General features: G+C 38.5%; 2 pseudogenes; one reads left to right on the top strand and one right to left on the bottom strand.

The window, feature by feature from the left end:
- The first annotated feature begins 93,484 nt into the window (after nucleotides 1–93,484).
- LOC149244500 (putative TPR repeat-containing protein At2g32450) lies at nucleotides 93,485–188,566 on the top strand (annotated as a pseudogene).
- Nucleotides 188,567–190,888: 2,322 nt separating this feature from the next.
- On the bottom strand, nucleotides 190,889–252,396 carry LOC149244499 (protein NODULATION SIGNALING PATHWAY 1-like; annotated as a pseudogene).
- Nucleotides 252,397–288,358: the final 35,962 nt, after the last annotated feature.

Below are 288,358 nucleotides of genomic sequence, written 5' to 3'. Positions count from 1 at the left end.
CGATTCCATCATATCCTGGGTACGCCTCGCCAAACCTGAATCAGCAGTTGCCATTCGTGGCGACCTTAGAATTACCAGATTTACATCGATTGACGAACGATCCAATCGCCTATGCCCATTGGTGGCCAGCGATTCCTCACAAACTTCCTTCGGACATTCCTAAATTCAATGGAAATCCGGGCGAAGACCCGTCGAATCATGTGATGACATTCCATCTGTGGTGTTCGTCGAATACCTTGAATGATGATTCGATAAGGCTTCGTCTTTTCCAGAGGACATTGACTGGTCCGGCGGCCAAATGGTATATTGAATTACCTAGAGCCTCTTTCGACAATTTTAGTTCCCTAGCCACGACTTTCTTAACACACTTTCAGTTACCTATAAGGTACGAAACTGGGACAGAGATCTTGACCAATTTCAAGCAGACAACAGCCACACATATATCTGATCATATACATGAGTGGCGTCGTCGTCGCAGAATGGTAAAAACCTATGTTCCAGATCAGCTATTAGCTGAGTGGTTTATAAAGTCGCTTCTGCCGGCAATAACAGAAGATGTGGCCAAGGGAGGTGTCGTAACAGAAGAGCAAGTGATTGCTCGTGCTCAATATTTGGACTTAGTGTATACTCAGTCGGGCACGCTCTATGATAAGATACCTGATGCCCCCAGACCGGAATTTTCAATCCCTCCTCCTCCCAGATCGAATAGTGACTCTCATGCCGGTGATGGCGTGATTGGAACTGCAAACGCTAAGTCGACAAGGGATTCAAATAAGAAAGCCCGTAAGACTTCAAATCAAAAAGCAAATCAAGAGATTCTTGCTTCGGAGGTAAATGCTGTATCTACGGATAAAGACAAAAACTCCAATCAACCAGGAAGCAAGAAGAAACAAAACAAAGGGAAGAAGAAGAAACAAGGTGGGTCATCCCCTCAAAAAACTTCTTCAAACCCTCCTGGGCAAGGGAAACAATTTCCTCCATGTCAAATATGCGATGAAAATCATTCAACAAAGAACTGTCCGTTCAAAGCTGAGTTAAAGAGGTTCTTTAAAAGTTCCCAAACTTCAGCTGTGTTGACTGATCCATTTCCCACCCCAGGTCAAAATATGGTTGATAGTGGAAATGCTTCTCCGTCTCAAGTGCTTATGTTGTCGGTTTCTAAGCAAAATGATGCTTTGATCTCGACTAGGAATAAAGATTATGGGAATCCGCCGGTGTCGAACGACAAAGGGAAAGATCAACCCAGTAGTTCGACAACAACTTCGGCAGAAGTTGTACCCCCCCTCACGCATGAATTAACAATAAAGCCGCCTAAGGGAGTAGTCCACAAGTCGACATTCAACCCTTGCGCCAGAGCGGCGCAACACTATAATATAGTGGAGGATTTGGCCCAATCGCCATCTGCTATGTCGACTCTTGAGGTACTACAAAATTGCCCATCCCAAAGACAGGCATTGTTATCAGCAATTGGTGGAGTGGATCCTAAAGATTCCAATCTTGTATCCTTTGATCACAAAGGATATGATCCTCAGTTGCCAGCGCAATTAGCTTTCCTTATTCAAGTGAAAGCACTCAACAAAACTGTTCATAGAACGATTATTGATGAGGGCGCATCGACATGTATCATGTCGATGAGTTGCTGGAAAACTCTTGGATCTCCAACCTTGTCACGATCTTCGACGACATTGAAAGCATTTGACGGTAGGTCGTACACTCCGTACGGTATCCTAAATAACTTTAAGGTTGAACTAGGAGGAAAAACAGTAGAGATTGATGTTGAAGTCATTGATGGCAATCTTGACTATAACATCCTACTAGGAAGACCATGGATATATGCCATGGCAGCTGTAGTGTCGACATATTTTAGGAAGATCGCATTCCCGTTTGAAGGAGGGATTACGATCGTCGACCAACAGAATTTCCTCCCTATTGGTTCACAAGTTACTGGAAGCATTCCCCTGATCCATGGGAGCGACCATTCAATAAAAGATATAGGAGTAGGCTTGCTAAAAGATCCCACAATGATGGGAACTTTCGCGTTGCCACCTCCTTTCCATGAAGGGAATATCCCGTTTGTAGCAACATGCAACATGGTATCTTCGTCAAAGGTCGCAGAAGACAAAGTCGTCATGGATCATCAAATGGTATTGCCACCTAACCCTATTGAAATATTGTAGCAATCAATGTTTCAGGCATGGGAGGCGAGCCCAAATGAACGCTCGTCAAGCGTTTGGGTAGATAGGTCCGAAGAATATGGCACCCCATTAGATCCATGGTCAAAAGTTCATGGGACTGACGAAGGAATATTACAATCAATGATGATTGAGGGGGCACCATGGAATGATCACCACCATCGTTCCCTTCTTCCAGAGTGTGAAGAAGAAACTCATCACGACCTATATCACCCTTTAGTGTTTGAGTTCCTAACAAATACTGTAAACACGATGGATTCAGAGAGAAACCTATCCAATATTGAAGAAACCATAGCCATAAACATCTCGACAAAATATGATGTTGTTGAGAATATTCATGTCGGCAAAAGTTGTTCCCCTTCAGAACTGGAAATATATAGTGCTCTCTTTCGCGAATTTAGAGATGTCTTTGCATGGTCATATGATGAAATGCCAGGCATTGACTCGAGCATAGTTGAACATGAGATTAAAATGTATCCTGATGTCAAACCAGTAAGACAACGGCTTCGACAGGTACATCCGAAGAAAGCCGCTGCCATTAAGGCAGAAGTTGAAAAACTTCTCCATGCTGGATTCATCTACCCGGTTCCTCTAACCGATTGGGTATCGAATATTGTCCCTGTTATGAAAAAACAAGGGACGATAAGAGTGTGCGTCGACTATAGGGATGTAAACCAAGCTTGTCCAAAGGACAACTACCCTACACCCTTCATCGACCAGATAATTGATGAATGCGTCGGATGTGAAATCTTTTCCTTTATGGATGGATTTTCCGGGTATAATCAAATAAATATCCGCCCACAGGACCAGTCTAAGACTGCATTTATTTGTCCGTGGGGCACGTTCGCTTATCGAAAATTACCCTTTGGTTTAAAGAACGCAGGGGCGACGTTTCAGAGGGCAATGAATTATGCCTTCCATGACATCAAGAACATTGTTCAACCTTACCTCGACGATCTTCCGACTCATTCGCGGAAGCGGACTGATCATCCGCGGCATTTGAGAGCGATATTTCTACGTTGCCGACATTACAAGATAAGACTCAATCCACACAAGTGTGTGTTTTGCGTCGGTTCTGGTCGTTTACTAGGCTTTGTTGTCTCTAAGGATGGGATTCGTCTCGATCCCTGTAAGGTTCAGGCAATCATTAATTTGCCTCCACCTTCAAATTTGCTTCAGATTTAGAAACTCCAAGGGAAAGCAAACTTTCTGAGGAGGTTCATTCCAAATTATACTCGTCAAAGGTTATACTCGTCTTTTGAAAAAGGATGTACCTTTTGTCTGGGACCAGGTTGCGCAAGCTTCCTTTAACGCTCTGAAAGATTGTCTAGTAAGAGCGTCATTAATGTACGCCCCGGACTATCAAAGAGATTTTAACCTGTATCTAGCTGCAGCAGATACGACCATTGCGATGGTCTTAGTGCAAGAAGTCGATGGAATTGAACATCCTATTTATTATTTAAGTAAAAACTTAAATGACACAGAAAGTAAATATTCCTATGTTGAAAAACTAGCGCTTGCTGCTGTTCAAGCGATTCAAAGGTTTCGACATTATGTCCTCTTTAGGAAAACTACCGTTCTGTCAGATTGCAATCCCATGACGTATATACTGTCGCGACAGTTGCTTGGGGGCAAATATTCAAAATGGATAGCAATCCTTCAAGAGTTTGATTTAGATTTTGTAAAATCCAAATCGAAGAAAGCTCTAGTTTTTGCGGAATTATTATGCGATCTCCCATCGTCATCCAACGATGAAACATCAGAAGAGTCAATCGTGGATGAAAATTTGTTTCTGATATCGGTAAGCGATGAGTGGTATGGAGACATCATTTTTTATCTCCAAACCCAAAAATTTAGGCCTAATACCTCACACTCGGAACGGAAACGTATACGATACCAATCTAAAGACTACATGATCGTCGGTAATACACTTTACCGTCGTGGCGTCGATACGGTTCTGAGGAGGTGCCTTACCCATGAGGAGGCCGAAAAAGCCCTAAATGATTGTCATTCAGGCGCGTGCGGGGGGCATCAATCTGGATATGCAACAGCACAAAGAATCTTACGAGCAGGATACTTCTGGCCAACTATGTTTAAAGATTGCATAATAGCTGTCAGAAGTTGCCATGCATGTCAGATCTTTGATAGCAAAACCAGAAAACCACCCGCACCCTTACAGCCGATAATCGCTGTTGGGCCCTTCGCCAAGTGGGGCATCGATTTCATGCAATGTAACCCCACCTCGACCGGGGGGCATGGGTATATTATAGTCGCTGTTGACTATTTTACCAAATGGGCCGAGGCGATGCCTACATTGGATAACACTGGTGAAACAGCTGCCCTTTTCTTTTTCAATCATGTAGTCGCCAGGTTCGGCGTTCCGCAAGCTATAGTGACAGATCATGGATCGCATTTTCGCAATCACATGATGGTTGAGTTAGCTGCCAAACTAGGGCTATCACACGACAGCTCTACCCCGTATTATCCACAAGCCAACGGACAAGTTGAGGCAATCAACAAGGTCCTGAAGCGTATGTTGCAAAGGATGATCGGGGTTCACAAGAGAAGATGGCATCTAATCATGTACTCAGCATTATGGGCTTACCGAACCTCGGTAAAGAACGCCACTGGGTTCACACCATTCCAATTGGTGTATGGCCTGGAGGCAGTCTTACCGATCCAGTGCGAAATTTCGTCTCTTAAACTCGCAATTGACCTCCTCCCCGGAACCTCAGAAGAAGAGGCTCGTTTCTTGGAATTAATCCAATTGGATGAAAACCGTCGTGACGCCGCTTTGGCGAACGAGTCCCATAAGAAACGAGTCAAAGCACAGTTCGACAAAAATGTCAAACCTCGCAACTTCTCTGAGGGTGACTTGGTTTTGCTTTACGACCAAGAATCCGACAAATTAGGAGCAGGAAAATTTCAGTCCTTATGGATGGGTCCCTATATTGTTAAAAGGGTGTTAGCAAAAGGAGCCTACGAGTTAATGGATTATGACGGAATACCACTGGCGCAACCCCGTAACGGGTTGTACCTCAAGCGTTACTATGCCTAAATAGTAACCTGAGTGCTTTTGTTGTATTTTGTTTTCGCTAAAATGTTTGTTTCGGTTAAGTAATCCACCTTTCTCGTTTGTTGCAGATGTCGAATTATTCTGATACATATGTGGGATATGCCGACGGAGCGAGTCGTAGTACGCGGAATTTGTCCTCCGTAGCCTGGGCCATTTTTGATCCAAGCGGCGAGTTAGTGAGTTTCAAAGGTGTGTGTATTGGACGATCAACGAACAATATCGCTGAGTATAGTGCGTTGATTGAACTCCTCTCTGATACCATCGCTCATGGTATACGCCGACTAATTGTCAGGCTAGACTCACAACTTGTGATACTACAACTCACTGGTATATATTCAGTCCGCAATCCAGCTATTTATCGTATGTTTCTAAGAGTTAAGATTTTGGAAAGAGAGTTTGATTCAATTCAATACCAACATATTTCCAGAAACTTAAACACATTAACAGATTCATTAGCAAACTATGTATTAGATAGACATTTACAACATATATAAAAAGAGATGCATCGGTGCTATGTAAGTGGATCACAAATAAACTGAAATAAACTCCGAAAATCAAAATATATAAAGCTGTTTATAGTTTGTACATAATGTGCTGTAATCAAAACAAAATTGGTCATATGACCTAGAACTCAAAAAGATGCTAGGGGGCACCCTAGCCTAGTGGTGCTCATGAAAGTACGTCACGGTCTGTGCGATCATGCGCAAGAGACGAGTCCATCGTCTAGGCACGCCAATAGTGTGCCGCTGCAACTGTAAAGGTAACTCGTCAATCTGTACATCCGGAAGACCACGAGTAAGGCTCTCAACCTGCTCCTGCACAGCTGCAAGTATCTCAGTATCACCAAGGTCGCAAATAACAACTCTCCTAGCAGGCTCTGCTGCTGGGGCAGCAACTGGCGATCGTGGACGAGCTACTGGACGAACAGGACCAACATCTGCATGCACCCAAGAGTTTGATCAGTTTGAACAGTAACATCATGAATAAAAACAATGAACAGTGATATGGTCAGAGATTTTACCAATAGCACCCCATTGCTCGCCATCCAGAAGCACCAAGTTCGGATCACCTCGGTAGTCCATACCCACGTATGGATACTCGGAAAATGCCATCTCCTGACGCTCGAACCACCTAAAGAAGGACTCAGTGAAAGTAATATGAGGTTGACCAGCATGCCGGGACATATGGTCAACCCACCTCTGCATGCGTGGCTCGGTCGGAGAAGGTAAATCGAGCAAAATGTACTGAGGTTGCATCAATGGGATTTTCTCCAAGACAAAGGCAGTCAGAATAGAACCAAAACCAAAGTTCTTCAGCCCCCCGTCCTTTACCTTGGTCAATTGACTTTTCATCTGAACAAGTACTACATCACACCAGTTAAACACTTTCGGTTGGAGACACTCCAAGGCGTGCTGCATGTAAGATCTGTTGGCAACATGTAAAGATGCGCTACCGGCCATCCTACCAATAGTAAACAGAATGGACCTGAGAGACCTGTCAGTGATGTCACGGATGTTGATCTTGCCGTCTTTTCTCGGCTGTGAGCCTTCCCGGCAATATTGACGGATATAGTCTCTGGTGGAAGTAGTCCCTCGAGCCGTACCTGACAAAGAAATGGGGGCACCCCGCCTTGACAACCCAGTCAAGAAGTACATGTCCTCTATGGTCAAGGGGAAAGACTTCCCCCTAATCTGGAATACTTGGTTAACAGGATCCCAAGCATCAAGCATATACTGCAGTAAAGAAATCTGTGCTCTCATGCTAGAGATACGGAAGAACTTCAGCAGGCCACAGTTCCGAAGCGCGTTCACCGTGACTGGGTCATGGAGTGCAACCATGTCCTCTGCTTCATGTTCTCGTTCTCGCCATGTAAGGGACATTTTGTTCAAAGTTCCCTACAAGCAAACAAGAGAAGGAGTAAGTTCTTGATTTTGATGAAAATCTGGCGAAAAAAATCATCAAAAAACACATGCAAGGTCAGCTTTTCTAGGCCCAGCGCAGGCAGAGAGGCTTCCCCTTGCGCTGTAAGGCAGTCTGCCTTAAGGCTGCCTGGAATACAACGCAATTTTCGAAAGGGGAACCTGCGCTGATGTCAGGGCGCCCTGATGAAACCCCTGGGGCTCAGAAACCCTAAAAAACATGCATAAAGGAAACCATGAAAGTGAAGGGCTAAGGTTTAGCTCCTACCTGGTCCAAACGGTGCCGAAAATCGTCCACAGAATCTCCCGAAATCAGCTGGTGAAAATCAAGGAAGAAGAGGCACCTCCAGAGCTCCAACAAGCAAAATGCAAATGAAATGGTAAATGAGAGGTAAAAACCCCTTTTTTATGAATTTTACACAGTTTAAAGTTAAATATTAGGGTTATAATCTCGTTTTCATGCAAATATTGTCCATTTCTAACAAAATTTGTTGCAGCAATTGAAGATGAAGTACTACATTTGAAAAGAGAAAAGCTAGTAAAAGTAAAAAATTAAATTTGACCATGAATCGAGCAGTTTTACCACAGAATTTATGCTCGTTAAAAAATAGAAAAGTGTGAGCAAAGTTTTTCCGCCAAAGTTCAAGCTCATTAAAAAATGAACCTATCTCAGTAAATAACCATTGCGATCGTAAATTTATAAGCCTTAAAAGCCTTGGTCGTGTTTTCATCCATCACCTCCATTTCATTTGGCCGGTCGTTCACCCCCATATGTGTGTTTACCCCTTTTGAGGAACAGCTGCGAAGAGTGATTTCACCTAGCCATCCTTGTGACACTACCGTGATTGGAAAATTCCAATTTGTACCTGGAATCAATTGCTATCCCTGTTTATCACTCGTTCCTCAAAAGACGAGTCTTCTTTGAGCTCTTTTCACTGACTCGTAAAATATGAAAAGTTTGCCGAGTTTTTGGCCTTCTAGCTTGTTAAAACGACCGAAAGCTATCCCTCCTCTAGATTTTAATCTTTTTGGACCTGAGGGATTATTACACAAAAAGATCGAGCGCTTGTCTTATTCAGCTCGTAAAAGTACCGAATAGCCATCCCTTCTGTATTGTTTTATACTTTTTCGGACTTAAGGGATTAGATGACGAAAAAGGAATCATGGAGTTGACTTTCTGTACCTTTTCAGACTCTCTAAAAATGAAAAGGACCGAGTTTTCTTTGTCGTTAGACTCGTTAAAATGATTAAATAGCGACAAACTTGTCTTTAGACGAGAACGAGTTTCCCTATCGCTAGGCTCGTTAAATCTTAGCGATGGGCTTTCCCGAAGGGCAGGTTATAGAACAAGCATATGTTATCCTCCTCAAGCTTGACAAAAATAAAGAGGTACTGGTCAGAAATGACTGGGGAAAAATTGGGAGAACATCAAAGTTTAATGGTAGCAAGTCACTCTTGAACATGACACTTTTCCTCCGTACCACATTGGGTTGGGTTGTTTCATTCACCGGTCTCATCACCATGGTCCTCGCCAAACCATCCACATTTGGGGTAATGCTACCGATCCATCGCATCAGTGTCGTTATATGTTCAAGAGGGGTCATTCTGAAAGTGTCAACCATGTCCCATCCACTACCATACATTATCCTTCATCCATTCATGATCGCCACCCTGAATCATATGTCTCAGTTTGTTTTCACCTCCACTAAAATCATTAGCTCCGTTCCGTGTCATTGATGTGGGATTCATTAAGGCCCTCCTTTGACGGATCACTTCTTGTCGACTTCAGCTCATTATCCAAGAAGTTGATCTAGGAACAACCCCATCAGTACTTTGAAGCTTGCATGCCTCAATGGCAAGTTTCTCACTTCCGGCGACAGGTATACATCAATGACCTTCGACCAGAAGATTTTGCGTGGCGTTCGACGCCAAGTCCTTTATTCACGCCACGTGAATTGTACTGCAGTACCTTGAGGGTCATCGTCATTATTGGTGATTCCTCTCGCGCTTGTTAACGGTTTTCATTATTGACCGGTAATCAAGCGATGTCTTTCCATGTTCGACTTCAGCGAAATTCTCACATGGATCGACTTGTACTTAGAGTGAAGATCGAACGAGTTTGAAGACCCCGGATCTAGTTTCATCCATCCGGGCTGCGATACATATTCAGGAAATATAAAAGCATTTGTCATGTACATCATTGCAGCAGATGATCATCCTACTCAAAGGATGATAATTTCAGCAGAAAATTATCAGTCTACCATCAGACGATCGTCTGTCCTATGTACCAAAATGTATTTATAAAGCTGAGCATGGGAATGCCCGCCTCAGCTAGATCATGAAAGTAGAATGAAAAATAATGTATTGTATTGTATTGTATTACAGGGCGCCTCCTCAGCACTGGAATGAACTTCGGACCCTCTAGATAAAGCATTTCACCCGATAAACGGCCTCATACTTTAGGGGGCAACTGTTATAGACTTTTTTGTGCCTCGCGACATGGAGCATGAAATGTCAATAATTACAGGGATCCTCAGTCCCTAAACATGTTGTTCTTACCCCTAAAAGAACAAGGTCATCAAACAACAGCACTTCCAATCAGTTCTCCACCTGAAAACACTTCAAAACAGGCTTATTTTGGATCATGTCAGCAGCTCCACTGAGCTTCTGCGCTGGAATGCAACTGTCCCTCCTTGTACCTGCGCTGGAAGTCAAAATTAATGAAGGCTACCTGCGCTGGGCGAGATTGGCCAAGTGGCACAGTCATTCTGCAAGGTGTCAACTGCCCAGGAAGCTTCCAAACTGACACTTGGTTCATGAGATTCGCCCTGTGATGAGTAAGAGGTACTTGATCACCATGTGTAAGCAAGGATCTCCAAGTGGACTCAAGAACTGAAGATTAACTGAAGAGGGAGAGGACACAAGGCAGCTTCATGTCAGTCTCAAGCTGACTCATCCTCTCTTCTTCTATCCTATATATAGAGCTCTTCTATGAGGTCTAAGGAGGCTGGAATTTTGTGTAAAGCAAAGAGGTGCTGTTGGTTTACAGTTAGAGCTATTGGGTGATTGTTTTACTAGAGGTGAAGAGGAGAGTTCTTGCTGCTGGGGAGGTGCTGCTGGATTGGAGCCATCATTGGTTGTAACCTTCTCAGAACCCTGATACTTCTATCAATAAAGTTTTGCATGTTCTCCTATATACTTGTATTGCATTGATGTATTGTATTTACATGTATATTTGATTCATCCTAATCCATGCTTCAGTTATGAGTACATGTATCTTGTAGTTTGCTCTCTTGTTTTGTGCAGGATCTGTGTGTAGCTGGACCGGCAAAGAGAGCAAAGAGCTGGGAACAAGAGACAAAGAGAGAGGACAAGGATCGACTAAGCGAAAGACACCAGGTTGGTTAATCTTTCTTCATTCTCTCTGTACTTTCATAAAGGAAATCATCAAAACTTTACTTTCAGTTGTTGCTAAAGACTGTCACCTTTAGAGTAGGGATAGGGTCATCCGCATTGGATACTTTTCCCCACAACAAGGAGCGCTGGAGGGAACCTCCGGCTCTTTCCTGGCTGAAGATGGATAATCTTTCGCTCGAGTCGTGACATGGATGGGGATGGTTCCAGCCATGAACACTTGAGAACCGAACGAGGAAGAGGATTGAGAAGGATTTGCCACCTGATGCGTCTGCTGGGACGGGAAAGGCTCTTTAAGCACGGCAGGGGACCCTGGAGCACCTTTCAAAAGCTGACTAACCTCGGACCACCTGGGGCAATCCTTGGTGTAGTGATCCTCTTCGCAAATGAGACAAGGATACTTAGGCTTCCGTTTGGCTCCTTCCTCGGAGGGAGGTTTAGGAGGGTTCTGCTTCGGCTGTCCAGATTTATCTTTGGCCTTCCCTTTCTTTTTGCCTTTCGAGGATTTGTCTGCCGCGGTGGACTGGACGGCATTTACCTCGGAGGTATTCCCAGGAATAGATTGGCTCTGAGAAGCATTTTCGTTAGAGGCATTTTGTTTCTGCTTCCCAGGGTTCGCGGCCGATTTCTTAGATGATGAGTTTACGGAACCGATAACTCCATCAACAGAAGGCTTTGGTGGAGCTTTGGGTTGTCCGTGCCTCGGGGCATCTGGCAAATACTCATACAAGGTACCTGACTGAGAATACACTAAGTCCAGGTATTGAGCTCGCGCGATTGCTTGCTCCTCAGTTACACACGCCCCCATTGCGTTATCTTTGGCAATTTTAGGGACAAAGGATGTGGTAAACCAGTCGGTCAGGAGTTGATCAGGGATCCAAAATTTAATCAAGCGACGGCGCCTTCTCCATTCATGTATATGATCGGAGATGTGCATTGCCGTATCTTGTTTTAGAGACGTGAGAAGATGGGTCCCAGTCTCGTACCGAATGGGTAACTGAAAATGAGTTAAAAAGGCCATAGCCAACGAGTTAAAATCAGAAAACATGCCGCGATTGAGTTCGATGTACCATTTAGCAGCTGAACCAGTGAGGGTCCTCTGGAAGAGGCGAAGTCGGATAGAATCATCAAGCCATGAGTTAGATGAGAACCAAAGTTGATAAGTCATTACATGGGCCTGAGGATCCTCTCCGGCTTTGCCGTTGAACTTTGGACAGTCACCTGGTATTTTGGTTGGAACCGGTGGCCAATATGGATTATGCAAAATAGGGTCATTTGTTAACTTGGACACATCAGGTAGTTCCAATGTTGCCAAAAATGGTAGCTGCGGGTTGAAGGACATCTGTGGCTGCGGATTCGAGGCGACATTAGGGTTCCACCCAGATTGGGGTTGCCCCCACGAACTTTGTCCGGACGGGCCCGGCCCAAAAGGACCCGACGCGTAGGAATTTTGTCCCGATGGACCTGGTCCAAAAGGACCTGGCGCATAGGGAGTTTGTCCGTAGGAGTTTTGTCCGTATGGATTTTGGCCATATGCGGACGGCTGTCCCTGTGTCTGCCCCCCAGCTCCCCAAGTATTAGCAGCTTGTCCGACAGGTTGACCATATTGATAATTTTGATAAGGAGTGACCTGTGGTTGCTGATAATTTTGATAAGGAGCATACTGATTTTGCCCCTAGGGTGGCTGGTAGCCAGATGACTGCTGGGTCCCATACGGAGCCTGGTAGGCAGGCTGCGTTTGGTATGCGGGTTGATAACTTGTTTGAGTTTGAGGCCCAGAGTAATGTCCTTGAACCGGCTGGGGTTGAACCATATGTCCCGAAGGTTGACTTGGTCGGATTCGAGATGGACCTGGTTGGCCAGCAGGATAGCCTTGCTGGGCACCAGGTTGTCCATGTGCCACCAAGGGTTGTCTTTGTGGAACGGATGGTTGAATTGGCTGGATAGCTGGTTGACGCCGAGGTTGGCCAGCTTGTCCAGTTTGACGATGAGGGTGGACACCGGGTTGATTTGGTTGTATAGACGGTTGGCCCGTTTGTCCCCCAGCGTAAGCAGATTGAGAAGAGGGCTGGGCTTGCTGTATGGCAGGCTGCCCTCCTTGGTGTATGGGCTGAGCAGAGGGTTGGCCTTGCTGTAGAGCAGGTTGTCCCCCTTGCCAAGAAGGATTCGTGATTTGAGGGGTGGGTTGGCCCTGTTGAACATAGGGTTGTCCACCCTGCCCAAGGAATTGACCAGACTGGGCGGTAGGTTGGCCCTGTTGTACATAGGGTTGTCCACCCTGCCTAAGAGGATACCCTTGCTGGACTACTGGTTGATTTGGAGGGTTGTAAATTGAGCCAGTTTGTCCAGGAGGGTACCCTTGCTGGAAACCGAGTTGGCCTTGTTGAAAAGAAGGTTGCTCTAGTTGTCCAGTGGGTTGATTTTGATATGGATATGGCGGACCTCCAATGCCCATGGGTTGTTCCTGGTAAGGTTGACCTTGTGGGCCCCCAGATTGTCCTGGGTCAGGCGGGCCATAAAGTGGTTGCCCCTGGGGGGTTTGCACGTAGAATGGCTGACCTTGATTGGGAGGTCCTATGGGCTGCCTGGGAGGATCCCGGTTCCCTTTGAACATATGAGTAGCGTAATCGTACGTGATATTCAAGGGTTCCTCGTTTTCTTCGAAAGGGCGATGAGGGAGGCCTGAGACGCTCTCAAGGAACTCACCGTTTTCATCATAGAAAAAGAAGGGACCTTCGTAATCCGGGTCCGTTATGGGTTCCCCATAAGCATCATACGGCCCTGATCCTGGAATTCCACCAACAAAGGAACCAGCTTGAGGGATTTCAAACGAGGAAACCGGTATAGCACTGACGACCGGAGTCGAACGTGCTACACAGACAGTAGGTTGAGTGGGAACTGAGGTGACGGGCGTGTTAAGCCCTGTCGTAAGGGGTGTACTAAGAGGCTGCGAAACAAAAGGCCCGGTGGAGGCAGCAAGACTAGGATCCCATATAGTTGTAGAAGTCGTTCTAGCGGCATACCTATCCCTCAGTGATTGATATCGTGGAGGGAGGGGAGAGGAAGCCGGGATCGGGGTCTCGATGTCTGTGACCACGGGTGTCTCACCGGTGCTGGAAGCTGTCTCATCCATGTGGGAAGAAGACATTGGAGATGACATACCGAGAGGGGTACGAGGGGTACGGGGGGTATAATCGGGCTCCCAGATGGGATTCCAATCCTCTATGTAATCTTCGTCGCCTGGGGCACGTACGTTGATAGGCCGGATACTCGGAACAATGGGAAGAGTACCACTTACAACTGGTACCTCTGGAGCAACAGAGGATGGAGAACCTTGATCACTTAGACCGGGAGTTGATGGATCAGCCAGGATGATCAGACCCCTTAGAAAACCTAAAGGAAACTAACGATAAAACCCTACTCAAAACTATCGCACACAAGATCTAAAATAGGTGATGTTATCGTGGCCAAATTAATTTTAAGACACAAGAACCAAATTTGACCTTTTCATGTTTCAGGAGTCGAGAAAAGGACGAAAAGATGACTCCAGTCTCCTTCGAATGTTTAATGAGCACGAAGTGACAAGACGCTCACAGGCACCTTTTCGTTTAGGGAGTCCGAAAAGGATCAAAAGTGACTGCTCTGGAATTCTAGGTAGAGGGTGTGCCAAACTTTTCGCAAAACCATAGAATACTTTTTAGGGTACGGGTGGTCAATCTTCGTGAATGCTGTGTTCACTGCATTGCGAATCGTAGGGCGGCCGACTCGGCTTCCTATGGATAAAGGATAAAAGCCTAGTGGGGTCTCCCTATATACGCGACGGTACGTGGGAGCGCAGTCCGTGTTAGACCACTATCGAGTCACAGAAGGAGGAATCACCCAACCTAATGTGAAACAACAATGACTATGTTTAAAGACGCCGGAACACGTCTCTAACCTAGACCTCTAGATATTTGCGTTTAGTTCCAATGCGTTTTTAGATTCATTTGGTTCATTTTATAGTTGATCTTGAGATTAAGTTTCGGTTTCAAGCTCTATCGTATGTTCGCTCACAATTACCTAGATGCAATCTATATGCCAAAGGATTTCGTTTTGTTCGATGAATTCTAGCTACGAGAGGGCAAGGAATTTTTAACCAAACAAAACAAGTACAAGCAAACAAGCCACTTAATGCAACTAAAGCGAGGAAAGGAAACTTTTCTTTGAAGATGCAAATCAACGAAATGTTCTTTTCCTTTTCAATTTTCAAAAGCGAAGCCACTAGTTTGATTTTCTTTCAGTGACACAAAGCATCTAAAATAATTTGGAGGAACCGGAACACCAAGTAAACTACTTAATGAAAGCACGCAAAGTTCCCGAAACACTCAACCAAAGCTTCCAAATCAAAGGAAAACAAAGGTCTGCACGAGCTATGTGATCTAAGCTCTGCAAGACAAGCAAGGATCGCAAGCGAGGAGGAAGCGAAAAGAAACCACTTGGAAACACAACCCAAAACACTCCAACAATCACTGAACAAGTGCATGAACAGATCTGAACTCGGCTGGTCGAACAAGCAAACAAGCTCCCTACGGCAGGCTTGACACACACACGGCCTCTAGATGTCCTAGAGCTAGAGTGCGAAATCAATAGAAAAAAGCAAACACCCGAAGGACGAGAGTCACAACCAGTCAACTAGAGACACAACACAATCCAGCAATTGCAAAAGCGATAATGGGAACACGAACCAAGTAGCGAAAGCAAAAAGGGAAGGTATTTGCAAACTTAAAACTGAGCAAAAACGAAACCTTATGGAAACAAGCTCCGCAATCAAGCAGTTCAGAGTTCAAACAATGAAAAACAAGTCATCAGACAGGTGGAGAGAAGAAGGGAAAGTCACAGCAAGAGGTTCAGGAGGCCAATTTGGTCAAAAATGAGTTTTACAAGATCAGCGCGGGTAGCCTTCAGCAACTCGGCGCTGACAGGGGGAGGCCTGTAGCAACTTTGCGACGTCAGCGCGGAAAGACAGGAATAAAGCGCGCTGTCTCAGAAAAACGAGGTCAGCGCGGAAAGAAAACACACAGACGCGATGACAAGAAACACAAAGAAGCGGCGGCGCGATGCCAGCGCGGAAGGACACGAATAAAGCGCGCTGTCTCTGAAAACGAGGTCAGCGCGACTGTTAGACGTACAGGCGCGATGGAAAGAAAACCCAAAAACAGGGTCGCGATGTCAGCGCGACTGTTTGGAATTAAAACGCGCTGAGCGCAAAAACAAGCAAGGCCAAACTAAAAACTTCCCAAACCAAAGGCAAGAGCCTTTTAACAATAAAGATGCTTCCCAAAAACGCCCAGAAAGTTCATAAGCAAAAGAGACAATCCCAAAAACTCGGAAAGAGATCAATCACAGCCAAACACAAAAGTGGACTCAAGAGACAAAAAGGCTGATCCCCAGCGGAGTCGCCAAATTGTTGGAGAGGTAAATCCCCTCTACGGATAGAGGCGATCCCTACTAGCCCAGCAGGGGTCTAGCAACAATCACACAATGCTGCTACGCATGTTCCTAATTACAATTAAACAAGAGGTAAAAAGCACCTACTTGGATTCCTGCGCCGTCGTTTGACGAAGAGATGTTGCCTTCGCTCCTCCGCTTCGGCTGGTCACAATCCTCCGCGATCTCCGCGAATAGATACCTGCACACACGAAGAGGAAACAAACACAAGCATGAAATCTAGTAAAAGTAACCATACATCAGTCAGAAAAGATGTAATTCACATTTAACCATTGCATAGACAAATGAGAATGGAACAATAATAGCAGTCATCTATTATTAATCAGAATAGAGAAGAGTACAACCAAATGTTCTGACGTCGGTAACCTTCTCAGGAGGGGCCAGTCAGCATGTATCTCAAGCATTCACCTTTGAGGATGATTCTCCCAAGACAAACAACTCTCTCTCTCACACAAATAGCACAAAACAACCTTCCCTAAGCAATCAATCACTTCCACACCTAGCACACCAAACCTATAGCAGCAATCTGAGCACTACAAGCTCTGTACAATCCAAGCTATTCCAAGCTAAGTCTAACTAGCTGCTCATGGTAATGGTGGAAGTTTATATAGGAGAAGGAGTCTCCTAAAAGGGTGGAAGGATGAGCTTATCCTTGAGGGAAACGGTTACAAAGGGTTGAACAGTCATGCCATAGAAGGGAGTCGACATTCACAAAGCTAACAACCAAGCCTGGATCAGCGCGGATAATGAGGAAACTGACGCGATGTCGCCGCGTCTACATAACTGGGACAGTCATGTCAGTGCGGAAGCACATGGGAAAGGCGCGCTGGCGACCAGCGCGGAAAAGTGATGTCCTTCCGAGCTGTCAGCGCATTGAAAACACTATGGAGCGCCAGTAATCGCGGATATTTTTCAAACAGACGCGCTGATGCATAAAACTTTAGAAAAATGGGTTTCTGGGCTAGTTCAGAAGGCATGAAGCTTAGTGATTGACACAGCAGGGTGACTGACATGAAGGCAGTGACAAATTACTGTGTAACAATGCTGTCAGTCAAGCATCTTTTTGGCATATTGTTGTCCTTTTCTCTTTTTCATAACTTATCATCAATCCAAAGCGTCCTATCTCTTATTCATAACTATCTTTACACACTCTACTCTCATTATTACCATAACTCTCACTGTCCTATCATTGATATGTGTACTCTGCTTCATTTACTGTTGTATTGTTCATTCCCTTGCCTTGTCATTAACACAACACCTTTCATATGCTTTATGGTCATGGGATCCCTTTTTCAATTGGAGGGGGGAATGTATGCATTATGGGATTGCATGCGATATGATTACTGCACTCTGCAATAACTTGTTGATTTGACAAAAGTTTTTTTGACTGAAAGTTTTGCATGCATCTTATCTATTTCTATTCAAAACTAACACTATGGATTCAAGAACATTGTATGCAAAATAGAACTTTGTTTACAGGAGAACAACAAGTATGAGAAGAACTCTATTCATAGCATGATCACACTATTGCAACTAACAGAAGAGGCTCGAGCAACTCGCAAACGTGAACAATTCTTCTGACATGATGTGCTTGCCTGGATTCTACCTTTTGCATCACTTTCAGCACCAACTCTGTCTACATCAGCTTCAACAAATGCCAATACATATATGTCATGCTGGAGGTAAAAATTGACGTAAAATAGCATAATTTTCTGATTTATTACGAATTTAAGAGAATTTCATGAAAATCCATTTTGAACATCATTTATCATTCTTCATTTCACATTTTTACCACTTCACATTTTTCAGCGGCATATCCTCTTTCAGTTTGGGGGGTGTCACTTTCATTCATTTCTTTCTTATAACCATGTCATTCATATTCTTTATCATCCGTTGCTATTCTTATTCCTTCTCAACACCTCTCTTATTCCATGTTGTTTTACACCAAGCATAGAATTCAACTGCTGGTAGCAACCACCTCTATTTGTCTTCTAGCATTGCATGAGGACATGCTAATTCTTCAGAGAGGGGGAGGAATTGCTACGCATGATGGATGTTTTCTACTTTCTTCCTCATTTACGGCATACAATTTCATTTTTACACAGTGCAAAAATTGATTTCCATAATATGAACTCAATTCTTGTGATTTTTGGAAAACACAGACGTATCATTAATACAAATCCAGACAATTTCAAGATAAATTAGTTCATAAAATTTCGGAAATCATGCACTCTCACCTACAACCATTTTGTTTATATCTCATGATTCGTGCATCAAAATGATATGATTTTTGGATCATAGAGACATTCATATATTATAAATTTACTTGCAACATTTCAACAAAAACTAGTTTGTAGTTTTTGGGAAAATGGTTAATGAAGGTTGCTGTCACTTATATCATATTTTGCTGCAACTTCATTGTTATGCCTTCATCAAGATTGCTCAAATTGAATATTCATTAATTAAGGAAGAATTCATTTGTTCTATCCATTTCATGCGCTAGGATGAATAAACTTTTATTGCTTGGTTAACACATGGGTTTTGTCTTTGGGTTGCATGAGGACATGCAACATATTGAGTGTGTGGGTATGTTGGGTTGTTAATATACCAATATTATTGTCACTTTTGAATGCTTATTCCACCAATTTCTACCATTCTTCATCACGTCATTTATCATAATTTATCATATAATTCTATTTTACAATGATTTATGCTCTTATGTAAAAATATTATTTATTCTCATTTATTTCTAATAAATTGATGATTATGCATAATTTTATCAATGATAGGTTAATAAAGTGGTTGTAACATTATTCACCATTTTTAGCCTCCAAGATAATTTCCAGATTGAAGATTTGATCATTAAAAGTGCCAACTCAGAAATACGCTGGAATAAGAAGTGACAAATTTTGCGGTTGAGATTCTGAGCAAGTGAAGACGAATTTGGAAAATCTAGAACATGGGTTTTGTCCAGAACGAACCAAATTAACTTTTTCAAAGAACGGTTTACCCAAATTCAGCTTGTATTGAGAGAAACATAGGGTTCTTTGAGCACAATTTTCTGAGATTCGCTGTGTGGCCGTTTTCCAAATCTCAGCTGCAAAGCCAAATTCGCCTTGCTCTTGTTGAAAGATGGAAATGTATCTTCTTGTTGATCAATTGGTTGGAAACAATCTAATTTTGTAATAGAAATCATGTTTTAATTATCTCTGTTGTAACTTCTATCTGATCTCTCTCTATTTAAATGAAAACAGAGATCAGAGAGGGGGATGATTTGGGAATGGAAAAATGATGGATTCGAATGATGGAATTTGGAATGAATTAGAGATTCAGAATTGAGGATGGCCGAGAGAATGGATAATGGCTGAGAGATGGAGAGATTTCTTGTTGTAATCCACTGTAACTCTACTTTGATATTTTAATATAAATCTGGTTGCCATTCCATATTTGATCCTGAAGTAACCCAGTAGCATCCGTTGGCGGCTAAGGGCGCAACCTCTGGTGGATTGTGCTGCTGCTGTATATTATCTCTTTGGTTTATGCATGGTTTTCATTATCAACTTTATTTGGTAATCTTATATGCTCTATTATTTTACATCACGGTTCTGTTATATCTGATTTATGTTCAATTGAGTAATATCGTTCTCTATGACAGGAATGTCGTATTGATTCATCTTGACTTGGTAACGCATTGCTGTTCTTTTAATCATTGATATAACGTTGCTGGTCCTTACAGAATGTATTGTTGTTCAATTACAGCGTATCCGTGTTGTAACACTCTTTAATTGGTATTACTGAATTCATCTTAGAGACTATATTTCCTTGCGATTGCTAAATCTATGAACGTTGCTGTTCCATTCCAAAATACAGTCATATTCTTTATAAATAAGACTAATAATCGGATTACCAAGATCAGATTACTATTAAGGTGTGCCGTGTGTTAAGTTACTGTGTATTTATATTTGATTTTCCAGCGTTGTTTCATATTCCATCATTAATAAATGCTGTTCTATTTCCGTGTGCTGTCCAATTTATTCTTAAAGTAAAGATTGCTATTAATTTGGCTTTGCTGTTGTTCATTTCCATTAATTAGAGTTTGTTGTTCAGATTCCTTTAATTACAATTTGCTGCCCATTTACTTTGTTGTTCATTTTTGTTGATTAATTGCAATAGTTTGCTTTTAAAGAGTTTTCCTAGTTTACTTTCAATGGCAGCTTTAGTTCAATTTCTATTTCCTTTTAATTTCTTTAAAGCAGGACTGTCAACTGTAGAGAACATTGGTTATTTCTTCCTCGTTCCTAGATTGATTGTCTTGTTCTAGTTTGATTTCAATTGCATCAATCTCTAGAGGAATGAGTTATTGCTACTGTATCCTCAATTGGTGTTTGCTGAGTGAATAGTTGGATTTCAGAGCATTTGAGTTTATGTTATTGTTAGATTTCTTTTTCAAGCATTCATTTACTTTTGGGTTTTAAGCACTATACTGCAAAACATTACTCTTGAGTAAATAGCCACCTCAGACTGAGTACAGTCTTGAAATAAAAAGTCGCCCCTGGGTTGACAATTAATGTGAAGGTAATTAGGAGTTAAAATGACACCTTTTTATTGCTCGACAAATGGGTTTGGAAACAGATCAGTCAATACTACTGAGGTTTTTTAATTCTTAAAGAATTTCTTAACTTCAGCTTTATATGGACAATCTCTTGTCCAATCATCATCATCACATATGAGGCATGGCTGAGTAGGTTTCTTTTGCCCAGAAGGGTTTGCAAAAGATTTTTCAGGAGACGAATCATCCTGTTTCTTCTTTTTGCTCTTCCATTTCTTCTTGCCTCTAAGTTTCTTTGATTGTTTGCCTTTGTTAGTTGACACATCATTAACCTCCGAGGCTAGAATTTCTTCATTTGCATTTTGATCAGAAATCTTACAGGCTTTCTTAGATGTAGCCTTTGTCGATTTCGTGCTCGTCGTACCTATCATGCCATTGCCAGCATGAGAGTCTTTGTTTGATTTAGGAGGAGGAGGAATAGAAAATTCTGGTCTCGGAGCATCAGGGATTTTGTCATAGAGCATGCCAGACTGAGTGTAGATCAAGTCTAGATATTGCGCACGAGCAATGACCTGCTCTTCAGTGACGACCCCTCCCTTCGCCACATCTTCTGTTATAGAAGGTAACAAAGACTTAATAAACCATTCAGCTAGTAGCTGATTAGGGACATATGTTTTTACCATTCTACGACGACATCGCCATTCATGAATATGATCGGATATGTGAGTGGCCGTCATTTGCTTGAAATTGGTAAGAAGCTCTGTTCCTATTTCATACCTTATTGGTAATTGAAAATGGGTTAAAAAGGTTGTGGCAAGGGCGCTGAAGTTATCAAATGAAGCTCTAGGAAATTTGATGTACCATTTTGCTGTTGGACCAATTAACGTTCGCTAAAAAAGGCGAAGCCAAATCGAATCATCATTGAGAGTGTTGGACGAACACCACAGATGAAAGGTCATCACATGATTCGATGGGTCTTCACTTGGATTTCCATTGAATTTAGGAATATTTGACGGAAGTTTATGAGGAATCGCCGACCACCAAGGGGCATAAGCGATTGGATCGTTCGTTAGCCGATTTAGATCTGGTAACTCTAGAGTCACCACGAAGGGCAACTGTTGATTCAGGTTCGGCGAAGCGTACCCAGGATAAGATGGGATCGCCTGAGAAGTGGGTCTTTGCATACTAGCATAATGTATTTGATGTTGATAACTTTGATAAGGTGGTTGGGCATAACCAATTTGAGATGATTGGTGATAACCGTTTTGAATATACGGCTGCCCATTACCTGCAAAGTTTTGTTGCTCAGGTCCTTGGTAAGCTTGTTGGAATTGTGGTTGTTGATGTTGCACCAGCCATGGTTGTGAAACCATTTTCTGTTGCCCAATACTGGACATTTGACCAAGATGAGGGGTATGGTACCTGTTCGATCCTGAGTTGCTCCAGTTAAGGGGCCACTAATTGGTGATTGCGGTTTTTCCACGGAGACAAGAGGCTATTTTACAACGACCTGAGAAACTTGAGGTTGGCATACAACAGGAAATGCTTGTACTTGCGACACTGTCACAATAGCTGGTGTAGTGGGGATATTCAACACAGGTAGACTCGGTTGCATTGAGTATACAACTCTTGGTTGTTGAGGCAGTATTGGCACCCAACCACTGGATGTGATTCCAATTTGACCTGAATTTAGTTGTGAACTCTCATATGGTTGTTCTCCTAGAGGGAACAATGAAAGGGTGTAGTGTCCCCCATATGGCGGCAATCTAGTGCTCAAAGGAATGATTGGCCTTTGGAGACCAGACTGCCCAAATTGATATTGTTGTGAAGGATCAATTTGTTGAGATTCAACATAAGAGATTCCAGATACTATTCTGGATGAACAAATGGGAATAGACCATACTGTCGAAACAGTCCCTGGGTGGACTCCTTCTAGCGGTTGAGAGCTAGTTGGGATATATGGTATACCAGCAAACATCGTCGGAGTGGTGGTAGGAGGTTCTGCTACCACTGTATCGGATGACACAGTCCTAGATGTCGATGGTTGTCCAGACATATCGAGTCTATCCAAAAGACTTCCTAGTGATTCTATAGGAACTTGCGATGAAGGGGTATTAACTTCTGAAGTAGAAGGATATAGGTGGATCCCAGTCCCAAAATGCGATGGAATACTGGATGGGATATCCTTCGTAATCTCTTCTATAGCAATCAATCTGGGTGGAAGAGGCAGACCGTCAGGTCCGTAAAATATTTTTGGTGCCAAAGAGGGTATAGATTCTGCAGCGATAGATGCTGGAGGGGTAACACCTTCTGAATCAATTCTAGATGGAGCTGGTTTAGGAATCGAAGTGTTTACTGTTACACTAGGATCAGTCCCAATGTCCTCTTGTAACTGCGGAACTTCTTCTGTAGAGGCAGGGATACCAGAAATGGTTGGAGTAACCGGAGTCTCAAAGGATGTTGAAACACAAGTTTCAAACAAACCAGGAGACTTTGACCTAGTTAAATGAGTTCGCTTGGCCTGGAATGGTTTCGTTTCCGGAGTCAAAGATAGTTGACTCATTAGTCTCCATGAACGATGGAGTTTTGATTGAATTTCTTCCATGATTGCAGATTATTCGATCAACTCAAAATAATAGGGAAAAATGTTATTCCAAATTAAATTAATTTTAGACGCTTTGACACAACTTGCTTTTTCAATTTCTAAGAGTCAAGAAAAAGCTAAAGATGACTCTAGTCACCTTCGATTTTTAATGAGCCTGAAGTGACAAGTGCTCAGATGGACCTTTTCCTTTAAGGAGTCCGAAAAGGAATGAAAGAGACTGCTCTAGAAATCTAGACAGAGGGATTACCAAACCAATCGAAAAACTACAAAATAATTTTTACGGTATGACAGTCAATCTTCCCGAATGCTATGTTTAGTGCATTGCAATCGATAGGGCGGCAGACATAGCTTCCTAAGGATAAAGGATATAGCCTATTGTGGTCTCCCAATATATACTCGATGGTACGTGGGAGCACAAGTCTGTCCTGGCACTTGTCATCTCAAAGAGGAGGAATCACCCAACCTACGATGAAAGCGACAGTTACCAGGCTTTATGACGCCGGAATACGTCTCTAGCCTAGACTTTTAGATGTTGTGCGTTAGGTTCCAAAGCGTTTTTATGTTCATTGAATTTATTTTACAGTTGGTATTTTTTAAGAAGTTTGCCTTTAAGGTTCACCGCATGAGGTAGATATACAATTCCTAAAATGCAATCTAAGATGATAAACAATCATTTAATCTTCTTTCTGCAATGAAAATCCTAGCTAGTAAGGAAAGAGAAATGAAATCCTTTCAACATAGAGCAGAGAGCACACACTAGATGCATTGTCCTAAATCAAAATCAACAAGCAGTCTAAATGCAAATGCACATGCATGTATATGTTTTCTGCTTTCTTAATGTGTGAATGACAAAAAGAATGCTAAGCACAAATCTGAACTATATCTTCTTTCAAAGCGACAATACTAACGATTTTCTTTTCAAGAAAAACAAAAAGGGAGAAAAGACGACTCTTTGCGATTTTGAATTGAAAACTGCTTTCGACACTTGAAGTACTATTAATTCAGATCAAATACAAGAGTAACAGTGTAATCGACTATCCAAAAGAGAAGGATTCTTTTCCTTGGCTGAAAATGACACTTGCAACACTTTCAAATCCAAAGACGACAGTTCGATTAAGATACCATTTTGTAAATGAGAACTGTGAATGGCGAAAAATACATAAAAACATTCACAAATATTTGCACAATGGAGGTTGGATGATGCAAAGGAAGGGGCTTTCAATAGTGGTCTACTAATCACAGACAGCAAAACTCCTGAATAAAGCTGAAGAGACTGAAGAAAAAACCAAAATCTGGAGGCAGAACTAGCCTTGTCTAATCATCGCACCTGTAACACAGGGAAACAGGGATGCATCCCGCCTACTACACACGGGAGGTGCGATGCATCTATATTGCCAAGAAGAGAAGGTGCAATGGTCCAAGGATGAGACTTTAACTTGGTTTTTGGTCACAGTTTGCAGCTTAGTTCAGGGATTTAGGCCGAGAAAATGATAGTTAGTAACTACAAAGTATAGGGGCTGATCTAATGAGGTTACTCAAGCTACCTCTAAGGCATTTAGGATGTTTGCAAGTCAATTGTTCAGTTCATAAACAAACCCGAAGATTGACTGAAGCAACATTGATCTACTTTGCACTTGCTTAACAAATGCAGTTCGAAGGCTAGCTGGCTTCACTTCAGGCTCCGTCTATGGTTTATGAATAAAAAAAATAGAGACAAGCAATCAAACTAATCACTTCCCAGTGGAGTCGCCATTTTGTTATTGGGAAATCTAGTGTCTATTCAGAGCTGCTACTAAGATGGGTATATATCTTAGAAACAAACAGATTAAAGTCACTTGTTTTTCCTTTACAAGAGAGAGATGGGAAAGAAGCAGAGAGGACCAACCTCAATCTTCCGCTTGGCTCCTTACTTGTTTCCTTTCCCCTTTGACAGAATCTCGCCACTACTTCCTTACTTGTCCCACTTCAAAGAGCATCTGTAGATTCACAGCAGCATAATACCATCAAAGCATAGATATCTTTCACTGTAAACAATATAGGATCAGATATATATTGACCATACAAATGCATATATCAACATAATATTCAGAGATACACAAGAATATGGAGGAAAACTCAAATAGCTTTGTTAGTAAAAGTAGTAGAAGAGAGGATTACAACCACTTGGTCTGACCCAGCACCATCCTGCCAGCTTGAAAGCCCTCTTCACCTCACACAAAGCAAGATCACCCAACAATGTCTTCAAAGAGAAACCAGCAGCACCTCTTTGCAAATTACCAAATTCCAACCTTTTGGATCTCTGGGATGAGGGATCCATTTATAGATATTTGCAGGGGGGTGAGTTAGCTTCTGGGATTTTGATTAGTGTCATCTCTCTGATAGTTCTTGGTTCCATTTGGAGATTTCATGATCTCCTACTCATCCTTGGGCGAATTTAGGGAGGCAAGTGCCAAATGAGCAGTTTCTAGAAGATTCTCAGGGTCTCCACATAGCAAACTGCTTGTGCCATTTGCCTGATCTCTATCATCACACCCTACAGAAGGGATTTCCATTATGCATCGCACTTTTTTCATGTGGCAGGTGAGATGCATCGCACCCTTTGCACTGGGCAGTTTGTATGGCCCTGCTTTGACTAGTTCTGAGTGGTTTTTCATGGAAAACTTCTGGGAGATGATGTAATCAACTGACCTTGCTCCTTTAGGGTATGAAACAACACTTTTAGGGACTTAGAAGCCCTTGGTTTATGGACATATGTGATTGGGGTTGCAGTGCCCAAATATGTCTATAACACCTGTGAGGTGCCAAGAACATTTGATTAGTAGCCTTGAGTGTTCTATTTCAGCAATATCCACCTCTGATTTCTTTGGTGCAATACTTATGGTAACATATCAATAGAAGCTCAGGGCCTTCTCTATGGGCTTCAAATTTTGTTAATAGGTGACCCAATCCAAATAATAAAGACAATGATATTTACAATGATAAATGCTAGAAAAATCTATATTTCTCAGAGAAATAGTGTTTGAGCATCCTGTTATTGATAGGCCCACTAGGAAATTCTATCCCATCTAAATTTTTGAGAAAGAATGCATTATGCCCTATGAAAGCATAAATGACATAAGGTCCCATCCATAAATTGTCAAGTTTTCCATGCTTCCCTTTGTCTTCTCTTCTGGAATCCCACTTTAAAACTTTATCACCCAAGGTGAAATCATCTGCTATTTTTCTTGTGTCAAAAACTTTCTTAATATTCTCATGGATGACCTAAGCCTTATTGTAAACTTATTCCCTAGATTGTTGGAACTGGATTGTCTGATCAATTCTCCTTTGGATCAACCTACAATTCATGAATAAACTTCATGACTAGAACTCCCAAAGAGGATGGAAAGAAAAAACCCATTCCATAAACCAATTGGTATGGTAACAAGCCAATTGATGTCTTTGTTGTGAGCCTATCAGCCCAAAGTGCATTTATCAGCTTGTTGTGCCATGAATTTTTATTGTATGCTAACAACTTCTTAATAATATTTACCATAATTTTATTTGAAGATTCAACCAACCCATTACCCTATGGGTAATAAGTAGTTGAATGTCCCAAAGTGATATGGTATTTGTTACAAAAATCTATCATTTTCTTGTATATAAAAGCTGCAACATTGTCTATAATAAGCTTATCTAGATAGCTAGATCTAGACAGGATATTGGTTTCTAAGAATTTGGTGATAACAACATCCATGGCTAGTCTAGAAGGAGTGGCCTCAATCCATTTTGTGAAGTAGTCAGTAGCGTTAAGGGTCCATTTATGTTGAGCAAAGGATGGTGGATGTATTTCTCCAATGAAATCCAATCCCCATTGTTGGAAAGGGATTTCAATAGATATGGGCTTTGCTATAGGATTAAATGGATGGTGTATGGAGAATGAAGCAACCCTCAAGGGTCTTCCCAGGACCCTTGGCAGACTGTAAGATTATCTGTAGTTGTCACAAAGCTACATGCATCTCCATATTTAATAACTAACTATCAAAACAAAACAGATTCATTACCTCGAGTCTCCATGTAGATTTGCTGGAGAGCGCAATGCAGCTAGGCAGAAGTCCCCTAAGCCAGCTCCAGATCAAGTCCTACACATAGAAGGAACAAGCGTAATCACAACATAAAACCTTGACAATTAATGTATGAATATACAAAGGACATCTAGTTGCACATAACTAAGCTACTCATGCTAAAAGACATTGAATAAACATATAAATGAATTATAGTACCAACACCACAAAGTAGACAGCAAAACTATAGTTCTATATTAATGTCGAAAGAGTGATTACAACCATCTGTTGCATCAGCCTTCTCTTACCCCTCCAGTTCCTCTCTCTCTCTCTCCCTTCTTACCAACTTCTTATTCTTAGGTCTGAGACTCTGTTTGAAAATCAAGTAGGCTATCCTTTTAAATGATCTGACCCCTTTCGTAATAGCTCTAGCTCTGCTTATGTAGCATTCGAGGTTAGGGTTGCCAAGTTTCTCCATGAGTTTCCTTAGGTAAAAGCAATGATGTTTCCATTATTTTGAGCTCTTTCCCATTTTCCTTCTTCATTAGGATTAGAAATCCCCCAAATAGGTTGAACTTGGATGTTTCCTTGCTTTTCTAAGTTGATTTAGGAGAGAATATAGGGATATTTCTTATTCAATTCACTCCTTTGACCCTTATATCCTCATTAGGGTTCACTAACGCTTTCCCTGAGGTAACAAGTAGAGTTACTTGGGTCACTAATTCTCCCTTAGGCTTGCAGAGAAGCTTTATGAAGCAACTTGTCAGTGTATAGGTAGCATTAGCTTGGAAAAAAGGCTTGTGAACTTGGTCATTGCTTCAGTCATCATGTCTTTCCCCTCTGCGCTGATGAGGAGGTCATTTTACTGTATAATAGATGCCCCTTAAAGTGAGATCAGAGGCTGTGATGATGGATGAAATACTTAACTGTTTTGTTCCTACTTTAACAAAAAAAGAGAGAGGATCAGAGCTTCGGGCAGTACAGGAAACCTGATACAGCCAATATATAAAACTACTAAAATCATTTCCTGAGTTGGGCATTCCTATGCTCAGTAGCTATGTCAGACTGATTTTCTCATAAAATGGATATGACGATGCTAGCCTCCGATAAGCACAATGCAGAACCAGTGTCGTAATAGGATCATTCTGAAGAGCTATCTCCAAAAAAAAATATACGCAACTTGGGAGAGGAAACAAGGCTGAGTGATGCAAGCCTCTACCCAAGGTCTTGATTTCTGCTTCACCGAACAACATAGATAGATGCATGTGAATATATGTGTTGATGTCGAACATGCACGAAATAGTCTGATTACTAGTCAATAATGGAGACCATTAACAGATGTGAGGAAGGCCACCAATAATGGTGATGGTCTCCAAGGTGCACATTATAATCTAATGAGTGTGAAAAATGTTTTTTTCGTCGAACAATCATAGAATCACTTAACCAAGAGCCAATAATGAGAAACCATGATCAAACACAAGGTGACCTGTCACCAATGTCTACAAGTACCAAGGCATTAAATGTGTTTCTGGGTTGTCTTCCTAAATAGAGTGTTGAAATGGATAGGAAGAGATCTTTCAAAAGGTAGGCAATAATGTTTTGTACATCAATCGACACGAAATAGGACAAGAATGATTTGTTTTTTGAGGAATCTTTGAGCATTGGGTCAAAACGACAAAGGGCATGATGAAAGAATATGCTTGAGTTCTGTTATGAGTATGAGGAGATGGACTAAACTTGATATTCGTCGTGAATTTTTAATGTGTCACGCGATGACAAACTCAATACCTTCATCAAATTTTAACGAGTCAAATGAAGAAAACTCAGAGTGTCTTTTTCAGTTTAGTGAGCAAGGAAAAAGAGGTAAAATAACTACTCATTCCCTCTTCGTATATTTAATGAGCTCGAAGAAGGGAAAAACATGGGGATTTTTCGATTTAAGAGCGAGAAATGGTCCCAAAAAATCAAGTGCACATATTGTTGCCATAGATTTTTAACGAGCTCGGTGATGAAAACTCGGGATTTTTTAGTTTAACGAGCGAGAAAAGTACCTAAAAGAATGCTTGGATCTTCTTCATAAGTGTTTAACGAGTTTGAAGAAGGAACTCGGGGTTTTTTCAGTTTTATGAGCAAGAAAAAGGTCCCAAAAAAGAATGCTCAAGTGATCTTTTTCAGTTTAATGAGATAGAAAAAGAGTGAAAAAGAGTTGCTCAGACCGTCGTTGTAGGTGTTTAACGAGCCCAATGATGAAAAACTCAGGGATTTTTCAGTTCAAGAGTGAGAAAAGATCCCATAAAAGAACATGCTCATATATTCTTTATAGTATTTTAACGAGCCCAAAGAAGGAGACTCGAGGTTTTTCGGATTAACGAGCAAGAAAAATACCATATAAAGAATGCTTTATCTTCTTCGTGGTAATTTAACAATCCTGAAGAAGGATACTTGAGGATTTTTCAGATTAACGAGCAAGAAAAATACCATAAAAAGAATGCTCGATCTTCTTCATGGTAGTTTAATGAGCTCGAAGTGTTATCAGGAAAACTAGTGTCTATTTAGAGTTGCTAGTCCCACTGAGATGGGTAGCTATCTTAGAAGCAAACAGATTAAAGTTACTTTTGTTTTCCTTTATGAGAGATAGATGAGAGAGAAGCAGAGAGCACCAACCTCGGTCTTTTGCTAGTCTCCTTGCTTGTTTCCTCTCTCCTTTGATAGAGCTTTCACCACTTCTTCCTCACTTGTCCCACTTCAAAGAACATCTGTAGAGCCAAGGCAGCAAAATAACATCAAAGCATAGAGATCTATAACCATAAATAATGTAGGATCAGATGTAAATTAACCATATAAATGCATACACAAACAAGATTAAGAGATATACAAGCATATGGAGGAAAACTCAAATAGCTTTATTGATAGAAGTAGTAGAAGAGAGGATTACAACTAGGCTATCTGATCCAGCATCATCCACCCAGCATGAAAGCCCTCTTCACCTCATACAAATCAAGATCACCCAACAATGTCTTCAAAGAGAAACCAACAACACTTCCTTGCAAATTACAAAATTCCAACCTTTGGATCTCTTGGATGAGGGATCCATATATAGATGTTTATAGGAGAGTGAGTCAGCTTCTGGGATTTTGATTAGTGTCATTTCACTGATAGTTCTAGGTTCCACTTGGAGATTTCAGATTTCTTACTCATCCCTGGGCAAATTTAGAGAGGCAAGTGTCATATGAGCAGTTTCTAGAAGATTCTCTGGGTTTCCACCTAGCAAACTGCTTCTGCCATTTGTCTGCTCTCACTCATCGCACCCTACAGAAGGGCTTTCCAATATGCATCGCACCCCCCATGTGTAATAGGTGAGATGCATCACACCCTATGCATGGAGAAGTCTGTATGGTCCTGTTTTGACCAGTTCTGAGTAGTTTTTCATGGAGAACTTCTGGGAGATGATGTAATCAGTTGACCTTGTTCCTTTAGGGTATGAAACAACACTTTTAGGGGTTTAGAAGCCCTTGGTTTATGGAAATATGTGATTGGGGTTGCAGTGCCCAAATATGTCTATAACAGTTGCCCCCTAAAGCATGAGGTCATAAATCATTTTTGTTGGCATTATGATTCAAGTGTTGTCCTTGATGGCAACTCACTCAGAGGTTGGTACAGGTGCTCAGAGGTTGGTACAGGTGATGGCAACTTAATCAGAGGACAGATCTTAGTACAGCATGCCAAGAAAGTTCATACACGCAGGTTCGTTAAGCCCAAGTCGCGTATACAAGCAGGTTCACTATATACCAAGTCGCGTATACGCAGGTTCTCTATATATCAAGTCGCGTGTACACGCTGGTTGGCTTCAGTAAAAGCGCGTGTATGTGGAAAACTTATCTTTGGTCCATGGCGATTATTCCTTGGAAGTTGTGCCTATGGTTTTGGACCTTGATGTCTCGACGAACGTGTTGATCCCTAGTTTTGAAGCTGATGGTATTGGGTTACTATGGTTTTGGACTGTGGTATTGTAAAGGGCCTAAGGCTATATCAGGAGAAGATCATTAGGCAAGTGGGTGCAAGCATTGTGTGTCTGACGAAGTGATAAGATCTGGTATCACTGTTTATCTGTTCGGGACGCTTGGCAAGGGTCGGATCTGACAGCGAAGGCATAAGTAATTATTTCTAGATCTGCACGCGGGTTGCCTTTGGAGAAAGCGCGTATACACGCGGTTTTGGTACAGTGAAGTAGCGTATGCATAATTAGATTTGATATTTCAGGTTGCTGTTGATTCTGGTGGTTGTTGCAGAGTTCTGGGCTCTGGTTTGGGTTCTGTGTTCTTGATGACAGGGTTTCAGTGATTCAGTATTGGGTTGTTTAATGAATTATGATGCAAGTATAAGTCGATGATTGTATTGCAGTAATGTTTGTTTTGTACTCTTGGATCCAGTCTGAAAATTGATGAAACGTGGTCCCTGAAGGAAAGAAGGTTGTAGGGTCAGCACCTACGTACTGGTAAATGGATCGGCTAGTACAAGAGCTGAGGGGTTGTAGCTCCCTTCCAAAAGTAGTTGGAAAACGAGAGAGGGTTGTAGCCCTCTGCAGGTTGTAGCCTGCGTACTGGTAAAGGAGTGCACCAGTACATTGTAAAAGAAGTTTCTTATTAAATAAGAAAGAGACAAATTGCAGCAGGTGGTTTTCACCCACATTGGGTTTCCACCTTATATCATGGTGTTCATGTGTGTGGCTCTTGTGTGATGTTCTGTTCTGTTATACTGCACCTGTTTACTGTTAATATGCTTAATAATGTTCTGATGCATTTACTGAAGATTAAGCTAACTGAATTATAAGATCTCTGGATATACGCTGGTTGCATTAGACACAGTAGCGTGTACACGCGGGTTCACTTAATTGAAGTAGCGTATATGTTTCTGAGCATCAAATGAAAAAGTTTTTCTGATAATACTGATTCACCCCCCCTCTCAGTATTATTTCCAACAATTGGTATCAGAGCAGGTCCTTCAGAGGAAGCTTGATCGCTTGAAGGAAAAGATCCATCAGAATGGCTAATCCAGAAAGAGAGGCACACATCAGGCCACCAGTCTTTGACGGGAACAATTTTACTCACTGGAAGATAAGAACCACTGCATATCTACAATCACTTGGAGCAGAAATTTGGGGAATCGTAGAAGGAGGATACAAATTCCCATCAGCAACTCCTACAGATCCAGCAGAGAAAAAGTAATATGAGCTCAATGCCAAAGCTGTTACTGTCCTATTGAGTAGTTTGACACAATCAGAATTTATGAAAATCATGCATTTCAAATCAGCTAAGGAAATATGGGACAAAATCGTCACAAGCTACGAAGGAGATGATCAGGTAAAAAGAGCAAAGCTTCAAACTCTCAGAATCCGGTATGAAACTCTTAAGATGCATAGTAATGAAAGCATAGCTAATTATTTCCTGCGTATGGATGAGATTGTGAATTGTATGAGGGATCTGGGTGAAGAATTTGAGGAAGTTGTCTTAGTTGAAAAGGTTTTGAGATCTCTGTCTGCTAAATTTGATTCTAAAGTATCTGCCATAGAAGAAAAGGAGAATGTGCAGAAAATCACCATGTCACAGCTTCACGGGATCTTAACTGCTTTTGAAATGCGACAAGAGGTACCACCAGAAGCCGCATTCGAAGTGTCAGAGGAAGAATATGAGGTAAATTTTGTCAAGAATCTTGAACGGGGAACTGGACGGTTCAAAGGTAAGCTACCTTTCAAATGTTTTCTATGTGGTAGAGTTGGTCACTATGCTGCTAGATTCCCTCATAACAAAGGAAAGATATCTGAAGAAGATGGTAGAAGCTATTATACCCATATTACAAGTCCATTCAATGATAGTGAAGATATTAGAAGTCTCATGGCACATGAAAAGAATAATGCTTCATTCAATAATAGCAAAGATATTAAAAGTCTCATGGCACATGAAAAGAAGAATGCAGAAACTGAAGAAGTTACCAAATTAAATGAACAATTGGAGACAGTAACCAGGGTAAGGGAGAAATTGCAGGATGTAGTAAAGGATCAGAGCATAACTATTCAAAGGCTTGAATCAAAGATCCTCTCTCTAAAAGAAGATCTTAAAAAATCAAGAGAACAGAACAAAGAAGCTCTTGAAGATCAAGAACATGAAGTGATCAAACTAAAGCGACAAGTGGAAGAAGGAAGAAAATCTGAAGAAGACCTAAGGAATCAGTATTTGATAAAGGAAGAACAACATCAAGTTGAGGTAAATATCTTGAAAGGTAAACTAGAAGAAAAGGATAAGCTTTTATGATTTCAAGATAGTACTAAAGTCTTGGATGATATTCTTAATAGCCAAAGGTCTCCTGCTATCAAAACTGGTCTTGGTTTTCATGAATATGTTGAAGGTGAATCTAGTTCACAAGGTGAGGCAAGAAACTCTAATGAGAAATCTGAAATGCTCAACAAGGAACAAACAAGGAAAGAAATTCCTCAAGGAAGATCCTTTACTCCTAACTATGGATGTGATAGACGATTATTTCCTCCACTGAATAATGTTGAATGTTATGTAGGTCATAATCTTGGACATGTTGCATCTAGATGTAGAAGTAGAATGGTTCAAGAAAGATCATCGCATCCCAGGTATTTCAGAGGATATTGCTTTGCTTGCAATGCATATGGACACAAAGCAATTGATTGTGATAGAAGGAACATGAAAAATGTAAGGTGTTATACATGCAACAACTATGGGCATAAAGCAAGGGAATGCAGGAGTAGATTTCAAAATTCAAAACAAGAGGACCATACATCATCACAGTTCCATGAACTGAAGAAGATAGAGACAGAAAGGTGTGGCATAATTCAGACAGCTGACATAACAGACACAGGGGAATCTGAAAGTGATGAAATTCAGTATTCCATCCTGCATACGCTGATATAATGAAGACAAGTCGCGTATATACGCGAGTTATAGGCTGCAAAATCGTGTATATGAAGAAAGGGCAGCAGAACAGACCCAGGTTCAGTCATGGTTGGCTCAGGCTCAGTGGGAGCAGAACAGACTCAGGAAATGGTTCAGTCATGGTTGGCTTAGGCTCAAGGGGAGCAGAACAGACTCAGGAAATGGTTCAGTCATGGTTGGCTCACACTCAGGGGGAGCATATACTTCAAATCATTCATTGTTGGCATTATGGTTAGAAGTTGCTGATGAAACTAAATGATACATCTTGTTGGTTGATCAAAGGAATAGTATTGCAGGCTGATGCTTATGGTATAGATCTGAATGGCTGGTCTTAGAACCTGCATCTGCTCAGGGGGAGCATGGATGGATTGATACAACTTGGCATATACAAAGGGGGAGCCAAATCAGAAACTTTAGCATGTACTCAGCGGGAGTATGGACAGCAGTATGGATAGTAAAAGGTATACCAAAGAAGAGAATATCTTGGTCCGCCCTTTGCCCTTGATGTCAAAGGGGGAGAGTGACTTGGTGTGGTGGTTGCCATCAAGTCCAAAGGGGGAGATTGTTGGCATTATGATTCAAGTGTTGTCCTTGATGGCAACTCACTCAGAGGTTGGTACAGGTGCTCAGAGGTTGGTACAGGTGATGGCAACTTAATCAGAGGACAGATCTTAGTACAGCATGCCAAGAAAGTTCATACACGCAGGTTCGTTAAGCCCAAGTCGCGTATACAAGCAGGTTCACTATATACCAAGTCGTGTATACGCAGGTTCTCTATATATCAAGTCGCGTGTACACGCTGGTTGGCTTCAGTAAAAGCGCGTGTATGTGGAAAACTTATCTTTGGTCCACGGCGGTTATTCCTTGGAAGTTGTGCCTATGGTTTTGGACCTTGATGTCTCGACGAACGTGTTGATCCCTAGTTTTGAAGCTGATGGTATTGGGTTACTATGGTTTTGGACCGTGGTATTGTAAAGGGCCTAAGGCTATATAAGGAGAAGATCATTAGGCAAGTGGGTGCAAGCATTGTGTGTCTGACGAAGTGAGAAGATCTGGTATCACTGTTTATCTGTTCGGGACACTTGGCAAGGGTCGGATCTGACAGCGAAGGCATAAGTAATTATTTCTAGATCTGCACGCGGGTTGCCTTTGGAGAAAGCGCGTATACACGCGGTTTTGGTACAGTGAAGTAGCGTATGCATAATTAGATTTGATATTTCAGGTTGCTGTTGATTCTGGTGGTTGTTGCAGAGTTCTGGGCTCTAGTTTGGGTTCTGTGTTCTTGATGACAGGGTTTCAGTGATTCAGTATTGGGTTGTTTAATGAATTATGATGCAAGTATAAGTTGATGATTGTATTGCAGTAATGTTTGTTTTGTACTCTTGGATCCAGTCTGAAAATTGATGAAATGTGGTCCTTGAAGGAAAGAAGGTTGTAGGGTCAGCACCTACGTACTGGTAAATGGATCGGCTAGTACAAGAGCTGAGGGGGTTGTAGCTCCCTTCCAAAAGTAGTTGGAAAACGAGAGAGGGTTGTAGCCCTCTGCAGGTTGTAGCCTGCGTACTGGTAAAGGACTGCACCAGTACATTGTAAAAGAAGTTTCTTATTAAAGAAGAAAGAGACAAATTGCAGCAGGTGGTTTTCACCCACATTGGGTTTCCACCTTATATCATGGTGTTCATGTGTGTGGCTCTTGTGTGATGTTTTGTTCTGTTATACTGCACCTGTTTACTGTTAATATGCTTAATAATGTTCTGATGCATTTACTGAAGATTAAGCTAACTGAATTATAAGATCTCTGGATATACGCTGGTTGCATTAGACACAGTAGCGTGTACACGCGGGTTCACTTAATTGAAGTAGCGTATATGTTTCTGAGCATCAAATGAAAAAGTTTTTCTGATAATACTGATTCACCCCCCCTCTCAGTATTATTTCCAACACTTTTGATGTCGGGTGAAATGCTTTATAATGAGGATTCGAGGTTTTTCGAATTGGATGGTGACCTGTAATAAGATACAATACAATACATTATCTTCACAATATTTTCATGATCTAGCTGAGGCGGGCATTCCCATGCTTAGCTTTATAAATTCATATTCATGTACATAAGACAAACAATCGTCTGTGTGATAGACTGATGATTCTGGTAGAGTCATCATCCTTTAGTTTGGATGATTATCTATGTAGCTGTGATGTACATTTGATGTCTTTATTTTCCTGAATATATCGCAGCTTAGATGGATGAAACTAGATCCGGGGTCTTCAAAATCGTTCAATCTTCGCCCAAAGTACAAGTCAATCCATGTGAAAAGATGTTTTGATGTCGAACACGGAAAGACATCGCCTGATTTACCAGCCAATGATGTAAGCTGTTAACATGTGTGAGAGGAATCACCGATAATGATGATGACCCTCAAGGTACTATAGTACAATTCACGTGGTGTGAATACATGATCTGATGTCGAACACCATGTAAAATCTTTCGGTCAAAGGCCATTGATGTAAACCTGTCACCGAAAGTGAGAAACTTGCCATTGAGGCATGCAAGCTTGAAAGTACTGAAAGGGTTGTCCCTAAGTCAACTTCTTGGATAATGAGCTAATGTCGACAAGAAGTGACCGATCGTAGGAGGGCCTTAATGAATCCCACATCTATGACATGGAACAAAGAAAATGATTTTGTGGAGGTGAAAACGATCTAATGATACAAGGTTCAGGGTGGCGGTCATGAAAAATGGAGAGTGAAGGTATTGTAGCGGATGAGACGTTGGCTAGGTTGGTGAATTCTCTGAAAGACTTCTCTTGAACATACCGGTGACACTGAAATGGATTGGTTGTGTTAACCCCAAGGTGGATGGTATAGTGGACCAATGATGATATGACCAGTGAACGGAATAACCCAACCCGACTCAATCATGGTGATGGAGTGAAAGTGTCATGTTCAAGAGCGACCTGCTACCAATGAAGCTATTCAAGTTTTCTTCCCTTTTTCCCCAGTCATTGCTGACCAGTACCTCTTTATTTTTGTCAAGCTTGAGGAGGATAACATATGCTTGTTCTATAATTTTCCCTTCGGGCAAACTCGTCGCTATGTTTTAACGAGCCTAGCGACAGTGAAACTCGATCTTGTCTGCATGGACAAGTTTGTCGCTATTATTTTAACAAGTTTAATGACAAAGATAACTCGGTCCTTTTCAATTTTAGAGAGTCTAAAAGGGGACATAAAGGCAACTCCAGTGGTCCTTTTTCGTAATGTAATCCCTTAAGTCTAAAAAAGTGTAAAATAATATGAAAGGGAGGACTTTTCAATGGTTTCAACGAGCCGAACAAGACAAGCGCTCGATCTTTTTGCGTAATAATCCCTCAAGGCCAAAAAGATTAAAATCTAGAGGAGGGATAGCACTCCCGGTCGCTTTAACGAGCTGGAGAGGCCAATTGCTCGACAATATTTTCATATTTTACGAGTCAGATGAAAAGAGCTTAAAGGAGACTCATTTTTTGAGGAACAAGTGACGCTTTTGGATAGAAACTGGTTCCCGGAAAGGCTTGGAACTTTTCAATCATGGCAGTGGAAAGAGGGTGGCTAATAAAATCACTCGTCATAGCTATTCCTAAAAATGGTAAACAATCAAATAGAGGCATATGATCAGCTAAAAAAGAGTGGAGGTGATGGTAAGAACACGACCAAGGTTCAAAATCTGATAGTCATGCGAATTGTTATTTACCGAAGACGGGGTTCATTTTTTAATGAGCTTGAACTCTATGGAAACATTTGCTCATTGCTAGGTTTATTTTTTGATGAGCTTTAACTTCACATAAAACTACTCATGGTGAGGTTTATTTTTTAACGAGCTTGAAATTTGAGTAAAACTGCTCGTGTTCCTTTTCATGTAAGCTAGGAATGACCAAACTATAAAGCTAAAAGGAAAAAAAAATGCTAAAAAGCTAAACAATGAAATTGGTCATTTTTTCTTGTATAAAAAGGTTTGCATGCCCCGAGCATAAAAAAAAAAAAAAAAAAGTCTTCAGTAACCATATGGAAACTTACTGTGGTTAAGCAGGATGAATTTCTATCAATTCTTAGACAAAATACTTCCTGCACTTTGTCTGCGAAATAGACAAAGGTGAAAGGTCACCCGGACCAATCACATAACTTACAGGAAAACTTATCTCTACAGTTGGGTTTGTTTGCAAAATAGACAAGGGTGCATGCCCCCTAAGCTTCGTTACATTCACCAAACTACTCGCAGTAATTAGGTGGATGGAATGAAGGTTCCTTTATGAGATCAAGTGAAAGACTCGACTTGGAATTTTGATCAGCCTTGTTTCATTTTTAACGAGGTTGACACCAGTCAACGAACTATCCTCTGGTGACCTTTGATCACAACTCATAAGGGGTCATGAAGGAAAGATCTAGTTCCAATGCCCCCAGTACATAATGTACAACATCACTGAATTAATTGTCAGATGATGTAGGTATGGTAGGGCTTGGGGGTAATACCTCGTAATGATCCACACTATCAAAATGGTTAGAGTTCTTAATATTTTATGATGTAGAAGATATCATATGATAGGTTTCCACTGTGGGCACTTTCACCAGATTACTCAGAGGTGGAAGGGCAAAAGTACCCATTAAGGAAGGGTCTTTTAGGAGACCTACTCCGATATTTGGAAGTGATATAGAGCTTCCATGGATCAATGGAATGCTTCTGATAACTTGCAAACTGTTGGGGAGGAAGGCTAGTTGGTCAATGATTGTAATTCTGCCTTGGAAGGGCAATGAAATCTTTCTAAAATATGTTGACACAACAACAGCCATAGTATAAATCCAGGACCTTCCTAGCAAGATATTGTAGTCAAGGTTTCCATCAATGACCTCAACTTCAATTTCTACTATCTTGCCACCCAGTTCGACTTGCAAGTCACTTAATATCCCATACGGTGTGTATGTTCTTCCATCAAACGTTTTTAATGCCGTTGATGATCGTGACAAGGGTGGAGAGCATAAATTTTTCTAGCAACTCATTGACATAATACAGGTAGATGCCCCCTCATCAATGATTGTTCAATGAACAGTTTTGTTGAGGGTTTTTACCTGTATGAGGAAAGGGAGCTGGGCTGGTAACTGAGGTTCGTATCCTTTATGATTAAAGGCCACTAGATTGGAATCCGCTGGATCAATCCCACCTATCACTGATAACAAAGCCTGCTTTTGGGAGGGGCAATTCTGCAGTACTTCAAGTGTCAACATAGCGGATGGTGATTAGGCCAGATCCTCCACTATATTATAATTCTGTGCTACTCGAGCATGAGGATTAAATGTCAATTTATGTACTACTCCCTTAGGCGGTTTTATTGTTAATTCGGGAATGATTGGTGGAACAACTTCTGATGAAGTTGTTGTTGAATTGCTTGGTTGATCTGTAGCCTTGTTGTTCGACGATTGTGGATTTCCATAATATTTATTCCTTGTTGATATCAAAGCATCATTTTTCTATTTTGAGATGGATAGCATAAGCACTTGGGATGGGGAAGCACGATCACTAGCAACCAGGTTTGTTTCTGGGCTCGGAAATGGATTAGTCAACACTGCTGGGGTATTTGAATGTTTTAAAAATTTCATAACCTTAGCTTTATGTGGACAATCTTTCATGAAATGCTCATCATCGCATATGTAACATGGATAACGAGGTTTGTTTTGCCCAGTGGGGTTTTAAGAAGATTTTTCAGGAGGTGAATTTTCATGTTTCTTATTATTATTTTTCCCTTTTTTCTTGCCCCCTGGTTGCTTTGGATTTTTTCCCTTGTCAGATGACATGACATTAACCTCTGAGGCAAGAGGTTCTTCATTTTCTTTTTGACTAGAAACTGCAAGGGCTTTTTTAGATGTAGCCTTTGCAGTTTTCATGCTTGTTGTACCAACCATGCCATCGCCAGCATGATAGTCCTGGTTTGATTTAGGAGGGGGGGAACGAAAAATTCTGGTCTAGGAGCGTCAGGAATTTTGTCGTAGAGCATGCCAGACTGAGTATAGATCAAGTCTAAATATTGTGCACGGGAAATGACCTGCTCTTCAGTGACAACTCCTCCCTTAGCCACATCCTCTGTAATAGAGGGTAATAATGACTTTATAAACCGTTCAGCGAAAACATGATCAGGAACATACGTCTTCACCATTCTTCGATGACACCACCACTCATGAATATGATCAAATATGTAAGTGGATGTCATCTGTTTAAAGTTGGTAAGGAGTTATATCCCTATTTCGTACCTTATGGGTAACTGAAAATGGGTTAAAAAGGTAGTGGAAAGGGTGCTGAAGTTATCAAACGAAGCTCTAGGCAATTCTATATACCATTTAGCTGTCGGACCAGTTAACGTTCATTGAAAAAGGTGAAGCCTAATCGAATCATCATTCAGGGTGTTGGATGAACACCACAAATGGAATGTCATTACATGATTCCATGGATCTTCACCTAGATTTCCATTGAATTTAGGAATATCTGACGGAAGTTTATGAGGAATTGTTGGCCACCAAGGGGCGTAAGCAATTGGATCATTTGTTATCCGATTTAGATCTAGTAATTCTAAAGTTGCTACGAAGGGCAACTGTTGATTTAGGTTTGGCGAAGCATAACCAGGATAAGATGGGATCGCCTGAGCAGTGGGTCTTTGCATACCACCATAATGCATTTGATGCTTATAATTTTGATAAGGTTGATGGGCATAACCATCATAATATGGTTGTTGATAACCGCTTGGGAAATGTGGTTTCCCATTACTTACAAAGTCTTGTTGCTCAGGTCCTTGGTATGATTGTTGGAATTGCAGTTGTTGATATTGAACCAACCATGGTTGTTGGACCATTTGCTGTTGTCCAATACTAGATGATTGACCAAGATGTGGATTCATAGTACCTGTTTGAGCCTGAGTCACTCCAGATGAGGAGGCACTAACCTAAGGTTGTGATTGAATCACTGAGATGAGAGGCTGTTGTATTGCAACTTGAGAAACTTGAGGTTGACATACAATAGGTAGTGCTTGTACTTGCGATACAGTCATAATAGCAGGTGTAGTGGGAATATTCGACACAGGATGGACTGGTTGCATTGAATATACAACCCTTGGTTGTTGAGGCAGTATTGGTACCCAACCGCTTGATGTAATTCCAGCTTGACCTGAACTTTGTTGTAAACTCCCATATGGTTGTTCTCCAGGAGGGAGCAATGAAAAGGCATATTGCCCCCCATATGGTGGTAATCCAGTACTTAAAGGGTAGATTGGCCTTTGAAGACACATTGGATTAACTTGTTGAGTTTCAACATAAGAAATACCATATGAGAGTTCGGATGAAGAAATGGGAACTAACCATGTCGTTGAAACAGTCCCTGATTGGACTCTAGCTTGTTGTTGATAACTTGTCGGGACAAATGGTATACCAGCAATCATTGTAGGAACGGCAGCAGGAAGCTCTGCTATAGTTATTTCAGTTGGCACAATCCTAGATGTTAATGGTTGTTTAGACATGTTTAGTCTATCCAAAAGATTTCCTAAGGATTCGACATGAACTTGCAATGAAAAAGAACTAACTTCTATAGTAGAAGGATGTCAGTGGATATCAGTTCCAAATTGCATTGGAGTACTGGGTGGAAGATCCTCCACTATCTCTTCTATAGCAATCAATCCAGGTGGAAGAGGTAGATTATCAGGTCCATAAAACATTTCTGGTGCCAAAGAAGGTATAGACTCTGCAGCAATAGATGTTGGAGGGGTGACACCTTCCGAATCAGCCCTAGGTGGAGTTGTTTCAAGAATAGAGGTGTTTACCGTTACACTAGGATCAGTTCTAATGTCCTCTTGTAACTCAGGAACTTCTTCTGTAAAAGCAGATGTACCAGAAATAATTGGAGTAACTGTAGTCTCTGACGATGTTGAAACACAAGTTGCAAATAAATCAGGTGAATTCGACTTAGTTAAACGAGAATGCCTTAACCGGGATGGTTTTGTTTCCAGGGTCAAAGACGGTTGACTCGCTAGTATCTGTGAACAATGGGGTTTTGATTGACTTTCTTCCACGATTTCGGATTACTTGATCAACTCAAAATAAAAAGCGGAAAATGTTATTCTGAATTAAATGAATTTTATGACGCTTTGACACAACTTGCTTTTTCAATTTTTAAGAGTCGAGAAAAAGCTAAAGATGATTCTAGTCGCCTTCGACTTTTAATGAGCCTAAAGTGACAAGTGCTCAGATGGACATTTTCTTTTAAGGAGTCTGAAAAGGAACGAAAGTGACTTCTCTGGAAATCTAGATAGAGGGAATACCAAACCAACACAAAACTACAGAATACTTTTTATAGTACGGTAGTCAATCTTCCCAAATGCTGTGTTCAGTGCATTGCGATTGATATGGCGGTAGACACAGTTTCCTAAGGATAAAGGATGTAGCCTACTGTGGTCTCCCAATATATACTCGACGGTACGTGGGAGCACAAGTCCATACTGGCACTTGTCATCTCAAAGAGGAGGAATCACCCAACCTACAATGAAAGCGATAGTTACTAGGCTTTACGACGCCGGAATACATCTCTAGCCTAGACTTCTAAATGTTGTGCGTTAGGTTCCAAAGTGTTTTTATGTTCATTGAGGTTTATTTTACAATTGATCTTTCTTAAGAAGTTTGCCTTTAAGGTTCACCACGTGATGTAGATATACAATTCCTAAATATGCAATCTAAGATGATAAACAATTGTTTATTTTCTTTTTGCAATGAAAATCCAAGCTACTAAGGAAAGAAAAATGAAATTATTTCAACATAGAGCAGAGAGAACACACTAGATGCACTTTTCCTAAATCAAGTTCAACATGCAGTCTTAATGCAAATGCACATGCATGTATTGTTTTTCAGTTTCCTTAATGTGAAAATGACAAAAATAAAACAAAGTATAGATCTGAACTATCTTCTTTCAAAGTGACAGTACTAGCAATTTTATTTTCAAAAAACAAAAGTAAAGCCAAGACGACACTTTGCGATTTCAAATTCAAAATTGCTTTCGACACTTGAAATACTAATGATTCAAATCAAATACAATGGCAAAAGTGTAATCGGCTGTCTGAAAGAGGAATGTTTTGCAATAATCTTTTTCTTGACTAAAAACGACACTTGCGACACTTTCAATTAAAAAGACGACAGTTCGATTAAGCTACTATTTGCACAAGAGAACTGTAAATGATGAAAAATACATAAAAAACATTCACAATTCTTTATCGATGGAGGCTAAATAATGCAAAGGAAGATGATTTCAACATAGATATACTAATCACAGATAGCAAAACTAATGAATAAAGCTGAAGACAATGAAGAAAAAACCAAAATATGGAGGCAGAAACAGTCTCATCTGATCATCGCACCTGTAACACAGGGAAACATGGATGCATCTCACCTACAGCACATGGGAGGTGCAATGCACCCAGACTGCCAAGAAGAGATAGTGTGATCATCCAGGGATGAGACTGAGCTTGGTTTTTGCTCACAGTTTGCAGCTAAGTTCAGGGATTTAGGCTGAGCTAATGATTTTTTGTAAACAAAAAGTATAGGGGTTGATCTAATGAGGTTATTTGAGCTACCACCAGGGCACTTAGGATGTTTGCAAGCTAGATGTTCAGTCCATAAACCAACCCAGAGATTGACTGAAGCAATTTTGATCTATTTTGTAGTTGCATAGCAAAAGCAGTTCAAAGGCTAGCTGGCTTAACTTTAGGTTCCGTTTGTGGTTTATAAAGCAAACAACAGTAACTAAAAAAACAAACTATTCGCTCCCCAATGGAGTCGCCATTTTGTTATTGGGAAAACTAGCGTCTATTCAGAGCTGCTAGTCCCACTAAGACAGGTAGCTATCTTAGAAACAAACAGATTAAAGTTACTTGTGTTTTCCTTTATGAGAGATAGATGAGAGAGAAGCAGAGAGCACCAACCTTGGTCTTTCGCTAGTCTCATGTTAGAAAATTATATATTACGGAGCAATGGAACACATAAAATATTGCAGAAATATAAACACAGAAAACACACAAAACAAGAGAGACACAGATATACGTGGTTCAACCAGTTTGGGCTACGTCCACCCCGAACAGCCAGTCCTTCCTTTCTATTATCCAGCAAAATGAAGAGACACAACCTACAACAAATCCGTTGTAATATCCTCTGTTTTCTCTCACAGTCTCACCTCTCTATTTTCTTGCTCACAGAATACACATCTATTCCATAGCCTCAAATAAAATACGCTCATACAAATAGAGGGGTTGCCTTCTAGGGCAAAAACCCTAAACTAAACATAAGTTCTACCGTCAGATCATCCGCCTAATGAACGGCCTAGATTGACTAGAAATTACTATACTTTTACAAGGCAATTTTACATTTGTTTTTAGCTTCGGGGGCGCTGCCCCCGAGCCCCCGCCGGGGGACCGCTGGCCCCCTGATCCCCCCCGGACCCCCGCGGGGGGGACAAGTCCCCCCCCGCACCCCCCCGCGTGGAGGGGTGTACAAACTTCCTGGGGTATACATCCGGCTGAAACAAAGACCTCTAAACAATCATGCTCCACACACAACATCTCCTTCCTCACTTGTCCCACTACAAAGAACATATGTAGAGCTAAGGCAACAAAATACCATCAAAGCATAGAGATCTATAACCATAAATAATGTAGGATCAGATGTACATTAACCATATAAATGCCTACACAAACAAGATTCAGAGATATACAAACATATGGAGGAAAACTCAAATAGATTTATTGATAGAAGTAGTAGAAGAGAGTATTACAACCACGTTGTCTGATCCAACATCATCCTCCTAGCATGAAAGCCCTCTTCACCTCATACAAAGCAAGATCACCCAACAATGTCTTCAAAGAGAAACCAACAACACTTCCTTGCAAATTACAAAATTCCAGCCTTTGGATCTCTTGGATGAGGATCCATATATAGATGTTTACAGGAGAGTGAGTCAGCTTCTAGGATTTTGATTAGTGTCATTTTACTGATATTTCTTGGTTCCACATGGATATTTCAGATCTCTTACTCATCCCTGGGCAAATTTAGAGAGGCAAGTGTCATATGAGCAGTTTCTAGAAGATTCTCTGGGTTTCCACCTAGCAAACTTCTTCTACCATTTGTCTGCTCTCGCCCATCGCACCCTATAGAAGGGCTTTCCAGTATGCATCACACCCCCTGTGTGTAATAGGTGAGATGCATCGCACCCTATGCATGGCGCAGTCTGTATGGTCCTATTTTGACCAGTTCTGATTAGTTTTTCATGGAGAACTTCTGGGAGATGATGTAATCAGCTGACCTTGTTCCTTTAGGGTATTGTTACAGGGAAAAGTGTCTATGCAGAACTGCTAATCCCACTAAGGTGTGGTAGCTACCCTAGAAACAAACAAAGTAAAACTACTTTCGTTTTCCTTTATGAAAGATAGATGAGAGAAGAATAAAAGAGACCAACCTCTGTCTTGCGCTTGGTTCCTAGTTCGATTCCTCTCTCTTCTGATAGTCCTTTGCTACTTGCTTCCTTGTACACCCAGCTTCACAGAGTACAGTTGTTCTGACCCAGCATCATCCTCTCAGCAAGTAAGCCCTTCTTCACCTCATGCAAAGCTTAGATCACCCAACGCTATGATGTCGCCTCAAGAAACCAACAACAATTCCTTACAAGATGCAAAATTCCAGCCCCTGGATCTCTGGGATGAGGGATCCATACATAGATATCTGTAAGGGAGATGAGTCAGCTTGTGATTTGATTAGTGTCTTCCCTCTAATAGTTCTTTCTTCCACTTGGAGATTGATGATCTCTTACTCATCCTTGGTCGAATTTAGAATGGCAAGTGTCACAGGAGAAGTTTCTGGAAGATTCCATGCTTCTCCACCTCGCGGATTGACACTGCCATTTGTCACTTCTTGCCCATCGCACCCCATAGAAGGGATTTTTGAAATGAAACACACCCACAAAGTGTACTTAGGTGAGATGCAATGCACTTTGCCTATGGAGCAGGTGAAATGATCCTGTTTTGACCAGTTCTGAGCAGTTTTTCATGGAGAACTTCTGGGAGAAGCTGTAATCAGTTGACCTTGTTCCTTTAGGGGTTAGAACAACACTTTTAGAGACTTAGGAGCCCTTGGTTTATGGACATTTTATGCTTGGGGTTGCAGTGCCCAAAAATGTCTATAACAGTTTCCCCCTAAAGCATGAGGTCGTTAATCTTTTTTTTTTATGTCGGGTGAAATGCTTTATCATGAGGATCCGAAGTTCTTTAAAGCTGGGAGGAGACCTGTAATAAGATACAATACAATACATTATCTTCATAATATTTTCATGATCTAGCTGAGGCGGGCATTCCCATGCTCATCTTTGTAAATTCATTTTCATGTACATAGGACAGACAATCGTCTGAGTGTAGACTGATGATTCTGGTAGAGCCATCATCCCTTTGATTGGATGATTATCTGTGCAGCAATGATGTACATTTGATGTCTTTATTTCCCTGAATATATATCTCAGCCCGGATGGATGAAACTAGAGCCGGGGTCTTCAATCTCGTTCGATCTTCACTCAAAGTACAAGTCGATCCATGTGAGAGATGTTCTGGAGTCGAACATGGAAAGACATCGCCTGATTACCAGCCAATGATGTAAGCTGTTAACAGGCGTGAGAGGAATCACTGATAATGATAATGACCCTCAAGGTACTGTAGTACAATTCACGTGGTGTGAATAAAGGACTTGGCATCGAACACCATGCAAAATCTTTCAGTCGAAGGCCATTGATGTAAACCTGTTGCTAGAAGTGATAAACTTGCCATTGAGCCATGTAAGCTTCAAAGTACTGAAAGGGGTGTTCCTAGATCGATTTCTTGGATAATGAGCTGATGTTGACAAGAAGCAATCCGTCATAGGAGGGCCTTAATGAGTCCCACATCAATGACACGGAACGGAGCAAATGATTTTAATGGAGGTGAAAACGATCTGGTGATATAAGGTTCAGGGTAGCGGTCATGAAAGAATGGAGCGTAAATGTATTGCAGCGGTTGAGACACAGGTGAATTTTCTTGAACATATCGGCGACACTGACGTGATGGATTGGTAGCATTAACCCCACATATGGATGGTGTGATGGGACCATGGTGATGTGACCGATGAATGAAACAACCCAACCCGACTTGGATGCGGAGTGAAAGTGTCATGTTCAAGAGCGACTTGCTACCAACAAAGTTTCTTCAAGTTTTCTTCCCAATTTTTCCCCAGTCATTGCTGACTAGTACCTCTTTATTTTTGTCAAGCTTGTGGAGGATAACATATGCTTGTTCTATAATTTTTCCTTCGGGCAAACCCATCGCTATGTTTTAACGAGCCTAGCGATAGTGAAACTCGTTCTTGTCTGCTATGGACAAGTTTGTCGCTATTAGGTTTTAACGAGTATAACGACAAAGATAACTCGGTCCTTTTAAATTTTAGAGAGTCTGAAAAGAGACATAAAGGAAACTCCAAAAATCCTTTTTCGTCATCTAATCCCTTAAGTCTGAAAAAGTATAAAACAATACAGAAGGGATGGATTTTCGATACTTTTAACGAGCCGAACAAAACAAGCGCTCGATCTTTTTGTGTAATAATCCCTCAGGTCCAAAAAGATTAAAATATAAAGGAGGGATAGCACTTCCGGTCCCTTTAACGAGCTGGAGAGGCGAATGGCTCGGCAATATTTTCATATTTTACGAGTCAATTGAAAAGAGCTTAAAGGAGACTCGTCTTTGAGGAACGAGTGATAAAATTGGGTAGCAGCTGATTCCAGGTAAGGTTTGGAATTTTCCAATCACGGCAGTGTTACAAGGATGGCTAGCGGGATCACTCTTCGCAGCTGTTCCTCAAAAGGGGTAAACAATCAAATGGAGGTGAATGATCGGCCGATACATAGTGGAGGTGATGATGGGAACACGACCAAGGCTTTAAAGGCTGAAGTACTACATTCACGATGGTTATTTACCGGGAATTGGTTCATTTTTTATTGAGCTTAAACGTTGGGGAAACATTTGCTCATTGCTTATGTTTATTTTTTAACGAGCATGAAGTCCGCGTTAAAAATGCTCGATTAATCCAGTCGTATAATAAGAATGTCTCATATATGAAAACGACAATTTTTCAAATCTTTTCCCCACATCCTTTCTTTATGCAAATTAGGAAATGACCAATCCTACGAGTTTAAAGGGTTATAGGACCTACAAATTTTAAAAAATAAATGGTCGCTCTTCGCTTGCACGCCAAAGGTTTGCATGCCTTCAGGTATAAAACAAAGCTTCAAGGTCACCTTTTATTCTACCGACAAAACATTTTTTTTATCAGGAAAGGTCTACCTCTTTTAGGTTACCAAAGATTGTTCTATTCACACCGCAAACAAAACACTTCTTCGGCGATGTCTACCGAAATAGACAAAGGCGAGCGGTGCAGACGCCTCCACTCACATAACTTTGATGAGGGAATCTTATTCTAGTCTAACCCCCTTTTCCAATCACGGACGGGAGTACAGACTAGTCATATATCTCTCGCAGAAACCTACCCTATACCCGAAGTTTTCCTGCCAAAGCAAACCAGGGTGCATGCCCCCTGGGTTTCAGTCATGTCCCCTGAATCACTTGCGCTCATCAGGTGGACGGACTGGGGATTGATGAGACATTCCTTGTGTGAAAAGGCCATTCAGGGATGGTATATGACTATTTTCTATGTGTGATCTGGGAAATGAAAGCTGGTCTACGAGCTTGACCACTCTTCCTTCGTGCGGAAAACACATTACTCTAAAGAGTGATGAGACAATGGCTCCCATGCAATAAATATAGTCTCGTCCAAGGAGTAGATTATAATCCAGGGGTCCTTGGACTACCATTACATTCATATGAACGGTTTTCCCTCTCAATGTTATGGGCACATTGGGAAGGATCCCTAACAGTCGACTGGTTCCTTTGTCAAAGCCTGTTAGATTTCTCATCTCAGGCAAAAGCGATGGCGAACCAAGCGCTTTCCAAGCAGTCGAGGAAAGGATACTCACAGAAGCCCCTTCATCTATGATGGTACCGGCCATAACCATTCTATATATTTGAGCAATGATTCGGAATGGTACACTAGCCGGTAAACGGGGTCTGCCTAGTTGATTCCAGTCAAAGGAAACAACTAGGTTGCTTGGAGGTGGGACCGAATAGACGGCCGGGTACGACTCTGACAAACTTCCTTCTTGCGGTAAAGGAATGGGTAAATTTCCCCCATGTTCATTGGAGTCTGTGCTTACGAAAAGAATTTGGACGGTGTCATCCTTGTTCTCTTTGGTGACTGTATCATCTGAAGATGAAACTTCTGAAGGCAAGACCGGGTCAACTTCCATCTCGACCTTTTGACTTTCGTATGGTATGGGTTCAGATGGTTCGTCTTCAATGATAGATGCTTCGGCCGACCACCTGGGTGGGTCAGCCGGATTTTCAACTAGTGACGGACTCGGTAAGAGCTTTTTATATCCAGGAGGAAGTCGTAACGGTGAAACCAGACGATCGTCCAAAACTCTTTTAGCCTCGTCTAAGAAGGGACAATGGTGGACAGCATGATCGCCTTCACACAATTTACAAGGAAATCTATATTTTCCTTTTTGTCCTAGGGCTTCACTTTCACTAGTCGACGGTGTGTTTTCAACATGATCATCAGAGGTTGACGACACCAGATTGTGCAAACGAGGAGACCAGTCCCTTAAAATCCGAGGGATGCAAGGACAATCTCTATGATAGTGGTCTCCTTTGCAAATGACACATGGCGATTTAGGCCTGGTCGGTGCAGTGTGTGGATTTTCGCTAGACGACGCTTGGTTGCCCCTTTTCGCCTTTCGCTTCTTCTTCTTCTTCTCTTTCTTTTTCTTTTCCTTCTTCTTTTCTAGTACTTGATTTTTGGCTTTACCAGCCTCATCAAGCAAAGAGGAAGGAGGAGAGGAAGAATTGGAGGAAGTAGAGGGTTGGGGGGTAACTCTGGAATCGTCTAGTTGCTGACTCGATTGTTCAGGAATTGCGGTGTTCTGAACGACAGAGGTTGAGAAGAGCCATACGGGCAAGCCGATTGTCAATCCTGGAAGCGACAATGTGGCCATATGGGGTGCACCAACATCTCCCCAAGAGGAGAAGGGACTAGGATTTCCTCCAAGGGGAATTCCTTGGTTGGTGGACTCCATTCTCTCAACCTAAGACCAACGTAGGAAAGGTGATGATTATTCCATTTAAAATAAATTTTAGACGCTTTGACACAACTTGTTTTTTCAATTTTAAAGAGTCGAGAAAAAACAAAAGATGACTCTAGTCGCCTTCGATTTTTAATGAGCCTGAAGTGACAAGTGCTCAGATGGACCTTTTCCGTTAAGGAGTCTGAAAAGGAACGAAAGGGACCGCTATGGAAATCTAGGCAGAGGGATTACTAAACCAATCACAAAACTGCAGAATACTTTTTACGGTACGACAGTCAATCTTCCCGAATGCTGTGTTCAGTGCATTGCGATCGATAGGGCGGCAGACACGGCTTCCTATGGATAAAGGATTAAGCCTATTGTGGTATCCCAAAATATACTCGACGGTACGTGGGAGCACAAGTCCGTACTAGCACTTATCATCTCAAAGTGGAGGAATCACCCAACCAACAGTGAGAACAACAGTTACCAGGCTTTACGACGCTAGAATACGTCTCTAGCCTAGACTTCTAGATGTTGTGCGTTAGGTTCCAAAGCATTGTTAGATTCATTAAATTTATTTTATAGTTGATCTTGCTTAAGAAATTTGCCTTTCAGGTTCACCGCGTGATGTAGATGTACAATTCCTAAAATGCAATCTAAGATGATAAACAATATTTTATCTTCTTTGTGCAATGAAAATCCTAGCTACTAAGGAAAGAAAGACATAATTCTTTCAACAAAGAGCAAAGAGCACACACTATATGCACTGTCCTAAATCAAACCAATCAAACAGTCTAAATGCAAATGCACATGCATGTATTTGTTTTCAGCCTTCTTAATATGTGAATGATAAAAAGAAAGCTAATGTGCAAATCTGAATTATTTTTCAAGCGACAATTACCAACAAGTTTCTTTTCAAAATAAAAAATGAAGACAATGACAACACTTTGCGATTTGGAAATGAAGACTTGCTTTCGACACTAGAAAAACTACTGATTTAGATCAAATACAACAGTAACAGGGTAATCGACTATCAAGAGCAATCAAACTCTCTTCTATGACTGAAAATGACACTTGCGACACTTTCAAATTAAGAAACGACAGTACAATTACGTTACTTTTTTGCAAAGGAGAACTGAAAATGACTCAACAAATACACAAAAACATTTACAGTTCTTTACACAATGGAGGTGGAATATCAGCAAGGAAAGGGGTTTCAAACAGAGGTATACTGACTATAGGCAGCAAAATTCTTGAATAGATCTGAAAAGAGTGAACACAGAAACCAACATTCAGGAACAATGCCTAGTCTGATCAGCGCACCTGTAACACAGTGAATTTGAAATGCAGCGCACCTACTACACTCGGGAAGTGCGCTGAATTTCAGATTCACAGAACAGAGACTGCGCTGGGCCAGAGATGAGACTTTGCTTGGGTTCTGGGTCACATTTTTCAGTTCAGTTCAGGGATTTTGGCCGAGCAAGTGGTAATCAGTAAATCAACAACAGGGGTAGATCTAAGGAGGTTACTAGAGCCACCACAAGGGCAATTAGAGAGTTTGTAAATCAATTGTTTAATTCATAAACAAAACCCGGAGATTGACTGAAGCGGCATTTATCTACTTTGCATTTGCATAGAAAATGCAGTTCGAAAGCTACCTGGTTCAACTTCAGGCTCCGTCTATAAGTTTATAAAGTAAACAAATGTAGATAAACAAACAACCTAGTCGCTCCCCAGTGGAGTCGCCATTTTGTTATAGGGAAAAGTGTCTATGCAGAACTGCTAATCCCACTAAGGTGTGGTAGCTACCTTAGAAACAAACAAAGTAAAACTACTTTCATTTTCCTTTATGAAAGATAGATGAGAGAAGAATAAAAGAGACCAACCTCTGTCTTGCGCTTGGTTCCTAGTTCGATTCCTCTCTCTTCTGATAGTCCTTTGCTACTTGCTTCCTTGTACACCCAGCTTCACAGAGTACAGTTGTTCTGACCCAGCATCATCCTCTTAGCAAGTAAGCCATTATTCACCTCATGCAAGCTTAGATCACACAACACTATGATGTTGCCTCAAGAAACCAACAACAATTCCTTACAAGATGCAAAATTCTAGCCCCTGGATCTTTGGATGAGGGATCCATATATAGATATCTGTAAGGGAGATGAGTCAGCTTGTGATTTGATTAGTGTCTTCCCTCTGATAGTTCTTGCTTCCACTTGGAGATTGATGATCTCTTACTCATCCTTTGTCGAATTCAGAATGGCAAGTGTCACAGGAGAAGTTTCTGGAAGATTCCATGCTTCTCCACCTCGCGGATTGACACTGCCATTTGTCACTTCTCGCCCATCGCACCCCATAGAAGGGATTTTTGAAATGCAACGCACCCACAGAGTGTACTTAGGTGAGATGCAACGCATTTTGCCTATGGAGCAGGTGAAATGATCCTGTTTTGACCAGTTCTGAGCAGTTTTTCATGGAGAACTTCTGGGAGAAGTTGTAATCAGTTGACCTTGTTCCTTTAGGGGTTAGAACAACACTTTTAGGGACTTAGGAGCCCTTGGTTTATGGACATTTTATGCTTGGGGTTGCAGTGCCCAAAAATGTCTATAACAGGTATGAAACAACACTTTTAGGGGTTTAGAAGCCCTTGGTTTATGGACATATGTGATTGGGGTTGCGTGCCCAAATATGTCTGTAACAGTTGCCCCCTAAAGCATGAGGTCGTAAATCCTTTTGATGTCGGGTGAAATGCTTTATAATGAGGATCCAAGGTTTTTTGAACTGGAAGGTGACCTGTAATAAGATACAATACAATACGTTATCTTCACAATATTTTCATGATCCAGCTGAGGCGGGAATTCCCATGCTTAGCTTTATAAATTCATATTCATGTACATAAGACAGACAATCGTCTGTGTGGCAGACTGATGATTCTGGTAGAGTCATCATCCTTTATCTTGGATGATTATCTGTGCAGCTGTGATGTACATTTGATGTCTTTATTTTCCTAAATATATTGCAGCTCAGATGGATGAAACTAGATCCGGGGTCTTCAAACTCATTCAATCTTCACCCGAAGTACAAGTCGATCGATGTGAAAATATGTTCTGATGTCGAACACGGAAAGACATTGCCTGATTACCAGCCAATGATGTAAGCTATTAACAAGTGAGAGGAATCACCGATAATGATGATGACCCTCAAGGTACTGTAATACAATTCACGTGGTGTGAATACATGAGCTAATGTCGAACACCGTGTAAAATATTTCGGTTGAAGGCCATTGATGTAAACCTGTCGCCAGAAGTGAGAAACTTGCCATTGAGGCATGCAAGCTTGAAAGTACTGAAAGGGTTGTCCCTAAGTCAACTTCTTGGATAAGGAGCTGATGTCGACAAGAAGTGGCCTATTGTAGAAGGGCCTTAATGAATCCCACATCTACGACACAGAATGGAGCAAATGATTTGCAGAGGTGAAAATGATCTGATGATACAAGGTTCAGTGTCGTGGTCATGAAAAATGGAGAGTGAAGGTATTGCAGCGGATGAGACGTTGGCTAGGTTGGTGAATTCTCTGAGCGACTTCTCTTGAACATACCGGTGACACTGAAATGGATTGGTTGCATTAACCCCAAGGTGGATGGTACGGTGGACCAATGGTGATATGACTGGTGAATGGAATAACCCAACCCGACTCAATCATGGTGACAGAGTGAAAGTGTCATGTTTAAGAGCGACCTACTACTAATGAAGCTATTCAAGTTTTCTTCCCTTTTTCCCCAGTCATTGCTGACCAATACCTCTTTATTTTTATTAAGCTTGAGGAGGATAACATATGCTTGTTCTATAATTTTCCCTTCGGGCAAACCCGTCACTATGTTTTAACAAGCCTAGCGACAATGAAACTCGATCTTGTCTGCATGGACAAGTTTGTCGCTATTGTTTTAATGAGTTTAATGACAAAGATAATTCGGTCCTTTTCAATTTTAGAGAGTCTAAAAAGGGACGTAAAGGCAAATCCAGTGGTCCTTTTTCATAACGTAATCCCTTAAGTCCGAAAAAGTGTAAAATAATATGAAAGGGATGACTTTTCGATAGTTTTAACAAGCCGAACAAGAAAAGCGCTTGATATTTTTGTGTAATAATCCCTCGGGTCCAAAAAGATTAAAATCTAGAGGAGGGATAGCGCTTCCGGTCGCTTTAACAAGCTGGAGAGGCCAATTTCTCGGCAATTTTTTCATATTTTACGAGTCAGATGAAACAAGCTTAAAGGAGACTCGTTTTTTGAGGAACGAGTGACGCTTTTGGATAGCAACTGGTTCCGAGAAAGGCTTGGAACTTTTCAATCATAGCAGTGGAAAGAGGGTGGCTAATAAAATCACTCATCGCATCTGTCCCTCAAAAGGGTAAACAATCAATTAGAGGCATATGATCGGTTAAAAAAGAGTGGAGGTGATGGTAAGAACACGACCAAGGTTCAAAAGCTGATAGTCATGTGAATGGTTATTTACCGAAGGTGTGGTTCATTTTTTAATGAGCTTGAACTCTATGGAAACATTTGCTAATTGTTAGGTTTATTTTTTGACGAGCTTTACCTTCGCGTAAAACTGCTCATGGCGAGGTTTATTTTTTTACGAGCTTGAACTTTGTGTAAAACTGCTCGTGTTCCTTTTTATGTAAGCTAGGAACGACCAAACTATAAAGCTAAAAAGCAAAAAATGCTAAAAATCTAAACAATGAAATTGGTCATTTTTTCTTGTATAAAAAGGTTTGCATGCCCCCAGCATGAAAAAAAAGTCTTCAGTAACCATATGGAAACTTACTATGGTTAAGTAGGATGAATTTCTGTCAATACTTAGACAAAATACTTCCTGCACTTTGTCTGCCAAATAGACAAAGGTGAAAGGTCACCCAGACCGATCACATAACTTACAAGGAAACTATCTCTACAACTGGGTTTGTCTGCAAAATAGACAAGGGTGAATGCCCCCTAAGCTTCGTTACATTCACCAGACTACTCACAGTAATTGGGTCGATGGAATAAAGTTCCTTTACAAGATCAAGTGAAAGACTCGACTTGGAATTTTGCTCAGCCTTGTTTCATTTTTTAACGAGGTTGACACCAGTCAACGAACTGTCCTCTGGCGAACTTTGATCACAAGTCATAAGGGGTCATGAAGGAAAGATCTGGTTCCAATGCCCCCATTACATAATGTACAACACCACCAAATTGATCATCAGATGATGTAGGTATGGTAGGGCTTGGGGGTAATACCTCGCAATGATCCACACTATCAAAATGGTCAGAGTTCTTCTTAATCTTTGATGATGTATAAGATATCATATGATAGGTTTCCACTATGGCCACTTCTGCCAGATTACTTGGAGGTGGAAGGGTAAAAGTACCCATTAAGGAAGGGTCTTTTAGGAGACCTACTCCGATATTTTGAAGTGATATAAAGCTTCCATGGATCAATGGAATGCTTCCGGTAACTTGTGAACTATTGGGGAGGCAGGTTAGTTGGTCAATGATTGTAATTCCACCTTGGAAGGGGAATGCAATCTTTGTAAAATATGTTGACACAACAACAACCATAGCATAAATCTAGGGCCTTCCTAGCAAGATATTGTAGTCAAGGTTTCCATCAATGACCTCAACTTCAATTTCCACTATCTTGCCCCCTAGTTCGACTTGCAAGTTACTTAATATCCCATACGGCGTGTATGTTCTTCCATCGAATATTTTTAATACCATTGATGATTGTGACAAGTGTGGAGAGCCTAAAGTTTTCCAACAACTCATTGACATAATACATGTAGATGGCCCCTCATCAATGATTGTTCGATGAACAGTTTTGTTGAAGGTTTTTACCTGTATGAGGAAAGGGAGCTGGGCTAGTAACTGAGGTTCATATCCTTTATGATTAAAGGCCACTAGATTGGAATCCGCTGGATCAATCCCACCTATCGTTGATAACAAATCCTGCTTTTGGGAGGGGCAATTCTGCAGTACTTCAAGTGTCGACATAGTCGATGGTGATTGGGCCAGATCCTCCACTATATTATAATTTTGTGCTGCTCGAGCATGAGGATTAAACATTGATTTATGTACTACTCCCTTAGGCAGTTTTATTGTTAAGGTTTGCATACCAAGATGAGGTCATGAAAGCCTCATCTAGTTGTGGAGTTGTCTGTTCCTCTTGATCATCCAATTCAGCTACAAAGTTGATATCTAAAGCATTAAAATTAGATTCAGCCATCAATTTGGCTAATCCTTGTCCATTGATAAGATTGGTTGGCTTTATTTCCATATCGTATTCAAGAATTATGGCAATCCATTTGCCTCTTTTGCCATCTTGTCCATTATGTGTCAAAATATCTTTAACAACAGCATTTGGTACATAAGGAATTATGTGAGAATGAAGGATATATACTCTGAAATCTTTAATTGATTTTAGCAATGTGAAGGCCTGTTTTTCCATTATATTATATTTGAATGCAGCATCCCTTAAAGTCTTGCTAAAGAAAGAAATGGGTTGTTCAAATCCTTCATATTTTTTCTATAAAAGGACAGTTCCAACAGTATGTTTAGAAGCGAATGAAAAAATTATAAAATCCTTAGTAAAATCTAGACTGATAAGGAATGGTGCTTTTGTCAATGCTTTTTTAACTTTATTAAACAATTCCCTAGCTTCAATGTTCCATTTGATTTCTGAATCTATTTTTATCATGTTTTTTATGTTTCTGAGAAATTCTGCAAGGTTAGGGATAAATCTTCCCAGGAAGTTTATTCTACCAATAAATGATTGAAGTTCCTTAATGTTTCTTGGATGATTGATTTTTAGAATAGCTTCAATCATTTTAGGATCAATTTTAATACCTTCCTTAGGTATGATATGACCAAGAATTTTTCCCTCTTCGAGGTCAAACACCGTTTCCTTAGGATTTAGTGAAATCCCAAACCTTGTACATTTCTCAAATTCTCTTCTCAGATGTAAAAAATGTTCTTCATCAGTTTTAGAATATACATTGATGTCATTATATAGATCACAATAAATCTTCCAATTTCATCAGCAAAAGCAATATCCATTTCTCTTTGAAATGTGGCTCTAGCAGTCATTAATCCCAAAGGTATCTTCACATACATGAAGGTACCCCATGGAGTAGTAAAGGCTATTTTATCTTGATCCTTTAGATAAAATAATACCTAATTATAACCTGAGAAACCATCTAATAAAGAGATCCTAGAAAATCCAACTACCTTTTGCAAAATATGATCCATTTTAGGTAAAGGATAACTTTCCTTTAGGGAGACTTTGTTAAGGTTTCTAAAATCTATGCACAATTTGATTTCACATTTTTTCTTCCTAGTTGGCACAATATTGGAAACCCATTTAGAGTACCTAAGAGGAACTATGGTTTTGGAGTCATACATTCTTTTGATTTCCTTCTCAATTAAAGGCATCAGAACCAGACTTATTCTTCGAAGTTTTTGTTTAAATGGTTTCTAATCTTCCTTAATTGGAATTTTGTGTTGTATAATTTTTGTATCATATGTTTTAAGATATTCATAGCTTTGGACAAAAACATCACTAAATTCCTTGAATAAAGCAATGTATTTTTGTTTTTCAGCAGCTCGGATTGATTTAGATAGTTTTATGATTTTTGGGTCTTTTTCAGTACCTAAATTACATTCTTCAACTGTTGTTCCTGTGGGCTCAATCTTAGGATTTTTAGACACATCATTGAAATCAAATAATTCTTCTAATGGAACTATACCTCCAGGAAAAACATTATCTTTGAGCTGGAGTGTTTAGAATTCTTCTTTTTCTGGGTCTATTTCGAGCAACTCTAATTTATTTACAACTTTATCTATGGGTATATTTACATCTGAGTTTCGTGACTGCCTTTCTAAACTAGAATGTACAACTTCCTGATTTTCTAATTTAAATTCCAAAGATATAATATCATCTTGAAATTCATCTTTAGATTGTAGAAAAATTTCAATCTATTTATCATTTCCAAACACCTTCCAATACCTCATGTTATCTAGTACAGTTGGTCAATGTTTCATGTCCAGTACATATTCGTGATTAGGATAAGGCATTTTACAGGAGCTGGGTGAAAAGGCTAGATTGCTTGGAATGATATTTTGTCTTCTAGGAATTGCAAAAAGGTCATATTTAATAAAACTAGAAAGTCAAGCACAACATTTCTGTATGCTCTCATCCTAGGGTGTTTAGCTGAATACTCTCCTTTAATTTGTTTGATAATTAATTCTTCATCCCCTTGAATGGAGATTCTTTTGGCACCTAATTTTTTCAACAACTGCAATCCTAATATAAGGGCTTCATACTCGACTATGTTATTAGTACATTGAAAATTAAGCCTGCATTAATGACCATTAGCATGATTGTTTCCTCTGTTAACCACCCAAATTCCTACTCCAAAACCATATTTGCTACAATAGCCATCAAAACTCATGTTCCAAAGAGGTTCAAGAGGAGAATTTAGTTCCATTATTTGCGTTTGGGTTGGGTCTCATTTAGAAATTTCAGTTTCAACATTGATCACCTGAGTTTTGATATCTCCATCATTTTAAAGAATGAAAAAATCCACATCTGAGTGAACTGAATAAAGAGGATAGTTGTGAGGCTTCTCTTGACTACTCACCATGAATTTGATCAAGGTTTCCCTATATAATCTTCCTTGTTTGCCAAAAACTGGTATGATGGCAAAGGTCATATCCATCTGTAGGGTTCCTTGTAATTTTTCTCCCGTGAGCATGACAATAGCATGCCATACTTAGGGGGAATATCTGCAACCACTATATCCATTACAAGACTTTTAGCTAGGATTTGTCCTAAAGTAACACATTTTTCTTTGATAAGACCTAAACATATTACTTTACTGGAATCAAAGGAGTATAAGTATTTATAAGGCCTGGTAATATCAAGTCCTAATTTCTCCATAACAGTTTTAGGCATTAAGTTGTGGGAAGCTCCTGAATCTAACATAGAACTATGGAGGATTTTATCAAGAATATTTAGGCTAACATGGAATGGAGGAACACCCATTTCCTATGGTTTTCCCTCAACTTCTGGCCCAAATAAGAGTTCAGGCTGGTCATCATTCAGATTTACAAAATCAATGTTTTCCCCTATGTTTAAAGCTTTCATTTGATTTTTTCTAATTCATTCTCAATGTTGAACGATGTTTGAATATTAATCAAGTTGGGAAGTTCAAATTGATCTTTGATTTGTTTTGTTATAGGCTCTTTTTGTTGACTGATGGTTGGGATATCTGTTTGAGTAGTTTTAGAAACATTATCAACTATCTTCTTGATAGGGATTTCTACTTTTTTCTTACCAGAATTATGCACATTTTTCTTAGGAAGATTGTCTATGGTTTTCCTAGGATCGATTTCAGAAGATTTTTTACCAGGATTATCAGAGTTTTTGGTGTTGAGAGTGTCTGAATTATTTTTGCTCCTAAGGTTATACTGACTATGTACCTCCATGATGGAATTTTCAATACCATGTTTATATTCATCTGATTCTTCAGAATCTAGTTCGGTTTGAGCTAGGAGAAAAAGTTCTTGCTCCTCTTGAGTGAGGAAAACCGTTTCATCATCATTTATTCCCATAAGATTTATTTGATTTTCCTCCAAATCTTCAATAATATTTCCCTCGTCATCAGTGTAATTTTCCTGAAAAGGAGTCCAAAACTACTGGTCTGAACACTTCTATTCTCTTTGTTTGATTTGGGGAACATTCCTTTAGAAGTTTTGGTTTCTATTTTGAGGAGCATTTTGGTTTTCTCTCCCTTGAATTTGGTCATTTATGTTTACTCTTTTCATCATCTGATTTTCTACCCTGACTAGGTTATCAATTTTATGATCAACAACAGAAGTAGAAGGCTCTTCTTTTATGGTAACCCTGCGTTTAGATTTTAATTTGGCCTTCTTGGCTAAGACGTTATTTTAAACTTTAATAGAATTAGCTTGCATTTCTTCCAAAGTTGCAGGGTCTCTCTCTCTCTAAGTTGATATTCCATATCTACATCAAAACCATCAGGAAAATCAATTAAAGCTAGGCCAAGAGAGGGCTTGATGTCTTATGGAATGGCATTGTAAATAGTATTAAACCATTCATAGTATTCTTCCACGGTTTCATTTGGTTTTCTTTTTATCCTTTTATATTCACTTAAGAGTTGAAGTGGATTTTCCTTGATCTCCCATGTAGCTAAGAAAGTTTGATGGAATGCATCAAGTTTGGCTATACTTCATGTAGGTAAACTCCTAAACCATTTTTTGACATCACCTTCTAAACTTTGAGCAAACAATCTCATTTTAACATTGGCTTCATCTACTTCTTGAAGGTCTAACACATCATTCATTCTATCCACATGGTGCTGAGAAGTATGAGAACCAGTGTTATCAAAGGTCACAATTTTATATTGGTAATATCTATTCATAGCATTTAGTTGGCCTGGTAACACCAAAGGTGTATACCTACTTGCCATAACTGGTCTGGAAGATTGATTGGAAGATGGACCTCATGTAGGTGTAGTTGTGATAACGATAAGGATAGTAGGAATAACAGTTTGAGATATCATAGGTGAGGAAGTTGAGACTATGGAATGAGTAGGATTGGGAGGTTGTAGATGAATAGACTGGGAAGATTGGGTAGACAAAGAGGCTATTGCAACTGTTAAAGCAAAAAATTCAACAAATTGTTGAATATAAGCTTCTTCACTAGCTTGGTCCAAAATTGAAACTAGACCTTGTAATTTGTTAATTATTGTAGGGATTCTAGATCAGGATCTGTTTCAAGAAGCTGGGTTTGGGTTATGTATGGTTGCACTAGGGCTTTATCGATGACTGTCTGATCTACAAAAGTCTCTGATTTTGTTCTTAACAAACTATGTTGGAAAGGCAAATCAAACTCTATATCTTGAATAGTCTCAAATTTCTCTAGAAGAGAGTTAGAACTTGACAAAGGAATATTCTCAGGAAGAGAATTGAATCTAGACAAAGGACTATTACTACCTTGACTCTCTATAAGAGTTCTCCCTCTCACCAATCATTCTAGATTATCTACAAACTCAACAGGGTTGGGATCAGGGTGAGATCTAGTGAAAATTCTTTTGGGAGCCAGGTCTATTAAAAATCATCACACAAATAAAAATCAAAATCAATAACACACTAAAATATTTACAAAATAACAACCTCAGATCATGTATTTCATAATGATAAATAAGCTTCAATTTATAGAAATATTGATTAACTACCAAGGAATAATGGTTTTTCAATCTAAAGAGTTTTCTTCCCCAGTATGGTCGCAACTATGTTGTCATTTTGTATTTTTTGAGGTTGAGGGATTAAACACATAGGATAGCATCAAAACCACTTTCGAAGCTAGGATCTATCCCTTCCAGATTCAGAGAGGGATCTCTCTGTAAAATTTAGCTTTGTTTTTATGTAAATTTTAGGCTAGTTATTACTGTACTGATTGTTTTCATTTGATTGGTTTGGTTGATTTGAGTGTTATAATTCCATTTGGCTATGGAGTCTGTAAATTAAACTAGATTTTGCATCAATTTTTAGAGAATTTCTCACAGGGAAAGCTAGGCTGCACTGTTTGGATCTTTTCAGAAATTAAATGGATGGTGAAATAGCAGAAGTGTAAGGTTTAGTAGAAATCTAGGAGAAATTAAGAATTCCTTGATCTGAATTCAGTGGAAAACATTAAAATTACCAACAACGAAAATAGGGTGGTCTAAATAAAAAATCCTATTCATCAAAGTTTCTGTTAAGTAATTCAAATTTTCAGAACAACAGAGAAAGAAAAACAATGCTTAAATACATAAACAAAAGAGGCACATCACCATTTTGTACACCACATGAATCCTGTGAAAGGTACTTGTATTATTGATGCCATAGTACATTGAAAATACAATATGCAGAAGAAATTACATTCGGAAATCAACCCTTGATACTTCAAACAACAAAGTATTTATATTGAAAATTACAAAAATCCTTTACAAAATCGTTGTCAAACTCATAGTGTATTATTATCCTAATTACAAAAAATATATGATATAATATTGGTAGACAAATAGGTCATGTAGACAACTGAAAGAAAGGTGGCCCTATTTTGATGGTTTTGGTTGCTGAGTATACCTGAAACTACGTTGTGTTGCTGAACTGATTGTCATGTTGGCTGATGTGTTGGTCGATGTCTTAATGCTCCCAAGTTACCGTTTTAATCTAGTAAATAGACAAGTTCTTCCCATCTCTTTTCATCTGATATTGAGAATTTTGTTATCCTATGGTAAATTTCATCTACCTCTGTGTATTTGGCAAAAGTCAACTTCAGAGTAAAAATGTGTTTTACGTCATTTTGTATGTAGAAATCATTTGACATGGTTTCTAAAAATGTCATTGATGTCATACTTCCCTTTATCCCACTGACTTTGATGCTGCTTCTAGCCATTTCTTTCATATTCAGGACATAGTCTTCCTGATTGATTAATTTGTCATTTATTACATACTAGGTAGTCCTTTTTGGACCAATGCTTCAATTCTGCTAGTGAACCTATTTACTTGTAGCTCCAAGGTCTCACATCTTTCTTCCAACTGATCAATAAGATTCCTCTTTGTCAAGAATTTCTTGACTTCCAAAATAGTAGTAGTCTTGTCACTGATCCCTACTTCTTCAACCTCATACTTGGAATTAGAGTTGAAGAACTTGATAATGTTGGAGGCTTCTATGGGCATCTCTCCAAGCTTCTCTCTTCCCTAGACAATAGTTTATGTAGCCTTTTTTATCAGCTCTTTCTGCTCAAATATGATTTGGATAGAAGGTCAAATCTCATTTATAGAGTCTAGTATATTCATCCAAATGGTTTCCTTGGCTTGGGCTAAGGTCTAGCCAATTCAAGTGTCTCTCTCTACCTTTTGCCACTTCTCCAACAGTATCTGGGATTTCTACATTTCAATAACCCGACCAGCTTTAGCATTGGCCTTTTTCACTTCTAAAGATTTGAGTTTGCCCTGCAAAGTCTCAATCTCCTTTAACTAGAGTGACATGTTCTCTAGTGCCTTTGTTACTTGTTCAACACTCACAATCTGAGTGGAAGAAGTGGTTGTAGTGGTTGTTCCTGTTACTTGAAGCTGAGAAATGGGTATGGAATCTAGGGGGACAATGGTCATCTTCTGACTCTCTTCTTTCTCCTTTATCATTTTCTCCATCTCTGCCTCCATTTATCTAATCTGTACATTCTATTTTATGATCAGTTTCATCATGTCTACCTTCATTGCTTTAGTTTCTTCAATGTCCTCGATCAATGGATCCTTTGTGGCTGGTAGCTTGAGCTTCTTTCTCAAGGCTGTAATGTCCAGATTCTTCTTTTTAATAATCTCCTTAGCAACATTGACATATCTAGGGTCATACCCTATCTTTAGTACCAAGTCTTCCAAGGAATTGATCCTGTTATCCTTAGCTAAGGAGGATACCTTCTCCATCTTCAACTGTGACTGAACATTGGCAAATGAAACCTGGAATTTAGATAGTGACATAGCAATTTTAGTCAATGTGGAAGATATCATTTCACGAGTTTTATTTTACATATCCATTTGATCAATGGGAGGTATGTCTTTAGTTCTGAATTCAAAAGTTGTGCTCTTGTAGTCTGCTGATGATTCTGCATTTTTCCATGCTATGTGTCAAAGATTGACAACAACCTACTCTGTGAGCTGGAGGTCTGCTTCCAGAATTGATTATAGGTACTATTTTTTAGAATCTCATTTCTAAGCTTAATCTCCCTATACCTATCAAAAACTGTCTTCTCCTTTTCTGTTTGGACATTCTGTGATTCTAGCTCAGTTTCCTTGTGACCCTGTGAAGATGAAGGTCCAGTAGGAGATGTTGTGAATTTTTTGGTTGTAGGTGGTGTTGAGGCAAATTAATTACCTATCATTTAATTTTCAACCAAGGGGTTTCGTAAAACTTGTGAAGTCTGCGTGCACTATATATGCTAGAAATTAAATTCTAATTTAGATCAACCTAACTATGAAACCAAATAACGACAAACCAAATTCACCTATTCTAATTCAACAATCAACTCAAAATAATTTATAGTACAATTATAGTATAATGCGCGGAATTGAAATCTTAATCTTTAAATCTTGCAGGAATTGAAAGCACACCACTCTTTCAGAAATGAAATAAGAAACAATAATTCTTAACCTCTCACACATGAAAATATATGAAAGCAAATAAAAACAAATTCTCTTAACTTCTAGGTAGAAAGAAATTAAAAACAATACTCTTAACCTCTCACACAGGAAAAGATATGAAAGAAAATAAAAACAATCACTCTTAACCTCTCACACAGGAAAAGATATGAAAGAAATAAATCTTAATCTATGAAAGTAATAAATATTAATCTATGAAAAACAATAAATCTCACACATTGTAGGTGGCCAATCCAAAAGCATGAGAGATGGCAAGTTGAGAGGCTCCAAATGCAAGCATAACCAAATCAAGGTGAACATCACTCATGAGCATGGTGCCAAATCCAAATTCTATATTCAAAACATGGGCATTTCACCAACTTTGCACATGCCTTTCAAAGGAGAAGGCTCTCCTATTTATACAAAAACATAAGAAGCTACCTCATTAATGGAGGTCCATTATTCTCTCCCTAGATCCCTAGAAAATCTCATAGAGTTACAACTCAAATAGGTAATGATGAGACACATATCCTCTTTGACCTTTATCCAAATCTTCTTCCATATCTTGAAGATAATTCGAATTTGAGCATTGGAGGCCACATAAGGGTGCCTTGGAAGCTTCCAAATGACCTACACATGTCATGAAACTCAAGCCACTTTTAAGTATTAGCAAGTATATGTCATTTTGCTATTTTTTAACCATTTAATTCACATATAATACTAGAAATCATTAACTTTTGGAAAACACAAAGGTAGCCCATATAATTATGAAAATGGAGGCTAATGAAAGATTATATGGTCATGGTGTTGTGACATGTGAGTGAAATGGTGGTGATAAAGGTGAAAGTGGATGATATTTTGAATACATTTTGGAGACTCTACAGGTGGTGAATCTATGATTATGATGGCAACCTGCTCTTCAGTTTCTTTGTCCATTTCTACTCAAGGAGTCAACTTTGTCCTCTTCCTATAGCTAATCCTGAACTCTTTGGCTTCACTTCCTATGGTTGATGATGATCCTTCCTCCCTCTGTCTTTTGCATGATTCTTTCTAAAGAGTGGGAGTCTGCAAATTGGAAGTGGAAAAGAGTTGTTCTTCAGCTTCCTGCAAAGTGTTTTATGTCCATTCCAGCTGATTGGCATACTGGTCTATTTCATGCCTTGAAGTATGAATGTAAGGAGTGCTTTTATTCTCCACTCTGAGATTTGAAATAATGCCACAAGGGTCATAAGACCAGGTAAAGCTCAGATTGAACTTCATTTATTTAAGCATTCTATCTTCTTCTTCACCTGCTGTCCTTGTGTGACACACAAATGGGCCCACCTATGTCTTTTTTCTCAACTGTGATTTCTTCTTGGCCACTACAGAATGGATGTCATACAAATTCATCATTTGTCTAATATACTCCTGGGAAAAATCCCCATTGGGCGATATTTGGGGAGTTTGTATGGTGCCAATTCATAACCATACACCATGATTTATGTGTAATTTTGGTATAAATACCAATCCCCAGTCTTGGCTTGATTTGTGCATAATTTCTTGACTTCTTCGCTAATCCTAGGCTGTACTGCACTGTTCATAATGTTCATGGCTGGATGAACAAAATATTCAATAAACTACTTATAAGAAAACTCTTGCTATTCTTTCATGACCAATGAGGTCAAAAATATCACTGGCTACTGATTTCCTGCATCATCAAGCTTCTACATTGCAAAACTGAATTTCTCTGACTGATAGTAAAGGAACATATAAATCAAAATGGAGGTGTAATTAAACACCTGTTCTATGGGAAACTTTATAAATTGTTCGTGAATACTGTCAGTCAATAATTGACTGAAATTGAACACAATGGAAGGCTTGTTGTTTGTGGAAAATATGGAGAGGAATCCTAAAATGGGCTCATCTACCCATTGATAAGAAAAATAACCTAAAATGTAGGAAATCATGGATATAACTTGTTTTTCCTAATCAAGGAAGATGGAGGAAGGATATGGAGGATTTTTTTTACATAATTGGGCATTCTTAGGCAAGAAGATTTTGAATATTTTAGCTCTGGTGGCGAAATCCAGCTTTTGATAAAGCTGGGTGAGGACTTATAGGGAGAAAGAGGTAGTATTTTCCATAGTGGGAGCCAACATCATTTGGTCAGTGGATTGGGCAGTAATTGTGAAGAGAATGTCACCTGTAGGGGCAATGATAGCTCTTTGAGTAGGGACATAACATGCTTGACACCTTCTAGTAAACTATGGGGCTTGGAATGCCAGGCAGAAAATGTAATGGGGAAGATTGGACTCCTAGAGCCCAATTTCATCAGTTTTATTTGCATGTTTGTCTTCTAACCAGCAATATAATTCAAGAAAATCATAGTCACATTGGGCTTCATTAATCTTGTAATCCATGTCAACCAAAGGGGTATGATCTAAGTCTACAGAAGGGGGAATCAAAGGATTAACATGTTTGTCTTGGGTTTTGGTCTTCAGAGGCATGACTATAGCAATCTGAAAAATAAGAGGAATTAATGAAATACAAGAAGAAATTAGCTAGAGGAGGTTAGCGAGAAATATTTTAGATAATGAAGTGTCAGGTGAAAGAAATAAGGAACTGTCAAGTTTTTGTAGTAGTCTCGTATTGGAAATGTTCTGAGAATGGTCACTGGACAGAAGGTGTCAATAATAATTAAAAAAAAAGAACCAGTGAAAAGAAGGAGAGCGATAGGATGAGTAGTAAAGAAAGGAGAGTGATGGGTTCAGAAGTTTTTAAACATTGGGAAGGTTCCATTGAAAATGGCGCGGGACCGTTAGTTTTCAAACGGTTACCTGGGAAAATGAAATTAATGTCGAACGATTATTCGTCAGGAGAGCATTCAATTGGCTAATGGCTATGCAACGTGGCGGGAGGAGAGTGGCCGAGGAGTCGTGGTGGGACATGGTAAAGTGGGCGAGGGGACGATAGTTTTAAAGGGGGTAGGAAGCGATAAGCGGGAATGGCCCATGGGGGGTGCGAAATCATGAGAGGGTGACACTTAGGGGATGGGGCCTGGGGGGGAGAAATAGCTTTTTGGATCCCCCCGGTGGTAAAGGAAGGATGGAGAGGGGGGACGAAGGTGGATGACGGTCATTGATTGTGAGCAGGAATAGATCCCAGTGTCGCCAACTGAGATGTACTTTAACCATATATGAAAAGCCAAATTTGTCTACATGCACTTTAATATTTTCCTTTCTGACTTAGGATAAAAGGAAGTATAAAACATATGTGGAAATACTTTATCCTATGGCACATATATTGGCCTTTTTTCCATATGATTAAACTTAGGATAAAAATCACATATGCATATATTTGCAAAATCATCTAATCTACCTACCCTTAGCTAAACTAACATTTTTTGTTCTTCAAAGGGTGCACTTAGACTAGAAAACCCACTTTTTTTTTTTATACAAAATGAAAAACTATCTAACCTATCTCTTATTTCTTCTATTGATCCAGATTAAATAGTTGAATCAATGTCATTTTCTAGCTAACTACTGATTTACCAGATTAAACTGTTGGGCAAATCTTTATTCGCTAACCTAATCTATAGATATTGAAAGAAGTTTAATCATGATTACACTATATGATTAAACCAAAATCTAGTGATTGTGGAATTTTGAACAAGCTGCACACAACTTTTTATTTTAACAATAATGAAGAAAACTAATTATCAGTAGTGGCACTTAAACTTGCAACACTTTCAGTATTATTCGCTTTTTTTCTTTCTTTTGGTGGGGTTCAATCTTTTAATATTTTTCAATATTTTATTTTTCTTTTTCTTTTTCTTATTTATACCCTCTTTTCATTTTTTATTCCATTTTTTCTTTTATTTGGAATCATTGGTAGATTGACAAGTATTTACAAAATTAGATTCCTAAGATACACTACTCAGTTGCCTTGAGATTCTATAAATTATAGGACCCTAACACCATGGAGAATCCAAGGCTCTTCATAATACTCCCAAGCTCCTTCTAAGCCTAATCCTAGCCAAAATCTTAGCTCCCAGAATCCCCATACCTGAGTTATGAGGTTCTATTTATAACAAGAGGGGGTGATTCTTCAACTTCCCTTTGTGACCTTTGGACTACCCTCATGACTCTTTAACTTCTTTATAAAATGAATCATTACATTACATCATGACTCCTCATATTCCAATATTGACACTTGGAATTTCACTTATAACATAATTACAAATAATATTACAATTTACACTTGTACCCATATAAGACAAAATAGGGTAGAGACAACTCTATAGCCTAACAAGACAAAACACTATGATGCTTGAGTTTGGGATAACTCTAGCTCAACAACTTCTACTTGATGCTTCATGGTAATATATTGGTGCCAAGCTTGGTATTGTGCAATGAAATCCCTAAACTGGGTGATGGTGTCTGGCTAGAAGCTGACTCTAGCCTCAATGGCATCTAGGTATAATGACTTGGAACCAGTTTCAACTTCCCTCTGAAGCATGAGAAACATTGTTCTTATTTGGATATGACCACTAATGTAGTTTTGCATGTTTTGTTTATTTAGCTCCAAATATTCCTTGGTGGTTATTATTGTTAGCCTTTGAATCCTTCCATCAGTGATCAAATATGCTCTTACAAAGTGGTCTCAGGGTGTCAAAGTCAAATTTTGTCATTTCAGTGAGTCTTCAATTAAAATTTGGTTACTAGGTATTAGGTCTAGGGTTGTTTTCACTCCTTCCAAATTCTTCCAAGTATTGGTTCATGTCACCATTCAGCTTAGTGTACCATCATTCAAAGAGTTTTCATCATCATTTTAGGTTCCAATGGGTCATTTTACACCTTTTTTGTGCTTCAGCTGTACTTGGGTAAGCCTCATTTCCCTCTCCTAGGGTTTTGAAGGTAAATTTTCTTGGATGGCCAAATGATGAACAAAACTTGTGTCTCGATGTTCATATACCTTCCCTTATCGCTAATATACCTTCTTAAACAATTCCCATCACTGATATCCCTCAAATTCGTCATTTTCCCACAAACCCTAGTTTATTACTACAATTTGACAATTTTCTAGGCTAAGCCTGTGTTTTGACCTTTTGGACCCCTTCCACTCACTCAATCTTTGAAATTATACTTTCCCCTACTTCCTAACATCCCTCGCTACTTCCCAAAATTTTCTCAATAATTTATAAGCCCCTCATCCCCTTCATTTCCCTTCATTTCTACAAATCCCCTATTCCACATATTGGGATAGGTTTTCTTAAAACTATGTTTCTAAGAAATAAAATATGAATTTGACAAAAGTGAGAGAGGTTTTTTTCCACCATTTACTCAAGAAGAAAAACCTCTTTCAGTTTTTTCACAGGTTTCGTGGTTTGGGGGAAATGCAGAAAACATCATTAGCCTCATGAGGATTGATGCACTTCTGGAGTGAACTTGGAAAAATAAAGATTTCACCTAGTTTGGATTTCAAAAGACTTGCTTCATGATTTAAATGATATTTAGATAGAGAGATATTTCCAATGAGCTATCATGAGCTCAATTTGGAGTTGAGGAAGACCTTCAAAAGTTGACTGCAACAGCACTCTGCATTTAGGCAGCCTCATTTTGCACATTTTGACCAGTCTTGGGAGATTTGACCTTTGATAGTACAAATGAACTCCAAATTGTGAAATTCAATATGTTTTGGAAAGTATACTCAATAAGCTTTCCAAAGAGCTATCCTGCACCCAAATTTGACACTGGGAAGGCCTTCAAAAGTCGTCTGTAAAAAGGCATTGCGCATCAGGTCAACGCTGTGCATCAGAGGGTCGGCGCTACGCATCAGAGAGGCGCTGCGCATTAGGCAATTTTCTCCAGCGTAAATTTACACTGGCACTTCACATCAAAGACGCGCTACGCATTAGGTTTAGGGTGCTGTGCATTGGCCAGTAACGCCTCAAAACCCTCAAATTTAACCTCCAATCACTTTCATTGATACATTTCTCCTCCAAGCAAGTAAACTCTCTTTTGATCTCACATAGGGTTTTTTATGCTTTGATGGTGGTTTTAGCATCCTAAAATTCAAAACCATAATTTGTCTCTAAAACTACCTCATACACTACAAATTACAGTTTTTTATTCCCTATTCCCTAATTTCATTTGCCCAAAACCTATCTCCTAAACCCCATCCTCCCTAACTCCTTTTCCTTTCTCCTATCTCCTAAACCCTACATCATTCATTAACCTTACTTATTCCCCACATATCCTTCCAATTCTTGTTCACCCTCACCTGCTTTCCTTTTTAAATCCCTTCATACTCCTCTCAGTCATCACAAGGGAAGCAGCTATAAAGTATGGAGAAGGATAGTGAGTATGACTATGAGAGAGAAACCCTTAGTGATAGTTCCATGGAAAGACTTAATGAACAAAAAGGAGCATGATAAGCTAAAGATATTGGCTGAGGCTTCACTAGCCCAAAAATGTAATCAATGAGGGATCCATGTGCCAAATTTGGAGAAATTTTGGAAAATTTTTGTCATTTTACAATTTTGTAATAAAAACATAGGGATTTTTAGCTGATGTGCAGTGCCACCGGAACTGCACATTGAGTTGGCTCAATATTTTGCCAAATGGCTTGTAATTTTGGATTCCTCATGAAAAGACAATGAAACCCAAAAAGTTTCATAAAATTTGGAGGAGATCTGGGTCACCTAAAGGGCAAAAACACCTAAAAAATGCCCTCTCTGCCACTTTTTGGACACACAGGAACTAGTCTTGGGAGAATCCACTTTTGAGGGGGCAAATGACCTCCAAATCAGAAAATTCAAAGTGTTCCAGAACCTAGACAGGCAGGGCTTTCCAATGAGCTATCTCGGGCTTGATTTGGATGCAAGTAAGGCCTCCAAAATCAGCCTTGAAGTGGCGCTATGCATCAGGATCAAGGCGCTGCGCATCAGGCAAATTTTTGCCAATTTTGCCTAAAAACTCATAATTTCGCCTAGTTTACTGTTAGTTGACTTTTTCTTCTCTCTTTGGTAAGTTAATGATGTAATATGATATAATATGATGTAAACATGATGAAAAATGACTTGAGGGGGTAGATACATCAGTTAGAGGTGGTTTGAGGTTGAATGAATCAGTTTCCATAGTGTTAGAGGCAAGTTGTTCCACTCCTTATTTTCTAGTTCCTAGTTTAGATGTTGTTGAAACAGCTCCTTGACTCATGGATTCGACCCGTGATGGCTAGCATAGGTGGTTTGATGCCTATATCATATACTTTCTTAGTCATTTGAAAAGGTTGGACTCTTGTGGATGCATTGAGCATTATTGTAAATCACTAATGCAGTTTGGCAAGGAAATGAACCGGGGTTTTGCAACATTTTGTGGGATTCTTGTGGTAAGTTGTCTTGGCAATGTTTTTTCCTCTGTGATTTAGTTTCTCTTATGTGTATATGTTCTAGCATCTACTTATTTCTTCATAACTAAATGAATAAAGAGAATTAGGTAGAATCCATTAATATTCAGTGCTCTGCCTAGAGGATACATTTAGTTTTTAATGTTTTCTGCTGTTTGAAGAGGACTCATGAACCCTGCATGCCCTCTCTGACTCCTCACTAGTACTTAGACTCACCATCACATTCATTTCAAAGTGCTAAAACACTTGCCTACCTTGCCCCACAGAAACCTCTACAAATCTGAGTTGATTTCCCGGACCCAAAGTTGCCTTCCTCATCTGATCTAGCAACCAACAATTAAAATCAATCAAAATCCTTTGAGCAAATACACCTAGCCTAAAATCAGCACTAACTTTCAGTCATCTCAAACCTTAGTTTCCATATTCTCTTTGATATTGATAATGAGAGAGACCTCTCCTGACCTGGTAGGGCTAGCTGCCAGGTTAAGTGTGGTTTGATGTTACCCTAGACCTACCTTCCTTCAGCCTAAGGTAGGTTTAGGCACTAACAATGGCAATATGTCTCAGTTGGTCCAAGTACTCTTCGATATCTTGTCAAACCTGGTTCCTGGATTTGGCTTTGGTGAGAGAACCAACTGATGGGATCTTGTGTGTTTTCACCAATACATGCAAACTACTGAACAACAGTGCATATGAGGCCTGAATGCTACCAATAAATGAGGCAAGTTGCTTGTTCTTCTGAATCAGCATCCAAAGGCTCACTCTCTCCAACTCTGCCTGTGGCTTCATTTTCTTCACTAAGTCAAGCGATGCCCCTTTGTACCACATTGTACATTCTTGCAAATAGGTAATGGCAGCTTATATGTTCTTAAGAGTTTTAACAAAATATTTGCTCTACTACTATAAGCCACGAAAACGGATAACTGCTTTATTTGCGATAACAAACTCCTCATAGAGGTTCTGCATGGTTTCTCCAAGTGTTGATACTTCAAAAAGTATCGTTTCTCTCATCTCCTCCAAGTAGACCTATGCAGAAACTGCATTATGTCCTACTATGCAGAGTTGTTCTGCCTCTTGCCTAGCAACCTTTAAGTTCTATGCCAACTTCTCATTGTCGGCCATAAGATACTGAATGTTTGATTTTGTTGCACCTGCAAAAGCAAAGTTGGCTTCGAAAATGGAATTTGGATTCTTCTTGGTGTCTTCCACTATCACCCTTTCTCTAATGAATGCAGGTGATTCGTGATCATCCAGAAAATTATTTCTCTGTACTTGTACAATCTTCTTTTGGAACTCATCAAATAACAGATTGTACACATCCATTACCAGATCAACATCAAGAGGAACAACATCCCCTTCCTCGCTCAGGGTTGGATCTGCTACTGGACGTGGTGGAGACTGAATGGTGACATGTGGTGCACTCTACATCAAAGCAACATCTTCATTCTATAGCTCCTGATCCATCTCCATGTCTGTAAATTCAATCAATTGCTCAATTTGTTGAGAAAGCTCTCGATCTTGCATTTGTTCACCTTCCACCTTCACTGCTGGTTGGTTCTATTCCTTCTCTTGAACTCATATCAGCATCATTTGTTCTTCTATTACGCTTTTCATTTCTTCTTCTTCCTACTTCTGCTTCTCTTCTTGTTCTCTCCTCCTCAACTCCCTTTCTTCCTTAGTTTATGCTCTACTCCTGAAACCTTAGTTCTACTTCCTGCAACCTCTATTTTTCGTACTTCCTCCACTCTGCTCTCTATATCCTATACTTCCTCTTCACTTCTGTTGCTAAATCTATTTTCATGATAATAGGATATGATTTCATTTTTCATCTTTGTTCTCCCTCTTGAATATCAACAATCTTTCTCTTTCCCTTGTGCTGAATGGGATTGTTTCCTTCTGTTGTTGTTTCTTCTAGAGTCGTTTCCATATGCAGATTAAGTTGTGAAGTCTCTACTAGCGGATTGGCTCATGAATTTTGGAAGCATTGTAGCAATTCCTCCATGGGTCCTCCTCTGGCCAATGAAAAGCCCCGTTGATCCACTAAAAGTGAATTCTCGCACAATGGTCTTTGCAAATACTATGAGGATCATATGGATTAAAGCCTTGAGTACTGAATGAAAACTTCACAATTTCCTTTCCCTCATTATCCACAACTTTCAGTTTATTTATCTTGTATAATCCAATTTGAAAAAGAAGAGCGGGCCATGGTTCTTTCTTATTCCTATGCAAATCTGTTGAAAACATTGTTGAGAGATGATATGAAACTTCTTGCATGAAAAGCTTGTTGGTGGCATACCTTGGTAAAACATGCAAAATCTTTTCTCCGTTGAACACTTTAAGCATCTTGCAATAGATATGCACGATAGTTTATCATGGTGTCCATGTCTAGTTCATTCTAGGAACTGGATGTTGTGCACATATTGCATCTAGTAAATATGAAAACATATAAAACCTTTCTTTCTCACCATTGGGAGGACTTTGAGACTCTGCTACATGGGCTTTCAAATGTCGAGCCAACAAATATGACCCGTTGAATGACTTCCCCTTGTTCACAACCTAGTTCAGTAAGACTTCCCACCCTTCAGAAAAGGTCTCCTTGCTTTGCTGACAATGGATCTTGCAAGCTAAGATAACCAAGAGATGGTAGGCCTTCCTAAGAGACTTTGTCTTGTATGAATGGGTGGGTGTCTATCAAAATTTTTATGGCTCTTTCACCGAGCCTTTGAAAATATCTCTTGTATTCACATAGATATTGGTGGCATAGAAAAATGAGTCCATGAGATTCATTGGCTCAGGCAAGTGATACATGCACCGATAATATTCTTCCTGAAAGGTAGCAAGTTTTTGTCCACTGTCACTGCTCAATGTCATGATCTTCTCATTAATGTGTGAGACAATCCAGTTGATGACATCTACACATGGGAAGGTTGTATATTTGCATGAAACCTTGTGTAGTCCTGACTATCGGATAATGAGATAAACCTGTCAGTCCTCTAAATCTGCCTCAAGGCTCTCTGCTGAAAGAGCTCCATTATATTTCTACCATGTTAGTGTTGACCCATTTTCTATAAATAGTTGAGTATTTGCATACACTGGAACATCTACTGGTGTTTGCATAACTACATCCCCAGAACTTATTTGAATGGTCTCTTTTGAAGCAGCTCTCTTTAGTGCCATGGTAATAATGAATGTTGGAGAGAATTGCTTCGCAAGTGTGGTACCTATGGGACAAAAAGGATACTCATGGAAATAAAACATTAGCCTTTTGCAAATCTAACTTCAAATCATGATCAAGCAACAAACCATGCAATTGATGAGAGGGATTGCACAATTTTCATAAAAAAGCAAGGGAGACTAATTGTGGGAACTGTGCTCTGAACAGTCCCAATAGCGAAGGGTGTAGCCTGAGGCTTGAGACTGTACAATGAATAGTTCAACCTAGGTAGAGACTGGGAGAGACTGCACATTGCATAGTATTAGTGGCCAAAGTGACAGGTTGAGCCTTGGAACTGCACAATGCACAGTTGGGCTAGCCTATAATGCACACTACGTAGTTACAGAGTCCAAGCTCTCGACTTGAACCTTAGGATTGCACAATTCCCAACTAGGCAAGGAAAAACCTGGCCAAAGAAAGTGTAGATATGCCCAGTGGAAGTGTAAAAAATGAGCAGAAGTGAGTAATGATGTGAGTTGGTTGTAGATCAATGTAGACCAAGTGCATAAACTGAACAAAGAGAAGGAAAAACACGTATGTGAAGAGAGTCACTGCAACATCGACCATCGATGCAAAAATAAGAAAATTGATGCGACACTTGTGAAAGGTAAACGACAACTTAGAATAACACTTCTACAAGATAACATAAGTTGAAATGCCACCAACTATGAATAGAAATAAGTAAAACAACACTCACACAAGTGAAATGACAAAAAGCGACAAAAGACAACAAAAGCGAAACTCACCCAGAAAAGCGACGATGACTACACCGAAGGTTCATTGATCTCCTCATGAATGCTAGAGCTCCAATATCAAATGTGAAAATGACATCTAGAGGCATAGATTAAATATAATTGAGCGAATTAGGGTTTGTGATGTGCATTCCTAAAACGAATGAAAAAGAGACACTTGGCAGAAGTTTCTAAAAATAGTGATTGTGCCTCCTTCGGGATACTAATAATGGATCCCTATTTTTTAGGGATACCTTTTTTTCTTTTTAGATTTGTTCTATTTTGGATTTTTCGGGGAAACTTGCCATTCACATTGCCGGGAAAGATTGCACAATTTTGTGGAACTGGGAAACTTTTTGGATAAGTGCACTGTGCAGTTTCTCAGCTCAGACAGGGATTGTATAGTTTCTAGGCTTAGTGTTGGGTTTCCTTCCATGAATGCACAATTTTTGACCTCAAGGTTGACTTTCCGTCTAGACTGCGCAATACCAATCGTCAAGGCTGATTGCCCTCAAGGATTGTGCAGCGTCTGGAGGCAAGCCCAGAACTGTTGTGTGACCAAGTTAGGAGGTTGGCTTGTGAGTTAGAAAGATCACTTAAGAGTGGAAACAAGAGAACACAAGTGCAAATGAAAAAGATAAGTCTCAGTCGCAGCATGAATACTTGGATCAGTGCAAGATAAGCTCCTGTGGATAGGAAGGAAGGCTCCAAAATCAAAGCATAGGAAAAGTTTTTGAGGGTGGTTATAGTCGTTACAACACCTTAATTAAAATTGATAAAATTCAAACTTCCACATCATCAAACAACTTGTAGTTAACTGAGGTGACATAGTACTTGTCACTCAATTAAGAACAATCAATTCGAGTTAATGAGTTGAAGTTCAATCTACTTGAGTTAATTCTTAAAAAATAGGAGTCTAGCTCAGTTAATTCGAGTTAGGGGCATGAAGTTCAGTTGTGTGTAGTGGGTTCCTAAATTTTAATAGCCTAGTTTGAGTTAATTTCATTTGTAGAAATTTAATTCAGTTAAATTGAGTTATGGTCAATTAAACTAGTTCTAACTATTGTAGGAACTAGTGGAAGGTCAAGTTGTGGAAGTGGAACTTCAACCACACTCAATGATCATCCATATAACTAATCAATGAACCTAAATTAGCTCATGTGTGCAGATAATTTGAGTTACCTAGTTGAGATGGATATTCCAAGGCAATGTACTATTATTTGTTGACTATTCTAAAGTGTACATATTGTGCATGCGGTGAGAGGAAGGACCCAGAAGAATTGTGCAATCCAGATGAGAGAATTTCCTAATTAATAGGGGACTATTTCCCAAAGGAACAATGCAAGGAAATAGGAGCTTGGGAAGGCTTGAAATTGGCTAAGTGGTAACTAAGTTTAGTAAATGAGGCAGAGAGATAGATGTACGCTTGTAGGGTGTGCTCGGGCTTGAGAAAACATATATATTTCTTCTCTATTCTCTAATTAATGCAATATAGCTAGTAAGGGGTTTTGAGTAGTTGCTTTCCCCTAGATAAATCTCTATGCATGTGTGATGTTTCATTTTTCATATCTATGATTCTTGTTCTAGATGGTGAATAAACTTCCGCAAATTAGTAGAATAGCTTCAAATCTTGTGATTCAGTAAATTTCATAAGAAATATGAAATCCACACATTAATTTATACACCCAGTTAAACTCTTTATCACATTATTTAACACTCACATCATAAATAAATACCCTTTTTAATCTTAAATTTAATCAAGATATTTCATTTATTTTTGTAGTTTAACAAATTTTAAATAATTTTAATAATTATCCTAATAGGTAAATTATTTTAAATATACTGTATTCTAAAAAAATTAAACTAAATTATTTTATCTTCAGTATGACAATTCTCTTTCTAGGTTGAGCCTATTTAATCTTTCCCATTTTAAAAATATTACCGTTTAAATTAAATTGTTTTAAACATATTATTTATAAAAAAAAAATACAAAAAGTAAAGCTAAATTATTTTTAAATTATTTTATATACAACAATATAATCTTCCCTAATTTAAAAATCTTACATTTAAAATATTAAAATATTAAAAATCTTACATTTATAATATTAAAATCATTTTTCTTAATATATAAATGAAATATATATTTTATAAAAACATCCACACCCAAGTACAAATACAAATAATTTAGAAAATATCGTGTTAAAAAATTAAAACGATAATGAGTGCATTGATAACACCTATATTTCCTTTTAAGAAGAAAAAGCTAACAAATATTTATTTATATTAATAAATATAATTTTAAATTAAATTGAATTAAAAAATTTAATATTTTACTAAAATTTTATAAACATTAATACTTTACAAAAGCTAAAACCATGATGATTCCATTGACAATACTTATATTTCCTTGAACAAGGAAAAGCTAGCAAATATTTAATTATATTAATAAAACAAATTTTAAATAGAATTTAATTAAAAAAATTAATATTTTATTTAATTTTATAAACATTAATATTTTACGCATGTGAATAGTTTTAATGTTATAAATTATCTAAGTTGCTTATTTATATTTTAAAAGTATGTATTTATTTATTATTATGTAATTTTTATTATTAATTAATAAAATTATTTTTAGAATATATTTTTATAATCCTGAGTCTTCATTTTCCTCTTCTTCCTCTCGTTATCATGGTCGTCGTCATCATTATTATCATATCAATTTTTTTTTTGTAAAACATAGTAAAATTACTACTGATGTACTATGTGTTTGTGTTAATCTGAAATATATAAATATTTTATTATATATTAATTTAAAGTATATAAATATTTTATTATATTATAAGAGATAGTTAAATTGAAATAATTGTATTATGAAATATTATATAGATTATAAAATTTAAAGTTCAAATTATATATATATATATATATAAATTGAATTTATAAGAAAAAATAATTCAAAAACATATAATTTTGATAAAAAAACTTTTACTGATAAACCTATTCATCCATCCAATGCACTGTAAAATTGTTAAAGAAAACACAAAATATGTTAATAAAAACAAAAATTATACAATATATGTGAAACTGAAACTCATCCGTATTCTCTGTATCAAAACACTGAATATATTTCAGTAACATAAAAAGCGAAACCGATCCTTCATCAAAAACAATATAACAAATGGTGGGATATTCAAAACACAGTGAAAACGACCTGAACACTGAAAATATGGGACGACGGGTTGAAAGGTACATGTCACAATAATAATAAGAATGAGATTAAAATGCACCATTACATGGAAAAGCCATGTCCTTCTGATTGTTAAATATTTTGCGAATTAATAATCTAAATATTGATAACTCAAAACTTCAATTTATTAAAATATTTAATTTTTCTATTCAGTTGGGTTTCAGAATCTGCAATCAAATTTCAACTAAAATGCTTTTCTTAAACTTCAAAACTGGCCTGAGAGGAAAGGAATAGTTTTTAGGATTTGCATTTTGATATTAGTGTTTAAAGTTTGACAGTGTATCTCAATCCACATCGTGGATCCATTCTTTCATTTATTTACATATATTTTTGGGAAGATATTGAATCAATCAGTCAATGGCTAAAATGGGTCCCCTCTAAAAGTAGAAGTATGATCCAACTACTCTCTGATCTTTGTCCATTCATTGAGTTTCGTGAAGGTTCAAACTCTTATGATATATGCCCACCTTCTTTAACTATTGGGCATATATCACAATCTCTCAGTCTTTTCAACTTTCTCGGTTGAAGATGCCATCACCCCATTTACCGTTTTCTTCTCTCATCCACCCATTTCGCTGATTTTTATTTGAAGAGTCGGACGCTGCTTTCTCCATTTATCCCGTTGGTTTGTTGGCACCATTAAAGTTTGTTATTTATCTGGCCCAGTTTATTAAAGTTTATCTGGCCAAGTTTATTAAAGTTTATTTGGCCAAATTTATTTTGTCGAAGTGGTTGTACCATCCCATCTAACCTTTCAATGCCTTCTATTTTAAGTTACAATGACAGGTTACAATATGATGACCTATAGGTATAGTTTTTGAGTTCTAGATTTTAAATTTCTAAAGCATGGTTGTTGATTGACCTATTAATATTATCAGAATAGAATTATTATTTAGTTATTATCATTATTTAGTTATTAATATTAGTAAAATATGAGTTAAAATAAAATAACAGTGAAAAAAATTGATATAGTTTAATTAAATATTAAAAAGAAAGCGGGAAAAAAATATTTTGTTATTAATTACTAATATTATTTATAATTATTTTTATCATTTTAAACTAAGTTTCATTTTAAGTTTATAAAAAGATGTTTAGGTTTCGGATGGAAAATAGATTAGTAGCAAATTCAAACTTGAAAACTAACATAGAAAATGAATAAGAGGAGTAAACAAGCATTATCATTTAGTCATGGGGAGTTAATTCTTCCATTTCAATTGGCCCTTTATAGTTTCCTAGTGAATATATGGGTATGGAGGGAGGCCTAGATGAGCTTTGATGTTATGCAGCGAACCAAGCTGGGGGTAAAGAGGTGGAGTTCATTTAACATAAGGAGGTGTTGAAGGCTCAAATTTTTCTGCCCACAACAGTATAAGGGAGAATTCCTGGTCCAAACCTTAAAGTAGCTCCTTTTCTGTTGAAATGGTGGTTCCCACTAGTTTAACTAAGTCCAGTTACCTTTTCTCTATCTCTAATGGTTTAAAATATAATTTTCATCTACCAATAGAGAAGAAACATCAGATCAACTCTCTTGTTGGTTAGGCAAGAAAGTGATCTTTAAGGTGACCTCAAGCTCAGCCAAGCCACAACTAAAGTTTGCCTCTTTGGGAAGAGGAATTCTAGAAATATAGAATTAAATATGAATGCTAAATTATCCTAAAATACAAGCAAAAAGAAATAATTATTAAGCCTATCTCAATTAGGCAGATATAGATCTAATCCAACAGAGCAAGGTATTTAAATGATTGGGATTTAAATATGTCTAGTTTATAATGAATATCAAGCTAAAGAAATAGTTCAATTAAATGACATTATAAATACCAAATCACATTATGTAGAGACATTTTAACTGAGATAATCAATCAATAACATTTAGGAAGTAGTTAACAAAATGATATTGATTGTTAAATCAGTAATTCGAATAATTAAACAATAATATAAGGAATTATTTCACATAATATTATTGTTTGTTAGATCAGTATTAAAAGACATATTTCTGAGTAAATAATTACTCAGAAATCAGAATTCAAACCTACAAGAACACACATAAATAATAACATATAATTGAGACAAATTATTCATACTCACAATAGTGCACAAATATGAATAAAATGACACATTTGTGTCATCATAAAATGAAACGAGTATTTAAAACAATAGTATTATAAATACTAATTTATTGAATTTGTTTCTCTAGCTCTCGTCTCCAATAGTCATTTACAATGCTTTGAACTTCTTCTTTTAAAACAAGAGCTGCAGTAATGCAAACTTTGTTCATCATACATAATTCAAAATGAAAAAGAAAAATCATCAATAATCTTTAGATCTGAGATTTTCACTCCTCTCCTCTACAACTCTAAATCCTCATTACAATAGTGTTTTAAGAATTCCAAAATTGCAGAGAAGGGAAGCCCTTATTACATTCTACAATCTTTTATTTATAATATTTACAAAAAGAATTCCCACTAAGAAAGTTTGTTGAAGAATAAATTCTCCATCAATTTTCATTGGGCGAAAATCTTATTCTTTTATTGCTGGATAATTTTCATTAATTTAGATCATCTTCTTCTTATTTCTTCAACTGTTTTCCTACAAAATCAAATCAAAATTAAATTAAAATGCAAAAACAAAATCAAAATACCAAATCTGGAATTAAACATATCTAATCAAATTTAATTAAATAAATAATTTCAAAATAAATCAGAGATTTCTATTAATGCCTATGAGGATTTAATTGGTCAAGGAGAACATAGGTGAATGGATCTTCACTCATTAGAGCTTGTGGCTAAATGTGAAAGCAGAAAATAAAACTCAAAAAATTGATTTTGTTTTAAAAATTCGGAGCTTGATCTTCTGGTGAATTTTAGACCAATTTAATGATCAAATATGGTAATGGAACTACTTGAGAAATGTTCTCCGTGATTTTATCTATCCAATGAGCCATCATAGGCCTCATTTGGCTACGTGAAACTCAATTTATGAGTCTCCAAAATTGATGAGTTAAAACTACTAGAGTTCCACAAATTAAGCTAAAAATAGATTTTTTAAAATTAAATTCTAATCCTAAATTAAATTTGTTAATTAATATTAATTAGTTATAATTAGAAACTTAAATTAATTAATTTTAAAAATTAATTGAAAACATAATTAAATTAATTAAAAACAAAATTTAATAATTAATAAAAATATTATTATATTATATTAATATTATAATTATAATGTCATACTATAATAATAATATAATACTATATTATAATTATCATGACCATCCATATGAATTCAAAACAAAACACATGTTATGTAGGAAGGAATGGAGGGTGAGTGGAGTTATAAGCGTAGGTGAGTTATGGAGGGATAAGGAGTAAGGTGGGGTTATGTGAGGTGAGTTGGAGGATGGAGCAAGAGTTATAAGGAGGTTATGGAAAATTTTATATTAAAATTGAAAAAATTTATTACATAAAATTAAATATTGTAAATTGCAATTTGTAAAAGAGGTCCTTAAGATTTTTGTGATATGTGATATCACAATTTTTTGAACGCATCACACTTTTAATTTCGGCCTTTTTAAATTGGGGTTTTTGGAAGGAAAAAGGTGATGTAAAGTGGGGCTCACGTGGAATTAAAGCTTTTACAAATTTAACTACAATTATTTTACAATTTTGAGATTTTGAATTTGGAAATTTGTTTTAAAATAATAAATTGGAGTAAATTACCGAGATCCCAAAACACGCTTTTCAGCGTTCTATAATTTGGCTAGGTCATTTTGTTGGACCGTTAGTGAAAAATGAAAAAAATTAGTAAAAGTTAACTAAGAGTTAATATTTACAATGGACGACTATTTTAATTGAAAAAATTGAAATATCATACATTTTTTAACCCTCGCAATAAGAATGATCAAACTTCAAAAGAGTGTCATTTTCAAACTGGTTGATGAAATGAGGCAAAACAAGTATCAATGGAAAGCTAGTGAAAAAACAAATTCAATGAAACAATCCCCATTATTTGAAGTAAATAAGTAAAAAATTGGGGGTGTTGGGTTTTCCCTACAACAATGACGACACACTGAGAAGAACCAATTATCTCTAGTTAAAGATTATGAAATTTAATTTACCCAAAGTTTAAAAATCATGGAGTTCAAGAAACTGTCTAACAATAAAACATTTTCATAGGTCCCACATAAATAGATTAAGCAATATGAGTTTGTAAAGATAAGTACTCAAATAAGGCTAGAGTAAAAGTCATGAATCCAAATTTGCGAAAATTATTTTAAAATTATCTCATATGAAAAATAGAAGAAGGTACATACAAGAGTTTTTGATAAAGCATATATCTATTTTATGATTGGTCTCTGACATCGCTTTGTTACAAGTGAGCCTGAATAGTTCTCCGACGAAGTTGCCTTTTATGCCATACAAGCCTAGTCCCACTGCCAGCGAGCATCCATAGCCCCGACGAGTTTAGTTGTATTTCTTATTCTTCCTCTTTTAATCACTCATTTGATAAGCACATTTGCAAGCTTTTAGTTTATGATATATTGAGTCCAAATTCTTTTCCTATAAAGTGGAGGGGTGTAAGGAATTCATTGTATTAAACTCAAATAAGTTATTTCCTTGAAAAATTAAACTCAATCACTTAGAAATGATGTGTGTTCCTCCATGAAAAATATTTAAAGCAATATTGTCTTATGGTTCCAAAAGGATATGCCTTTAATGATAAATAAAATTCACTGAAATAGATAGGATTAAAATATTCCATGTATGTCAATCACTGTAGGGTGAGGAAAAGGAATTTTACATAAATTGTGGTAGAGTCACCAAAATCAAACCATAATTGAAAATAAAAAAGAAAAGAACTCTAAACTAAAGTAAGAAAAGAAATCAGCAAACAAAAATAAAAATGGAGAATGCAAAACGTAAAAGAAAACTCCAAATTTAAAATATAAACTCCAACCAAAATATTTGTGCAAATTTTTCAATAAAAGGAGATAAAAGAAACTAAGCATATGTACGTTCTTTCTTATGTTGAGATTTAATTTAATTTTTTTTTTCTTGCAGAGTTATAACAAATAAGGATCTCAAAATGTAGAGGGTGAATAACAATGATGATAGCTAATATACTAAATGAGAAGTTTTTGTCTGACGTGAACTTTCTTGTTTCAAAGAAAAAATCTGTATAAAAGCATTTTAGCCATTTTCTGACAAAATTAATGCTTAGGAAACAGACTAAAGGTTCAGAAACTCCCTAGTTTAGCAGATTTGATGAAAACCATTTCTTCTTCTTTCAAGAATCTCAAAGAAAACTGAACAAAAAAGAATGAACTTCAAAACTGATCTGGTAGAGGTGTGAAAGGTTCATGAAGATTTGCAAAAAAAGAGTTCAATACTAACAAAAACTAAAAACAAAACTCAAATGAAAATAAATGAAAGTGGGCACATGAAACTTACCATTGGAGAATTTCATTTAATTTTATGTGAGAGGTATCATTTCTTCCAACAAAAGATAACTTATTCCTTTAATTAGAATTAAAAGCATTAAGAAGTTTTATTAACCCAAAATCATTATTTATTAAAATTAATATAAAGAGAGGAGTAAACTAGAATAAAACAATGTTTTATGTCCAAGGAATCTGAAGATGAAAAAAATTCACAAAGATGAGAATGAAAGGACGCTTGTTAATGAATCGCAATGATGAATGTCCTCATAATATTACATGTTTCATATCAACTCCATGATTTTCATAAATTGATCAGAATCAAGACCAAATCCAAAACAATGTAATGGAGAGGCCTTGAATTTCGTATATTAAATATAGAGTGATATATCAAAACTCAAATATAAGAGAAATCAAAAATGATTTAACCATGTTCCAAATTTCTTATCAGATTCTTCATTACCATAGTGGTTGCCCAAGAGTGCCTTAAATTCTTTTATACAGGACAATGCCTCATCAGATGTTTCACATTGCAAGTTTCTTTGCCATGCATAATTTTCAAGTTGCGAGATTTACTTTTGTCGATATGCGATTAAGTTTTATATAACAGATAAAAGACAATAGCAGAGGTATATATCGTAATTTATCGCATTGGAGGATATTAAGACAAGGTGTCATTTGAGTTTTGCAATGCGATATAGGTGATGCGATAACAAAGTTGTGATATGAGCATATGCAATGGAAAACTACGATGGAGTGATTGCGATATCAAAGAATAGTCATATCGGAGATTGGAACTGTTAATAAAAGGAAACACTGATATTATTCTTGTAGTAGTGGGATTGTGATAAATGGCGTGTCTCTTTGGTGGGACTGGAATTGGATTTTATAAGAGATCAGCGATCGAAATATTTGAGTACAGGATGTAACATTGATGATATGCCGATGTGCGCTGAAGAACAAACCCGATAGTTTTATTATGTAGATTTAATTGCATATCGGATCTGGGACATCGTAACCTTTAAACATATGCCCTAGCCAAAATTGTGATTTATGAACGGATGCAATATCCTTTTAAAACTGAATTTAAATGTCATATTAGGTCCAAGGGTCATATGTACATCACAACGTTGGTGGTCATCTATCGGAAATTAGTGATTCGGGATATCAGAGATATTTGGAGTATTCTTATTTCAGAATCTTTGATATGGGAACTACGATATATGATGTGGCATTTGATAAGGCCGACAACTTTTTAAAGTATTCGATTAAAATGAAGCGCCCGTTTTCATTTCGTTTTTTAAACATAAAGCCTCTTTTAATAGTTATCAAAAATTTTGGATCGGGAAATAATTTTATCAGATCTCTCGAATGATGAGAATTATGAACAATGTAAACTTTGAAACGGGAACTGTAAAATCAAAATGAGAACTCTGCCCAAAAAACCTCAAAAAAACATGAAAAACAATGCTAAAAACGAAAAGTGTGTATACTAGAATGATGGTTTTTTTTTAGGGTCAATTTTGAACATGTTTTAAAAATGGCAGTGAGAACGAATTTTTTGTGCAAAAATTGTGCAAAAAACAACTTGAAAATGAAAAGTGCTAATAATGGAATGATCGATTTTTTTTTTAAGGGTTAATTTTCAGCATTTAAAAAAAAATTCCAGTAAAACCGAATTTTTATGTGCAAAAATTGTCCAAAAAACACCCTCAAAACGAAAAGTGTTGATGCTCGAATAACACTTATTTTTTTGGGGTAAATTTTCAACATTTTGAAATAATCGTGTAAAAGATTTTGTTATGACTCCTTAAAAAAAAAAAATCAATCAATCATAAAAATGTGAAAAAAAAAACAAAAAACAAAAAAAAAACAAAAACAAAAACAAAATTAACCTATGAAATATAAAAATTAAAAAATAAAAAAAAAATTTAAAAAATAAATAATAAGAAAAACATATTTTCAAAAAAATAACATTTTTTTAATGTGGCATACCATAAAAAAATTTGGAAAAAATAAAATAAAATAAAAATAACTATAATATTAAGTAAAAATAGGAAATTTTAAAAAAGAATTAAGAAAAACTAAAAAAATAAAATAAAATAAAAGACAAACTAGATTAAAAAAGAAAATAGAAAAATAACCAAAAAAAAAAATATAAATACTACAAAAATTAAGATTAAAAACATTTTAAAAAACCCTAAAAAACAAAAATATGTTGAAATTAAAAATAAAATAAAAATCTTAAAAACAATTAAATTTTTTTAAAAATACATATTTTGAAATTAAAAAATAAAATAAAAAATCATATATCATATATATATATATATGATTAAAAAAAAAAAAAACCATTTCAAATTTTATATTAAAAAATTTAAAATTTAAAATTCGGATTTGATAATGATTTAAAATTTGGATTTAAAAAAAATAAAAACAAAAAAACATTAAAATAAAAAAGGCTAAATATATTTTTGATATTTTTTAAAATAACATTTAAAATATTTAATATATATATATATATATATATATATATATATATTACAAATATATATAAAATTAAAAAGAGTATTTAATTTTTTTTCCCTTGGAAAAAGTCGTAATTTCTATTAACTTAAGAAATTACATTTTGTAGATGCCAAGGCATATGCATATGGAGGCATTACTTGCCTTATCAGGAGACATATAAGTTTGTTTAAAAAAACTTAATCTGCTGAGTGGTGAATCTCCTCGCAGGGAGTCTGGAGTCAGTGTTATACCAAAACTACCCTCAACAGCTAGAGGGAAAAAGAAGCAAAAATATATATATCTTCTCTATACAGAGAGAGTACTATGTCTATCTATATAAGAACTGTTTCTACATCCGACTGATAGATAAAAAAAAAAAAAAAAAACATGTTTTTACAATGAGCACTACAAAAAACATGGGCTTAAAGCCCAATTTGTCCCTGTTCTATAAACGGTCTGTGGTAATATTGATGGTGGGTACCATCAATCTCCTCCTGTATCAACCAGACATTGTCCTGAAGATGCGTTGCCTCTTTTGAAAGTTGGTCAGCCTCCGTGTTTTGTTCCCTGTAGATATGTCGACAGACAAAGGAGTCAAAAATGTTTATCAATTTGTGAGCTTCCTCCAGAATATGTCTGAGAGAATATGCATTGCAATGAGATGCATTATTGAGCCAATTACATACGATTTTTGAATCACCAAATAACTGTAGATGTGTACAATGATGAGATAATGCAAAATATATGAGGTGTTTTGCAGAGCAGAGTTCGGCAAAATTGTTCGTGCCCATCCCCAAGTTTATTTGGATTTTGAAGCAGTGTTTATCATTCAGGTGTAAGATAAGTCCCCCTCCACAGCCTACTTCCTGGGCTGAACCATCAAAATATGCCCAAGGTTTAGATTTATCAATGATCTCTGGGGTGATGATGCGTTGAGGGGCTACAAGGTCCTCTTCTGGAAGGCGATCATAATCTGAGATTATGTGCTGAGTGATGGATGGCCAGTTTGGTTCTCTGAGATTGAAGATGGACTGATTCCTACCTATCCAAATGGCCTAGTTGACAAGGAGAGGCATGTTCCTGGCTTTGCCTTTATGAGCAAGGCACCATGAGTTCCAAGCATCTTGGATATTGTTGCCTTGCCAGGGGAGTAAGGAAGGGTAGTGAGCAGATATACCGTTCCATAACTCTTTAGATGAAGTGCAATTTAGGAAGAGATGTTCGGTGTTCTCATCAGCCATACGACACAGATGGCATCGGAAGGGGCCATGGAAGGATCTCTTCATCAGATTGGCTCCCGTAGGGATCTTGTCTAAGAGTATATTCCACATTAACAGGCGGGTGCGAGGGGCGGCCTTGAGTTTCCAGAAGGATTTCCAATTAGGGTCAATAGATTGAGGTTTATGGGGATCCATGAGGCAGATGTATCCTTCTTTTGGGGAGTAAAGACCTGTCTTGGCAAGGGCCCAGATGATTTCGTCGGGCTCCTCTGTTAAGCGAATGTGGGCCTGTGTGAGGGCTTCAATATATAGCAGCCAGTCTTGTCTCCAATGCACAGGTATGTCCAAATCATAAGCTGATTTCCAAGCTTGTTGAAGGACAGTGGAGTTGATGTGGTTGCCAATGTGCTTGATGTATATGATGCCTATATCATTTAGGTAGCTAATTAAGTCGGCAGGTAATCTGTGAGCGTTCCCACATCCTACCCAAGGGTCCATTCCAATGCGGACAACGTTTCCTTCCTTTATTCTCCAGGTAATTCCAAGTCGCAGCATGGGGAGCGCGTTCATCATTGCCTTCCATATGTTGGAGATATTGCTAGCTGTGGGTCGAGACTGTGTGAGCCAATCCATCAAATTTGTAGGCCATATAAATTTCGCTAGTGCTACCCGAGTCCAGAGACTGTTTTAGTTGATGAGCTGCCAGCCCAGCTTAGTAGCCAAGGCTTTCGAGAATAGCTCAAGCCTTTTTATGCCCCATCCTCCCCATCATTTAGGTATAGCGATGCGATCCCATTTTACCCAAGAAAAAGTTTTCCCAGGTTGATTTCCCTTCCATAAGAATCTGCAACAAATGTTTTGTAGTCTGTTTAATATGCCTTTTGGTATCCATGCAAGTGTCATCCAGAAAACTGGAGTGGCCTCAATAACAGCCTTGATGAGGGTTAATCTGCCAGCCCTGGATAGATATTTGTGGTACCAGATCTGTAATCTTTTCTCCACTTTTGCGATAAGCCACGTCCAGTCTGCTATCCTATACCCGAGAGGCTTTAATCAGAAGCCCAGATATTTAAGCCCATCATCCAAGTTAAGAGCAGAAAAAGGAAAACGCTGGGTAGTATAAATAGACTCATGCTGAGAACAACCAATAATGGTGATGGTGGATTTACCTTCATTAATCATCATCCCCGTAGCCTGTTGGAAGAGCTTGAAGATATTGTACATAATTGAAGAATCTCCGATGCTTCCGTTTAAAAAGATCAAAACATCATCAACAAACAGAAGATGAGTCAGAAAGAAATTATCCGAGATCTTGATGCCAGTAAGCTGATGTCTGTCCTTCGCCGCAGTGATGGATCTGCTCAGACCTTCCATAATGAGGAGGAAGAGTAGCGGGGAGAGGGGGCAACCCTGTCTGAGTCCCCTTTCTGATAGGAAGAAAGGGGTAGCTTCACCGTTAAGGAGGACACTATAGGATACATCCTTGATACAGCTCATAATCCATTTAATGTAGGCATAAGGGAAGCCAAGGTGGGTAAGAATTAACCTGATGTAGAGCCAATTTTCTCTATCAAATGCCCTAGAGAGGTCCACCTTGAGAATCATGCCCTTCTGTTTCTTAGTCTTCAGAGTATGGAGGAGTTCTTGTGCAGTGGCAATTGCTTCATGTATCTGTCGATGCTGGAGAAAAGCAAATTGTTCGGGGGATATATGACCAGACAGTATAGGCTTCAGGCGATTTGCTATGATTTTGGCTATAATTTTGTACAGAACATTACAGAGAGAGATGGGTCTAAAGTCATTAAAGGAGGTAGGAGAATCAGATTTCGGAATAAGGGCAATGAAAGTGGATTTGATGGCTGCATGAATACTACCTTTCCTCCTACTGTCCTCCACGATTCTGAGAAGATCATCCCCCAAGATGTCAAAAAATGCAATAAAGAATTCGATGGTCCACCCATCCGGTCCAGGGCTCTTGTCTTTTTTGAACCATTTAATGGTGGCCTCTAGTTCCTCCTTCGATACAGCCATCGTCAGGTTCTCCGAATCCTCTTGTTCTACATATATGGGGAAGTATTCAGCGACCCACATTATCTCTAGTATGTTAGCCATACGGGGTGCCTTGTAGATGGATTTGAAATGTTCGTTAGCAAGTCTAGCCAGACCCTGCTGATCAGTAATCCTCTGCCCCTGAGCGTTTTGTAGTTCCCAGATGGTGTTAATGGCTTTTCTGCCATTTGCAAATTTTTGGAAGAACTTAGTGTTATTGTCTCCATCAGTTAGCCATATGGCTCTACTCCTAAGGCGCCAGCTCTCCTCTCTTTCCTTTAGAATTTGTGTGCGCTTCGATATAAGAGTAGAGTATAGATCCTTGTTTTCCGGTGCTGTGAAGGTGCCATTTGAAGAATCCTCAAATGTTGCAATGGCTCGTTCGGCCTCCTTCAGTGTCTTGTCATCATTAATCCGTTTCAGGTGTGCCCAATTTTTGGAGAGGCTTTTGAGTTCAGATAATTTCCTTAAAAAACCAGTAGTATGCTCCTCCTCTTCCGTGATAGGATTTGATCTCCAATACTCTCATACAAGCTGATGATAGCTAGGGTCCTTGAGCCAAGAAGCATTGAATTTAAAAGGGCTTTTGATCTTCGGGATATCCTCAGAGAGTTCCAGGAAGATAGGCCTGTGATCAGATAAACCCCCAGTTCCAACCCACTGTCTAATACGAGGGTGGAGAGTGAGGAAAGCCTCTTTGATGAGGAATCTGTCGAGTCTTCTGGCTAGACTCTGATCACCACTTCTATTATTGGACCAGGTATACTGTAACTTGACAGGAGGGATGTCAACCAAATGATGAGATTCAAGTAAGGTGGAGATCGAGTCGGACAGGTTATCTGCTTGGGCCGAGTGTCCCCAGGATTCACAGTGTCCCAAGGAGAAGTTCAAATCCCCTCCCAGGATGATGTTGTCTACCTGGAAAAGTTCAGAAGCAAACAAGGTTCTCCAAAATGGTTCTCTGTCCACACAAGGTCCGTAAACATTGATGATACGAAACTCAGTGTTAAGGGAGCGGTCCAATAAGTCCATACCGATGTAGCCTCTGCCTCCCCAGGAGTTCCGAAGAACCAAGGATTTATTACAGAAACCGATAGCAATACCCCCCGATCTCCCAGATGCATCCAAAGCATGGAATGTCCTGTTTGGAAGCTAAGAGCGAAGAATAGGAATGAGGGTGTCAACCGAGCAGAGGGTTTCCTGAAGAAAGATCACTTCCAAGGCAGACGAGGTGAGCAGTCTTCGCAGGGCTAGTTTTTTATGGGGGCTAGTAACCCCTCGACAGTTGAAGGATAGAAATTTCATGGAGGGATAGGCAAAGGGCCATCCCTAGCTCTAAGGGCCCTGTCAATCGTTTGTTGTCACCCAAGGGAAACTTCTTCCCCCGCTGTATGTCTGGCCTTAGTGAGTCGGGAGGGGTGGTCTCTAGCCGATTTAAATGAGTTCGGGGGGTGAGTAGGTTCAATCCCTATTGCGTCGGCATCCTTTCCCTTTGTTTTGGACAACAGAGGGTATCGAGGGGAAGAGGGGGGGGGGATGGAGGAGGGAGTGGGGTGGGGTAAGGTGGGTAGGGGGGGGGGGGAGGAAGGGGGGGGGGAGGAGGGGGGACAGAGGGAGGGGGAGTGTGAGGGAAAGGGAAGTGTCCAGAGGAGGGAGGAGGGGGGGGGGTGATGCCCAGTGGGAGGGGGGGTAGCTGGAGGGAGCTAGAGGGGATGAGGGGGGAGGAGATACCCATGCAAGAGAGCGATGAAAAAATCTGAGATATGCTAGATACAGATGATGAAATAGGGAAAAATGTACCCATGGTCGAGGCGACGTCTCTAGTAGTGCCAGAACTGATGGGCGGAGGAGGCGAGACAGGTACGGAGTCCGCTGGACGCTTGTCAGATGCCTTTGTAGCAGAAGTGCCCTGTATGTCTCTTGGATCGCCTGGTGCATTATCCACCGGTAGTTGTGTGGGCTCTCCTTCCATCTCCTGGGGCTGTGATGGTCCTCCCTCCGTCGGTTCCGGATCTCGGTTCTGCTCAGGGCCCCTTTTTTTGTGGAGGAGGGGGCAGTCCCTGTATAGGTGCCCAACCTTGTGACATCTGCGGCAACGATATGGAATGCCTTCGTAATCTATGATCTGCTTGCGGGATGTGTCCCGCCATTGGATGGTGATGTATTCCAATAGACCTCCTCTGGTGTCGAGATTAATAAGAATTCGAGCGTAGGCCATCATACCCGTTTGCAGATATGATTTGTCGTATTCCATATAAGTGCCGATGGCGTTACCAATCCATTTGAAGATGTCCTCGGACCAGTATTGTAATGGGAGGCCCGACAGTCGAATCCATATAGGTCCAATACCGATCTGCTCAGTCTCGGGGTCAAAAAGTGGTGTCCAACGCTTCAGCAATACCGGGGCATGCTCGAAATGCCAGTATGAGGATAGGACCCAATTTGTGTGGTCGGCACGAGCGAATCTCAGGGCGAACCATCCCCTCACAAAGGTCTGCACGAATGGGATGTCGACCAGATGGTGACCCCATACCTCAGTTGCCCAGGTCTTCAGTCGCGCGGCTGAGTAATTTCTTCCCCTGATGCGACCGACAAGGACTCTGTCCGCAAAGTCCATGGCTTCACCCCACTGAATGTCCTCTTCCAGTCTCAAGAATATGTCGTCTGCTTTGGATTTAAAACACTTATGCTTCTTATTTGTACCCTGTGGGGGATGGGGGGGCGAGGCCCCGATATGAGACGGACCCGATAAAGAGTGGGTAGGTCGGTGGTTGAGCGAGGAGGGGGGCAGATCAACAGATTGGAGGGATCCGGCGAGCGGTGAGACAATGGATTAACTACCGGATGGGGGAGCCTGAGATGTGAAATTGTACGATGCAGAAGGGTAGTCGGTCACCGGAGGCAGAAAACTAGGGTTTGAGCCCGGGTAAGGGGGATCTAAACCAGGGTTAGGGTTTAGACAAGCTGAGACAAACCCAAGTGTAGACGGAGATGCCGGAGGAGTGGAGAGAGCTGGCCAGGTGGGGGGATCGTCCGGCAGGACCACAGGAGGCTGGGAGGGTTCAGCCAGGGAGAATCTGGAGCTGAATAAGCAGGTCGACGTGGAAAATGGGGTACGCTAGATGGAAACCCCTTCCAATGGGTCTTCGGAGTAATCAATAGCATCCAAGTCCTCCATGGTGACAGCTGCGCCTAGGAACGGAGAAGCCCTCCTTACGACTGCAGGTAAACGGAAAGCAGGCACCCTCGAACCGGTCAACACAGTAACCGCAAGCACGCCACGAGAGGAGCGGTTGAGGAAATAGAAAGAATAAGACCCGTGAAACCCGCACAGTACAGTTGCCTCCGGTGTAGCGACCGCAACAGGTAAGCTGAGGGCGGAGAGTAGCGATAGTAACGGGATGCGAACCGGGCGGAATACAGCGGTCGATCTGAGTAACTGCTGTAGAGAGAAAACCCTAACCGAAACCTTCAGTTGCAGACTTCATCGTGTCTCCCATCTCCAGGTAGTACAAATATTAATAAAATAAGTCAGAAAGAATATTTAATATATATATATATATATATATATATATATATATATATATATATATATAGATATATAACAATTTTTTTTATTTATTTAAACAAAAGCAATTTTATCAGCCACCGCCCCCACGGGTGGTCGGGCGATGGCTATTCGATTCCAAGAATTGAATAGCCACTTCCCGGCCACCCCCACGGGCGGTTGGGCGGTGGCTATCTGATTCTTGGAATCGGATAGCCACCACTCAACCGCCTGTGGGGGTGACTGGGTGGTGGTTATATAATTCTCAGAATCGGATAGCCACCGCTCGGCCGCCCGTGGGGGCGGCCGAGTGGTGGCTATCCAATTCTCAGAATCAGATATCCACCTCAAGGGCGGCTAGGGAGTGGTTATCTGATTCTGAGAATCAGATAGCCATCGTCTGACTGCCGGTGGGGGTGGTTATCTGATTCTCGCAATCAAATAGCCATCACTCGACTGCCCATGGGGGTGGCTATCTGATTCTCGGAATCAAATAGCCATTGTCCGGATGCTCGTGGGGATGGCTATCCAATTCTTGGAATCAAATAGCCATCGCCCAATTTCCCATGGCACCACCTAGCCACCCATGGGGGTGGTCGGGCGGTGGCTATCTGATTCTCAGAATCAGATGGCCACTGCTCGACCTCTTGTGGGGGTGGTCGGGCTGTGGCTATCTAATTCTGAGAATCGGATAGCCACCCCCATGGACAGTTAGGCGATAGTTATTCGATTCTAATTACGGGAACTAATACTGTTATGCGTTCAATATTTGTAATATGTGGTTTTCACATTTATTTTTAAGTTAATCATTATTTTTTGAGAAAAAAAGTGATTATTATTATTTTTTGACATGAAATTCATAAAAAAAATTATTATTTAATTTTAGTATAAAAATTCCGATTTTGACATGTCAATTCTAGCAAAAAATTATCAAAACATGTAATTTTTTAGTTATATTTATGTTAAAAATGGTTATTTTTATGTCCATTGTTAAAAAATATTGTTTTTTAGAAACAATTATTTCATGTGGATTGAAAACTTAATTAAGGATGTATAAATATGTAGAATATCGAAAATTCAAAATATTGACCTTCTAATTTAAAAATGCAAAACAGTAAAAACCTCACTACAAAAAAATTAAAATTAAAATAAAAACAAGAAAATATGAAGAAAACGACCACTTCAAAAATTATTAAATTTACAAAATAATTATTTACATTTCATACATTAGAAAGTTTAAAGTCAAAAATAGGTCTTTTAAAAAAAGGGTCTGATGCAGAATTACCACTTTTTTAAATCAACATGAAAATCATTACTATTCTAAAATGCAATGTACATAAAAAAAATTAAAGTGCCAAAAACTATGCTCTAAAAAAAACATGTGTGTTCTGCATCACCCCATTTCAAAATTAGGTCACTTTTTTGCTATCTCTACGAAACGGGTAACAATATTAGTTCACGTTTCAAAGTTTACATTGTTTATGCTATTAGAATGTTCCAATATGAATCGTATGATATTGTTTTAAAGGCTTATTGGGGTTTTAATGAATAAAAACAAAATTAAGTGATATTCAAATTCTGATGAATAAAAAATAATACTTCCCTCAATCATGTTGTAGATTTTAAAAGGGTTGGTTGCTTGCTTATTTCAGGTCTCCACAATCAAGTCAATGAAGACCTACAAAAGAAAAAAAATAGAAATAAGAAATAACCTTTGAAAAAGGTAAAACTGACAATAGATGATGATGAGGTTGTGTTGTACTATGAAACAACCCCCCCATTTATGAAGAACAATAGCTAAGGTTAGAGATATAAATGGGGACCCTTTTAAATTGTTAGGCTTAGGATAATAATACCTAACTATAAGAAAATACCTAGCAAAGCCTCACTAAATGAACTAAGGATGAAATCCCCATTGCAAATCGCAAATATTCCATGTGACTGTCTTAAAACATCTTCAAAAACTTGCGATCTGCGATCAAATCTCCCACTGCGATAGCCCGATAAATAACACCTTGTCAATTCGCAAATCGCACTTCGCTTTATGCATCTGATAACACTATATTGTATCCATTTAAAGATTGTAATGTGCAATTAAGAGTGGTAAAATGTGTGAAATAATTCATTTTAATATCAAAACGAACAAATTGACAGGTTAATAAATATTTAGTGGCCTGAGGAAGGATAATCATTTTCCAAGTTATGGGTACTTAACATCAAGTATCTCATTAAACCTTTCTCATGATCTAAAGTCATTTCAGAAAAGCTTTCAGTCTTAATTACCCAATACTGTCTGCGTTGATATATCTTGTCTATTTCAGGCAAGATACAAAAGGCATGTCACTAAGGAAGGTGATGCAGAAATAGAGCAAGCAGACCATTGCTGAATCTGAGTTTATAGAGATGGCTCCTATTTTCTCTGATACATTTTATGACGATGTCAGAGGCACAACAGCTTGGGAGGTCATATACAATAGGCTTGAGGATAAGCGTCCTAAAATCACTGTCACGAGCGCAACCGCTGACTCAACAAGGCCTTCGGGACTTCAATTCAAGGATGCTTCATGTTCTTTCCTTCATAATATAGGAGCAAGAGATAAAATATTCAAATACACGGATATGATCAGGTGGGTGATCAAAAACCTCATCATTGAAGATATGAAATTCAAGAATTCAAGAATAGAGCTCATAGGGTCGTTCAGAGCAGAGGAATTGAAGAAAATGTACCACATACCTAACCCTCAGGGTATCTATGACAAGACATTTGTGGCCAACTTCGCAAAAAAGAACCCAGACCCCTTCAAGTTGATTCATGGATGGAGATTATTGGACAAAAAATTCAAATATGAGAAATCGTATATGTATGCTATAGCCTCTTTGGCAAACCCTTACAACTATGTAGCAGCTATGTTATGTAGATTATATTGGTTACCCAATAGTACTAAGTTTTCCATAGAATGGATCCCTCTGATTGATCCCTGTTTTAATTCCCACATCATGAATTGGCCCTCCATCCTATCTGATAACCTAGCCACCCCATTACCGAATATCGAGAAAAGAGAGCCTCCTCTCTAGATAACCTCACTCCGTTCTATTTTAGTGCCTACATTATGGATGCCATCTATTTTTGCACGACATTTCCAACCATGGGTTGGAATGGACCTTACAGGATCCCTACCCAATCCATCTCAGTCATAAAAAAATATAGAAATCGCATTATATACCTCACTTCTATAAAATATTTCATGTTGTTGTTTTGCCCCTACATCAAATAATCTTCAATAAGAGAGGCCCCATGTCTTCCAAAGAAGCCGCAACAAACCTATTTGCTGTTGGCAAATATTTTGTTAAAGAATGGTTCACCTACATTAGGGTTTTTGGTAGCACAACCGATCCACACATCCTTCCTTTATATGTTTATGATAAATTATTAGCAAGAGAGATTGCCTACCAGACTATGGAAAAATGTTAGATCCCTATAATACAAGTAATGCCCCCATTACTATTGTATTTGTATCCCTTATTAATATTTTTCTGCCCCAATTGTCCCCAAATTGTTATTACTCTGCCCCATAGAATCCCTCTATTGTTATTTTTGTGCCTTTATATTATTATTGTTAGCTCGGCTTGGTTATATTGTGACTCAGACTCTTATATATAGAAAGGAGGTTTTGTCGCTTGAATCATCAAAGAATTTTTCATTTATGTAATGTCAAGGAGGTTGCCCTCTCGAAGAGGCTAAATTCTAAGGCGTTCATTTATCTTTTCTATCTATTTGTGAGTTGGTTTCATAACATTTGGTTTCAGAGCTTTGGATTCTAGGGTTTCGCTGCTCCAAACAGGTTATCGTGGCATTTGCGCTATAACTTTTTTTTTTGTGATGTTTAAGATGCTAAAAAAAAAACCCCATTTAGGTTGAAATCGTTCTGAACCTCGTGTCTGAAAGTCAAAGCTTTTCGCATGACTCTAGTCGCCTTCAATTTTTAATGAGCCTGAAGTGACAAGTGCTCAGATGGACCTTTTCTGTTAAGGAGTCTGAAAAGGAACGAAAGGGACTGCTCTGGAAATCTAGACAGAGGGATTACCAAACCAATCGCAAAACTGCAGAATACTTTTTATGGTACGGCAGTCAATCTTCCCGAATGCTGTGTTCAGTGCATTGCGATCGATAGGGCGGTAGACATGGCTTCCTATGGATAAAGGATAAAGCCTATTGTGGTCTCCCAAAATATACTCAATGGTACATGGGAGCACAAGTCCGTACTGGCACTTATCGTATCAAAGTGGAGGAATCACCCAACCAACAGTGAAAACAACAGTTACTAGGCTTTACGACGCCGGAATACGTCTCTAGCCTAGACCTCTAGATGTTGTGTGTTAGGTTCCAAAGTGTTTTTAGATTCATTAAATTTATTTTATGGTTGATCTTTCTTAAGGAATTTGCCTTTCTGGTTCACCACGTGATGTAAATGTACAATTCCTAAAATGCAATCTAAGATGATAAACAGTTGTTTAATCTTCTTTTTGCAATGAAAATACTAGCTACTAAGGAAAGAGAGATGGCGTTCTTTCAACAAAGAGCACAGAGCACACACTATATGCATTATCCTAAATCAAGCCAACAAATAGTCTAAATGCAAAAGGACATGCATGTATTTTTTTTCAGCCTTCTTAATGTGTGAATGATAAAAAGAAAGCTAAGCGCAAATCTGAATTATTTTCCAAAGCGACAATTACTAAAAAGTTTCTTTTCAAAACAAAATGAAGACAATGACGACACTTTGTTATTTGGAATTGAAAACTTTCTTTTGACACTTGAAAAACTACTAATTCAAATCAAATACAAGAGTAACAGTGTAATCGACTATCAAGAACAATCAGATTCTCTTCTATGACTGAAAATGACACTTGCGACACTTTCAAATCAAGAAACGACAGTACAATTACGCTACTTTGTAAAGGAGAACTGAAAATGACTCAAAAATACATAAAAACATTTACAGTTCTTTGCACAATGGAGGCGGAATAACAGCAAGGAAAGGGGTTTCAACAGAGGTGTACTGACTACAAGCAAAAAACCTCCTGAATAGAGCTGAAAAGAGTGAACACAAAAACCAAAATCTAGGAACAAGGCCTTGTCTGATCAGTGCACCTGTAACACAGTGAAACTGAAATGCAACGCACCTACTACACTCGGGAAGTGCGATGCATTTGAAGTTCACAGAACAGACAGTGCGCTGGACCAGGGACAAGACTTTGATTAGATTCCGGGTCACAGTTTGCAGTTTAGTTCAGGTATTTAGGCCGAGCAAGTGGTAATCAGTAAATCAATCACAGGGGTAGATCTAAGGAGGTTACTAGAGCCACCACGAGGGCAATTAGAGAGCTTGTAAATCAATCGTTTAATTCATAAACAAAACCCGGAGATAGACTGAAGCAGCGTTGATCTACTTTGCACTTGCATAGCAAATGCAGTTCGAAGGCTAGCTGGCTTGACTTCAGGCTCCATCTGTAAGTTTATAAAGTAAACAAATGTAGATGAACAAACAATCTACTCGCTCCCCAGCGGAGTCGCCATTTTGTTATCGGGAAAACTAGTGTCTATACAGAGCTGCTAGTCCCACTAAGGCTGGTAGCTACCTTAGAAACAAACACACTAAAAACTACTTTCGTTTTCCTTTATGAGAAAAAGATAAGAGAAGAATAAGGAGACCAACCTCTGTCTTGCGCTTGGTTCCTTGCTCGATTCCTCTCTCTTCTGGTAGGTCTTTGCCACTCGCTTCCTCATCTACCCAGCTTCAAGAAGTACCTGTAGAATCAAAACATCATAACACTATCCAAGAACATAGATCTATTATCATAAACAATATAGGATCAGATGTACATTGACCACACAAATGCATAAATCATCAATCATACAAGAATGTGGAGGAAAACTTGAATAGCTTTATTGATAATCAAGAAAGAGCAAAGAGGATTACAACCAATTGTTCTGACCCAGCATCATCCTCTCAGCAAGAAATCCCTTCTTCACCTCATGAAAAGCTTAGATCACCCAACACTATGATATTGCACCAAGAAACCAACAACACTTCCTTACAAGATACAAAATTCCAGCCTCTGGATCTCTGGGATGAGGGATCCATATATAGATGTCTGCAAGGGAGGTGAGTCAGCTTTTGAGATTTGATTAGTGTCTTCTCTCTGATAGTTCTTGATTCCACTTGGAGATTGATGATCTCTTACTCATCCCTGGTCGAATTCAGAGAGGCAAGTGTCACAGGAGAGGTTTCTGGAAGATTCCATGCTCCTCCACCTTGCAGATTGACCTGCCATTTGTCCCTTCTTGCCCATCGCACCCCATAGAAGGGTTTTTTGACATGCATCGCACCTACTATGTGTATTCAGGTGGGATGCAACGCACTTTGCCTATGGAGCAGGTGAAATGGTCCAGTTTTGACCAGTTCTGAGTAGTTTTTCATGGAGAACTTCTAGGAGATGTTGTAATCAGTTAACTTTGTTCTTTTAGGAGTTGGAACAACACCTTTAGGGACTTAGGAGCCCTTGGTTTATGGACATTTATTCTTGGGGTTTCAGTGCCCAAAAATATCTATAACAGCATGAAACATAATGGTCTATTTGCAGAATAGAAGCTCGCATCGCATACTTGGGATGAAGACACCAAAGGAAGCTTTCTATGGTAAGAGACCAGATGTGGGTCACTTCAGGATCTTTGGCTCATTGGTATATTTCCATGTGACAAAGGATGCATGGAAGTATCTTGAGCTGACAATAGAGTTGGGGATACTTGTGGGGTACACTGATACACCTCACAACTATAGGGTGTACTTGCCTACTAGTCGGAGGACAGTGGTTCACAGAGATCTCAAGTTTGATGAGCAGAAGGCCATGTGAGTTTCCCTTGAGAGGGAGCTACAGCTACAGGTCATGGAGGAACTATTGTTTCCTAAGGAGGAGGAGCCTCAAATTGATGCATAGTAGCCACATGCAGAGGTTCTAGAAGTGGAGACATCCACTCAAGCAGAGTCTTCCAGAGATGGATGGAAACACACAAGAGAAGCTGACAGATTGTTGGAGGATGTGAGAGAGAATGTGGGAGCACCATATTCTTAGCATAGACAGAGGAGGTCACCTAAGAGGTACACTGGATACAAAGCCTCTATTGGGGAATGTGTTGAGACCGAGCCATCTTCCTTTGAGGAAGTAGTGCAACAACTGATTTGGGTTGATGCTATGGTGGAGGAGTATGACTCCATAGTTTGTAATAGTGTTTGGGACGTGGCTGCAAGACCAGAGAACAAGTCAGCTGTGAGTTCCATTAGCTTTACATGGTAAAAAAAGCTACTAATGGTAGTGTGGAGAAGCATAAGGAAATATTTGTTACCCATGGCTTTTCACAGGTCGAGGGGATTGACTATGATGAGACTTTTGCTCCTGTCACAAGGTACTCATCTATTAGATCAATGTTGGCATTATTAGCACATATGGGTTAGAAGATCCATCAGATGGATGTGAAGACAACATTCCTCAATGGAAAGATTGGGCAAGAGGTGTACATAGAGCAGCCAAAAGGTTTTGAGACCTTCGATCATGAGTCGCAGGTGTGCTGACTCAAGAGAGCATTGTATGGGCTGAAGCAAGCACCTCATGCTTCGTAGACCAGGATAGACAACTAGCTCACCAGGTTGGGATGTGAACCTATATAGCTTCGTGGTGAAAGGTAAGTTGTTGATCATCGTACTTTATGTTGATGATCTCATATTGACTGGTGATGATCAGTTGATTGTGTCTTGAAAGGAGGACCTTGCAAGAGAATTTGAGATGAAAGACATGGGTCTCATGCATTACATCCTTGGCATGGAAGTGTGGCAGAAGGATGGGGAGTTGTTTGTGTCTCAGGGCAAGTATGCCAACAATATGCTCAAGAGATTCCACATGGAGAAGTGAAAGCCCATGCATACTCCTCTAGATGGTAACTGGAGGAAGGAGGATGCTACTTCTAGAGAAGTAGTGGAGGCTACTATGAACAAGCAGCATGTGGGTTCACTAATGTACTTAGTGAACACACGACCAGATTTGTGATATTCTTTGAATCAGCTGAGTTAGGCCATGGTTCAACCTACCAAGATGTTTTGGAAGGTGGCAAAGCATGTATTGAGATACCTTAGAGGCACATCTCAGTATGGATTATGGTACAGATGGATAGAGGGAGTGAAGCTGCAGGGCTTCACTGATGCAGATTAGGCAGGCAGTCCATCAGATCGGAAGAGCACATCAAGAGGGATTTTCAACTTCGGGTCACCGACAGTTTCTTGGTACAGTAGGAAAAGGATGTCGGTTGCACTCAACTTGGTAGAGGCTGAATACATGGCTATAAGTTAAGCAGCATGTGAGGCCATCTAGATGTGGAAAATCCTAGTTGGTTTGTTTGATCAGAGGATGGATCCAACTGTGATCTATTGTGACAATCATAATTGTATCAAACTCTCTAAGAACCCAATATTTTATGATAAGTCCAAGCACATCGACATCCGGTATCATCATCTCAAAGACTGTGTAGCAAGGAGGATCATGTTGCTGGAGTATATTTTGATAGAGGAGCAAGATGCTGACATTTTGAAAAAGACTTGTCAAAGTGTAAATTTGAGTTCCATAGAGACAGGATCGGGGTGGTAGATAATCCCCTTCTTGTTGATAGGGAGTGTTGAAATGTGGCAACAAGAATATTCCAATTTTAATTTTTCCTTGAATTAAAATTGTGAATTAAAATCGAATTTAGTCTCACGAGCTGCTTGGAAATAATTAATTAATTCATTATGGATTAATTAGTTGGAGAAATTCATGTTAGAAGTCTTTCTGCAGTCATGCAATATTTGTCCCTTAAATTAAGGAGATTATCCCTTAATTAAGGAGATAAGATTGACTTATATTTGATTTGTAATTAGTTAGCTTAGTTTACTGAGTTAGGTCTAGTTAAATTAGTTCCAAACTATTTGAGGAACTAATTGTGAGTTATTAGTCAGTTGATGCATGCATGCACTCAACCAGTGTACTCCAGATAACTGAAGATTCCCTCATCAGTAACTCATGCATGTCTATTTTGAGAAAGACCCAGTTGAACTAAATGTCAAGGACAATGTACTATCAGTTGCATGTGTTTTCCTATAAAGAAAACTCATGCATGCAGAAGGAAATATTCCTTGAGGATTGCATAGTTCTGACAGGGTGTGAGATCAATGTGTGAGATTAGTTTTCCACTTGGTAATAGGAGGATCACCCAAGAGAAACAACGCAAGGAAATAGGAGCTTGGAGGACAAAGAGGAAGGCTTGTGAGAAGCTAGGATTGTCTGTGAGCATCTGTGAGGATTGTACTGAGAGCTGGCTAGCTGTGAGAGCTAAGGCTTTGTATAATTCTTATGTATTTCCACTTTGTATGATAATACAGATAGTGGGGTTTTTAGCTGAGGATTTCCCCGAAGTATTCTCATTTTTATTGTGCATTGATTTCTTCTTCTTATGGTTATATTGTTCAGCTCGATCTTTAAGCTTCCACAAATTGATAGTAGAAGTAGATTATAGTATTTTGCTTTGGTTATATTGCATTATCTAGTTAACCTAGAGTCAATTTTTTTACACAATGGAGGCCATTTTATCTATGCTTTTGAACAAATAGTATTGGCTATTGAGGAATTTGACCCTTGTGAAGTGCATAAGAATCCTATTGCGATAAGTATAGAGCCTAGAAAATCTACCTTCACAAAAGAAGTAATTCATGATGATTTTCATCAAGGGAGCATACCTATTTAGAAGGTAAGTGAAAGGGAACACCTTCCTCCTTTCATTCCTATACAATGGTTTGATAAATGGTTCATAATATTGATCCTCCACATCCTTTGATTTAAACCACTTCTCACCCATATTTGGAATCCTTATGGCAGCAACAATGATAGCAGTAGACAAAGTGAAAGTCACTCCTGCTAGGGTTACTTGATTGTCTTTAAGGTGTGATGCAAAGAGTTTGGTCAAAACTGGGTGATGCTGAACTCTTTCAATCAATTTGAAAAAGTCAAGGCAACCCACATACTGAAAACATGAGGTTGCCATTGGTGAAGCCATAAGTTCTTTGATGCTAGTGGGCTCCAGCCTTAGGATTCTGCCTCCTTTGTGTGGCCTCCTCTGCTCTCTATCTTCTTCTTCTTGTGTGTCCTCTTCCTCCATATAATCTCTATCTTCCTCCATAATGTTTGCTCAAGAGATTCTAGTGATAAGGTAGGTGAGAATGGGAGGTGGGAATAGGTCCAGGGAATGGGGATAGGAATACAAAATTTGGGGAGATGAGGAGGTGAGTTATGGAACTGTGGGAGGTGATGAGGGGTGACAATGTGAAAGGAGTTGGAAATGAGAATTAATTTATAGGTTTTAGGATAGAGGCTGCCTAGGGTTTTTTTAAGAAACCTAGGTCTTAGGGTTTTGTAGGAAAATTATTTAGGTACTAAGGAAATATAGTGTAGGGGTTGAGATGGTCTCAATAGTGACGTGAGAAGGGATTGCATGGGCTATAGGCATCAATTTTTAAGATAGGAGTAAACTTAGGGTTTTGTCCCTTGCCTAGGGACCAATTTTACTTAGGATTTCAAACACCAAGAAAAAATGTGATTTGGGAGAGAAAATGAGTGGAAGAGAGGGTTACTTACTTGATAGAGGAGGAAAACCCACTTTTGAGGAGCTTTGTGAGGAGTTTGAGGTGTTTTTGGCACATTGGAGGCTTGCTAGGCAAAAGTGTAGTGCACCAGGCAAAAGCGCAACGCCTAACCTAGAAGTGCAGCGCCAGTCTTGAAAAACGCATCACCCAGATATCTAAGGGCAATGCCTGGCTTCTAAGTGCAACACTTGACCTCTAAGCACAACGCCAAGAAATTTTTCTCCTCTGAGCCAACAAAAATAATTTTTTCAGCCAAGGGAGTGTGAGCTCGATCTTTGGTAGTGCAAATGTGTTTGCTTTTTATGTCTTGTTGACTTTTATACTTGATGAAAATGATGTTTTGGGCCTTGGGACCCACTTTCTTTCCTTTGTCATTCAATGTACCTTTGGAAACTATATGTTTACATTTTACCCTTTCTTGTACAAATTGATCACTTGGTATACATTGACATACTTTGATCTTTGACTTTTGGTCTTTTGGCATTTTGGAACTGAGTTGATAGCTTGAGAAAAGTCACTTATTACATATAATGACATGAAATTACATAAATATAAAAAATAGGATTACATCTCTATTTTTTAAAACAAAATTACAAACTGGAACGAATTTCTTTCTTAAAATCCAAATTGGAATTTTAGCAACCATGGTTACATGCTTGTAAACCCTTATCTAACTAAAAAAGGGATTTTATTTTCTTCTCTCTCATACTTTGTTGGCCTTATGCAGTGAAATGGTGTTTTATTGTACCTTGGAAAATAAAACCTAGTGACCTAATGGGACCTTGAATGACTGGAATTAAGGTGGACTTGACTGACACAAAACATGATGAAATGAGCTTTTATAGTCAATGTATGCTTAAGAAGACACATGAAGGCAGGCCAACAAATTTTGATTTTTGAGAGGGGATTGGGTTTCAACTTGGGTTACCATCAGTGAGTAAATTTTTACATGATGACCTAGCTGGAATGATAAAAATTTCAACATGGGACACTAATATGATATAAAAGAGGAGTTTTGATCACTGATGGCAGCATGAAAGTACTGACTCTAACAAGGGCTAGCAAGTTTACATGGATGTATTATATGATTGGGACTTACACTTCTTTATATAATAAGAGCAAGGACATTTTCATGCATATGTTGTTATTGTAGTTGGATTTTCTGGTTGCTTAGAAATGCATGTTGTTTAACTTACGTAGTTGTGTATGAACTGCTTCGTATGTGATTATATGAATCTTGTTGCAGATGTGTTGTTGGTTTAACCATCACTTTGGATTTCCGATTGATATGCTTTCTAGCTTGTGATGCATCTTCACTCGTGTGTTCCCTTCTTAGCTGAGTATTACTACAGGTTGCCAAGGGGCACACTCATCTCACCCCCCATGTATTAGAACCTCTCATTCACCTTCCTTGACTCACTGCAGCTTCACACGCTTGCTACTGACATACTTATCTTACTTGCCTCTCTGCGTGACATCGTGGTTAAGGCATTACCTTACGACCCACTGTTGGGACTCCTACGCCAAATGGTCCGAAGTATAATTGGGACTTCTTACCGGGGAGATCCCCTTGACATGTTGGTGGGTCCAACACCATCAACAGGTTGCTAGGAGAGAGCTCAAAACCTTCAAAAGGAAATGGAGACAAACCTCCAAAATGGAATGGAGGGGATGTTGAAAAACCACCACCTTCACCTCCATCCTCACCCTCATCCTCATATTCTTCTACTTCTACCCATTCAAAAACACCTCCACATTTGCCAAGGGTACATGGTAAAACTCCTTTGTTAAATCTTGACATAAGTTTTGAATTTCCTATGTAAAATGGAGAAGTAAATGGTGAGAAATTAGATAATTGGGTTCGTCATATTGAAATGGATTGTAGGATACAAAGAATCAAGGATGATGCAACTAAAATCCATCTTTCTCTCTTAGGCTAGAAAGTGCAATACTCATTTGGTCAGAGGCCAAAAATCAAGAGTACACGAAGAAAAGTGGTAAGATTTTATCCTCTTGGAATCATTTTGGTGTTGCAATAAGAAGACAATTTCATCCATTAGCATACATGCAAAAAACTGTAATGGAATGGAAAAACTTTAAGCAAGATAAGGGTCAAAATAGGAAAATCTATACTCAAGAATTTAGGAAAAGAGATTTGATTTTAGGTATAGATTTATCCTCTCAAGACACTCTACTAAAATACATTGGAGGTTTACATAGTTATTAGAGACACACAATTCTCATGTTCAACCCTATAAAGCTAGATGAAGTTTGTGTACAAGAAAGTCATTTAAAAGCAAGATGGAAGAATGTTCCCCAAGAGGGCAGCAAGAAGTCATTTAAGAGTGGAGACAAAGGAAAGGGGAAATTCAAAGGCAAAGTGAAAAAGAATGCTTCAGACAATAAGGAGGGAGAAAAACTCACATGTAAACATCGTTCAAAAGAAGGCCATGATGAAGACCATAGTTGGAAACTTCATCCTAAGATCAGACCCAAAAAGTTTAACAACAAAGGCAAACAACTGTTGCAACTACACAACATGATTTAGGATCTGATTCCGGGGATGAAATGAACATCAAAACCATGGGATTTAAAGGTAAGGACTCTATTTCAATTACTATTTATTCTAGTAACCTCAATGAAACTCAAAATAAAAAAGAAAGAATAGAGATTTCCCACATTAGAGTCATTTCAAAAAATACCAAGATAGATACCTTGTTTGATAGTGGATCACAAGCAAACCTTATTTTAGAAGACATTGTTAAGAAATTAAACTTGGAAACCATTCCTCATCATAAAATTTATCCTTTAAGTTGGATATGTGACAATGCAAAATTGCATGTGACAAAAGGATGTAAACTGACATTTTCCATCACTACAAACTTTATATATGAGGTGGAGCTTGATGTAATTCCACTTGAATTTTGTGGTATTGTTTTGGGAATCCGATATCTATATGATAGTAGAGCCATCTTTCATCTCCTTGAGAACAAATATCATTTGGTTAGAGCACGTAGCAAGAAGTTGAATTTATCTCTTGTGAATGTTGGACAAATGAAGAGGCTTGTTAATGCTAGTAATAATTTTGTACTCTTGAGGATCGAAACCAAAGAGAATGTTGAAAATGAAGCCTTCCAAGGATGTGATGCAAGCGTAAAATCTGATTTGATTGAGGTTTTTAACACTTATGATAAGATATTTCAGGAACCTGAAGGATTGCTTCCTAAAAGAGGAATCCAACATGAAATCCAATTGCAGCAAGATTCTCCTCTTCCAAACATTGGCATGTAGAAAATGTCAGTCATGGAGAACACAAAAAGAAAGAAACAAATCCAAGAGTTGCTTGATAAAGGGGTCATCAAACCAAGCACATCGCCATGTGGGTCTCCAATTGTTTTAGTACCAAAGAAATATGGTACATGGCGCATGTGTGTGGATTTTAGAGCCTTGAACAAGATCACAGTAAAGAATTGTTACCCTCTTCCTCGAATTGATGATTTACTTGATCAGTTGAAATATGTTGTTTATTTCACTAAGTTGGACTTGAGAAGTGGCTATCATCAGATTAGGATTGTTAAAGGAGACATATGGAAGACAACCTTCAAAACAAATCAAGGTTTGTTTGAATGGTTGGTTATGCCATTTGGGCTTTGTAATGCTCCTGCAACATTCATGAGAGTTATGAATGATGTATTAAGACCTTTTCTTGATGAATTTGTGATAGTCTACTTAGATGACATATTGATTTTCAGCAAGACTCGCGGAGAGCATGCCAAGCATGTTATGCAAGTATTAGATGTCTTAAATAAAGAAAAGTTGTTTTCTAAGATGTCTAAATGTGAATTTGGAAAAACCTCGTTAGTATATTTGGGTCTTACTATTGGAGGGGGTGAATTGAAGATAGATCCCTCAAAGGTCAAAGTCATTGTGAATTGGTCTAAACCCAATAATGTAGCAGAGGTTAGAAGCTTTTTGGGAGAATCCCAATATTGGAGAAAGTCCATTTCTAACTTCTCATCAACTGTAGCTCCATTACATGCCTTGAAAAGTGTGAAATAAGTTTTTCAGTGGGGAGAAAAGCAATAAAAAGCCTTCAATGCATTGAAAGAGAGAATGGGTACAACACTAGCTCTTGCACTTCCTATTTTAAGACAACAATTTGAGATACAAACCGATGGAAGTGACTATGCTATGGGTGCAGTCTTGATGTAACATGGTAATCTGACTATTTGTTACCATTCTGAAAATTTTAATGGTGTAGTAGTTAACTATCCAACATATGACAAAGAATTGTATGCTTTGGTGCAAAGTGTGAAAAAATGGAAACATTATTTGATGGGAAAGGAAACTATCATTCACACTGATCATCAACCATTGCAATACTTGCAATCACAAACCAAGCTACAACAAGTGAGGAATTTCAGATGGATGGGTTTCTTGCAACAATTCCACTTGGTGATAAGGTATAAGAAAGGTATCTATAACAAAGTTGTTGATATGCTATCTAGACCAATTGTTAGTGCATCAGTTATTCTTAAGCATAATTCTATCATGCATGAGAGCTATGTTGAACAATATGCTTTAGATGAAGATTTTAAAGATGTATATGCAACTTTGTGTCAAGGAAACCAAGTAGAGGAATTAGATTACCATGTTCATGATAAACTTTTGTATCATCTTGGAAAGCTATGCATTCCACAGGGTGAAAGAGTCAACATCATAAGGGAAGTGCATACTTCTCTTATTGTTGGCCATTTTGGTGTAGGTAAGATAGTGGCACAATTACAAAGGTATTGTTATTGGCCTCGTATGAATGAAAGTGTGTCACGATATGTAAGAGGATGTTCTTTGTGTGCTACTAGTAAGCCTAACAATAGAAAGTTAGGATTGTATACTCCACTTCCAGTTCCTTCACATCCTTGGGAAAGTGTTTCTATGGAATTTTTAGGAGGGCTACCTATGTCAAGTAAAAATCATGATTATCTTTATGTTATTGTGGATCATTTCAAAAAAATGTATATTTTGATGCCTTGTAAGAAGCAGGTTATAACTTAACATAATGAAAAAATGTTCTTCCAAAATGTATGTGTACATTTTGGGTTGCCCACATCTACTATTTCTGACTCAGATTCTCAATTTTTCTGGAAATTTTGGTCAAGCTTATGGGGACTCATGGATACCAACTTGAAAAATAGCACAACATTCCTGTTAGGATATTCCGACACATAGGAAATAGTTAAGTATAACTTGGTCTAGTATAGAGTTAGGTAAAGTGTGTTTCTTTACTATTTACTTTTGTAACTTACAATCCGATAGTTACGATCTGTTCTAGACATGATGTGATCTGATGGTTCATTCGCTCCTCAGTATTACTGACACTTGATTTGTGGCTTAACACCCGATTGGTACATAATCTCTATTTAAAGAGCATGGAGGGTCATTTGTAAGGTGACTGTTCATGGGAGAAGATTATGTAAATTTTCTTTATTTTATTAATAAATTGCTTGAAGTGGTTGCTTTGGCTTAGGCCGTGGACTATTTCCCTCTTTGGTGGTTTTAACCACGTTAAGAATACTGGTGTATTGATCTGTGATCTGTTTGTGAGCGGTGTCCTTTGGTGTTCTATCTAAGGAACTTACCTTGTAAATTCCTCATTGATCTGTGATCTATTTGTGAGTGGTGTCCTTTGGTGTTCTATATGAGGAACTTACCCTGTAAATTCCTACATGGTATCAGATCTAGTTGAGTGTTGCATTCGTTGGTGATCCAAATCTAAAGCCGGTACAACTGCATCTAACTATCGTTTCCTAGATCTACTATTTCTGACTGCTTCTAGGCCAAGAGGACTACTCTATTGTGTTAGGAGCATCTGTTCCAAAAAGTAACCTCTTTCGTTTCATACGAAAAGGTTTCTGGTAGCCCTAGCTACGTCATTTTAAGATCTAGAGGTATACAGTCTTCATTTTCAGTTTTAGTTATCCATCTCTTTGTTTATTTTAGTTTATTTAGCTCTTTGTTTTTTAGTACCGGATCTATACCTTTCATTTCTGTGTATGCTCTTTGCCCTGCGACTCTGTGTGATCTGGGCAAATCAGAAACAAAAAGGAAGGATTTTCTCATGCAAATTCTCTTTTCCGCTGCGCCTTAGTGTGATATCAGAAAATCAGAAACATACAGGAAAATATTTAGTTTCCAACAAAAGCTAACTTCAAGCCATAAGGCTTGGTTTTTTTTGCATGTCCGTGTTGGGTTGTGTGGTTTTTTGTTTTGCAGGCAAAATAGATTTTTCAAGTAAGCACGCACCCCAAAGCTTCAATGAATGAAAAAAAGAAAAAAAAACAAAGAAAAAAAAAAAAACCCTTCCTCTTTTCCAAAAATTACTAACCTTTTAAACTAGCTCACTTGGTCTAAAATTACCTTATGAGAATAGAGGTCTTGGGTTCAAGTCCTTTTTGTTGAGTTACTTTTTCAAAAAGCTCATGTAGCTTATGTTTTAAAGTTACTTTATGTAAAAGTGTTCTCACCCATTATAAAAAGTGAGTCACTTATAATTCTAAAGTCTCTTTATATTTTATTTAATTTACAATTTAGTGAGTAGCTCATAAAGTACCATTGTAAAAGTGACTTTCAGTTATTTATAAAAGTGGGTCACATAATTTTTTTTAAAGTTAGCTAATTAGATTAAGTTTGGAAAGGGGGGAGATTTTTTTTAAATACAAAATTATCATTCACTTCCGCACATTCACACACTTTGTCAACATCTTCAACAACGTTTCTTCAAAAAGCCATAATTTCTTCATTCGGATGCTGTTTTCAGGGCCGTTTTTTTTTAATCGGCCTAATTTTTCGAGATATTTCCATTTGAACACTTAGTTTCAGCATCTACAACTTTAGTTTCTATTAAAATGGAATGTCCATGCCAAGTTATTCTTGACAACACCAACTACCTTCAATGGTGGTACTACATTGTGGATTTACTTAGAAGCAAAGGTCTTTACAGAATAGCCTCAGGGAAAGAAACTAAACCTAAAGATGAAGATAAGGTAGCCAAATGGGAAAATAGGCAAGATCAAGCACGTGGTTTGATAGGGATGTCTATTTCTCTAGAGCTTAGATTCGATATCACAGAACTTGATACCCCTAATGAAGCAATGAAACAAATCACTAAAGTTTTTGGTCTTCTTAATCTTGGAAACTCTTCTAAGAAAGCCTTAGCTGCCCAACAACAACCAAATTCAAAGAATCTTAAGAAGCAGTATCGTAAAAAGAATGGTCCTAAATCAAATAAGGGTCCTAAGGAATTTCAGTCTCAAAATGAAAAATCATTTCAACAAAATGATAAGGAAAAAAAAAGAAGGGAAGAAGACTGATAGACATTGCCACTTTTGTAATCGAGATGGCCACTTAGAATCCAAATGCTTTAAGAAGATGTAAGCCTTGGAAGAAACAATGAAGAAGCATAACATCCATTTGGAGCACTCTTCAACTTCAACTTCATCTTTAGGAATAACACTTTCTGCATGTGGTTGTCAAGCATCTCAGTCTAGTTATGCACTAAATGTGTCTTCTTCTTCTCATTCTCATGAGTGGCTCATTGATTCTGGAGCTTCTTATCACATGGCCAAAAACAAAGGCATGTTTTCTTGTTTAAATGATTGTAACACCATATATATATATATATATATATATATATGTTGGTGATGATAGATCTCTTAGTGTTCTAGGGACTGGAATTGTTCATCTAGATAATGGTCAATTTAATGATGTATTATATGTTCCAACCTTATCCTACAACCTTCTATCTGTATATCAGATAACTCATTCAGGTGAAGGTAAAACCGTTGAATTTTCACCTCACGATGTTGTAATTGTTAGGATATTTCGACACATAGGAAATAGTTAAGTACAACTTGGTCTAGTATAGAGTTAGGTAAAGTGTGTTTCTTTACCTTGTACATTTTGTAACTTACAATCCGACGGTCACGATATGTAGTGATCCGACGGTTCATTCTCTCCTCGGTATTACCGACACTTAATCTGTGGCTTGACACTCGATTGGTCCATGATTTCTATTTAAAGCGCATGGAGGGTCATTTGTAGGGTAATCCATCTATGAGAGAAGCTTATGTAAATTTTCATTCTTTTATTAATAAATTTCTTGAAGTGGCCGCGTTGGCTCAGGCCGTGGACTGTTTCCCTCTTTGAGGGTTTTAACCACGTCAAAAATACTGGTGTATTGATCTGAGATCTGGTTGTGAGCGGTGTCCTTTGGTGTTCTAACTGAGGAACTTACCCTATAAATTCCTACATGGTATCAGAGCTATTTGAGGGCCGCGTCCGTTGGTGATCAAAATCTAAAGCTGGTAGAACTGCATTCGACTGCCGTTTCCTAGATCTACTGTTTTTGACTGCTTTCAGGCCGAGAGGATTGCTCTGTTGTGTTGGGAGCATCTGTTCCAGTGAGGAACCCCTTTCGTTTCACGCGAAAAGGTTTTCGGTAGCCCTAGCTGCGCCAGTTTTAAGATCTGGAGGTATATAGTGTTTATTTGCAGTTTACAATTATTTTCTCTCTGTTTATTTCGGTTTCGGTTTATTTAGCCTTTTTTTATTACCGGATCTATACCTTTCATTTCTGCGTATGCTGTTTGCCCTACGACTCTGTGCGATTTGGGCAAATCAGAAACAGAAAGGAAAATTTTTTCTCATGCGTATGCTCTTTTCCCTGCGCCTTAGTGTGATCTCGGAAAATCAGAAACATTGAGGAAAATATTTAGTTTCCGGCTAAAGCTAACTTTGAGCCGCAAGGTTCATTTTTGAAAATATTTAGTTTTTCGGCTAAAGCTAACTTCGAGCCGCAAGGTTCGTTTTTTTTTGTATGTCCGTGTTGGGTTTTGTGTTTTTTGTTTTGTAGGGAAAAAGAGCCTTCTCAAAGCAAGCACACAACCCAAAGCATCACCCCCCCTTCTCTCTCTCTCTCTCAAATTTTTTGTATAGCTCAATTGGTTCAAAGCTATTTTAAGAGAGGAGAGGTCTTGGGTTCAAGTCTCCATTTTTTGGGGGCGGATTTTTTTCATTTCCGCACATTCCCACACTTCGTCGGCGACTTCATCAACTTTTTTTCAAAAAGCCATAACTTCTTCATCCGGACGCTATTTTCAGAGCCGTTTTTTTTTAAACCAGCCTAATTTTTCGAGATCTATCCATTGGAATACTTAGTTTCAGCATCTTTAGCTTCAGTTTCCATTGAAATGGAAAGTCAATACCAAGTTACCCTTGACAGCACCAACTACTTCCAATGGTTGTCCTACATTGAGGATTTACTTAGAAGTAAAGGTCCCTACAGAATAGCCTCAGGCCAAGAAAAGAAACTGAAGGATGAAGGTAAGGCTGCTAAATGGGAAAATAGGCAAGATCAAGCACGTGGATTGATAGGGATGTCTATTTCTTCAGATCTTAGATTTCATATTGCAAAACTTGATACTCTTGATGAAGCAATGAAACAAATCAATAAATTTTTTGGGATTAAAAATTAACTTAGAGCCCATCAACTTGAAAATGAGTTGCTTACATTGGACCCTAATAATTTTTCTTGCATTGAAGATTTCTTGTCCAAGTTCAAGACCCTTAGATATCTCTTGGAAGGTGTTAAGGTTAAGAAAGAAGATAGTAACCTTATCTATTCCATTCTTACTAAGTTGGGACCAGCCTAATCTGTGTTTGTTTCCACCTTCCATTCTACAAGAGAAGCCTTCATTTCTCAAGGAACAGACTACAAGTCCCCTTTCTTTGACTCTTTTTGTGATTCTTTAATAAGAGAACAAGAAAAACTCTTACACCTTGGTCTTCTTAATCTTGGAAACTCTTCCAAGAAAGCGTTAGCCGCCCAACAACAACCAAATTCAAAGAATCCTAAGAATTCATATCCTAAAAAGAATGGTCCTAAACCAAACAAGGGTCCTAAGCAATCTCAGCCTCAAAATGAAAAATCATTTCAGCGAAATGATAAGACAAATAAAAACAAATGGAAGAAGACTGATAGACATTGCAACTTTTGTAATCGAGATGGCCACTTAGAATCCAAATGCTTTAAGAAGATGGAAGCCTTGGAAGTAGCAATGAAGAAGCATAACATCCACTTGGAGCAATCTTCAACTTCAACTTCATCTTCAGGAATGGCACTTTCTGCATGTGGTTGTCGAGCATCTCGGTCTGGCTATGCACTAAATGTATCTTCTTCTTCTCATTCTCATGAGTGGCTCATTGATTTTGGAGCTTCTTATCACATGGCCAAAAACAAAGCCATGTTTTCTTCTTTAAATGATTGTAACACCAAAAATATATATGTTGGTGATGATAGATCTCTTAGTGTTGTAGGGACTGGAACTATTCATCTAGACAATGGTCAGTTTAATGATGTATTATGTGTTCCAACCTTATCGTGCAACCTTCTATATGTATATCAGATAACTCATTCAGGTGAAGGTAAAATCGTTGAATTTTCACCTCATGATGTTGTAGTCAAGGACCTAAGAGATCCTAAACAGATTTTAGCTACTGGCATTGCTGATGATTCTACAAGGTTGTATAAGTTTCACAACTTTAGGTCATCAAATCTTCCCTCAGTATTTGTTTCTCATAACGATGAAGTGAGCAAACTTTGGCATTAGCGATTTGGTCACTTAAACTACCGCTCCCTTCAGCATCTATGTAAAGAAAATATGGTGACAGGTCTTCCTATGGTATCTTGCAGAGATGGTGTTTGTTCCGGATGTGTACTCAGAAAACATCATCGGGACAATTTTGAAAAACGTGCCTCTTGGCATGCCTCAGCCCCTTTACAGCTTGTGCATAGTGATTTATGTGGTCCACTTCCAGTTGTTTCATTCTCTGGTTGCAAGTATTTCTTAACTTTCATTGATGATTTCTCCAAACGCACTTGGGTATACTTCTTAAAACTCAAGAGTGAAGTATTTAACACATTTTTGGCCTTCAAGGCCTTTGTTGAAAAACAATCTTGACATCAAATTCTTAAGCTAAGATCTGATAATTGCAGAGAATATGTTAAAAACACATTCATCAAATTTTGCACTGAGAATGGAATTCAAATGCAACATACTGTTCCATATACTCCACAACAAAATGGTGTAGCTGGAAGGAAGAATCGCACCTTAAAGGAAATGGCTAATTGTATGCTACAATCTAAAGGACTTGGTCTTAGTTTTTGGGCAGAAGCAATTAACTGTGCAAATTACATAATAAATCACACTCCTACTAAGGCTTTAAAGAATATCACTCCAGAAGAAGCATGGAGCTCAATCAAACCAGATGTAAGTCACTTTCGTGTTTTTGGAAGTGAAGCGTGGGCCCATATTCCAGATGAAAAGCATAAAGCTTTAGAACCTAAGAGTGAAAAATGTACTTTTGTTGGATATTCTGAAGATGTCAAAGGCTATAGATTCATTCCATTTAAGTCCAAAAATGTTATCATTAGAAGAGATGTAAAATTTGATGAAAATATATCGGCCTGCGAGCCTAGTCAGACGGATGTGCCACCTCTCCCTATCTCTTGTACTTTTGAAAACATTTATTCTTCAGATGATGAAAGTGAGGATGAAAATCCTCCCCCACCATCTCAGGATCCTCCTTCAGCTCCTCAGCTTCCAAAATGGGTTCGTGCTACTCGAGATGCAGCAGGTGATCTTGCCGGTGATCCTACAGATCAGTGACACACACGTTCTCAGTTTGACAGAGCCTCTTCTTTACTGGCTCAAGCTCCAGTAAATTATGATCCTGACACCTTTGCAGAAGCTTCAGGCCATCCAGATTGGGAAGCAACTATGAATGAAGAATATCATTCATTATTGGCAAATCATACATGGGATCTTGTTCCTCTACCAAAGGGACAAAAACTTGTTAGATGCAAATGGGTTTACAGAACCAAGTATGAACCAGATGGGAAAGTTGATAAACATAAAGCTCGTCTTGTTGCTAAAGGTTTTTCACAGGTTGAAGGCATTGACTACAATGAAACCTTATCCCCTGTTGCGAAAATGAACTCTATCCGCCTTGTTCTTTCCCTTGCTGCCTCGTTCAAATGGGAAGTCCATCAGATGGATGTTAAATCCGCCTTCTTGCATGGGGACTTGCATGAAGAAATCTATATGGAACAACCTATTGGCTTTATACAAACAGAATCCAGCCTTGTATATCAGCTTAAGAAATCCATTTATGGTCTCAAGCAAGCTCCTCGAGCTTAGTATGCCAAAATGGATAACTTTCTTTTAGAATCTGGCTTTTCTAGGTGTCATTCTGACAATACTGTCTACACCAAGAAAGTGGGCAAGTCTCTTATCATTCTTGTTCTTTATGTTGATGATCTTATCCTGACTGATAGTGATCCCAACCTTATAAACCATGTGAAGTCTAGCCTTAAAAGGAAGTTTGAAGTGACAGACTTAGGACACTTACATTATTTTCTCGGTCTTCAAGTCTTGCAATCCAAGGAAGGTATTTCCCTTTTTCAGTCCAAGTATGCCTATGATATTCTACGCCACTTTCACATGGAAGACTGTAAGCCAACCCCTTCTCCCTTTCAGTCTGGAGTCAAACTTTCAGTCACTTGTACTTCTCCTGAAGTTGATGCTACCTTATACCGTCAACTTGTAGGAAAACTGTTGTATCTAACCCATACTCGTCCTGACCTTTCCTTTGTTGTTAGCCTTGATGCTAGGTTTATGAAAAACCCACGTGAAAGTCATTGGAAAGCAACTAAAAGAATACTTCGTTATGTTCGAGGTACAGTTCAGTTTGGGATTCATTACAGTGCCGAAGCAGCTCCTCTATTGGTTGGTTTCACTGATTCTGATTGGGCTGGTGACCCTGATGATCGGAAGTCTACTGCCGGTTATGTGTTCACTCTTGGTTCAGGACCTATTACGTGGGCTTGCAAGAAACAAGGTGCCATTTCTCTTTCATCAGCAGAAGCAGAGTATCGTGGTGCCGTAGAAGCTAGTAAGGAAGCCTTGTGGCTTCGTCAGATCCTGTCAGAGTTTGGCTTTCAGCAGCAGCATCCGACTACACTTTGGTGTGATAATCAAAGTGCCATTCAGCTATGCAAAGATCCAGTCCAAAATCAGAGTAGCAAACACATTGAATTGCACATGCACTTCATCAGAAAGCTCATTCACAACCATGTTCTTGAAGTGCAATATTGTTCAACAGATGATCAAGTTGCAGACATCTTTACAAAGGCTCTCACAGAGGTGAAGTTCACTAAACTTCGATTTATGGTTGGAGTTCAGGAAGTTGTCACTAAGGGGGGATAGGCTCTAGTGCCTCCTTCCTTCTCATATTGTGTCATATTTGTAAATCCTTCAATCCTATCCCAAGTTGTTCTTAAGGGGGGATGTTAGGATATTCCGACACATAGGAAATAATTAAGTACAACTTGGTCTAGTATAGAGTTAGGTATGGAGTTAGGTAAAGTGTGTTTCTTTACCTTGTACATTTTGTAACTTACAATCCGACGGTCACGATATGTAGTGATCCGATGGTTCATTCTCTCCTCGGTATTACCGACACTTGATCCGTGGCTTGACACCCGATTGGTCCATGATTTCTATTTAAAGCGCATGGAGGGTCATTTGTAGGGTAATCCGTCTATGAGAGAAGCTGATCCGGATTTTAAACAGGAACGCAACAAATTACAGAGATAACCATAAATACAGAGATGCGATAACCATAAAAATAGAGATGCAGCGGAAATAATACTTCATTTCATTACTGTAAAATATTGAAATATGCTTACAAACAGAAATGGAAAGAAACCAGCTAGGGCGGTGGTAGCTTATCTCTGAGAAGAGATGTGGCGGCTACATGCCTCTGAACTGTTCCGAACTGTGTTACAATGAGGCTCGAAGGCCTATTTATTGTTGAGAAACAATGGAAAACCCTTCACATCCCGAAACCTAACCCTAGAAGATGAAACGCCAAATTGTGGGCCCCGTTTGGGTAAATTGGTACATCAATTTCCCGGGGTCGTAACTTTGGCATACGATCTCCGTTTGACGCGTACGATAGCTCGTTAGAAAGATCTATCCGAGAACTACCACTTTGGGAAGGGCAACATCGGTCTATAGACCCATGTTGCCCCCAGATTCCCAAAAAAACGTCGTTTAGGGCCTCAAAACGGCTCCGGAAGTTCAGGACCCGAAAAACTGCTAAAAATAGTAAGTTGTGCTACAATTAAGGAAACTGAAAAGACTGAAAGAGACAGTTGTGGGGGTCCAAATGGGTTGGTGGTTGGACACCAACATCCACCTGGATCATTCCTCCCCCCTTAGGAAGCAATGGTCCCCATTGCGTTGAGTTCCTCCATCTGCTGAACTTGTCCTGCAATCTCTGATGTGTCCAGTGATGGTGGGAAGCATGGTCGACGACGGTCCACATTGAATACTCGGTGCAAGCCAAGGAATGGAGGAATGCTGTGCTTCGAAGCATTGTTGCCCGTAGCCTTGGTATTGGTGTACGGACCATGTCGGAGTTGCCTGAGTTTCTGATGGGTTCTGGTAAGGCGTTCTCTCTGCAGATGTAACCAAACTTTGTCGCCCACCTGAAACTTGTGTGGTACCCCTGTGGATGAGGAGAAGTTGTTCCTGTGTTCTGTCATGACCGTATTCCTTTGCTGCTGCTGCTGTGTAGAGGAACCCTTTGCAGGGGTCATGGATTTAGCAACGATCTTCCCCTTATTTTGGGAGTGAACCAGACAGATGAATTTCCTGGTCTGTGATATGAGCTTGCTGCCTTTCTTGGTAGTGATCAAGGATGTGGCAGTAGGTGGGGCTACCTCTGGTATCCTGTATAATGAATTATTCAAAGAAATAATGACAACACGAGGCCTTGACTCATACACAGCATGTCGCCTCCACAAGTATGGTTGGCCTAATAATACATCACAAACATCCAGAGGTGTAACATCACACAATACCTCGTCTGTGAAGGGCTTGATGCTGTAGGGAAGGCGGCACTGCTGGTGAACTTTCAGATCTCGTCCTTCATGAAGCCACCCGATACTGTATGGATGTGGGTGTGGTGTAGTCGGTAGGCCCAACCGCTTCACGACCTCTGCTGAAACCAGGTTCTTTTGGCTACCACTGTCGACAATGAATTGCAGTGGTGAACCCTTCACCCACATCTGTGAGTGGAAAAGACGCTCCCCCTCCTCTGGATCTTCGAGCTCATTTTTCTTGATCTTGGCAGTGGCAACAGTGGCGCTGGGATCCGCATCAATGATCTGCTTCCCTTTGCCATTCCCCTTGTCGGGTTCTGGCTCAGGGTCAGAATATGCATCTGATTCGGAAGCCTTCAACTCGGTCACCAACGACTGCTTGGTCCGACACTCACTTGTGTTATGAGTGGGACTCTTGTGGAACTCACACCACTTTCCTGTGTCCTTCTTCGGTTTCGTGGTGTTGTTCTTTTCTTGTGGCTTCGACGGGTTATCTTGGGTCACCCCGCCTTGGCTTTGTCCTTTGGGCTTCGGATTTGTAGATCCAAAGTCTCGCTTCTTCTGTTTGAACTTTTGTTCGATTTTGACAGCGTATCGGTATGCTGTGCCGAGTGAGGAGATGTTCAAGAACACCATCTCTTCTTGGATGTATTTGTGCAGGCAGCTGCGGTATTTGAGTACCAGATGCAGCTCAGAATCTTTGATACCCAACTGTGTGCGAAGGGTATGAAAAATGTTTGTGAACTCCGGCACATCTTGGTCTCGTCCCTGTCGCAGTGTGGTCCATTTGATGTATTTGTCCTCATAGCTTCCGACAGGGTAGTACTGCTCCTTGATGGCATCCCGGAAGTCATTCCAAGTGGGTGCGGCTGAAAATAGTGAGCCTGTACTTTCATCCTTCTGCTCGCAGTAGGTTTCCCACCAGTCCTTGACGTGGGGGCCTGCTTTGAGAAGAGCGAAAACAATCTTTTCCTGACTTGAAAATTCATGAACAGAAAAATACCCATCTAGCAGATTTAACCATTTATCTACGGCATCTGCGTCTATCTGACCCTCGAATATGGGGATTTCAAAATTAACCTGTACCTTAAATGGTGTGGCGTTTCCAGAGTCGCTGTTGGAAGCCGATGCGTCGCCTCTGGGTAGCCGCTGAAGGATCTGCGCAAAGCTATCCATCATCGCGTTCCTTTGCCGCTCGAGCGCTTCTTCGAGCAATATTTTGATAGGATCTCCTGCCCCCTCGTCTTTCTTCTCATCCGCCATGGGAGGCCGTCGGGATTTGCGAGGCTGGTCTTGTAAAGGTTCGACCAGTTCAAGCCCTAACTCCTTATATCCCGACCTCGTTGGGGACATGCAAAGAAAAAAAAGAGAAAAAGCAGACCGCTCTGATACCACTGATCCGGATTTTAAACAGGAACGCAACAAATTACAGAGATAACCATAAATACAGAGATGCGATAACCATAAAAATAGAGATGCAGTGGAAATAATACTTCATTTCATTACTGTAAAATATTGAAATATGCTTACAAACAGAAATGGAAAGAAACCAGCTAGGGCGGTGGTAGCTTATCTCTGAGAAGAGATGTGGCGGCTACATGCCTCTGAACTGTTCCGAACTGTGTTACAATGAGGCTCGAAGGCCTATTTATTGTTGAGAAACAATGGAAAACCCTTCACATCCCGAAACCTAACCCTAGAAGATGAAACGCCAAATTGTGGGCCCCGTTTGGGTAAATTGGTACATCAATTTCCCGGGGTCGTAACTTTGGCATACGATCTCCGTTTGACGCGTACGATAGCTCGTTAGAAAGATCTATCCGAGAACTACCACTTTGGGAAGGGCAACATCGGTCTATAGACCCATGTTGCCCCCAGATTCCCAAAAAAACGTCGTTTAGGGCCTCAAAACGGCTCCGGAAGTTCAGGACCCGAAAAACTGCTAAAAATAGTAAGTTGTGATACAATTAAGGAAACTGAAAAGACTGAAAGAGACAGTTGTGGGGGTCCAAATGGGTTGGTGGTTGGCCACCAACATCCACCTGGATCATTCCTCCCCCCTTAGGAAGCAATGGTCCCCATTGCGTTGAGTTCCTCCATCTGCTGAACTTGTCCTGCAATCTCTGATGTGTCCAGTGATGGTGGGAAGCATGGTCGACGACGGTCCACATTGAATACTCGGTGCAAGCCAAGGAATGGAGGAATGCTGTGCTTCGAAGCATTGTTGCCCGTAGCCTTGGTATTGGTGTACGGACCATGTCGGAGTTGCCTGAGTTTCTGATGGGTTCTGGTAAGGCGTTCTCTCTGCAGATGTAACCAAACTTTGTCGCCCACCTGAAACTTGTGTGGTACCCCTGTGGATGAGGAGAAGTTGTTCCTGTGTTCTGTCATGACCGTATTCCTTTGCTGCTGCTGCTGTGTAGAGGAACCCTTTGCAGGGGTCATGGATGTAGCAACGATCTTCCCCTTATTTTGGGAGTGAACCAGACAGATGAATTTCCTGGTCTGTGATATGAGCTTGCTGCCTTTCTTGGTAGTGATCAAGGATGTGGCAGTAGGTGGGGCTACCTTTGGTATCCTGTATAATGAATTATTCAAAGAAATAATGACAACACGAGGCCTTGACTCATACACAGCATGTCGCCTCCACAAGTATGGTTGGCCTAATAATACATCACAAACATCCAGAGGTGTAACATCACACAATACCTCGTCTGTGAAGGGCTTGATGCTGTAGGGAAGGCGGCACTGCTGGCGAACTTTCAGATCTCGTCCTTCATGAAGCCACCCGATACTGTATGGCTGTGGGTGTGGTGTAGTCGGTAGGCCCAACCGCTTCACGACCTCTGCTGAAACCAGGTTCTTTTGGCTACCACTGTCGACAATGAATTGCAGTGGTGAACCCTTCACCCACATCTGTGAGTGGAAAAGACGCTCCCCCTCCTCTGGATCTTCGGGCTCATTTTTCTTGATCTTGGCAGTGGCAACAGTGGCGCTGGGATCCGCATCAATGATCTGCTTCCCTTTGCCATTCCCCTTGTCGGGTTCTGGCTCAGGGTCAGAATATGCATCTGATTCGGAAGCCTTCAACTCGGTCACCAACGACTGCTTGGTCCGACACTCACTTGTGTTATGAGTGGGACTCTTGTGGAACTCACACCACTTTCCTGTGTCCTTCTTCGGTTTCGTGGTGTTGTTCTTTTCTTGTGGCTTCGACGGGTTATCTTGGGTCACCCCGCCTTGGCTTTGTCCTTTGGGCTTCGGATTTGTAGATCCAAAGTCTCGCTTCTTCTGTTTGAACTTTTGTTCGATTTTGACAGCGTATCGGTATGCTGTGCCGAGTGAGGAGATGTTCAAGAACACCATCTCTTCTTGGATGTATTTGTGCAGGCAGCTGCGGTATTTGAGTACCAGATGCAGCTCAGAATCTTTGATACCCAACTGTGTGCGAAGGGTATGAAAAATGTTTGTGAACTCCGGCACATCTTGGTCTCGTCCCTGTCGTAGTGTGGTCCATTTGATGTATTTGTCCTCATAGCTTCCGACAGGGTAGTACTGCTCCTTGATGGCATCCCGGAAGTCATTCCAAGTGGGTGCGGCTGAAAATAGTGAGCCTGTACTTTCATCCTTCTGCTCGCAGTAGGTTTCCCACCAGTCCTTGACGTGGGGGGCTGCTTTGAGAAGAGCGAAAACAATCTTTTCCCGACTTGAAAATTCATGAACAGAAACATACCCATCTAGCAGATTTAACCATTTATCTACGGCATCTGCGTCTATCTGACCCTCGAATATGGGGATTTCAAAATTAACCTGTACCTTAAATGGTGTGGCGTTTCCAGAGTCGCTGTTGGAAGCCGATGCGTCGCCTCTGGGTAGCCGCTGAAGGATCTGCGCAAAGCTATCCATCATCGCGTTCCTTTGCCGCTCGAGCGCTTCTTCGAGCAATATTTTGATAGGATCTCCTGCCCCCTCGTCTTTCTTCTCATCCGCCATGGGAGGCCGTCGGGATTTGCGAGGCTGGTCTTGCAAAGGTTCGACCAGTTCAAGCCCTAACTCCTTATATCCCGACCTCGTTGGGGACATGCAAAGAAAAAAAGAGAAAAAGCAGACCACTCTGATACCACTGATCCGGATTTTAAACAGGAACGCAACAAATTACAGAGATAACCATAAATACAGAGATGCGATAACCATAAAAATAGAGATGCAGCGGAAATAATACTTCATTTCATTACTGTAAAATATTGAAATATGCTTACAAACGTAAATGGAAAGAAACCAGCTAGGGCGGTGGTAGCTTATCTCTGAGAAGAGATGTGGCGGCTACATGCCTCTGAACTGTTCCGAACTGTGTTACAATGAGGCTCGAAGGCCTATTTATTGTTGAGAAACAATGGAAAACCCTTCACATCCCGAAACCTAACCCTAGAAGATGAAACGCCAAATTGTGGGCCCCGTTTGGGTAAATTGGTACATCAATTTCCCGGGGTCGTAACTTTGGCATACGATCTCCGTTTGACGCGTACGATAGCTCGTTAGAAAGATCTATCCGAGAACTACCACTTTGGGAAGGGCAACATCGGTCTATAGACCCATGTTGCCCCCAGATTCCCAAAAAAACGTCGTTTAGGGCCTCAAAACGGCTCCGGAAGTTCAGGACCCGAAAAACTGCTAAAAATAGTAAGTTGTGCTACAATTAAGGAAACTGAAAAGACTGAAAGAGACAGTTGTGGGGGTCCAAATGGGTTGGTGGTTGGCCACCAACATCCACCTGGATCATTCCTCCCCCCTTAGGAAGCAATGGTCCCCATTGCGTTGAGTTCCTCCATCTGCTGAACTTGTCCTGCAATCTCTGATGTGTCCAGTGATGGTGGGAAGCATGGTCGACGACGGTCCACATTGAATACTCGGTGCAAGCCAAGGAATGGAGGAATGCTGTGCTTCGAAGCATTGTTGCCCGTAGCCTTGGTATTGGTGTACGGACCATGTCGGAGTTGCCTGAGTTTCTGATGGGTTCTGGTAAGGCGTTCTCTCTGCAGATGTAACCAAACTTTGTCGCCCACCTGAAACTTGTGTGGTACCCCTGTGGATGAGGAGAAGTTGTTCCTGTGTTCTGTCATGACCGTATTCCTTTGTTGCTGCTGCTGTGTAGAGGAACCCTTTGCAGGGGTCATGGATGTAGCAACGATCTTCCCCTTATTTTGGGAGTGAACCAGACAGATGAATTTCCTGGTCTGTGATATGAGCTTGCTGCCTTTCTTGGTAGTGATCAAGGATGTGGCAGTAGGTGGGGCTACCTCTGGTATCCTGTATAATGAATTATTCAAAGAAATAATGACAACACGAGGCCTTGACTCATACACAGCATGTCGCCTCCACAAGTATGGTTGGCCTAATAATACATCACAAACATCCAGAGGTGTAACATCACACAATACCTCGTCTGTGAAGGGCTTGATGCTGTAGGGAAGGTGGCACTGCTGGCAAACTTTCAGATCTCGTCCTTCATGAAGCCACCCGATACTGTATGGCTGTGGGTGTGGTGTAGTCGGTAGGCCCAACCGCTTCACGACCTCTGCTGAAACCAGGTTCTTTTGGCTACCACTGTCGACAATGAATTGCAGTGGTGAACCCTTCACCCACATCTGTGAGTGGAAAAGACGCTCCCCCTCCTCTGGATCTTCGGGCTCATTTTTCTTGATCTTGGCAGTGGCAACAGTGGCGCTGGGATCCGCATCAATGATCTGCTTCCCTTTGCCATTCCCCTTGTCGGGTTCTGGCTCAGGGTCAGAATATGCATCTGATTCGGAAGCCTTCAACTCGGTCACCAACGACTGCTTGGTCCGACACTCACTTGTGTTATGAGTGGGACTCTTGTGGAACTCACACCACTTTCCTGTGTCCTTCTTCGGTTTCGTGGTGTTCTTTTCTTGTGGCTTCGACGGGTTATCTTGGGTCACCCCGCCTTGGCTTTGTCCTTTGGGCTTCGGATTTGTAGATCCAAAGTCTCGCTTCTTCTGTTTGAACTTTTGTTCGATTTTGACAGCGTATCGGTACGCTGTGCCGACTGAGGAGATGTTCAAGAACACCATCTCTTCTTGGATGTATTTCTGCAGGCAGCTGCGGTATTTGAGTACCAGATGCAGCTCAGAATCTTTGATACCCAACTGTGTGCGAAGGGTATGAAAAATGTTTGTGAACTCCGGCACATCTTGGTCTCGTCCCTGTCGCAGTGTGGTCCATTTGATGTATTTGTCCTCATAGCTTCCGACAGGGTAGTACTGCTCCTTGATGGCATCCCGGAAGTCATTCCAAGTGGGTGCGGCTGAAAATAGTGAGCCTGTACTTTCATCCTTCTGCTCGCAGTAGGTTTCCCACCAGTCCTTGACGTGGGGGGCTGCTTTGAGAAGAGCGAAAACAATCTTTTCCCAACTTGAAAATTCATGAAAGAAAAATACCCATCTAGCAGATTTAACCATTTATCTACGGCATCTGCGTCTATTGACCCTCGAATATGGGGATTTCAAAATTAACTTGTACCTTAAATGGTGTGGCGTTTCCAGAGTCGCTGTTGGAAGCCGATGCGTCGCCTCTGGGTAGCCGCTGAAGGATCTGCGCAAAGCTATCCATCATCGCGTTCCTTTGCCGCTCGAGCGCTTCTTCGAGCAATATTTTGATAGGATCTCCTGCCCCCTCGTCTTTCTTCTCATCCGCCATGGGAGGCCGTCGGGATTTGCGAGGCTGGTCTTGCAAAGGTTCGACCAGTTCAAGCCCTAACTCCTTATATCCCGACCTCGTTGGGGACATGCAAAGAAAAAAAAGAGAAAAAGCAGACCGCTCTGATACCACTGATCCGGATTTTAAACAGGAACACAACAAATTACAGAGATAACCATAAATACAGAGATGCGATAACCATAAAAATAGAGATGCAGCGGAAATAATACTTCATTTCATTACTGTAAAATATTGAAATATGCTTACAAACAGAAATGGAAAGAAACCAGCTAGGGCGGTGGTAGCTTATCTCTGAGAAGAGATGTGGCGGCTACATGCCTCTGAACTGTTTCGAACTGTGTTACAATGAGGCTCGAAGGCCTATTTATTGTTGAGAAACAATGGAAAACCCTTCACATCCCGAAACCTAACCCTAGAAGATGAAACGCCAAATTGTGGGCCCCGTTTGGGTAAATTGGTACATCAATTTCCCGGGGTCGTAACTTTGGCATACGATCTCCGTTTGACGCGTACGATAGCTCGTTAGAAAGATCTATCCGAGAACTACCACTTTGGGAAGGGCAACATCGGTCTATAGACCCATGTTGCCCCCAGATTCCCAAAAAAACGTCGTTTAGGGCCTCAAAACGGCTCCGGAAGTTCAGGACCCGAAAAACTGCTAAAAATAGTAAGTTGTGCTACAATTAAGGAAACTGAAAAGACTGAAAGAGACAGTTGTGGGGGTCCAAATGGGTTGGTGGTTGGCCACCAACATCCACCTGGATCATTCCTCCCCCCTTAGGAAGCAATGGTCCCCATTGCGTTGAGTTCCTCCATCTGCTGAACTTGTCCTGCAATCTCTGATGTGTCCAGTGATGGTGGGAAGCATGGTCGACGACGGTCCACATTGAATACTCGGTGCAAGCCAAGGAATGGAGGAATGTTGTGCTTCGAAGCATTGTTGCCCGTAGCCTTGGTATTGGTGTACGGACCATGTCGGAGTTGCCTGAGTTTCTGATGGGTTCTGGTAAGGCGTTCTCTCTGCAGATGTAACCAAACTTTGTCGCCCACCTGAAACTTGTGTGGTACCCCTGTGGATGAGGAGAAGTTGTTCCTGTGTTCTGTCATGACCGTATTCCTTTGCTGCTGCTGCTGTGTAGAGGAACCCTTTGCAGGGGTCATGGATGTAGCAACGATCTTCCCCTTATTTTGGGAGTGAACCAGACAGATGAATTTCCTGGTCTGTGATATGAGCTTGCTGCCTTTCTTGGTAGTGATCAAGGATGTGGCAGTAGGTGGGGCTACCTCTGGTATCCTGTATAATGAATTATTCAAAGAAATAATGACAACACGAGGCCTTGACTCATACACAGCATGTCGCCTCCACAAGTATGGTTGGCCTAATAATACATCACAAACATCCAGAGGTGTAACATCACACAATACCTCGTCTGTGAAGGGCTTGATGCTGTAGGGAAGGCGGCACTGCTGGCGAACTTTCAGATCTCGTCCTTCATGAAGCCACCCGATACTGTATGGCTGTGGGTGTGGTGTAGTCGGTAGGCCCAACCGCTTCACGACCTCTGCTGAAACCAGGTTCTTTTGGCTACCACTGTCGACAATGAATTGCAGTGGTGAACCCTTCACCCACATCTGTGAGTGGAAAAGACGCTCCCCCTCCTCTGGATCTTCGGGCTCATTTTTCTTGATCTTGGCAGTGGCAACAGTGGCGCTGGGATCCGCATCAATGATCTGCTTCCCTTTGCCATTCCCCTTGTCGGGTTCTGGCTCAGGGTCAGAATATGCATCTGATTCGGAAGCCTTCAACTCGGCCACCAACGACTGCTTGGTCCGACACTCACTTGTGTTATGAGTGGGACTCTTGTGGAACTCACACCACTTTCCTGTGTCCTTCTTCGGTTTCGTGGTGTTGTTCTTTTCTTGTGGCTTCGACGGGTTATCTTGGGTCACCCCGCCTTGGCTTTGTCCTTTGGGCTTCGGATTTGTAGATCCAAAGTCTCGCTTCTTCTGTTTGAACTTTTGTTCGATTTTGACAGCGTATCGGTATGCTGTGCCGAGTGAGGAGATGTTCAAGAACACCATCTCTCCTTGGATGTATTTGTGCAGGCAGCTGCGGTATTTGAGTACCAGATGCAGCTCAGAATCTTTGATACCCAACTGTGTGCGAAGGGTATGAAAAATGTTTGTGAACTCCGGCACATCTTGGTCTCGTCCCTGTCGCAGTGTGGTCCATTTGATGTATTTGTCCTCATAGCTTCCGACAGGGTAGTACTGCTCCTTGATGGCATCCCGGAAGTCATTCCAAGTGGGTGCGGCTGAAAATAGTGAGCCTGTACTTTCATCCTTCTGCTCGCAGTAGGTTTCCCACCAGTCCTTGACGTGGGGGGCTGCTTTGAGAAGAGCGAAAACAATCTTTTCCCGACTTGAAAATTCATGAACAGAAAAATACCCATCTAGCAGATTTAACCATTTATCTACGGCATCTGCGTCTATTTGACCCTCGAATATGGGGATTTCAAAATTAACTTGTACCTTAAATGGTGTGGCGTTTCCAGAGTCGCTGTTGGAAGCCGATGCGTCGCCTCTGGGTAGCCGCTGAAGGATCTGCGCAAAGCTATCCATCATCGCGTTCCTTTGCCGCTCGAGCGCTTCTTCGAGCAATATTTTGATAGGATCTCCTGCCCCCTCGTCTTTCTTCTCATCCGCCATGGGAGGCCGTCGGGATTTGCGAGGCTGGTCTTGCAAAGGTTCGACCAGTTCAAGCCCTAACTCCTTATATCCCGACCTCGTTGGGGACATGCAAAGAAAAAAAGAGAAAAAGCAGACCGCTCTGATACCACTGATCCGGATTTAAACAGGAACGCAACAAATTACAGAGATAACCATAAATACAGAGATGCGATAACCATAAAAATAGAGATGCAGCGGAAATAATACTTCATTTCATTACTGTAAAATATTGAAATATGCTTACAAACAGAAATGGAAAGAAACCAGCTAGGGCGGTGGTAGCTTATCTCTGAGAAGAGATGTGGCGGCTACATGCCTCTGAACTGTTCCGAACTGTGTTACAATGAGGCTCGAAGGCCTATTTATTGTTGAGAAACAATGGAAAACCCTTCACATCCCGAAACCTAACCCTAGAAGATGAAACGCCAAATTGTGGGCCCCGTTTGGGTAAATTGGTACATCAATTTCCCGGGGTCGTAACTTTGGCATACGATCTCCGTTTGACGCGTACGATAGCTCGTTAGAAAGATCTATCCGAGAACTACCACTTTGGGAAGGGCAACATCGGTCTATAGACCCATGTTGCCCCCAGATTCCCAAAAAAACGTCGTTTAGGGCCTCAAAACGGCTCCGGAAGTTCAGGACCCGAAAAACTGCTAAAAATAGTAAGTTGTGCTACATTAAGGAAACTGAAAAGACTGAAAGAGACAGTTGTGGGGGTCCAAATGGGTTGGTGGGTGGCCACCAACATCCACCTGGATCATTCCTCCCCCCTTAGGAAGCAATGGTCCCCATTGCGTTGAGTTCCTCCATCTGCTGAACTTGTCCTGCAATCTCTGATGTGTCCAGTGATGGTGGGAAGCATGGTCGACGACGGTCCACATTGAATACTCGGTGCAAGCCAAGGAATGGAGGAATGCTGTGCTTCGAAGCATTGTTGCCCGTAGCCTTGGTACTGGTGTAAGGACCATGTCGGAGTTGCCTGAGTTTCTGATGGGTTCTGGTAAGGCGTTCTCTCTGCAGATGTAACCAAACTTTGTCGCCCACCTGAAACTTGTGTGGTACCCCTGTGGATGAGGAGAAGTTGTTCCTGTGTTCTGTCATGACCGTATTCCTTTGCTGCTGCTGCTGTGTAGAGGAACCCTTTGCAGGGGTCATGGATGTAGCAACGATCTTCCCCTTATTTTGGGAGTGAACCAGACAGATGAATTTCCTGGTCTGTGATATGAGCTTGCTGCCTTTCTTGGTAGTGATCAAGGATGTGGCAGTAGGTGGGGCTACCTCTGGTATCCTGTATAATGAATTATTCAAAGAAATAATGACAGCACGAGGCCTTGACTCATACACAGCATGTCGCCTCCACAAGTATGGTTGGCCTAATAATACATCACAAACATCCAGAGGTGTAACATCACACAATACCTCGTCTGTGAAGGGCTTGATGCTGTAGGGAAGGCGGCACTGCTGGCGAACTTTCAGATCTCGTCCTTCATGAAGCCACCCGATACTGTATGGCTGTGGGTGTGGTGTAGTCGGTAGGCCCAACCGCTTCACGACCTCTGCTGAAACCAGGTTCTTTTGGCTACCACTGTCGACAATGAATTGCAGTGGTGAACCCTTCACCCACATCTGTGAGTGGAAAAGACGCTCCCCCTCCTCTGGATCTTCGGGCTCATTTTTCTTGATCTTGGCAGTGGCAACAGTGGCGCTGGGATCCGCATCAATGATCTGCTTCCCTTTGCCATTCCCCTTGTCGGGTTCTGGCTCAGGGTCAGAATATGCATCTGATTCGGAAGCCTTCAACTCGGTCACCAACGACTGCTTGGTCCGACACTCACTTGTGTTATGAGTGGGACTCTTGTGGAACTCACACCACTTTCCTGTGTCCTTCTTCGGTTTCGTGGTGTTGTTCTTTTCTTGTGGCTTCGACGGGTTATCTTGGGTCACCCCGCCTTGGCTTTGTCCTTTGGGCTTCGGATTTGTAGATCCAAAGTCTCGCTTCTTCTGTTTGAACTTTTGTTCGATTTTGACAGCGTATCGGTATGCTGTGCCGAGTGAGGAGATGTTCAAGAACACCATCTCTTCTTGGATGTATTTGTGCAGGCAGCTGCGGTATTTGAGTACCAGATGCAGCTCAGAATCTTTGATACCCAACTGTGTGCGAAGGGTATGAAAAATGTTTGTGAACTCCGGCACATCTTGGTCTCGTCCCTGTCGCAGTGTGGTCCATTTGATGTATTTGTCCTCATAGCTTCCGACAGGGTAGTACTGCTCCTTGATGGCATCCCGGAAGTCATTCCAAGTGGGTGCGGCTGAAAATAGTGAGCCTGTACTTTCATCCTTCTGCTCGCAGTAGGTTTCCCACCAGTCCTTGACGTGGGGGGCTGCTTTGAGAAGAGCGAAAACAATCTTTTCCCGACTTGAAAATTCATGAACAGAAAAATACCCATCTAGCAGATTTAACCATTTATCTACGGCATCTGCGTCTATTGACCCTCGAATATGGGGATTTCAAAATTAACTTGTACCTTAAATGGTGTGGCGTTTCCAGAGTCGCTGTTGGAAGCCGATGCGTCGCCTCTGGGTAGCCGCTGAAGGATCTGCGCAAAGCTATCCATCATCGCGTTCCTTTGCCGCTCGAGCGCTTCTTCGAGCAATATTTTGATAGGATCTCCTGCCCCCTCGTCTTTCTTCTCATCCGCCATGGGAGGCCGTCGGGATTTGCGAGGCTGGTCTTGCAAAGGTTCGACCAGTTCAAGCCCTAACTCCTTATATCCCGACCTCGTTGGGGACATGCAAAGAAAAACAGAGAAAAAGCAGACCGCTCTGATACCACTGATCCGGATTTTAAACAGGAACGCAACAAATTACAGAGATAACCATAAATACAGAGATGCGATAACCATAAAAATAGAGATGCAGCGGAAATAATACTTCATTTCATTACTGTAAAATATTGAAATATGCTTACAAACATGAAATGGACAAGAAACCAGCTAGGGCGGTGGTAGCTTATCTCTGAGAAGAGATGTGGCGGCTACATGCCTCTGAACTGTTCCGAACTGTGTTACAATGAGGCTCGAAGGCCTATTTATTGTTGAGAAACAATGGAAAACCCTTCACATCCCGAAACCTAACCCTAGAAGATGAAACGCCAAATTGTGGGCCCGTTTGGGTAAATTGGTACATCAATTTCCCGGGGTCGTAACTTTGGCATACGATCTCCGTTTGACGCGTACGATAGCTCGTTAGAAAGATCTATCCGAGAACTACCACTTTGGGAAGGTCAACATCGGTCTATAGACCCATGTTGCCCCCAGATTCCCAAAAAAACGTCGTTTAGGGCCTCAAAACGGCTCCGGAAGTTCAGGACCCGAAAAACTGCTAAAAATAGTAAGTTGTGCTACAATTAAGGAAACTGAAAAGACTGAAAGAGACAGTTGTGGGGGTCCAAATGGGTTGGTGGTTGGCCACCAACATCCACCTGGATCATTCCTCCCCCCTTAGGAAGCAATGGTCCCCATTGCGTTGAGTTCCTCCATCTGCTGAACTTGTCCTGCAATCTCTGATGTGTCCAGTGATGGTGGGAAGCATGGTCGACGACGGTCCACATTGAATACTCGGTGCAAGCCAAGGAATGGAGGAATGCTGTGCTTCGAAGCATTGTTGCCCGTAGCCTTGGTATTGGTGTACGGACCATGTCGGAGTTGCCTGAGTTTCTGATGGGTTCTGGTAAGGCGTTCTCTCTGCAGATGTAACCAAACTTTGTCGCCCACCTGAAACTTGTGTGGTACCCCTGTGGATGAGGAGAAGTTGTTCCTGTGTTCTGTCATGACCGTATTCCTTTGCTGCTGCTGCTGTGTAGAGGAACCCTTTGCAGGGGTCATGGATGTAGCAACGATCTTCCCCTTATTTTGGGAGTGAACCAGACAGATGAATTTCCTGGTCTGTGATATGAGCTTGCTGCCTTTCTTGGTAGTGATCAAGGATGTGGCAGTAGGTGGGGCTACCTCTGGTATCCTGTATAATGAATTATTCAAAGAAATAATGACAACACGAGGCCTTGACTCATACACAGCATGTCGCCTCCACAAGTATGGTTGGCCTAATAATACATCACAAACATCCAGAGGTGTAACATCACACAATACCTCGTCTGTGAAGGGCTTGATGCTGTAGGGAAGGCGGCACTGCTGGCGAACTTTCAGATCTCGTCCTTCATGAAGCCACCCGATACTGTATGGCTGTGGGTGTGGTGTAGTCGGTAGGCCCAACCGCTTCACGACCTCTGCTGAAACCAGGTTCTTTTGGCTACCACTGTCGACAATGAATTGCAGTGGTGAACCCTTCACCCACATCTGTGAGTGGAAAAGACGCTCCCCCTCCTCTGGATCTTCGGGCTCATTTTTCTTGATCTTGGCAGTGGCAACAGTGGCGCTGGGATCCGCATCAATGATCTGCTTCCCTTTGCCATTCCCCTTGTCGGGTTCTGGCTCAGGGTCAGAATATGCATCTGATTCGGAAGCCTTCAACTCGGTCACCAACGACTGCTTGGTCCGACACTCACTTGTGTTATGAGTGGGACTCTTGTGGAACTCACACCACTTTCCTGTGTCCTTCTTCGGTTTCGCGGTGTTGTTCTTTTCTTGTGGCTTCGACGGGTTATCTTGGGTCACCCCGCCTTGGCTTTGTCCTTTGGGCTTCGGATTTGTAGATCCAAAGTCTCGCTTCTTCTGTTTGAACTTTTGTTCGATTTTGACAGCGTATCGGTATGCTGTGCCGAGTGAGGAGATGTTCAAGAACACCATCTCTTCTTGGATGTATTTGTGCAGGCAGCTGCGGTATTTGAGTACCAGATGCAGCTCAGAATCTTTGATACCCAACTGTGTGCGAAGGGTATGAAAAATGTTTGTGAACTCCGGCACATCTTGGTCTCGTCCCTGTCGCAGTGTGGTCCATTTGATGTATTTGTCCTCATAGCTTCCGACAGGGTAGTACTGCTCCTTGATGGCATCCCGGAAGTCATTCCAAGTGGGTGCGGCTGAAAATAGTGAGCCTGTACTTTCATCCTTCTGCTCGCAGTAGGTTTCCCACCAGTCCTTGACGTGGAGGGCTGCTTTTAGAAGAGCGAAAACAATCTTTTCCCGACTTGAAAATTCATGAACAGAAAAATACCCATCTAGCAGATTTAACCATTTATCTACGGCATCTGCGTCTATCTGACCCTCGAATATGGGGATTTCAAAATTAACCTGTACCTTAAATGGTGTGGCGTTTCCAGAGTCGCTGTTGGAAGCCGATGCGTCGCCTCTGGGTAGCCGCTGAAGGATCTGCGCAAAGCTATCCATCATCGTGTTCCTTTGCCGCTCGAGCGCTTCTTCGAGCAATATTTTGATAGGATCTCCTGCCCCCTCGTCTTTCTTCTCATCCGCCATGGGAGGCCGTCGGGATTTGCGAGGCTGGTCTTGCAAAGGTTCGACCAGTTCAAGCCCTAACTCCTTATATCCCGACCTCGTTGGGGACATGCAAAGAAAAAAAAGAGAAAAAGCAGACCGCTCTGATACCACTGATCCGGATTTTAAACAGGAACGCAACAAATTACAGAGATAACCATAAATACAGAGATGCGATAACCATAAAAATAGAGATGCAGCGGAAATAATACTTCATTTCATTACTGTAAAATATTGAAATATGCTTACAAACAGAAATGGAAAGAAACCAGCTAGGGCGGTGGTAGCTTATCTCTGAGAAGAGATGTGGCGGCTACATGCCTCTGAACTGTTCCGAACTGTGTTACAATGAGGCTCGAAGGCCTATTTAATGTTGAGAAACAATGGAAAACCCTTCACATCCCGAAACCTAACCCTAGAAGATGAAACGCCAAATTGTGGGCCCCGTTTGGGTAAATTGGTACATCAATTTCCCGGGGTCGTAACTTTGGCATACGATCTCCGTTTGACGCGTACGATAGCTCGTTAGAAAGATCTATCCGAGAACTACCACTTTGGGAAGGGCAACATCGATCTATAGACCCATGTTGCCCCCAGATTCCCAAAAAAACGTCGTTTAGGGCCTCAAAACGGCTCCGGAAGTTCAGGACCCGAAAAACTGCTAAAAATAGTAAGTTGTGCTACAATTAAGGAAACTGAAAAGACTGAAAGAGACAGTTGTGGGGGTCCAAATGGGTTGGTGGTTGGCCACCAACATCCACCTGGATCATTCCTCCCCCCTTAGGAAGCAATGGTCCCCATTGCATTGAGTTCCTCCATCTGCTGAACTTGTCCTGCAATCTCTGATGTGTCCAGTGATGGTGGGAAGCATGGTCGACGACGGTCCACATTGAATACTCGGTGCAAGCCAAGGAATGGAGGAATGCTGTGCTTCGAAGCATTGTTGCCCGTAGCCTTGGTATTGGTGTACGGACCATGTCGGAGTTGCCTGAGTTTCTGATGGGTTCTGGTAAGGCGTTCTCTCTGCAGATGTAACCAAACTTTGTCGCCCACCTGAAACTTGTGTGGTACCCCTGTGGATGAGGAGAAGTTGTTCCTGTGTTCTGTCATGACCGTATTCCTTTGCTGCTGCTGCTGTGTAGAGGAACCCTTTGCAGGGGTCATGGATGTAGCAACGATCTTCCCCTTATTTTGGGAGTGAACCAGACAGATGAATTTCCTGGTCTGTGATATGAGCTTGCTGCCTTTCTTGGTAGTGATCAAGGATGTGGCAGTAGGTGGGGCTACCTCTGGTATCCTGTATAATGAATTATTCAAAGAAATAATGACAACACGAGGCCTTGACTCATACACAGCATGTCGCCTCCACAAGTATGGTTGGCCTAATAATACATCACAAACATCCAGAGGTGTAACATCACACAATACCTCGTCTGTGAAGGGCTTGATGCTGTAGGGAAGGCGGCACTGCTGGCGAACTTTCAGATCTCGTCCTTCATGAAGCCACCCGATACTGTATGGCTGTGGGTGTGGTGTAGTCGGTAGGCCCAACCGCTTCACGACCTCTGCTGAAACCAGGTTCTTTTGGCTACCACTGTCGACAATGAATTGCAGTGGTGAACCCTTCACCCACATATGTGAGTGGAAAAGACGCTCCCCCTCCTCTGGATCTTCGGGCTCATTTTTCTTGATCTTGGCAGTGGCAACAGTGGCGCTGGGATCCGCATCAATGATCTGCTTCCCTTTGCCATTCCCCTTGTCGGGTTCTGGCTCAGGGTCAGAATATGCATCTGATTCGGAAGCCTTCAACTCGGTCACCAACGACTGCTTGGTCCGACACTCACTTGTGTTATGAGTGGGACTCTTGTGGAACTCACACCACTTTCCTGTGTCCTTCTTCGGTTTCGTGGTGTTGTTCTTTTCTTGTGGCTTCGACGGGTTATCTTGGGTCACCCCGCCTTGGCTTTGTCCTTTGGGCTTCGGATTTGTAGATCCAAAGTCTCGCTTCTTCTGTTTGAACTTTTGTTCGATTTTGGCAGCGTATCGGTATGCTGTGCCGAGTGAGGAGATGTTCAAGAACACCATCTGTTCTTGGATGTATTTGTGCAGGCAGCTGCGGTATTTGAGTACCAGATGCAGCTCAGAATCTTTGATACCCAACTGTGTGCGAAGGGTATGAAAAATGTTTGTGAACTCCGGCACATCTTGGTCTCGTCCCTGTCGCAGTGTGTTCCATTTGATGTATTTGTCCTCATAGCTTCCGACAGGGTAGTACTGCTCCTTGATGGCATCCCGGAAGTCATTCCAAGTGGGTGCGGCTGAAAATAGTGAGCCTGTACTTTCATCCTTCTGCTCGCAATAGGTTTCCCACCAGTCCTTGACGTGGGGGGCTGCTTTGAGAAGAGCGAAAACAATCTTTTCCCGACTTGAAAATTCATGAACAGAAAAATACCCATCTAGCAGATTTAACCATTTATCTACGGCATCTGCGTCTATCTGACCCTCGAATATGGGGATTTCAAAATTAACCTGTACCTTAAATGGTGTGGCGTTTCCAGAGTCGCTGTTGGAAGCCGATGCGTCGCCTCTGGGTAGCCGCTGAAGGATCTGCGCAAAGCTATCCATCATCGCGTTCCTTTGCCGCTCGAGCGCTTCTTCGAGCAATATTTTGATAGGATCTCCTACCCCCTCGTCTTTCTTCTCATCCGCCATGGGAGGCCGTCGGGATTTGCGAGGCTGGTCTTGCAAAGGTTCGACCAGTTCAAGCCCTAACTCCTTATATCCCGACCTCGTTGGGGACATGCAAAGAAAAAAAAGAGAAAAAGCAGACCGCTCTGATACCACTGATCCGGATTTTAAACAGGAACGCAACAAATTACAGAGATAACCATAAATACAGAGATGCGATAACCATAAAAATAGAGATGCAGCGGAAATAATACTTCATTTCATTACTGTAAAATATTGAAATATGCTTACAAACAGAAATGGAAAGAAACCAGCTAGGGCGGTGGTAGCTTATCTCTGAGAAGAGATGTGGCGGCTACATGCCTCTGAACTGTTCCGAACTGTGTTACAATGAGGCTCGAAGGCCTATTTATTGTTGAGAAACAATGGAAAACCCTTCACATCCCGAAACCTAACCCTAGAAGATGAAACGCCAAATTGTGGGCCCCGTTTGGGTAAATTGGTACATCAATTTCCCGGGGTCGTAACTTTGGCATACGATCTCCGTTTGACGCGTACGATAGCTCGTTAGAAAGATCTATCCGAGAACTACCACTTTGGGAAGGGCAACATCGGTCTATAGACCCATGTTGCCCCCAGATTCCCAAAAAAACGTCGTTTAGGGCCTCAAAACGGCTCCGGAAGTTCAGGACCCGAAAAACTGCTAAAAATAGTAAGTTGTGCTACAATTAAGGAAACTGAAAACACTGAAAGAGACAGTTGTGGGGGTCCAAATGGGTTGGTGGTTGGCCACCAACATCCACCTGGATCATTTTATGTAAATTTTCATTCTTTTATTAATAAATTGCCTGAAGTGGCCGCGTTGGCTGAGGCCGAGGACTGTTTCCCTCTTTGAGGGTTTTAACCACGTCAAAAATACTGGTGTATTGATCTGCGATCTGGTTGTGAGCGGTGTCCTTTGGTGTTCTGTCTGAGGAACTTACCCTGTAAATTCCTACAGTAATTAAGGACCTAAGAGATCCTAAACAGATTTTAGCTATTGGCATTGCTGATGATTCTATAAGGTTGTATAATTTTAACAAATTTGGGTCATCAACTCTTCCCTCGGTATTTGCTGCTCATAATGATGAAGTGAGCAAACTTTGGCATGAGCTATTTGGTCACTTAAACTATCGTTCCCTTCAAAATCTATGTAAAAAAAATATGGTGACTGGTCTTCCTATGGTATTTCGCAGAGACAGTGTTTGTTCCAGATGTGTACTCAGAAAACATCATCGAGATATTTATGAAAAACATGCCTCTTGTCATGCCTCAACCCCTTTACAAATTGTGCATAGTGATTTATGTGGTCCACTTCCAGTTGTTTCATTCTCTGGCTACAAGTATTTCTTAACTTTCATTAATTATTTATGCAGATGCACTTAGGTATACTTCTTAAAACTCAAGAGTGAAGTATTTAACATGTTCTTGGCCTTTAAGACCTTTGTTGAAAAATAATCTGGACATCAAATTCTTAAGCTAAGATCTGATAATGGCGGAGAACATGTTAACAACGAATTCATCAACTTTTGCACAGAGCATGGAATTCAAATGCAACATACTGTTCCATATACTCCACAACAAAATGGTGTAGATGAAAGGAAGAATCACACATTAAAGGAAATGGCTAATTGTATGCTTCAATATAAATGACTTAGTCTTAATTTTTGGGCATAAGTAATTAACTGTGCAAATTACATAGTAATTTGCACTCCTACTAAGGTTTTAAAGAGTATCACTCTAGAAGAAGCATGGAGCTCAATTAAACTAGATGTAAGTCACTTTCATGTTTTTGGAAGTGAAGCATGGGCCCATATTCTAGATGAGAAACATAAAGCTTTAGAACCCAAGAGTGAAAAAAGTATTTTTGTTGGATATTCTGAAGATGTCAAAGGATATAGACTTATTCCACTTAAGTCCAAAAATGTTATTATTAGAAGAGATGTAAAGTTTGCTAAAAATATATCGGCCTACGAGCCTAGTTCGGTGGATGTGACACCTCTCTCTATCCATTTTACTTCTGAAAATATTTCTTCTTCAGATGATGACAGTGAGTATGACAATCCTCCCCCACCTTCTCAGGATCCTCCTTCAGCTCCTCAGCTTCCAAAATGGGTCTGTGCTACTCAGGATGCAACAAGCGCTCTTGCAGGTGATCCTACACATCAGCGATGCACATGTTCTAAATTCGATATAGACTCTTATTTAATGGCTCAAGCTTCAATGAATTGTGATCCTGACACCTTTGTAGAAGCTTCAGGCCATCCAGATTGGGATACAACTATGAATGAATAATATCGTTCATTATTGGAAAATGATACATGGGATCTTGTTCCTCTTCCAAAGGGACGAAGACTTGCTAGATGCAAATGGGTTTACAGAACCATGTTTGGACTAGATGGAAAGGTTGATAAACATAAATCTCGTCTTGTTTCCAAGGGTTTTTCACAAGTTGAAGGAATTAACTATACTGAAACCTTCTCCCTTGTTGCCAAAATGAACTCTATTCGCCTTGTTCTTTCTCTTGTTGCCTCGTTCAAATGGGAAGTCCATCAAATGGATGTTAAATCTAGCTTCTTGCATGAGGACTTGCATGAAGAAATCTATATGGAACAACCTCTTGGCTTTATAAAAATAGACTCCAACCTTGTATTTCAGCTTAAGAAATCCCTTTATGGTCTCAAGCAAGCCCCTTGGGGTTGGTATTCCAAAATGGATAGATTTCTTTTAGATACTGGCTTTTCTAGGTGTCACTCTGACAATACCGTCTACACAAAGAAAGTGGGTAAGTCTCTTATCATTCTTGTTATTTATGTTGATAATCTTATCCTTACTAGTAGTGATCCCGACCTTATAAACCATGTGAAGTCGAGCCTTAAAAAGCAGTTTGAAATGACAGACTTAAGACACTTGCATTATTTTCTTGGTCTTCATGTCTTGCAATCCAAGGAAGGTATCTCCCTTTCCGAGTCCAAGTATGTCTGTGATATTCTACACCACTTTCACATGGAAGACTGTAAGCCAACTCCCTTTTAGTCTGGAGCCAAACTTTCAGTCACTTGTACTTCCCCTAAAGTTGATTCTACCTTATACCGTCAGCTTGTAGGAAAAAATTTGTATTTGACCCATACTCATCTTGAACTTTCCTTTGATGTTGGCCTTATTTCTTGATTTATGAAAAACCCACATGAAAGTCATTGGAAAGAAGCTAAAAGAATGCTTCGTTATGTTTGAGGTACATTTCAGTTTGGGATTCATTACAGTGCAGAAGCATCTCCTCTATTGGTTGGTTTCACTGATTCTAATTGGGCTGGTGACCCTAATGATCAGAAGTCTACTGCAGGTTATGTATTCACTCTTGGTTCTGGACCTATTACATGGGCTTGCAAGAAACAAAGTGCCATTTCTCTTTATTCAGTAGAAGCAGAGTATCGTGGCACCAGAGAAGCTAGTCAGGAAGCCCTATGGCTTCGTCAGATCGTGTCAGAGTTTGGATTTCAGCAGCAACATCCGACTACACTTTGGTGTGATAATCAAAGTGCCATTCAACTATGCAAAGATCCAGTCCAACATCAATGCAACAAACACATTGAACTACACATGAACTTCATCAGAAAGCTCATTCATGACCATGTTCTTGAAGTGCAATATTGTTCAACCGATGATCAAGTTACTAAGATCTTTACACAGGCTCTCACAGAGTCGAAGTTTACTAAACATCGATTTATGGTTGGAGTTCAAGAAGTTGTCACTAAGGGGGGATAGGCTCTAATGCCTCCTTATTTCTCCTATTGTGTCATATTTGTACATCCTTCAATCCTATCCCAAGTTGTTCTTAAGGGGGGATGTTAGGATATTTCGACACATAGGAAATAGTTAAGTATAACTTGGTCTAGTATAGAGTTAGGTAAAGTGTGTTTCTTTACTATGTACTTTTGTAACTTACAATCTGATGGTCACGATATGTTCTAGACATGAAGTGATCTGGTGATTCATTCTCTCCTCAGTATTACCGACACTTGATCCATGGCTTAACACCTGATTGGTCCATGATCTCTATTTAAAGAGCATGGGGGGTCATTTGTAAGGTGACCGTTCATGAGAGAAGCTTATGTAAACTTTTTTTCTTTTATTAATAAATTGCCTGAAGTGGCCGCGTTGTCTTAGGCCGTGGACTGTTTCCCTCTTTGAGGGTTTTAACCTCGTCAAGAATACTGGTGTATTGATCTGTGATCTATTTGTGAGTGGTGTCCTTTGGTGTTCTATCTGAGGAACTTACCCTGTAAATTCCTACAATTCCATCCATAAACCGATTGTCAGACATAAGTGGTGAACAAAACAATAATACATTTTCTTCGTGGTTATTGCAGGAAACATCCTAAGCTTTGGGATGAACACTTACACTACATTCAACATGATTACAATAGTGCCAAGCATTCATCAACTCAAACATTTGCATTTTAGGCATGCTTTGGATACTTACCAAAATCTCCTTTAGATTTTAACTGTGGGAAATATGTTGCTATTGATGGCCATATTGACATTGATAAAGCCAAGTGATTCATTGAACAAGTTCAATTGGTGCATCATATGGTTCAAGAATAGTTGGAAAAGAGTCAAGCCAAGTACAAGACAAGGCATGATAAGCATCACATTGACCACAATTTTTATGTTGGAGATGAAGTTTGGTCTTACATTAGCAAGGAGAGGCTTCAAGGAGAAGGTCAAAAACTGAAACCAATCAGGTATGCACCTTTTATGATTTTAGAAAATATTAGTAATAATTCCTTCTAGTTGGATTTTCCTCCATATATGAAACATTATGTAATTGTTAATGCTGAGAATTTAAGATTATATGAGCCTCCTTTGATTGAAGATCAAGGAGATAATGTTTAGATTCCTTCAATAGAAGATTTCTCTCTTGAATTTCTTGAAGAATTGTAGCAAGATACTATCCTTGAAAAAAACAAGAACTTCAAGAAGAGGGAACATGGAGTACCATCATGTGGGGCTCAAAGGTAAAAATACAAGCAAATAAAAATGGATTGAGATAAGAAGGGTGAGGAAACTGTACCCTCATATGTTTTTTGACTGAAAATAGTATTTTGGAGGCCCAAAAGCTTCTAGTGGGGAGGAGTGATCCAAGTGATCAGTAAAGTGCTCAAAATTCAAAGTGTTCAAAAGTGCTCAAAACCAGTGACAAAGTGTAGAGCTCATCGACTTGAATCCAACGTAACTTGAATCATTCAAGACCAATATTTTATGCTCCCGATATTGCGTTCTGATCATTTTCCCAAACACATAAAATTTATGTAGGTTGGGTGAAGGATTGTTGACTGGGCAGTCTTTACACTCACTAGGAAGGATGACTAGACAAGTTGACTGTGTACCTCGATTGAATGGCAGGACGCCAAATGGCCTCACATCATTGGTATGAATTGGCAAGATTTTGATTGGTTGTGGAATTGTCAGGTGGACCAATGGTTGGGTGCACATGGCCTAGTAATGGGATGCCATGTGGTACCCTGGTATAGTGTAAAATTTTTGTTAAGGGCTGAAATAGCCTCCACAGGATTCGAATGGGAAACCTCATTCAAACAAGTCTAGCGCCTTACCAATAGGCCACAGGGTGGTCCTTAATAGTCATAACAGTGAATGGATATATAAAATTTCGGTGGAATGATGTTTGGGGAAGGGGTTGGGGCTAAGCCCCTGACCCCTAGTCACTACACAACCCACGAGACAATAGGCGGAGTGACCAAGGGCTCAAGGCTTATCCTTAGCCCAAGGTCTAATCATATGCCATATAACTAGAGGTGGAGTTAAGGAAAAGTGCTTGGTGGATAGGTGTGAAGATTGGGGGCCAACCCTTGGTTTTATGATGCAGTGGAACCATGGAATGAAAGACTCGGCGATATGCCAACGGGGGCGGGTGGTTAGCCCCAGCCCCCCAACACATGGCTCCATGTGGCCCTAATTTTCTGTTAAAAGGAATCATTGCGCATTTAAATGACCCAACAAATTGCACCTAAACCGGTGGGAATCTCATTGAACCCAGGCGAAAATTGGCACTCTTCAGTCCATGGAATTGCGAAATTCATAGAATAGTTAGCATAAGAGTCTAGTTTGTAGAGAAGTTAGCAACAAAACTTCTCTAGAGAAAAACTTCTTTAGTTTTTGGCCAAATTGAGTGCAACAAGATCCCAACTTCAGGTTTTTGACTATTCTAGAGCCATTGGAGACATTATTTTTACATTTTGAGAACTGTGAATCCATGTAAACACAAATTTTAGCACTTATTAAAAGAGGCCCAACATTAGAAGCTAGACCAGGAGATGTATCACAAGAGGGGTGAACTCCTTTATCATTTTTCTATCTTGTGTTACTATATATGGTATATTTTTCTCTATCTTTATGTTGTTAATTGAGTTTTAAAACCATTATTTTATGTGCTTTTGCAAAGTGATCCATTGCCTAAAAGACATGAAATTTTACTTGAAAATTTTCCTATCACCTTCAAGTTTGTATAATAGATCATATCCATCCAATCACAGGGCTCTATTTTCATCCTCCTCCATCAAATACAAAATTTACATGTGGAATCATCTTTGTAGTTCAATGTGACATCCCTCCCACCTCTACTATGCCCCTTGGGGTTGCCCCGCCAGGGACCTAACCCATAATAGGCCCCTTGATTAAAATCATTTCTTTAGGGATTGAACCATCAACAAGACCTTTCATTGAAATCATTTCTTATTTCCTACGTCGATGGGCTTCTGCCACTCATGATTTACTCGCCACCCTTCATCCAGAGGTGGTAGGTTCGACTTAGATTGGATCATCAAGTTCAACTCAGTTTATATCCATTATGGCTAGGGTCATTATTTTGATTTGTGGACCTCTCATCTCATATATCAGTAAGGAGGTCTCCAGAAGTAACCCAATGGATGTGGAATTTATTATCCTAAAAGAAAACACTAGTGGCAGGTTCTCTCCAAGGTTCAAAACAATGAATTTATTCAAAAGTGTGCAATTTACATTCACAAACATTTTATTACTTGTATTTTATCGGTAATAGAGGTTTTGGAATGGTGTACAAAGGTAAACTAAGAAATGGATCAATAGTGGTTGTAAAAAATTTCCAGCAAAGTGACCTAAAGATGAGAATGTTGGGTTGTGTTATATTATTTCCACAACTAGATTCCCTAGTTAACTGGGGGTTAGAGGGGGGTCAGATCCCCCGTTTCATTATGCTGATTGTGCAACGGGCGGGGTAATAGGGAGTTTGAGGGGGGCGAGTAGCCCCCTCTATAGGGGCTAGGGCAGCACCCCAGGGAAAATTGTCTTAGACCCTATATTAGGTGGAGTGAACCTACCTATGGTTTTGTGCATGGTTTTCGCACATGGTTTTGGGTGTGATGGTTTTCGGTCCATAGTATTGGATGCTTCGGCATGTATATATATGTATTGTAACATTGAAAGGAACATAATGAAAAATCAAGCTGGTAATTCCAGTTTTGGGAACTAGGGGAAAATCTCTGTGTATATGTGTTTTATGTGTTATGCTCTCGCATTGTTTATTTTCTGTGTTTTAGAATTCATGTGCAGGTAATTTCTGTATAGGGTTAAAACCTACATTTGGTATTAGAGTAGTTTTGTCTTCAAGGGGATTCCTTTGTTTCTTAGGGGTTTCGCTCAGGCCTATGGTAGATGTTAGAAAATTATATATTATGGAGCAATGGAACACATAAAATATTGCAGAAATATAAACACAGAAAACTCATAAAACAAGAGAGACACAGATATATGTGGTTCACCCAGTTTGGGCTATGTCCACCTCGAATAGCCAGTCCTTCCTTTCTATTATCTAGCAAAATGAAGAGACACAACCTACAACAGATCCGCTGTAATATCCTCTGTTTTCTCTCACAATCTCACCTCTCTGTTTCTCGCTCATAGAGTACACATCTATTACACAACCTCAAATACAATGCCCTCATACAAAGAGAGGGGTTGCCTTCTAGGGAAAAAGACCCTAAACTAATCATAATTTCTACCGTCAGATCATACGCCTAATGAACGACCCCGATTGACTAGAAATTACTATACTTTTACAAGGCAATTTTACATCTACTTTTAGCTTCGGGGGCACTGCCCCAGAGCCCCCGCTAGGGGACCACTGGCCCCCGGACACCCCAGCCGGGGGGGATTGGCACCCCCGGACCCCCATGGGGGGGACAAGTCCCCCCGCACCCCCCCGCATGGAGGGGTGTACAAACTTCCTGGGGTATACATCCGGCTGAAACAAAGACCTCTGAACAATCATGCTCCACACACAACAATCTCCCACTTGGAGAATTATTGTAACAATTCCACCAGTGCTTCATTTGCTGGACAATGAATCCTCTTTGGACCTGGCTATTTCTCATCTTCATCGTCATCCTTGAAGACCAATTGAAACTCAGCATGTTCTCAGTTTCTCCCTGGTTACAACTTTTGTTAGCATATCTGCAGGATTCTGGCTAGTGTGTATCGTTTCCAGCTTCAACTCTCCATCTTCCAACATTGATCGTATGAAATGGTACTTTAGTTGTATGTGTTTAGTCCTGGAATGAAATGCTGAGTTTTTTGCAAGATGAATAGCACTTTGGCTATCACTGTATAACGTGCCCATATCATGCTCCATACCCAATTCACCCATAAACCTTTGTAACCAAATCATTTCTTTACTAGTCTTTGTAGCAGCAACATACTCTGCTTCTGTTGTTGAAAGTGCAACAACACTTTGGATTTTTGAAACCAAATTGACAATTGTTCCACCAACAGTAAATACATATCCTGTAGTGCTCCTCCTGTTATCTCTATCACTTGCCATATCTGCATAAACATATCCCTGTAGGGAAATGTTTGAACCACCAAAGCATAATGCTTGATTTGTGGTACCTTTCAAATATTTGAGAATCCATTTCACTGCCATCCAATGTTCCTTTCTTGGATTGTTCATGTACCTGCTTACAACTCCCACTACATGTGCAATATCAGGCCTTATGCAGACCATTGCATACATTAACCTTCCAACTGCTGATGCATATGGAACTTTAGACATATAATCCATGTCTTCTTGGGTCTTTGGGTACATTTCCTTACTAAGTTTGAAATGGCTAGCAAAATGTGTACTAATTGGTTTTGCATTGTGCATGTTAAATCTTTTCAACACCTTTTGTATGTACTCATTCTGAGACAATGTTAATTTGCGATTTTTCTTGTCTCTAGTTATTCTCATACCAAGGACTTGTTTTGCAGCGCCAAAATCCTTCATTGCAAATGAATTTTCCAATTTTCTTTTGAGCACATTTATTTCCTGCATGTTAGATCTTGCAACAAGCATGTTATCTACATACAATAAAAATATAATATAGCTTCCATCATTTTTCTTTTTCATATAAACACAATGATTAGAGTGACATCTAGTATAACCTTGTTCAGACATAAACTTGTCAAATTTTAGATACCACTGCCTTGGAGCCTGTTTTAAGCCATACAAGCTCTTCTCCAATCTGCACACTAGTTTCTCCTTCCCTTTCACTTCATATCCTTGTGGCTGCTGCATATATATCTCTTCCTCCAAATCCGGATGGAGAAAGGTTGTCTTTACATATAACTGCTCAAGATGCAAATCTTCAACTGCCACTAGACTTAAAATAGTTCTAATTGAACTCATTTTAACAACAGGAGAAAATATTTCATCAAAATCAATAACTTTCTTCTGTGCAAACCCCTTCACCACAAGTCTAGGTTTGTACCTCTGTTTTCCTCCATCTTCTTCCTTCAGCTTGTAAACCCATTTATTCTTCAATGTAGTTTTACCTGCAGGAAACTTGACTAAGTCCAAGTCTGGTTATGCATTAAGGAGTCCATCTCTTCTTCCATGGCTACCTCCCACTTTTCCTGCTTTCAACCTACATTGCTTCTTCATAACATTCGGGTTCACGGGAATCAGTCAACAACAAATAATATAATGAAGGAGAGTATCACTTAGGGGGTCTACTTATCTTGGTAGATCTTCTAACACCACTTTCAGGTGTTTGGGGTGCCTGTTGCTGTTGTGGTTGTTGATTATTATTATTTTCAGGTACCTTTACTTTTTCAGTGATTTCATCAAGAACTGTGTATTCCTTGTTTTCTTTTTCTTGTTTCTTTTCCTGCAATTGATTCTTATACAAGACCTTTTCATTGAATATTACATCTCTGCTCCTAATGATTTTGTGATTTTCATAATCATATAAGTGATAACCAAAATCATTAACACCATATCCAATAAAGGTACATTTCTTTGACTTTGCCTCAATCTTTGTTCTATTTTCTTTATTAATATGGACAAAGGCCTCACAAACAAAATGCTTTAAAAAGGAGTAGTTTACCTTTTTACCTGTCCACGCTTCCATCGGAACACCACCATACAAGGAACTTGAAGGCCTTTTGTTTATTAGATAAACAGTAGTATCTACAGCATCTGCCCAAAACTGTAAAGGCAATCCTGCGTGCAATCTCATGCACCTTGCACGCTCCATGATTGTTCTGTTCATCCTTTCTGACACACCATTTTCTTGTGGTGTTCTTGGAACTGTTTTCTCTCTGCAAATTCCATGCTCTGAATAGTACCTATCAAACTCTTTGCTGCAATATTCACCTGCATTGTCTGATCTAAGACACTTCAATTTCTTTCCTGTCTCAATCTAAACCAAATCTTTCAATTTCTTGAAAGTATCAAATACATCAGATTTATTCTTAATACAATAAATCCAAGTTTTTCTAGTTGCATCATCAATAAAAGTAACATAATAATGAGAGCCACCGAGAGATGATACATGAGCAGGTCCCCATACATCTGTATGCACAAGCACTAATTTTTCATTCTTCTTTTCTTTCCCAACTCTGAGAAATCTGACTCTCTTCTGTTTTCCATAAATGCAATTCTCACAGAAGTCCAAATCAACATTCTTCAAACCCGGCAACAAATTCCTTGAGTGAAGAATCTTCATCCCCTTTTCACTCATGTGTCCGAGCCTATGATGCGATAATGCTGCATCTGCTCCTTTGGAAGTTAAAGCATTAACAGAGTTAGAAATACCATTGCATAAATACAATGTACCAACCTTTTCGCCTTTTTCTATTACCAGGGCTCCTTTGGTGACCTTCCAAGCTTTATCTGTGAAAGTTGTCACACAACCTTCACCGCCTAATTGCCCTGTTGAAATCAGATTTTTCTTTAGATCTGGAACATGCCTTACCTCCTTTAGTAGCCATTGGTTTCCATTCTGCTATTTTACAAGAACCTTACCCATTCCAACAATTTTATAGGTTTTATCATCACCCAAACGAACTTGTCCAAAATCTCCTTGAACATAGTCATGAAATTTTTTCTTATCAGGTGTGGCATGGAATAAGGCCCCTGAATCTACCACCCATGAATTAGTAATATTTTCGAAAGAAAGAATCAAAGCATATTGTAACACCTCACCTGTCACATTTTCTTCATGGTTGTTTTCTTGCTGTGAATCTCCTTCTTTTCCCTTCCGAGATCTACATTATTTCTTTAGGTGTCATTTCTTTCCACATTTCTAGCACACTATCCCCGATCTGGACTTGGATCTACCTTTCCTTGATTTATTGCGATATCCTGAGCTCTTTCCTCTTTCCATTTTCTTCCCCTAGACTCTACACTCAAAGCATTTCCCGATGTCTCACCGGAGCTTTTTCGTTGCATTTCCTCGCTAAGGATAGCACCGACAACATCATCAAACTTTAAAGTACTAGATCCAGACACAGAGTTACTAATGGCCATTACTAAACTATTCCAACTTTCTGGCAATGAGCACAAGAATAACAAAGCTCTAACTTCATCATCAAATTTTACCCCTATAGAACATAACTGACTTGTAACAGTATTAAAATCATTTAAATGATCTGCAACAGATCCACCTTCCGACATCTTCATATTAAATAACTGTTTCATAAGAAATACCTTGTTTGAGGCCAAGGGTTTTTCATATAGTTTCTCCAACGCCTTAATCAAACCCTCTGTCGTTGTTTCCTTCGAAATGTTGAAGGCAACTGACGCTACAAGGCACAACCGTATTGTTCCGAGTTCCTTTCTATTGAGAAGGTTCCATTCTTCATCTTTCATACCTGTTGGCATCTTTGCTTTTCCGCCCAATGGTAAGTATAGATCTTTCTGATATAGATAATCTTCCATTTGCATCTTCCATAGTGAGAAGTTTTGGCCGTTAAATTTCTCGACCCTAAACTTTCCATCTTCTGCCATTGCTTCCACTCGAACGAAGAACCCTTCTTTCCTGTGAGTTTATCAGCCAAATAGACCTTCGGCTCTGATACCAGTTGTTAGAAAATTATATATTACGGAGCAATGGAACACATAAAAATATTGCAGAAATATAAACATAGAAAACACATAAAACAAGAGAGACACAGATATACGTGGTTCACCTAGTTTGGGATACATCCACCCCGAACAGCCAATCCTTCCTTTCTATTATCCAACAAAATGAAGAGACGCAACCTACAACAGATCCGTTGTTATATCCTTTGTTTTCTCTCACGGTCTCACCTCTTTGTTTCTCACTCACAGAATACACATCTATTACGCAGCCTCAAATACAATGCCCTCATACAAAGAGAGGGGTTTCCTTCTAGGGCAAAAAAGCCTAAACTAAACATAAGTTCTACCGTTAGATCATCCGCCTAATGAACGGCCCAGATTGACTAGAAATTACTATACTTTTACAAGGCAATTTTACATCTATTTTTAGCTTTGGGGCACTGCCCCCGAGCCCCCGCTAGGGGACCGCTGGACCCCGGACCCCCCAGCTGGGGGGAATCGGCCCCCTGGACCCCCGCGGGGGGGAAAAGTCCTCCCACACCCCCCCGCGTGGAGGGGCGTACAAACTTCTTGGGGTATACATCCAGCTGAAACAAAGACCTCTGAATAATCATGCTCCACACACAACAGTAGACCTTGCTCAGTGGGAGATCTGGGAGATTTATTCTGGTGGTGAAAGAAGATGGTGAGCAGTGGAAGGATAGAGATCGAGAAATTTAATGGTAAGAGTTTCGAGTTATGGAAAATCAAGATGGATGATCTATTGGTGGATAAAGATCAGTGGATCACGGTAGATCTAGGTACTAAACCAATGGGATTGTCCGATAAAGAATGGAAGAAGTTGGATCGGAAGGCAAAGAGAAAAATACGGTTGTGTGTCTCAGATTCAGTATTGCTGAATGTATCAAGGGAAGCTACATTGAAGGCTTTGTGGGACAAGTTAGGGACTTTGTACCAATCTAAGTCTCTGGTGAATAAATTGTTCCTACGGAAAAAGATGTATAACCTGAGGATGAAAGATGGAGACTCGGTGACAGAGCATCTAAATGCATTTAATATTGTGGTAAGTTAGTTATTTTTTGTTCATATTAAAATTTCATATGAAGACAAGTGCATTAGTTTGTTGTGTTCTATACCAGATTCATGGGATAGTCTGGTTATTGCAATATGTAGCAATGCAACTGCCTTGCAGTTTGATGAAATAGTCTCATCCTAGCTAACGGAGGAGATGAGATGGAAAAATATGGAGAGCTAGAATGGTTATGCCTTATCTGTATGAGGACAGTCCAAGAAAAGAAACAAAAATAAGTCATCGATTGAGAGATCTAAATCTAGAGGGAGATCTAAATCTCCAGGAAAGCCTGTAAAGGTGGTGTGCTAGAAATGTGGAAAGGAAGGGCACTACAAAAGGGATTGTAAATCTAAAGCTCTTGACAAAAGAAAGGGATCTGATGATGCTCCTTCTGCAAAGCCAGAAACCACCTCAGATGAAGGTGGGCATGTGTACTTGGCTTCTTCAAGTACACATGTAGATCATGAGGCATGGTTGATTGATTCAAGTGCATCCTTTCACTTCACCCCCCATAGAGACTGGTTCTGCGAGTATGAGAAACATGATGGTGGTGATGTCTTCTTGGGGAATGACAGGAAGGCTATAATTGTTGGTCGTGGAAAATTCAAGTTGAAGTTGCAAGGTGGAAGGATTAGAGCACTTCCGGGTGTTCTGCATATTCTTGCACAAGCCAGAAATCTGATTTATGTAAGCAAGCTGGATGATGCAGGTGTAAAAAAAGTGTTCGAGAAAGATACTTGCAAGATGGTTCGGGGAGCACTGGTACTGATGCAGGGAGTTTGGATTGGAACTTTGTACAAGCTACAAGGTAGCACTATTATTGATGGGTGCAACAGTTCCATGGTTCCTAAAAGTGGAGCAGAAAATCTAGTGGTCTTTGGAGAAAATACCATGCTATGGCATCAAAGGATTGGACATATTAGAGAGAAGGGCCTTCGAATACTTCACGGTAAAGGTATAGTAGAAGGTATGACTAATAGCTCTCTGGATTTTGATTTTTGTGAAAATTGTGTATATGGGAAGCATAATCGAGTGAGTTTCCCCTCTGGTGGTAAGAGGGCAAAACAAATATTAGAGATTGTGCATAGTGATTTGTTTGGACCTGTGAAGGTTCCGTCACTGGGTAAGTCTATGTATTATGTATCATTTATAGATGACTTCTCAAGGAATACATGGATATATTTCCTCAAGAAGAAATTTGAAGTCTTTGACAGGTTTAAAGAATTTAAGGCTTTGGTGTAAAACCAGACAGAGAAGAAGATAAAGGTGTTGAGGACAGATACGGTGGAGAATTTTGCAAGAAGGAATTTGAAGAATTCTGTAAGAAGTGTGGTATAGCATGGCAGAAGACTACTCCATACACACCTGAGAAAAATGGAGTTGCAGAAAGAATGAACAAGACATTGATGGAAAGGGAAAGAATCATGCTCAGTGGTGTCAGGTTGGCAAAGTTGGTAGAGACAACATGTTACCTAGTCAAAAGAGCACCTTCATCAGTGTTGGAGGATACGACTCCACAAGAGATATGGACTAGTAAGAAACCCTCTCTTTCACATCTGATGGTATTTGGATGTGATGCATATGTACATGTTCCAAAGGAGAAAAGAACCAAGTTGGATAGTAAATCTGAAAGGTTCATCTTTATTGGGTATAAGGATGGTTTAAAGGGTTATAAGATTTGGAACCCAGTAACAAGGAAGGTTGTGTAGAGTTGAGATGTGGTGTTCAAAGAGGTGAAAGATGTTATTAAACATGAAGTCCAACCAAAGGAACCGAAGAAGATAGAGTTTGAGCTTAAGGATGAAGAATTAGACTCTACAACAGAAGAGGAATCAAAAGATTAAGAGCCACAAACTCCGAGTGTGAGAAGATCAGTTCGAAAAAAGAAGGTAGCTAGAAAGGTATAGTCCATCTTCTTTCCGTTCAAATTTTGATTTATCTATTACTGATGACGATCCTAGAACTATGAAGGAAGTAGTAGATTCAGAGGATGGAGAAAGAGGCCATGGTTGATGAAATGACATCTTTGCACAAAAATGAGGCTTGGGATCTGGTGGAGTTGCCTGCTACAAGGAAACTCATTGGAAGAAAATGGTGTTTAAGAAGAAGACAAATGTAGAAGGAAAGGTGGAGAAATACAAAGCTCTGTTGGTAGCAAAAGGTTATTCCCAGGTACCGGGAATTGATTTTGGTGATATTTTTTCTCTTGTTGCCAAGGTATCTTCTATTAGATTACTTTTATATGTTGCTGTTGCTTTTGATTTTGAGGTAGAATAGATGGATGTGAAGTCAAAATTTATTCACGGGGATCTGGAAGAAGAGATCTACATGAAGCAACCTGAAGGCTTTGCAGTGAAGGGTAATAAATAACTGGTATGCAAGTTAAGGAAGTCTATGTATGGGTTAAAACAGTGACCAAGGATGTGGTATCAGAAATTTGATACATTTATACGGGGACTTGGCTTCACCAAAAGCAAAGAAGATCATTGTGTGTAGTTTAAATTAATTGGTGACCATGTTATTTATCTGGTTTTGTATGTGGATGATATGTTGCTGGTTGGAAATGACAAAGCAATTACCCACAATTTGAAGACCCAATTGTCCTCCAAATTCAACATGAAAGATCTTGGTGCTGCAAATGATTCAAAATGGATTTTGCATAGACTTCTAAGTCTAAGTTTTCCTCACAGAGGAAAATGAAGGTCTAAGGATGTTCTTGGAAATAGTCCCATTGCGTAGATCTTTTCATTCTGAATCTACTGCAATTTGAATGGGCTAAAATGGACCTCGGATGCAGAAGTTATCGCAGAACGAAGTTGCCCTTTTTCCTTTGAAAAAGAGCAAAAATGTTCAAAAAATGGCCTAAAAGGATTTATGAAGGAAAATCACATTGAAGTGGTCCAAGAGGCAGAATTAAAGCGGAGGCAGAAGAGACCCTAGGTTACTGATCCCTGACATATCGGGTCAGAGGGAGGGATATGAATATAATATAAGGAAAAGACCTCAGGTCGATGCGACATTGCAATCGTCGATATCAGCATCGGCGATGCAATGAGATAAGGGAAGGAACCCCAGGACTATGTGACATGCCATTGCAATATATCGCATCGCAACATCGTATCTCAGTGATATAAAAGGGGCCAATACCATATGCGACATGCGATTGCTGATCTGCAGCATGCGATCTCAGCCATCGAATCGGAAATGAAATCAACGACCAGGATTAAATCGATGGTCAGGAGATCGACGATCCCCGACACAAAGGGCCAATGCGATAGCGATATGCGATGTGATCTGGACCGTCCGATCAGGGATCAAATCAACGGTCCAGGTTAAATCAGCGATTGGCGATCAACGATCCCCAATAGAAGGGCTAATGCGATTGCGATTGCGATAAGTGATAATGGTCGAACCCGATGGGGATTATAAGGGCGATTTAATGAAATTTTAAGTCCGGAATTCACGCCCGATAGTGTAATTTCAGAAAAATCTCTGTGTATTGTATTTTTCTCCATTATTGGGTTTTTTCCTGGAAGACAGCCCTGAACCCTCTGTAACAGCCCCTGATCACTGTGCCAAGCTACAAACGGGCATTTTTTGCAGACAATGATGCATTTGAAGCCACAAAGCCATAGATCTAGATGGCCAGTCGAACAGACAACGCGTAGAGAAGCCATAGAGCCACAGGGGAGTAATGATACACAAAGAAATGGCTGGGGAAGCTGTAGAGCTAGGAAAATGCCTCAAAGGAGCCAGAAAGCCCAATTGACAGAGTTGTTGGTGAGAGATGGAGGTCGCTGAAGGAGATCTATTAGCTGAGAGAGTGATAATCCCAGAGAGCACGATTGACAGGCAGCAACACTGCTAAAGGTCGCTGGAAGGTTGCTAAAGGTCGCTTGGAGGTCGAGTGAACCATTGATGCACGTAGAATCTAAGAGAGAGCTTAGAGAAGCCAAAGCTAAAGAGCCAGAGCTAGAGCTGAGAGCTAGAGCTAGAGCCATAGTCAGAAAGCCGAAAGCTTCAGAGCCAGGGATAATATGGTGTTCTAAGCCCATTGTGTTTTGTGTAAAGTAGTGGAGTTGAGCATGGAGCTTGTAAAAGAACTGCTGCCATAATCCCAGAGAGCCTATTTGAGTTGACTAGAGCTCAAGGAGACATAGCCCAAGAGTTTTGGGTGAACTCCATATTAAACTGCTGCCTTATGTGTTTGTTATTTGTTGAAATATTTTACTGTTATCTGTATGTTATATCAGCATAAACAACAAAATTTTAAAGCACATAACCAATTTTAAAATAAACACCAGCATACACCTTATTTTCAAGCACATTATTAATTCTACAATTGGTTAATCATTTGGGCCTTGGGAATATATAAGCTTTGGGAGTGGGAGAGGTTCTTGTAAGCTTGACAAGAAGCCTTTAGTACCCCATTTTCAGATTAGGTGGTATCAGAGCTTATGATTGGTTAACCCCACCTTCAAAGAAAGTTATATTAGAATGATTGATTGACAAAGCAAAGATTGCTTGTCAGAAAGGTGTTTAAATAGTGAGAGATTGATTTTATGCTTGTTTGTAGACTGGCTATTGTTTGAGTTTGCAGAGGTGAAGGGAAAGCTAATGATAACTCAATCCAGGCGAGCAGAAAAAGGAAGAAGGGCTGGAGGCATTCTTCTTATCCAAAAGGACCTCAAAGAAATCCTTGAAGCACAAGAGGCTTGTTGCAAAAGGTTGCTGAATAAGTTCTTTATTAATATTGTTTGAAGTTCTTTTGTTCATTGGCATAATGACTACTTCTACAAGTGAGTCCTCAAATTCTTCTTTCTTCACAAAATTCTTTGATGAAGACATGAAGCAAGACTTAGCCACGGTGATGGATATGGTGACAAAAATGTATGAGGATGGAAGGAAGAGCAACATACTTAGAGATCATTTGAATTCCGTGGAGGAAGAGAAGCAGATGCTTTCTGAAAAATTGTAGGAAATGGAGAAGCAACTTCATATTGTAAATATGAATTTGAAAAGGATGCATGAGTTGGAGTCATAGCTCTTTGTTGCCAAATAAGCCTTGGTCAAGTATTAGCTTGAAGAAGAGGTAAACCATTCCATTTTTTCTTAAAATTCTTCTAAGAATGCTTATATTGGTTCTTTTGAAAATCATACCAGAGGCATAGGTTCCAAGCTAATGTCGAAGATGGGCTATGAAGGAGAAGGCTTGGGAAGACATGCACGAGGCATTGTTGAGCCAATAATGGTTGAGGAAAGGCCTAAGTATTTGGGTCTTGGCTATGGACAGTCTTATGGATGAAGTTCCAAAGCTACCATGAAGGCCATTGAAACAGTTCCAAGAAGGAGTTTAATTTCAGGTCCTCTACCTCAAGAGTGTGAAGATTGTATTGAGGAGGAATGCAATAGCTTGAAACATCGTTCAGAAGCACACACTTGAACCAGAGAGTTGTGGAAACTCTAATAGCATTGAAGAGATTGATGGTGTTCCAAAGGGAGCCACTTCTTCATTTGATTCACCTCCTCAGGAAGGCAATAAAGGTGAAAGAGAAAGGTATAAATTTGGTTCTAAACATTTTCCTTTTTATTATCTTTAGCATGGTAAATTTCCATATAAGTATGGGAAAATAATTGCATGTTCATTTTGTGGTTTGGATAACCATAATGTTTCTAGATGTTGGAAGAGAATGGTCACATATAGGAAAATTTTGAAGGAAAGGAAGCAAGAAGCCAAAGGTCCATTAGAAAAGGCAAATCATGCCATTAAGAGGATGCACGTGTTGCACCTACCGTCATAAGCAAGGGCATCTTGCTGACAAGTGTTGGACTCTAAATCCAACAATGATTCCACAAAAGCTGAAGAATGTGAAAAGAGAAGATGGCAGAAATGGAAAGGAAGATTCCATGATCGATGTGCTTCAGGATGATTCCAATGTTGATGTTGATGTGCAGATAAAGGTAGTACCTTTGAAAGGGATTGGTGAGAAATGGTTAGGGTTCTTATCCAATTAATATTGCATGTCTATTGATGCATCTATTTGCATTTCCTTGTTAATGAGATGCAAGTTGTAGGTTTCTACCAAGAAGGTGAATGGAAAAGTTGAGTAGGAGGCTCACTTTGTTGCTGCAACATTATATTTCATTTCAGCTTCGAAAGTATAGTGTCCTTAAGTGAAAGTTGAAGGATGAAATGCATGCATGAGCATGAGATGCATGAATACAGGGATGTTGATGTTTTCCTTGTATTTGAACATGTATGTGTAATTAACTTGAAGGGTTGATTGCTTTAAACATGCATGTAATGTTGACTTGGGAGAAGTTAACTTGGTCTCCAAGATGGAGATAATAATGAACTGTTTCATCTTTTGAAAAAGAGTCCTAATGGTCTTTTTCTACATGTTTGACTTGAAGGGTGATTTGTTTTAAAGGCATGTTTTCGGGACTTGTTATCTAGTCCATCATTTGTATGTAGATGTAAGACATGGAGGTATTCACAAGATGTGAAATATGTTTCTTTTGTTGAAGCAAGAGTTTAGTCCATCCAGTTGTTGTTTGTGTTTCTGTTGTTGCTAATAGTTGTTGTTGACAGCTTTTCAAACAGGTGCGAATGAAATTTTTTTGGAGTAGATGTACTTCACATTTGTTTGATCCACCTTGGATCAATGATCAAGGAAAGAAAGTTAAAACTACCTTCTGTGATCATCTCAGCAGGAGTTCTGTAGAAAGGTAAGGAGGAAGGCAGTTCTTCCCAGGAGGACCAACACATCTAGGAAGGAATGTGGTCAAGGGCTTTGTTTCAGAGGCACTATGCAAGGAAAGTGTGTGGAGCCTGAAGGAAGAGGGTGTTGTTACTCTCATTTACTGTTCATATCAGTATATGAGTCTTTTGGAGACCATGTTATGAAACCAGCTCAAGAAAAGATAGAAAAGATAGATCAACGTCTTAGAATTCAGCGTCTTCAAGGGGGAAACCTCCTTTACATTACATAAATGAAAAATTGTTGGATGATTCAAATGAAAAAACCTCCTTTCTATATATAGGAGTCTAAGGAGTTACAATATAATCCATCTGACCTAACAATAATACTATAAAGCCACAAAAATAACCATAGAGGGATTATATGAGGCACAATAACAACAATATGGGAGCAATAGGGGCACAACAATGTTAATAAGGGGTATAACTAAAATAGTAATGGGGTAATCACTAGTATTATAGGGACCCAACATGCCCCTCTCCTTCAAAAAAGTGTTGTCCTCAACGCTTGAGTAGTTTTGGATACTTCTGCATTAAATTTTCATCCTCCCATGTGGAATCTTCAGCGGATAAGTTCTTCCACTTGATAAGATACTCTAAAATTGATCGATTTCGTAGCTGTCGAGTTCTTGTTTCTGTGACTACTTCCAGTTCCAATATAATTTTTCCTTCCTAGTCAAGTTCTGGCAATATTGTTTGAACTGGGAGCTTGTCGCTTATAACCTTCTTTAAACATGAAACATGGAAAACTGGGTGCAATCGAGAAGCTGCAGGAAGCTCCAATTTGTATGCCATAGTGCCAATCTTTTGCAACACCTTGTACGGACCATAATACTTTGGTGATAATTTATTATCCTTCTTAGCTTGCTTGAGGGACATTTGCTTATATGGTTGTAGTCGTAGGAATACCCAATCACCTACATCAAAACTTCTTTCACTGCGATGTCGATCTACCTGTTGTTTCATTCTATTCTGTGCCAACACGAGGTTATCCTTTAAGAGTTGGAGGACTTGTTGTTGATGTTCAATGTGACGTTCCACTGCTTGAACCTTAGAATTTTCTCTTAAATATGATGTGATGGATGGTGGTTGATACCCATAAAGTGCCATAAATGGGGTCATTTTTGTTGCTGTATGGAAGGAAGTGTTATACCACCATTCGGCCAGAGGCAACCATTTGACCCATTTTGTTTGTTTATCAGATACAAAGCAACGAATATATCCTTCCAAACATTTGTTTACTATCTTAGTTTTCCCATCAGATTGAGGATGATAAGATGAGCTATGAGCTAACTGAGTACCAAGACAAGAAAATAATTCTGTCCAAAAATTTCCAGTGAAAATGGGATCTCTGTCACTTACAATAATCTTTGGGTTTCCATGTAGCTTTTGAATTGTTTCCATAAATGCAGTAGAAACTGTACTGGCTTTAAATAGATGTGATAATGCACAAAAGTGTGCATACTTGGTAAGTCTGTCAACTACCACCATGATGACACTCTTTCCCTCAGACTTGGGTAAACCTGTGATAAAATCCATTGAAACCTCCTCCCAATGTTGGCTTGGAATGGATAAAGGTTGTAATAGACCCGGTGTCTTAATTGTTTCAACTTTATTTTGTTGGCAAACCAAACATTCCGCCACAAACTTTTGAATATCTGATTTAAGGCCATCCCAAAAAAATTCCTTCTTAACCCTGTGGTAAGTTTTTAGAAATCCTGAGTGCCCTCCTAAGGGAGAAGTGTGCAATTCCATAAGAATATTTTGTTTTAGCTGGGAATTCTTACAGAGGTATAAGCGATCTTTGTACCATAACGAATCATTTTTCCAGCTAAATGTATCAGACGTACTGGAATCTTGTTGTAACTTTCGAATAAGTTCCCACTCTTCTTCGTCATTCTTCCATTCCTCCCTTGCTTCATTTATCCAATCTGGTTGGATAATAGAAATGGTGCACAACAATGCTTCCACATCCTCATCCTTTCTTGAGAGTGCATCTGCCACCACATTTTGCTTCCCTTTTTTGTAGATGATTTGAAATTCATAACCAAACATCTTTGTGACCCACTTTTGTTGCTCTTCAGAGGATAATCTTTGTTCTAAAAAGTATTTAAGGCTATCATGATCCGTTTTTACCTTGAAGTGTCTTCCCATTAGGTAGGTGTTACAGGGAAAAGTGTCTACACAGAACTGCTTATCCCACTAAGGTGTGGTAGCTACCTTAGAAACAAACAAAGTAAAGCTACTTTCATTTTTCCTTTATGAAATATAGATGAGAGAAGAAAAAAGGAGACCAACCTCTGTCTTGTGCTTATCTCCTAGTTCGATTCCTCTCTCTCCTGATAATCCTTCGCTACTTGCTTCCTTGTACGCCCAGCTTCACAGAGTACCTATAGGATCAAAGTAGCATAACACTATACAAGAACATGGATCTATAATCATAAACAATCTAGGATCAGATGTAAATTGACCATACAAATGCATAAAACATAAATGACACAAGAGTATGGAGGAAAACTTGAATAGCTTTTATTGATAATCAAGAAAGAGCCAAGGGAGTTACAACCAGTTGTTCTGACCCAGCATCATTCTCTCAGCAAGTAAGCCCTTCTTCACCTCATACAAAGCTTAGATCACTAAACACTATGATGTTGTCTCAAGAAACCAACAACAATTCCTTACAAGATGCAAAATTCCAGCCTCTGGATCTCTGGGATGAGGGATCCATATATAGATATCTGTAAGGGAGATGAGTCAGCTTGTGATTTTATTAGTGTCTTCCCTCTGATAGTTCTTGCTTCCACTTGGAGATTGATGATCTCTTACTCATCCTTGGTTGAATTCAGAGAGGCAAGTGTCACAGGAGAAGTTTCTGGAAGATTCCATGCCTCTCCACCTCGCGGATTGACACTGCCATTTGTCACTTCTCGCCCATCGCACCCCATAGAAGGGATTTTTGAAATGCAACGCACCCACAGAGTGTACTTAGGTGAGATGTAACGCACTTTGCCTATGGAGCAGCTGAAATGATCCTGTTTTGACCAATTCTGAGCAGTTTTTCATGGAGAACTTTTGGGAGAAGCTGTAATCAGTTGACCTTGTTCCTTTAGGGGTTAGAACAACACTTTTAGGGAATTAGGAGCCCTTGGTTTATGGACATTTTATTTCTTGGGGTTGCAGTGCCCAAAAATGTCTATAACAGTTTCCCCCTAAAGCATGAGGTCGTTAATCTTTTGATGTCGGGTGAAATGCTTTATTATGAGGATCCGAAGTTCTTTCAAGCTGGGAGGAGACCTGTAATAAGATACAATACAATACATTATCTTCATAATTTTTTCATGATCTAGCTGAGGCGAGCATTCCCATGCTCAACTTTATAAATTCATTTTCATGTACATAGGACAGACAATCGTCCGAGTGTAGACTGATGATTCTAGTAGAGTCATCATCCCTTTGATTGGATGATTATCTGTGCTGCAATGATGTACATTTGATGTCTTTATTTCCCTGAATATATATCGCAGCCTGAATGGATGAAACTAGATCCGGGGTCTTCAATCTCATTCGATCTTCACTCGAAGTACAAGTCTATCCATGTGAGAGATGTTCTGGAGTCGAACATGGAAAGACATCGCCTGATTACCAGCCAATGATGTAAGCTGTTAACAGGCGCGAGAGGAATCACTGATAATGATAATGACCCTCAAGGTATTGTAGTACAATTCACGTGGTGTGAATAAAGGACTTGGTTTCGAACACCACGCAAAATCTTTCGGTCGAAGGTCATTGATGTAAACCTGTCGCCGGAAGTGAGAAACTTGCCATTGAGGCATGCAAGCTTCAAAGTACTGAACGGGGTGTTCCTAGATTGACTTCTTCGATAATGAGCTGATGTCGACAAGAAGCGATCCGTCATAGGAGGGCCTTAATGAATCCCACATCAATGACATGGAATGAAGCAAATGATTTTAATGGAGGTGAAAACGATCTGGTGATATAAGGTTCAGGGTGGCGATCATGAAAGAATGGAGTGTAAATGTATTGTAGCGGGTGAGACACAAGTGAATTCTCTGAATGACTTCTCTTGAACATATCGGCGACACTGATGCGATGGATTGGTAGCATTAACCCCAAATGTGGATGTTGTGATGGGACCACGGTGATGTGACCGGTGAATGAAACAACCCAACCTAACTTGGATGCAGAGTGAAAGTGTCATGTTCAAGAGCGACTTGCTACCGACAAAGTTTCTTCAAGTTTTCTTCCCAATTTTTCCCCAGTCATTGCTGACCAGTACCTCTTTATTTTTGTCAAGCTTGAGGAGGATAACATATGCTTTTTCTATAATTTGCCCTTCGGGCAAATCCATCGCTATGTTTTAACAAGCCTAGCAATAGTGAAACTCGTTCTTGTCTGCTATGGACAAGTTTGTCGCTATTAGGTTTTAACGAGTTTAACGACAAAGATAACTCGGTCCTTTTCAATTTTGGAGAGTCTAAAAAGAGACGTAAAGGAAACTCCAAAATTCCTTTTTCGTCATCTAATCCCTTAAGTCCAAAAAAGTATAAAACAATACAGAAGGGATGAATTTTCGATACTTTTAACGAGCCGAACAAAACAAGCGCTCGATCTTTTTGTGTAATAATCCCTTAGGTCCAAAAAGATTGAAATCTAAAGGAGGGATAGCACTTCCGGTCCCTTTAACGAGCTGGAGAGGCCAATGGCTCGGCAATATTTTCATTTTTTATGAGTCAGTTGAAAAGAGCTTAAAGGAGACTCGTCTTTTGAGGAACGAGTGACAAAATTGGGTAGCAGCTGATTCCAGGTAAGGTTTGGAATTTTACAATCACGGCAGTGTTACAAGGATGGCTAATAGGATCACTCTTCGCAGTTGTTCCTCAAAAGGGGTAAACAATCAAATGGAGGTGAATGATCGGCCGATACAGAGTGGAGGTGATGATGGGAACACGACCAAGGCTTTAAAGGCTGAGGTACTACATTCACGATGGTTATTTACCGGGAATTGGTTCATTTTTTATTGAGCTTAAACGCTGGGGAAAACATTTGCTCATTACTTATGTTTATTTTTTAACGAGCATGAAGTCCGCGTTAAAACTGCTCGATGCGGGTTTATTTTTTAACGAGCTTGAACCCTGCAGTAACACTGCTCGTGATAAGTTTGCATGCTCCCAGCATAATAATGCAAATCGAGGTGCATGCCCCCCAAAGCTTCATTGCATTCAACTCGGTGGTTGGAATGAAGGTTTACCTTCGAGATCTTCGAAAGACTCGACTTTGATTTTACGATATCGTAATCAAAGACTCGATTTGGAAAGGGAGTCGTTTCATTTTTTAATGAGGTTGACACAGTAAAAGAACTATCCTCATGACTCCTTGTTTCATTTTTTAACGAGGTCGACACGAGATAAGAACCATCCTCGGAATCCACCGTATTTACAGTATTTGATAGAAAATCAAAAACTGAAGGATGATTAAGGTTGCCGGAATAATCTTTGTGGTAATTCGGAAGATGGGAACGATGGTGGTAATCTTCCCACGGTGCCCCATCAATCATCATTGACTGAACAATTCCTTCGTCTATGTAATGTACATGTGACCAAGGATCTGAAGAGGTGCCATATTCCTTAGACCTATCTATCCAAACACTCGATAAGCGTTGATTTGAGTTTGCCCCCCAGGCCAAGAAAATTGATTGCTACAATATTTCTATTAGGGCGATGATCCATGCTGACAAAATGTTCAGGAATCTTCTAAATTTAGAAGATATCATGTTGCAGGTTCCCACCGTGGCCACTTCCACCAAATTTCTCGGAGGCGGTAGGGAAAAAGTTCCCATTAAGGCAGGGTCTTTTAGGTGGCCCACTCCGATATTTTGAAGCGAATGATTGCTTCCATGGATCATTGGAATGCTTCCCGTAACTTGTGAACTGTTGGGGAGAAATGTTTGTTGGTCGACGATTGTAATTCCTCCTTGAAAGGGAAATGCAATCTTCCTGAAGTAGGTCAACACAATTGTGGCCATGGCATATATCCAAGGCCTTCCCAATAGGATGTTGTAATCGAGGCTTCCGTCGATTACTTCAACATCAATTTCTACTGTTTTTCCCCCTAGTTCAACTTGCAAGTTACTTAAAATCCCATATGGAGTGTATGATCGTCCATCAAATGCCTTTAACATTGTTGACGATCGCGACAAGGGTGGTGAGCCTAAAGTTTTCCAGCAACTCATCGACATAATACATGTAGATGCCCCCTCATCAATAATTGTTCGATGAACAGTTTTGTTGAGGGCTTTCACTTGAATAAGGAAAGCTAGTTGAGCTGGTAACTGAGGGTCATATCCTTTATGATCAAAGGCCACAAGATTGGAATCCATTGGGTCAATCCCACCTATTGCTGATAATAAAGCTTGCTTTTGGGAGGGGCAATTTTGCGGTACCTCAAGTGTCGACATAGCGGACGATGATTGGGCCAGGTCCTCTATTATATTATAATTCTGTGCTACTTTTGCATGAGGATTAAATGTCGATTTGTGTACTACTCCCTTTGGCGACTTTATCATTGGTTCAGGAATGATGGGTGGCACAACTTTGGTCAAAGTTGTTGTCGAACTACTAGGTTGTTCATTAGCCTTGTTATTCGACAGCTGTGGATTCTCGTAATCTTTATTCCTTGTCAAAGCATCATTTTGCTGCTTTGAGATAGACAACATAAGCACTTGGGATCGGGAAGCATTTTGATTAGCAACCATTTTGGTTCCCGAGTTTGGAAACGGATCAGTCAATACTGCTGAGGTTTTTGAACTCTTACAGAGTTTCTTAACTTCACATTTATGTGCACAATCTCTCGTCCGATGATCCTCATCGCATATGTGACACCCCGCAAGGGGATTCCTTTGCCCAGAAGGGTTTGCAAAAGGTTTTTCAGGAGATGACTCATCCTGCTTCTTTTTCCTTCCTTTCTTTTTCTTCTTGCCCCCTGGTTGCTTCAGTTGTTTGCCCTTGTCAGTCGACATGGAATTTACTTCCGAGGCAAGAAGTTCCTCATTTGCATTTTGACTAGAAATCTTACAGGCCTTTTTAGATGTAGCCTTTGTTGATTTTGTGTTTGTAGTACCAATCATGCCATCGCTGGCATGAGAGTCATGGTTCGATTTAGGAGCAGGAGGAATGAAAAATTCTGGTCTGGGAGTGTCAGGGATTTTATCGTAGAGCGTGCCAGACTGAGTATAAATCAAGTCTAAATAGTGCGCACAAGCAATAACTTGCTCTTCAGTGACGACTCCTCCCTTTGCCACATCTTCTGTAATGGAAGGTAATAATGAATTAATAAACCATTAAGCTAAAAGCTGATCAGGAACGTATGTTTTTACCATTCTACGACGACGTCGCCACTCATGAATATGATTAGATATGTGAGTGGCCGTTTTCTGTTTGAAATTGGTAAGAAGCTCTGTTCTTGTTTCGTACCTTATTGGTAACTGAAAATGGGTTAAAAAGGTTGTGGCTAGGGTGCTGAAGTTATCGAATGAAGCTCTAGGCAATTCGATATACCATTTTGCTACTGGACCGGTTAACGTTCGCTGAAAAAGGTGAAGCCTAATCGAATCATCATCTAGAGTGTTTGATGAACACCACAGATGAAAGGTCATCACATGATTCGACGGGTATTCACCTGGATTTCCATTAAATTTAGGAATATCTGATGGAAGTTTATGTGGAATCGTCGGCCACCAAGGGGCATAAGCAATTGGATCGTTCGTCAGCCGGTTTAGATTTGGTAATTCTAGAGTTGCTACAAAGGGCAACTGTTGATTCAGGTTAGGTGAAGCATACCCAGGATAAGATGGAATCGCCTGAGCAGTTAGTCTTTGCATGCCAGCATAATGTATTTGATGTTGGTAACTTTGATAAGGTTGATAGGCATAACCATTATAATATGGTTGTTAATAACCGCTTTGGAAATGCGGTTTCCCATTACTTACAAAGACTTGTTGCTCAGGTCCTTGATATGATTGCTGGAATGGCGGTTGTTGAGATTGAATCAGCCATGGCTGTTGGACCATTTGTTGTTGTGAAATACTAGATGATTGACCAAGATGAGGTGTCATAGTACTTGTTTGAGCCTGAGTCGCTCCAGATAAGGAGGCACTAACCTGAGGTTGTGATTGAGTCATTGAGACAAGAGGCTATTGTATTGCAACCTGAGAAAATTGGGGTTGACATACAACAGGTAGCGCTTGTACTTCTGATGTAGTCACTATAGCAGGTATAGTGGGAATATTCGACACAGGGTGGACTGGCTGCATTTAGTATACAACCCTTGGTTGCTGAGGCAGTATTGGTACCCAACCGCTGGGTGTAATTCCAGTTTGACCTGAACTTTGTTGTAAACTCTCATATGGTTGTTCTCCAGGAGGGAACAATGAAAAGGCATACTGCCCTCCATATGGTGGCAATCCAGTACTTAAAGGGTAGATTGGCCTTTGAAGACACATTGGATCAATTTGTTGAGTTTCAACATAAGTAATACCAGATGATAATCCGGATGAGGAAATAGGAACTGACCATGTCGTCGAAACAGTCCCTGATTGGACTCCGGCTTGTTGTTGATAACTTTCCGGGACAAATGGTATACCAGAGAACATCGTTGGAGTAGCAGCAGGAGGCTCTGTCGTTGCTGTGTCAGATGACACAGTCCTGGATGTCGATGGTTGTTCAGACATATCGAGTTTATCCAAAAGATTTCCTAGCGATTCTACAAGAACTTGCGATGAAGGGAGACTAACTTCTAAGACCAACAAGGGAACAGTGACGTTATTCCAATTAAAATAAATTTTAGACACTTTGACACAACTTGTTTTTTCAATTTTTAAGAGTCGAGAAAAAACAAAAGATGACTCTAGTCGCCTTTGATTTTTAATGAGCTTGAAGTGACAAGTGCTTAGATGGACCTTTTCCGTTAAGGAGTCTGAAAAGGAACGAAAGGGACTGCTTTGGAAATCTAGACAGAGGGATTACCAAATCAATCGCAAAACTGCAGAATACTTTTTACGGTACAGCAGTCAATCTTCCCGAATGCTGTGTTCAGTGCATTGCGATCGATAGGGCGGTAGACACGGCTTCCTATGGATAAAGGATTAAGCCTATTGTGGTCTCTCAAAATATACTCGACGGTACGTGGGAGCACAAGTCTGTACTGGCACTTATCGTCTCAAAGTGGAGGAATCACCCAACCAACAGTGAGAACAATAGCTACCAGGCTTTACGACGCCGGAATACGTCTCTAGCCTAGACTTCTAGATGTTGTGCGTTAGGTTCCAAATCGTTGTTAAATTCATTAAATTTATTTTATAGTTGATCTTGCTTAAGAAATTTTCCTTTCAGGTTCACCACGTGATGTAGATGTACAACTCCTAAAATGCAATCTAAGATGATAAACAGTCTTTTATCTTCTTTGTGCAATGAAAATCTTAGCTACTAAGGAAAGAAAGACAGAATTATTTCAACAAAGAGCAAAGAGCACACACTATATGCACTGTCCTAAATCAAAGCAATCAAATAGTCTAAATGCAAATGCACATGCATGCATTTGTTTTCAGCTTTCTTAGTATGTGAATGATAAAAAGAAAGCTAATGCGCAAATCTGAATTACTTTTCAAGCGACAATTACTAACAAGTTTCTTTTCGAAATCAAAAATGAAGACAATCACAACACTTTACGATTCAGAAATGAATACTTGCTTTTGACACTAGAAAAACTACAAATTCAGACCAAATACAATAGTAACAGGGTAATCAACTATCATGAGCAACCAAACTCTCTCCTATGACTGAAAATGACACTTGCGACACTTTCAAATCAAGAAACGACAGTACAATTACATTACTTTTTGCAAAGGAGAACTGAAAATGACTCAACAAATACACAAAAATATTTACAGTTCTTTTGCACAATGGAGGCGAAATATCAGCAAGGAAAGGGGTTTCAAATAGAGATATACTGATTACAAACAACAAAACTCATGAATAGAACTGAAAATAATGAACACAGAAACCAAAACTGAGGAACAATGCCTAGTCTGATCAGCGCACCTGTAACACAGTGAACTTGAAATGCAGCGCACCTACTACACTCGGGAAGTGCGCTGCATTTCAGATTCACAGAACAGAGCCTGCGCTGGGCCAGAGACGAGACTTTGCTTGGGTTCCGGGTCACAGTTTGCAGTTCGGTTCAGGGGTTTTGGCCGAGCAAATGGTAATCGGTAAATCAAAAATCAGGGGTAGATCTAAGGAGGTTACTGGAGCTACCACAGGGGCAATTAGAGAGTTTGTAAATCACTTGTTTAATTCATAAACAAATCATGGAGATTGACTGAAGCGACATTTATCTACTTTGCATTTGCATAGCAAATGCAGTTCGAAAGCTACCTGGCTCGACTTCAGGCTCCGTCTGTAAGTTTATAAAATAAACAACAAGGAAGATAAACAAACAACCTAATAGCTCCCCAGTGGAGTCGCCATTTTGTTACAGGGAAAAGTGTCTACACAGAACTGCTTATCCCTCTAAGGTGTGGTAGCTACCTTATAAACAAACAAAGTAAAGCTACTTTCGTTTTTCCTTTATGAAATATAGATGAGAGAAGAACAAAGGAGACCAACCTCTGTCTTGCGCTTATCTCCTAGTTCGATTCCTCTCTCTCCTGATAATCCTTCGCTACTTGCTTCCTTGTACGCCCAGCTTCACAGAGTACCTGTAGGATCAAAGTAGCATAACACTATACAAGAACATGGATCTATAATCATAAACAATCTAGGATCAGATGTAAATTGACCATACAAATGCATAAAACATAAATGACACAAGAGTATGGAGGAAAACGTGAATAGCTTTTATTGATAATCAAGAAAGAGCCAAGGGAGTTACAACCAATTGTTTTGACCCAGCATCATCCTCTTAGCAAGTAAGCCCTTCTTCACCTCATACAAATCTTAGATCACCCAACACTATGATGTTGTCTCAAGAAACCAATAGCAATTCCTTACAAGATGCAAAATTCCAGCCTCTGGATCTCTGGGATGAGGGATCCATATATAGATATCTGTAAGGGAGATGAGTCAGCTTGTGATTTGATTAGTGTCTTCCCCCTGATAGTTCTTGCTTCCACTTGGAGATTGATGATCTCTTACTCATCCTTGGTTGAATTCAGAGAGGCAAGTGTCACAGGAGAAGTTTCTGGAAGATTCCATGCCTCTCCACCTCGCGGATTGACACTGCCATTTGTCACTTCTCGCCCATCGCACCCCATAGAAGGGATTTTTGAAATGCAATGCACCCACAGAGTGTACTTAGGTGAGATGCAAAGAACTTTGCCTATGGAGCAGCTGAAATGATCCTGTTTTGACCAGTTCTGAGCAGTTTTTCATGGAGAACTTTTGGGAGAAGCTGTAATCAGTTGACCTTGTTCCTTTAGGGGTTAGAACAACACTTTTAGGGACATAGGAGCCCTTGGTTTATGGACATTTTATTTCTTGGGGTTGCAGTGCCCAAAAATGTCGATAATGGTAGGGTCGCCATTTCTTAAGTGCATGGAGTATTGCCAACATTTCCTTCTCATAAATAGCTTTGCTTAAAAACTTTCCCTTGATTGGATGACTTTCAAAAGCAATGGGTCTTTCATCTTGCATTAGAACAACACCAATTCCATTTATTGAAGCATCACATTCCACAATAAAGGTTTTTGTGAAGTCCGGTGTCGCTAAGACCGGTGCTTGGCACATTGCCTCTTTAAGATGTTCAAAGGCCTTTGTTGCTTCCGGAGTCCATGAAAATGCATCTTTCTTCAATAATGTTGTTAGAGGTGCTACTATTCTCCCATAATTCTTAACAAACTTGCGATAATAACCTGTCAACCCGAGAAATCCTCGCAGATGCTTTATGGATGTGGGGATTTTCCATTCCTTAATGGCTTTAATTTTGCTAGGGTCTACCTTAACTCCTTCATGAGATACAATATGACCCAGATATTCCACCTCCTAGACTCCAAAGAAACATTTGGATCTTTTTGCATATAATTGTTTCTCCTCCAATAGTTGTAGCACCCTGTCAACATGTTCAACATGATCCTTCCAAGACTTGCTGTAGATTAGTATATCATCAAAAAGTACTAACACAAATTTTCTAAGGAATGGTTTGAAAATTGAATTCATCAAACCTTGAAATGTTGAAGGTGCATTGGTAAGGCCAAAAGGCATGACCAAAAATTCATAATGACCCTCATGAGTTCTAAATGATGTTTTCAGAATGTCTTCAGTCTTCATTCTGATTTGAAGATATCTTGAACGAAGATCTAACTTGGTGAAGTAAATTGATCCATGCAATTCATCCAGTAATTCATCAATGACAGAAATGGGGAACTTATCTTTAATAGTGAGCTTGTTGAGCTCCCTATAATCCGGACACATGCACCATGATCCATCCTTCTTGTGCACCAATACTACTGGAGCAGAGAAAGAACTTTGACTCGGTTGAATTATACCAGCTTCTAGCATTTCTGCAACCATACGTTCAATTTCACTATTTTGGACATAGGGATATCTATACGGCCTGATGTTTGGAGGAACACTTCTTGGAATCAGATGAATGCATGATCATGATCACGCATAGGTGGGAGACCTTTGGGAGTCTCAAATATGTTGGAATGATTGTCCAGGACTTTTTGGAGATCTGGAGAAATAGATGAGTCCAATGTGAAAACATCTAGTGAACATAATTGTGCAATTACACCTTTTTGCTCCTTTTTTAGAAGCTTTGTCAGACCATTAGAGCTGATTATCTTTCCTATTTTTCCTGCAATACCCCTTAATTCAACTTCCTTTCTTTCCGTAGAAAATTTAATGAAAATTTCTTGAAAATTAAAAGCTATTGTACCCAAGGATTGTAGCCATTGGACTCCTAGTACAACATCAGCACCTCCCATTGGAATGGAAAGCATTGGGCTAGTCAATACATATTCTCCCATGGATAGCTTGATATTATGACACTTTCCAGAGAAATTTATTGTTCCTCCATTTGCAATCATCACATGACACTCTGGTGCTGGATATAGGAAGCAATTCAATTCTTTTGCTACCTTACAATGAATAAAATTGTGGGTGCTCCCTGAATCAATCAACACTATTACCTTTTTCTTCTTGATTTGTCCTTCTATCTTGATGTTTTGAGGAGTGGTAATTCCTGCCAATGCATTACAAGATATGGTCGGATTTATTTGTTCTTCATCTAGGCTTTGTTCCTAGAGTATATCCTCTTCTTTTGACCTTTCTTGCTCCCTTTCTTCTTCCTCTTCACAATCTATGTAGAATAATTTCTTCTCAGCACACTTATGACCTTTAGTGTATTTGCTATCACAACTGTAACAAAGCCCTTTTGCTCTTTTTTCTTTCAATTGTTGTGGTGTCAACCTTATAGGTTGTGGAAGACTAGGGGCAACAACACTTCCGTCTTTATAGTTGTGAGTGGTATGCTTCCTGGTTGCCATAATTTTGCTTTCCATTTTTCTTGCTAACCTGAATTCCTTCTCTAATGAATCAGGTTCCCAAAGGTGAACATCATGTTGGATATTATCCTTTAAAGACCCTATGAACACATCAATCCTATGCTCCTCTGGAATATCTTTTACCCTTATGTTCAATTTTTGGAACTCCTCAATGTGCTCCATTATTGAACCCTTTTGTTTGAGACTTATCAATTGGCTAAAAAAAGTGTTGCTTTTTGTATCCTCATAATGTGCTATCAATTCTTCCATAAAAATTGCCCAAGTGATAAATTGTTTACGAGAGAAAAGCCATTGATACCATACAAACTGATTTGGTTCCAAATATAAAGTTGCCATACATACCTTTTGTGTGTTTTGCACATTATTAAGATCGAAGAATTGCTCCATCTGTAATATCCATGTTGCGGGATCCTTGCCATCAAACTTCCTCATATCGATTTTTGGAATATGGTGGTCTTCGATCCAACATTAGAGTATATGGAATCATGATTAACATTTCTTTTGTTCTCATCATGAGTTTCCTTTACTACCCTTTCACCATTAGTGACCCTTTCTTGTAGCAACTTCTTCAATTCTTCCATGTCTATCTTCAAATCCATCTTCAAATCGTCCATCTTAGCTTCTACGTCTTTCTTTAAACAATCCATCTTAGCTTCTACACCTTTCTTTAAACCAGCCATCTTAGCTTCTACATCTTTCTTTAAACAATCCATCTTAGATTCTGTTCCCTTTTGTGCAAGTGACACTTGTTGCACTTGGTCTCGTAATTTTGCTATATCATGTTGCATTTCTTCCTCTTCTTCATAAGTCATGCTAGAGCTTTCAGGTTTCTTACTAGGTGTTTGCATTTTCTTTCCTCGGGGCATCAATTACTGATAATAATGCTTTACTATGCCCTTTGAATTCCTTCAAACCAAGCTTATGCAAAAATTAAAAAAAAAAAACTACACACCTTTTTTCACTTTGTAGAAGCTTGATATTGAATCTGATGTGTCTCTGTAATTTCGAATCATCCAGTTCTAAAATTTTGATCTGTAGTAGCCTTTTGTGTCCTCTTTCCAATGCCACTAGTCTGATCCAAATTGGATTCTCCAAGAAAGAGTTATGCACAATCGCCCGCAGTGACTTGATTATAGACTAGTTCAGTAGAGCGAACTTATATGAAGTGCCACGTGTCACTATTTTGGCCTTTGACTCTGAAAAATATATACAAGAAAACTATAGTCCGTCCTCTTTCTGTATCTTCTTACAAAATTTCAATCCGATGCTCAGAAATAAAGTTATGACGCTTTTCCCCAGGTCACCTGTTTGGAATGTAATTCAGGAGTCTGCAAAAAGACCAACTTCCTCAGATCATATCTCTGCAAATATAGCGCGAAAAGCTCTGAAATTTGGACCCGAGTTTCAGTGCGATGTCTTCTCAAATGGGTTTTTTTTGTAACTTTTGAAACATCTCAGAAAAAAAGTTATAGCGAAGATTCCACGGTGACCTGTTTGGAGCAGCGAAACCCTAGAATCCAAAGCTCTTATACCAAATGTTATGAAACCAGCCCAAGAAAAGATAGAAAAGATAGATCAACGCCTTATAATTCAGCCTCTTCAAGGGGGAAACCTCCTTTACATTACATAAATGAACAATTCTTGGATGATTCAAATGACAAAACCTCCTTTCTATATATAGGAGTCTAAGGAGTCATAATATAATCCAGCTGACCTAACAATAATACTATAAAGCCACAAAAATAACCATAGAGGGATTCTATGGGGCACAGTAATAACAATATGGGGGAAATAGGGGCACAACAATATTAATAAGGGGTATAACTACAATAGTAATGGGGTAATCACTAGTATTATAGGGACCCAACATACCAAAAGTTCTTTAGTGGGAAGGCGTGATTCAAAATGGATTTTGGATAGACTTCTAAGTCTAAGTGTTCCTCACAAAGGAAAATGAAAGTCTAAGGATGCTCTTAGAAATAGTCCCATTGCATAGATATTTTCATTCTGAATCTAATGCAATTTTAATGGGCTAAAATAGACCTCGGATGCAGAAGTTACCATAGAAAGAAGTTACCCTTTTTCCTTTTGAAAAAGAGGAAAAATATTCAAAAAATGGCCTAAAAGGCTTTATAAAGGAAACTCACATCAGAGTGGTCCAAGAGGCAGACTTAAAGTGGAGGTGGAAGAGACCCCTGAGTACCGATCCTCGATATATTGGGTCGGAGGTAGGCATATCAAAATAATATAAGGAAAGGAACCTAGGCCAATGTGACATTGCGATTTCCGATATTGGTGTCGGCGGATTGGCGTCAGTGATGCTATGAGATAAGGGAAGGAACAATGGGACTATGTGACATGCGATTGTGATATATCGCATCACAACATTGTATCACAGTGATATAAAAGGGGCCGATACCATATGTGGCATGTGATTACTGATCCGTGGTGTGCAATCTTAGCTGTCAAATCAGAAATGAGATCAACGGCCAGGATTAAATTGGTGGTCAGGAGATCGATGATCCCCGACATAAAGGGCCGATGTGTTAGCAATATGCGATGCAATCTGGACTATCTGATCAGGGATTAGATCAACGTTCCAGATTAAATTGGCGATCGACAATCGGTGATGCTCGATAGCAGGGCTAATGTGATTGCAATTGCGATAAGTGATAAGGGCCAGACTTGATGGAGATCATACGGGCAATTTAATGAAATTTCAAGTCTAAAATTCACGCTTGATAGTGTAATTTCAAAAAAATATATGTGTATTGGATTTTTCTCCATTTTTGGGTTTTTGGCTAGAAGAAGGCCTCGATACCTTAGTAACGGCCCCTGATCACTATGCCATGCTGCAAGCAAGCGTTTTTAGTAGACAATGATGCATTTGAAGCCACAGAGTTGCAGATCTAGATGGCCACTCGAACAGACAACGCACAGATAAGCCACAGAGCCGCAATGGAGTAATGACACGTAGAGAAATGGCTAGGGAATCCGCAGAGCCAGGAAAATGCCTCAAAGGAACCAGAAGGCCCAATTGATAGAGTTGTTGGCAAGAGCTGGAGGTCACTGAAGGAGAGTTGTTAGCTGAGAGAGTGATAATTTGAGAGAGCACAATTGACATGCAACAAAACTGCTAAAGGTTGCTAGAAGGTTGCTAAAGGTCACTTGGAGGTCGAGCGAACCATTGATGGACGCAGAGGCTGAGAGAGAGCTCAAAAAAGCCAAAGCCGAAGAGCCAGAGCTAGAGCCGAGAGCCAAGAGTCAGAGCCAGAGCCGAGAGCCAGAGCCAGAGCCAGAGCCAGAGCTAGAGCCAGAGCCAGAAAGCCGAGAGCTTCAGAGCCAAGGATAAGATGGTGTTCTACACCAATTGTGTTCTGTGTAAACCAGTGGAGTTGAGTGTGGATCTTGTAAAAGAACTACTGCCATAATCCTAGAGAGCCTAGTTGAGTTGACTAGAGCTCAAGGAGACATAGCCCAAGAGTTTTGGGTGAACTCCATATTAAACTTGTTGCCTTATATGTTTGTTATTTGTTGTAATATTTTACTGTTATATGTATGTTATATCAAAATAAATAACAAAATTTTAAAGAACATAACTAGTTTTAAAATAAACACCAGCATACACCTTATTTTCAAGCACATTATTAATTCCGCAATTGGTTAATCATTTGGGCCTTGGGAATATATAAGCTTTGGGAGTGGGAGAGGTTCTTGTAAGATTGACAAGAAGCCTTTAGTGCCCCATTTTCAAATCAGGTGGTATCAGAGCTTACGATTGGTTAACCCCACCTTCAGAGAAGGTTATATCAGAATGCTTGATTGATAGAGCAAAGAGTGCTTGTCTAAAAGGTGTTTAAAGAGTCAGAGATTGATTGTATGTTTGTTTGCAGATTGACGATTGTTTGAGTTTTTAGAGGTGAAGGGAAAGCTAATGATAGCTCAGTCTAGGAGAGGACAAAAAGGAAGAAGGTCTAAAGGCATTCTTCTTGTTCCGAAGGACCTCAAAGAAATCCTTGAAGAACAAGAGGTTTGTTGCAAAAGGTTGTTGAATAAGCTCTTTATTTATCTTGTTTGAAGTTCTTTTATTCATTGGTAAAATGACTACTTCTACAAGTGAGTCCTCAAATTCTTCTTTCTTCACAAAAGTCTTTGATGGAGACATGAAGCAAGACTTGGCCACCGTGATGGATATGGTGAGAGAAATTTATGAGGACGGAAGGAAGAGCAACATTCTTAGAGAGAAGTTGAATTCCGTGGAGGAAGAGAAGCAGATGCTTTCTGAAAAATTGCAGGAAATGGAGAGGCAACTTCATATTGCAAATATGAACTTGAAAAGGATGCATGAGTTGGAGTCATAGCTCTTTGTTACCAAAGAAGCCTTGGTCAAGTATTATCTTGAAGAAGAGGTAAACCATTCCAGTTTGTCTTCAAATTCTTCTAAGAATGCTTATATTGGTTCTTTTGAAAAGCATACTAGAGGCATAGGTTCCAAGCTAATGTCAAATATAGGCTATGAAGGAAGAGGCTTGCGTAGACATGCACAAGGTATCATTGAGCCAATAATGGTTGAGGAAAGGCCTAAGTATTTGGGTCTTGGCTATGGAAAATGTTATAGAGGAAGTTCCAAAGCTACCATGAAGGCCATTGAAATAGTTCCAAGAAGGAGTTTAATTTCAGGTCCTCTACCTCAAGAGTGTGAAGATTTTATTCAGGAGGAATGCAATAGCTTGAAACATCATTTGCAGGATGTAGGTGTTCAAAAGCACACACTTGAACCAGAGAGTTGTGGAAACTCTAACAGCCTTGAAGAGATTGATGGTGTTTGAGAGGGAGCCACTTCTTCATTTGATTTACCTCCTCAGGAAGGCAATAAAGGTGAAAGACAAAGGTATAAATATGGTTCTAAACATTTTCCTTTTGATTATGTTCAGCATGGTAAATTTCCATATAAGTATGGGAAAAGAATTGCATGTTCCTTCTGTGGTTTGGATAACCATAATGTTTCTAGATGTTGGAAGGGGATGGCCACATATAGGAAACTTTTGAAGGAAAGGAAGCAAGAAGCCAAAGGTCCATTGGACAAGGAAAATCATGCTGTCAAGAGGATGCACATGTGTTACACCTACTGCCATAATCAAGGGCATCTTGCTGACAAGTGTTGGACTCTAAATCCAAAAATGCTTCCACAAAAGCTGAAGAATGTGGAAAGAGAAGATGGAAGAAATGGAAAGGAAGATTCCATGATTGATGTGTTTTAGGATGATTCACATGTTGATGCTAATGTGCAGACAAAGGTAGTACCTTTCAAAGGGATTGGTGAGAAATGGTTAGAGTTCTTATCCAATTAAGATTGCATGTATATTGATGCATCTATTTTCATTTCTTTGTTAATGAGATGCAAGTTGCAGGTTTTTGCCAAGAAGGTGAATGGAAAAGTTGAGTAGGAGGCTCACTTTGTTGCTGCAACATTATATTTCATTTCAGCTTCGAAAGTACAGTGTACTTAAGTGAAAGTTGAAGGATGAAATGCATGCATGAGCATGAGATGCATACAGGGATGTTGATGTTTTCCTTGTATTTGAACATGTATGTGTAATTAACTTGAAGGGCTGATTGCTTTAAACATGCATGTAATGTTGACTTGGGAGAAGTTAACTTGGTCTCCAAGATGGAGATAATAATGAAGTGTTTCATCTTTTGAAAAAGAGTCCTAATGGTCTTTTTCTACATGCTTGACTTGAAGGGTCATTTATTTTAAAGGCATGTTTTGTGGGCTTGTTATCTAGTCCATCATTTGTATGTAGATGTAAGACATGGAGGTATTCACAAGATGTGAAATCTGTTTCTTTTGTTGAAGGAGGAGTTTAGTCCATCAAGTTGTTGTTTTTGTTTCTGTTGTTGTTAACAGTTGTTGTTGATAGCTTTTCAAACTGGTACAAATAGAAATTTTGTGAAGCAGATGTACTTCAAGTTTGTTTAAGCCACCTTAGATCAATGATCAAGGAAGAAATGTTCAAACTACCTTTTGTGACCATCTCAACAGGAGTTCTGCAGGAAGGAAAGGAAGAGGGTAGTTCTTCCTAGGAGGACCAGCACATCCAAGAAGGAAGGTGGTCAAGGGCTTTGGTTCAGAGGCACTATGCAAGGAAAGTGTGTGGAGGTTGAAAGAAGAGGGTGTTATTACTCTCATTTACTATTCAGATCAGTACATCAGTCTTTTTGAGACCAAAAGTTCTTTAGTGGGAAGGCATTATCCAAAATGGATTTTGGATAGACTTCTAAGTCTAATTGTTCTTCATAGAGGAAAATAAAAGTCTAAGGATGTTCCTGGAAATAGTCCCATTGCGTAGATATTTTCATTATGAATCTAATGCAATTTGAATGGGCTAAAATGGTCCTCAGATGCAGAAGTTATCGCATAAAGTAGTTTCCCTTTTTCCTTTGAAAAAGAGGAAAAATCTTCAAAAAATGGCCTAAAAGGCTTTATAAAGGAAAATCGCATCCGTGTGGTCCAAGAGGCAGACTTAAAGAGAAGGCAGAAGAGACCCCCTATTACCGATCCCCGATATATCGGGTCGGAGGAAGGCATATGAAAATAATATAAGGAAAGGACCCCGTGCCGATGTGACATTGTGATCACCGATATCAGCATCGGTAGATTGGCGTCGGTGATGCTATGAGATAAGGGAAGGAACCCCGGGACTATGTGACTTACGATTGCGATATATCGCATCGCAACATCGTATCGCAGTGATATAAAAGGGGTCGATACCATATGCGACATGCGATTGCCAATCCATGGTGTGCAATCTCAGCCATCAAATCGGAAATGAGATCAATGGAAAGGATTAAATCGACAATCCCTGACACAAAGTGCCGATGCGATAGCGATATGCGATGCGATCTAGACTATCTGATCAGGGATCAGATCAATGGTCCAGATTAAATCAGTTATCGGCGATCGGTAATCAGGGATCCTCGATAGCAGGGATAATGCGATTGCGATTTCAATAAGTGACAAGGGCCGCACCCAATTGGGATTATACGGGAGATTTAATGAAATTTCAAGTCCGAAATTCACGCTGGATAGTGTAATTTTGGAAAAATCTCTATGTATTGGATTTTTCTCCATTTTTAGGTTTTTTCTTGGAAGAAGGCCCCGATCCGTCTGTAACAGCCCCTGATCACTGTGCCACGCTGCAAGCAGGGATTTTTTGCAAACAATGATGCATTTGAAGCCACAAAGCTAGATGGCCAGTCGAATAGACAATGCGCAGAGAAGCCACAGAGCCGCAGGGGAGTAATGACACATAGAGAAACAACTAGGGAAGTCACAGAGCTGGGAAAATGCCTCAAAGGAACCAGAAGGCCCTATTGATAGAGTTGTTGGCGAGAGCTAGAGGTCGTTGAAGGAGAGCTGTTAGCTAAGAGAGTGATAATCCTAGAGAGCACGATTGACAGGCAGCAAAGCTATTAAAGGTCCCTGGAAGGTTGCTAAAGGTCGCTTGGAGGTCGAGTGAACCATTGATGCACGCAGAGGCCAAGAGAGAGCTCAGAGAAGCCAAAGCCGAAGAGCCAGAGCCAGAGACAAGAGTCAAGAGTCAAAGCCAGAGCCGAAAGCCAGAGCCAAAGCGAGAGCTAGAGCCAGAGCCAGAGCCAGAAAGCCGAGAGCTTCAAAGCCAAGGATAAGATGGTGTTCTAAGCCCATTGTGTTTTGTGTAAACCAGTGGAGTTGAGCATGGAGCTTGTAAGAGAACTGCTGCCATAATCCCAAAGAGCCTAGTTGAGTTGACTAGAGCTCAAGGTGACGTAGCCCAAGAGTTTTGGGTGAACTCCATATTAAACTTGCTGTCTTATGTGTTTGTTATTTGATGTAATATTTTACTGTTATATGTATGTTATATCAGCATAAACAAAAGAATTTTAAAGCACATAACTAGTTTTAAAATAAACACCGGCATACACCTTATTTTCAAGCACATTATTAATTCCAAAATTGGTTAATCATTTGGGTCTTGGGAATATATAAGCTTTGGGAGTCGGAGAGGTTCTTGTAAGCTTGACAAGAAGTCTTTAGTGCCCAATTTTTAGATCAACAAACTATATTTTGGGCATGGAAATTAAAAGATATCAGGCAAAGAGGAAGATTTGGTTAAACCAGAGGAAGTATGTTGGGGCAATACTACATAGGTTTAATATGTAGGATATTAAACCAGTGAAGGTTCGTATTTTTATACGTGTGAAGTTATCTGCTGAACAATGTCCCAAGACATAAAAAGAGGAAGAGGACATGCCCCGTGTTCCATATGCAAGTGTAGTTGATAGCTCGATGTATGCGATGGTCTATATTAGACCAGACATTGCACATGCAGTGGGAGTACTGAGTAGGTTTATGTCAAAGCCAGGGAAGGAGCATTGTACAACAATGAAGTGAGTTTTTAGGTATTTGCTTCGCACTAGTGATTATGGTTTGTGCTACTAAGGAAGACCAAGATTGAATAGAGTTTTGGATATTCGTGGCTTTGTTGATGCAGACTGGGCTGGAGATCTAGATCAGAGAAGATCTACAAGTGGGTATGTGTTTAACCTATTTGGAGGTGCAGTCAGTTGGCTGAGTCAGTAACAGTTTGTAGTGGCACTATCAACTACAAAGGCAGAATACATGGCAGCCACTCATGTAAGAAAGGAAGCAGTTTGGTTGCAGAGATTGTGTTCAAGTATGGGGTTAGTACAAGGAGATATAAGGATAGACTGTGACAACCAAAGTGCAATTTTCTTTGAAAAGAACCCTGCTTATAATTCAAAGACAAAGCACATTGATGTTTAGTATCACTTTGTGAGGGATATGATATAAGACAAAAAGGTGTTGTTGGTAAAGGTGGACACTTTGAAGAATATTGCAGATGCATTGAAAAAACCTATTAGCTCTGAGAAGTTCTCTTGGTGTAGAGAAACAATGGGCATTGAAGGGCTGGATAAATGACTAAGCTCTCATGTGGAAAGAAAACAACAAGTGAGAGAATGTTGGTTTGTGTTATATTCTTTCCATCACTAGATCCCCTAGTTAACCAGGGGGTTAGAGGGGGGGGTGGAGCCCCCCCTTCGTTATGCCGATTGCGTAGCGAGGGGGTCACAGGGGGTTTGAGGGGGGTGGGTAGCCCCCCTCTACGAGGTCTGGGGCAGTGCCCCAAGGAAATTTTTTTTGGACCCTATATTAGGTGGGGCAAACCTACATATGGTTTTGTGCATGGTTTTCGCACATGGTTTTGGCACAATGGTTTTCGGTCCATGGTATTGGATGCTTCGGCATGTATATATATGTATTGTAACATTGAAAGGAACATAATGAAAAATCAAACTAGTAGTCTCGGTTTTGGGATCCAGGGGAATATCTCTGTGTATATGTGTTTTATGTGTTATGCTCTCGCATTGTTTATTTTTATGTGTGTTATGATTTTCCGACACATAGGAAATCGTCAAGTATAACTTGGTCTAGTGTAGAGTTATGTAAAGTGTGTTTCTTTACTATGTACTTTTGTAACTTACAATCTGACTGTCACGATATATAGTGATCCAATGGTTCATTCTCTCCTCCGTATTACCAACACTTGATCCATGGCTTAACACCTGATTGGTCCATGATCTCTCTTTAACGAGCATGGAGGGTCATTTGTAGGTAACCATACACAATACAAGCTTACGTAAATTTTCATTCTTTTATTAATAAATTTCCTGAAATGGCCGCGTTGGCTCAGGCCATGGACTGTTTCCCTCTTTGAGGCTTTTAACCACGTCAACAATATTGGTGTATTGATCTGTGATTTTTTTGTGAGCAGTGTCCTTTGGTTTTCTGTCTGAGGAACTTACCCTGTAAATTCCTACATGGTATCAGAGCTATTTGAGGGTCGCATCCATTGGTGATATAAATCTGAAGCTGGTAGAACTGCATCTGACTATCATTTCTTAGATCTATTTTTATTGACTTCTTTCGGGTCGAGAGGGCTGCTCTGTTGTGTTAGGAGCATTAGTTCCAGTGAGGAAGCCCTTTCGTTTGATGCAAAAAGGTTTCCGGTAGCCCTAGCTACATCATTTTCAAGATCTGGAGGTATACAATGTTTATTTGCAGTTTTTAGTTATTTTCTCTCTATTTATTTCGGTTTATTTAGCTCTTTGTTTTTTTATTTCCAGATGTATACCTTTCATTTCTGCGTATGCTCTTTTCCATGTGGCTCTGTGTGATCTGGGCAAATCAGAAACAGAAAGGAAGGATTTTTCTCATGCATATGATCTTCTCCGTCGCGCCTTAATGTGATCTCAGAAAATCAGAAACATTGAGGAAAATATTTAATTTCCAGCTAAAGCTAACTTCAAGCCATAAGGTTTGCTTTTTTTTGTATGTTGGGTTTTGTGTTTTTTTTTTTGTAGGCAAAAAAGAGCTTTCTCAAGTAAGCATGCACCCCAAAGCTTCAATGACTAAAAAAAAAAAACCCCTTCCTATTTTCCAAAAATTGCTAACCTTTTAATCTAGCTCACTTGGTCCAAAGCTACCTTATGAGAATAGAGGTCTTAAGTTCAAGTCTTTCTTTTCGTTGAGCTAATTAGATTAAGTTTGGAAAGGAGGTGGATTTTTTTAAAATATAACATTATCATTCATTCCCGCACATTCCCGCACTTCGTCGGCATCTTCAACAACGTTTCTTCAAAAAGCCATAACTTCATCCGGAAGCCATTTTCAGAGCCCTTTTTTTTAATCAGCCTATTTTTTCGACATCCTTCCATTGGAACACTTAGTTTCAACATATATATCTTCAGTTTATGTTAAAATCGAAATTCCATGCCAAGTTATTCTTGAGAACACCAACTACTTCCAATGGCAATCCTACATTGTGGATTTACTTAGAAGTAAAGGTCTTTACAGAATAGCCTCAGGCCAAGAAACCAAACTGAAAGATGAAGATAAGGTAGCCAAATGGGAAAATATGCAATATCAAGCACGTGGGTTGATAGGGATGTCTATTTCTCTAGACCTTAGATTCCATATCAAAGAACTTGATACTCCTAATGAAGCAATGAAACAGATCACTAAATTTTTTGGAATTAAAAATTAACTTAGAGCCCATCAACTCGAAAATGAGTTGCTTACATTGGACCTCAATAATTTTTCTTCCATTGAAGATTTTTTGCCCAAGTTCAAGACCCTTAGACTTCTCTTGGAAGGTGTTAAGGTTAAGAAAGAAGATGGTAACCTTATCTATTCCATTCTTACTAAGTTGGGACCAGCCTACTCTGTGTTTGTTTCCACCTTCCATTCTATAAGAGAAGGCTTCATTTCTCAAGGACAAGACTACAAGTCCCCTTCATTTGATGCCTTTTGTGATTCTTTAATAAGAGAACAAGAAAAACTATTACATCTTGGTCTTCTTAATCTTGGAAACTCTTCTAAGAAAGCCTTAGCCACCCAGAAACAACCAAATTCAAAGAATCCTAAGAAGTTGTATCAAAAAAAGAATGGTCTTAAACCAAACACAGTCTCAAAATGAAAAATCATTTCAACAAAAGGGTAAGGAAAATAAAAACAAAGGAAAGAATACTAATAGACATTGCCACTTTTGTAATCAAGATGGCCACTTAGAATCCAAATGCTTTAAGAAGATGGAAGCCTTGGAAGTAGCAATGAAGAAGCATAACATCCATTTGTAGCACTCAACAACTTCAACTTCATCTTCAGGAATAACACTTTCTGCATGTGGTTGTCAAACATCTCGGTCTGGATATGCACTAAATGTATCTTCTTCTTCTCATTCTCATGAGTGGCTCATTGATTCTGGAGCTTCTTATCACATGGCCAAAAGCAAAGCCATGTTTTCTTCTTTAAATGATTGTAACACCAAAAATATATATGTTGGTGATGATAGATCTCTTAGTGTTTTGGGGACTGGAACTGTTCATATAGACAATGGTCAATTCAATGATGTATAATGTGCTCCAACCTTATCCTGCAACCTTCTATCTGTATATCAGATAACTCATTCAGATGAAGGTAAAATCATTGAATTTTCACCTCACGATGTTGTAATTAAGGACCTAAGAGATCCTAGATAGATTTTAGCTACTGGCATTGTTGATGATTCTAAAAGGTTGTATAAGTTTAACAGCTTTGGGTCATCAAATCTTCCCTTGGTATTTGTTGCTCATAATGATGAAGTGAGCAAACTTTGGCATGAGCAATTTGGTCACTTAAACTATTGCTCCCTTCAGAATGTATGTAAAGAAAATATGGTGACAAGTCTTCCAATGTTATCTTGCAGAGATGGTATTTGTTCCAGATGTGTACTTGGAAAACATCATCGAGATAGTTTTGAAAAACGTGCCTCTTGGCACACCTCAGCCCCTTTACAACTTGTGCATAGTGATTTATGTGGTCCACTTCTAGTTGTTTCATTCTCTGGCTACAATTATTTCTTAGCTTTCATTGATGATTTCTCCAGATTCTCTTGGGTATACTTCTTAAAACTCAAGAGTGAAGTATTTAACATGTTCTTGGCCTTTAAGGTCTTTGTTGAAAAACAATCTGGACATCAAATTCTTAAGCTAAGATCTGATAATGGTGGAGAATATGTTAACAACAAATTCATCAACTTTTGCACTGAGAATGGAATTCAAATGCAACATACTGTTCCATATACTCCACAAAAAAATGGTGTAGGGGAAAGGAACAATTTCACCTTAAAGGAAATGGCTAATTGTATGCTTCAATCTAAAGGACTTAGTCTTAATTTTTGGGCAGAAGCAATTAACTGTGCAAATTACATAATAAATCACACTCCTACTAAGGTTTTAAAGAATATCACTCTAGAAGAAGCATGGAGCTCAATTAAACCAGATTTAAGTCACTTTCATGTTTTTGGAAGTGAAGCATGGGCCCATATTCCAGATGAGAAACATAAAGCTTTAGAACCTAAGAGTGAAAAATATATTTCTGTTGGATATTCTGAAGATGTCAAAGGATACAAACTTATTCCACTTAACTCCAAAAACGTTATCATTAGAAGATATGTAAATTTTGTTGAAAATATATTGGCCTGCAAGCCTAGTTCGACGGATGTGCCACCTCTCTCTATCCCTTCTACTTCTGAAATTATTTCTTCTTCAGATGATGACAGTGAGGATGAAAATCCTCCCCCACCTTCTCAGGATCCTCCTTCAGCTCCTCAGCTTCTAAAATGGGTCTGTGCTACTAGGGATGCAGCAGGTGCTCTTACCAGTGATCCTACAGATTAGCGACATACACGTTCTCAGTTTGATAGAGCCTCTTCTTTACTAGCTCAAGCTTCAGCTAATTATGATCTTGACACCTTTGCAGAAGCTTCAGGCCATCTAGATTGGGATGCAACTATGAATGAAGAATATAGTTCATTATTGGAAAATGATACATGGGATCTTGTTACCCTTCAAAAGGGATGAAAACTTGTTAGATGCAAGTGGGTTTACAGAACCAAGTATGGACCAGATGGAAAAGTTGATAAACATAAAGCTTGTCTTGTTGCTAAGGGTATTTCATAAGTTTAAGGCATTGACTATACTAAAACCTTCTGCCCTGTTGCCAAAATGAACTCTATCCGCCTTGTTCTTTCCCTTCTTGCCTCTTTCAAATGGAAGGTCCATCAGATGGATGTTAAATATGCCTTCTTGCATGGGGACTTGCATGAATAAATCTATATGGAACAACCTACTAGCTTTATACAAACAAACTCTAGCCTTTTATGTCGTCTTAAGAAATCCCTTTATGGTCTCAAGCAAGCCCCCTGGGCTTGGTATGCCAAAATGGATAGCTTTCTTTTAGAAACTGGATTTTCTAGGTGTCATTCTAACAATACTGTCTACACCAAGAAAGTGGGAAAGTCTCTTATCATTCTTGTTCTTTATGTTGATGATCTTATCCTTATTGGTAGTGATCCCAACCTTATAAACCATGTGAAGTCCAGCCTTAAAAAGAAGTTTGAAATGATAGACTTAGTTCACTTGCATTATTTTCTTGGTCTTCAAGTCATGCAATCCAAGGAAGGTATTTCCCTTTCTCAGTCCAAGTATGCATGTGATATTCCACTCCATTTTCACATGGAAGACTATAAGCCAGCCCCTTCTCCCTTTCAGTCTGGAGCCAAACTTTCAATCACTTGTACTTCCCCTAAAGTTGATGCTACCTTATATTGTCAACTTGTAGGAAATTTTTTTTATCTGACCCATACTCGTCCTGACCATTCCTTTGCTGTTGGCCTTATTTCTCGGTTTATGAAAAACCCACATGAAATTCATTGGAAAGCAGCTAAAAGAATACTTCATTATGTTTGAGGTACAATTCAGTTTGAGATTCATTACAGTGCAAAAGCATCTCCTCTATTGGTTGGTTTCACTGATTCTGATTGGGCTGGTGACCTTGATGATCAGAAGTCTACTACAGGTTATGTGTTCACTCTTGGTTCATGACCTATTACATGGGCTTGTAAGAAACAAAGTGCGATTTCTCTTTCTTCAGTAGAAGCAGAGTATCGTGGTGCCGTAGAAGCTAGTAAGAAATCCCTGTGGCTTCGTCAAATCCTGTCAATGTTTGGCTTTTGGCAGCAGCATCCAACTACACTTTGGTGTGATAATCAAAGTTCCATTCAACTATGCAAAGATCCAGTCCAACATCAGCGCAATAAACACATTGAGCTGCACATGCACTTCATCAGAAAGCTCATTCACGACCATGTTATTAAAGTGCAATATTGTTCAATAGATGATCAAGTTGCAAAAATATTTACAAAGTCTCTCACAGAGGCGAATTTTACTAAACTTCGATTTATGGTTGGAGTTTAGGAAGTTGTCACTAAGGGGGGATAGGCTTTAATGCCTCCTTCCTTCTCCTATTGTGTCATATTTGTACATCCTTCAATCCTATCCCAAGTTGTTCTTAAGGGGGGATGTTAGGATATTCTGACACATAGGAAATAGTTAAGTATAACTTAGTCTAGTGTAGAGTTAGGTAAAGTGTGCTTCTTTACTATGTACTTTTGTAACTTACAATCTGACTGTCATGATATGTAGTGATCCGACGGTTCATTCTCTCCTCGGTATTACTAACACTTGATTCATGGCTTAACACCCGATTGGTCCATGATCTCTATTTAAAGAGCATGGCGGGTCATTTGTAGGTAACTGTTCATGAGCGAAGCTTATGTAAATTTTCATTCTTTTATTAATAAATTTCCTGAAGTGGTTGTGTTGGCTCAGGCCGTGGACTGTTTCCCTCTTTGAGGGTTTTAACCACGTCAACAATACTGGTGTATTGATCTGTGATCTATTTGTGAGCAGTGTCCTTTGGTGTTTTGTCTGAGGAACTTACCCTGTAAATTACTACAATGAGTTTTAGAATTCGCATGCAGGTAATTTCTGTATGGGGTTAAAACCTAGAGAGAAAATGTTTTTAGTAGAAATGCAGACTTTAAGAAACCATGAATTCAATGAGAATCTGGTTCCTCTGCTCGGTTGATGATTATTTGGGATAGAGAAAATTCTTGTATATGATTTCATGTCTAATGGTAACTTGGAGGATTGGCTCCATGAAAAACATGATGGTCCCAGATGATTAGATTGGGAAGAAATCTCAAACAAGGAAGTAATACACCCTTGGGATTTTGGCTGTAAGTAATGAAACTTTCCCAGTTGCATGTGATGGAATTCGATGGATGATATTTTTTTCAGTGTTGAATTGTGGGGAGAAGACCACAAAAATAGAGGACATGATTGAATATCTTCACTTGGTACCTCACTAAGTATTTCTTATGAGCACTCACTTTTGGTATGTTCTTAGGCATTTCTTTTGATTTTATAGGCAATAGGAAATAGGGCAGTGTCTGTTCTCTGGTGCAGGCATATTTGTTGCTTTTCTTAGGTGGAATGTCATTATGCATTCAATATGGAAAATACAAAGGTGGATTATAACATATTATGTGAGATGAATAGTCCAATTATAGAGAGACACCAATTCTTTTCTCAACCCATTACAGAGCATTGAAACTTGTTGGTAGTGCACCTTTTAAGGTGGGTGAGTATAGAGCTGTGGAAAAGGCTTTGGACGAGGCTATATTTTTTAGGGTTGATTATGTTGATGCACATTGTGATATTGGGTAGGTCGTGCATGCCATGGGGGAGGATGAGAGAGTCATATAAGAGTTTCAAAAAACCATAGACCTAAAGCCAAATCATATGGATGCTTTGTATAATCTTGGAGGGTTCTTTGGAGTTGTGGGTAGGTATCAAAGAGTTGTAAAAATGTACAAAAATGTTCTTTCTATTTGGCCTAATCACTGTCGTTCTCAACTCAACAAAGTGGCGGTATTGTTGGGTGCTAGAGAAACTATAGAAGCTAAGAAAGTTTTGAACTAAGCTTTCAAAATGACAAATACGGTGGAATTATATGATGATATTACACATTTAAAGCACCTCTAGAAGAGCTTTGTATAATCTTAAATGATTAGAATAGCATACTAGCATGGAGGTTCTGAAGCTGAGGTATAGATGGGAACTGGTAATGTGATCTTTGAAGAAGAAATATTGGTCGTTGAGCCAGGCAGGTTTACAAGAGGAAGTGGAAAAACTGCACCTAAACAATACTTGTGTTGTGCTCTAGATATCATAAGCTTATAGAGGCTAACTAGATTGAATGTTTATGATATAAATCTTCTAAAAAGGGAATTAATTAAAACAAAAGTGCAAATTTCTCAATTTGACAAAGGTGTATCTAAGAAAAACATCCTCAAATCATCTCTTGAACAAATTTATGGAGATTTCTCCATTTTCTCAAGCCATAAACATTCCAAGGAGTTGTCAAGGCAGTGAATGAAAGAGTGTGAAGTGTATTGGATGGGACAGGATCATGCAGAGTGGATTTGGGATTGTTTTATGCCATTATTTCCCCCATTTGTGCAGGTTCCCCAAAGAAGAGAAAATGTTATGCTTTTGATGCTTTAGTGTGGCATTCAACAAAGGGTATTGGTGCACAGATTGGGAAGCTAGATGAAAATTCTAAATTATACTATTAAGGGCAGTCTATCTTCCATCAGAAGGAGTCAATGACATGATGGAAGTTCATGGAGAGGATGAAACGACCAAGTATCTCATTTCCCAAGTTTTTAGAAATGTTTGATGATCCAGATTGGGGGTTTGGCATCATGAACACCCTAGTAAATCTTGAGGTAGGTGATAGGGTGCACCATGATCGTATAACTTGTGCAATTTTATCCTTCATCTTTTTCCATTTTATTTCTTTTATCAATGTAATAACCCTGTGATTTTTAAACATGAAAGATATGTCATCCTGTCCATTCCACTAAGAATGTAATTACGTTCCCAAGGCCTTGAGCTTTTGTTTCAAGGAAAATTTTGTTTTAACTTCTTTCCTGTATGATGCATAAATTATTTATCTTTCAATCAAGTGCGGTAATTTATATAAGCATAAATTTCCTGTTTTTTATTTTGAAACATTTATAAAATTCCATGGTTCTATATGGTGAACGATAATTCTCACTCCTTTGTTTCCATTTGGTTTAGTATTTTCCTAACAAGGCAAGAACTCTTGTTGAAAATATGGACCGCTATCAAATGGGGCCTTCTAAAATCTTGTAGAAAGTATCGATCCATGTCAGATGGGGTCATCTAAAATCTTATTGAAAGTGTTTATCCCTAAATTAATATCTTCCAATCAAGGTCATCTAAAGACTTATTTAAAGTATTTACCCCTTAATTAAGGCCTCCCAATCAAGGCCTTTCTGAAAATCAAGTACCCAAACCATGAAGAGAAAACCTTTTAAAGCTTAGAAAATTGCCTTCATTCCCTTAGCCATCAAAGGAGAGGCTTATTAAAACCGAGGTGAACCATATAATGGATTTCTACATGTATATCTCTAGAAAGGTTTTTTCCTTGATAATCAAGTGGACAACAGATCCATGCTCCCTACCATGTTGGTTCGTAAACAAGGCACAATTGTTTTGAATCATTCATGTTGTGTAGGGTTTGGCTTGTTTGAGAGACTTTGTAGTCTATGCTTCTTAAATTTTGAAAGTCTATTCCCTCCAACTTATGAGGCATCCATATTTCAAGGTATCTTTAAGATGACCTTGCATTGAGATTCAAGACAAAGAACCGCCTTTGCATGATCAGCAGGAAGAGAAGGAAATATTTTCTTTTTGTTATTTAAATGTCATATTGTTTTTAAAACGCTGCAAATCTTATTAGGCACCTAAGTTTTTACCATGACTTGGGAGTTCTACACCATAAGAACCATTCTCATTGTCCTCTAGGAAATCAATTAGGAAGTATAGTGTGGCAATTCATTATTGTCAAATTTATGATCATCATGGTCTATACGTTAACAATTATTCTCATATGTGTCATGATGACCTAGATCATTTTCATTTTGTGTTTTTTAGTAATGCTAACTTACCATGGAATTATATATTAATCTTGTTCTTCTATTTCCAGAAATGATTTATGATAAAATACTTTAGATTTTATATTCGTAGCAATAATCTAATTACCAAGGACCATACTACTTTAGGATTCAATATCTACTTCTTACACATGAGCCCAAACACTTAAGTGAGAAAATTTTATTCTATTTTTAATTCCTAAAATACAGGCAGCGAGAACTCTGCATGTGAAAAAGCTCCTATTGCTTAAGGAGTTTTCTTAAAGATTAGTAATTTTTCAAGTGTTTTTGTGAAAAAGTTTTTTTCATAAATTGTTGTAGGGAACAAATCATCATTGAAATGATAACAATTGTAGGCATCCTATAATACATTGACTATGAGTTCACTCTTTGGGCTTCCTATCTTATAGCTTTTAAACTTTTTCTGGGTTAACAGACTAGATTGTAAGTTGTAATATGACTACTATTGTCCGTTGTTCTAATTGCAGATGGGGTTGTCAAGGTGCTATTGATAATAGTATGGTTGGTGTTCTTGGAAGGTATTTTAGCTCTCTTAAAAGTATTGTCATCGCAGCCAATGGAAGATTCAAATGGCTATGATGTTTTTCAAACTCCTCCTCGAGATTATGCAATAAGATCAACATCAAACCTACACCAACATACTAGTAGTGGGAAAGTAGAGTCCCCCTATTTTTTCACTATACTGGGATATAAAGTTGTAGTTTTCTCTTCACTAGCATTGACCAAAAATGAATTATCTAGTTTGGATGAGATCATTTCACTCACATATAATTGGAATAAATCCCCGCTAGATTATGTGTAAATTCTACTGGAAAATATGCCCTGAAAATCTCCAAAACATATAATAGGTAGAATAACGCTTGTATATATAGAGTGAAGGTAAAACTACTGGCAATGATATTAAGCTTCTTGTGTGAAACTGCAACACAACAATTATAATTGAGGATCTAATGATAAATGGATGCATTTTTCATTTTTTCTTTTATTATTTGTAACCTTTTTGTTATAGTTAAATATAAGCATTGAATTTGAGCCCAAGTGAAAATTCAAGGGACCAAATATTATGTACATTTCTATGTATGATAATATGGAGCAAGAATATAAAAGCTAATGACAAAAATAATGCATAACATTTGTAGAATTTTAGTGAAACAAGGAGTCTTCTCATGTAGGCTTGTTCAAAGATGGCTTACACAAGGAGAAAAGGGTGATAGGATGACTCTTTCAAAACAGAGAAATACACCCATCCCCCAAACGCATCTCCCAATTTGAATAATGTTTACGAAGCATGGCTCTTGCATATTCAATTTTATCACTAGGGATTTCACACACAAATCCCCCTTCCCTAACTCTATTGACCCAGTTCAAATGGCTCTCATTTCTCTCCACATGAGAAGCACCATCATATGCTACATTAATAACTAACCCCATGGCAACCTTGCCTTCAACCATCTGCCTCTCCTCACACTCTTTCCCCTTGAAACATACATTAGTTGAATCCAAGAATCTACATAGATGATCTATAGAGTTCTTAAATATTTTTATGAAATCAAGATATGAATGGACTCTTTCATTACCACTCAAGAAAAACACAGGGATTTAGGTCCTTTATGAATTTGATGAACTTGTCACGAGGGGGAACTGATGTTAATTGATTGTCTTTTCCCTCATTTTTTGACCATGCCCTCCCCTAAGAGTTGATGAAAACAAAATTGCGCACAGATAGCTGATTCCTCATCTTCTTTGACCCCTAAGGCTTTCCCTGGTGAGGGAATCTAGGGGTTTTGCAATGACATTGACTTCCATATCAAGGTTCAAAGTCTTTGCATACCTCTTCATATGGTTATGGAAGTCATTGGAAGGAAGGCCAAGTAAAAAGGGTGCCCCAAGAGTGTCTGCTCTAATAGTTAGACTTAGAAGACTAGGAGACCCAATTGGTTTTTTGGCAAATGCCTCCATGAATTTAGGTCATTCGTTCCATGAGAAACACCAATTTCTACGACATGAAGAGCTTTATTTGCATGGTATTCAAAGGCTTCAAGCATATTTTTTTTGGTTATGGTGTACAACAACTGATACCATGGACTTACCTCATGAAACTTGATGAGAGCCCTGTGAAAAAACTTTGGATATGTAGAGACAAATTCTGAGCAAGGAAGAAATGCATCAGTATGCATGATCTTGATAGTGAAAGCTCTCAACCAATTTGTTGCAAGTCTATGGTTCACATAATCTAAGATTGATGCAAGATCATGGAGGACCCATATGAGATGTTGAATGCGAACAATGTTATTGTTGGATATAGCTATTGTACAAGGTTTTAGTAGTTGTTCAACCCGTCTCATTTCCTTTTGAAGATTAGGTGGACTACTCTGGTGTCCACCTCTTCTTCCTTTGTTGTTGGTTCTACTGTTGGTGTTATTAATTTTGTTGTTGTTTCCTGTGACCTCCAAGTCTATTTGATTTTTTTATTCTGCTCCATGCAAAGAACTTAACTTAGTTTATGGGGCCAAGTAGTGGTTGCCATGATTTCCTCTGTCATTCTAGATAGAGGCAATGTGTAATCAATCGTTTCTAAGTAGAAACTTCTACTCATTTATCTAAATCTCTCCATGATGCATATTTTTCTTCAACACTTTGAAAGCCTTAAATCTGTAAGTTGAATTTAAGAAAAATGTTCATTAACAATGGAATGAAAATGCTCCAAATCTATAATTGTTTTAGAGTTGACTGATTTTCATCTCTACTAAAAATGTGGATCTTCATGATTTATATGTATTTTAAACAACTGATTTGAATGTTGGATAGCAACATCCCTAGAATATTGAACACCTTTTGAATAATGCTTATCTAAATCTTGAACAGGCTTCTTCATTAGGCCAAAAGGATCATATGTAAGTAGAGAACCCCTACATTACAAGAATTATCAGTTCTAAATTAGAAATTCATGGATGGCTAAAAATTATTCATGTACTATTATAGACATTTTTGGGCACTGCAACCCCAATCAAACATGTCCATAAACCAAGGGATCCTAAGTCCCTAAAAGTGTTGTTCCATCCCCTAAAAGAACAAGGTCAGCTGCTTACATCATCTCCCAGAAGTTCTCCATGAAAAACTACTCAGAACTGGTCAAAACTGGACCATCTCACCTGCTCCATGGTCAAAGTGTGCTGCATCCTACCTAAATGCACACGAGAGGTGCGATGCATACTGAAAATCCCTTCTGTGGGGTGTGATGGGCGAGAGTGGACAAATGGCAGAGTCAATTTGCGAGGTGGATGATCATGGAATCTTCCATAAACTTCTCCTGTGACACTTGCCTCTCTACATTCACCCAGGGATGAGTAAGAGATCATCAATCTCCAAGTGGAATCAAGAACTATTAGAGAGAGGACACCAATCAAATCTCAGAAGCTGACTCACCCCCCTTGCAAACATCTATATATGGATCCCTCATACCAGAGATCCAGAGGGTGGAATTTTATATCTTGTAAGGAAGTGCTGCTGGTTTATTGGTGTAACATCATAGTGTTGGGTGATCTAAGCTTTTCATGAGGTGAAGAAGGATTTCTTGCTGAGAGGATGATGCTGGGTCAGAACAATTGGTTGTAATCCTCTTTGCTATTCTTGATATTAATAAAGCTAGTAAAGTTTTCCTCCACATTCCTGTATGATTGATGATACATGAATTTGTGTGGTCAATATATATTTGGTCCTATATTGTTTATGTTAGTAGATCTTTGTTCTTGGATAGTGTTATGCTGCTTTGATTCCACAGGTGCTCTTTGAAGCTAGGTAGACGAGGAAGCGAGTAGCAAAGATCTATCAGAAGGGAGAGGAATCAAGCAAGGAACCAAGCGCAAGATAGAGGTTGGTCTCCTTTGTTCCCCTCTTATCTACTTCTCATAAAGGAAAACGAAAGTAGTTTTAGTTTGTTTGCTTCTAAGATAGCTATCAGTCTTAGTGGGACTAGCAGCTCTGCATAGACACTAGATTTCCCGATAACAAAATGGCGACTCCACTGGGGAGCGAATAGATTGTTTGTTTTTCTATATTTGTTTGCTTTATAAACTTACAGACGGAGCCTAAAGTCAAGCCAGCTAGCCTTCGAACTGCATTTTCTATGCAAGTGCAAAGTAGATCAATGCTGCTTCAATCTATCTTTGGGTTCTGTTTATGAACTGAACAATCGATTTACAAGCTCTCTAATTGCCCTTAGTAACCTCCTTAGATCTACCCCTATGATTTATTTACTGATTATCACTTTCTCGGCCTAAATCCCTGAACTATGCTGCAAACTGTGATCAAGAACAGGATCAAAAGTCTCGCACTGTACCATCACACCCTCTCTTCAAGGATATCAGTATGCATCGCACTTCCCGTGTTCTGTAGGTGGGATGCATACTGGAATCCCTGTGTAACAGGTGCGCTAATCAGAAAAGGCTAATTTTGCCTCTAGACTTTGGTTTTTCTTCACTTTTTTCAGCTCTATTCAGGAGTTTTGCTGTATGTAGTCAGTATACCTCTATTGGAAAGCCCCTTCCTTGCCATTATTCCACCTCCATTGTGCAAATAACTGTAAATGTTTTTATGTATTGTGAGCCATTTTCAGTTCTCTTTTACAAAGAAGTAGCGTAATTCAACTATCGTTTCTTGATTTGGAAGTGTCACAAGTGTCATTTTCAGTCATAGAAGAGAATCTGATTGTTCTTGATAGTCGATTACACTATTACTCTTGTATTTGATTTGAATTAGTAGTTTTTCAAGTGTCGAAAGCAAGTTTTCCATTCCAAATCGCAAAGTGTCGTCATTGTCTTAATTTTGTCTTGAAAAGAAGCTTGTTTGTAATGTCGCTTTGAAAAATAATTCAAATTTGCGCTTAGCTTTCTTTTTATCATTCACACATTAAGAAGGCTGAAAACAAATACATGCATGTGCATTTGAATTTAGATTGTTTGTTGGTTTGATTTAGGACAGTGCATATAGTGTGTGCTCTCTGCTCTATGTTGAAAGAATATCATCTCTCTTTCTTTAGTAGCTAGGATTTTCATTGCAAAAAGAAGATTAAATGATTGTTTATCATCTTAGATTGCATTTTAGGAATTGTATATCTACATCACGCGGTGAACTTGAAAGGCAAATTTCTTAAACCAGATCAACTGTAAAATAAATTTAATGAATCTAAAAACGCTTTGGAACCTAACGCACAACATTTAGAAGTATAGGCTAGAGACGTATTCTGGCGTCGTAAAGCCTGGAAACTGTTGATTTCATTGCTGGTTGGGTGATTCCTCCACTTTTAGATGACAAGTGCCAGTACGGACTTGTGCTCCGACATACCGTCAAGTATATATTGGGAAACCACAATAGGCTATATCCTTTATCAATAGGAAGCCGTGTCTGCCACCCTATCGATCGCAATGCACTGAACACAGCATTCGGGAAGATTGACTGTCGTGCCGTAAAAAGTATTCTGCAGTTTTTCGATTGGTTTGGTAATCCCTCTGTCTAGATTTCCAGAGTAGTCTCTTTTGTTCCTTTTCAGACTCCTTAAAGGACAAGGTCCATTTGAGCACTTGTCACTTCAAGCTCATTAAAAATTGAAGGCAACTAGAGTCATCTTTTGTTTTTTCTCGACTCTTAAAAATTGAAAAAACAATTTGTGTCAAAGTGTCTAAAATTTATTTTAAATCGGAATAAACATCACATTTCCTACATTGGTCTTAGGTTGAGAAAAATGGAGTCCAACAACCAAGGATTTCCCCTTGGAGGAAATCCTAGTCCTTTCTCCTCTTGGGTAGACGTTGGTGCACCCCATATGGCCACATTGTCACTTCCAGGATTAACAATCGGCCTGCCCGTATGGCTCTTCTCGACCTCTGTCGTTCAGAACACCGTGATTCCTAAACAATCAAGTAAGCAACTAGACGATACCAAAGCTACCCCCCAACCTTCTACTTCATCCGATTCTCCCTCTCCTCCTTCCTCTTCGCTTGATGAAGTTGGTAAAGCCAAAATTCAAGTAACTAAGAAGAAGAAGGAGAAGAAGAAGAAAGAGAAGAAGAAGAAGGAGCCGAACATGACAGGGGGCAACCAGGCATCATCTAGTGAAAATCCACACACTGCACTGTCAAATCCTAAATCTCCATGTGTCATTTGCAAAGGAGATCACTATCATCGAGATTTTCCTTACATCCCTCGAATCTTAAGGGACTGGTCTCCTCATTTGCACAATCCGGTGTCAACAACCTCTGATGATCATGTTGAAAATACATCGTCAACTAGTGAAAGCGAAGCATCGGGACAGAAAAGGAAAAGTAAATTCCCTTGTAAACTGTGTGAAGGCGATCACACCGTCCACCATTGTCCCTTCCTAGATGAGGCTAAAAGATTTTTGGACGACCGTCCAGTTTCACCGTTACGGCTCCCTCCTGGATATAAGAAACTCTTGCCAAGTCCATCGCTAGTTGAAAATCCGACTGACACACCGTTATGGTCGGTTGAAGCATCTATCATTGAAGATAAACCATCTGAATTCACACCAGATGAAAGTCAAAAGGTCAAGGCAGCAGTTGACCCGGTCTTGCCTTCAGAAGGACCATCTTCAGATGATACAGTCACCGAAGAGAACGAGAGAGACACCGTTCAAGTTCTCTTTGTAAACACAGACTCCAATGAACATGGGGGCAGTCTACCCATTCCTTTACCACAGGAAGGAAGTTCGTAAGAGTCATATCCGGTCGTCTATTCGGTCCCACCTCCAAGCAACCTAGTTGTTTCCTTCGATTGGAATCTACTAGGCAGACCCTGTTTTCCAGCTAGTGTACCATTTCGAATCATTACTCAAATATACAGAATGGTCATGGCCAGTACCATCATAGATGAAGGGGCTTCTGTGAGTATCCTTTCCTCAACTGCTTGGAAAGCACTTGGTTCGCCATCGCTTTTTCCTGAGATGAGAAATCTAACAGGCTTTGACAAAGGAACCAGTCGACTGTTAGGGATCCTTCCCAATGTGCCGATAACATTGAGAAGGAAAACCGTTCACATGAACGTAATGGTAGTCCAAGGACCCCTTGATTATAATCTACTCCTTGGACACGACTATATTTATTGCATGGCAGCTATTGTCTCCTCACTCTTTAGAGTAATGTGTTTTCCGCATGAAGGAAGAGTGGTCAAGCTCGTAGACCATCTTTCATTCCCCGGTTCACAATAGCAAATAGTCAAATACCATCCCTGAATGGTATTTTCATGCAAGGAATGTCTCACCAATCCCCAGTGCGTCCACCTGATGAGCGCGAGTGATTCGGGAGGACATGACTGAAACCCAGGGGGCATGCACCCTGGCCTATTTCGGCAGGAAAACCTTGGGTATAGGGTAGGTTTCCGCGAAGGATATATGACTGGTTTATGAAATTAGACTGGAATAAGATTCCTTCGTCAAAGTTATGTGAGTGGAGGCAAGTTGCGCCTCTCACCTTTGTCTATTTCGATAAACATCGCCGAGGAAGTGTTTTGTTTGCAAGTGTGGATAGAGCAATCTTTGGTAACTTTGAAATTTTTCTCTATATCTAGGGGCATGCAAACCTTTTGGCATGCAAGCGAAGAGCGACCATTTATTTTTTAAATTTGTAGGTCCTCTAACCCTTTAAACTCGTAGGATTGGTCATTTCCTAACTTGCATAAAGAAAGGATGCGGGGCAAAGCTTTGAAAAAATGCCATCTTAAATGAGACATCCTTATTATATGACTGGATCGAGCAGTTTTTATGTGGAGTTCAAGCTCGTTAAAAATTAAACATAAGCAGTGAGCAAATGTTTTCCTCAGAGTTTAAGCTCATTCATTAAAAAATGAACCAATTTCTGGTAAATAACCATCGTGAATGCATTATCATCAGCCTTTGAAGCCTTGGTCATGTTCTCGTCATCACCTCCACTCTATTTTGGCCGATCATTCACCTCCACTTGATTGTTTACCTTTTTTGAGGAACAGCTGCGAAGAGTGATCCTGTTAGCCATCCTTGTGACACTGCCGTGATTGGAAAATTCCAAACCTTACCTGGAATTAGCTACTACCTGAATTTATCACTCGTTCCTCGACAAACAAGTCTCCTTTAAGCTCTTTTCATCTTACTCATAAAATATGAAAAGATTGCCAAGTAATTGGCCTCTCCAGCTCGTTAAAGTGACTGGGAGTGCTATCCCTCCTCTAGATTTTAATCTTTTTGGACCTGAGGGATTATTACACAAAAAGATCGAGCGCTTGTTTTGTTCGGTTCGTTAAAATTACCGAAAATTCATCCCTTTCGTATTATTTTATATTACTTTTTCGGACTTAAGGGATTATATGACGAAAAAGGATTGTTGGAGTTTTATTTACGTCCCTTTTCAGACTCTCTAAAATTGAAAAGGACTGAGTTATCTTTGTCGTTAAACTCGTTAAAACCGAATAGCGAAAACTTGTCCATATAGACAAGAACGAGTTTCACTATCGCTAGGCTTGTTAAAACATAGCGATGGGTTTTCCCGAAGGGAAAATTATAGAACAAGCATATGTTATCCTCCTCAAGCTTGACAAAAATAAAGAGGTACTGGTCAGCAATGACTAGGGAAAAATTGGGAAGAAAACTTGAAGAAACTTTATTGGTAGCAAGTCGCTCTTGAACATGACACTTTCACTCCGCATCCGAGTCGGGTTTGGTTGTTCCGTTCATTGGTCATATCACCATTGGTCCATCACACCATCCATATTTGGGGTTAACGCTACCAATCCATCATGTTAGTGTCGCCGGTATGTTCAAGAGAAGTCGCTCAGAGAATTCACCTGTTTCTCATCCACTGCAATACATTTACACTCCATTCTTTCATGACCGCCACCCTAAACCTTATATCATCAGATCGTTTTCACCTCCATTAAAATCATTTGCTCCGTTCCGTCTCATAGATGTGGGATTCAATAAGGCCCTCCTATAACGGATCACTTCTTGTCGACATCAGCTCATTATCCAGGAAGTCGATCTAGGAACAACCCTTTCAGCACTTTGAAGCTTGCATGCCTCAATGGCAAGTTTCTCACTTCCGGCGATAGGTTTACATCAATGGCCTTCGACCGAAAGATTTTGCGTGGTGTTCAATGCCAAGTCCCTTATTCACACCACGTGAATTGTAGCGTAGTACCTTGAGGGTCATCATCATTATCGATGATTCCTCTCACACCTGTTAAAAGCTTACATCATTGGCTGGTAATCAGACGATGTCTTTCCATGTTTGACTCCAGAACATCTCTCACATGGATTGACTTGTACTTTGAGTGAAAATCGAACGAGATTGAAGACCCCGGATCTAGTTTCATCCATCCGGGCTGTGATATATATTCAGGAGAATAAATACATCAAATTTACATCATTGCTGCACAGATAATCATCCAATCGAAGGGATGATGGCTCTACCAGAATCATTAGTCTGCACTCAGACGATTGTCTGTCTTATGTACATGAAAATGAATTTATAAAGCTGAGCATGGGAATGCCCGCCTTAGCTAGATCATGAAAATATTATGAAGATAATGTATTGTATTGTATCTTATTACAGGTCACCTTCTAGCTTGAAAAAACTTCGGATCCTCATGATAAAGCATTTCACCCGACATCAAAAGATTAATGACCTCATGCTTTAGGGGGCAACTGTTATAGACATTTTTGGGCACTGCAACCCCAATCAAACATGTCCATAAACCAAGGGCTCCTAAGTCCCTAAAAGTGTTGTTCCATCCCCTAAAAGAACAAGGTCAACCGATTACATCATCTCCCAGAAGTTCTCCATGAAAAACTACTAAGAACTGGACAAAACTAGACCATCTCACCTGCTCCATGGTCAAAGTGCGCTGCATCCCACCTAAATGCACACGGGATGTGTGATACATACTGGAAAGCCCTTCTATGGGGTGCGATGGGCGAGAGTGGACAAATGGCAGAGTCCATTTGCGAGGTGGATGATCATGGAATCTTCCAGAAACTTCTCCTGTGACACTTGCCTCTCTGCATTCGCCCAGGGATGAGTAAGAGATCATCAATCTCCAAGTGGAATCAAGAACTATCAGAGAGAGGACACTAATCAAATCTCAGAAGCTGACTCACCCCCTTGCAAACATCTATATATGGATCCCTCATCCCAGAGATCCAGAGGCTGGAATTTTGTATCTTGTAAGGAAGTGCTGCTGGTTTCTTTGTGTAACATCATAGTGTTGGGTGATCTAAGCTTTTCATGAGGTGAAGAAGGGCTTTCTTGCTGAGAGGATGATGCTAGGTCAGAAAAATTGGTTGTAATCCTCTTTTCTATTCTTGATATTAATAAAGCTATTCAAGTTTTCCTCCACATTCCTGTATGATTGATGATATATGCATTTGTGTGGTCAATATATATCTAGTCCTATATTGTTTATGTTAGTAGATCTCTATTCTTGGATAGTGTTATGCTGCTTTGATTCCACAGGTGCTCTTTGAAGCTGAGTAGACGAGGAAGCGAGTAGCAAAGATCTATCAAAAGGGAGAGGAATCAAGCAAGGAACCAAGTGCAAGATAGAGGTTGGTCTCCTTTGTTCCCCTCTTATCTACTTCTCATAAAGGAAAACGTAAGTAGTTTTTTTTTGTTTGTTTCTAAGATAGCTACCAGTCTTAGTGGGACTAGCAGCTCTGCATAGACACTAGATTTCCCAATAACAAAATACAAAATACAAAATACAAGATACAAAATTCCAGCCTCCGGATCTCTGGGATGAGGGATCCATATATAGATGTTTGCAAGGGGGGTGAGTCAGCTTCTGAGATTTTATTAGTGCCCTCTCTCTGATAGTTCTTGATTCCACTTGGATATTGATGATCTCTTACTCATCCCTGGGCAAATGCAGAGAGGCAAGTGTCACAGGAGAAGTTTCTGGAAGATTCCATGATCATCCACCTCGCAAATTGACTCTACCATTTGTCCACTCTTACCCATCGCACCCCATATAAGGGCTTTTTAGAATGCATCACACCTCCCGTGTGCATTTAGGTGGGATGCAGCGCACTTTGACCATGGAGCAGGTGAGATGGTCCAGTTTTGACCAGTTTTGAGTAGTTTTTCATGGAGAACCTCTGGGAGATGATGTAATCAGCTGACCTTGTTCTTTTAGGGGATGGAACAACACTTTTAGGGACTTAGGAGCCCTTGGTTTATGGACATGTTTGATTGGGGTTGCAGTGCCCAAAAATGTCTATAACATGTACATAATAAATATAGATTATGCAAATGTTGATCTAAATAAAAACCTAACAATATAAAAAATGCAGGCATGTTTCTTTTTCAAATGGCTAGAATACCTTCTTAAAAACAAATATTTATAGAGGTAACCACATTTGTTATTTCAACCAAAAAATTATAATTAACCCAACACTGGACATTGCAAATATAGTTTACTATAGCTCTGCTTTATATCTTGAATATTCCAATTAAAATGTTCGAAATGTTCAAACTTGACAAGTCATGAGTCAAGAATCATAACATCTCTGGCACCTTTTGCTTAAATTTCTTACAACCACGTTGTTAAGTTTAAAAGTTTACTATAGCTCTGCTTTATATTTTAAGTGTTCCAAAGGAAATGTTAGAAAAGTTCAAACTTGACAAGTCATGAGTCAAGAATCATAACATATGTGGCACCTTTTGCTCATAGTTATTGTTGTGAAGGTAAATCCCCTCTGCGGACAGAGGCGATCCCTACTAGCCCAAATGGGGTCTAGCAACAATCCAACAACGCTAACACGCAGGTTCCTAATTGCAAATCAATAGAACAATGACGAAGGCCTACCTAGATTCCAACGCTAGTGCTTATAGAAGAGGTGGTGCTCTCGTTCCTTTGCTCTGGTAGGTCACAATCCTCACGATCTCCGTGAATAGACACTTGCACATGAAAAGAACGACACAAACACAAGCATAAAATCCAATAGATGCAACTATATATCAGTTAGAAAGGATATAACTCAATCATCATTACAAAAGACAATAAGAGTGGAACCATAATGATAGTTGTCTATTATTGATAAACAAAGAAGAATACAACCATAGTTCTGACGTCAAATCCTCCTTTGGCTGGGTGATCAGCAACACATGCCCTGCAAAGCTTGTTGGGAATGGGGAACAAGCCTCTGTCTCCTTGGTCACTTGGATAAGAATCTCCTCACTTAAGATTTAGCCTCATGGGAATGAATAAGGCTCCTTGTAGCATGAACTTGGCAATTCTCAGACTTCGGGACTTAGAATTTGGAACTTGGAGACTAAGTTGTCAAAGGCAAAAGGACAAAATTTTATAGATAGAGGGGAAGGAGTTAGGGTCATCCACAAGATTAATGGGATTGGCTTTATCACTAAGAAGCTTCCATGAGAGGTGGAGAACTACTTCCCTTCGATGGAGATTCGAAGCCCAACTGAACTAACTCAAGATGGAATCAGTTCATGAATAGGTTAGGAAGAACCTTCATAATTTGGTTTGTTAAAAACTTTACCCAACTGGGCTGGCACGAGTGTGACTCTGAGACAGAGCGCCAGCTAGCACGTCCTCTTTGGAGGATTTCCCCCATTAGCGTGAGTGATACATAGTGGAACCGCGCCAATGGAAAAAGGGCTATTTTTATGGGTATTTTGCAGAAGGTGTCTTCAGGGCATATGAAGTACATACTCAAGGGGATACAATGCAAGTGTTTTCAGGTTATGTCACTTCTCACAGGTCCCGAAATAAGTCCAATGTGTGGGAAAGGGGGTAACAGGGACGGTGACAAATTACTGTGTAACAGATGCCCCCTAAAGCATGAGGCCTGAGAGAGAGAGAGGGGTGAAATGATTTACAAGAACATGGCCAACTGAAAACACTGCCGCTGGAGAACCTGCATGGAGAAGTACAACTGATATCTCAAGTACATGATGTATGTGGTATGGGCGCAACCATCCATAGCAGAGTACATAAAAATCTGGATCCAAGGTATGGACGCAGCCATCCAGTGAGGATCGATAAATAGACTTAGGCATGGTCGCAGCCATCTAGTGAATGAGTCATGTAATGATCATAATCCACAAAATCGCAACCTGGATCTCAACAGAAAAAATCCAGGGTCTTGTGTTCCATCTCAACCCGAACAAAGTACAAGTTCAAGCATGTGAATATGGGAGTTGAAGTCGAACATGCAAGAACATCGTCTGATTACTAGCCAATGATGAAAACTGTTAACAGACGCGAGAGATACCACCAATAATGACAATGGTCCTCAAGGCACTATAGGTACAATCTACGGCGTGCGAATCAGTGAGCCAGCGTCGAACACCCGTAGAATCATTTGATCAGAGGCCAATGATGAAAACCTCGCGTCGAACATGAAGAACCTGCCATTGAGGCATGTAGGCTCCAAGGCACCTGAAGGGAGTCTCTAGGTCAACTTCCTGGATAATGAGCTGAAGTCGACAGGAAGTGACCTTGATCGAAGGTGGGCCATAATGTTTCCCACATCATCGACATGAGATAGAGAAGGATAAGATGTTTTGTGTGAGGTATCAGAGGGAGGTTGAGTATTCTGCAGAGGTCAACTTCTCTTGAACATATTGGCGGCACGACAGTGCACTTGGCAGTATTTGACATCAAATGATCAGGGGTCATGGCGATAGGGAAATGAGCAGATGAGAGGTCAAACAGGATAACCCAAACCCATGGAGGCAAGTGTAAAAACAAGATGAGGCATCCCCACCCAGACACGAATGCAGACAAGTGCCATGTTAAAGAGCGACATACTGCCGACACGATAATAATTGTGGTTCTATTTTCCCCACCATTTCTGGCGAGTACCCCAATTATTTTTATCAACAAGCTTGACGGGGATAGCATATGCTTGTGAGTGTCATTTCGATGGAATCTAATGTCATCAAGTTTTAACGAGCCTGACAGAGGAAAAGCTCAGCGTCTTTTCATGTTTAGACGATCAGAAAAGAGCTAAAAGAAGACCTCCATTTTTATTCTCTTTAACGAGTCAAAAAGGGAAAATACTCGGCAATCTTTTCATATTTTACGAGTCAGAAAAGAGCTCAAAGGTGACTCGTCCTAGAGGAACGAGTGGTATAAAGGGTAGCAACTAGTTCCAGCAATGGTGGAACTGCTCAAAACATGTAATGGTCAAGAGGCTGGCTAATAAAACCACTCATCGCTGCGGTTCCTCAGGAAAGGGAAAACAACCAAGTGAAAGCATATGATCGGCCAAAGAGATGGTGGCGATGGAATGAAACAACAAAGGTGCATCTAGCAGAATTCAGCGGATAAAGCGATAATCACAAGATGTGAATTAGGTATGGGTTGAATTTTACACAAGCTTGAACCATGGAGAACTTTGCTTGGATTCGGTTTCATGTTTACACAAGATTGAAACGAAAAACTATGCTTGTTATGAGTTCGCGTGCCCCCAGCATAATGACGCAAAATGAGGTAATTGTTGTGGAGGTAAATCCCCTCTGCGGACAGAGGCGATCCCTACTAGCCCAAATGGGGTCTAGCAACAATCAAACAACGCTAACACGCAGGTTCCTAATTGCAAATTAATAGACCAGTGACGAAGGCCTACCTGGATTCCAACGCTAGTGCTTGTAGAAGAGGTGGTGCTCCCGTTCCTTTGCTCCGGTAGATCACAATCCTCACGATCTCCGTGAATAGACACCTGCACATGCAAAGAATGACACAAACACAAGCATAAAATCCAATAGATGCAACTATATATCAGTCAGAAAGGATATAACTCAATCATCATTACAAAAGACAATAAGAGTGGAACCATAATGATAGTTGTCTATTATTGATAAATAAAGAGGAATACAACCATAGTTCTGACATCAAATCCTCCTTTGGCTGGGTGATCAGCAACACATGCCCTGCAAAGCTTGTTTGGAATGGGGAACAAGCCTCTCTCTCCTTGGTCACTTGGATAAGAATCTCCTCACTTAATATTTAGCCTCATGGGAATGAATAAGGCTCCTTGTAGCATGAAATTGGCAATTCTCAGACTTCGGGACTTAGAATTTGGAACTTGGAGACTAACTTGTCAAAGGCAAAAGGACAAGCTTTTATAGATAGAGGGGAAGGAGTTAGGGTCATCCACAAGATTAATGGGATTGGCTTTATCACTAAGAAGCTTCCACGAGAGGTGGAGAACTACTTCCCTTCGATGGAGATTTGAAGCCCAACTGAACTAACTCAAGATGGAATCAGTTCATGAATAGGTTAGGAAGAACCTTCATAAGTTGGTTTGTTAAAAACTTTACCCAACTGGGCTGGCGCGAGTGCGACTCTGAGACAGAACGCCAGCTGGCGCGTCCTCTTTGGAGGATTTCCCCCATTGGCGCGAGTGATACATAGTGGAACCGCGCCAATGGAAAAAGGGCTATTTTTATGGGTATTTTGCAGAAGGTGTCTTCAGGGCATATGAAGTGCATACTCAAGGGGATACAATGCAAGTGTTTTCAGGTTATGTCACTTCTCACAGGTCCCGGAATAAGTCCTCCAATGTGCGGGAAAAGGGGTAACATGGATGGTGACAAATTACTGTGTAACAGATGCCCCCTAAAGCATGAGGCCCGAGAGAGACAGAGGGGTGAAATGCTTTACAAGAACATGGCCAACTGAAAATGCTGCTGCCGGAGAACCTGCATGGATAAGTACAACTGATATCTCAAGTACATGATGTATGTGGTATGGGCGCAGCCATCCATAGTAGAGTACATAAAAATCTGGATCCAAGGTATGGACACAGCCATCCAGTGAGGATCGATAAACAGACTGAGGCATGGTTGTAGCCATCCAGTGAATGAGTCATGTAATGATCATAATAATCCACAAAATCGCAACCTGGATCTCAATAGACAAAATCCAGGGTCTTGCGTTCCATCTCGACCTGAACAAAGTACAAGTTCAAGCATGCAAATATAGGAGTCGAAGTTGAACATGCAAGAACATCGTCTGATTACCAGTCAATGATGAAAATTGTTAACAGACGCGAGAGGTACCACCAATAATGACAATGGTCCTCAATGCACTATAGGTACAATCTACGGTGTGTGAATCAGTGAGCGGGTGTCGAACACCCGTAGAATCATTCGATCGGAGGCCAATGATGAAAACCTCACGTCGAACACGAAGAACCTGCCATTGAGTCATCCAGGCTCCAAGGCACCTGAAGGGAGTCTCTAGGTCAACTTCCTGGATAATGAGCTGAAGTCGACAGGAAGTGACCTTGATTGAAGGTGGGCCATAATGTTTCCCACATCATCGCCACGAGATAGATAAGGATAAGATGTTCTGTGTGAGGTATCAGAGGGAGGTTGAGTATTCTGCAGAGGTCAACTTCTCTTGAACATATTGGCGGCACGACAGTGGACTTGGCAGTATTTGACATCAAATGATCAGGGGTCATGGCGATAGGGAAATGAGCAGATGAGAGGTCAAACAGGATAACCCAAACCCATGGAGGCAAGTGTAAAAACAAGATGAGATGTCCCCACCCAGACACGAATGCAGACAACTTCCATGTTCAAGAGCGACATACTGCCGACACGATAATAATTGTGGTTCTATTTTCCCCACCATTTCTGGCGAGTACCCCAGTTATTTTTATCAACAAGCTTGATGGGGATAGCATATGCTTGTGAGTGTCATTTCGATGGAATCCAATGTCATCAAGTTTTAACGAGCCTAACAGAGGAAAAGCTCGAGATCTTTTCATGTTTAGATGGTCAGAAAAGAGCTAAAAGCAGACCTCCATTTTTATTCTCTTTAACGAGTCAAAAAGGGAAAATACTCGGCAATCTTTTCATATTTTACGAGTCAAAAAAGAGCTCAAAGGTGACTCGTCCTAGAGGAATGAGTGGTATAAAGGGTAGCAACTAGTTTCGGCAATGGTGGAACTACTCAAAACATGTAATGGTCAAGAGGCTGGCTAATAAAACCACTCATCGCTGTGGTTCCTCAGGAAAGGGAAAACAACCAAGTGAAGGCATATGATTGGCCAAAGAGACGGTGGTGATGGAATGAAACAACCAAGGCTCGTCTAGCAGAATTCAGCGGATAAAGCGGCAATCACAAGATGTGAATTAGGTATGGGTTGATTTTTACACAAGCTTGAACCATGGAGAACTTTGCTTGGATTCGGTTTCATGTTTACACAAGCTTGAAACGAAAAACTATGCTTGTTATGAGTTCGCATGCCCCCAGCATAATGACGCAAAATGAGGTAGATGCCCCCCAAGATTCATTGCATTCAATGAGGTGGATGGAATGAAGGTTCACATTCGAGATCTTGGAAAGACTCGATTTGAAAAGGGATTTGTTTCTTTTTTTGATGAGGTTGACACAGTAAAAGAACTATCCTCATAACCCTTGTTTCATTTTTTAATGAGCTTGACACAAGATCAGGAACTATGCTCGACCAGACCCAGTTTCATTTTTTAAGGAGCTTGACATAGGAAAGTGAACTATGCTCCGACCAGACCAAACCTAGTTGCATTTTCTAAGGAGCTTGACATAGGAAAGGAACTATGCTCCGACCAAACCTAGTTTCATTTTTTAAGGAGCTTGACATAGGAACACAAACTATGCTCCGCCCGAACTTCATCATAATGAACAGGAAGTCGGGGCTTCCAAGAGTGCCACTCCTGGTGGAAGGAAAACATCTCGGAAGTCAGAACCCAATGCCCCCAGGACACTACAGACGATGGCGACATCACTGGATATAGGCACGGGATAAGTGGCCACGTAGTTGATCTATGGTGGGGCAGATACAACTGGTGGATAAAAACCAGGAGGGGATGACAACTACGTAGGAGGCACCGGGGGACTAAAGAACGATAATTGATCTATAATCACGATTCTTCCATCGTGTGGAAAGCAAACCACACGGAAAAGCGAAGAAACAAGGGCCCCCATGGCATAAACATAGTCACGGCCAAGGAGAAGATTGAAACCTAAAGCACCTTTGGTAACCAGTACGTCTATATAGACGGTTTTGTCTCCCAAAGTAACAGGAAACTTCAGGAGGATCCCTAAAGATTGACTGGTTCCTTTGTCAAACGCCAACAGATTCTGTGCAACTGGCACAAGCTGTGGGGAGCCCAAAGCTTGCCAAGTAGTGAAAGGCATGAGACTCACAGATGCACCATCATCCAAGACAGTGCCAGGTACTGCCTTATCATAGGCATGTACTGTAATCTGGAAAGGCACATGGGATGGAAGGTGGAAGGCGGTCAAATGACTCCAGTCGAAGGTGACGGCCAAACTACTTGGTGGGGGAATCGTATGATTGCCCCCATGCTCTACAGGAATTGAAGAAGGACTCTCTTGATCAGTGATGATAGGAGGGTCGTTCTTGGACTCAGGAGAATCTGACGAGACGAGAAGAACATGAGCAGTAGAATCATGATGCTCCTCCAGAACAGAGTAATCAACAGGTGGTGAACCCAAGTCAACACTCTCTCTGACCAATGGTTGGTCTGGAGCAGGCTTGGCATAGCCAGGTTCGGAAGGAGGAGGACAGACAAGAGAAGAATCTAAGTTGATCTCTTTGTCTACAAGGAGGGGGTCAGAAGAGAGCCTCTGATAACCAACAGGAAGTTGGGGTGAAGAAGCTGTAAGACTTTCCAAAACAGCGGAAGCTTTATCCATGAGCGGACAAAGGTGAAGGGGATGATTGCCCTCACATAGTCTACAGGGGATTTGAATCTTCCCTTTCTTCTGAATGTTGTCAGTTGATAGGGTGGCATCGCCATGAGCTTTAGAGGATGATGAGGGACGAGCCGAATCGCGAGACCATACTTCAAGGATCCTGGGAATGCCAGGACAATCACGAAGAAGGTGGTCATCCTTGCACAATCTACAAGGAAATTTGACCTTCCGCAGAGGAGCAAAAGGTGGCTCGACTTGAGTTGTACTTTTAACCTCTCGCCTAGGAGACTTCTTCTTCTTCGTCTTCTTCTTCTTCTTCTTAGCCACCTGGTTACTTGAATCTAGACTTTCACCAGGCGAAGTAGAAGATGAGGACGCAGAAACAGGCGAATAAGGGGAGAGGTCCACCTTAGAATCAACATGATGTTGTTCGGGTGGAGGAACTGATTGACCGACAGTTGAGACGATAGGGACCAGAGAGATTGAGAACAACCAAATAGGCAACCCAACAGTTAACCCAGGAAGGGACAACGTTGCCATGTAAGGAGCACCAACATTTCCAAAAGGAGGGAAATGACCAGGATTCCCATCAGAGGGGATGCCTGGGTTGGTAAACTCCGGAAAAGTTGCCGTCACAAATGAGAAAGAACCATACTCAAACTAACGCAAACAAGATCTAATCAGGTAAATGTGAATCGTGGCTGAATAAATTTTAAGACACAGGAACATAACTTGACCTTTTCATTTTTAAAGAGTCAAGAAAAGGACAAAAATATGACCCTAGTCGCCTTCGAATGTTTAGTGAGCCCGAAGTGACAAATGCTCAGGTGAGCCTTTTCTTTTAGGGAGTCCGAAAAGGATGGAAAAGTGACTACTCTGAGAACTAGGCAAACGGTTTACCAGACAATCTGTAAAACTGCATATACACCTTGGCAGTCATATGAAAACCAAGGACTTTCCATACGGCAGTCAATCTTTCCGAATGATGTGTTCGGTGCGTTACGGGTAGTAAGGTGGTAGACACGGCTTCCTGTGGATAAAGGATGATAACCTAGTGGGGTCTCCCCATATACTCGACGATACGTGGGAGCTCAAATCCGTACTAGACCACTATTGCGTCACGGAAGGAGGAATCACCCAACCTTGAGTGAAACAAAAGTGACTAGGTTTAACAACGCCAGAGCACATCTCTAGCCTAGACCTCTAAATGTGTGCGTTATGTTCCAATGCGTTGTTAGATTCATTCAGTTCATTTTAAAGTTGATATTGTATTAGGTTTCAGTTTTCAGGCCCTACCATATGTAATCTCTCAAAATTCCCTAAATGCAACTATATGCCAAAATATGTCATTTCATTCGATGAATGCTAATTACGAGAGGGTTTGAGGACTTTCATGCAAATGAAATGATCACAAAACAACAAAGACTTCCATAATGCAGCTAATAGAAATTAACAAACTTTTCTTTAAGATCACTAATCACTAATCAAAATGAAAAGTTCTAATTCTCATTAACTAATACAAAGCAAAAGAGATGTTTTCTTTTGTTGATGGAAAAACGCACTAAACAACTTTGAGAAATGATAACAAAAGAGTAAAAACACAAATTTCACTCAATGCAAACACATTCAGTTCCCTAAATCACAAAGCAAACCTCCAAAGAACGAGAAAAATCCCAAAGAGACCAATGAGCCGTGTAATCTAGGCTCAAATTAAGACGAAGCGGAATTCAAGTGAAGATGAAGCAAGTCACCCAAATAACGCAATAAAATGATTAACAACCACTAAACGAGTGTAAGGGAGCAATCAGAAAGTTGACTGGACTAATAGAAGACCAAAACTCCTAAGGAAGGCTCGACACACAAAGCCATTAGATGCCCTAGGGCTAGAAATGTGAAATCGATAAAAAATGGCAAACATCCAAAGGGTAAAGGTAATCTATGCACAATTCACTTGAAAAGTACACAAATGTGATCTATGCACATTTTGAAAATGAGAATTCTAATTATGCAAGTGTGATCTATGCAAGAGAATTCTCAAATACAAGATGATTCTAATGTAATCCAAGAACCAATCAAGTGCAAATGAAGAAAATTGGGTGAGAGTTCCAAAGATCAAAAAATAAAAACACTCAAAGGCGATTAACACTCATACACAATTTAGCCCCCAAGACTAGGACAAACCTCCAAGTAATGACCAAAGGAAATCAAATTAAGAATTTCTCAAAAATGAAACTCAAAACCAGTCAAACAAGACTCCAACACACTCAAGTAGTCGAAAAAAGGTACCCAGAACAAAAACCAAGCTTAGGAGGCTCAGAAACAAGCAAACTTCAAAAGTTCCCAGGCCTGGCGCGACTTTCAGGCTGAAACTAGCACCATTCAGGGATTGGCGTGGGTTGTCAATGTGCAACTGGCGCCAATTGGCGCGACTGTAACGCTATAAAAGAGCGCCAGCCGAGTTTGCTATGGAAAAATAAAAAACAAATGAGCCAACGCTAAGTCAACAGTACCCAGGTATACCAAGGAGCAAGAAGAAACATAGGGATTCAACCCAGAAAGCTAGTAAAGCAGGAGAAACCAAGAAATAACCAAGAAACAAGGAAAAAAGCCAACTCCCCAGCGGAGTCGCCAAATTGTTGTGAAGGTAAATCCCCTCTGCGGACAGAGGCGATCCCTACTAGCCCAAATGGGGTCTAGCAAAAATCAAACAATGCTAACACGTAGGTTCCTAATTGCAAATCAATATACCAGTGACGAAGGCCTACCTGGATTCCAACGCTAGTGATTGTAGAAGAGGTGGTGCTCTCATTCCTTTGCTCTAGAAGATCACAATCCTCTCGATCTCCGTGAATAGACACCTGCACATGCAAAGAACGACACAAACACAAGCATAAAATCCAATATATGCAACTATATATCAGTCAGAAAGGATATAACTCAATCATCATTACAAAAGACAATAAGAGTGGAACCATAATGATAGTCGTCTATTATTGATAAACAAAGAAGAATACAAGCATAGTTCTGACGTCAAATCCTCCTTTGGCTGGGTGATCAGCAACACATGCCCTGCAAAGCTTGTTGGGAATGGGGAACAAGCCTCTCTCTCCTTGGTCACTTGGATAAGAATCTCCTCACTTAAGATTTAGCCTCATGGGAATGAATAAGGCTCCTTGTAGCATGAACTTGGCAATTCTCAGACTTTGGGACTTAGAATTTGGAACTTGGAGACTAACTTGTCAAAGGCAAAAGGACAAGCTTTTATAGATAGAGGGGAAGGAGTTAGGGTCATCCACAAGATTAATGGGATTGGTTTTATCACTAAGAAGCTTCCATGAGAGGTGGAGAACTACTTCCCTTAGATGGAGATTCGAAGCCCAACTAAACTAACTCAAGATGGAATCAGTTCATGAATAGGTTAGGAATAACCTTCATAAGTTGGTTTGTTAAAAACTTTACCCAACTGGGCTGGCGCGAGTGCGACTCTGAGACAGAGCGCCAGCTGACGCGTCCTCTTTGGAGGATTTCCCCCATTGGCGCGAGTGATACACAGTGGAACCGCGCCAATGGAAAAAGGGCTATTTTATGGGTATTTTGCAGAAGGTGTCTTCAGGGCATATGAAGTACATACTCAAGGGGATACAATGCAATTGTTTTCAGGTTATGTCACTTCTCACAGGTCCCAGAATAAGCCCTCCAATGTGTGGGAAAAGGGGTAACAGGGACGGTGACAAATTACTGTGTAACAGTTATTACAACCATGTTGTTAAGTTTACAAGTTTACTATAGCTCTGCTTTATATCTTAAGTGTTCCAAAGGAAATGTTAGAAAAGTTCAAACTTGACAAGTCATGAGTCAAGAATCATAACATCTGTGGCACCTTTTGCTGGTAGTTGTTACAGTCACATTGTTAAGTTCAGTAAGGATTTACGATAATTTTTTTTTTTCCTTTTAATCAAGAAATTTGATGAGAGCTTCAACCAATGTTGGTTTGCAATATAGAACATGGTATTTTTGCCAATTCTCTAAATTCCAACTTCAAAAATGTTTATATATATAAAATAAAAAAATAAAACACAAAAATTTAATATATCAATATTTACATGATTATGAAGTTTTTTCTAAATTAACAATCTTTTGAGTGTACCTTTGCATCTTTTTGGTGCAATTCTTAGTTTTAATGATTTGTGAGAAACTAATAATTTTGGATATAATATTTTTGAACTTTAGATAAATTAAATTATTTGGTAAATATAGATTGTTACCAAAATACTTATTTTATTATATATTTTATATTGCCAAAATAAATCATAAAAATAAATTAAATAATAATAATAAAAATATTGTTTTATTATTATTGTATGGAGAGGTTCTTGAGCCTAGTATGGTAGAGATGTTTTAATGTAAGTGTCCAAAATAAAATAAAATAATAATTAGTAATTACAATTATCAATAAAACATTTTAGCTTGTCAAATTATATGAAACTAAAATAAAGTTAAAAAAAACCATAATGTTAATAATTATAATTATAATTAATAAAATGAATAATAAAAAAGTTTGTTTTTTTATATTAATATTCATGTTCATTTTTTAAATTTCAAAGCCTAACTTGGAGGGCATCAAAGAGAATTGAACCCATGACCTTCCAAATGGCAAAGTGCTTTAGCAATGAGACTACAACCATTTGAGCTAAAACTCAAGGTTCATTTTGCTTGCAATATTAAAAATCTATATATAAATTATTTTAGTAAAAAATAAAATATAAATAAAATATTTATTTGTAATTAATATAACTCAAAATTTGAGTAATTTCATCATTAAATATTAAAACAGTTAAATAAAAACCACACTTGATTGGTTCCAAAGGCCTCGCCAAAAATTCTCCCATGTGATTTCTACCAATTTTTCTTTGTTCTTAAATCAATATGAATCACATAAACCAGAATTCAAAAATACATAAAAAAAATCTCATAATATTTTACCTAATATACTTTATTAAATAAATTACATCTTAATAACTTACTTTAAAATAAGTAAAAAGAAATATATTATTTTAATAAAAAAATTACTATAATTTATTATACATATTAATAAAATAAAACATATAAAAACAAAATTTATTAAACGATATTTTTTATTAAATAAATTACATCTTAATAACTTACTTTAAAATAAGTAAAAAAAATATATTATTTAAAAAATAATAATAATATGTTTTCTTATATGTATTAATAAAATAAAACATATAAAAAACAAAATTTATTAAACAATTTCTTTATTAAGTAAAGATTAAGTATTAAAAATTTAGTACAAAAGAAAATATTAAAAATAATGTGAAAATTTCCCGTTTATAAGAATTACACATTAATTATTTATATATAACACCAATATCATTTAAATTTTTATACTTATAAGATATTTACTCTATTTTCATAAATATGTATATTATTTTTAAAAGTAAAACATTATATGTATGTATATATATATATATATATATATATATATATATATATATATATATATATATATATATATATATATATATATATATATATATATATATATATATATATATATATATATATATATATATATATTATTTTTTATTTTATAAGTGCTTGAGAGGAGTAGAATAGGCGGTGATGAGGTGTACTATTAAGTTTTCTAGAGATGTCAAGGTTTGGTGTAGCCGAGGCTTGGTGCGATCCTCCTTGAATGATTTTGATAGCTAAGTTGTAGTTTCTTAAGCTACAAGTCAAGACTGATGTAATCTTTGATGAACTCATATTACTTGACATATATATATATATATATATATATATATATATATATATATATATATATATATATATATATATATATATCTTTAAAAATATAAATAAATAAGAAATTATTAATTAAAGGTACATTCTAATTAATAGACAAAATGACTTTTACCCCTAAGATTTTTATGATACAATTTCAAGTGAGACTATGGTTTGTTTGTTTAAAATGCTTTTTGAATGCATAAATAAATTCAATAACCTAAAAAATTCAGGGTACCTGAACTTTGCTAATTAAACAACATAAATTTATAATTCTTAAAACAAATTAACAACATTTAGTAAAATTGCACAGTAAAAATACCAAAAAATATTTTATCTATTATTCAAACTAAACTTTAATTAAATATATAAAAGTCAAAGATGTGTGGAACCTAAATACATGAAGGGTGTTTATTTGATTTGTAGAATGTACTATATTGAAGAGGCTAATCTCTCCATCAAACAAAGAATTCAAGAGCACACAACAAACATCAAGTATAACATATCTCTGCCTATGATTAAAAAACAAAGCTATTACTCAAACTAAACTTTAATTAAATATATAAAATTCAAGGACCGTGTGGAACCTAAGGACATGATGCGTGTTTATTTAATTTACAGAACACACTACATTGGAGAAACTAATCTGTCCATCAAATAAAGAATTCAAGAGCACACAACAAACATCAAGTATAACAGATCTATAGTGGAGTATGATAAAAAAACAAAGCATTGCATATGTATTGAGGAGAAAAAAAAGCATTACATATGTACTAAGGTGTCCAAATCATTGCACGGATTGATCACTTCCATCATATGAAGTTATAGAAATCTAGAAACAGATAGCAATTTGAATTAGGAAGAGGGGTGGAAGATAAGTAATAGTTCGATTCCCACTTTCTTCCTAATTTCTTCGTCATTTTCTTGTCCTCGGTCTCCTTCATTTTTATCTTAATAATAATTTTTTTTATTTTTTTTCTCTCAATAATTATTTTTTAATATTTTATGTTATTTTTTTAAATATATTTGTAATTTAATATATATATATATATATATATATATATATATATATATAATCAATCTTATATTATTTATTTATTTTCCTTATTTGTTTAGTCTATACTTATTATTATTATCACAATTTAACTAATATCTCATAGTTATATTGGATAGTTTCACCTTTTTCTATTTATTATTAAACTAATTCCTTTTAGTAATTCATTTTTCTTCTTTTGTATTTTTATTCATTTGAATAATAATTTGATATTATAAGTTTTAATGTTATTGTTTGTTGTTTATATATATATATATATATTTATTTATTTATTTATTATTATTATTTTCACTTAGTTTTGTTATTAAGTATAAGTTTTAATGTTATTGTTTGTTGTTTATATATATATATATATATTTATTTATTTATTTATTATTATTATTTTCACTTAGTTTTGTTATTAAGTTTGTTGTTTTTGTAGTCTTCTATTTTTTTTATATTTTCTTCTCTTACTTTTATTCATTTAAGTTTTTTTTTCTTTTTTTCTTTTTCCTTTTTCTTATTCATTAATAATTTCTATTAATTGATTACTAATTTATTTTTATCCAATGATTTATATATTCATATATATATATATATATATATATATATATATATATATATAGATATATATATATATTCTTTTGACTTCATTGAAGTGGACTTTTTAATTTTTTAATAAATTAGTATTTTAATGTTTCTGAAGGATGTTGAATTTTCTAAAGTTTTTTATTTTTATTTTTTCATTAAATTGTCTCAAACATCTCTTCGTTATTTATTTCTTGTTGGATCAAATCTTTGATCTATATCCTGATGATAAACCACAGTTAAAAATTTGAAAAACTGACTCCAAAACATTGATATGATTAATCCTGAAAAGTCATTATTTATCGTAATAAATCACTAAAACCTGAATTCTAAAATATATAAACCTTTTCAATTTCTTACTTCACACCCCTGCTTTTCCAATCAAATCACAATTTCTAAAAACATACCCATCTACTTCTGAACACAATTACAAACTCGAGTTAAAAACCAACCACACCCTTTCAAAGACTTCTACATGTATTTATGATAAACATCATTAACGTCTTTATATGTTATAATTATACTCTTTCATATTGCTCTCTTGCTGTGTCTGTAGCAAAAACCTACGTTCTCTTCTTTCGAACTAGATATTTTACTGTTCATAGAATTCTAATAAATTTAATAGTTTCTACTGTTATTGTTTTTATTTGGATTTTCTAGCATTCACGAAATTCTACTAGTTTCAAGAGGATCAATCAACGATGTTTTAAATTTTTTAAACCAGAAATTCAAATGCTATATGTTAGGAGAGGCAGACCTAAGAGAGGTAGCTAATTTCTTGATTTTAATAACTTAAAAATATTGAAGACATTGAATGATTCAACGGGCAGACAAAGAGAATATGGAGAAATCAGTTAATTACTTGCTGGAGGATTAAAAGAATATGGAAATTTGCGAGGAAGCCGGCGATATCAGCTTTGAAAAATGAAACCCTGGTTTGGTGAATGAAAGGAATCAGGAAATGCGATGATGACAGCTTCAACTCAGAAAGTTCCAGAGAGGCAGAGATGTGATATGTGCAACAGTTGATGGCGATTCATGCATGTAAAGAGGACTTTGAATATCGACTAGGGTAGTTAAAGTCTCAATCAATAATAGCGAGCAGACAGTACTTAGATCATAGTTGTGAAGATGGGGTCTCCACATCTAGAGGGGACCCATTTTAGCCCTAGATTCTATATTTTTAATCTTGAATCAAATGCCTAGTTTAAACTTTTTGATATTTCTCTTTCGAATTTGGATACATGATATTCCGTGCGATTGTAATGTTTTGTGATTTGACTTGTCTTTTTGAGAGCCGAACAATTCAATATTTGTCATTTGGATTAAAAAACAATTAAAATTAACCACTTAAAATCACAAATTTTCAAAAGTCCAGACAAAATAAACAATAAAAAAATCCCCCGCCCCCGGTTTGAGAGAAATATGTAAGAATGGATTCCTTGACATGAAGATATGCACTGAAATGAGAATGTCACAAATAACTAAATTGCTATTAACACTTCACCGGTGATGGGAAGAGAGCCGGATTAAAAAATTCAAGCCATAAGAAAACATTTTGCTTAGTATTGTGAATGGATCTTTAATATCATGTGAATATATAAAAATAAGATCAAATATAATTATGTATATACTAATGCAATTGTGGTGTTATTGTATATACTAATGCAATTGTGGTGTTAAGAGGCACTTTTTAACTTAGTATAAAAAAAATGTTGTAATGTTTTTTTTGTATTATGTAAAAAGGAATTTATATATAATCATTTAAAATTCATTTTTATTCTAGATCTACCAAGTCTTAAAAGAGATTAAATCTAGAAGAAAAAAAGATTTGATTCGAGCTTCTAAAATCTTAGGTTAAGATAGACCTAGACTAGTATAAATGAAATGATAGGTAAAAATTAAAAAGACATCAAAAACTTACTTCTCACAATGACAAGATTGAAAAAAAATCATAAAAATTAACTAAACTATAATTTTATATGTCATTGTCATTATCAAAAAAATATTAAAAATTAACTAAATTATAATTTTATTGTAAATTATTATTATTAATTATAAAATGAATTAATTACCCCCACATGTATGTCAATTTTGGAAAAAGACTTTAATAATTTTAATTTAATTATTAATAATTATTAGGTGGATAGTAGAGATTTAATCTCCAAAGAATATATTAGAATATTCATATTAGTATATATAAATCAAAGATTTAGTTTGGTCTCAAAAGTAGAAATGTTTTTCCTATGTTTTTTAAATTGATTAATTAAAAAATGTTATCGAAACATGTGTCATATGAATATGAATTATGATTTTTGAGTCTGTGGCATATGAATATGAATTATGATTTTTGAGTCTGTGGCATAAGGCATAGTATTGGTCCTTGGTATTGTAACAAAGCCTATTTACAAGTTAAAAGTTTCCATGATAAAGTAGGATTAATCTCCATGGTTAACAATATTGTTACCTTTTTTATAGGCATTATTTTTGAGATAAATGTCCACTTTTGATTTAGGAATGCTACTATGAATATTCTATAATATTCACTAGAGAATAAATCTCTACCACCCAAATAATAATTATTAATAATTAAATTAAAATTCTAAATATAATAATAATAAATGATGTTGATAATTGTGTTTTTATATGTTGTTTGATTTAGTACAGTTTGAGTGAGCCTACTGGTTAAGAGCATGTGTTTCCTCCTAAGAGGTCACAGGAGGGGGTTAGAGTATGAGTATGCATGCCTTTGTAGACTTCTTTAAGTGCAACTTTTTGGAGTTTGGCCAAATCTTGATTTGTATTGTTTAAACTAGTTTTTTTTTACTACATATATGGATTCAACACCCTCAAAAATCTCTGGCCCACTTAGTTGTGAAGATTTCACCTGTAGAAGTTGTGATTTAAATTACACTGGAAGAATACTAGTATGTATTTTTTTTTTTTAGATTTACTCTATATATGTTAAAATATATATTTGAAATATTTAAGATTGAGATGAATTTATAATGATATTTTTGTATAATAATAATAATAATAATAATATCTTTCTGTAAAGCTACATATCAAATTGATATATCACACCCCTATGTGTGTGGGACAAGGAATATATTGTCATAGAGTGATTAATTGATGAAGTACATATTTTTAACCATTAAACCCACTCATGTTGTACATTATTATTTATATGTAATTTATAAATTCTTTTCTTTCTAGTAATATTTAAAATATGATTATTAAAACATTATTGAACATACCCTAAGTTTCATAAATAAAACTTTCTTTAAAGTTTTTATATTAATATAAAAATGTGAAGAAACTAAAATTATATATATATATATATTATATATGAGAAATATTTTGTATTTTTTTGAAATCATGAATAGTACTTTTAAAATGCAAATAAGCATCATATCTCGGCAAGTGATGTGCCTGGTAATACAACATGAGAGTGGATCGTTAGTGAGGTCAACATGCCTCAACTCCATTGTTATGATAATGATGGGCTCCATTGTTATGATAATGATGGGATATGTGGAGGCTATATTCCTCCCAAGTTATGGATAGTAGTGTTGGGTCCTCTCACCATTAATCTTAGAGTATAGCCATTGAATTTTAGTCCTCCAGTTACTCATTCAACCTTATTTTTGGTTTGTGGTATGACTTTTAGAATTTCTCCCTCCTTTTTGTATGTAACAATTCTAGATTTACTAGCTTTTTGCACTATCCTAATGATCACAAATTTTCTACATGCATATGTTCACTCTATTTCTTAGCCTTTATGTGTTTCTCCTCTTATTTTCTTCTCCCTTCCTTCGGTTCATCTTGTTGAGGGAGAGGAGGTGTGGGATGTGGTTTATAGGGAGGTTTCTGAGTTCACACAAGGGTGAAGAATTCAATATGGTTATTTGGGGAACAAATTTTGGGAAAGGTCCAAGAGGAGATAAGGGAGTCTGGAGCTAATATTATTATTGAATGACATTGCCTAACCATGAGGAATTTTGGAGATTTTGGCCATAATTTGTTTTGGTCAAATATTCATTTTTGTTGTTTAAATTGATTTTTCTACTACATTTTGGATAGTTCACAACTTAAACATTTGATTCCAACAAATACATGTAGCATTCCAATTTTCTATAGAATGTGCATGAATGGGTATCAAACACAAGTCATAAGAATGGCTAATAGACCCAATATTTTCTTAGAATTGACCTTTATTAGAGGATGAAGTTGCCACTAAGGTGGATTCTTTTGGATTGTAATGATGCCAATAGAAAAATACTATTAGTCTTAGATTTTATATTTATTCAATAAAAAGACATGAACAAGTGCCTCAAGCATATTGAAATCAATGTGACACTTGGAATTAGATCAAATTATTGCCACTCTTAGAATCTCAACTCAATTAAGGTGGACTATTTCAGCTCCTCTTAATTATTTTCATGATGTCTAAACTTTATTTTTGATGTGGTTTTTATTATGAGTCTTTTAAGGCCATTTTGAAACTTTCTATTTATAAAATCAGATTATAAGAAATTAATTTTATATTACTTTGAAATTTCAAGAATTAATTTTTAATATTATTATTATGAACTCAAAGATTTTTTAGATAAATACTTTAATATTCTATGGATGGATGGTCTAATTAAATAAAGATCTTACACTTTTGTATACTTCTGTAACTTCACGATAATAATAATATTTAAGTGTATATATATGAATAATATAAAAGTTTAAATACAAAATTATAAATATATAAATATTTCCCTCCATTTAAATTTATTATAACAAATATTTATAAGTAAAATTTTATATTAATCTAATCTATATCACTACAGAGTTTGTGTAAATTCTCAATCAAATCAATATAAAGTGTAGAGCAAAGGGATTTGTGATAAAGCCCCTGCTCGTTTTGAAGGGACCCATTCTAACCGTTGTTTGCATGGCATCAACGAAATGTTCGGGAGAAAGTTACATAAAATATAAAAGAAGTGAGACACTTTTTGCGTGATGGGATATTTGTTTACGAAGTGAATGAAAAATTCCAAAGAAAGTTTATTTTGATATTAGTGTACTTTCTATTATATCCATCTTTTATGATCCGCATGTTTTCTTTGTGGATTTCCATGGCGATTCGCCTGTCGTCTTTGTGGATTGTCATGATGAATTTTGATCAGGTAAACAATGGCTCCATAAACAGACAAGTGAGCCCAACAAAATTTTGCTGGAGATTGATGTGAAGCAGAGACGCGCGAGAAAATACATTTTTCTTTTATAAAAATAATTTGCCCTTCCGTTTGTCGATGCGTACAGATTTCGTAGGAATATCAGTGGGAATATTTATAGTCCTTCAAATTAGAGATCAAATTAATATATTGCATTTAAATTATAATTAATTAAAACTATATTGGTTAGTCATATAAATATAATTTTATAAACCATTACAATAAGATAAAGATATTGGAAAATTAACTCTTATATCTAAACCAATTTAGAATATGCTTTTATTACTTAAAAATATAAGTTGACCTAACATAACCAATTTAAAATATAATTTTATTACTCAAAAACTATAACATAACACAATTCCAACCACGAATTAAAAACTTTCTATATATCGCAATCCATATTTAATCAGACAAAACTCCTATATTATTATATTGAAACCAATTTAGAATGCAGTCTTAATACCCAAAGACTATAACCTAACGTAACATAATTCCAACAATGGAATAAAGATGGTCGGCTTAATGCAAATGGCTCTTATGTGAATACTTTCCAAAACTGCAAAATGGTTTATGTGACCTGGGAAGATGGTGCATGCATATTAATTATATGCAGACAATACCTAATAAGTTAATGAAAACTACTTAAAAGAAACACTCTAATACAGACAATAGCTAATAGGTTAAAGGAAACTACTTGACCAATTAACTATTTAAAAAGAAACACTCTAATACAGAGAATAGCTAATAAGTTAAAGGAAACTACTTGACCAATTAATTATTTAAAAAGAAACACTCGTTCAAAATGAATTGAATTGATTATTAATTACTTAAAAAGAAACAATAGGTTAAAGGAAACTACTTGACCAATTAACTATTTAAAAAGAAACACTCTAATATAGACAATAGCTAATAGGTTAAAGGAAACTACTTGACCAATTAATTATTTAAAAAGAAACACTCATTCAAAGTGAATTGAACTGATTATTAATTACTTAAAAAGAAACACTCTAATACACACAATAGCTAATAGGTTAAAGAAAACTACTTTACCAATTAACTATTTAAAAAGAAACACTCTAACACAGACAATAGCTAATAGATTAAAGGAAACTACTTGACCAATTAATTATTTAAAAAGAAATACTGGTTCAAAGTGAATTGACCAGATTATTAATTACTTAAAAAGAAACATTCTAATACAGACAATAGCTAATAAGTTAAAGGAAACTACTTTATTAATTAATTATTTAAAAAGAAACACTCCTTCAAAATGAATAGAACTGATTTGAAATGGAAATGAAATATATATAAATAATATTTATAAATAATAACTTCTGGTCAGAATTTCTAAATGTAAACAAGTTTTCAATATTCATACTCTTGGGTTATATAATATCTTTTGGACACACATATTTCCAAATCTTAAATATTAAGTCATAAACATTATAAATTTATAAATATTTCTTAAATGTCTCACATATATAAATGAATTAAAACAATTTACTCCAGATTTATAAGATTTCCAAAATGTTCATGATCTGCAATCAACATAAAAATTAATAAACTACTCGTAGCGCCCATTTTCAATATAAAGATTGACCTAACTTATCATGCAGTGACAATACGAGCTTTGATAAGTAAAACAGTGGCGATCAATGCCAATGACCATGGTGCATTTAAGCGGTTATAATACTGATGATGGTTGACAGTCCGATTATTTAAGGAGTGCATTGTTTGCATCTTTTCTTAAGAACAGTCTTGTGTTTTGTGCCACTTGCATTTTTTTTTTTCCATCCTATCATATCTTTTTTGTTTTATTTCTTTCCATTTTTAGTGATCTGGATATCTATAACTTCATCTTTATTTTGTTTCATTTCGTTTGCCATCGTATCATTTCATTTCCCAATGCTTTAAAACACTGTGTGAGCATAGTCTGCAAAGTAATAAAATACTTCCCTCCTTTACAATAATCCAAATTAAGTAATGAAAAAGAGATAATGGTTGCCTGTATTGCAGGCAAAGACAGCAGTCAAAGTAATATATCTTCCTCTCGTGTTGTTTGGTGTGGGGACATCTCTTGTTTGGTTAATAAGAAAGATTATTTTTTCCCACAGTTTGATTTGAGGTTTTCGATGAGAGGTTCATTGTAAAAGCTCGATACATGATAAAGACATGAAAATTTTCCATGAAAAATAATTGTTTAAAGCTCCATGCACGATAAAGACATGGAAAATTTTCATTAAAAATAATTGTTTTTCACCCATATAGTAGATGTAGAATTTCATTATGGTTGTCTTAGTTTTGGATATCCATCAATATATATTGAACACTTTAATGTATTTGAATTAATAACCCACTTATCCATAACATTTGCTATTAATAATTTTTCTCGGTTAATATTAATATATATATTATTTATATATTATTTGTACTTTTCATTAATTTTTTTATTTCCTCCGGTGGGTAACAAACGAACACAATGTTTAAAATTTCTTCTTTTCAACTTTAGAAATGGGTCAAAAATATCATTTTTCATATTTAACATAACTTTTTACTATACTACATATATATGAAATTTGAATTAATAAATTTAAATTATGAATTATGAATTTTGAAATCTTTCCATTTACAATAAGAAAAATAAAGTATTTAACATTCATATTGAAATTTCAAATATATGAAATTTGAATTAATAAATTTAAATTATGAATTATGAATTATGAAATCTTTCCATTTACGATAAGAAAATAAAGTATTTAACATTCATATTGAAATTTCAAATTTAATAGCAAGTAGAAGGATATAAATTATTATAATGTCTAAGACTACATTGTTATACCATATTCAAAATTTTCCTTAAGGAATTTCCACACATGAAATAGAAAATTTCAAAAGAAAGTGAAATTGAATAATGAACAAGTCTCAAGATAATTGAATGGCTTCCTCAACCCTTGTTATCACTCATCAAGATCCATGTCATCATGATCGACATTACTAAGCTAGTTAGTCAACATGCCCTCTAGGGAGGAATCACTCTCATTTGGAGTCGTGATCATCCATAGTGACTTGAGGTAGCTCAATAAGATTATCTCGTTGTATCTCCTCATCCACACATGCAACATCATTTGTATAATGGTCGCATCTATTGAAAGGATCCTTCTTGTACCATGCGTGTTTTCAAGATATGAGATGAAGTGTGTTATGAATGTAGACTAACTAAATAACTTCATGACTCACTAAGTAGACTAACTAACTTGTTAAATAACTAACTTTGTGACTAGCTAACTAGGTGTACCCCCGTGTACTTGTTTTTGGGGAACCACACACCCTTTTACGAGGTACCGAGTATCTGCCACAAAGATAGAACCCATATTTAATTTTCATAGTATCATGTTCTCTATACCTGAATTGGGTTCGAATGGGTGCCTTTGAGAAGAACTCAGGTGTGCTAGTCAGATATGGGTACAATAATCCCACCCCTCGGTTTGGGTACCCCTGCTTCACAATGTTAAACATTACATTTTCAGGGTATTTTCCATGTCTTTTTATTATTTCATCATGTTAGTAATGATTCGAGAGGAATATTTTTTCTATATCTTTCACAAGAACTTGGTGCTTGCACCCCATTTTGTGTCACCTTGAGGTATATTATCGAAATTGACATATAGGGTTAGGATACATATCAATCTTGTAGAAAATCCTATAGATTCATAAGCTCATGCAATGTACTAAATCACACGACAAGAATCTACTTCTACTTTCAATCACATGAAGCCAATAGATCGATGAAAACAAAATGAACAAGAAGAAGATAAATCAATGACACAAAACAAAAGATGTATCTGGGGAAAGCCAATGCTCAAAACCCCATTATCTGTATTGCATATATCAGAAATATGAGTGAAGATACATAGCTTGTTCTCACTAGAACAATTTCACACAAGTATGCTCAACTCTCTCAGCTCACAAGCTAGATCTTGGCCAACACTTAGCCAATTCTACAACTCTCCAAGCCTCTAATCTCTTGTGTAATTCCTAGGATGAATAATCTGTATTTAAAGGGAATTCATGCTTCCAAAACTGCACAATCCAAACATAGGATCAATCTCTGATGCATGCATGATATTTACACTCCAGTAAATAGTACCACTAATAGTACATTGTCCCTGCACTCTACTCTCATTGGGTCTTTCTCTGAACTGACATGGATGAGTTTCTCATGAGGGAATCTTCAGTTAACTGGAGTAGCACTAGTGGATGCATTAGTGCACCAACTAACTCTTAGTCCTCTATTAGTTCCAAAAATAATTTAGAACTTATTTATCTAAAATTAACTCAGTAAATTGAGTGATCTAATTTCCAACTCAATTTAAACTCATACTGGACCCCTAAAATTTAGGGGGAACATATACATGAGTACAGAAAGACTTCCAACTCGAAATTCCTAAGATAATTAAATTAGTTAAACTTAATTAACTATTTACAACTTTCTTATGAGAATAGAATTAAATTTTAATTCATAGTTTAATTCAAGGACAAATTAAACTAAAATATCTTTTTTCCATTTCTCAACCCTCCCTCTCAACAAGAAAGGGATTATCAGCTGCCCCGATCCTATCTTTGTGAAACTCAAATTTACATCTTGACAATTCCTTTGTCAAAATGTCAGCATCTTGCTCCTCTATGGGAATGTACTCTAACAACCTAATCCACCTCAATACACAATCTTTGAGATGATGATATCAAATATCAATATGCTTGGACTGATCATAGAAAACTAGATTTTCAAAGAGTTTGATACAACTCTGATTATCGTAGTAAATTACAGTTGGATCCATCTGCTGACCAAACAAACCAACTAGGATCTTCCTCATCAAGATGGCCTCACATGTTGTTTAGCTCACAACCATGCATTATGCCTCTACTGAATCGAGTGTAACTGATCTTTACTTCCTATTCTACCAAGAAACTGTCAGTGACCCAATATTGAAGATCCCTCCTGATATGCTCTTCATGTTAGATTGAATCCCTGCCGAATCTGCATCAGTGAAGCCTTGAAGGTTCACTCCCTTTGTTCATCTATACCATAATCCATACTGAGAAATGCCCTTAAGGTATCTCAACACATGATTTGTTACCTTCCAAAACAACTTGGTAGGCCTAACCATCGTTTGACTAAGCTAGTTAACTGCATAGCACATATTCGGTCATGTGTTAACCAAGTACATGAGTGAACCCACAAGCTAGTTGTAAACAATAGCTTTCACTACTTCCCCTGAAGTAGCATCTCCTTCCTCCAGTTACCTCCTAGAGGAGTCGCCATGGGTTTGTTGCTCTCCATGCGGAATCTCCTGAGTATCTCATTGGCATACTTGCCTTGAGGCACAAACAACTCCCCATCTCCTTGCCATACCTCCATGCCAATAAACTAATGCATGAGCCCCATGTCCTTCATCTCAAACTATCTTGCAAGGTCCTCCTCATCAACATAAAGTACAATGGTCAATAGTTTACCTTCCACCAATATGTGGTATAGGCTCACATCCGCTTCATTCTTCATGAATCTGAACCCGATTAAGTAGCTATATATCCTAGTGTACCAAGCATAGGGTTCATGCTTCAGCCCATAGAACACTCTCCTAACCCGGCACAGATGCGACTCACGATCAAAGGTCTCAAAAACTTCACGCTGCTCTATGTACACCTCTTCCTTAATCATGCCATTAAGGAAGGTTGTCTTCATATCCATTTGATGTATCTTCCAACCCATCTGTGTTGATAGTTCCAATATAGATATGATCGACGAGTACCTTGCAACAGGAGCAAAGGTTTGATCGTAGTCAATCCCCTCTACCTATGAAAAGCCATGAGCCACAAATCTAGTCTTATGCATCTCCACACTACCATCTGCAACATTCTTTACCTTGTAAAGCCAACGGGAGCTCACCATTGACTTGTCCTCTAGTCTTGAGACCACATCCCAAACACTGTTACTATGTATGGAGTCATACTCCTCCACCATGGCATCAACCCAAACCGGCTGTTGCACTGCTTCCTTAAAGGAAGATGGCTATGTCACAACACATTTTCCCGTAAGAGCCATGTATCCACTGTACCTCTTAGGTGGCCTCCTCTTCTGGCGCTGAGAAGTAGGTGCTCCCACATTCTCCTATGCATCATCCAAAAATATTTCAGCCTCTCTAGTGTGCTTTCTTCCCTCTCTGGAAGACTCTACCTGAGTGGATGTCTCCACTCTTAGATCCTCTCCATGTGGCTGCTCCACATCAATCTAAGGCTCCTCAACCTTAGGAGCTAAAATATCCTCATCCGCATGTAGCTCAAACTCCCTCTCAAGGGAAACTTGCATGGCCTTCTCCTCATCGAATCTGACATCCCTACAAACCACTGTCATCCTTCTAGTGGAAAAGTACACCTGATAGCTGTAAGGTGTATCAGTGTACCCCACAAATATCCCCAACTCTATTGTCGACTCAAGCTTCTTTCGTGAATCTTTGGTCACATGGCAATATACTAATGACCTAAAACTCCTGAAGTGACCAACATCTGGCCTCTTACCGGAATAAGCCTCCTTTGGTGTCTTCATCTCAAGTATCCAATTTGGGCTATGCTTCTGAACATAAACCATTTTCTTGCATGCCTTAGCCCACAAGTGTAGTGGTAGGCCCTAATCATGAAACATTGCCCTTGATGCCCCTACTTTTCTTTTGTTCTTCCTCTTGGCCACCCCATTCTACTAAGGGTTATGGGGTGCCATCAAATCCCACTTAATCCCTTCCGCTACACAGAAGTTCTAAAACTATTTTGAGACATACTCACCACTGTTATCACTTTGTAGAGCTTTAAACTTCTTTCCCAACTCTTTCTCCACCAATGCTTTAAACTCACAAAACTTTGTGAAAGTTTGATCTTTTTTCTGCATGAAAAATATCCATCATTTATGAGAATAATCTTCAACAAATATAACATAATACTTGTGGTTAGCCATGGATGCTATCAAGAATGGTCCACACACATTTGAATGTACTCACACTAGAATAGCCTCTTCTCAAATATTTATGTCATGAAAGGAAGACTTGGTGTATTTTCCCAAAGTACACCCCTTGCATGTATCAACTTGCTCAAGGGTACCTTTGGGAAGACCAGTAGAGATCTATTGAAATATCTTCAAAGCCCCACGATGCAAGTGGCCCAATCTCCTGTGCCATTGTTATAGGACAAATTGATCTCCTCATCACCGTAGAGGTGAAAGACAAGGTGACTGAAACAATGACCACAATTGCAGGCCCAGAATCCACACTAATGGTCTCTATTCACTGACAACCTACTTTATAAAGCTTGTTACCAAGAATAAAGGAGCGTTAGTCAACCTGCTAACTCATGTTGTTAGACGAGGGGGAGCGTCAGTGAACTTAAGTGATGTTCGAGAGGTTATGCCAACGAATCTACTCATAAAATATCTAGATATTAAATCCCTAAACTTGTGCAAGAAAAGCAAGGAAACTTCAAAAATCAAGATATTTGGAGAAATTCTATTCCGAGAAAGAAGGAAAATGGGAAAAAGCTTGTAAACAGGGTAGGTTCATGGTTTTCACCCTAATGAACTCTAGATAGAGCTAGGCAGCCCCAACTCGATTGATACATAAGCAACGAGAGGGCCATTGCAAAATGATCAGAGCATTTAGAAGGATAGCTTATAGAGCTATTGTGAAACTGTCATATTCTTGAAGGAGCTAGCTGAAAGAAGGACACAGAGAGAGAGGAAGAAGGGGTAAGGAAGGCTGATACAACAGATTGTTGTAATCACTCTTCCATTCTGAATATAGGACTGCAGTTTTGTTCCCTACTCCAAAGTGTCGGTGATATTGTCCATTTATTTGTTCATTCTAATGCTTGTAAAGTTGAGTAGTTAAGTTATACATTAATACATGTTTGTTACGGATTCTTACACTAATTTTCAGAAGTGTATGCTATGATTGGTTTGCTTTGTCCTTTGTGCAGGAATCGACTTGGAGCTAGCTTAAGGAGTTCTTCTTGTCGCACAGAGATCCCCAAGCGAATCTAGAAGGAACCAAAGGTGAACCTCTTTCCATTCCCTGTCAATTTATGTTTGATAGATAAACATGCGTGTAACAGGTAGCTTGCGTAGATAACCTTATGGTCTATCGAAGGTCCCGGGAAGGCCTTTGAGCGTAGTTTTCATCCCATGCATTTTACCCCATAGTACAATTGGCGGCTCCACTAGGGACTATACATCTAGTTCCCGATTACCCAGACTCCTCTCAGATCTTCTTTTTCTTCTATGAGCTTCCCGCTTCTTCAAATCCTTTTCTGATCCACCATCTAGCTTGTTACATCCTGCAAAGTTGCATTCTCCTTAGAAACTGATCCTAAATACCCTTTGTTGAGCTATTTCCCTCACTAATGTATTTTGCTAGTCTACATAGAGCTTTATAAAGCTCTTTGACTGTTCACAGGGAGCGTTAGTGGCCAAAATAACTCTCTGTTTACAAAGAAACAGAGCGTTAGTCTCCCATTTCCATGTTTTTCAGAAGATTTTGTGGACCAAAGGGGGGGAAACTTGTCTCAGGGGCTAAAGTAATATCTGCAACAGTATCATGTTAACAAATTTGGTGTTGTGAAAATTTATTTTTAAGAAAATGTTTTAGTTTTTCTCTCTTAAAAGAATTTTTTTTGAAAGAAAGGCTGATAAACTATATTGTTCCTTCTGTCGAAATAGTTGTAGCCTGCTTCATTTTGGTTTTCAGTAGTTGTTAGGGAATATTGAGAAGAGAAACTTTCAGTTATGCAAGTGTTGAATGGCTTTAGATGCATTGACGAATTCATGGATATGTGAAATTATACATGTGTAGAATAAGACTTGTTTGCATAAGAAATTGAAAAAAAAATTTAGAGCATTGTTCTGCATGGTTTATTGAGTCGAGAGTCTCATCATATTCATACGTCAACACCCCTACCAAAGACAAATAAGCAAGAACACTAAAATTTACATTAAAATCAATCAGTTACTCTTTTTGAGCAAACCAACATTAGCTAGATTAGGACCTTGGGATAAGCATGTGAGTGAACTGCCCAAGGTTGAAAATCAAAACTAGTGTCATTAATGAGTGAAAAATTCTTCTGCACTCATATTACCTAGACCACTCCCCTAACAACGGAGCGAAATATGAGACAACATCGGACTGTAATTGAAGGTAGCTCGCCTTACACCACCTTTGGGCATTCTGTGTATTGGGGGTCCCTTTGGGGATTTCAGAACTGAGTCAGGGACTTAGGTATACTGCCCACACAGTGTGCTATCTATGACTATGTCCCCCTTGGTAATTTCTGTGATTTGAGGTATCTCTAGTGGCCAAAATTTCTAGGTACTTACCTAAGGTGACTGGGAGGGGCTGTCCTGGTACCTCAAATGGACGGATCTACTTTATATTCCATTTTTTGGAGGGTACTCGTCTTCACGAGAATACTTGCCCCCTCAATTTGTGGTTCGAGCAAAGCTCAAAAGTAACCGTAACCGTACATTTGGCCATCCTTTTCTGTTATTCATTGAGAGACTGGCTTTCATCTCCAGTAATCAGTGCTTATTAGATGAGATATTTTCCCTCTGTTTGTTGATTGACATATTTAGTGTATTTTTTCTTTTCGAGACTTTAAAGAATATCACATTAAAATCTATTTGATAAAACTTAATAGTCATTGTGGCTACATCCGGCCCTCATCGTCAATCCAGACGAGTGTTAGGACTTCCTCCACTCATTGTGGAGGATCCGCCAAGTTCCACTGACTTGGATTCCTCATCTTCGAGGAATCAATCTCCTAAATCGCACACGGGATTTGTGTGGACGACCGACGATTTAGTTTGCAAGAGGATTTCTTCACGGAAGGATTTCTTCCTCATTTTAACACTCCGCTTACAGATCTGTTAGAACCAATCGTTATTCCTGTGGTACGTGTACTTCATTCTTCAGTAGGTGGAACTTTCCCATCCATTCAGTCGACGCCTCAAGGGTTGTGGAATTATAGTGACACTATTGGTCCTCTACCACTTCCCCAGTAAACGGTCATCACAACACCAGTAATGTGGAATCCCGCTATCATGTTTGTCCCTGGTACTGCAACTCACATAACACCCTATATAAGTGGAACCTAACAGATGCCAGGTTCCATTCCTATGGTGCGACAAAGTATACCTTCGACTAGTGCCACATATAGTTCTCCATATAACACTTAATGTGGCACTATGGGCATGGTTCCAGTTTACCAACAACAAGGTTGGCCGCTAATGTATAGTTCCAACCCTTAGATTCAGATATCTGGGGCAGTTCCGAGTATGCACATGCCGACGGGGAATGTCACAGTTCCCCTGTCGTTCTCAGGCATGCATGGTCAGTCACTGATTGATATGAGTGTTCCCTCTATCAAACAAGCCATATGGTTAATTCTGTGTCGGTTAGAAATCCACAAGGGATTCCCACCCAATCCATGGGGCCACCCTACTCACAAACTCAGATGAGTCAAGGGGGCACCGCTTATACTTGGGGCAACTTTATACCCCAGTATCAAAATCCTCATGGAAATCCACTCTACAACACTGTACCGCAAAGCAACTGCTACGCCGCACAGCCCATGTACACCATGGGGAACCAAACGATGGGAGGAGCGCAGAGCTCCTTAGGTCATCCGTCATCACCATGGTATGAGTGGGGGGCACACAACAATTTGCCTTTTTTGGCAACATTAGATATTCCTGACTTATACAAGTTGACAAATGACCCCATCTACTACAACTTACAATGGCCGCCAATCCCGCATAAAATACTGAGAGACATTCCAAAGTTCGACGGAAAACAAGGGGAGGATCCGGGCACCCATATCACCACCTACCATCGCTAGAGTGTTTCTAACTCTATGGTGGATGATAGTGTCTGGTTACATATTTTTCCCCGCACCATTACTGGCAATGCAACAAAGTGGTATATTGAGTTACCACGTGTGTCAGTAAATACCTTCGATAATTTAGCGATGGAATTTGTGAAGCACTTCCAGCTACCTATCCGTTATGAGACTGGGACAGAGCTCCTCACTTAATTTTGTCAAGATACCGCTACCCACATCTCCGATCATATACATGAATGGAGACGTAGGCGGAGGTTAGTCAAAGCACCCCTCCCAGACTTTCTCTTAACGGACTCGTTCTGCAAGTCATTACTTCTGCAAATCGCTAGAGATGTCACTCTAGGTGGTGCGGTCATAGAAGACCAATCCATACGTTGTGCCCAACACTTAGATCTGATTTATTCATAGTCTGGCACTCTCTATGACATCATCCCCTATGCTCCCAGTAACCCCAATCCTCCCACCACTCAGCACCCTGGAGCGCACGCTGACAGGATCATTGGTACAACCTCCGGGGTCGCTGTAAAACAACTCAGTGGTTCCGTTGCCAAGCCGGAAGTGGACCCCTCTACCAAAGTGACTGCTCTTCATGCCACTACGGTTAACTCTATGTAGTCTACACAGAAATCCAGTGGCAAGAACAAGAAGAAACAGAACAAGACTGCTCCTTCTAAGGAGCAGTCATCTAAGCATCCCAACCTGAAATAGAAGGCCGCTACACCTACTGATGTGGAAAAGGATAAAGGCACAAACTATTCGTGCAAACTCTGTCTTTAAGATCACGTAACTTGGTGTTTTTTGCGTCTTCAAGAATGCACGTATTACCTTGGCAAAAGAGATTCTGGTAAGGCACCCTACTATCCTTAGAAATCCTTTTCCTAATCAAGAGCAGCAAAATCTCATTACCAACCAACTGCAACGCATGTCAGGGGGCAATGATGGTTCGCAACATCCTTCAACTGGAGAAGGATCTTCTGCCGTTTACACATTTGGAACGGTAGATCTCACCACAAGAGCCAAATCTTATGGAGTTGCTGTCACTTCAGCAGCAAAACCATCCTCAAGTCAAAACCTATCACCGCCCAACGATCTTCATATTGAAAGGCCGGTTGAGGACTTTGTAATTCGACCCCCCAAGGGGGCATTTCGACGCACAACGCACAATACTTCTGCACGTGCTGCCCAACACTACAACATCGTAGAGGATTTGGCGCAAGTGCCATCGGCCATGTCGGCGTTCGAAGTATTACAAACATGCCCCAGCCAACAGAAAGATTTGCTTTTGGCTATCCGAGGTATTGACCCTACGGATTCCATGCTTGCTATTTTTGACATGGACAAGTGTAAACCTCCCCTTTCTCACCAGCTTGCATTCCATGTGCATATCACTTCAAAAGGTAAAGGTATACACAGAACTGTCATTGACGAAGGTGCTTCAACCTGCGTCATGTCGTCTTCATTTTGGCTCGCCCTGGCTTCCCCAACCCTATCCCCATCGTCGAATTCCTTTAAAGCTTTCGATGGCCACACCTTTATCCCAAAAGGATACCTAACTAGTTTTCCCATCACTTTGGCTGGGAAAATCGTAACGGTGGACGTAGAAGTCATGGATAGAAAGCTTGACTATAATCTCTTGTTGGGTCATAGTTGGACTTATGCCATGATGGCCGTCGTATCTACTGTCTTTCGCATCATCCAATTTCCATTAGATGGAAAGGTTATTACAGTAGATCAATTGTATTTCTGCACCCCTGATTATTCACCATTACCAAGTGGCTTTGTACCCCTAGTAAGAGGTGGAACTGACAGTTACGTCAGTTTAGGTACCGGTCTACTGAAGGCTTCTTCCCTCATGGCTTGTTTCCCTCTTCAGCTACTGAAGGTTTCACAATCGGTCAACATGCTTTCATCTTTTCCTCATGAACAGAACAATCCATGGATCCTACCGGCTCCTTCAGACATTAACACTTAGGGAGAACAAATGCCGCTGTCACCAGTTGAATTGGCCAGCGAAGCCATCAAATTGCATCTGAATCTCTGTTCACTTTGGTTTCGGCCAACGGTACCACTGCCCCTCCCATAACCACTTTTTCTTTCAATCCACTCAATCAAGTCCTATCGGTGGATGAAGCTATTAGAGAGATCACGAGGTTAGAAGAACTATCTTGGGAGGATTCACACCATCATGTTTCGATATTTGATTCGAACATGACGCCTCTTCAAATTCTATCACCTGACACACATGAAATTGTTTCCTCACTGTACATGACTATCCAACTTTTGGACTCGGAAGGAAACAAGGGCAATATTTCACAAACATTACTCCCCAATATTTCTGTCATGAGAGGCATTGTGGAAAACATTTAGAGTGGAGCCAATCACAATCCTGAGGAAATTGTGAGCTTCACCTACCCGTTTAGGGACTTCCACAATGTTTCTCCTTGGTCTTATGAGGAAATGCATGGCATAGACCCTTATATTGTCATGCATGAGATCAAGGAAGCTCGAGCATTCTTTTTATGGTATTTTTCTTGCTCGTTAATCCAAAAAACCTCGAGTCTCCTTCTTTGGGCTCATTAAAATACTACAAAGATAAATAGAGCACTTTTCGAGATATTTTATTGCTCTTTAAAAATAAAAAACATCTCCGAGTTTTCATTATTGAGCTCGTTAAAAGCCATCCAACCATGGAAATAGCACTTTTGGAGACATTTTATTGCTCTTTAAAGAATATAAACATCTCAAAGCTTTTGTAGTAGGGCTCATTAAACATACATACCGCAATCAGTAAAACACTTTTAGGGATATTTTATCACTCTTTAAACAATACAAACATCCCTGAATTTTCATCATTTGCACTCGTTAAATATATGCAACGATGGTCAGAGCACTTTTTATGATATTTTATCGCTCTTTAAAAAATAATAACCATATTCGAGTTTTTCATCATTTGCACTCATTAAATATATGCAAATGCTGCTCTGAGCACCTCTTTTTTGATCTTGTTCCAGCTCATAAACTGAAAAAGACCAATGGAGCATCCTTTTTAGGCACTTTTTTCTCACTATTTAAATTGAAAAAATCCCGAGTTGTGTCTTGCTGCTCGTTAAACACGCTAAAAGATGACCTGAGCATCCTTTCAGGTACTTTTTTCTTGCTCGTTAAAAAATGAAAAATCCCGAGTTTTTGTTACTGAGCTCGTTAAAGTGTCACGACAAAACACGAGTTTAGTCCATCGCCTCATACTTGTAACAAAATGAGGTCGACATCTATTGGAAAAAGGTTTCTCTTTATCCGGGTTTAATAGATTAAAATATGGAAAAGTAACCGATTCGGGTATACTATTAACCTTTTGTCGCACCCGGTTAACAATTATGACAAAGGGACCACCATGGAGTCTCTCTTTACGATCTTTTCAAACTCTCTAAAGATGAAAAGACCACCGAGTTGTGTAGTCTGGACTCTTTAAATACACAGACAAGATATAGAGTTGTTCTTTTTACGATACTTTTCATACTCTTTAAAGATGAAAAAATCGATGAGTTTGCCTGTCTGGACTCCTTAAAGTAATCAGATAGGGCAAAGAGTCATTCTTTTTGTGATCATTTTCAGACTCTTTAAACATGAAAAGATCGATGAGTTTACCCGTCTGGACTCATTAAAAAATCAGACGTGGAAAGTGGAAATGCAATTGTATCCTGTATTCGAAAGCATGGTTTGGCAGCGAAAATTCCCTTGAACATGGCACTCTCTCAGATAAACTGCCATTTTGATAGCCTCTCATATGAACCCTACCAACCTATGAGTTTTTAGCCTATATACCCTGATGTAATTGCATGTCTGTATCTTAAACACTCTGTAGTGTTCATGAGTCTAGTGATGTCTAGTTAAAAACGTTGTTGTGCCTTCTATTGTTCAATGGTCCCTACTTATTTCCTCTATCAACAAATCCTACATATCCTTTCATCATGGCCTTTATTGTTTAGACCCAAAAGCTCAAAATATTCTTCAAAAAACAAAGTCATCCTTGTCTGGTTCCGTGTCGACTGATGTAGGACATGTCATTGCCTACCTTTCGATAGGTTTCTTCCTATCGACTTCAACACTCTATCTAAGAAGATAACCCAGAAACACATTCAATGCCTTGGTTCTTGCAGACATTTGTGGCAGGTTACCTTGTGCTCGACCACGGGTTTTCATTATTGGCTCCTGGTTAAGCGATTCTACGGGTGTTCGACGACAAAAAATCTTTCACACTCGCTAGTTTGCACTGTGCATCTTGGAGACCATCACCATTATCGGTGGCCTCCCTCGTATCTATTAACGGTCTCCACTATTGGCTGGCAATCAGATGATTTTGTACATGTTCGAAGTCAACACATATTATCACATGTACCAATCTATGTTGTTCGGTGAAGCGGGATTCAAGACCTTGGGTAGAGGCTTGCATCATTTAGCCTTGTTTACTCTCCCAAGCTACGATATTGTTCTTTGGAGATAGCTATTTTAGGATGATCTATTATGACACTGGATCCGCCCTATGCCATATTGGCGGCCAGCATTGTTATATCTCCGAGGAGAAAATTACTGTGACATAGCTACTGAGCATGGGAATGCTCGACTCAGGACATGATTTTAGCTATTTATATATATGTATCTATGTTGTATCAGGTTTTTCTTGCCGCCCAAAACTTCTCTCTCTCTCTACAAAGATTTTGACAACAAATTACAATGGCTTTTTCATGAAGTATTTTGGCCATCATCTCTGCCTATGATCTCATACTTTAGGGGGCATCTGTTATAGGACAAATTGACCTCCTCATCAACTCAGAGGTGAAAGACAAGGTGACTGAAACAATGACCACAATTGCAGGCCCATAATCCACACTAACACCCTTTATACATTGACAATCTGCTTTATAAAGCTTGTTACCAAGCATAAAGGAGCATTAGTCAGCCTGCTAACTCATGTTGTTAGACCAAGGGGAGCGTTAGTGAACTTAAGTGCTGTTCAAGAGGTTATGCCAACGACTCTGCTCATAAAATATCTAGATATTAAATCCTTAAATTTGTGCAAGAAAAGCAAAGAAACTCCAAACAGACTAAGCTCGACTAAGCTCAATCAAAGACCGGTGAACTCACGTGGTCTCCCTTTCACCCTCCCCCATTATAAAATAAATTCATAGCAAAATTATCTTTAATAAATTTTTCTTTTATATTTTCATAGAAGAAAGTTTAAGTTTTTTGAATAGCTAGTGGTTGTTTAAAGATATATATATTATACACATTTTATACATAGCCACGGATACGCTCACATCTCTCACCTACATTGTAGACTTGTGACTTCTTTTCTATATTATCATATGATTATCATAGCAATCATGAGACAAAATTAATATCTATATTATCTATATTCCACTAACTAATATCGTTGGGTGCATTGAGACTAGGTATGGAGGCAATATTACAAACAACTATCGATAATCCATGCTTGGAACTATATATATGTATGTGTTTGGTATGTGTCTATAAACAAAGTAATATATTGAGTTGATAATTTGATATCAATTAATCAACAAGTTTATGTTTGAAGTTTTTTCTTATATAGGTTTTAGAATATAAAATTAACGGTTTAAATAAATACAATGAATAATATATATTAATATAAATGAAGTTAATAATTTTAAAATTTAATTGTTTTAATATATATATATATATATAATAAAATTCTAATTTAATTTAATTATTATTTATTATTAAATAAATAATAAGTATTTAATTTTTCATTTTAGAATATTTTTAGTTGTATTTACAAATCAAATGTTAAGATTTATTTCTAAATTAATCATATTTTTTTAATTAAATTGACTAATTAAAAAAGAATGTCATATGAACAAGCTTTATATAAAATGAAGTATAATTTTTTGGGCCTTGCTTGTTAATAAGTAATAAGCCATGACATTATAACAACTTTTTATAATAAAGTGGAGTTGAAAATCAATAAGTAATGAGCCATGACATTATAACAACCTTTTATAGTAAAGTGGAGTTGAAAATCATGTTTGAGAATCTTTTATATGTATATATATTTATATTATATATTAATTTTTTTTACAATTAATAATAACAATAATAACAAATTAAAATAGAGTTATAATTTAGTAATTTTACTGGAATTTTTAATATTCGTCATTAAAATATTATTATTATTATCTAATGTTAAGGGCCCAGCCGAGCAAGACACCAAATTGGTATATGAGACCTCCTTGCTTGTTGGACAATGGACCCACTTTTGTTCCAAGATTTGACTACTAAATCTACCAAGGCATACATACTCTACCCTTCATGTGACTTATTAAGAAAAACAAATACTCTTAACCATTAAGCCCACTCCAATATGTATTTTGATATTTATAATAAATACCAAAATTTAATTTATATACAAATGTATCTTTTAAAGAAAAAAAAAAAACAAAAAACACCACAATAATCAATCAAACATATAAAATCAATTAATATCCAAGTTACACTTAACAAAAAATGAAAGCAAAGGCACCATGCTCAATTCTGTTTTGAGCGATTAATGAAGTCTGCAGTTTCCATATTTAAATGGATTCAAAATTTCTTTTGCTCATGTATATCATACTGCAAAATACTAAGAACCCACACTTCTGAAAACAAAAAACTATAATCAACCAAGAGGTATCAAGCATGCTGAATTCTTTAAGAAAATGAAAGTAAAGGCACTATGCTGAATTCTTTTGCCAGAAGATAACGAAAAGAAAAGAAATGAATAGAAGCTATAGTAACAAGATAATCAAATATCATTGTTTATATAATCCAAAATTTAGTTATCAGTACATTGTTTATCTCTGTACATTGTCAGTATTGTCGTCGCAGGACTTAAGGGGAGTTGCACTCTTTCAGATGCTTTGGTCTCAATTATGTGGTAAGATTTTATCTCTCTTTGGACTTGTTTTTATGTTTTAGTTTTTCAAAACGTGACCACACCGCTCATGGTATTATAAGCTTAGGTTACCTGCACATCTAAGTAGTATGCAGTAAGCTACTTGTGACATGGGTTAGTGTAATTATAATTAATTTGATTTTCAAATTATTTAAATGTTTTCCTTACTCATTAAGCTTCCTACTTTAATCAAATTATATATTTAATAATAACCCGTTTTCATTTCATCCATATACAAAAGAATATGTACATCGTATATTATTTATGTACATCATATATTAATAAATAATATATGAATGATAGTCAAGTCAAAGATAGGTCTTGACTTGATACTTTAAAAACCCACCGGCTAAAATCATTCAATTTTTCAAACACTAAGAACAACCATCCTCAATAATATTATTTGGTAAAAATAAGAGTATGCAATATTGTTTTGGAAAACCATTCCACATGGGAAAAATATTAGTTTAAAATTTATGTAAAATGTTATTTTATTATATATATATATATATATATATATATATATATATATAATCAATTTACAATTATATATTATTATGATTTAAATATCATTTATTGTTATAATTTTTTTATTAATTTTAATTAGAGCTAGCATATTTATCTAGATTATAGATATGCTTAATATATAACTCTTATAATAATAAATGAATGCATAATTAATTTCATACTTAAATATATATAACTTAACTCTTGTGTGACGATGTTTTTTTTCCTTTGTTAATTTAAAAAATTATCATTAAATTAATAAAATTTAAATAAACTATTAAAAAATAATAAAAATATTTTTAAAATATATAAAATTTAATGATATGTTAATATAATTTATTTGAACTTAGTTGAGGAAAAATAATATGAAGAAGTGGCTAGCATTGAAGAGTATCTTTGCAACGAACCAAATCTTATAGTTAACACTATTGATATTTCCACATATTTTTTTATGGTTTTAGTTAAATTATGGGTTTTTTTTATTTCACATGGTATTTACCAATATTGCGGCATAATGTATTGCATAAGGAAGTCTTGGACAATATATATTTTTGTATATACTCATTTAGTATATGGATATTTGGAATAAAAGACATTAACTTTTGTCATTGATCTCATTTCCAATTTCACAAATCATACTACAAAATAATTTTGATATTATGATAATGATGATGATTAATGTCCACTAAGACCAATGTGGTCTATGCCTTAAGAAAGAGATTAATTGATACTCTTTAATATTTTATTTCTATGATAAAAAAGGAAGAGAAAGAAGTTTTCCCAAGTCACTATAGTTTTGTTGGCTTAGCATGTCAAGAAGGTTGATAGTGTGGAAAATTTTTGTAAATGAGAATGAATGTGCATAAGAGCTGGGTAATCCAAGAGAAAGCAATTTTCATCTTCAACCTTCTTAATGTCACAAAGACTATATATTCTTTCATCTGAAGGTGTTTTGGGAATAGATCAATGCTCAGGTTCACTTGAGAGTTCATGAGAATTAGTTCTAATCTTTGTAATGTTCATTATCTTATTAGGACTAGTCAAGGTAGAAAGATAACTCTGGTTAGGAAGGGTGCGGTTGATCACCTCCTTATAATGCCTTAGTTCCCTTTTCCGCTCTAGCTCCTTATCATCCCACAATTTATCCTTAAATTTGGAAGTAATAATATTTTTAATATTATCCTTATTCTCCAAGATAATCTCCCCTTGATCTCCCAATGGTCGAGCCAAGACTAGGCATCCTTGTGCCATCCTCATTAGAGTTGGAGGTGGGGGTTTTGGCTAGAGTTAGAAGAAATTTTGGGGAACCTATTGGCATCAATGTTGTAAAGCTTCTTCTTATGCATCAAATACCTAAACGTAGCCATGCTTCAATGGGGGAAAGGTTAACTTCAACCAAAAGGATAGGATAGGTAGTATTACCTTTATTATTGAGGTTGTAGATTATAAATTGCTTTTTGATAAGCTCGATGTTCCTCCAACATTTTATAGACATATTGCAACCCCAAACCTCACAACCATAAAGAATAATAGGTGTGACGAGAGTCTCAAAGATGAACTCTTTTTTACTCCAAACCTAAAGATCAATCGGCTTACAATTTTTTTCAAGCTCATAGTAAGCTTTTGAGCTTCCAATAATCCTCTTCTCAATGTTATAATTCTAGATGAGTTGATGGTGAATGCCAATACCTAAATATTTGTATGAAGAAACCTTCTCCACATTATTGTTATCATAGATGAAATTATCATGCTTGATCTTCTTAAATTTAATTAACATGACTTTAGTCTTTTCAGCGTTAACAACCATGCCCATCTTTGAGTAGTAATCCTGGATGATTTCAATTTTCCTATCAAGATCCTCATGGCTTCTAGCTAGAAGAATGATATTGTTAGCATAAAGGAGAAGAGTAATGACGATACTAGTGAACTCAAGGTCATTTCATCTCATTGCTTCTAAACATTCTTCTGGCTTATCGACGTCAATGCAAAAAATGGTAGGGGAAAGGGGACACCCTTGCTTAACGTAGATTTTGCATTTGATTTCTTTCGAACAACCCTTAGTGGTCTTAAGCATGGCAAAAACAAATTCATATAATCTAATCACAACAAATCTCAACTCAAGAGGAACCATTATCTCTTCGAGTATTTTCCATAGGTTATCCCGAGGAACTGTGTCGAAAGTTTTTCTAAAATCAACAAAGCAACATAAAATATCAGTTTTGCTTTGCAAAATTCTTCAACAATGATCCTAAGAGTGAAAAGATGCTCAATTTAACACGCACACACACACACACTTCATTTAAAAAAATAATATTATTTATAATAGATTGGAAAAAATGATACAATTGCAATATCAATCTTAATATAAATAAGTTTATATATATATATCTATATCTATATATATATGTATATATATAACGTAATATAATATTAAAATGAAAATGGGAAAAAAAAATTAATACATTTTTAAAAATTAATATGATGATGATGATGATAGTTAACGTCCGCTGAGACCAAAAAATGGTCTATCGGACCTAAAGAAACAAATTATTTATTTTGATTTAAGATTTTATTCCTATGCTCAAAAAGCTTGGAGAGAAGCCTCCCGAGCTTACTATATTTTTGACATTGTAAAAGGCTAGGAAGGTGAGTGTTGTAACAAAGATTGTGAAACTGAGATCTAATGTGGTTGTATGCGGGGCACTCTAAGAGGAAGTGGTTTTCATCCTCGATGTTCCTATTCTCACATATATGGCAGATCCTTTCCATCCATGGTGTTTTAGGAACTGCCCAACGACCTGTTTCACTATGGAGCTCATGAGAATTCGTTCTAATCTTTGCTATATTAATTTTCTTCTTTTAGCTAGTTAAAATAGAGAGATACTTTTGATCTTCTAGGGTGGGGTTGATGACCTTCTTATAATAACTTAATTTTCTTTTAGTTTCTAAATCTTTCTCACACCACATTTTTTCTTTGAACTTAGAAGTAACAATATCTTTAATGTTATTTATGTTTTGCAATGCATCATTTTTGTTGATCTCCCAATAGTTTAACCAGGCCCTTGTGTCTTTATGCCACCCTCGATTGAGCCTTAGGTGGTTTTGGCTAGAATTTAAAGCTAGCTTAGGAAGTCTATGATCATCTATGTTATTGAGTTTGTGCTTGTACAATAGAAACCTAAGCATAGTTAGGCTCTCAATAGTGGAAAGACCTGCTTCTATAAGGAGAATAGGATAGGGTGTATTACTTTTAATTTTCAGGTTATAAGTTATAAAACACTTCTGGATTTGCTCAATATTTCTCCATGATTCTCTGGAGATGCTGCAACCCCAAACCTCACAACCATATAAGATAACAAGAGTGACTAAAGTTTCAAAGAGGAACTTCATATTATATCATATTCTAAAAATTAATCTCTCTCTCTCTCTCTCTCTCTCACACACACATATATCTTGACCTAGGAGCATTGAACCTTGAATCTCAACATTTATATACTATTTTAGAACATAATAATTACCAATTAGACTTTCTAGCGTGAAAATGAATTAACAAATATAAAAATAAGTATGCAAATTTAAAATGAATTAATATATTTTATTTATTTGTGATAATTATTTTTATTATCAATAAATAATTAAATCATAAATAAATAAATAATTTAGAAAACTATAATAAATAATAATATGTTAAAATATTTGTAATTTTAAAAATGATTATATTCTTATATTCATAAAGATGTGAATTTTAGTCTTCACAGTTGAGATTCATGGACAAAGCATGTTATCTCAAGTGTATGAGATGTTTTATTCAAACCCACATTAACTAGTTTCCACATTAGAGATATATGTATTCCACATGTAGTAATAGTTCCCATGTGACATGGTATGTGTCACACCCCCAAAGAATTTCCTCTAGTTAAGGTGAGTCATGACCTCTGAGTGTGCACCACCAGCCTAGTTCCTCAATAATTTCATGACTAACTTGCAAGTACTACACCTGGATGACGTCTCTACAATTATACTTATGTTTGTGTGATTGGTTAATAATGTAATTGTAGAATAATAACATGTAACCATTCATAAGCACAATTTCACATTTAACTTCATCATCATTTGGATAATCCATTTATTTTGACTTCATGAGTTTACACATATACTTATATGAATTTAACATTACACCAATATAAGGTGGAGGGTTGTAACCTCCAATAACCCTTTATTACAACAAAATATTAAAATATATAAGTTATATTGACAACGAGCAGACACAATTGTCCTCCTACCTATCCCTTCCAACATACAAGACAAAACCAAACTCACATAAACACCATTGGTTGGCCTTAGGTCACTCTAGGTCACTTCACATCCCTCATGTTTAAATCTACCCTACCTATCTCACCTATCAAGTTGCAATCCCCCATACTCAGCTCATACGTACAATAAAATTCCAATAATGACTGCACCTTTGAATCAATTTCATACTTTAATCATTTAAATCCTTATCCTCCCCTATACCTAATAGGGTGGTGTAAACATGTGTCCTCAGTTAATCTTAACCATTTCCCATAACTCTACACTTCATTTCCTTTTTTGTCCTCACTAATTTGAATGTTATATCCACTAAACACTTTTTTCTCTCTCTGTTTGATTATTATGCCCTCTCCCACCAACTCTCCATTATATATACCTCCATTATTTGCAAGTATATGAGGGGTTGTGAGCCCTTGGCTACTTGGGCTGAGGAATGGGTTGTTGCAATACCATAACTCTATGCGTCATGTGGTCCCTCTATTAAACATGTGTTTTCTATTGTTTGGCTTGACTAACACACCCGAGTGCCTAGTCTTCGATTATGTGTGACATAATGCAATCTTTCTCATTCCATCTTATACAACATGGGAACCTACCCTTAGGTGTGTTCCTTTGTCTCTAATACTCTCTTAGTCCATTGCAATAATCTCGGCTCTTTGGGGCCCATGTCGCTCGAACCTTGTCTTAGTGTTCCTCTTATGCATGATGGGTGAGTCGCCCCATACTTTGGGTGAAAAAGAAGCATTGCATTCTTAATCACATTTCTTGTGATAAGTATTCCATCGCACTCACCATATTGATGCCTTTCAAGGTGCACATGAGCCCTTGCTCCAATACTATCTCACTAATGAATACAAGTCTTTGTGTGGAAAGATATGTCATAAATGAGCTATAAATTCCACCTCTAGAATAAGCTCTAATGCCAGCTCCATTAGTGATGATGACCTTGCCACAAAAATAAGCTCTAATACCAACTCCATTGGTGAAGAGTTACTTATAACAATTAAGGTTCTAATACCAAATTTGTTGGTGAAGAGCGACTCATACCATCTATCATGCCCTTAGAGTGTTCCCATGAGTTAAGGCATATGGTGACCTCTAAGCGTGTGACAACAATATGGTTCATAAATAATACCATGACCAACTTGTGAGCACTACACCTGGGCTACACCTATACAATTATACTTTTGTCTATGTGATTAATTAACAATGTAATTGCAAAATAATAACATGTAACCGTTCACATGTACAATTACACATTTAACTTCATCAACATATGCATAATTCATTTATCTTCACTTCATGAAATTACACACACACATAGAAGAATGTAACATTAGACCAATATAGGGTGGAGTACTGCAACCTTTAATAACTCCTTATTACAACCCAATATTCAAATATACAAGTTACATTAAAATGAGTAGGCTCAAGTGTCCTCCTACCCATCCCCTCCCACATACACGAAAAAACCAAACTCACAGTAGTACCCTTGGTTGGCCTCAGGTCACTTTAAGTCCCTTGGACGTGACCTAACCTTACCCATCTCACTCTTTGGGTTACAGTCCCCCACGCTTATTTAAACAAACTCGTGCCCTCTCATGTAGCATGGACATGCCTCCTAGTGTGTGTTCGTTTGTCTTGGCTACTCACTGAGTGCATCACAACACTCTCAGCTCGTCAGAGTCAATGTTTCGCACCCTGAATCTTGGAGTTCCTATCATGCATGATGGGTGAGTCACCCTTGACTCTAGTTGGAAACCCCAAACATCATATTGTTTGTCACGTTTCTTGTGATGGGAGCTCCACCACACTCACCATCGTGATGTTATTCAAAGCATACACAAGTATTCACATCTAAGAGTAACATTAGTAAACTTAATTATCAATTCCATTAATCATTAAATAACTCTTAATAATAATTTTTAATATTAATAAAAATATCAAAAAATTGTGAATGAAAAATTAATCAATATATTTATTTTTATAAATTTAAAAATATTTACTTTAAATTATTATTGAAATTAAGATAAAATTTATTATGCTATTATATTAGAAATCTTATATATTAATAAATTAATAATAAGAGATTTTATATATATAATATAAACTTAGTTTGTAATCTGTAATAAATATTTTATTAGAAAATTTCCATTATGAAATGATGTAATGTAGAAACAATGTCCTATAACACAATATTCAATACAATAAAATTAAGCCCTTACTTTTCCTTCCACATTAGTGTTTAGTGTAATCTAACCAGGATTAGGGTTATAGTTTTTGTAGACTTAATGTGAGAGTTTTGGTCCCGATAGAATAATCATACAATTCTGTAAGTGATTAGTACGTCGAATTGTGAGAGTAAAATATGTTGCTATGTCATTTATTTGGTATCGGAGTAGTGGATAGGAGGGTAACTGTTTTACAATTAAATTTGTATTTAAAAAAGTATATATTAAAATAAATAATAATGGAGTTTTTTAGTGTAATTTTTTGGATTTTTTGGTATTGTAATTTAGTTGTAAATTTTGAGGTGAAATTTTGATTTCTTTTATTTAAACTAAATTTTTAATTATATAAATGGATTAAGCATTGTCAAAAGTCTCTAAGGCATTTAGACTATGCAAGGGTTACCCATCAAATTTGTGATTTCAATAAATTTTTGTCAAATTTTAAAAAAATTAAAAAAAAAACTCACGTAAAAAATTTCCAAAAAAATTCACTAAAAATAACTCAAATATATAATAAATACTTTTAAATTAAATATTATATATAAAATAATACACATTACCTTTTTTATTTTTTGTTTCTGAATAAATTTCGATTAAGAAATCATCCATAACAATAATAATATTTATGATATATTTAAAAAAATAGAAGCACCACCATAATTAAAACTCAAAAATAATAATATATATTGCCATCATCCTTTAAAATAATCATCTTAAACCTGGAAAATGTAAGTTTAATTATGTAATATATATCATTTAAACATTTATTATATTTGAAAATAATAAATTTATTTTGTTATTTATTAAAAATATAAATTTAAATAATAAATAATTTTTTGTAGTTAGGTTTTTGATTTATAATAATTTATGTATTCAGGTTTGTGATCTATAATGAATGAAGCAAAGTCTTTTGGTAGAAATTAAATAAGAGAATTTTTTTGGCAGGTCCTTTTGGAACCAATAAATGTGGTTCATCATCAAGACCTTATAGAGAGTCACACTTTGGCAAAGGCTTAAAAAAATAGCAATATGAAGATATGATTTCAAGTAACCTTTATATATTAAATTATGATATCAATTTATTAATATATTAAAAACAAATATACAATATATTAATAAATTGATATCATAATTTAAATATTATTGTTTAAAAACAGCCCTTACTAAATTATGTGTTTACATTGCTCTCTATTTAAGCCTTTGCCATCTGACTTACTCTTCATCGGGGTCGTGATGAAGCACACTAGTTAGTTCGACATTTCTACCACAAAAAACGTTCTTATATGATTTCAGAGTTGTCTTTGGGAAGTTTTTCTGATACGTTTTTCCGGTCTAATTTCTCCAAAATCTGATAGAAATTTACTGAAATCGCAATCTTGATGAATAACCTTTACACAATAGATGTGTACTAAAGTCAAAAAAACCAAATTAAAAAACACAATAGGATTTCTGTCCAAAAAAAAATCTTTATTTAATAAATAAATTGTAAATAATCTTTACTTAATAAATAAATTGTAAATTAATTTCAATGTAGTTCAAGTATTATGTTCCAAAATATTTCAAGTTTAAATCGTAAAGTTAGTGATATGCAATGAGAAAAATATTATAAATGATACTTAAGTACCTCCCGAAAATTAGAGGACAATTATTTAATACTCGGGGTGGACGTCGGTGTATATAAGGCATAAAATAATACCGGTTCCTTCTGTGTACCTGATCGTACCCGTGGACAATAAATCAGAGAACAGATTATATTAACAAATTAGGTAAACCCAATGCTGCGATCATGACCACAATCTCAAGTCACCCATCTGAAACGCATCGGGAAAAAGTACCCCATATTATACTAAGAGCGCTGAGCCCAATACTGCGATGAGCAGAGACTGAAGTCACCCATTTGAAACGCACCGAGAAGAAATACATCAATCTTCACAAAATGTTTTAATATTAACCGCGTGTCTGGATTCAATATTCATATACCTTTTGGGGGCATATTTTTGTTTGGAATTTTTAGGGTAATCAATATTTAAAGTTTATTTAGTCATAAATAAGCTGGGTACTATATGTCCACAGTAGGATTGAAGTAGGTATATTATTTAGAAGTGAGTATATACTGTCAGAGTTATTAATAGCTATATAGACTTATAAATATATTAATTTTTAAGTGGCTGAATTTATATATACAGTTAAAAATATATTTTAAATATCAAATAATTTATGTTGTATGAATTTTTGGAATTTGGATAGTGTGTCATATAATTTATATAATAAGCAAAATTAATATTGAATCAAAATATTTAAATATTAAAAATACTTTAAATATATAAATATATAATATATAATTTCTGTTATATATAAATATATTCTTTGTATGTTTTTTTTTTTGAATTTTTCCCTTTTATATATATAAAACTTACACACACACACACATATATATATATATATATATAATATCAAGATCATTATCATTTCTTTTGACATATGACTAGTCTTTGAAATAATCTGGCTTAAAAAAATACAAAGTAACAGTTTTAAGTATGTTTTTTAGTTATTCTTAAGAGAAAAAACAAAACAACTCTAATGTTTAAACATTCACTGCCACATACAATATGCACACACAATCTTCTGTGATATATATACATAAAGAACTAAAGAAATTATCATGAGCATGAAGGATATCTGTGTTAAAGATGTCTTTGGCCTTTCTTCCTACCAAGGTTTCAACATAGGCTCATGTTTTGTGGGCAGTTCAACATATTTCTCTACAGGCTTTGTATTCCCCAACCCCAGGGAATCAGGAACTCCAAACAAAACTGTCTTCAAAGCTCCTGGAACATTCCCCAACTCCTGCTGAAAATGTAAAGTTCCCATACAGTTCCAAGTTTCCATACAGTTTCAAAGCTCCCTGAGCCCAGAAACGATTAGAACTACTTTCCCACCTCTAGAAAGTTGTTATGTGTAACAAAGTAAAGAACCAAAGATCAAGATTTGACCAAAATTATTTAGCCAAATTCAGCAAAATCTCTAAATCTTATAATAATTAAAGCAAGCCAGAGACAAACAGAATCAACACTGAGATGACAGAAACGTGTGAAACACGCGAGTTCAAAATTTAAGATAATAGAAGTAAGATCCTGCGCGCAATGATGCAGACTGTCATGTGAAGATATTTTGATATGAAGGATCTCTAAAAAAAAATTATGACTATGATAAATCAGACCCTGTGTAAGCCAACTTCTCTTTTGACATTCCATAAAATGTTCCACTAGAAAACGCACGCAACACAAGAAATTAGAAAAAATCAATTACAGAGCAGAGCCTATGATCGGCCGAATAGTACTTTAGGAGGTTACAGAACTGAACATATGCTTCTGACCGTTGTTTGCATTGACTCTTCTCTTTTTCATTTTCAAATGCGAGTACTACAAAATATTTTCGAAAAGTGCCATGATTCTGAACTTATACAGATAAAGTATCACAATAAGTTCATATTTATATATGGATGGTCCAAGGTTTATTATTTGCTAAAACCCTATATCACGTGAGGATTTCAATATTTGAAACCAGAGAAGCTTTTTTATTCTCTTAAATCGCTATCGTGGGGGTATTTCAATATTTCAAACAATAGCCGAATGCCGTTATTAACAGAGAATGATTTCTGATCTTAAAAATGTTGGTACCAGTAAATATCCAGGCGAATTATTCTGTATCTTGGTTTTATTATGTAATTTAGCTTCTACGTATGCACAGCCTCCGTGCTTCCAAATATTAAATTAGGTTTACAAATTTAATCACTCGGCCAATTTACATAAATAAATTTGATATGCTTTTTCTTTTCCTACACAGATATGGTAGGTGCGTGCAAAGCAGGCATGCGTGTCTCACCATCCATTCTCAAGATTTGAAAAGTGGGTACAACGCACGCCCCGTCTCTCACAATCCATTCTCAATATTTGAGGCGAATAACGAATAAATAATTTTTTTTATTTTTGGAACTGACACTTTGAAGTGGATATAATTGGGTATATCTTTTGCCATCTAGAAAGGCTAGGTATAAAGTATACATACACTTTTTTTAGCCCTAGCTGTGAAGTACAGATACACTTTTTATGTTATTACCTACTTTCAAAAACTCTACAAAACAGATCTCGTCGCATATTCAAGTTATATTAGGTATTTTTTAAGAATCTCATAATTTTAGTGACACATAATTACTAGTAAATAATTTGGTAGATTTGAATTTAGGACTTCTTAGTTTTTATAGATTTTATATTATTTGGATTTTTCAGTTTTCATAGATTTCACATGACTTGGATCTTTCAATTTTCATAGATTTCACATTACTTTGATTACCAATTGAGCTACCACTCCTCACCAGAATTTATTAGGCATATTTAAAAAGAAGACTTCTCATTGATCTGAAATTTGAGGAGTTGGATTGATTTGAACTTTTTATTATAAACATAATTGTTATGTCATATTGTTACACATTTTGTTAAACACACATGGGGACCGAGAGAACTATGAAAGATAAATCATGCAGTACCTTTTTTATTAACAAATGATTTACATTTATAGTACAATATCTGACCGTTGGGTTCCACATCCCAAGGTCTCTTGGACTCCTTTTGTCCAATCGACTTCCACACTAACCCACTTGAGGATTAGGTGTCCAACATTCCCTCCCTTAATCCGAAGGGTCATGTATGAGTCCAAGAAGAGAGATGTAATACAAAATGTGCAAATATGCATGGCAGCACTAGGCTGAATGTGCTCTATGAAATGTTGGTATAAAGGGTGGTGGTTTAAGGATGACCACCAACACTGGAATGCTTAGTGCAATTCCTGGAACTCTTCCAAAGCTGGCAAGAAGCTAGAGTCTTCTGCTAGAGGAAGTGTTCTCAATTTTGTTCCTGGAATGCTTCCGAAACTGGCAAGAAGCTGAAGTCTTCTGCTAGAGGAAGTGTCCCAGATTGCCAACTGAAGGCATGTTCAGGGGCATCTTTGTTGCTGGCTACAACTCTGAAACTAGTGTGGCAGGTTGTTGCTCAGGCTCGCTTGATGTGACTTTGAAGCTTGTAGATGACCATCATTTCCCCCCTGTCAGATACAAGGTGAGAAGATGAAGAAAACTCCAAGACTGTTCAATAGTTTGGAACAAGTTCTGACATGTGTTTTGAATATCTTCTTGGCTGTTGATGCCCATTGCCAAGAAGCGATCCATCCAAGATGAATTTTTGTTCTTGTAGGGTGTTTGTTGCTGAAGCATCTGTGTGAAGAATGGCTAGTTTTATGACAGTGCTTACATGGATGAAGATCAAAACAGTGATCTTTCAAATGGGCAACTCGATCACAGTGTTGGCATTTCACGATCTGTTGTTGTTGTTGCTGTGGAAGAGGGGCAGAGTTTGGAACAGCTGGAGGTGAACTGTCATGAGGAGCAGGTGAACTGTCATGAATGAATCCAACACTCTGAAACTGAATGGGCTTGGCATAGTCTGGAATATGAAAGGACAAGTCCTTGTCATATCCAAGACCAGTTCTGTGCTTGTTGTGGACAAGTTGTTCCCAAGGTCTGATGATGAGCTTGGGAAGTGCAGACTGAGTTTCTGCATCTGCATATACAATTGCTGCTTTATTTGAATGAACTGTAACATTATTGACTTGCTGCTGATGGATGGTTGTCTCAATGTTCTGAACAGAAACAGATTCAGAATGATGACTATTTTGATGTAGCTCTTCTTGCTGTAGTTGTGATTCAAGCTGCAAAAAATCGATCTTTTCCTGTGCATTTTGTAGACATGTCTGAATTTCTGAGAGAGATCCTTTGCTAATTTGTAATGTGTCATCAACAGTAGATTGTATAAGAGTTTTCATGAACTCTAATACTTCACTGATTCTAGCCATTTTTCTTCAATGTCAGATTTACAGCTTAAAAACTGATCACAATTATTACTTAATGCAGAAAAGTAATATCCACTTACAGTACACAGCAATATCTTGTATAAATGTGCAGCAAATGAATCAGGGAATCAATGCATATATATGTAGATAGAAATTATAATGGGTTTTAAATACAATGCCACACTTGGGGCAGCAGCAAACTTGCTTGGATCCTTCAAGTACTCCTTCACTTTCAAACAAGTTCCCAGAATCCAAGTTCTTTAAAACGGACTAGTAGTTACCAAAATTGATGCAGGGCCAACCCTGCTATTACCCAGAATCTTTATCACACACATATAAACATGCATTTCAGCCTTTTCTTTTCTTTTTTTACCCAAATCAAAATCCTCAATAGCTGGCAATTTCACAACTGTACCATTTGCATGCGGAAGCTTATCTTTCATGTGGTTCAAAGTCATTCACCACTGATTTCATACTTTCATTAAAAGCCATCATATATGGAATTATCTCAATTCCAATATCTACTCATCAGCAGGCAAATTCATAACTTCTTAAACCCAATGACTCAAATCATTCAAATGCTCATCAACCCAATAAACATCATTCATTTATGACCAAAATTCAATGAAACAATGTGCCCATGTTTGAATATTCAATTTAACATTATTTTAATCAATGAAAGGATTGGACTTGTCCTTACTCAATGCGCCCTTGATCTTTTAGTAGTGGTACAAATGATCCCCAATGAATTTCAGCCTCCTAAAATGATGAAGAATTCGGTCTTCCAGGCATCTGGAAGTCCTATATAATATATATGCCCTTGGATTCAAATAAGGAAATGCTTTCGGCCTGCAAGAATGAATGGCTCTTGCCCTATCAAGAATGAATGGTTCTCGGATTTGTTCACAGAGTGAGGTTTTTCCAGCCTTCTTCAAGGGCATAAACAAAGGGACAGAACTCGTCCTCCTTACTCAACACAAATTGAATAGTCAAACAGCGTTAATGCAGCAATCAAGACCTCATTATTTTCTTCAATGTAGTTCAAACAACCATTGTTGGGAACAAAGGCAACAATCTTCTTTCCATTCTTGATAAGCTGAACTCTTGCACACTTACAGTGTGTACCATATACACAAGCGATTCAATTGTTATGGACAGGTGTATACCATTCAATAAAACCGCAGTTCAATGTTATGGACAACGTTAATACGCATTCAACATTCAATAAAACTCAACAGCGTTAAAACTAGAGCGTTATACCATTTTTTTTTAACAGTCTTCAAGCCACAGCGTTACCATACAACACAGTTCAATGCCATTCAAAGGGATAGCGTTACCATACGTATACCATTCAATACATGCCAAGAGCGCTTCAAGCGTCGACAAAACCTCTAAGAAAATTTAAACGCAAAGTATGGAAAATAATTCTAGGTTTCTATTGAAGACAGTCGCATTGTTCCCGAATCAAGTTGAAAACCCAAAAGGGCGAGGGCTTGAACTGAGGACTGAATAGATGCCTGGGGTGAAATGAATCCTGTAAAACGAGAGGCGTCCATTTCGGTGTCTAGGATAAAGGGCCAACGAGCATGGCCACCTTGTTACATGTAGGGGTTTTAAATTCGTAAAGAAACCCACATCAAAACACAACCCTTAACATTTCCCTACAACATAACCTTTGCTTGGGCCATGGTAGCCGAACCTGTGATAGGAAGCCACAAAAGTTCAGAGGTCAACATCTCTAATCGCCAGCGCAGTGAAGGAAGAACCAGGCATGTAAACGCCTAACCTAAAGCAATGTTACAGGTGCTAACAGTTGCAGGGGTTTCAAAGTGGTGTTAGTGAAGCCTCGACATACCTCCAGCCGAAGAGAGGGCAGTCCATAGAGTTACAAATGAAAGGAATTCGAGAATGAATCCTGAAACACAACAGGGTTTACGAAACTGAGTCAGGCTTTCATGGTTGGATCAACGAAAGGAATCTACACCATTCATTACACCACTAGTACAAGCTACTGGATGATAATCATGTGATAGTCATGGGGAAAGGGCTACGTGACCAACATTGAGTTATGGGGCAGAGCAAGAGTTTCCACGCACGAGTATGCTACAACACAGAAAATATGGCGAGCGTTAAACAGACAAGCTCAAGCGTTTCAATGTTAGGCGAATGTCAGAGGAAACAGAGAGCGCAGGTATAAAACGTCTATGACACTGACGCAGTGAGACAGCATTTGCAGCTGGTCTCTTGACAGAGGGCGCAGGCTTGACAGAAGGTGCAGACAATATCAAAAACGTATATGACAGACAGACATGTCAGAACAGCTTGGACAGCGCTGGCAGTGTCAGGCAGAGGAATCGTTCAAGTGAATATGTCAGACAGGGCGCAGGTCTGTATAAAGGAATATGGCAGAAATAAACTGCACAGATAGGCCATAAAACAAATGGCTCACATTAATTATGCAGGGCAGGAATACGCCTGCTCTGATACCATGTTAAACACACATGGGGAGCGAGAGAAATATGAAAGATAAATCATGCAATACATTTTTTATTAACAAATGATTTACATTTATAGTACAATATCTGACCGTTGGGTCCAACACATTTGTATAGCAACCTATGTTATGATCATATTAATTTCTAAATAAAACCAACCTAAATTCATCTTAACCTCATATTCAAATCTCTTTTCACTTTAAAAGAAGTTTGTATCTCAACCCTAGATCTATTAAGCCCTGAGAGGGATCAAATTTCTTTTCACTTTAAAAGAGGTTTGTATCTCAAGAGACTTATCCCTATCAAGGGTTAAGATGGTTAAGTTAGATCTAAAATGGTTTTTAAAATAATATAACTTATAGTTCTTATTTCATATCTCAAATATATTTAAGTATTAGTGTTTTGTTTGCTAAATATTATTTTTAGAAATCAATATTAATTATAATATATTAACAATAATTTTTAACAAATATTTATTTATTATTTTTTAAAATTATTAATTTTTTATTATTGAAATTTACATTTGTAAATTATTAAAAAGTATTTATTATTTTAAACTTAATTCAATCTCTTCTAACTAAGAGAAGAAATGACTTTTCCAAAATCTTGCAAAACAATTTCTTGATTTATTTATTGATAATTTTTAAATTTTACTTATAAATTTAGATAGACAATTTCATATATATTATTCAGTATAATTATTATTAAAGTTTTTAATGTGGATCTCATATACAAATATTTTCTTTTATTAAATCATTAATATATAGTTAAATTTATATTAATTATTTTAATGGACCACAAATATAATTTATTGCTATATTAATTTTTGATGGTCAAATTTCACTATCCTTAATTGATTTTAAAATATTATTAAATTATAAATTTTGAAATTTCTATTAAATTAAATATTATATATAGATATTACTAGAGTCTATAACTTACTAAAGCATTTCTTTTAAGTTTTGGATTTGATTTCTTTTAAGTTTTGGATTTGATTGTGTTAAAGTAGTTTTTGACAAAAAAAGTTATCACTCATATTTTGGTTATAGTAGAGGTTTTGTACTTTATATTTATTTAGTCTATTGCATGGTTTTGTTAGACCCTATGGTTTTTTACTTTATATTTATTTATCTATTAATTTTTACTTGTTAAATTTGATTTTATATATTAACATGACTAGATAGATCATTGTCATATAAAATTAATTGATGTTATTTTACATTTTATATTTATATATGTATTAATTTCAATATTATTTAAAATTGAGATTTAATGTTTTTTTTTTTTAATCGATATTTAAAAATGTTGATAAACTTTCTTATATTACACTTACATATCTCTCCTATACTAAATTGTAGAGCATCTTTTCGACACACCAAATAATATAAAAATTCTAAATATGGTTTAAAAATTGTTACTATATTACTAATATTATTAAAATAAAATTATTTTAATCAACTCTTAAAAAATATTATTTTCATAAGTCGAATTTTCAAACAAGTTTAATCTAATAAATAGTAGCAATTTTATTTGTCATTTAAACTAAAATAACAATGCTGACCAGAGAATCTTTCATAATTAGAAAGATTATTATCTTTGTGAAAATAAATCTAGAAATGTTAAACTCCGGTGCTAGCTAATGATACTCCACGATGAGTTTATTATGTTGGTTACATGTTTTATTTCATAAATTAAAAGAGAGGTTAAACAATTATGATTTTTTAAAAAAGTGCTAGCCATTAGATATGAACTTCTATCATTTTTAGGTAAGTAAATGTTTACACTTTTAATTCATTTACCATGGGGACATAATTGTTCTTGGATAAGTGTGCTTTAACTAAGGGAAATAGGTACTAAAAAGATTTAAGGTAGATAATTGACCTTTATTATATACAAACTTTACACTTTCCACCAATTCCCTTACACTCTTATCTCATTTATCTGTAAATTGCATTCTGCATTTATGAATAGCCTATGAATTGTCATCCATAAAGGTTTGATAAATAAATCAAAGGAAAAATCAAGGAAACCCTAAGTTAAATAAAGTCAAAAGAGAAGGTAGGAGAGGTAAAGAGGAATGGAATAATAAAACAGATACTAGATTAGGCTTCAAATTAAAAATCCCACTCGTAATTCCTAGTGTAGAGTGTATAAATTAAAGAAAAAAATATAAAACATGGGTGAGAAGAAGGTGTCCAAGTAGTTCAATGAAATAAATGGTTTTTTTTTTCAAAGATTATGAGAAATAAAATGATGTAAAGGGCTAGTTGGGCCAATAAGAGGCATAACTCATCATTCTATATCTTTGAAATATATTTAATAAGGCTTCCTCTATACACTTCTTATAAAATGCGTTATATTTACTTATTTCTAATTAATAATATTGGGAAATACCCTACATCTTTTGTAAAAGGCACACACAGAAAAGGACGAGGTTGTACGACCATGGTTTACTTAGGTAATTAAGTAAATTTAGTTTATATTATTCATGCTAAAGGGAAATATCTATGTTTTGGTTCATTACAAATTTTTGGAGAATTGATTCATCATTATAAATTGGACAATACACATTGGATTTCATGCACTATGTCTTAGGATCTATGTACCTACCTTGGGATCTATGACAACACGCAACCACATTATCATGATGTACACATAATAATTTGTTATAACATGAAGTATTTTTTAAATTTGTACTTTGGTTATCTAACACATATGAGGGGCATTCCCTTTCTCGCGTTTTTTCCATACATGATAGCATATTTGATGTATTGTTCAGATAATGAGACACATGTACATGTGTGAACACTAGTAGACTTCATTTTCTATCCCATAACGTCTCTAGAGATTTCTAGAAGGAGCTCCATGAATTGTTTGACCAAGTTAACACATATTAAAGCTAGATCCTTCTAGAAGGAAGAACACCTATCTCTCTTCTCTAACACACATGTAAATGGATTAATATGTATTTATGAAGTTTCTAGTGGTTTGAACCTTTCTAACCCTTATGCATGACATCTACTAACCACAAGAGTGGATCACTGTCAATAGTTTTTGACCAAATCAAGCCTCCACATGGGAGAATAAATTATTACTAGAGGAGAACACTTTCCTCCCCCACAAATGGATTGGATAGTTATATTATTTTTCATCCATCTCTATGCTTTCAAGGTGGGAAATTTAAGGAAATAAACTTACAAGGGAAATTTTAGTGCGGGGCATTATTTGGAGAATTGGGGTAAAAAACCTTCCAAGTCTAGTTTGAGGCCTTCAACAATGTTTTTTGGGGTCATTTTTCTTTAATAAGTGTCAGTACCACTCGTGTTATTCTACATTTAATGAAATTTCCAACGATGCAAGAATCACATAAATCAAAGTTTGGACACCAAATTTATGCCTCCTAGAAGTTGACCTACTGTATTTTACCACTATAATTCTAGAGTATGCTATGTAAGCTCTTGTTACTCATGGAAAAGGGTATAACCACATGTGTACTATGAATAATACTCTAGAAAGATCAATATTTAACTCATATAGAGGGTTGAACAAGTCAAATTTAACCCTTAGTTGGCTATTGGGTTGTGTTATAACTAAGCCACTAGGAGGATAAAAGGTTCGATTCTATTCTAGTACATTTACTTCCATAATAGAGTAGAGAAGATAAGAGTGGAAATAAAGAGGATAGTGTAGAGAGGGTTGTGTTTTGTAGTAGTGCACATACCATAGGTATCACTCCTTTGTATTTGTACCATTTTCATTCAAATAAAGAGAGAGTAGAGAAACTTCACTTTCTAATCTCCTTTTCTCTTGAAACGGTTTCCCAAGTCATATCTTGGTTTATTTTGGTGTCTGAGTGTATATTCTCTATTTTTTTCACTAAACACATTTCATCCATAAGAAGAAAATATTAATTTAATAATCCATAAAATATAATGAAAATTGACCCTTATAGTATAAATTTCAGATTTCAATACATTTTATTAGATCTGTTGTGACAAACAATATTGTTGAATATCCATTATCGTTTATGGATCATATTGGGATCAAAGTAGGTTTATTTGGGTATATCGTGAGGAGTTGTAAAGGATCAAATCAATGTAAGCATAAAGACATAAATCCATGGACACAACTAACAAATCTAGTTTTAATAACCCCTAAGATTTTGTAAGGAGATATTCATAAGGATGGAAGAGTAGGTTGCATAATATCACCATAATATGAACCTCCTTATGATGGATATAGAAAACAAGCTTGGAATCATAGTAGGTGGAGGTTCTATCTTAGATCTCAGATTAAAGGACTAATATAAGGATTAGGAAGAACCAAATAAGTATTCTAAGAAAGAACCCAAAAGAGAATAACTCAGTTCAAGTTTTATGAACCATTCATAGTCCTTGTTGAAGATGAAAGAAAAGGTTGACATTAACCTATATCAAGGTGAGATTAACACTGTGCAATTAAATCATTGGTTACAATAGTTAGATGTCTTTTTATAGTCCACCACATAAAGAAGGAACATAAATTTATTTTGTTTATTTGAAACTAAAGGGCCATGCCCTAAATTCATGGTAAAGCATATGGAAATCCTGAGGCTAGAGGGGTATCCCATAATAACTAAGTTGGTGATATGAAATTAAACACTTAAATTGCCTATGTATGCAGCTTTATTATTTAAATGGGATTAATAAAGTTCAATCATAATTTAAAAAATAGAATTTATATTAAACAATAAAAAGAAAGAAAAATAACAAGTTTTTATCAAAGTTCATCCTTCTTAGGATACATCTCAAAATCCACTTCAAATTAGCATTTGATCCATTAAAAAGATGAAAAAAATACATCAAAATTACTCCTTACATCAAAAGGATATCCAACTAATCCATAGTTGATCATTATATTATTTTTCATCCATATATTCTTTAAAAGTGGAAAAGGTGTAGGAATAAACTCATAGGACCATTTTTACCAATGGGTCCTAGTTTGGAAAATTGGGGTTTGAAACGTTCAAGAAGAAGTTTGAGGAATCAATTAGTGTTTTTTATGGGGAAAAACTTTATTTCTTAAAATTTACTCCTTTTAGTTCTATTCTACACATACATACATTTCCAATGGCGTAATAATTTTCTCAATCGAAGTCTGTATGCAAAAGGTATGCCTACCGGAAGTTGACCTATAAATATTGACCACCATAATTCACGAGGATGCTAAATCAACCCCATTATTCATGGACAAGGTGCTAGCCACATGATCATGACAAATAATACTTTATACAATCTATATTTTAACTATTTTTAAGAACTAATGGAGTTAAACTTAACCACTAGTAGGGGGTTGAGTTTTGTTATAATCAGGCCACTAGGAGGAAAAGGGGTTCCATTCTACTAGATTTCATTTTGTTCCATAGATTAGAAAAGTATTCAATAGTATATACAGAGGTAGAAAATAGAGTTATTTTGTATATTGTAGTAGTCCACAAGCCATAGGTCTCACTCCTTTATACTTTCATCCATTTTCAATGAAAGAGAAAAGTTCATCCTCACCATCTAGTCGGTTTTCTCCCTAAAGGGTTTCCCAAGTTTATCTTGTATTGATTGTGATTTGTGAGTTTTATTTCACTGTTCTCTATTTTGTACATAATTATAATTGGCATTAATATGCAATAAATAGTAATTAACAGATCCATAAATCAAAGGAGAAATAAACCCTCATAATGTAGATTTTAGATTTTACTAATATTTTTAGTAGATTTATTGTGATAAAATGTCCAGTGGAATATCCACGAAAATTTAAGAATCATAATAGTATCATATAAGGTTTATTTGGATATATTGTGGGGGGTTGCAAGGGAACTAAATCGGTTAAGTTGAAAATCACAAAACCCAAGTCATGGTTGAGGAATTTGTGAATTACCCTCATGATCTGATGCGGGAGCATTCAGCCCAAAGGGAAATTATTGTAAATAATAGACATAGGGGTCATGCAATTGTGGAATTAGTTTCCTAAATTCCAAGTCACTTTAATATTTAGGCTTTTTATTAGATATTTTCAAAATAAATAAATAAAACTAGGAGAGCTTTTAGGCATAAAAGGAATGGATATGGACCATTAAGTGATAAGGAAAGCTTTTCTATTTTAGAACAAGGGAAAAAGACAGAATAAAGCTGAAGGGATGCTTTTGCCATATGTATGCATTGCATGAGATTTAGTTGAGTGATTTTAGGATTTTTAGATCATGCTAAGTTTAATAAATTAGGAAGCCTCAAAGGCATTGGGAGTGGGTGTGAGGAGTGAGTGTGAGGAGTGAGCAAGGGTTCTCCTTGGGAGCCTTCGGGCAGTTTGTAAAAGGGCCATCGATTTGCCTATCTGGCCATGAATAGAACTTTTGTGAATGCTTGTTTTATGTATATATGAGTATGTTAATTCAGTTCTGTATGAACATGATTGCCGTAATGAATTATGAGATATGGTTCTGTGCATGATGGCAGAAATCGATGTTATATAATGTTGAAATCACATGGGTGCTGATGGTTTTATTTCTCATGCGCATTTGCTGTGTAATAATTGTGAATTCGTTTCCCTTCCGTTTTGATGACATACAGGCTTGAAATTGCTGTTACGCATAGTCTCTGTTTTCATATATATATATATATATATATATATATATATATATATATATATATATATATATATATATATATATATAGGCTTGAATTACAGCAATGTATCGCAACAGGGCGAGTTCTGGAATTTGGAAGCGAATATATATAAACTGTAACTAAAAACATATACAGACAGGGCCGTCATTTCGAAAATGGGAGCTGCTCATCGCATTGACCGGTGAAAAGCAGCCACTGACATATTAAAGGCTGTGTCAATTTGCGTCGGATCCGCAGATTCGAAGGGAAGGGATCATCGGTTGAGCAATTGTGATATATATACATATCGAACCGAATTGGTATAGAGCGGAGATATATATATCCCAAGTGCGATATATATGCTTTCATCTATAACCTATGGTTTGTGCATGTCACTAGGACCGCGGACTCAAATGAAGGAAGTTCGCAATTGCGGAACGATATATATCTCAACCGAGACAGCATAGCAAGCGGATATGTATATCCATTAGTCCATGAGTTTTGAGCCTTGTACATGATAACGCCCAGCTTATGAGCCTTTTATATGCATGGTGATCGGAGGATCCTGGTAGAAGCGGCCTGGGAGCAGCCTGGTTGCATCATGATCCTGGAGAGGAGAGTTTTGCATAGCTGGAAGCATAAGTCACAAATATAAACTGTAACATGATCCTCTTCATGGAAGAACTAATAAATAAGCCTGGGCTATTCAAATAATATGTAGTTTCTAACATGATGGTGATATTGAAGGGAAAATTAGTAGATCAGGAAGATCTAGAGAGGGAATCTAAAAAAAATGCAAAAAGGATCAACCCAATTCTAATCCTATGAACCATTCATAGTCCCTATTAAAAATGAAAGAAAATGTCAACATCAAGCTATATCATGGTTAGATTCATGCCCTGAAGTTAAATATTTGGTTTAAATTAGTAGGGTGGACAACTCAATAGATTTCCCTAGATCTAGACTATTTTAAGATTTAATTAATAGATTAAGAGAACAAATATTGGGGGAAATATACTAAAATCCAAATTAAAGAAGGCATAAACTTACAATAGTTACCTTGGATGCAATATATCCTTTTCGTACTTTGGCGTTGGATCCTTGTTGGTTGATAATTCAAAATCGATCTCACTTGGATATGGAAAAACAAGCTCCTAAGAATTTTTACTAGCATTCACCTATGAAATTTCTCTCAATATCTACCTTTCCCATAGAATGGTCTCCTTATGTAGGATTCTCAAGGAGAGTTAAGGATGTATCAGTACACCTAGGGTCAAGATAAGTTAGCTTTGGGCATCATTTATTAAACTCTTGATAATCCATCACCTCTTAGTTTCAATTGATCTCCTTGGAAATAAGACTTTCTAGAAGATAAACCCTTCATTATTCTATTGTAAAACATCTAGAGTGATGGAGGAAGCTTCAATTCTCATTATTGACTGCTAATAAGTGATGAAACATTATATTTAAAGCTGACTAGAGAAATGATGCGTCAAATATTGCCTTCCTAGGGTGAGGAGAATGATCTTTCATTTTAGGAATTGAGATAAGTTATGGTAAGGCCTCTCCTCCATATCTCGGGCGTCAAACAAGGTTACACTGCAAAGAAAAGACCTTCTAGCAAAGGTTTTTACAGAAGCCCTTATAAATTTAGCTCAAAATTCTGTTTGTAGCAGAGGTGGGTGGGCGGATGTTTCTTTGATGATGCATCTAAATCATTAAAGCGTAGCAGTGATTTCTTATCAATACATGCACTAGATCTTCATATAACATGGTGCACCATAGAATTTTTGTTTGAAAAATAAAAAACCATGGTGTGCTAAATACCCTAACACACCGGTGCTTGAATATTCTCTACCACCAAACTCCTTAATATAGTAAAATGTATCGATGTTATTCGAAAATCATGGCTCAGTGGGGTAAACATATAACAATGCCCCATGGCATCATATAAAGCATATCGATAGACGGTTTCTAATTTCTAAAAAAAGACTAGTGCTATTGTAAAACCACAACACCGATGCATTACAAGTAATGTAAAGCCCCAATGTGTCTCGATAAAGCACCATGATAATTTTAAATTAAAAAAAAAATAACATGGTGCTTTTGTATATATCCCACCCCAGTGCGCTTTCAGATGCACACCCGAGGAGGGTTAAATAAAAAGAAACACTCCTAGCTGTAATTTTCATTTTTACCATCTACGGTGTGGTAGAGATCTGAAGCACCAGTGCCACTCTTGCCCCGTGCAAGCATCCTAACATTGGTGCTTCTCTTGCTCACCACCTTTCAATACTGTGCTCATTGTTTGAGTTTCGTATTATTTCAAATGGTGTGAAACTTTGTTTGTATCCATTACATGTGCACAATGCCTCCCTAATGAACAAATGTCTAAGTAATCTCTATGTTTCTTTCTAATTTAAGTTTTTATAATATTAGAATTGAAAATTAGGGTGAATTCCTCATTATTTTTGAAAAAAACAAAAATTTCGATGGGCGGTGTGCTCGATTTGTTTAGCTTGCATCAGAAGCAGTTCACCCTACAAATCTACAGGGTGCATCGTGTTTTAGTGCATGAACACAAAACATTGTCATTGTGGCAGTGCGTGTTGTAAATATTAACACACCAGGAAAGATGCTACATGAGCATCGGTGCACAAGTATGTCACACTGCTATGAAAAGTTATTTTTTTGAAACACCTGTGATGCATCATACTTATGTGTGCACCATTACCAATGCGGTTATAGTTGAAAGTGAACTGGCGCCGATGCGTGACTGTGTTTTGAGCGCACATGTAATTTTTTTTTTTGATTGGAAGTTATGTTCCTATAGTTATAAATACATGCTTCATGTAATTAGAAAAAATTGTATTCTAGGTATGAGGCTTATGTATTTTATATGTGAATCATGTAGTAGAGACATCAACAAAGGGAGAAGAAGTAGATAGACCCATACAATATGGTATGAACATGGTAGGCGAGAGAGAGGGAGAGGAATTTATACCCTTGCCCTATTATTGTAGTGACCCAAGTGCTCTTGAGGAATGTAGGTCTCCTCAAGTACTATGAGGAGGGTACATCCCTAAAGACGCACTTTGTCCTATTGGATAATCTTATCTGTTAATGGAATGTCAAGCGACAGGATTTTCGTGTTGGTCCTGAGTTGTGGTATAGGCCCACTTAGGAGGACATTTATTTTATCACTGGCCTATACACTAGAGGGGAGGATTTTTCCCAGTTCCCTGATGTCCTCCATGGTGTTGTAGCTAAAATTCAACTTGCATACACTCTGAGATATGTTAGGCCTCATGCGATCCATTTATCAGATTTTTAGTTCTGTGATGGAAAACTACACATTTCTTCTTTTGCTATAGAGAAGGATAGGTGCCTCTCATTATTAATCAAAACCATTTCAAATTATTGTGATGATGGGTAGTGCATTAGATTCCCTCTTTTGTATTATGTTGATTCTTTAATTCAGGTGCCATGCTGCATTAGATGGTTTGCCTTTTTTTTAGGAATTTCTACACAGCTTTAGATAGATGTTGTGCGTTTTCGAGATAGGGAGAGAGACCTTCCCTTTTTCTTTCGAGATTTTTTGATTATGTTTTGAGAGGTTTTTGGAGATGAGGCCAACGTTTTTTTTCACCCTCTTAGGTCGATCACTGAGTCGCGAATGCGCATGTGGGGGAAGATGATGCCCAAGAGGGGCATGCTGGAAATTTTGGTCAGGATTTTGGATGAGGCACTGTAGCTACTGGCCAGTGTGGATGAACATATGTTTGTCATGCTGGTGTATTCGTATGCAAGGATTGATTGGAGAGGGTGTCCCAACATATTCTTCACAACAGATGAGCCTCGAGATGATAAAAGTAATATTAGTGTTTTCTTTAAATTAATCTAGTTTCTTTCTCTTGTTTTAATGAATTATAATTTTTTTTATTCTAGAACGTTCTTTAACTTGTTTTATTAAATTATTTAATGAATTTTTTTAACTATTTTTTTGTACTATATATTTTTTAGACATCAACACATTCAATGCAAACATGCCTCCTCCTCCATCAGATGTTAGAGGAGATGGGCGAGGCCCAAGAGGGTGAGGGTGAGGCACATCCTCTGGGGAATTTCAATGTCTGTGGATGGAGGCCTCCTATGTGATGTCATATGGACTACTATGATAGACTCGTTAAAGTTTTGGTTTGGCACGGAGTCCACCCTGTGAGGCCTCGAGATATCAGTGCAGATTTGGTGTTCCTGGATCTCTACAAGACATGTCCGCGGGATTTGATGTTTCTTATGTGGAAAGTCATTAGAGCTAGTAGGGCATTGGCCATGATGAGGGCTGCAGGGCATCATGTAGCAGCACATCCATCAGTTGATGAAGGTGGTTATGATGATGATGAGGGTGATGATCATGATGATGATCATGAGGGTGATAATGATTATCATGATGATGAGGGTGATGATCATGATCATTATGATGAGTATGGCAATGATGATGCTTCTAGTGGTCATGCCACACCATCGGGTCATGGATGTTAGGGTGTCGATAATCCTTTTGGTAGTACAGTTGCTCGTTAGTCACCTGATGATGTCAAGATTTCAAAGCTAGAGAATGTGTTGTATGTTTCTCCTTACAGATAAAACCAACCACATTCGTATGGAGACCAGCCATGTCCTTCTACTGCATACCAACCACTTCTTTGTTGACCTCCATCTTAGCTGAGTTCGACAAATGGACTTGATCAGGCAGTAGTGGACCATCCATTGTTTTCTATTGCAGACTAGGCTACAGGCATTGCTATGTCTATTGTATCAGATATTCGATTGAAGTTATTTGACTTCATTATGTAGTTATTTGACTTCTTCATATATATATATATATATATATATATATATATATATATATATATATATATATATATATATATATATATATATATATATATATAGATATATAGATATAGATATGTATATGTATATGTATATGTATATGTATATGTATATCTATATCTATATCTATCTATCTATCTATCTATCTATCTATCTATCTATCTATCTATCTATATATATATATATATATATATATATATATATATATATATATGGTGTATTTTTTTTCATGTTTATGTACTTATTTTATATGTTGGTGTTGATGTGTATATTGTTAGGTCATGTTTGATATGTTCATTTAATTTGCTTGTATATAGATGTGTATGTGATAGCAATTATTTGACATGCGATTTATATTAGTTTGAATATGTTTGTGGTGACGATGTTAGATTACAATATTTGTGTTTTTTAGATGTGATTACGATCATGATGCCCTATTAGATTACTGGATTTGTGTGCTAGATAATGACGTTTATATGTGCTACTAAAAGTGTATATAATTAGATGATGGTGGTGAATTCAAATTTGTATCTTAGATGATGTTTTTGTTTGTTAAATGATTATTGTCATGATGTTTATTTTTATGAAATAATGTTTATTATACATTATTTATTGGTGAATTTATATCAAACTTTTATATATGAAATTTCATGTAAAATGACTTTAAAAAATTCAAATATATTTTTATAAACTACAAAGTTTAGTATGGTTGAAACTATGATTGTAAAATTACGATAAATTTGCATCTGAACTTGATTCTGAATTTGGATTTGCAAATAATTTGCATACATTTTTATTCAAATTGACATGGATTAAAATAAATAAATTCAATTAGATAATCGAAATATAAATAAAAGCTCAACTTACTCGAGATGGAAAGGGAGAAATTCGTGAAGGACTTTGATAAACGATATGGAATGAGTTGGAATTTGAAGAATTGGCCATTTAATATTATTGAGATTTTGTCCCTGTATTTGAAATAAATCATAAATAAATTTTTTTGTGAACATCTAAAATTAACCTTGAGAACCATATAACCACAATTTGATTTGAATATATTTTTGAAAACATTTTTCAAGAAGAAGACAAATTTAAGTGGAAAATTTATACTATAAATCATTGTAATTCATGTGGATGTATCCTAAAGGACAATTTGAGATTAATATGACATTTTATGTGAAAAAAACTAATTATATAGCTTTTAAGCCCCACTAGTGTGCTAATCAGAATAAACCACACCAGTTCATTTAAATAATAAGCGCATCGGTACGTATATATAATACTCACACCGGTTTTTGGTATTCCAAAAAGATAAAAAATAAGATATCATATCAGTGCTCTTTCAAATAAAAACACACTGGTATATTTAAATAAAAAACAACAATAGTACATGAATGTTTCCCAAATTTAGAAAATAAAAATGAATTACACTGTCTCACTTCTCTTTTAAATATTGATCTGGATCTTGGGGGAAAGCCCCCAAGTTCTAAAAAATTGAAATGCCAGAAGAAACCACAAAGAAACCTTTTTTTATTAAAATAGATAATAAAGAGAAAATGGGAGGGAGGTAGAGAGAGGTAGCAGAAGTGAGGGGGAGAAGGCGAGGGCGAGGGCGGGGATTGGGGGGGGGGGGGGGGGGAGCCGGGGACCTCATAACCTTTTCCCATATACCTTCTTCACTATGGCCATATTTTTTCCTTATCCTTTCTTCCCTAATGCCATATTCCTTCCTTATACCTTGTACCTTAGGGCCCTATTCCACCCCTCGGCACATTCACACTATGTACCCCTAGGTTTGAACCCCTTTCATCTTAGATCCCATATTTCCTTGTCCCTAATGCCCTAGATTAGTCACAAGGCATTTTATGAAAATTCCCAACAAGAATGCACACACATTTATGTTGGGTAAATATGCCAATTAGAAATGTACATGCATTCTTGTCAGGTAAAAATGCACACACATTCCTACTGAGTAAAAATTCCCAACTCGAATATGAACATTCTAATTGGGAATTTTTACCCAATAGGAACACATAAATGGTTTTTATGACCCCATTTCCACTTGTGATAGCTTCAACTTTATGTGATATTAAACACACACACACAAACATAGAGAGTGAGAGATTATGCCACATTTCAACTCCATGTTTTCAATGGAATAAAATACATAGCATACAATTGAAATTCTTTAACCATAAGAAAATAGAAAGTGAAATAGTTTATTATTATTAATATTTGTTTAAATGTCAGTTACCAACTCCATATTAATCATGAGAGGAATTACAACTTCACCTCATACTAATGTCTTACATATGTGTGTGCATGCTAGAGGGATAAGAAAATACCATATTTGATACATTTGTCACTATTATTATCTTATATGGATATGAAGTTTGAGGATGTAATATCTCTAGAAAATCCTAGAAAACCATAGAGTGGATCGAAAAGACATTTATTACTTACGATATCCTATCTTCCTTATAGAATAAAGTCTTTCCCTCATTGAGATAATTGTCATGATTAGATGCTTCATGTACAAGAACAAGGTAAACAACATGGATGACAAGAGGCTCCCCAAAATTGCTTCAAACTTTGACACACCCCACTAGTGACTCAAGCAAGGATGGCATAAAGATGTTAAGCCTTGGCTAAATCATTAGGGGAATACAAGATGACATTTTGCAATAAATTAATAATATTAAAATTTTTGTTACACCTAAATTCAAGGAGAACGTGTAGTGCAATAGAGAATTAGTGAATAAAAGGAAATTTAGATGAAGTTAATTTAGAAAATCAAAAGTATCTCTTGGTTTTGACTAGTGAAAAGATAAAAATAAATATTGTTAAAATTCAAACCAAATCCTACTAGTGGCATAGTTAAATTGGACATTAAATAATTTTCAGAACACCATGGAATAGAACTTCCTATCTTTGTGACACTAGGAGGGTTGAAGATGAAAGTGAGTTTCTCCTAGAGTGCACTACATATTTTCATATTAAATGACAATTTCAAAATTTATGTCACAACACCAACTTTCGTAACCTTCTAAGTCATAAAACTATAACTCTATTCAGATGTTTTTCTTAACAATTTTCTAACATACAAAATTTGGTTTAAATAAACCTAAGTAATATGTTGTCTTTCTTAAAATCCAAGATACCATAGTCATACAATTATAAATAAAATAAGATAAATTTACTTGATATATAGATGGTTAATATAAATGACACATGTCAACTCATAGTGAGTATGGATGAATGAATCTATCACAAAATAATAATGAATAATAGCATCATCTTTCTCATTACATAGGTAATCTTTTAATAAATCTTTAATATTAGTAAAATTCTTTTTTCTTTTATTCATAGTAAAGACTACCACAACTTTTCAATTTAAAAGTCTTACCCAACTAAACCTTTAAATCCAATCCTAACATGGGTGGCCTTTGATTCACTTATATGTATACTATTTATAATCTCTCTTAATGCAACCTTTAACCCCACTCATATATTTAAAAAAAAACCTGCCTCATAGAAATTGAACATTACCCAATAAACACCCAACAGCTTGTAAAATATTATACACAATCAATAAACATATAAAACAACTATTGCATATTTAGAAGTTGCTGCCTATGAGTCGCACTAACCACGATGCTGCGTTGAGCAGGAACTGAGGGCACACATGAAATGTGCCAGGACGAAAACAGTAAATAACACCGTCAGAGAGACATAAACTAAGTTCACAGAATTTCAAAGTTGGTGAATCTATACATACCATCTACTTGTATTTTATGGATTAATTAACCTGTTTATACAGTCTTTGGAATTATAATGCGCGAGCGTTACATTAATCAATTTGACAGTTTCACCTCTGTCCATCGTAATTGCAGGCAATTATAAAATGGTTAATACCAGCATTCACTATTACTCACATGTGAACACCATCTAGATTCAATATTTAATAGTATAGATATCGCTGCATCTAGCCCCATACTTCAAGAACCAGAAAAAATAAATAATGAAATCACAGAAACGTCTGAAACACGCAGGTTTATATTTAACCTAAAGAAAACAAGCCCTGTACCGAACGATGCACACTGCAAATGACCACATGAAAATATTTCGATTATAACAATCTATTAATAACTATGATGCACCAACTAGTAACACCGTCGTGCCTTTTAAATGTTTATAAAACTGAACAGTATGCTTTAGCTTTCCATATTTATTTTTGTCATGGCTTCTTGTGTTCTGAATATCCTTGTGTTTTGTGTCATTTTCCATAATTCCACTTATTTCTCTTCTTCTTCTATTCTTCCACGCTGTTTTAGCCACCGTCGTCTTCCCTATTTTGTAAATAGCCATCACTTCACCTTCTGTGCTTCCACGTCGTTAGCTATTGTATTTTCCTGTTTTGTTAATAACGGCAGACCCATAAAGTTTAGTAACCAAATTTAGGGTAAACAAGAATTGCCAATGCAGGCTATAAAGTTCTCACCCACTGAGCTTTTAGTTAAGCACTCATTCACTACACTCTGGGTTCATGTCCATTGTAGATTTGGGTATGGAATTACGTTCTGAGTTTATGGCTAATGTAGATTTGGGTATTTAATTAAGTTTTGAGTTTATGTTCGTTGTAACTTTGGATATCTAATTGATATGAAGTAAAGTGAAGCCATTAATCAATGTGTGGAGTAAAATCAATGGTTTGCTTTACTTCATAGATGGATACACAAAAGTTACCATGAAAATAAAAATAACCTTTTTTAAGTTTAAAGGAATAACCATGTATAAATATTTAATAAGTGAAAAAACGTAATTGTTTGTGTAAAATAATCGATACAGATTCTAGCCTATTTTAAAGATTCGATGGTTTCAGAATCTTTAACATGGTTAATTTTACATTTGATTATAATTTAGAATCTCAATATTGCACAAATTATTTAGTTTACAAAATGAGTAGGTGTAATATGTTATTAATATTATAGTAATATTTTTTTCATCTTTAAAATATTTTTATATTTTATATAAGGAATATATGTGTTTTAATTTTGAAGACTTTTTTAATAAAAAAATAAAAACAACTGCATCAAATTTCATTAAATCACTTGGAATGAGAAAAATTTAAAATGAAGACCTAATTAATATTATATTATTATTATTATTATTATATTAAGATAATATTAATATTTTACTATTTTTAAATTTTTAGAAATTATTTAATTTTTTTTTAAATATTAAAGTTTATTTTTCATATTGATAAATGTAATATCATAATAATTAAATAAAAAAATATTTGTTAATTTTATTAGTAATTAAAATCATAAATAATTATAACATGCTAATTAGATATACATATGAGAGAGAAATATAATGTTTAATATATTTATTAAAATCTATAATATAAGTAAAAAAAAAAATATCACAATGAAACTATTAGTAAAAAAGGTTTGAAAAGCTACAATGTTTTACTTAACTTCAATTTAGATGATGAAAACTACTTTTCAACAGTTAATTTTTTTCTTTTTTTTATGCTATAGGAATTAGTTATACGACAGTTCTCGTATTTGGGTGACACAAGGTTGATACCTATCGACTACGACTATAACCCATAGGTGCAACCACACACCCCCAAAGCACAACACACAGGTAAAACAAGGATTGAACTTGACCTACATTGTAAGGGCCCTAAGTTGGCAACAAGGCCAACAGGCACCCATGGCGGGCCGCACTCACTTGGGGAGTCGAAAAACGAAGATGGACTAAGTTGACAGAGAGCACATAAAGGGTGCGCCTGCACAAAGGCAAGGCACCCACCTATGCGATGAGGCGACTTGGTGGTGACTTGAAGATGAACGCGTGTTCGAGGGTGAGTTAAGAGGTGTAGACGTTATAGCGAAGGGCGCCACATGACTCGGGCAAGGAGTGCGCATCTCAAACAGCAACTGACTTAGGGACCCATGGCCATAGGCACACCCACACCAAGGGGTGTCCAGACACCGAGAATAGTGAGCAAAACATGTGCGACATGACACGCAGGTGTGATGAGCAGACGAGCGAACGTGACATGTAACACAAGGCACTGAGTGGCGTGGGTAGACTAGGCGATAAGGCAGGAGGACCACCCAAGAAGGGGTGTACCCACTGAGAAATGGGGCAACCACATGCCCATTGGTAGGTTGGCCCAATGTGCGCATCCATACGAGAGGGGAGCCCATGAAAAGTTGATGGGTGAGCTCAACCATTGGAGGGGCATTGACCTACATAAAAGAAGATGACCAAATGCATATAAACATAAGTGGGGAGTTCGATCAAGGAGGGTAGAGTGAAGTTCAACCAAGTATCGCAGGGCAGGTCGAGTTGTGATATCGCAGACTAGGCAGAGTTGTGATATCAAGTGACGTGAAGTCTGTGATATCGTAGAAAATCAAAAGTTCACTTCAGGGCAGAAGGACACAACAGAGAGGGTGCAGGCTAGGTGGGGCTCACCCTAGAAGCCAACATGTATGGGAAAAGTTTATTGGGATTTGTTCTGGGCATGATTTTTGGGGTTTCTGGGCAGTTTGAGTTGTGATATTGTAGACTAGGCAGAATTGCGATATCGCAGACTTGGGTAGAACATGCAACAGACTTCTGCAGAATAGTGTAGACAAGAGTTGCACGATTGTGTAAATAGGGTGGACGAGTTGCTGGTTTGGGCTAGACAATTACCACACGTTTGTAACTTGTACACTATACTTGTATTATATTGGAGAAGTTTGATAATAACAATTTGGGCGAGTTACTTTGGGGACTTTCCCCCTCCCATGTATATTGTTGTTTATGATCGTCGTTTATGATATCTCACATTGTTGACTATCACAGACTTGAATAAATGTTGAATATTAAATGAAGTAAAGTAAAATGAATTATGTTGCATAAATAAAGAAGTGAACACATAATAAAATTGATGAAGTGTTGTAGAGAGGCATACTCTGACAACTTAAGTAGTGTTGAAACGAAAAAGTTAGTCGGTGTCGCACGAGTCGTTGATGGGTCAGGTTGGGTAGTCACACAAGACCTTAGGTCTGTAATAGGTGGTATTAGAGCTTTGTTCGGGCAGGACCGATCTGATTTGAAGTGTTCAAGTTTGGTAGCGACAGAGGCACATCACGGTCAGGGCCGAGCATAATGGATCGGGTACTTGGAGGCATGACTTCCATGAGCAGTTGGGTGAATAGATCGAAGTGTAAGACTTGATTTATGGTTGCACTGCAATGTTTTTTCAATGAAAGTTTGATATCAGCATATACTTGTGTCAAGGGCGGAGTTAAATGATGGCAAGTTGGCTAAAGTGCCATGGAAAACTCTGGAAAACCTTCTACATGTTGAAATGTATGAAGGAAGATAAACCAAGGATTTGGGTTGGAATTAAATTTTGGAGGATGAAGTTAAAGGAGAGCTTCTTCGACTTAGATGGGTAGTTGGGAAAGATGAAGCTATTAATTGTGACAAGGAAGAAGAAGATGCAATATGTGAAGATGAATGTGTTGTAGGTATGCTGGAAAAGGAGGAGGAACTTGGTGTGATAGAACCTTCCCAAATTGGACCAGATTCGTGCACAATGGAGCTGTTGAAGAAAGGAGGAACTCACATGGAGGGACCTCATGAAAATGTAAGCATTGGTGTAACTTATGTTTCATTGGAATTCATAGAAGGTGGGCCATATGCACAGATGGGTGAAGGAAGTATCTGTTTGCCAATGGGATGAACAAACTTTCAATGGATGATTAGGATGGGACCTTGTGTTGTTGGGGAGCAAGTAACATTGTTTGTTACAGGACTTGTTGGGGCATAATGTGACCTTAGAGAAGAAGGTGAAAATTCCTGTGACAAGGGTGGAACATAATAAAATTTACGATGGGTGAGTCATACTTAGATGACTGAATAATTGGCTAAATACCCAACAAAAATCATGGAAAAAGCGAAGAAAGGGCACACCAAACCAAAGTAAACTTGGGTGGACTTCATCATTGGAGCTTTGTTTGGGATAAGGGGAAGTCTTTGACAAAGATTTAGTGCGGAGGGGCAATGATGATGGAAGGGGCCTGTGATGCGATATGAGGGAAGGGTGATTGAGGGTGCTATCCTAAAGGAAAGAACGGATGTGATGATAAAGTTGCATTGGGTCTTCTAAAGTAGAAGAGTTGTGCAACCTAAGTTGTGGGCATCTAGTTGATGAAATGAGGGCGTATGGCAGACTTTGTGCATAGGCATCAAGTGAGAGAACTTGTAAACATGTCGTATATTGGCACCAACGAGAAGTGACAAAGCAAGTATGTTGAACATATTTGAACAACAAGGTCATAGTTATTTTTAGAAGAAGCATACATGGACATCCTATGAAAGTGTTCATCCAAAAAAGAGGGCTGAGGTGACTTGCGATGGCATTTTCAATCGAGACAAATGTGATTGCCAATGTTTTGGATAAGGATGATTCATAGGAGCTTATGATGACTTGAGAGAGTTGCATCTAATGAAGACTTCTTATGATGGTGGTCTTGGAGTATCTAGTTCGTTGAGGAGTTGAGGTCAATTTTGGGACTTGACTTTGATGTGGTATGGGATGCATACCTTGGGAGTAGTATGAGATGTGTTCATAATGTGTGAATTGAGGGATGTGATAAATATGAGACACCTTGGAGTTGGATGCTGGTTGCAACGATGTAGGTGCCTTGGTGGGAGCACTTAGGCATGGGTTGAGTTGATGAGACTTAACCATTTTGATGGACATGGAGGTTGTTGGTTTATGATCATGCGTAGCGCATGGACGAGATGATGAGGCATGTGTCGAATTGCCCCTTTGACAACATTGATGGGAAACATATCATGGATGAGATGGATATTTCTTCATGGACTTGGATATGGCACATTGAGTGTTGGATTTATTAGAAGAGTTCTTGATCTAGTTGAAGATGTGATATAATGTTGGAGAAAAAATTGACGAAGGCATGAGTAGGTTCATTCTCATGCATTTGGATGATGGTTGGACTGACCATCCAACTAGTTCGAGTCATGGGTTGGCCAAGTGTATGAATGCATGGTGGAGTTGAGTAGGAGTATCGCAGAAACAGTTCACATGATGAAGACATGGAGTAGATTGGCATAATATGAGTTGTGACCAAAACATGCAGTCAAGTTGGAGGGAGAAACTTTCAATGAGTTTAGGTAGTGTGGAGGATTGTGACGAGTTGTGGTAGATCACTATGGATTGAGGAGTCTTACCAACATAGAGTCATGAAAATTGATGGAGGTTCGTGTGATGAAGATAAGGAGTTATGCAAGAGGGATGATTGACGTTGGAGATGATGGCACTTTGCAATATTTGGTCTTGGCAATGAAGTTCACCAAGATGGTGTTGTCCAAGGAGAATTTTTTTCTAAAGTGGGGGAAGATGTCAAGGCCCCGAGTTGGAAACAAGGCCAATGGGTTCCCATGACAAGACACACTCACTTGGAGAGTTGAAAATTAAAGTTAGATTGAGTTGAGTGAGAGCACATGGCGGGCACGTCCGCACGAAGACATGGCACCTACCTATGCAACGAGGTGATCTGGTGGTGACTTGAAGATGAGCGCGTGTTGGAGGGTGAATTAAGAGGTGTGTGCATTATAGCGGAGGGCACCACATGACTCAAGCGAGGAGCACACGTTACAAAATTATAGTGATGAACTTTTGGACCCATGACCACCGGCGCACCCACACCAAGGGGCATCGAGATGCCAAGCATAGTGGGCAGAACATGTGTGACGTAACGAGTTGGTGTGATGTGAAAAGGAGAGGACGTGACACGAAACATAAGGTAGCGACTAGCATGGGTAGCGTAGGCGACAATGTAGGAGGAACGCTGAAGCAAGGGCGTGCCCGCCCAGCGAGGGGGTGCCCGCACGCCTATCGACAGGTCAACCCAAGGGGCGTCTCCATATGGTAAGGGCACCCATGAAATGTTGATGGGTTAGCTCAAACATTGGAGGGGCATTGGCCCACATAAAAGAAGATGACCAAACACATATAAAAACAAGTGAGGAGTTTGGCCAAGGAGGGAAGAGCGAATTTTGACCAAGTATCATAGAAAATACTGAGTTGCAATATCGCAGATTGGGCAAAGTTGCAATATTGCGGGACGTGAAGTCTACGAAATCGTAGAAAATCAAAATTTTGTTCAAGGGCAGAGGGACGCCACAGAGAGGGTGCAGGAAAGGTGGGGCTCGCCTTGTGAGCCAACACGTATGGTAAAATTTTGTTGGGTTTTGTTCTAGGCATAATTTTTTTGGTTTCTGGGCAAGTCGAGTTGCGATACCACAAATTGGGAAGAATTGTGATATCAAAAACTTGGACAGAATGTGTAGCAGACTTGGGTAGAAGAGTGCAGACAAGAGTTGCACAATTTTGTAAACAAGGTGGACAAGTTGTTGGTTTGGGCCAGATTACTGCCATGCTTTGAAACCTGTACACTATACTTGTATTATATTGTAGAAGTTTGATAATAACAGTTGGGGTGAGCTACTTTGGGGAGTTTCCCCCTTCCATGTATATTTTTGTTTATGACCGTTGTATACGATATCACACATTGTTGAATATCGCAGATTTGAATAAGTGTTGAATCTTAAATGAAGTAAATTAAATTGAATTCCACTGCATAAATAAAAAAGTGAACACTTAATTAAATTGACTAAGTGTTGTAGAGAGGCGTAGTCTGAAAACTCAAGTAGTATTGAAATGAAAAAGTCATTCGATGCCACATGAGTTGTCGACCGATCGTCTTGGGTAGTCACCCAAGAATTTGGGTCAGTGATAGGTAGTATCAAAGATTCATTCGGGGATGATTTACTTGATTTGAAGTGTTGAAGTTTGGTAGTGGCAGAGGCACATCAGGGTCAAGGCTGAAAAAATGGATTGGATACTTGAAGGCATGACTGTCATGAGCAATTGGGTGAACAGGTTGAAGTGTAAGAGTTGATTTGTGTTGCATTGCAACGTGTCTTACAATATGACAATTTGATAGCGACATAGACTTGAGTTAAGGGCCTAGTTAAATGATGGAAAGTTCGCTAGAGTTCCATGGGAGACTCTTGCAAACCTTCTATAAGTTGAAATGTATGAAGGAAGATAAATGAAGGATTCAGGCAGAACTTGAAGTTTTGGAGGATGGAGTTAAAGGAGAGCTTCTTCGACATGGATGGGCAGTTGGGAAAGATGAAGCTATTGATTGTGACAAGGAAGAAGAAGATGCAATATGTGAAGAAGAATTTGTTGCAGGTGTACTAGAAAAAGAGGAGGAACTTGGTCTGATGAAACTTTCCCAAGTTGGACCAGATTGGTGCACAATGTAGTTGCTGAAGAAAGGAGGCACTCACATGGAGCGACCTCATGAAAGTGTAAGCATTTTTGTAACTTTTGTTTCATTGGAATTCTTAGAAGGTAGACCATGTGCATATATGAGTGAAGGAAGTATTTGTTTTCTAATGAGATGGACATAATTTCGATGGATGATTAAGATGAGACCTTGTGCAGTTGGAAAATAAGGAACATTGTTTGTTGCAAGACTTATTGGGACAAAATATGAACTTAGAGAAGAAGGTAGAAATTATCATGACAAGGGTGGAGCATAATAAACTTTATGATGGGTGATTCATGCTTAGTCGAACAAATGATTGGCTAAGTTCTTGACATGACTCATGGACAGAAGGAAGGTAGGGTCGAACTAAAGTGAAGACAACATGATATGACATATACTTGGGTAGACATCATCATTGGAGCTTTGTTTGGACTAAGGGGAAGTTTTTGTGAAACCTTTAGTGGGGAGAGGGAGCAATGATGGAAGGGTCCTGCGATGCGATATGAGGATAGGGCGACTGAGGGCACTAACCTGAATGAAAGCAAGGATGTGATGACTAAAGTTGCATTGGGTCTACTGAAGTCGACAAGTTGTGCAAACTAAGTTGTGGGCGTCTACTTGATGAGATGAGTTTGTATGGCAGACGTCATGGACATGCATCAAGAGAGAGAACTTTTAAATATGTTGTATATTGGAATCAAGGATAAGTGCCAAAGAGAGGATGTTGGGCACATTCGGATAGTAAGTCCATGGTCATTTTTGGAAGAAGGATACATAGGAAGCCTATGAAAGTGTTCATACAACAAAGAGGGAAAAGGAAAATTGCGATGGAATTTGCGACCAAGACAAGTGTGCTTGTCAAAATGTTGGATAAGGATGATTCGAAGGAGCTTATGATGACTTGAGAGATTTGCAGGCAATGAAGACTTCATATGATGGTGGTCTTAGAGTATCTAGTTCGTTCAGGAGTTGAGGTTAGTTTTGAGACTTGACTTTGATGTGGTATGGGATGCATACCTTGGGCACAATATGGGATGTGTTCATAATAAGTGACTTGATGGATGCGATAAAGATGAGACACCTTAGAGTTGGATAGTGGTTGCAGCGATGGAGGTGCCTTGGTGGGAGCATTTAGGCATGGGTTGAGTTGATGAGACTTAACCATTTTGATGGACATGGAGGTTTTTGGTCTATGACCATGGGAAACAGATAGATAAGACGATGAAGCAGGTGTAGACTTGCCCCTTTTAAAACATTGATGGGCAACATATCATAGATGAGATGGATATTTATTCATGGACTTGGATATGGCACATTGAGCATTGGATTGATGGGAAGAGCTCTTGATTGAGTTGAATATGTGATAAAATTTTGGAGAAACAATGGACAAAGGAATGAGGAGCTGCATTCTCATGGATTTGGATGATGGTTGGACTAGTCATCCAACTAGTTTGAATCTTGGGGCGGCCAAGTGCATGGATTCATGGTGGAGTTTAGTCCATGTTTGGCAAAAGTAGTTCACATGATGAGGACTTGCAATAGATTGACATGATATGACTTGTGACCAAAACATACAACTTATTTAGAGGGAGAATCCTTCCATGAGATGAGGCAATGTGGAGGATTGTGACGAGTGTCACACGGAATGAGTCGATCTTGCGGACAAGATAGACCTTCCTAGAATCTAAAGAGATCTAATGACAAGCAAGCCAATCAAAAACTATCTTTCTCTAAATATGAATTTATAAACAAAGGCAAACAAGTGTTCAGGCCTACCTTGGGTCCAATGCAAGTTTGTTGAAGCCTCGCTCCTTTGATCCAAGTGAGCTCCCTCATTGCGAATCTGCAAACACAAACAAGCAAACAAATTAAATAGCACCTGAAAAGCCAATATCATAAAACATATTTAACATGAAGATCAAGGAATTCATGAAACAAATGACATGAGACAATTTGTTGAGAAAAATGAATCTAATTGTATTAATTCAAATCAAAGAATAACTTTACAACCTGTGCCTTGATGCTGTACAAGCTCCTCCCAGGGTCCAACAAGAAGTCTCCTCTACTTTGACAAGTTTCACTCTCTTCCCAATGAAGCCAAAAAGGTATGTGATCTCTCCTCTCAAGCTTAACTAGGAAGTCTCAATTCCACCAGCATTTACCCTAAAAAATGTTCAGCTTCTAACCTCCCTAGCAACCAGCCCAATGCCTTAATGTATAGTGCAATGGAGGGAAGCTACTAGGTCCTCCTTCAAATGGATAAAGCCCTCCTTCAAAGGGATAGCTCCTCTCATCAAGGGATTAGCTCCTTCTCTTTTGGGATGCATGAACCACCTAAGAGTGACCAATCCACGTCAAAATTCCTTCTAGAATCATCTAGAATTAACCCAAAGTGATTTTTTTAGAATAAACTTGCACCTTTTTTACTTTCACAGGGGTCCGCACCCACTCCTTTAGGGACAGAGCGGGCAGGTCCGCAGTTTTTGTAAACAGGGGGTGCGGGACCGCAGGAAATAGTGAGAGAAAGTGCAGAACCAGAGCTTTGTTGATTTTTAATGTCTTTCTCTCATTTTCAAAGCTTGACTTGAAGAGCTGAGGTCTGAGACTTGCTTAGGAGGACAGTACAAGTGATGATAGACCCATACTGACTGCAAATAATCATGGTGACAATATTTTTGTGTAACAGATTGCCCCCTAAAGTGCAAAGTCTGTAGTAGATGAGGATTTCATTTATCATTTAGGAAGAGTGAAGTACTTTGTCATTTTGAGGATCATCTTGTGGAGAGCCCGGTCAAAACCTGTAAAAACATTCAATGCAAGATATATATATGAGATCATATCATCGCTGAGGTAGGCATTCCCATACTCAGATCAAAACTGACTTAGAAAACTATCTACTACTCTGATACAGGAATGATCTTGTAATACATCACAAGCAGAGACTCATGTGGACACAGTATGGATGCAGCCATCTGTTTATGAATATTCCATCATATAATGATTACAAATATTCCTCGCAGCCTGGATTGTGGAAACTAGATCCAGGGTCTTCATTTCTACTTCCCGAAACAGTACGATTCTATCCATGCGAATGAATGTGTTGAAGTCGAACATGGTAGAAACCACTTGATTACCAGTCAATGATGTAAACTGTTAACAAGTGTGAGAGAAACCACCAGTGATGTCAATGGCTCTCAAAGTACCCAGTACAATCCATGAGATGTGAATAAATGTGTTGATGTCGAACATGTCACGGAATCCTTTGATCGAAGGTCAATGATGCAACCTGTCGTCAAAGGCGAGAAACCTGCCATTGAGGCATGAAGATCCCAAGGTATTGATGATTTCTAGATCATCTTTCTAGATAATGAGCTGAAGTTGATAGAAAGCGATCCGTCGCAGACAAGCCCACAACACGAAATCATAGATCAAGTTGAAGAAATTTAGTTGCAAGGACTGACTTAAGGATGGTCAAGATGGATGACAGATATTTTGCAGATGAATGGCTTTATTGGCAGTGACCTCTTGAACACATAATGACACAGCAGATGGTTTGGTGATGATTGACCCAAAGTTAATACCCAGAAACTGGCTGAAGACTTTCAATGTGGTTTGATCAACTGTTAGGCAAAGGATTTTCCAACCCAGGTGAATAAAATTGTCGTGTTCAAGAGTGGTTACAAAGTATGACAAACAGGCTCATTTTTCTCTCTTTTCCCCCACCATTTCTGGCAAGTACCTCTTTATTTTTGACAAGCTTGAGGAGGATAACATTTGCTTGATTATAAGCTCATTTTTCGGATGAGTCCAACTTAGTTTAAATTCGAACCCTAAGAAGGAGTGGTTTGTTCCTGTTTGTAATTGAATAGGTCCTTTACTGTGAAATTTTAACGAGTCCAGTATAGGAGAAACTCGGCGTTTTTCAATTTTAGGGAGTCTGAAAAAACTTAAGAAGACTCCAGGGTTGACCTTTTTCGTAAATTTATGTCTCCCAAGCCCGAAAAAGTATAAAATAATACTTGAGAGAACCGCTTGATCTTTATTACCAAGGAGTACTTTTCATAATTAGTGTACCTGATCCGAAAATGTAAAAAAGCGATCAACGACACGTCGTTTTATAACCAATATCGAATTTGAAACGACAAAAATCCAGCAATCTTTTCATGTTTTTACGGTCAGAAAAGAGCTGTAAGTGGACCGTCTTTTTAGTTTCGTTTTAATGAGTTTAAAAAGAAAAACTCGGCAATCTTTTCATGTTTTAGGAGTCAGAAAAGAGCTTAAAGGTGACTCTAAATGTTTTTTCGTTGAAAATGATAGATTTCGCCTGAATAATCTGTTACCCTGAACAAAAATGCAAACATTACTCATACCTTTTTGAAATGGATAAAAATGCTGCAAAATTTACCTTTCTAAAGTGAAACATAAACAAATTTGCAATTCATTTATTCAATAAACTTATAAAAAGGGCTTTCGTCAACTCATTTTTACCGTTTGAGATTTGGGTGAGAAAATAGTGCTTTTGTTCAGAAACTTCCCGTGAAGATTGCGGAAAATCCAACCATTGGAATCGAACGCCGTCTTCTCCAGGTAATCCACATCATCCTACTCATCAATTTCAACCATTTCATTTTTTGTTTTAGGGTTTTATTTCAATTTTTAGAGGGCTTTTAGGCTAAAAACCCGCGCGCGGGGGCCCGCAGGCATAACACTGGCAGCCCGCGGACCCCGACTTTTTCTCAATGGGGAAAAAGTTAGGGGTCCACACCTTCCATGAAGGCAAGGTGCGGACCCATGCACTGTCTCTAACACAGAGGGTGCGGTCCCCGCAGCAAGGGTTTTTAACCCAAAAATTCTCAAATTTGACCCAAACAATTTAATTTCTAGCATTCTAATTTGTCTTTTTATTGGATGTAGAGTGTATATCATGCTAGATTGGCGTGAACGGGAGCATGAGGACATGGATATTTCCGTGTTGAATCACCAACCTTCAATTGATGCATTGAAGGCATGCGGCTTGTACAAATTCTAGGCCATACCTGGCATGAGGGCCCAGGTGGATTTCTTACAGTGGCTGGTTGACAGATGGAGCATACAAGACCAGTGCTTCTTCATTGGTGGCCACCAGCTCAAAATCAAGCTGGCAGACATATACTTCTTGACTGCTTTGCCTAAGAGAGGCGAAGACTTGACTCTATTCGGGACTAGGCCAGGTGGTCAGTCTCTCGATAGCCTCCGACTAGAGTTCTGCAATAGCCAGGCTAGAGACAAAGGGATAGACATTAAAACCATATGCTGTCCTGAACTCATGGTGATCACATTTACTGTCACCAGACTTTGCAGGAGTGCCGCATTACATATTGCCACCAGATCCCAGATGCGGATGGCAGTTGACTGCTTTTGAGGCACCATCTTCAACTGGTGCGATTTTGTGTTGGCTAATGTGAAAGGCCAACTGACCAGAGCCAAGAACGGACAACTGAAGACCTTTGGTTATGGGGCTTTAGTTGTGAGCTTTGGTCTGGAGAGGGTTCCAATGTTGATCCCGCATCACCTTACTGTTGGAGCTGGGCTTCCTTGAGAGCCCAAACTGATGTGATGGGTTGTAGTTATGGCCCATCATCCAGACGAGGGGACAGAGGTTGTTCGATTCAAACCTAAGTATTTCCAATGGTTGGGAAACCAGGTTTTTTCTATTCAGGACTTCCCTTACGCTGGGGTAGATTTTCGTGGTGACCCAGACATGGCTCTTCCACTAGGAGAGCAATGGGACGACTCAGGTAAAATCATTTTCAACATTTTCCTATTTTAATTTTTTTTTTATTTTTTATATCATCCCAAAACTGATAGTAAAAGTCTCAAATGCATATGTGGGTCCACAGCGACCAGCCACTCTCCGACCTTACGAGAGGAAACAACCAGCTGCAGCCACGCCAGCCCCACAAGATGAATCAACAGAGACCTTGGCCGAGTTGGAGAGTCATCTAGAGCGCTTGACAGGAGACATTCCGGAGACCAGCATAGATGACATTCCTCGTCGGCTTCAGCGCTATGTGATTGGGGTCCCAGGACCTTTTAGGAGGTTCCGTTGCAAAGTGGCCCATGCAGTGGTTTCTTATCGAGATCATCACCAGTGATAGGATGATCGCCTATTGTAGGCACATATGACATTTTTGCTTTTTGTACTTATCATTTTTGCCGATCATAAGGTGTTTTTCAACCTATGATCAAGGACGATGTATTTTTGACACACTCCTATATATATCACTATTACCGGCTTATCTTGTAAATCATGTTATCAAATGGCTTTAAATTTACATGTATGATTATTGAAAATGTCTACTTAACATTCGAGAAGCAATTGCATCTGCTAATGTATTTAAAGATCTTGGAATATGTTGATCTTCAATATAATCAAATTCACGTTCCAAGAGACGCACTCTCAAAAATAGTCTCAATAACACTGGATTTCTAATGGCATACACTCTATTAAGCTGTAATACAACGAGTTCAGAATCTAACCTCACTATCAAACTCCGAATCCCAAATGAAATAGATTCAGATAATAACTCAATCACTACACTATACTCGGCAATGTTGTTCATTGTTTGACCGAGACTTACCCCATGCATAGATACTAACTCGTCAGAGGGCGAATAGATAACCCAAGCTGCGGAAGAAATGTTCTGTGTATTATGACAAGCACGATCAGCGAAACCAATGTATGTTTGGAGAGGCATCGACATCTGCAATATCAAGAGTAAAACCAAGATAAGCAGGAATAATGACGAAAAACACTCCCTAAGCTAAGCACACTTTTTAAAACTAAAACACACCAGCTAGAAAGAAAACTATCCTAACTAAAAATCTCCATACCCATTCTTTAAGCATAATACCTCTTCAGGTAAAGACCATTTCTGGGTTTACCTAAAGAGTCCCTGTCAAAGTCTACCAATTCATAGGCCCCTTTTGCTAGCTTTCTCTTGACAACGTAGGGACCATGCCACATAGGAACGAATTTTCCAGCGCCTAATTTATCATTAGCTTGATCATACACTAAGAATAGATCTCCTTCCGAAAAATTTCAAGGGGTCACATTTCGATCATACTGAGCTTTCATACGTTTTGTGTGAGTTTCGATCGCCAATGCAGCATCACGTCGATTCTCATCTAATTGAGCCAAGAATAACAAATGTTTTTCCTCTTTGGAAGTGGCTGGAAGTAACTCGATGGCCATTTGAAATGACGGGATTTCGCATTCAATGGGTAACACAGCTTCCAGACCATAAACTAGTTGGAAAGGAGTGAACCCTGTTGATGTTTTTACTGAGGTTTGATACGCCCAAAGCGCTGAAAATAGAATGTTATGCCAATTCGACCAATGAATCCCAATGATTCGCCGGATCATGATGACTAAAACTTTGTTGATGGATTCAACCAGACCGTTACCTTAGGGATAATAAGGAGTTGAACTATCATGACGCAAGCCAAGCTGGCCTGTAAGTTCGGTCATCATAACGTTTCGAAAATGACACCCATGATCAGTGATAATCGCTTGTGGAACACCAAACCTAGCAATTATATGATTGAACATGAAAATTGCAGCTGTTTTGTCGTTTGCCTCAAATGTAGGCATTGCCTGGGCCCACTTGGTAAAATAATCTACCGCAAGGATGATATACGCATGTCCCCCGACCGAGTGAGGGTTACATGTAATAAGATCGATACCCCATTTGGCAAAAGGACCAACGGCAATTATGGGGTGGAGAGGAGAAGATGGAGCGCGCATCTTTCGATCAAAAATTTGGTAGTTGTGGCATTTTTGGACCGCGTTAATACAATATTTAAACAAAGATGGCCAGAAGTAGCCAGGGCGCAATATCTTTTGGGCTGTGGCATACCCAGACATATGATTGCCACACGCTCCAGAGTGATAGTCATTTAGAACCCTTTCAACTTCCTCGTGATTTAAACAACTTCGAAAAACAGAGTCTGCCCCACGGCGATAAAGAGTATCTCCAATAATCCTGAATTGTTGGGACTGGAATCGTATTTTCCGACATTCTGACCTTAAAATTTCTAGCTGAAAGGATTGGGTCTGGAGATAAACAATGATATCTCCATACCATGGATCTAAATTGTTGATGAGAAATAAGGATTCGTCTACAATGGGCTCCTCTGCCACAGTTTCCGTATCAACACGTGGGAAGTCACACATTAACTTCGCAAAAACTAAGGATTTCTTAGACTTATATTTTTCAAATTCCAAGTTGAACTCCTGCAGGATGACAATCCATTTAGAGTACTTGCCCCCTAGCAATTTCTTGGTCAAAATGTAGATCATAGGGTTGCAATCAGAAATTACTGTAGTTTTACGTAGTAAAATGTAGTGATGAAAACGTTGGACAGCTTGAACAGATGCCAATGCCAATTTCTCCACATGTGAGTATTTTAGCTCAGTTGGATTTAAAGTTTGACTAAGGTAATATATCACATGTTCAGTACTGAATTCATCTTCCTGAACTAAGACCATTCCAATGGTGGAATGAGAGGCGACGAGATACAAGAAGTAGTCCTGGTTGTAGTTGGGAGGATGCAACAACGGTGCATGGGTCAACGCATGTTTTGGTGCATCAAAAGATTTCTGAGCTATCTCATCCCAATAGAATGGAGTATTCTGTTTCAATAATTGGGTAAAACCCTTTGTAACCTCGGCGTAGTTAGGAATGAATCGTTGTAAAAAGTTTGCTTTCCCTTGCAAACTTTGGAGTTGGCGAAGACTCGAAGGAGGAGGAAATTTGATAATAGCTTCAACCTTCGAGGGATCGACGTGAATGCTTTTGAAACAACAAACCCTAGCAATCAACCCGTTTCTATACAGAAAACACACTTGTGTGGATTCAACCTAATTCGATAATGCCTACATCTCATAAAGATTGCTCGTAAATGGATGAGATGATTAGGTCGATGTAATGAATGAGCAGGAAAATCATCGAGATAGGGTTGCACAATGTGCTTGCTGTCATGAAACACATAAGACATGGCCCTTTGAAAAGTTGCCCCAGCATTCTTGAACCCAAAAGGTAATTTGTGTTGAGCCTCAACCTTGCACTCATTTACCTGTCCTCCCAACAGCTTTTCCCTATTCACTTCTCTCTTCTGACATCATTTCCTCCATCAACTTGTTCAATTCATTGCATTATATGTCTTTTTAACATGATTTGTTGACTGTGCTAATGATTGACTGTTTGTTTATAATTTTGGTACATGTTCAGCAATTCCGCAGCTGTTCTGCAATTCCGCAGCTACTCAACAATTCCGCAGCTGTTCAAAGATTTCACAGCCTTTTTGTTGTTTGCTATACTCCACGTGTCTTCTCCAGGAACGGGCCACATGGGCACGTTGGTATGGATGTATACATGGTTCGTATGCTATTGGCTGGGCCAAATCAGTCACGTATGCCCCCAGTCAATGCAGGAGTACCCACGGTCAAACAGTTAAGTTCCAGACGGTGGCACGGCTCTGCGTGAGCAACTGAGACACGAAACCACAGCTGGCACTTCCTCCACGCCACGAAGACAGCAAGGGACAGGATCTAACCATAGATTTACTCCCCATGATGACCGTTTCCTCCAAACGTGCACGGAGTTGCCTGCGTGTTGCTGCGTAGTTAATTAGTTAAGACTGTAGTTGCTTAGTTTACGCAGAGGACAGTTTGTCCCTGTGCCTATAAATAAAGCGTTTTCCAACGCTTAGAGATTAGCTTTTTGATATTGTAATTGTTGTAATTGTTTTGGCTATCAAACTCTGTTTTAGAAGACTGTTTCTACAACACTTTTTGACTGTATTTTGACATGCTGATTTAATATAAGAAGATTGTTTCTGCTCATCTCTGCGTAGCTGATCTTTAGCTGGTTGAGTGGATGGAGGGCCCCCATCTACCACAACCTATGTACAGTAGCATTTAACTTTATTTTCCTGCCTTTCTTTGTTTTCATTTTCACATGTACAATAATGTATAGTTTGATTTCTGCAGTTTTTCATTTCTTTGAACATGTATAATAATGTACAGTTTGATTTCATGCCTTTACATTTCCAGCACTTTTCAGAACTGATCAGTTTGTTTATGCAGGTGTGTTAGGAGTCCGGGATAGTGTGTTTTTATTTCTTTTTATCACTGATGGTATTTGAAGTTGTCTTGTCTTAGCTGCTGATTTTTACCTTGCTTACTTAGTTTCATTGCTAGTTTACTTTATCAAGTTTTTGACAAGTTGCTTACTAACCTTTTGATGGTCTTCTCATCATAATTGTCTAACCTTTATTGGACCAAAATATCATTGAGTGGCAGCTTGGTTTGATTAGCTTTTGGACTCATATTACTGATTCCTTCTTAACTGTTTTTCACATGAACAATTTCAGCTAGAGGCAGAATGTTAAGGAAGAATGAAGTGTTATGATTTGTCATTTAAGTTTTGCAGTTAAAGTAGTGTTTTTCACTTTCCATTGAGTTAACATAGATGCTATTTTTGTTCTTATCAACAGCATAGATAGTGGACTAGTGCCATTAGTCATTTTGTTTAATGCTTTGCTTTCATTTGAAGTTTCAATTCCATTGCAAGTCACTTTTCAAGCTTTCAAGAAACATTTAGAAACCACCATATGCACACACACTCACTCATCTGTTTATAAATCCATCACTCCATCTTAGGAAGATAACTCAAACACAAACTAAAAATGACAAAAAGAACTAAGAAAGGCTGCTTAAGTATATATTGTATACTTCACTTCATCAGCTTACGAGCCCCGGGTTGACAATTTATGATAGCAATTTAGATAACACTAAATTGACCAAACATTTTGGCGCCGTTGCCGGGGGAGTGAAATTAGGTAGCCAATTCTAAAAAAAAAAATTAAGAAAATTTCAAGAAAGGGAAATTGATAACGTCTCAAAGTATGCTCTCCTCTTGCACCTAAAGTGATCTGGAGGATCAGAAAAGAGAAAGTTAT

Source organism: Pinus tabuliformis, chromosome 8, assembly GCF_031772625.1.
Source record: "Pinus tabuliformis cultivar Carrire ecotype Pingquan chromosome 8, CPIR1, whole genome shotgun sequence".
Classification (NCBI taxonomy): Eukaryota; Viridiplantae; Streptophyta; class Pinopsida; order Pinales; family Pinaceae; genus Pinus; species Pinus tabuliformis.
The sequence above is the reverse complement of the archived record's forward strand: the minus strand, read 5'-3'. Positions and strand labels throughout refer to the sequence as shown.